This window comes from Ursus americanus, chromosome 29 (assembly GCF_024610735.1).
Source record: "Ursus americanus isolate L20-20 chromosome 29, mUrsAme1.1.p, whole genome shotgun sequence".
Classification (NCBI taxonomy): Eukaryota; Metazoa; Chordata; class Mammalia; order Carnivora; family Ursidae; genus Ursus; species Ursus americanus.
In genome coordinates, this window is record NC_142155.1 from 370,889 (window position 1) to 659,246 (window position 288,358).

Consider the following 288,358-nt stretch of genomic DNA (forward strand, 5'->3'; position numbering starts at 1 on the left):
GGAGTGAAGGGTTTGACCCAACTTTTAAGACTTCCACCAAAGGGATGGACCTTCAAAACATCTAGCTCTGAAAGCCAAGAGAGCTTGCATCCCTGAGATCCACAAGACTATAACAAACAAAGAAGCAGTTGCTCACTGGCGGGCACATGTAGAACTCACCATGGCTATCTCCCCAGGGCTCAGAGAAAACAGGCAAAAATGCCCATCTTCCAGTCTTTTAGCACACGTCTAGGGCTGACTCTAATCTTCCCTGGGAACTTGGGAAAGTGGTAGACATCTTTTCTGCCTTCTTCCTCTAACCTGCTCCAAGTCTCCAGTATCTCCCTGGAGGAAGTTTATGCATATATCTGGCACCTCAGCTTTTGTAATTGTTCCCTGAGGGCTAGGTCCTCTGGGTTGCCTGGCCCTGATAGCTAATGGGGCTTTTGCATTCACAAGTCCTACAAGGCAGTAGCAAACAAAGAAGCAGTTCTTAATGGGCAAAAGAGCAACCCCACCCCCACCCCATGGGTATAAACTAAGCTGACACAGAGGAAGCAGGCAAAAATACCCACCTTCCGGTTTCTCCCTGACAGGGACTTAACTACATACTATCCCAGATATTGCCTGAGGGTCCAGCTTCCAATCAGCCTGCATCTAGGTGCTGAATGCAATTCTCCCCTTTGGAACACTGATGGGTTCTGGCATACCTTCAACTACTGGGAGCTATTAAGAATAAAGAAGGTGGTTTGGACAATCATAGAGGTTTGAGAGACAACTAGGACTGAGGTGGGACTGATTGATGAGGTTCATCTCCTACACAAGAGCACTCTATGAGGACCGGGAAAGGTGACTATTTGATCTCATGCACAGAAGCCAACACAGAGTTAAGGAAAATGAAGAAACAGAGGAATATGTTCCAAATGAGAACAAGATAAATTTCCAGAAGGAGAAGATCTTTTTTTTTAATGTTTTTTTTTATTATATTATGTTAGTCACCATACAGTACATCCCTGGTTTCTGATGTAAAGTTCGATGATTCAGTGGTGCGTATAATACCCAGTGCACCATGCAATACGTGCCCTCCTTACTACCCATCACCTGTCTATCCCATTCCCCCACCCCCTTCCCCTCTGAAGCCCTCAGTTTGTTTCTCAGAGTCCATAGTCTCTCATGCTTCATTCCCCAGAGAAGGAGAAGATCTTAATTAAACAGAAAAAAATGATTTATGTGATAGAGATCTCAAAATAATAGTCATAAAGATGCTCACTAGGGTCAGGAGAGCAATGCATGAACAAAGTGAGAATTTCAACAAAGAGGTGGAAAATACAAAAAAGTACCAAATAGAAATCACAGAGCTGAAGAATATAATAGTTGAACCAAAAAATTTAATATAGGGGTTCAACAGCAGACTAGATCAAGTGGTAGAAAGGATAAAGGAACTTGAAGACAGGCAATAGAATTCATCCAATCAGAGGAGCAAAAGAAAAAAATAATGAAAAAATGTGAAGATAGCTTAAGAGACTTATGGGACATATTGCAATGAGCACTGGGTCTTCTTATACACAAACAATGGAATCGTGGAACACTACATCAAAAACCAATGAAGTACTGTATGGTGACTAACATAACATAATTAAAAAAAAGAGAGTCTTATGGGACATTAGTAAGCAGACCAATTTATGTATCATAGAGATCCCAGAAGGAGGAGGAGAGAGAGAGAGAGAGAGAAAGGGACAGAAAGCTTATTCAGAGAAATAATGGCTGAAAACTTCCATAACCGGGGAAAGGAAACAAACATCCACCAGGAACCCCAGAGAGTTCCAAATAAGAGGAACCACAGAGAGTTACACAAAGATACATTATAACTTAAATTGTTAAAAGTTGAAGACAAGGAGAGAATTTTAAAAACAGCAAGAAAAAAACAGCTTCTTATGTACAGAGGAGCCCCCATAAGACTGTCATCAGAATTTTCAGTGGAAACTTTGCAGGCCAGGGAAGTGGGATTCAAAGTGCTGAAAGAAAAAACAAAAACAAAACAAAATCCCTGCCAACCAAAAATATTCTCTCTGGCAAAGTTGTCATTCGTAACTGAAGGAGAAATAAGTTTTCCAGACAAACAAAGCTGAAGGAGTTCATCACCACCGGGCTGGCCTTTCAAGAAAGCCTCAAAATGTGTTCTTTAAGCTGAAATGAAAGGATACTAATTAGTAACGAAAAACATGTGAAAATATAAAACTCATTGGTAAAAGTAAACATATAGTTAAATTCAGAATACTCAAATGCTGTAATAGTGGTGGGTAAATTGCTTATAACTCTAGTATGAAGATTAAAAGACAAAAGTATAAAAATAACTACAATTATGATAATTTGTTAATGGATGCACAATGTGAAAAGATGTAAATTGTGACATCAAAGACGTAAAATGTGTGTCGGAGAGTAAAAATGGAGAGCTTAAAATTTTGTCACTTAGACCTCAGTAAAGCTGAAAAAAACCCAAAAGTACTTCTGTGAAAGGGAATCATTACAGTGTTTCAAAAAGTTTTAAATGGCGTAAGTATGATCCATTATGCAAAGAAGTCCAAAATTTCTATTCAATAATTTGCAAAAGAAAGAAAGAAAGAAAGAAAGAAAGAAAGAAAGAAAGAAAGAAAGAAAGAAAGAAAGAGAAAGAAAGGGAATAGTCTCTTGTACTTTCTACGATAAACAAGTATTGCTTTAAAATCATAAACAAACAACATTAAAGACAATGACCAAGAGAGGAGAGCCCAGGTTAGGGCTTTCTTCTTCTTCTTTTTTTAAAGATTTATTTATTTATCCTAAAAAAGAGGGGGGAAGGGGCAGAGAGAGATAGAGAATCCCAAGCAGACTCCCAGTTGAGCATGGAGCCCAACACGGGGCTCTATCTCACGACCCCGAGATCATGACCTGAGCCAAAATCAAGAGTCAGATGCTTAACCAACTGAGCCAACCACGCACCCCAAGGCTTTCTTCTCAACCACTTTTAATTAGCATTTCAGTTAGGAAATTGTCACCTGAGGCTCTTTGGAAGTGACAAAGCTCCGATGATCTGGGATGTGGTTTAAGGTTATTCCCATGTGAGGTTATGAGTTAGAGTTGGGGAAGAGTGTAGATAGGGCCATGGGGCATATGTCTGTGCCAGCCTGTGCCCCTCCAAGAGAGAGGGGAACACTGGCTAGCTTTCCAAGTGCTGCTCCCTGCCCCCTCAGAAGTGCCAGTGGTCAGTCAAGCTATGAGGTACATTTTCATATCTCACACAAAGGGACTGAGTAGGCTGGTGGTTCCCCTATAAGGGAGCCTCTCACTGAAGAGAGAACTGGTGGATAAAGGAGTGTTACAGTGGGTGGTTCAAGTGGAGAAAGGCCAGAAGACAGGAGGAATGTTAGGAGTTGTCTCTAAAGGGTGGGGTCTACCCAGATCACAGATTTTCCCGTCAGAAGAATCAAAACTGGCCTGGCTAGAGCTGGGACAGTCATCTTACCTGGACTTCGCACAGGCTTATCAGGCATTAAACTTATTAAGACAAATCCACCCACCCTTAGAAAGAGGAAGTTTTCACATTTTATGCCACTTGGCTTTTAACCCCACCTTTCTTCTGGTTTGAATCAAAGATGTGTGTAGTTTTTCCCTTAACAGTAATAACTGCCTTTCTTTTCTTCTGTGCAAAGTTTTGCGGCTCTCAGAATCAGCACTGTTTATTTTGAATTCCTAGCCACAGCTGGACTAGGCGAACTGGGCTAAAAAGACATGGTTTGGAATACAATTTGAGGGATTGTGGTCTGGAGAGATGTATTGTTTTAGTTTAGAGAAAGAAATGGAATTTTTTCTTGTAACGTAGTGTGTTTTCTGTGCCCAATAAAGGACTGGCACCTGTGATTCTCTTTCATCAGCTAGGGGGCACCAGGGAGTGCTCACCTGTGTTCTGATACCTGAGACCCCCTTCACCCAGGTTAGCCATCAGATCTCTGACAAACGAAAGACAGGGGGAAGTAACTGGGTTTCAGTCATCTGCCTCAATCACACTGTGACTATACTTGTCTGCCCATCATTCTTATGTTCCTTCCAATTTTGGAAGATAAATGAAAATGCTTCCTATTATTATTTGCGTATCATGGACAGGTCTCAGCCGGTCTCCTGAACTGTGGCCAACTTGGCTCACCTCCCCCAGTAGTGCCCAATTATTGTATCAAGGCTGGAACACAGGGACAAATTGTGTGAACATAAAAGGATTATATTGTTCTTTCAAAGTTGTCTCTGGACTCAGAGTCTAAATCTCTTTAATTTTCTGGTACATTGATAAAAGATACTCTAACGTAACACTAGTTGTGTTATTCCTAAAACTGAATTCCCAGACTGCTTTGGCTTTTGTCATTTATTCAGGCGAATGAGTAACCCCACTGATTGAGGGCTCTAAATTAAGTGAGCCTGCCTTTTGCCTGGACAACTCTCGGCTACCAATGTAACCCATCTTGAATCAGTAACAGAGCATACCTGTCTCAGGGCTTCAAGTGTTTGGTTATAGCTGCATCAATCCAATGAGTCAACCAAACTAGCTTCATCTCCGAAGACAGTTCAGAGTGCTGATTTACTCAGCTGGCTGTATTTCCTGAGGATGTGATTCATAATACCCGGGAGAGGGAGAAAGAACAACATTGAAAGCACACTTAAGAAGGGGTGGATAAGACGCTATTCTTTCTGGCAAACCTGTCTTTTATGATATGCTGTGGATGTTTCTGGCGTTCCTCTCTGGGGTAAGAGTTGGTGATGATGCCTTTGAGGCTGCATATGGGGGTGTGAGTACAGCATGCTCCTGCTCAGCCCGAGGCCCTGGGAGAGGAGGGATTTTCTGTTCACTGAAAGACAAGCAAGCAGGCCCTTTGTGGAGCTGGGTACCTGTTCCCTGACTGCGAGGATTCACAGCTGATGCCGCGTTTCTGTGCCTTGCTCCAGGACTGCCCGTGGGGGCCTAGTGAAGTGGAAGTGGGCCTGCTCTGGTGACAGGGAGCCAGTAATCTCACTGTTTCCCTTTTTGTCACAGGCACAGCACTCTAGTCCTTCTTTACCAAGGAATCTTCCCTGGCTCCTGGCTCTGGCTTTGCTTTTCCTTCTTAGGCATAATGTCTGTATTCTTCTGTTTAGAAAACATTCCGGCCTGAAGATAACCTCTTTGCCATGTAAGCTTTTATTTCCTCTGATCCCAAAGTTTTATGGGATCCAGAGGCCTTGTGCTGACTTGTCCAATTTGGTGTATTTTGCAAGAACACTTGATAATCTGCTTCAATCTGGAATGCAGCTTGATTCAGAGATATTTGTGACTAAGTTCTGTTCATTCATTTTTTCATTCATTCCCTTATATTTTCCACCAATATTTATTAAGTGCCAGCTATGTGCCAAATACTCAGTTATTCATTTATGAGTATACATTTTATTCACTAGCATTTTGGGAGGGACTGGGAATGACTGGCCTCCAGGAGAGAAGCAGGCAGAAACAGACAGGGCTGGACTGGACTTCCCAAAGGCTCAGTGTACAGGGTGCATGGTGATGGCCAGAACTGGGGCTTCGGGTGGGTTGGCTCTTTAAGAAAGAGGAGGAGGTAGGGTTGGGCCCGATATTACACTGTGACAAGTGCCGCCACCACCAGAGTCCCTCTAGTCATCAATCCACCAGCCATAATCATGATGTTCTCAGGGTGACTGAATTTGTTCTTGGGAGAAGAGAGAAAGTGTGGGTTTTGCTTCTAGGTTGGCTTAGGGTTAGAAGTGGCTAAACAGAGGCAGGAACAGAGACAAAGCTGTCTTAAGGAAATAGGGTTGGATGCCACAGCTCTCCTGGTGAAGACATAAGATTCATCCAAGATGGTGCAATTAGAAGGGTTGAGCCAGGTTTATCTGATTTTTCTGAAGGCAAAGAAATCCTTAAGTGGCACCTTCTGAGTTTCAACAATAAGTCATATTCAGGTTATAGTTCCAGACCATATGAACTCTAATTGGACAGAAAGATGCATAAACAAATACACGCCTGATATCCTATACTGTTTGCTATGAAAATACTGTAACTCCCAAGGAGAAGCAGCTAACTACCCATGGGTCTCTGAGAAGGGCTCATGGAGAAGATGGCATCTGAACCGGGAGATAAAGTGCTAAGACTCCTGACAAGTGGTAAACAGAGGGAATCTGCTGTTCCAGATGGAGGTAATAACAAATACAATAGTAAAGCATTCTGATATAATTCAGTAAGGCTATGTGTGCAAATTTAAGGAGAAAGGCCAGAACCATGGTGAAATGCAATGTCAAAGGAGAACCCATGCAGGAAGCTCATAGGTAAGTTTTGTGGACTTCCCCTGTGGTGACCATGGAGATACACCACTCAGAACTCTTCAAGAGAGAACCTGTCAGAAGTGCACTTAGCTGGGGTGCCTGGGTGGCTCAGTCGTTAAGCGTCTGCCTTCGGCTCAGAACGTGATCCCAGAGTCCTGGGATCGAGCCCCGCATCAGGCTCCTCCGCTGGGAGCCTGCTTCTTCCTCTCCCACTCCCCCTGCTTGTGTTCCGTCTCTCGCTGGCTGTCTCTCTCTCTCTGTCAAATAAATAAAATCTTAAAAAAAAAAGTGCACTTAGCTGACAATCTTCAGTGGCAGTGCAAGTGAGGTCCACTACTTTTGGAAGCCATGCTGTCCTTGAGCAGCTCCCACCAATGACCAGCACAGTGGAAATCCCAGGGGCTGGCAATTTCTGCCCACAAGGGACTCCCACAGACACCCTTTGCTCCAAGCCAGTCTCCACATTGGACTGGCCAAGACTCTCCCAGAGCTGCACTTCAGTCTCAGGCTCTGTTTACATGATTCTTCCTGCCTTCTACTCCTTTCATGTTGTTAGACCTGCATTATGGTCTTGAGCTTTTCCTGCTCCTGCTGTCCTTCATAGTTTCCAGACATTACTCCCAATTAATCTTTTGTATTTCTAACTGTCTCGCCTCTGCTCCCCACTTGGCATCAGTTACAGTCTGAGAAATCAAATGCGATTTGGGGACTGAATCATTCACCACCCAACTGACCAGGAGGACCCTATCCCAAGTGGTTTATCGGGCACAGGTGATCTCTGGCACAAGGTGGTGGCCCAATTGCTAAACATTTTTTTTTTTAATCAGTTCTGACTTAGAAAAACATCTTGGGGAAGAAAAGTGTCCTTAAAGTAATGATTCAGCATTTGAAAGGTATGGGGGAAGCAAGGCACACAGGACAGTGAAATTGGCTTGTTATTACTAAGTTGCACTGATGCCCTACATGGGGTGATAAGAAACCAAGAAACCAAGAATAGTTAAGTAACAGTTAAAAAATGGCCTTCTTCGTAGCTTACAAAGAAGTCCTTATCTCCTCTAGGGAGAGAGTTGACATTGTTGAGGAGGAAACTCAGAAAGACCATTGAAGGCGCTGCCAAGGCAGGTTTGTTATTAAGGTCAGGGCCTGAGTTGGAAAAACCTGAGACCCGAGTCATGGATGAAGACAGTTGGATGGTAACCTTGAAGATTGTGACTTATATATATTTTTAAAGATTTTATTTATTTGAGAGAGAGAGAAAGAGAGTGCATGAGTGAGAGGGGGGCTAATGGGGGCAGAGAGAGAAGGAGAAGCAGACTCCCTAAAGAGAGCCTGATGCAGGGCTCAATACCAGGACCCCGAGATCATGACCTGAGCCAAAGGCAGACACAACCAACTGAGCCACCCAGGCATCTTCTTTTTTTTTTTTTTTTTAAAGATTTTATTTATTTATTTAACACAGATAGAGACAGCCAGTGAGAGAGGGAACACAAGCAGGGGGAGTGGGAGAGGAAGAAGCAGGCTCATAGCGGAGGAGCCTGATGTGGGGCTCGATCCCATAACGCCGGGATCATGCCCTGAGCCGAAGGCAGACGCTTAACCGCTGTGCCACCCAGGTGCCCCCACCCAGGCATCTTCTTAAGACCAAGCACGTATCCCATGTGGAAGGCACTGCTGAGGCCTCTCCCCAGCAAAGACATAGGTGGTCCCTCAGGAGCTACCCCTTGCCTCCCAAGCCAGTAAGTAGCAATAATACCAGCATAGCCCAGCTGGGATTGCAGGCCCTTACAAGGGAGGAGATTATACTCAAGAGAGCTTCAAGAATTAGCATTTACTGAGAAGTGCCAGGAGTACTCAATTGAATTGGATTTCAGGGGCACTTGATCAAGGGGTGGGCACGTAAAATGGGGTAAGCAAGGGTTCATTTACTTGGAGGGGGCTCTCTTTCAGGACGGGTGATTTAACACCCTTCAAGGCCCTGGGAGGATGGTGCAAACTCACTTCTAGAGTAGCTTTGAGAAGCCTGGGAAAGTAATGGTCTGTGATGAGAGAAGTGGAAATGCCTGAGTTGCAATGGCAGATGGTAGGGGAAGAGGGAAGTGGGCATGCTGAACTGGATATATTATATGAGGCCTGAATACCCGCAAAGGTTCTGTAGGAGGATCCAGAAGACACTTCATTAGCGAAAGCCTTCAGGATATGTGCTGGTGATCAGGGTACCTGCCTCACTAGAAGTTCAGCAGTTGCTCTCCCCTGCAGGCTGGGCTGATGCTAGGAGCGATGGCCACAGAGTTGGTCTTGCTAGTAGCTGTGAGGATTTGGGGGCCCTGAAGCAAGAGACATCCGTGGCATCAATTAACCATCGGAAGCCAAGGGGCCACAGTTACCATAGGAATGGCCAAGGGGGTGTGGCTGCATTCATTGTAACCATGAATGGACACCTGAAAAATGTTGGACACCAGGACTTAAGGCAGAATTATGTCACAAGTTTTTGGTTCCATTTTTCATCATGAAGATCTAAGAGGTCAGAAATGATCAACGCACAGTACAACTAGGGATGCACAGAGATTTAATTTCTTTATTTGACTGTAAGTGATCTTCTGTTCCACCCAATCCCCTATCCACTAGTTAGTGGGGAAAAACTTAATCAAATGTCAATTCAGTTTAAGTATGGTATGATTGTTGGAATCAAGTTTCTAGAGGTGTTCATTTTCTCAAGGTGGCTCATTGTCCTCTAGAGGCTTTCCTTCAAGCTGGCATCCCTGTGTATAGGGGAAAGAGTTTGGCTCATGGATTATGAGCTCCATATTATTATTAACTGCTTCTCAGGGTAAAAAAAAATCCATAAACATAAAGTGCCAGCTAATCATATGTTCCTGATCCCTCTCGGAGCATGTTTTTTCTCCAGGGACTCTAGGTGGGAAGTTCATTCTGTTTTACCTTCTGTTTTGTTGTTGATTTTCACTTTCTTCTGGATATGTAATAACAGTTTTGTATTTAATGGCCACATAATTTCCTATTGTAATGGTCACTCGGTTCTTTGGAGATCAGTGCAAATTAGCATTGCTAATTTGAATTCCAATTTAAAGAAAGCCTCAAGTTTTACCAAACCTAAATTCTGTCTACCAACTCAGGGTTGGGGAAGTATTTGGACTTAGAAATATTTGGAATTGATGCTTCTTTCCCAAGATAAGTTAGAGAAACAACAATGTAGAGGGATTTTTGTTTGTTTAGGAAGTTTCTTTGTGGAGACCTCAGGCCTATGGCTTGTCATAGGGTCTCAGCCTGTCTCTCACTTCTCCATCAGCCCCCATAAGTGCCCTAAAATAAGTTACACTCTAAGTCCAGCGCTGTGTACAGCAGCTGCAAGCTAGTCTCCAGTCACTATCTACACCTACGACCCTCCTGGTTAGAAATTCTCAAGCTTTCCTTCAACATAAGGACAAGCATGACTTGGCGGGCTGCCTCCTCAGCTCAGCATCACCGGTGGGCTGGTGAAGTAGCTAGCTAGTCCATGTGTATCCATCCACGCTGCCCTCCTGTCCCTGTGCCTCTGAAACTGCCCTACCTGCCCCTACTCTGTCCTTTAGACACTCGTCATCTTTACATGTTTTCTCAAATCCCGCTGCAGCGTGAACTCCTTAAGGGCAGCTGTTTTGAAATCTTGGATTGCCTCGTATTTCCCAGGATGCCAAGCAGAGTAGCTTGCACATAGTCATTGCTTAGTGAGTTTGGCTAGTAGTGGGAGCACTAGTGAGGAACGAGGTAGAATGCTGTACAATCCTTACCTTTTGAGGGAAATCATATGGGGGATCCATTGTGTTACAGATGATGGTGGGTGGCCAAGGCCCTGTACTCGAAAGAAGAAAGGGAGAGAAATGTTGGCAGTGGCTCTCAGAAGTCCCAGCATGGCTTAGACATCTGTTGAAGGCTCCTGGTGGGGGTCAGGAGAGGGTTATGGCATTGACAGAATGCTTGGGGCTGGTGGTGCTTTTGAGGAAGAAGTAGACTAGAAATGGGAGGAGGGGTGTACAGAGAACTTAGGTTATTGGGCAGCTTAGGGGTTTGTTATTCCAGCATTTAGAAGTCAGAACTCCATCATCCTTCCATGTGTGAAGAGCCCAAGTCTGGAGATCCTGCCAAGGGAGTGGAAGACAAGGTGGGGAACTGATAGACCTGAGCCTTTTTACTTCAATTATGAGAGATGCAATAAGATCATGTGAGTCATTTTTAGATTTAGGTCAAGTGGCTCGCATTGGCTGTGTGTCTTTCTGCCCTGAGAGGACAGAAGGTTTTAGTAACTATCTATGTCCTCCCAGTGTCTCATAGCTCTGGATTTTCATCAAGTATAGTCACACAGGTTCTCTAACCTCTCAGTCTGTGTATCTTGAGTTGGATGAATGCTGGAGACAGATGCGCACAGCCCAGTACATATCAGATATTAAGACTGAGCTGTACTACTAAGGTACATGGCTTAATTTATGCTCAACAGAATTGAGGCATTTTTGGGAAAGCTTTGGTAAAGGGTGCAGAACTTCCATTCTGCTCATTCCTTCTGTCAGGTGGGCCCCTCCTCTTTTCCACCTGGCTGAGTACAAACCATATCTCAGGGCTTAGTTCAAACTCTCTGCCTTTTATGGTACCTTCCTGGAGGCCCAGCCCCCTCTAGGATCTCACTTTCCTCTGAACCCCAGAGTACTTGTTCATCATGCCAAAATGGCTGATATTTTTTATACCAAATAAAGGAAGGTGACTTCTCAGAGCAGAGGAATTATAATTTTTTTGAGGTTTCTGCTGCAATTTACCATTCATTATTTTTAAAACTTTTTCATGAAAGTAATTCACATATTTAAAACATCCTCAAACATGAAAAAGGCATTATCACTCTAAATAACTGACATTTTACTAGCAGAATTATGAGCACCTACATCACTGAAATTCTTTCCTCTTACGTTTTTTTTGAATACCACTGACCAACTAGTGGAAGAACTTCTCTTCTTTGTGAAGCCTGTGAGAAGGTGCCTTCTCAGGGCAGAAAAATCAGAGAACGTTTCCTCCTGCAAAGCAGCATAGCTGCATGGACAATGGGCTTCTCTCCCAGAGGCTCCTTCATGCAAAGAAAAGTAAGGCTGCAAGTTGCACTCACTGAACCAGGGTCTTGTCTTGGGAGCATGTGGGGCCTGCAAATCCAGACCCCCTCCACTGGGTGACTTTGGTCTGAACACGTTGCTCATTTCATCAATCTGCTTCTGTCATCCTCTGGGGGATACTAGTTATAAACAGGATGGCTTCCAAATGTCTGCTTCTTCATCTGCCAACCATGAGTAATGTTGACCTTATGGGAACTTGGTTTCAGTGTCTCGAAGAAAACTATCTGTGGCAATTGTAGACTCATGGCAAATAATAAACATCCATTTAATTCATGAAGTATTTATTATCCCTAAGTACTGTTGACAATAGTAGGGAAATGCATTTTTCAGTTCCAAGTTGGGCCTCACAAAGCATTGCCCTGCCTTCCAGGAAGTTCTTCTTCTAGGAGATATTACTTAATAATAAGCACAATAATCATGGTAAAAGTAACTGTTTAGTTAGTACTTACACTGTACCATCAACTTTGTAAAATAAAACTCTCATGACACACTGGGTTACTCATGGTAAGAAAATAGAAACTCAGAGAGAGTAAATGATAAAAAACAGGCAGACAGTCTTTCCCCGAAGGTTGGAGAAAGTCTCCCTGAGCAACAGACTCCTCCCATCTGCTCCAGGCCATGTTCAGTCTGGAAGTCTGGCAGGATGGGGTTGCTTGGAGGTGTTCATTTTCTCCTTCTGAATGCATCACTCATTTCCCCAGCTAGGCTGTAATTGCTTTGAGAGCAGGGACAGAAACTTCTACTTCTTTGCCTCCAAAATACCTAGGTTGGTCTCTTAAAAAGAGTCGATACTTACTTAATGGATAATTGGATTATTGATTTCTAAGTGGGCCATCCTGGGTGTTGGTATGGTCAGGAGGAAACAAAGATCCCACAAGGCAAAAGTCTGTATGTCTAAGTGTCTGACTATGTTCAGTGCAGTATTTGCTGTTTTCTCCCCACAGCAGCTGTGAACCCACTTCTTGCTGGTGGCCGTGCTTTCTATTTTCAAGCACTTCTGAAGACCCTCCTGGTTGCTGAGGACTACTCAACACTCCTGTGTTAATAGCCCTCAGGCTGACCTGGGTCTGGTACATACACAGTGTTTGTTTTTATTTTTACCCCTTTGTGCTCTTCTGTCCTCCCTCTTCCTTCTCTTTCTTAAAAACATAGCCAAGGAAAAGATGCAGTTAGTAAGCTCTTTGCCAGAGCCTTCTTGGTTTTCATGTGACTTTGAAAATTCTGTTTTTTGAATGTAGTCATAAGACTTGGGTACTGAGAATCTTTGGCATTAATCAGGCAGTTTTATATTTGTGAATAAAACTGACAGGAAATCACAGCTTACCTGAATAAAATGAACTCTTCTTAGTTTACCACCATAATAAAGTTAAAAAATAACAGAGCAAAAGAAACAGTTCAAACGCGAATAATTTAATTTTAATCCCGAACAGACTGTCTACATTTTTATTTTGCTCCAGAATAGTAGCTGGTAAAGATGGTCATCTCTGGTTTCAAAGTAGGTTTGAGAGTATACACGGTTTTCCCAGAGTCTCATTTATTCAAGGCCTCATTCTGGGCAGGGGACTGTGCTAAGCTCCGGTCAAATTTAAATGCATCTTTAAGACTCCGAGCTTGATCTGAGAATCTTTGCTCTAATTTAAGATGTTAAATAGAGATATTACAAAATAAGAGGGTTGGAATTGATAAAAATTAATAGGCAACTTTTCTATTACCACTTTTACATTTATTTATTAGTTGATTTTAGACTAACCTTATCAGTAAGTGGAAAAGTGTAAGATGTAAAGGTTGGTATTCCACTAAGAAATATCTGTATGAATTGTGCGGCCTGATTAAAAATGTTACAGGTTGGCGCTGAAATTACGGGCTTCTATTTTTACCACCCACAGTGTCTGAGGAAAGTAGTGAGGGTTAAAGAGAAGCTATTTAGAATCACAGAGTTGTTTGTACTATCCCGTGGGCTTCCTGGAACAGCGTCTCTGTGGAAACATAAAGTCATGGTATTTGTAGGAGGAAAGAAAATACGATGGAAGCATGAACGGAAGGTTAGCTAGTGTTGAGTCAAGGATGTGGGTTGAATGAGTGGTTAATTGCTTGTCTCACTTGATTGGGCTTTTGGAAAACTTGAGAAATTCCAAGTTGTTTTTCTAGTCAGTAAGAGCTGACTTGCTGTTTGGACCTGGATAAGTCACTGTACATTTTGTAAGGAATATTTGAGAAATGGTTGAGAAAGATTCTCGAAAGCCATTTGCTCCCATATTCCTCTTTGTCTTTTACAATGCCTAGGGACTTTGACAGTCTCCCAAACAGAATCAGAGAACAAAATATCCATGGCCTCTATTCTAGAACACTCCAGAACTGGGTCTCAGACTATTATATATAAACTGGGTTAGGTGGAGTAGTGGATTAAAAGATACTTGTAACTTTTCTAAGTAGATGACTTTGCATTAAGATATAGACAGTGTTTATTTTTCCATTCATTCAATACCAACGGGATTTTTACTGAGCACTATAGCAGATGGTGTAAATGCCCCACCTGCAAGTTCACAGCAGACAGCTCTTATGCACACTAGCAGCTTTTCACCTTGAGGGTCCCGGTCTCTTTGCTTCTCTTTCTGCAACCAGAGTTTGTTCAGCTGGCATGCAGTACTGCTGGAAATTAATGCTCCTGGGTCAGCCAATAAAGGATGAAAGTCAGTGAATCAGTACTCTGGCTTTGCCGTCCCTTGGTGGGATAATTCTGAAGGTTTCTCAGGGGCTCCTCAGTGGGACTGAGCCCTTGCTGCCTACAGTGGCAACCAGCTCATTGATGCACATTCTATTAGCAGTCCTCCCTCCCCTGCTTTATTTTCCCCACTTGTATTTTTTTGGGATCATCTTCCCAATAAACTGCGTAGCTCAGGATTGCCTCAGGGTTTGGTTTCAGAGGAACCCAGAGGCAGATAAGGACATATTGTGACTAAGGCATCATGTTAGACTAGATAAACTCTCAAGGATCTAGTAATGGAGGAAGAGAAAGATCTGAGCAAAAATACATTACCAGCAGAATGTGCCCACCTACTATGGAGGGATATTCAGAGAAAAGAGGATGGCTTCAGTGTGAGATGAACAGGACCATTGAGGAAGCAGGAAAAAGTTGGGCTTGAAGAATGAGTTGGCGTTCAGCTATTTCCCTATGGGTTTGAGAAGATGGCTTTGAACCTGTGGTCTGAAAAATAGATCCTTTGACTGAAGGGGAAAGAAAAAGGAGGGGAAGCAGCATTTATGGAGTGTAGGTGACGGGTCACAGCCTAAGGGGCATGGTGATTAGGAATACAGATTTTATATACACTGTCACATTCAGTCCCCCAAATAACCGTATGAGGAAGGGATCCATCATGGTCAACTCAGGCTGCTATAAAAGACTTTAGACTAGGTGGCTTATGCACAACAGAAATTTATTCTTACAGTTCTGGAAGCTGGAAGGCAAGAAATCAGGGTTTTAATATGGTAGGGTTCTGGTGAGGTTCTTTTCTGGATTGCAAACTGCTGACTTCTCCCTGTATTTTAGCATGGCAGAAAGAGAGCTAGCTCTCTAACTTCTTCTTATAAGGGCACTAACCCCATTCATGAGGGATCCACCTTCATGACCTAATTATCTCCCAAAGATCCCATCTCCAAATACCATCACACCAGGATTAGGGTTTCAACATATTTATTTTGGGGGGACATAAACATTCAGTTCATTGCTGTATCCTTGTCTATAGTTTATAGATACAGATATCTGAGGTCCAAATAGTTTAATTGGTTGGCTCAAGGGGACACAGATAGTAAATAGCATTTATAGGAGTAAAATCTACATGGGGCCAGTCTTGGAAAGTGGATGCAAACACAACTGATTGAAAAGTGAAAGATTAAGTGAAAGTTTTCCATTGGACTGTCATGCCAAAAATGATGTTCATTATTTACTTCCACCTCCATGTTCTGGGCTATTATTTGCCCAAATCAAACTTGGCAGACATTTTTAATCATGATTATTCAACAGATGAAGAGCCTAAGACCTGGGAGTTAAGATTACTGGTTCTAGGACACCAAATTATTTTTTAAATGGAGAGACACTGAATTCCCATCTCAGTAGACACTGCAAAAGGCATTAGGGCTTTGCTTTATATGTAGGTTCAACTAGAATAAATGGCTTGCATCTGGTCAGTTAAAGTAGATGATTAAAAATATTCTTCACCTTGGGGCACCTGGGTGGCTCAGTCACTCAAGCATCCAACTCTTGGTGTCGGCTCAGTTCATGATCTCATAAGTCATGGCCTCATGGGTCATGGTCTCATGGGTTGTGGTCTCATGGGTCATGAGATCGAGCCCTGTGTCAGGCTCTGTGCTCAGCAGGGAGTCTGCTTGAGATGCTCTCCCTCTGCCCCTCTCCCTCTTTCCGTGCTCTCTCTTGCTCTCTCTTTCTCTTTAAAATAAATAGATAAATCTTTTTATTTTTTTTAATTAAAAAATTTATTTAAGATTTTATTTTTATTTATTTGACAGAGAGAGAGCCAGCAAGAGAGGGAACACAAGCAGGGGGGTGGGAGAGGAAGAAGCAGGCTCCCAGCAGAGGAGCCTGATGTGGGGCTCAATCCCAGAACGCCGGGATCACACCCCGAGCCAAAGGCAGACGCTTAACAACTGAGCCACACAGGCGACCTAAAATAAATAGATAAATCTTAAAAAAATATTCTTCACCTAATATTCTTATCAGTGGACTTGATTAAGGTTATTTATTTTCCTGAACTTTGCCCCCAGATCTGATCTCAACTTAGTAATAGGAAAGAAGAATGACTGTTACATATTTGGATAGCAATTAGTAGTAATTCTCCTGCTGGGATATAGTTGACTCTGTTAAAAGTGATGTAAATTGGGACACCTGGGTGGCTCAGTCGGTTAAGTTCTGCGGTTGACTCAGGTCATGATCCCTGGGTCCTGGGATCAAGTTCTACTTCTGGCTCCCTGCTCAGTGGGGAGCCCACTTCTTACTCTGCCTGCAGCACCCCCCCCCCCGCACTCTCTCTCTCTTGCTCTCTGACAATTAAATAAATAAAATCTTTTTAAAAAGTGATGTAAATTGTTAATAGGTATTAAATAGACACAAAAGGCCAAGCTTCTCTCTTTAAATTCAGAAACTGCCAAGAAAAGAAAGCTAAAGAGGGAAGGCAACAGGTGTTAGAAAAGATGAAAGCCAGGGGCCTTCTCTTATAGCAATTTGAAATCTTGTGCTTCTTGAGGTTTTCAAATTATTTCCATTTGCGTTTCCACGGGTTTAATCTAGTTAATTTGTCTAGAGACATTGCAATTCAAGGGTTCTGCCTAATTACAAGTGTAATTTCAAGATGACTTGGAAGAGTGGTGGAATATCACACTAATACTCTTTCTCCACTCCCCGAAGGCAGAGGAGTGAAGGTGAAGAGACAAGTAGAAGACAGAGAGCAGCAAGATGCAAGCTCTGCTTCAGCACCTTGGCAACACTAACGGTAAGTAAAGCTGTTGGCTGACATTTCTGACTATTCTCATATGGGCTCACCACTCTTCTGAGCACTTCACCTTTGAGGACGCTGAAGAATGAGATACCTCATTTTGCCTAAAGTCGATCTGGGATGAAAGCCAGACACCAGGTTCAGAGTGTGTGTGCTAAACCTCCGGACTCTCTTGCTTCAAAATGAGTAGTAAGAGTAATTAATAACCCTTCTTATGTGCTCTCTGTGGAAAGGTATTATCTCCATTTTATAGACAAGGACACTGAGTTTTGGAAAAGTTAATTGATCAATCAGCTCAAGATCAGACAATGTAGATGATGGAGCATGACATTTAGCATAAGCCTGTAATTTCAAAATCTGGGCTTTAAGTGTGATGCTGCTCAAAGCTCAAGGTCAAAAGATGTTACCAAGTCATTTTTCAGAAAGAGGTATCACCATTCTGCCTTAAGAACTAGGCTTCAAGTGCAGTGCAATGGCCAGGAGACTGTTAACAGAACATTTGTGGTCCCCGGGGCAGCTTCTGTGTGCTTGTTGAGGTGGGCAGGCCAGTCCAAAGGAGACTTCCATGAACACAGGCTTCCAGAAGAACTGAGCCACCGTGCTACTGTAAGTTCAAATGCTAAATATACTTCTTGTTAGCTCAGGAATGTTCCTTCACGGGCCCCCTGGAACCCATCTCTTTGAAATGTAATCATTAAAGAAGGTAAAACCCTATCTCCTGGTTTCTTGGGACAAGATGGGCCTAATTACAACTGTTCCCTGACTTGAAATGGCAAGCCCTACCTTAAGTCATAAAGATATGATAGAATTAGCAATTTTATCTTGAAAACTGATGGAATGCATTGTAACCACTTAGCTATATGAAAGATTTTCTTCTGTCTTTGCAACCTCTTTAGTGAATTGCCTGTGATGAGCATGACATTCTGGTTGGATGCTAATTCAATAATGAAATTGTTTTCTTTCTTTTTTCCCTTTGTGAGGAGATTTTCTATGTTGGAGGATATTTTTTAAAAAATTATATTTCCTCAACATTACCTTAGGTGACCACCTCTAGGAGACTCTGCAGAGCTAAGACAGATCTACTTCTGGAAAGGATCTAGGGCACAGGAGAGAGTGGGTGTATACCAGACTTTCTAGAAGGGTTCCTGGAATTGAGATGTTTGATTATTTGAGCCATTAATGAATTAATTAATTCAGTATTTAGTGAGCACCTACTATGTGCCTGGCTCTGTGCTGGAGTCAGGATGCCAGAGAAATAGAGTTTCTCCTGATCACAGCCCGAAGGGGGCATAGGGATTAGAAACATACCCACTCCCTGGGTACCTAGGGACAAGAATTAGCTGTAGTTTCCCTTCCTGGGAATCCAGGAGTTCTACAAAGAGATAAAGAACTGAAGAACCTAAGATCTTTTAAAGGAAGCTTAAGCATGTCTTCTTGGGTTTGGACCTTGAAGAAGGCCTGAAACTCTTTTTTTCTAGACTGGCGTTCCAATATGGCATAGCTCCTGTGTTAATCATCTTTGCATAGCCAGTCTGTATCTGAGTGCCTGACATGCAGTAGGTAGACTATCAATGGTTGTTGAATACATGAAAGGAGGAAATTAAGCTTTTCCCTCTGGCCAGGAAAGACTCAGAGACAAATTTCACTATGACCTTTACAGGTGTTTGTTGGGTATGCATTTTCACTGTTCCCTTCCTGTGCTTCATAATAATATCATAATGTCATTGTATTATAGTGCAACCCTTAAGGGTTATAGCTTGCATTTTCCTGAATGTCCCCCACTTCTTCCATTTTCCTAGCTCTTTGTTATTCCCGTTCTCTTTTGGACTCTTTTCTCTCCTTTTTCTTTCCCTTCTCCCTCAGCAACTTCTTTTCCTATTGAAGTTGAATAGAACTGAAACTTAACAATTAATCAGACATTTTAGTGGGACTGTTTTTCCTTTGAAATATAATGTTTCTTCATTATGGAAGTCATCCTTTACAATGTCTTCTTGTCATTTATGTCTGTCACTTGACAAATTAACAGTAGAAAGTACACATATTAGTTTCCAGGGCTGCAGGAACAAAGTACTAAAGACTAGGTGGCCTAACCAACAGAAATTTACTTTCTTATAGTTCTGGAGGCCAGAAGCCTGAGGTCAAGGTGTTGACAGGGTTGGTTTCTTCTGAGGCCTCTCTGCTTGGCTTGTAGGTAGCTATCTTCTCTCTGTTTTCATGTGGTCTTCCCTCTGTACCTCTCTGTGTCCTAATTTCTTCTTACAAGACTAATGGTCATATTGGATTAGGAACCACCCTAACGACCTCATTTTAACTTAATTACCTCTTTAAAGACCCCTTCTCTAAATACAGTCACATTCTGAGATACTGGGGTTAGGACTTCAATGTATGAATTTTAGGAGAACACGGTTCTCCATAACCATATGCCTTTAAGTTTGGTAGAGTTTTTTGTTTTGGTTTTTTAAATTACTGGTTTAAAGCAAAGATTGCTAAGGGTGGCTGATCATGAGAATTACCTGGGGAGGGCTACCTCAAGAAGCAAGAGAAGTCTCAAATACATAACCTAACCTTACATCTAAAGGAGCTAGAGAAGGAATAGCAAATAAAGGCTAAAGCCAGCAGAAGAAGGGAAATAATAAAGATTAGAGCATATAGAAACAAAAAAAACTAGTACAACAGATCAACAAAACTAAGAGTTGGTTCTTCAAAAGAATGAATAAAACTGATAAACCCCTAGTGAGACTTATCAAAAAGAAAAGAGAAAGGACCCAAAGAGATAAAATCACAAATGAAAGAGGAGAGATCACAAACAAAACCACAGACATACAAACAATTATAAGAGAAAACTATGAAAAATTATATGCCAACAAACTGGGCAGTCTGGAAGAAATGGACAAATTCCTAGAAACTTACAAACTACCAAAACTGAAACAGGAAGAAAAAGAAAATTTGAACAGTCCCATAACCAGCAAAGAAATTGAGTTGTAATCAAAAATCTCCCAACATACAAAAGTCCTGGGCCACATGGCTTCCCGGGGGAATTCTACCAGACATTAAAAGAAGAGTTAATACCTATTATTCTCAAACTGTTCCAAAAAATAGAAATTGAAGGAAAACTTCCAAACTCATTCTATGAGGCCAGCATTACCTTGATTCCAAAACCAGACAAAGACCCCACTAAAAAGGAAAATTACTGGCCAGTATTCCTGATGAACATGGATGCAAAAGCTCTCAATAAAATATTACCAAACTGAATTCAACAGTACATTAAAAGAATTATTCACCATGATCAAGTGGAATTTATTCCTGGGTTGCAGGGATGGTTCAGTATTTGCAACCCAATCAATGTGATACACCATATTAGTAAATGAAAGGTTAAGAATCATAGGATCCTGTTAATAGATGCAGAAAAGCATTTGACAAAATACAGCATCCATTCTTGATAAAAACCCTCAATAAAGGAGGGATAGATGGAACATACCTCAATATCATAAAGGAGATATTTGAAAGACCCACAGCTAATATCATCCCCAATGGGGAAAAACTGAAAACCTTTCCCCTATGGTCAGGAGCAAGACAAGGATGTCCACTCTCACCATTACTATTTAACATAGTACTGGAAATCTCAGCCTCAGCAATCAGACAACAAAAAGAAATAAAAGGCATCCAAATTGGCAAGGAAGAAGTCAAACTTTCACTATTTGCAGACTATATAATAGTCTATGTAGAAAACCGAAAAGATGTTGCTAAATAATTGCTGGAACTAATACATGAATTCAGCAAAGTTGCAGAATATGAAATCAATGTGCATAAATCTGTTGCATTTCTATACACCAGTAATGAAGCAGCAGAAAAAGAAATCAAGGAATTGATCTCATTTGCAATTGCACCAAAAACAGTAAGATAACTAGAAATAAACCTAACTAAAGAAGTAAAAGACCTGTACTCTGAAAACTATAGACCACTTATGACAGAAATTGGACAGGACACAAAGAAATGGAAAAGCATTCTACGCTCATGGACTGGAAGAACAGACATTGTTAAAATGTCTATACTACCCTAAGCAATCTATACACTCGGTGTAATTCCTATCAAAATACTACCAGGAGTTTTCACAGAGCGAGAACAAACAATCTTAAATTTGGATGGAACCACAAAAGACCCTGAATCGCCAAAGTGATCCTGAAAAAAAGAAACAAAACTGGAGGCATCACAATTCCAGATTTCAAAGCTCTATTACAAAACTGTGGTTATCAAGATGGTATGGTACTGGCACAAAAACAGACACATAGATCAGTGGAACAGAACAGAAAACCCAGAAATGAACCCACAATTACATGGTCAACTAATCTTTGACAAAGCAGGAAAGAATATCCAACGGAAAAAAGACAGCAAATGGTGTTGGGAAAACTGGACAGAAACATGCAGAAGGAACTGGATCACTCTCTCACACCATACACAAAAATGAATTCTAAAACAGATGAAAGACCTACATGTGAGACAGGAAATCATCAAAATCCTAGAGGAGAACACAGGTAGCAACATCTTTGGCCTCGGCCATAGCAACTTCTTACTAGACATGTTGCCTGAGGCAAGGGAAGCAAAAGCAAAAATGAACTATTGAGACCTCATCAACATAAAAAGCTTCTGCACAGCAAAGGAAGCAATCAACAAAGCTAGAAGGCAGCCTATGGAATGGGAGAAGATATTTGCAAATGACATATCTGATAAAGGGTTAGTATCCAAAATCTGTAAAGAACTTATTCAAACTCAACACCCAAAAAACGATAATCCAGTTAAGAAATGGGCAGAAGACATGAATAAACACTTTTCCAAAGAAGATATACAGATGGATAACAGATACACGAAAAGCTGTTCAACATCACTGATCCTCAGGGAAATACAAATCAAAACCACAGTGAGATACCACTTCACACTTGCCAGGATGGCTAAATTAACAACACAAGAAACCACAGGCTTTGGCAAGGATGCAGAGAAAGGGGAACCCTTTTGCACTGTTGGTGGGAATGCAAACTGGTGCAGCCACTCTGGACAACAGTGTGGAGGTTCCTCAAAAAGTTAAAAATAGAACTACCCTACGACCCAGCAATTGCACTACTAGGCATTTACCCAAAGGATACAAAAATACAGATTTGAAGGGATACATGCGCCCAGATGTTTAAAGAAGCATATCAACAGTGACCAAACTATGGAAAGAGCCCAAATGTCCATCGACTGATGAATGGCTAAAGAAGATGTGGTGTGGTGGTGGTGTGTGTGTGTGTGTGTGTGTAAGAATATTACTCTACCACCAAAAAGAATGAAATCTTTTTTTTTTTTAAGATTTTTATTTATTTATTCGACAGGATAGAGACAGCCAGCGAGAGAGGGAACACAAGCAGGGGGAGTGGGAGAGGAAGAAGCAGGCTCCCAGCAGAGGAGCCTGATGTGGGGCTCGATCCCACAGCGCCGGGATCACGCCCTGAGCCGAAGGCAGATGCTTAACTGCTGTGCCACCCAGGCACCCCCAAGAATGAAATCTTTTAATTTGAAATGATGTGCATGGAACTGGAATGTATTATGTTAAGTGAAATAAGTCAGAGAAGATGAATACCATATGATCTCACCTATATGTGGAATTTAAGAAAGAAAACAGGTGAACATATGGGATGGGGGTTGGGGAGGGAAACCAAACCATAAGAAATTCTTAACAATAGAGAACAAACTGAGGGTTGATGGAGGGAGGTGGGTGGTCAATGGGCTAGATGGCTGATGAATATTAAAGAGAGCACTTGTGATAAGCACTGGGTGTTGTATGTAAGTGATGAATCACTGAATTTTACTCCTGAAACCAATATTGCACTGCATGTTAACTAAAATTTGGGTGTTATATGCAACTGATGAATTATTGAACTCTATATCTGAAACTAATGATGTACTGTTTGTTGGCTAATTGAATTTAAATTAAAAAATTAATTAAAAAAGAGAGAGAATTACTTGGGGAGATTGAAAAATACAGATTCCTGGGAGATTCCAGATTGTAATTCAGAGGGTCTGAAATGGGTATGGGAATGCGTATATTTAAAAAATCACTCTAGGTAACTCAGATAATTAGTGAGGTTTGAGAACCATCATCCTAACTAATTCCCGGCATGTTTATTATCATACTAGGAGAGATCAAGGTGAATGAAGAAGAATAATTGCTTAGGAAAACCATGGAAGGATTATCTTTGGTGAGTGATTCTTTGAAACTTCGCTGTTTCATTTGGTTCCACTTTTTTTTTTCTAATTTGGTCTTTTTCATTGCATTTCATTCTTGCACGCCCTCAGTAATATAAGATCTTAGAGCAACCAACAAATTCTGGTCCAAGTTTTATGATTTAATTAGTTGCAACTGTTGGACTTAGGTTGCAGATAGTTTCTGACTCATATACTCCTATCTCAGCTATGAGTCTTAGTTAGGTATCTAATTTATTCTGTGTGTATCAGTCATGTTTGAGGATGATGTCATAAACAGGGTTGTAGTAAAATCTGCCCTCAAGAATTTCAGGGACTTTCATTGTTAGACTATCAAAGACATGATCTCTTAATGCTACCATATTATTACTTTAAACAAAATCATATCATTCAGGATTTATTATATTTTTGGTTGTTTTGACTGGATTCTGGTGGCACACATTCACTGATAAGGCTGTGACTAAACCAGGGTCAGTCACCTAAGTTTTGTGGCTTGTGGCTGCCATCTTGAGAGACTTAACATGACTTCTCCAGCTGGCTTTCCCCCGTAGCTGCAGCAAAGATGGTAGAACCATGACTTAGCCCACCCCTCCCTAGATATTTTGTACCTGAGTAAAACCAGCCTCACCAGAATGCTTACTACGATTCTGGTGCAGTTATGTCCCATTTTTATTGAAGTAAACCCAACAGCTGCTGTCAGAATAGGAAATAACATTGCTATGTGGCCTATGAAGAGATAATTTAGGCATTTAAATAATTGGTTAAAAAATCACGCAAAATCAATAACAGGGATCTTTCTTCTTATAAAAAGTCATTATCTAGGATCCCTTGAGAATAACATACAAAAACTGACTACAGATTTTTAAATTTGCTTCATGTTAGAGGAAGAAAAGTGAAGGAGGCAGAAACAAAGGGGAATGAGTTCTGTTGTTTTGAATGAGAGTTACAGGTCAACTTGCACTGTGGGCCTCAGAATGTTAGCTCAAGTTACCCACTGCTCTTTAACTTATTATTCCTTTGCTCCTTCTTATGCCCATTTCTGGAATCATTTATCTAACACTGACTGAGTATTTGTGTAGAGTTATAGAGATAAGTAAGAAACCATGTGTCCTAGGAGAGATGGACACACCAACAGTACAGTAGGAATGATGGATGTACAAACGAGCTATACCCAGGTTAACGAAGAGCCTGGAAGATGGGTGACCAACCACTTGGCTGGGGTAGAGTGTCGTTTCAGAGGAGGAAACACTAGGATGAGCAGGAAAAGAGGAGAAAGGCATTTCATTCAGAAAGAATAGCATACGCAAATGAAAACATACTACAAGTATGCTGATAACTTTTCATTTCAAGGATGGGGGAGCTGGGGCAGCCCATCCTCTTGGATGTCAAACTTGAGGCTGTAACGGTAAGAACAGTAGGAAACATTCTATCCTCTAGATCTAATGAAACCTAGGCCGGGAGGGGTCAAGCATGGGGGAGGAGGCACACACCTTTCCAAGTCATCTTTATTTCTAGGGACTATATTCGTGGCACTAAATAGGCATTAAATACATATTTGTTGGGGCGCCTGGGTGGCACAGCGGTTAAGCGTCTGCCTTCAGCTCAGGGCGTGATCCCGGCGTTCTGGGATCGAGCCCCACATCAGGTTCCTCCGCTAGGAGCCTGCTTCTTCCTCTCCCACTCCCCTGCTTGTGTTCCCTCTCTCGCTGGCTGTCTCTGTCTCTGTTGAATGAATAGATAAAATCTTTAAAGAAAAAAAAATACATATTTGTTGAATTTGATTGAGTTGATTGGATAGTTTTTTTGCTAATAAAGATAAGAGAATAGTAAACAGAACATTATAGATCTTATTTGCCATGGGTGAATCTATGGTAATCAAATCTGACCTGTAGTATTTTTCTTATGGAAGTGTAACTATGATTATAAAGGGTTTCTTATAGGGCCAGCATTCCATGTCAGTATGTGTTATATCCACAGAACAAAGGGAAACGACAATCCCATTGGAAGCCAAAGAAAAAATATACCCACTCCCCCCAGCCATGTACACTAGAGTTTGTACTCAGCAGTGACTCAACTGATTCTCCACCAGGAAGACATCTAATCTATATCACTGTTACTTTCTCATAGGAGAGAGAAGGACCCATAGCCTTTGCAACTAAGGACATACATCCTTTAAGCAAGTGTTTGCTGGATGCTTGCTTCATGCTGGGCTAGAGATGTTGCCTGTGATGAGTGTAGACACTAGTTTATAAGGATGGTTATGATATCCTTCCCATGCCCTCACTCGCTTTCCCTTGCAATTTGACTCTGCCACTCCTCCTGTCCATTGGTGGAGTCTGTTTCCCCTTCCCCTCAAATCTGGGCAGACCTGTGGCTTGCTTGATGGGGAGAAGGTGGGGGATGATGTGTGAAGGTCAACATTCAAGGTAATGCCTCAGGAGGCCTTGTGAGGGGTTTATGCTCTTACCCTCTAGGAACACTGCTCTCAAACAGAGAAGCTTTGATTAGCTGGTTGGGGACACACAAACCACCCAGCAGACAATACCAAATTTCAGACATGCGACTTATGCTGTCTTAGGCCACCCAGCCCAGGGGAGCTCTTAGATGGCTGCAGCTGCGTGCGAGACCAGGCAGACCAACAGATGAACCTTTTAGCTAAATCTGGGCCCAGTGTAGACCCACAGAACTGTGGGCAAATAAAATGGCTCTTGTTTTAAGTCACTAACTTTTGCAGTATGATGCACTAGTGATTTTTCCCTGCGAACCTCAGCATCTTATTCTGGCATCAGGCTAGAGTCTGTGACCTTGCCTCCTCAGTGCTTGGCCCTCGCCCAGTGGGGTGAATAGATGGCAGCTGCTCATTTATTCTCTCTCATGTTTATTATTTGCATTTAGCCTGAAAGGAGCTCTGTTCTCCAGGACGGAACTAACTCCAAATCTCTTCAAGAACAGGAAAAGGAGTCCATCACACACAGCCAAATCGAGCTTGTCCTAAATAGAGGCACACAGACTGAGAGTTGAGGGATCTGTGAACTTATTTAGCCTCACTCCCTCTTTTGCATTCAGACCAGAAAGATGAAACGACTTGCTGGAGTCCTCACTGCTCATTAGTGCACACAGTCAGGACAAGGACCATCATCACCTGACTACTAATCTTAACTGCTTTGAACATTAGTTGAACATACAAATTCGAATTTTTAAACTTGAATGGCTTTTTGAGCAAGGGGAGAGACTAATCACTTCCAGGTCTGATTTTGGAATTGCCAGAAAGGCTTTCAAAGACAAAAATGCCTCTGGAATCCAGGTGCCGGTAACTGGGGAGAAGGTGGGCCTGACTTCAGCTGTCCCCTGACTCCAAATGGCAAACCCTACTTACAATCATAAAGACAAAAAAACAAAAAAAACCAAACCCCCCCCCCAAAAAAAAACCAAACAAACCTTAGCAATTTTATCTTGCAAACATGAATATAATGGGTTATATCTACTTAGGTATATAAAAAGGTAAGATTTTCTTCTGTCTTTGCGACCTCTAGCTTATTGCCTGTGGTCAGTATCATATTCTTGTTTAATACTTATTCATTAATTTTTTTCTTTCTCTTCTATTTTTATAGAGAGGTTTTCTAGGTTGGGAGGCGATTTTGTTTTAATTTATATTTCCCCACCAACTTATGACAATAATCTTTCTACCTACCTTTCTTCTTTCTTTCTTTCTTTCTTTCTTTCTTTCTTTCTTTCTTTCTTTCTTTCTTTCTTTCTTTTCTTTCCCCCCCCCCCCCCCTCTCTCTCTCTCTCTCTCCCCCCCCCTTCAGATTCCCATATTGCATGGGTAATGGAAAGGTGGTTGATTCTGCACTAGTCCATGGTACAGGCTCGAAATTCAAACCTCAAGTGTGGGTGTGTGTGGGAGTGGCTGTCAGAATCTATTTCTGAGAACCCGAGGTAGTCCACTTTTTCCTGCAGCCTTGTTCATGCTGAGGATTTTAGGCAATGTATATAGCTTTTCAGCACATTTTTGAACAGTCTGATAAAAAGAATACCCATTCCTCCTCCTTGATGTACGTGGGGCTTAAGGCTTAAATTCCTGTCTCACAAAGGTATGAACATGCCAGTCCTTAACTAGTCCACTTTCTCCAAGGACTGCATGGTTTTAAAAACTGCATATCTTCATTGTTATATGTTCCTTCTTCATGTCTGGCATATGAGGATATCTGTTTCTTTTGAGCTCAGCTATGTCTTTAACATGGAACAATAAATATGTTTCAGTTGTATTTTGAATAAAAGCGGAGATTTCTGCATCTAGTCTATTGCTATCTTGATGAAATGCCACAAGGCTTTTGTTCATATTGTTTCCTTTCCCTGACATGTACTTCTTGTCCCTTTCACATACTCACTCTCCATCCCCCAGCTACTTCCTCCTCTCCTGATTTCAGTTCAGCTATAACTGATTCCAAGCTCTGCAGATCAAGGACATGTCTATTGTTGCTCACCGTAGTAGCCTCCACTTGCTCAATGCCTGGCACACAATAGGTGCTCAATAAGTGTTTATTGAATGAATGAATGGACAAATTAATATTTTGCTTTTGCAATCAGAAGAAAATGAATATTAGACTGTTGGTGGGAATGCAAACTGGTGTAGCCACTCTGGACAACAGGATGGAGGTTCCTTAAAAAGTTAAAAATAGAACTACCCTATGACCCAGCAATTGCACTACTAGGTATTTATCCAAAGGATACAAAAATACTGATTCGAAGGGGCACATGCACCCCAGTGTTCATAGCAGCATTATCAACAATAGCCAAACTATGGAAATAGCCCAAATGTTCATTGACTGTTGAATGAATAAAGAAGAGGTAGTGTATATATACTATGGAATACTACTCAGCCATCAAAAAGAATGAAATCTTGCCATTTGCAACAACATGGATGGAGCTAGAGTGTATTATGCTAGGCAAAATAAGTCAGAGAGAGACAAATACCATATGATCTCACTCATATGTGGAATTTAAGAAACAGAACATGAATGTAGGGGAAGGGAAAGAAAAATAAGATAAAAACAGAGAGATGCAAACTATAGAGAAGAAACTGAGGATTGCTGGAGGGGAGGGGTGGGAAGATGGGATAATTTGGTGATGGGCATTAAGGAGGGCACGTGTTGTGATGAGCACTGGGTGTTGTATGTAAGTGATGAATCACTGATTCTACTCCTGATATCAATACTACACTATATGTTAACTAACTGGAATTTAAATAAAATCTTGGGGAAAAAAAGAAAAGAAAATGTGTATTAGAAACAAACCAGTTCTAGTTTGTCATAGTTCTACCTGCCCCCCTTATAATTCCTAGGAAAAGAAATATTCCAAATGTCAAGGGCTAAGATAAATGAATAAAATATGATGTCAATAAATCCAAGCCCACATTTGCAATTTTTGTTTTGAAATCAAAGAACCATACAATGTTTATGACATAGTTATCAGTGCATTTTTATAAGTATGCTTAATTATAGTCTTTGGAGAATTACATGTGATTCCAATTAACAGCTTCCAGTTTCCCCAAACCTGAAATTGAGGAGTGGCTAACCTATTCTAGGTTGAAGGAAATACAAAGGAAATGCTCTAGGAAATGCAGAGGAGTGTGGGGAAAAGGGATTCATCTAGATCTGGCTCTCAAAATAAAAACACGAACCAGTCTAAGAATATCCTTACGTGACTCCACAAGCCTTTTTAAAAGCAAGCCTAGGTCCCTGCTGGAATTCATGAGTTGCATTTAGACTCAGGGCTGCTCCCGAGTTGAGGAACATGTTTTAAATTAAGTCATGAAAAGTTACTTAGCTTTGAAGCAAGAAGAGATGTTATAACCGCCTCCTGGAATATACTGAAAAGCCTAATTAAGTTCAGTATGTGCTCCAGTGAAGCAATTATTGCTGAGGTAATCACAGGGGGTGCGACTCCAAGACGGCTCTTCTCACCTTCTTCACCAAAGTCTCCTCCGACCTTCTTTGACTGCAGTTTCTTCAAGTGTTGATCAAACAGCTGTCGGGAACACGATGTCTATTTAGTGTATGGGAGCAACAGGGAGAACAGAGCTCCCTTCCAGCCATCAGAGTTGCAAGGGGTCTGGAGACAAGTATCAGTAAAATGGAAAGATACCGTATTTGGATGACAAACAGGGAGACAATACAAGAGGCGCAGCCGAGCTGCTCAGGGTTCAGAACCAAGTGTCTTGCTGTGGTGTGCACGGGGAGTTTGGGATGTTACCTTCTTTGGGAGTCATGAAGTCCTTCCCTCTTGAAATGAGAGACCATTTTCTTTTCCAGGTTGGGTCGTACTCAGTTTGTTGCCCCTTCCTAACAGAATATATTTTTCATTCCTTTGAATTCTCTACTGAGAGATTAAATGAGATAATATACAAAAGTACATGACCTGACGTTTGGCACAGAATATCCTTTTTTTTTTTTAAAGATTTTATTTATTTATGTGACAGAGATAGAGACAGCCAGCGAGAGAGGGAACACAAGCAGGGGGAGTGGGAGAGGAAGAAGCAGGCTCATAGTGGAGGAGCCTGATGTGGGGCTTGATCCCAGAACGCCGGGATCACGCCCGGAGCTGAAGGCAGACGCTTAACGACTGTGCCACCCAGGCGCCCCTGCACGTAATATCCTTAATACGGATTTGTTGATGCCTCTGACACCTTCTTTCTCCACATTTTTTCAAAAGTGGTCACTACCACTGGTAGCCCATAGCAGGGCTGTTCCTCAGTAGGCGAGCTGAATTGATGTTGAGGGAGATACCTCTCTGAGAGAGTCTGGAAACTGAGAAAGGAGGGTGGTGGGGCTGAGGGCAGGTAACAGCTGGGAACCGTGTGAGTCTAGCGTACGTGTAACTAACTGGTGGACATCAGCAAACTCGTGTCAACGTAAGACCCGGTCGCAGCGGCGCTGTAGCGTGGGTTGAGGACCATGAATTAAGCTAATGGGTAGATTACGTGGGAAGCAGGCCAGAAAGCTTCCAGACTACCGGCTTGTGGCTGAGATTTGAGGCAATTTAAACAAAACCTTATCTTTAAGCACGTCTGTTGACTCAGTTTGTGAGTTAGGGAGTGGAGGCTTAAATGTAGAGGATTTACTTACTGGTATTTCAAAATCAAGTGAAAAGTACTGATGATGTTGCTGTTTTAATTCTTCCTTTGATGTCAGATCTTACTTGCATTTGAAAACATTTTTAGGGGCGTCTGGGGGGCGCAGTTAAGCGTCTGACTCTTGGTTTCAGCTCAGGTCATGATCTCAGCTTCGTGAGATCCAGCCCCTATCAGTGAGCTCCGGGCTCAGCGCCCAGGGGGTGTCTGCTTCTCTCTCTCCCTCTGCCCCTCCCCCTGCTCATGTGCACGTGCTCTCTCTCTCTCTCTCAAAAAAAAAAATATGGGGGAGAGTGGTGCCCAAAGTGGGGTGAGAGACGACTTAGACTGTAATTGCTTCACAGTGGTTCCAGACACTGTCCAGGTAACTCTTAATGAACCAGAGCAATTTGGGGTCAAAGGAAGGACTCATCAGTCATTTCGGTCAAGGCAAGAGATTTCTACGTTTAGGGAGTTATTTCTAGCACCAGCAGTTTTCCTTGATTTCTAGAACAACCCTTTCACCTTGTGACTCATACACAAAGGTTTGGATCACTCTGGGTGGGAGTTTATGCTAGCAGATCCTCGAAGGCGGTGCGACCCCTGCCCTCTAGAGCAGCCCCTGCTGTGGGGCCGTCAGCTCATCTGATTCACCTGCTGGCGGGCTCGTCTGGTCTGTTAGTTGTCTTAAACTTGGAACAATTTTCCATCTTGCTTGCTTTCTTCTTCTTTTCTTTTGTCTTTCACAGCATTAACGTGTTTGAAGACCCCAGACCCTCACCTTCACCCTCATTCATATTTAGAAACTTACCTAATAATCACTATCAGTGATTGACAGACTTTCTCAGTCTTTGTTTAAACACCTTCAGTGACAGGAAACTTCAAATGGCTCCAGAGCCAAGCCGTGAAGTTCTAATCCTCCCTCGTCTCGCGACCTTGGGCAACAAAAGTCTCATTACTAGCATTAGAAAATGTAACATTGATTCATTTCTGTTACCTAATGTGAACTGTATTTCTGCTTCAGATTTCTCCAATTTTCCCAAAAATGTTCGCTATAGCTGTTTTTTGTCAAACCAGGATTTGATAAAATATTTTGCCCTGTAGTTCCTTTAATGTAATCTGTAGTTAACCCAGTTGATGTCATTCCCTCTGTTCCAGAATAATTTCCCTGCTTATTTTCCTTTTTGATTTCCTACATTGACATTTTTGAAGAGTTCAGACAGGAGGTTTTGCAGAACATCCCTCAATTTGGTTGTGCATGAAAAGGACTATTTAATTTTTTGACAGCTCTTAATTCTGAGAAGTCCTTCCTATACTGAGCAAAAATTTTATTGTCATTTCGACCCATTGATGCGAGTTTTAAACTCTTCAAAGAAAATGAAAGTAATCTGCATGGTAATTATTTGTTGAAAAACAATGGATGAATGTTAATGAGCTTTTAGTAAAAATATCCAGGTGTTGGGTGATAGACTTTTGTCTGGGAACTCGGGACACGGTGCTCATCAGAGCACACTCTGTCTAGGCCTCTGGTCCAGCACGCCATGTCGTTAGGAGGTAGCAGTTGCATTCATAATGGAAGGAAACAAAAAACAATCTTAAAAAGAAAAGGTTGTAACACTTGGCATCTGTTGTAATTTTTTTCTAGTTAAGAAAGAGGGGGCGGGGCACCTGGGTGGCTCAGTCATTAAGCGTCTGCCTTCGGCTCAGGGCGTGATCCTGGCGTTCTGGGATCGAGCCCCACATCAGGCTGCTCCGCTGGGAGCCTGCTTCTTCCTCTCCCACTCCCCCTGCTTGTGTTCCCTCTCTCGCTGGCTGTCTCTATCTCTGTCAAATAAATAAATAAAATCTTAAAAAAAAGAAGAAAGGGGGGGTGCTTTGGTTGGAGGAAGGGGAGAGATGTCCATGCCACAGAGGTGAGATGGACACAGTCTGTAACGGTAGCAGCTACGAATAGTGCCAGGGAGTTTTTGAAAAAGATTTCAGCATTTTTTTGTTTGTTTGCTAAAGAGAAAAATCATGCTACCTATGTTTGATCTTTTCGGAATCAAACATTATGTTTTCACATTTACATTTCAGTGCACATTATTGGCAAACAAGCAGCTTAGTAATTACTAATAGTAATTACTAAGTAATTAGTAATTAGTAATAGATAGTATAGTAATAGTAATATATTATTATATTACTATACTATATTGTTATTATATATATTAATATATACATTATATATATAATATATTATTATATTACTATACTCTAATATAGTATAGTAAAATAGTAATTAGTAATAGAATTACTAATAGTAATTCATGCTAATAGGAAGATCTGAAAGTCTGAAATACTCCGTGAGTCTGGCAGTGTCCCTCGGGAGCTGGGATGAATCACATTAATGCACAGTTACTGAACGCTCTGAGCAAAGCCCTCAGAGGGTTTAATCTGAAAGTTGAGAATAAGGCTTAACCACCCAGGATGAGATGAAAGGTGAACGAAAGCAAAAGACCTAAACACCTGCTTAGTGGAAAAGGTTCACAAAGCAGAAAGTGGGTGATTTCCAAGTGTGAAGACCACTTGGTTGTCAGAGGGAGGCAGAAGAGGGAGCAGTGATGTGGACGTCCAGCTCTGCCTCTAACCTTGAGAAAATTCATTGAATCTCTTTCCACATTGGTTAAAATAGGAGCAGTGGAGTCAATGACTTCTCACATTCATTCCCATATTAATGCTTTTTAATTCCATGGCTCTCCAAGAAGGCTTCATGACAGAGGTATTTGTGGTGGATAAGATTTGGTTGGGGTGGGAAGACTTAAAATAGGTGAAAATACTTGACCACCTGCTCTTTAAATAAATGACCTTGGTGGCATGACCTCCACCCTTATCATCACTGATTGATTGCCTATGAGGTGTCTTGGAGATAAGAAGTGTTTTAACTGGTATCCTATGTGGCTGCAGGGAAAGTCTGATTTAAGTCAGTGTTGGGGCTTTCATTCTGCTCTGCCATGGGACATTTCTAGATTCTACTCACCAGCATTTTAATTTGTACAGATCATGTCCTCTTGAATCACATACTGTATTTCTGGCACGGCCCTCACCCAGCTCTCTTTGCTGTCAGTAATCCTCTCGGGGTTAACTGAACTCCCGTTCCTCTGGTAGTTCAGTGCTGGATGACTCGTTAATAAACTTAACCAAATAGGGGTGCCTGGGTGGCTAAGTCAGTTAAGCGTCTGATGTTGATCTCAGGTCAGGTCTTGATCTCAGGGTTGTGAGTTCAAGCCCCGCCTGGTGTGGAACCTACTTAAAACAAAAACAAAAACATTTAAAGTTAACCAAGTAGCCACCAACATAGCTTCTCCACATTCACAGGATTACCTCTCTTTGGTTAGCTCCACTGCCAAAAACACTGACCCCCTTAGTAATACCTTTTGTCCTTAGTGGTTCAACAACTCCTGTCCCACTACCACCCAGGACTGTCACTCATTTTTGGATGAACTCTATTGATAGACTCGTTGAAAAGTATGAAATCACTATGGGGGCGGGGAACACGTACATGTGCTTGTAATAATTTGTATAAAATTTTAGGGACTTATTATAAACCCTTGTTTTAAGTTGGTCATGAAATTAATTTTTTTTTGTTAAGCCCACATAAGAATGAAATTGCCTTATTATATGATTCAATTTGCTGATTTCCTCCAAACTTCAGGACGATATTGTCTCAGGGACGTGGTTGTGTCACCAAGATTTCTGCCAGGCTGATTTCTAGGTTTTCACTTACAACGTACACATTACAATCCTTTTGCAAATCCAGCTGCAGGAATATAAGACCCACTTATCTGAACCAGGCTATGTCTTTTGTTCTGTGTTGGATAGTCTCTCAGTCATTTGGTTTTCTTTTGTGGCTGTTACATTTGAAATTGCTCCTTCATCTGCATGGCTCCATCTGTCAAGTGTGATTTAATCATAGGGTAGGCACCTGTGATCTTTGCTCCTTCCACGGAGGAGAGGCCACCTCTAGCCCCTTCCCTGGGGTGTGGCAAGTCAGTGATGCTGCCATGTGGTCAGTCACAAAGGTCATTTTGTTGGTCCATTTCTTTGCAGACAATAGGTAATAAGAACCTCCTGTATGAGTTTTGAACCTTTTATACACTTCTCCAACTACCATGTATAACTTCTGCTTTTGTTGATTAAAAAAAACCAACCAAATGAGGTTTATTCCTTCATAAATCTGTGTCAAATTTATTTTCCTTGGCTTCTTTCCTACCACCCCTAGTGACCATCTTCCCCTCACAAAGATGACTAGCACTGGAGTCAGCCCTATCTGTCTGTCCTCTAGCCCTATCTGTCTGTCCTCCAGTTTAGCCAAAGGCAGAGTCTGGGCTTGGCGCCCCCCGTGCTGTGTCCGGGAGAATCTGTTCTCCTGACAGAGAGCCTGGGTGGCCTCTGACCTTGAGAAGCCAAACTGAATCAGCTCAGGAATTTTGAGTCTCCTGCACCAAAGCCTGTTTTATTTGAGAGGATGCTTTGGGAAGGGGTTTCCCTCCCTCTTTCCTGTTTTGCCCTAGGCTGTCATCATTTTCTGCCTAGTCAGTCGGATTTCCTGAGGCACTTTGGCATTGTTCAGTGCCTTCCTCTTCTGAGGTTCAGCTGTACATTTTTCAGTAGCCTCTAGCCACTAAAAAGGTGGAGCTGACTTCTGTGAAGCTTCATCTGAGAATGTGTTCTGATTGGTCAGTGACAATTTTAGACTCAGACTTCGGATGTCTGTTTACATGTGGTATTGACTTGATCCAAAGTTGCAAGCTCAAAGAGTAGGAATGCCCAAATACCAGAGTCCCAGAAGTGGAGGGACCTAAAACAGCACTGGGTCTAAGTTTTCTTGTTTTTTGGGTTTTTATGTTACAGACAAACAATTTGGAGACTAGAATTGTTCAAATAACATAGCTAAGCTTTGAAAATGGAAAGCAGTTTCCAAAAATGATATGGTTTTCATTAGCATTTTATTTTTTAGCTAAAATGAAAACATAATGAGTCCTGCAGAAAAATCTCCACATTCAACGTTGTTTTCCAGGGAAACAAAGTTATCCAAGGATAACTTTGGGAATTAAAAAGCTTTCAAATGTATTTACTGTGACATCAGGTATCAAATGGAAACTTCCAAAGAAGTCATAGAAGTTGCTAAACGACGTGTGATGGTTTACAGCAGATACCCCTTACTTCACCACGCTTGAATCTAGGAAGGGCGTCAAGGAAGGGCTCGTGGTCACAAGGTATCAGAAAGTCCTTAAGGCCCAACCTACAGGAATCCTAGGGGTCACAGTCCATCCCGGTCCTCCTGCAGGTGTCCATGGTGGCCCCACTCCGGGCAGCAGGCTATTGTTCTACTGCCCCACATGAACTAACATGAACTGTTTAACACTGGGGCCCCAGAAGGCTACTACCTCTGCTTGTGCAGCTGTGTTCAGCATTTCCTTCATACATGCAGAGCTTCACTGTTTTTTAACTTGCCAGTTTTTAATGGCTCCGTATAAAGATACCTTGATACTTCTTTTAGCTTTCTCAGGATCTTGATAACGTCTGAGCATTGTTGAATGGCATTGCTTAGGGTAACCTCAAAATATTATCTCCCCACGAGGCACCAGCAGTGTCCAGGTTCCCCATACCAGGGAGTTCTTTCCTGGAGGTCAGTGACTCAGTTCACGGTCTTGCCCCCGATCTGCTTTGTCTGTACACCCCATCCTGAAAGGGGGCATGCTCAGCGGCTTCACGCACAGGCCCTTGGTAACCTCTGTTTTTGGCTTCTCTGGCCTCATGTCCCAAAGAAAATGCCTACTCTTCGCTCCAGCCTGTCAGTCCTCCTTATGAGTATGGATTCCGTATTTACAAATTTGCCTACTCTATGAAATATCGGGGACCCAAATCATACTTGGGGCACTTTGGTGGTTGTCATGGGCTTTGCATAGACATGGAGTGGTAAAATGGGTTAGTCGCCCCAAGTGCTCATTCCCAGCTGAGGTCAGACAGGGTGATTCTCTGCTTTCTTGTTTCAGCTGTCATTCTGTGAATAAGTGTCCTTCTCATGGCTTATTTGGTGCCATGTTTTCTGTGTTTTTCTACTTTTTTTGGTGATTTCACTGTTTCCAGTGGCCCCCAAGCACGATCTCGAGTGCTGCCTGTGTTTCTAAGTGCAAGAAGTTCCTTATGAAGAAACCATACGTGTTAGGTAAGCTCTGTCCGGGCATGAGTTATAGTGCTGTTGGCTGTTGGCGTTCACGAAGCAGCAGTGTATCTTAAATAGCGTGTCCTTAGGCAGGAGCACAGATAAAGAAGGTTAAATATTGATCAGTTGATGAACATATTGTGACCAGAGGCTTGTAGGACCCTCACCTGTATTTTCCCCTAGGAGCAATGGTTCAGTACTCGCTAAGTCAGTGTTTGCAGGGACTTTATGGAACGGAACCAACGCACATGACCACAGGGGAGGTACAGCAGTCCCCCCGTTATTTGCAGTTTTGCTGTCCGAGGATTCAGTTTCCCTCGGTTAACTGTGCTTTGGAAGCAGATGATTCTCCTGACATATCTTCAGAAGGTCGATAGTGGCCCAAAGCTGGGTCACGACGCCTGCATCACTCACCTCACTTTGTCTCATCACGCAGGCATTTTATCATCTCACAAGAAGAAGGATGAGAAGAGTACAATGACATATTTGAGAGAGAGAGAGACCACATTCATATAACTTCTATCATAGTATGTTGTTGTAATTGTTCTATTTTATTATTAGTTGTTAATCTCTTACTGTGCCTAATTTATAAATTGAACTCTACCATAGGTGTGTATGTATAGGAAAAAACATTATCCCTGGAGTTCAGTACTACCCGTGGCTTCAGGCATGTACTGGGGGTCTTGGAAAGTATTCCCCATGGATAAGGGGGACTACTGTACTTGCAATTCTTTAAATACTCCAGGCATTTCAATACTCCAGCTAGTGTCTGTGCATGAGGCTATCCTCTTTCATCTAGGTGTCTGGCAGCTTTTCTCCAGCTCCTCAATCTGCCAGCCCCCTTTCATCCTGCAGGACTTAATTCACTGATTCATTTGTCCCTTTGCTTTGTGCACACCTCACCCACGACCCATTGTGTATGTTCACATAAATTATTTGCACCTGAATTTGGAGAATAATTTCAAGGGGAAGCAAAATCTCAGACATGCAGGTGGAGGTAATGTGGAAGGGAGGGGCAATCCTACAGCTTTGTGTTGGCCATGAGGTGGGTGTCATGGGGAGGAGAGGCACAGGTTGATAAGGTAGGCTTCTTGTCTTCTTCCTTATTGGATAAATTTCCCCACACTCTCAGTTTCTTCTGCGTCTTTGGAGATGGCTCTGATCTGGAGACATTTGAATGACCTATGATAGAAAATACTTGAGGACAAAGTATATTACTATAAACATATGTAAGTACTCAAATAACTGGCTGAAAGTTTCTAGGGGAGAAAAAGAGTTAGGGAAGTCTTGAGAACACAGAAATAGGTGGGTTCATAGAGAGTGGCCTTCTGTCCCACCCTCCTGCCTGAGTCCCAAGAGGCAATACAGCCCTTAGGTGGAGTTGTAGGGTTCAATAACGTGGTTGGCGACTGAACCTTGTTCTCTTACTAGAGCCTGTAGAGGCGGTAGGACTTCGGAGTAGAGATGACCACAGCTGGTGCTGAGCCTGAAGGGGCCCTAGCAGCCTCACAGAATCACCTGTACCGCACTGTGGGACATAACTGCAGAATGACTTCCTTAGACAGAGAAGCAGAGCAGGGCATGCATCATCCCTGAAGGGACCACAAGGCTGAGAATGAGGGATGCGTTTTCCACAAGCAGGTGGCTGATGGGATCTGATCTTCACTGTTGCTGATGCGTTCAGATGCCATCACTGGTCAGACTGTTCCTTTCCTTCGAAAGGTGTCTCTCCTCTTCCTGGAGTTAGGCACAACCATGGAGAACTACAAATTCATGGATACTATTTCTGCCATCCCAACAGAATGGTGGATTTACACAGAAAAATAACAAAAGCTCTGGCACCTTTCTTACGCGTGGAGTCATTGAGATTTGTATCTACTAGGAGGTTTTAAAACAATCAAAATAATCACGCAGCAGAACTGGATTTACAGATATGCAGTAAAATGTCATAGTAAGCCAGGTCACTCAGAAAATACTTGCAGGTTAAATGTACTGGGCAGCTGAAGTGGACATGTAAATCTGTGGCTTATTTGGCACAAATCTTTCTATTATTTCACAAAACCTTTTGTTCATGCTTTTATACAGACACTCCACACTCTGGGCCAGCATGTCCAGCCCCATCTTCTGCTCCTTCCTGACATCTGGCCCAATGCCTGATGTTCCATGGTAGTCAGTAAATCGTTCTCAAACCAAGCGATGGGTACAAAGAACACACACCTGTTCATGAAATCCTGGAAAGCTGTGATGGAGGACACCCTTGGGACCCAAGCCTTCCTATAATTGGGGGATACTGTTGTTGTTTACACAACCTCTATCCCCTCCGTGATGGGGCTGGTGTGCTCATCCCTAGGTGACAACCACTACTGGCTAATCCAGTCAGGAAATGCTGTTTTCCTTGCTTTCTCAGCCTCTCTTAGAGCTCTGGTGGGCCTGTGACCCAGTGCCAGTTCCTCCCAGGTACCAATAAGGTAGGGGTGTATACAGAGTATCTTCTGGGAAGTCTTACACTCTACTGATACAAGGGACAGGTATACTGAGTGCAACACCCGTTCCTACTTCTTTCTGACTCAAGTGCATTAGCAGCCGTTTTACAACTGAGACGGGAAGTTCAATACACTTGTAAAATACTGGCTCTGAGGTCGTTGACTGGCTGAGCCAACGCCAGAGCTGCCTGCCTCGGGACTGTTGTGTGAGTAAATAAACCCTGGTTGCTTAGGTCACCGTTAGGTATCCTGTTCCTTGCAGCCAAAATATTCCTACACGATACACTAGTACAGATTAAAGAAGCTAAATATAAGACAAAGAAATTCAATCCGGCTTTACATAGTGGGTTGTGCTTTCCCTGTTTTTTTCCTCTGGAGAGTTTATGAGTGATGGTCTTTCAGAAGGAAGTGGAGAGTCCTGGGAAGGTGTTAGGAGCGGATAGCTGGTGCTGAGGTCGCAAAGGGAGCCCAACGTCTCCATGTGTTAACACTATGAGGCCAGGGTCAATGAAGTCCTGCCCTCGGGGAAATCTGTCGCACAGCCCGTTTTTGTAAATAACACAGCCTCCGCACTGTGGGAAGCCAAGCGTTGACAGATGCCACGGGACGATTAATTCCCAGAGCTCCTGGCCACATGTGCCTCTTTCAATTTAAATTAATTGAAAATAAAATAAAGTAATTCTGTTCTTCAGTTGCTGTCCAATATGGTAACTGCCAGCCACGGTCTTCCAAGTGCTCAGTAGCCACGTGTGGCTGGTGGCTAATGTGCTGTGCAGCATAGATAATAGAACATTTTCATCACCTTAGAAGGCTGGATTGGACAGCATTGCTTTGTAAGAGGGGCTGGCAAACATTTTTTGGTAAAAGACTAGGTAGTATGTATTTTAGGCTTTGCAGACCAAGAAGCCATATTGAAGACATCCTGTGTGTCTGTGGCAGCGGCTCAACTGCTCAGAAGCAGCCGCAGAAGCTCCGTACACACGGGCATGGCCCTGTTCCAGTAACACTGCTTGGCAATTAGGCTCTGGACCTATTTGCTGACCCCTGCTTTCCAGGGTCAGCTGCTGCGACGTTGGGCTTTCTTTGGGACTTCAGAATTAGCTGTCCTAGCCTGATGCTCCTGTCCCAGCTGGGTCGTCAAGGGCACGTACCTCTGATATCATCTTAAAAATTTCACACAAAACTTTATCAGCATAGCTTAGAATAAAGGTAAAGAATTAGAGCTTAATGTTTGTTTTTGGGGTTAAAAATACCCCTGCTTCTGCACAATTTTATATTTTTACATTTCCAAATTCTTCATCTCTGGTTCTCTCCCTGAGCACTAATAGTGTCTTGATGCTGAACAAAGTGCCCAGTTGAGCATGCTGAGGCCTCAAAGCCAGCTCAAGGGATCATAAAAAACTCAATAAGAAGTACAACTATGATCTTGATTTAGGCCAATCTGATCTCTTGTGTCTGCCGAATCAATCATTTGCAGGGCTGCCAACAGACCTCCCATTGTGCTGAACGGGGAGGCAGAAGTAGTAAATATTAACTGGCTTTCTGACCTTGGGCAAATAATTCACATGATCAGGCTTGTGTTTCCCAATTTTACCTTCTAGCACTTAAGGGTTCTGTTGGAGGTCTGTGCCTAATTATCCACCAAGTGATTACTGCCCTGGCATGCGCACTGTTTTTATTAGATTATATCGCCCTCTTCTGGATGCATCTTGTATCTGCACCGTGATTTCTTTCCTCTCCCAGGGCACCTATCTGGCTTTGCTTCATTAAATTTATAGTACGGCCACTCGCTCAGGCCAGGCTCCTCTCTCTGCATTATCATGTCTTGAGCTGCGGTATCTTGTTCATGAACAATGAGACGCAAGTGTAGAGGGGGAATTAAAAGTCCCTTCGCTTCTGTTAATTTAATTAAAATAAAAAAGCCAAACTATCCCACAGAATTATAGTTACAAAAGACCTTAGACAGCATGCCCCAAATTTCACATACCATATGCTGTTTTCATGTATATAATTACATTGTGAGAATATAAAAACACAGGGGCTCCTCGGTGGCTCAGTCGTTAAGCGTCTGCCTTCTGCTCATGGGATCGAGCCCCGCATCGGGCTCCCTGCTCTGCTGGGAGCCTGCTTCTTCCTCTCCCACTCCCCCTGCCTGTGTTCCCTCTCTCGCTGGCTGTCTCTCTGTCAAATAAATAAATAAAATCTTAAAAAAAAAAAGAATATAAAAACACAGGCAGGAAGGACATAAGCCAACATCAGGATCGAGGTTGCTTCTGGGGAGGGAGGGAGGTAAGCTGGGAAGGGGGACTTTGTATCTATAAAGTTTTATCTATCAAAAAGAAGGATCTGAGGACAATATGGTAAAATATTTATGTAACAAGTGGGCTTGGTGGGGTAAGATATCACGACATGATTTTATGTGTTTGCACCACTTTTTTTTTTTTTACACGTGCATCTGGAACTCTCTCTTCCCTACTCCTGGGTGGTATTTTGGGCAGATTCCAGAGCTTTTGTGGTCACTTTTAGGTATTAATTCATAGTCTGCGTTAGAAGTTTTTAAAAAGCCCAAGTCTAAACAGAAGCTTTAATCTCTCATTCAAGCATCCTTCTCTGTGCTTGGTGCCTGGACTTACGGTCTCAGCCTCTTCTTTTCCTTACTCTGTCCTTGATCACAGGGACAGCCCAGAGCGCGCGCGCACACACACACACACACACACACACACACACACACACACACACGAGGCAGTGGCAGGAAGGAGAGGTCAGGGCAGAAAGGTCTGACTTGACTGGCTCAGTTTGCAGTTTGGGTTGGTGCCCTCTGGTTGTGGCAGACACCCATAGGATATCGAGGCACATGTGGGGTTATTTGGAGACTTCTCCATGAGAGAACTTCCCACCATGTCTTTGTCCAGCACCATTTTCTGCTTATGCTTCTGATGGTGCACCCCACCCAGAGCCTTGTGTTGGGGTCACCTCGCCCAGGCAGGTAGACCTCCTGGATGGGGTTGTTTCCAGATGCCGCAAGGCTTGCTGACTTCCGCGAGGGCCCGTCGGGCTATAGGAGACATATCTCCTTCTTATCAGCTCCCAAGGCTCTTATGGAGGTTCCCTCTCCTCCCTTGGCCATCAGGACACCCTGATGCCTTTCCCAGGCTCTTGCCTTTCCCAGGCTCCATGTCCTCTGGACTTCAGGAGCTCATGGCAAGCTTTCTGTGGAAGCTGAACCCTTGCCCATTTTTGGAGTGAGCAAGTGGGGGAAGGGCTGGGACTAGCACCCATGGAGAGGGGAGGAAGCTCAGACCTTTGACCACTCTTTCCATGGGGATCCTCTCTGCCAATCTTAAGGACTCTTTGCCCTCTCCTTTATAGCCTGGCTAAGTGTCCGCACCTTTGGAAAAGCCTGACTCCAAACGGCGGATCTTTGTCCAGAGTCTCGTATCAGTAATTGGCAGCCATAGGTACGGGTGTCTTTGCTCCTCAGGGCTGGTTTTACCCCTGGGTCTCCTTTTTTTGTCTAGGTCTTTTTCGATGAACCTCATTCAAAAGTCTGTCAATGCATTTGTGAAGCTTGGGCTTTTAAGAACACGATAATTATTATATTACTTTTTATTTCCACTTTACAGAAATATATCTTAATATAATTTAAGCAGTTATTCTAATCTACGCACTGTACTCTGCAAGTGAGGAGACTAAAATCCAGATAGATTAGAGTCATCTGCCCCAAATCACACGTCCAGAGTCAGAACCCACAGACCCAGACTCCCAGCCTTTATGACCTTGAAATCTGTTATGCCATTTACCCAAAGCACAGACAGTGTAGTGCTCAGTGTCTTTTGGAATTTATGTGAGTGTGAGGTTAAAAATATTCTTAGCTTAGGGATGCCTGGCTGGCTCTGTCAAAAGCGGCTGACTCTTGATTTCAGTTCAGGTCAGGATCTCAGGGTCCTGGGATCAAGTCCCACATAGGGCTCCACACAGACTGGAGTCTGCTTCTCTTCCTCTGCCCCTCCCCCTGCTCTCTATCTCTTTCTCTCTCTCAAATAAATAAATAAATCCTAAAGAAAAAATTCTTTTTTTAATAATAATATTTTTTATTATATTATGTTACTGACCATACAGTACATCCCTGGTTTTTGATGTAAAGTTCGATGATTCATTGTTTGCGTATAACACCCAGTGCACCATGCAATACGTGCCCTCCTTACTACCCATCACCGGTTTATCCCATTCCCCCACCCCCCTCCCCTCTGAAGCCCTCAGTTTGTTTCTCAGAGTCCATAGTCTCTCATGGTTCATTCCCCCTTCTGATCACACCCCCTTTCTAAAGAAAAAATTCTTAGCTTAGTTAATAACAAGGGGTTCGGTTATCAAAGTGTTCTCAAGTTAGAGGTAACATCCTGAAGTTTGGGAGTATCTGGGATCTTAATCATCTTGTAAGGAATAACAAATACAGATAGATCCAGGTTTTGAGTCACACACACAATGACTTTTTGAAACTGAAGACATATTGTTCTAATTAGCTGATGATTTTGGTAATTAACAGTTAAGCCTATTCGCGTTTCATAAAAGGTAGACATGTGTAAGTCATGGTCCAATGCTGAGCTCATTAACGACTTTATTATGTCATTGAAAATTTAAACAACCATCTTCTGTCTTCCTGGGATTGTTTTCATAAGTGTCTCCATCCATCTATCCAACAAACCTTTATTTAGAATGTTTATTATTTAGAACGTCTATCTCCCTCCTGTCTCCAGCCCTGACAACCCTTTTTGTGAAGCACGTCCCACCCAAGGATCAGCTTGCTTGATCAAACTAACCACCCATGATAAGTTTGTCTCTGCTATCACTCTGCCAGAAGGGGACTTCAAGTTGCTGTGGCTTGTTTTAGGGTCAGTGATGAGGATGGATCTAAATTGTGAGGATAGTTGAAAACAGTCATTGGAAATTCAGAGGTGCACTCCAGTGTAATGGAATTTTTTTAAGTATTGGGGGTTCTGGTCGTGTTTCACTCCTGCACCACTTCTATTGCTCTCTTGTCACTATTTGGTTGCACTGATTTCTTTTTTGATGCACTGTTTGTGTCTCCTTTCCTGTAAGTAGGTGTGCCTGGCAGTGAGGAGGTGAGGGTGGCACTGGGCCGGGAGTTTACGGTGTGTGTGCGAGCATGTATGCATATGTGTGCAAGATGCCCAGAGTTCCAACTTTTAAGTAAGGTACATGGAGAAACTCTTTTTCCTTTAGTGAATCTTCAAAGAGCTAGAAGTTCAGAATGTTGCTTCAGAGCACATCCGCATTTTCAAACACAATTTTTAGGATTTTTAAGTTGTTTAGGAAGGTCATTGTGTGATTTGAGGTATACTCGGCAATTTAATTATATATAAGATGAATAATATTCTTGTACTTAGGAGAACAACTGCTTCCTTCAGTTCACTGAAGGAGAGAAAAGAAATACTTGGAAATTTCCAGTCCCTTGTTAAGACTCTGTCAACATGTGGAATGTGGCACATTTTAAATGTAGGAGTAGAAGGCTATGGGAAGAGGGCGGGTTGGGCAGGGAAAGCACAGCTCACTGCTTAGGGCAGCCCTTGCAAACCACTGCTTTGTGGGGAGGTCATCACAGGGCAAGGGCAGGTCCTTAGCTTTACTCTCTCAAGTGCGGTTTTGTGAGTGTTGAGTACCAGTCTGTGTGTGTGTGTGTGTGTGTGTGTGCGCACATGTGTGTACAGTGCTAATTCTAGGAATAGCCCACAGAACTAGTTTTCTGTGAAAATCAGTTTGAGAAAATTCTGGTCTAGGTACCTAGTAATAGTTAATTATAATCAAATCATTTTCTTTCTAGGATGGCACCAAAAATTCCATGAGTTTTTCAGAATCTCCCTCCTCTGGTCTTCTTCGACATCCTGTCAACATAAATTTAAATGATATAAATAATTGATACTATGCAGCTTACACTGTGGTTTCTTTGTTCAGATTTTAGAAGAAATTCCTTTCCCTACATGAGATATGGGACGTATCTCATTCTTGATGGTCATAGTGGGGTACTCCCGTTGACAACTCATCTCATTTCTATTTTCATATTTATTGGCTTCCTATTTGGAGGGTATAGTGGGTTAAATCATGTCTTCTAAAAATTCATGTCCACTTGGAACCTCAGAATGTGACCTTATTTGGAAATAGGGTCTTGGCAGATGAAATTAGTTAAGGATCTTAAGATGAAATCATCCTGGACTTAATCCACTAAATCCCCTTAGTCTACTAAATCCAATAATTGGTGTCTTCCTAGAAGAAAGAAGAGGGAGATTTAGACAGAGGACGGACACAGCGAAGATGGCCATGGGAAGACAGGGCAGAGAATGGAGTGATACAGCTACAAGCCAAAAAGCCCCGAGGATTGCTGGGGTCCCCAGAAGCTGGAAGAGACAAGGAAGGATTTTCCTTAGAGCCTTCAGAGGGAGGGTGGTCCCACTGATACTTGGACTTCAGACTTCTAGCCTCTAAAATTGTGAGGGAATTTTAAATTTTTGACATTTAAGCCACCAAGTTTGTGGTAATTTGTTGCAATAGCCCTAGGAAACTAATGTAGAGGATGGCAACTCTTGGTATTTTTTCCCAAATTATTCCTTTTTAGTTTGCTGTTCACGGAATACATTCAGTACAGGGGATCTGCTATTGAACAAACTACATCCCAGCATTGTTTGGAAGTTGGCCTATGTTTTCCAACAGACTACTAATGAAAATATAGTGACTATCTTCTTAAGACAGTACTTATTCACTTAAAATACATACACATATATAGTATTCCTGAAGTTTGTGAGTCAAGAAATACTTTCATAAGGGCATATTTAACTGGCAACATAGCACAACTCACAGTAGGAGCCCAAGTGCTGGATTCGAGTTCTTTGCTGCAGAGCAGAGGAAAAGAAAAGAAGTTCCTTCTCCTTTTTGGGACACAGAACCAACTAAGCCTAATGATTATTATTATTTATTTATTTATGTAAATAAGTGAAGTTTGTTTAACATCGTCCTCCCTCTTGTCCTCTCAGTTTTCTTGGCACATAGTTTCCTCATTTATCTTAACCCTATCCCTAACCCTGCCCCACTCCAAAAAGGACCACATGCTCTAAAATTATTGCTAGCTACCCCCCTCCCCCGCCCCCAAACAAAATTGACACCCTGTGCACTCTATCTTTTGTAAGATTTGGTTAATCAGATTACTTCTAATTTATATTAATGGATGAATGCTTGACTTTCTTACAATCCAGGAACGTTAGCATTTTAAGAGAATACTTACGTATTTGTTACCTGCTTTCCTTCTAGTTTGGAATGCTCCTTAAAGCTCCATCTTTAAAAACAAAATAGTTTCATCAGGACCCTGCACTATTCTTGATGTGTATGGGTGGGTCTGTTGGGAGCCAGAGTTGCAATATTCATGGGGCTCGAAGAGGAGGGGGCTATCAGTCCGTGGCCCTAGGGCCTCACCTGGGAGACCCAGAGTAAAGGGGAGTCGGATCTAGTTTAAGGAATTGAGGTAGGTTGGGAGGGAGCGGGTACTGGGTCCAACTGCACTGACTGTGCATCTCATGGTCGGAGAGTTGAGCTGATACTGGGAACTCAGCCTGAAGTTGTCAAGAGAGAAGCGGGGCCAGTCACTCAGTGTCAGTTGTACGAGGAGAGGAATATAAAAGAATGATCTAATACATTTTTCACCTTTTTAAATGCAGACTTAGAGTGTTTACTTGTTTTTGAGATCTGAAAAGTTAATGCCATCCATACCTATTTTTTATAAAAGACTAGATTAATTTTAAATTAATTCTGAATAGGAGCTCAGGGGAAGAAAGGACTAATTCTGTTGGTGCCGGGAAATGGGGAAAGTTTTCATTGAAATGCTGAGATTTTAAAATTTTTATTATTTTTAATTTTCCAATCTTTAAATTTTAAAAAATTGTGGTAAAATACACATGACTTAAAATTTACCACGTTAACCATTTTTTAAAAAGATTTTTTATTTTATTATTTGACAGAGATAGAGACAGCCAGCAAGAGAGGGAACACAAGCAGGGGGAGTGGGAGAGGAAGAAGCAGGCTCATAGCGGGGGAGCCTGATGTGGGGCTCGATCCCATAACGCCGGGATCACGCCCTGATCCAAAGGCAGACGCTTAACCGCTGTGCCACCCAGGCGCCCCAGACGTTAACCATTTTTAAATGGAGCTAAGTTCATTCACATTCATCTGCTACCATCACTACCATCCATCCATAGAGCTCTTTTCATCTTGCCAAACTGAAACTCTCTACCATTAAACAGTAACTCCCCATTCTCTCCTTCCCCCAGCTCCTGGCCACCACTGTTGCACTGTGTCTATGATGTGTGATCATAGACTACTCTGATTCCATCGTTACACATACCACTTTTTGTTTATGTATTTGTTTGTTGATGGATCCTTGGGTTGCCTCTACCTTTTGTTTTTTGTGAATAATACCGCAGTGGACATGGGTGTGCATATGTCTCTTCAAGTCCCTTCTTTCAGTTCTTTTAGGTATATACCTAGAAGTGAACGTGCTAGATCTGATGCTTGTGTTTGAGGGAATAGGAAGTCCCTAAGCAGACCAGTTGGGAAGGGCATGCCAAGCGAGAGAAGAGTGGTGTCAGAGCGGGGGAAACGAGAGGGTACTGAGCCTGGGGAGCAGCAGACGCTGTGCTGTGGCTGGAAGACTAAGTGGTGGAAGAAGTTTGGAGACAGCTGGGGCCAGAGGGTGGAGAGAGGGCCTGATGTGTCTGCTCTGGGTCTTGGCTTTGACTTGATAGCAGGTGGGGGATGGTCTTAATGACAGTGTCACCCTGTCAGCTGAACATATGCTCGGGAAGGTCCACAGAGAACCCTTCCACAAGAGTTTAAATGATTTTCCCTTAATCAGTCCATTTCAAATAATTTAAAAAGTGTCTAGTATGTTGTTGACACTCAATAAATTACTTAATAATGGTAATTTTATTAGAAGAAAATAGCGGAGAAAATTCCTATGATCTCCAAACCCTGAGTTTCTTTAATGCACCACAGACTTCCTGCATCCTTTTCCAATTAAATAAAATGCAATATCGGGCAGCTGTTGTCACAAATGGCCAAATTGCTTTTCTTAAGTGGCCACTTTTATACCCTTTCCTGCTGCCAGACAGAACTTTAATAGCATTAAGTACACTCAAACAGAAGAAGAAAGTAAATAAAAATTTCCAATAGCTGTTAACTTTGGACATCTAGCATGTAACAGTCCCATGCCAACTCTGCTCACCCAGAGGTTTTTGGGACTCGTATCAGAGAAAAAGTTATTAAAATCCTTATAAAGGCAAAAATGTGATGTAGAATCTAAATGTGCCAGTACTTTATTAAGAACCAAATAATTTGTGTTAAACGTATACATTCAAAATGCTTGTAAAAACCACTTGCTGGAGAGAGAGAGATCTGGTGGTAGCCCAGAGACTGTTCTTTGAAACGGTACAGCATTCTCTGTTGGCCTTCTCCAAGTCAGGAATTTACCAAAGCTGTCCTTTTCAGGGTCTTGCAGGGTTTAAGGACAATGTTGGGCTTTTCTTGAAAACAGGCTTGGGAAAAAGGCCCGTGGAAGACCCTATGTTTCAGATGAAACCACAGAGATGCATGTAGGTGATTTTACCCCAAATTCCTGAGCCAGATGAATGTGCCAGAATCGTCTCTGAGGGGGCTGGACCTCGGGGAAAAAACATACTATTTCTTTTGTAGATTCCTAGCACCTTGGTGGAGGTGAAATGAAGTCTAACAAGCAATAAGCAATCTGGATGGTAGAGAAAGCACCAAGAACATGACTTGAATTAGAATGTGTGTTTTGTTGGTGGTGGCTGGATTTTATGGAACATGGGCTTTTTTTTTTAGTGTTTTTTTTATTATATTATGTTAGTCATCGTACAGTACATCCCTGGTTTCTGATGTAAAGTTCGATGATTCATTAGTTGCGTATAACACCCAGTGCACCATGCAATACGTGCCCTCCTTACTACCCATCACCAGCCTACCCATTCCCCCACCCCCTTCCCCTCTGAAGCCCTCAGCTTGTTTCTCATAGTCCATAGTCTCTCATGTTTCATTCCCCCTTCTGATTACCCCCCCTTTCTTTATCCCTTTCTTCCCCTACCGATCATCCTAGTTCTTATGTTCCATAGATGAGAGAAATCAGATGATAATTGTCTTTCTCCGCTTGACTTATTTCACTTAGCATTATCTCCTCCAGTGCCGTCCATGTTGCAGCAAATGTTGAGAACTCATTCTTTCTGATAGCTGAGTAATATTCCATTGTATATGTGGACCACAACTTCTTAATCCATTGCACTACTGGGTATTTACCCCAAAGATACAGACGTAGTGAAGAGAAGGGCCATATGCACCCCAATGTTCATAGCAGCATTCTCCACAATAGCTAAATCGTGGAAGGAACCGAGATGCCCTTCAACAGATGACTAGATTAAGAAGTTGTGGAACATGGGATTTTGCTTATGTTTTTGTTTTTATATTTTTCTCTTTTTTTTAAAAAAAGATTTTATTTATTTATTTGACAGAGATAGAGACAGCCAGAGAGAGAGGGAACACAAGCAGGGGGAGTGGGAGAGGAAGAAGCAGGCTCATAGCGGAGGAGCCTGATGTGGGGCTCGATCCCATAACGCTGGGATCACACCCTGAGCCGAAGGCAGACGCTGAACCGCTGTGCCACCCAGGCGCCCCCTATATTTTTCTCTTAAATGAAAGGAGGAACAGTGTTCTTCTTTCTAAGCTAATGTGACATTGGGGAGAAAATTTTGGTGCTTTGACTGGAATGTTTGTAGCTTACCTTCATAGGAGTCAGAAAAGCTTGATTTGGGCCTTACTGCAAAGATTAGGGTCCTCTTATCTTTAAAGCACAATGTCACCTTTGCTGTCTGTTTGATGAGGATGGGAGCAAGTAGAGAACGGTAGATATGTGACTCTGACCAGTCTGTATAGGCACATTGGCACTTCAGAGCCTTGATCAGAAATCTTTCTTGTGTCATCATAACCCAGCATCTACCAAGGCACAGTCAGAACGTTGATATGTGAGAAATGAAGTCATCGCTTTGTTTTCTGTGGTTAGTATGTTCGGCATGGAGTTGTCCAGGATTCCTAAGCCCCAGCCCTGCGTTGACTTAGATGCGGTGCGGGAGATCCTATCTCCAGTCACAATTCCTCCTCTGACTTGTGTGGCAGGGATCTGTTTTCACATTTGTATAATGGGAATACTGATGTCTGCTGGGCTTACTTCGCAACATGTAGTTGTGTGTGCGTCAAATAGGTGTGAAATATGAAGTCCCATGTGAATATAAGGGACTTGTTAGGGAATTAATAACAATATTATTATTGTATCAAAAGTGACAGCATGGACTTGGGGGAAATGTGGGTGGAAGGAAGGGAGAGAGCCCAGACAGATTCACTCAGTATCACTAAACAAGCAGCGAGGAAGGGCTTGCAGGATGACTGTTTCCTAAATTCCTAAATTCCTAAACCTGCTTTTTGTTCTTTACACCAGGGTGACGTTACTACAAGTATGCCCCAGAAGTCTCTGAGGTGACTGCATAGGCCTCTCTCCACTTGGAGTCAGTTTCTCTTTCTTTGGTCTTCTCCCTGCCAGATTCGAGCTCCTGGCTCCTCACTCCTGCTCTGATTCAGCCTCCGAACTCGGTGTTTGTGTTTGGTTACCCTGAGGTTTGACTGTTCACTCTCTCTAGTTCAGTTCAGCTTGGATTATCCCTGAACATTGCCAGAGCCGTCTTGGCTGACAACCGGTCTAGTTCAGCCATTGCCCCACCATGAGAGGGGAACTGGGCAGTTTGAGTGTCAAATGCTGGAACCAGCCTTCCCCTGGGATAAGCCAATAAACATAAATAGGTCCCATAGATCAATGTGACTTAAGCCTTGATTTTTCTGGGAATTTCTCCATTGTACCTATTCCCAATTCCCTTGTGAATCTATTCAACCTCAGCAGAGTTGTGTCCTCATATGGAGAACAGATGCCTATGGCAGCCATCTGGCCTGAAGGTGTGGCTTGAAATGCTAGACAAAGGCAAGCAGTTTGTCCCTTAGAGACCAACACTTTACAGGTTTACCTGTGAATTTCACTTTAATTATGAGTGTCTGTGTAGATCTTCCCTAGTTCTTGGCTTCTGTTTTGTGGTCACTAGCATTGTTATTCCTTCTTCCTGCCTCTGCATTAAATTCCTTTTCAATTCCATCCAATTTACCTGACATTTACTGAGCATGTCCTCTGTGCAAGGCACGGTACAGAGATGGGTGACTCCTTGGAGTAGCTGGTGGGTGGTTGAGTGTGTTTGGTGGGCATTTCCTCCCTTCCTTCTCTAAAATTGGCCCACCGTTGGGTGTGAAAGACCTCTACGTACAGCTGAGTCACAGTATGAGGGGGGTGGTGTTCACACCTCATTTTGGGAGAATTTGGGAGGGTACACTGTCATTCTGTGTGGTACCCATGGCTGGGTAGGGACACAGAGAAAGAAGAATGAAGATGGCATTAGGAAGGGAGGGGAAAAGGCTAGATGTCTCAGTTATGCAATCCCTTACTATGTTTACTGTCTACCAAGTTCTCCCAAATATATTCTGGCACTTTTTCAGCTCCCCATGAAATGGTCTTGCTGCTCCCGTTTTACAGAAGAGGAAACTAAGGATTTTAAAGGGCTACGTGGCTGTACAAGGTGTTGTAATTAGACTGCATCTTCTATTTTTGTTGACCCTTGCTCACACCGCCACGTTGACCTCCTGGCTATCCCAAACAAGCCTTGAGTGCTCCTGCCTTACTGCCTTTGTCCTTGAAATTCTTTCTGCCTGGAATGCTTTCCCCCATTTAACTACATGGCCTGCTCCCTTACTGCCTGACCACCTGCTTATAATTGCCATTTCCCCCTGACAGCTCTACTCCCTTTCCCAGATTTACTTTTTCCACAACACTTTTGACTGTCTAGCACACCATATATTTCACTTATTAATTTTGTTTATTTATTGTCATCTCCCTCCACTAGTCTCCCTCCCTTCTTCCATAGAAGCTGGGATTTTTGTGTGTTTTATTCACTGTTGTATTCCTACAGTGCTTACACCTATTCCTTGAATGGAAGAGATCTTCAATAAATAGTTGTTGAATGAATGAATGAAATTAATGATCCAAGGGCCAGAACCATTCCAGCTGACTTCAAGTCTTTTCTTCAGTGTGCATTTCACAAGGCAAGGCCACTGGATTCTGAATTGGTATTCATATTAAGGCAGAAGTTGGCATTACTGGTGGAGGTAGGAACTTGTCATCATGGAATTCTTTCAAAATAGGATGTATTTGGATGTATTACTTGAGAGTTCAATTTAGAATTTACTTGAGAGTTCAGTTTAGAATTCATATAACTTGACATTCAGAGCTATAATAACTCATGCAGTGTCCTTCTGCAAAACAAAGGGGTTCAATGTCCTCTTGGTCGATATAGCCTCATATCAGGGCTTATGACATAGTAAGGACCTGCTGTCCCCTCCACATCCCTTCCTTGGGCAAGATACAATCTGCACAGCTGTACTTGGAGGCCCTACTCTGATTCCAACAGGGAAAACACAGCCATGTGCTGATGTGGGTCTCAGGGTCTATGGGCTGTTGAATTGGGGGGAGGAGGTCACCTGTTTCCCTCTTTACAATGTGTTCATTGGTCACCAGAGCTGCCAGGCATGTTTTGTGGGCAGGAAGGAGCGAAAGGAATGTATTATATAGAGAAGGGAAGACTCCACTCAAGTCTCCGGCCTCAGAGATGCAGGGAGCCAGGCAGCTATGGAGCAGCATCCGGGAGCATGTGTGAGGTTACCTGAGAGGCTTTCCTGTGCTCCCTACCGCCCATCCCTGCTTTTTGTCCCAAAAGAAGTTAGGGAACTGGATTTATGGGTAAGAGCAGTGGATGCCAGGGAGCAGATACAGTGATAATCTCTGTTTCCAGGGCTGTGGGGGAACGTGCAACTTCCTATGTTCTCTGGCCGCATCCTTTAATGAATTATTTCCTCAAATGAAACTGACTGACTGGAAACATTGGGCAGAGTATCCGTCATGTTATCTTGCCTCCAGAGGATGCGTCTTATCCAGAGTTGCAGATTTAGGAGAGGATCAACCTGAAGCATTTGTCATTCTGGAAAGTTCCATGCTATTTTATCCATCTGGTCTTGCTTACCAGGCTGGTCTGCTTGGGATGACTTTTCCAACTTTATCTGTCCTAGTGAATGTATCTCTCACATTTTTTGTTACCTTGGTTATTGCTTTTGGGGAGTCATTCTTGAAGATTCAGTTCAATCTGCCCCTTATTCCTTTGTGTCCCTCATTGAACACACTATGAACCTCACAACTGCTCAGCTATAAGACAGGATGGAGCAGCTAGCACTGTCTTTGAGACCATATGTTTAAAGGACATAAATGTTTAAAATAACATGCTCAATTTCATAAATTCCAAATTTTTCTCTGATATTCCTACCAACATAGACTGTTCTCCAAGTGATTAGAGGAGTAAAAAGATGAATTTCATGATATCTATATCCTATGATTGGGAGCCATCATTTGGTAGGCAATGGCCTTCTTAGGATTGTCAGCTTAGAGGGATGAACAGGGAATTGATTGCATGCAGTTATCCCCCTGGCAACTTTAAGAAGGGATAGTTAACCCCGTCATGGGAATCAGAGTTTGAAAACTACTGTGTCAATTCTGTATATGAATACAATGACATTGAAGGGTATGAGCAAATCCACCATCAGGCTCACAAAAAGTTAAGAGAGATTGACTCTGACTTCTTTGCCTTTGGCTAGACGTTAATGGCTGCCTCTGGGTGGTGTGGTTGGTAAGCAGCATGGAATTCTTGAGTAGAAGTAGGGAAAGCCTCTTAACAATATTTTATTGCACTTGTTTGTTTACATGTCCATCTTTTCCTTCCATCCCTTCTTAATCTCCAGGTGAGATTTTACCCTGAATGCCCTAAGGTACGCATTGTATGTGATTAACTTCCGTCCTATGCATCTGTGGTACTAGGTATATCTCATCTTGGGAAAATTGAGAAAATAGCCACTCAGATTGTTTTCTGTAGGGCACCAGCAGGACCCTGGGTAAGACAGACCATAAACTGCTTGAGGATTATGTCTCCTTCTTTCTTATTACCAGGCACTGAGAACAATGGCTGACAGGGAGTAGATAGATATTCAATGAATGTTAATTAAATGAATGAATAAGTGAATGAGTGGACATGAAATATCCACTCTAACTGTGCTGATCTGGTTCTTTCCTCCTCTTTGTAAAAAACAATCTTTGCTCATGCCATTCCCATTTATGGACTGTCTTTCCATTTTCTTTCCAGAGCTCTTGAAAGACTGAAAAATACAGACGCTCGCTAGACCCTATAGAGAAATAGAACTCTGACTCACAATCTGTAGCAGCCAGTCCAGGAAGCCAACCTACTACCCACAACTCGGACTTGTAGGAACTCAGACCACTGTCTTTAGCAACCAGTCTAGGAAACCAAACAATAATACCTTGTGAACAATGGTCCCCAGATCTAGGACTTAATAATTTCCCTAATTTTGCCCCCACTTCCAACTTAGGAACAATTGGAGAAAGTCTTAACCCATCATACAGGATGTGCCACTTGGAGTTAGCTCACCTACAGCTTCCCCATGCCAACTGCTTCTAGTCAGGGCCCTGGATCCTTCTCTCTTCTTCATTGTATATAGCTTTCGCATTCCTGGCCTGCCCCTGAGTCTCTGACAAATGCAAGAGATGGTGGCTGACTCCCTTGCTATAGCAAGCTTGGAATGAAAACCCTTTGCTTGTTCTCATTTGGGTAATCTTCATTTATTTCCATTTTTTTCAAGTATGAGTTCCTGCGTGAAGTTTTCCCAACCCTACAATGGTGTAGTTACTTCTTTCAACATTGATCTTTCTGGTGTTTGTGTCTTATCTCCACAACAAAGCACTAAGCCTTTTAAGGGAAGGTACTGAAATATTTTATCTAATCTCTCCTCAAAAACCAGCACAGTCCTGTGTACTTAATTGACACTTATTAACGTGTGGTTGATGGATTTATTTTATTTCCATGGAAGCTGATAGTTTCCATGGCAGAGTTAAGCTAGATGCTTACCAATTCATTGCCTTTTCCTGAGCATACAAGAAAACTGTATTTCCCAGCCTGTTTGAGGCTAGGTTGGGAACATTGGACTGGGATCTGGTCAATGAGAACATGAACAAAGATAGTATTTCACTTCTGGTCTGGAGCAATGAAGAGATGGTGGGCTTTCTTTATTCTCTCTCTACTCCCTTTGACTGGAAGCAAAGAACTCCAAGATGGTGCAGTTGCAAGATGGAAGGCCACTGGGCTGCTTAGAGAAAGCCTCACAGGATTGTTGACTGACCAGCCTCTGACAGTGCAGTGAGCCAGAAGTAAACCTTGGGTAAGCCGCTGAGATCTAGTCTCCCCACCAACCCCAAACTTTGACAAATAATATAGTTTCTTCCCTTCGTGGATCACTGTGGAGTTCTGTCACTTGTGCCCTGCACCCTCCACTAAAACCTTCACCAAAGTAAACAATTTAACAATATTTTTACCATTGCAAAATGTATATTTGGTATGCTTGCTTCAAATACAGTGTATTCAGGGCTGGCTTCATGTGTATACAAGCTGTGTGACTGCACAGGGCTCTGTGCTTAGAAGGGCCCCACATTTGATTTAATGCTCTGATGTTGCTGTCTTAAAATTTGTAATAATTCTTGAGCAAAGGACCAAACATTTTCTTTTTTTCCCCATACGTGGTGTCTTTTATTTCCATAACTTATTCATTGCAAAACAGAAGCCTGTATCTCTCACCCCACTTAACCATTTTACCCAACCCCCACTCACCCAAAGTACTCCACATTTTCATTTTATACTGGATCTCACAAATTATGTAGCAAGCTCTGAATGGTGACATGAGAATGGGATTAGGAGTATCAGCTGTGATGAAGGTGGGGCTCGATTGCTCTTTCAACAAATGATGAGATGCACCGTTTAATCTTAGGGCTTAATGAACTTGAGAATAAAATATCCACATTATAACTTATCCATGCACTCCATCACATAAAATTCATCCTAACCTCAGAAAATCATGACCCAGAAGAAACAAGGGAAACTGTCCTGTTTCTTTGTTTTCCTCCAAAGGGCTGGTCCTTACCATCATGGGAAGCATCTCTTCTGGAAGGCCCATGAACATGGGAAAAACTGACCAACACATTTTCTAAATTTACTTTTCCTGTTAACATTTGCACATGGTTATCTTAAATCCTTCCTTAAGTGAAGAAAGGTATAAAAACATGAATATAGTATGTGTTATAGGTTGAATCGTGACCTCCAACACCCATAAAAAGGTTATGTTGGAGTCCTAGCCCCAAGTAGCCCAGAATGTGACCTTATCTGGAGACAGGGTCTTTGTAGAGGTAAACAAGGTCGTTATGGTGGCTCTTATCCAATATGACTGATGTCGTTTTAAAAAGGGGAAATTGGGACACAGAGATAGGCATGCATAGAAAGAAGATGACATGAAGAGACAAAGCAAAGATGGTTATCTACTAGCCAAGGAGAAGGGCCTGGAACAGATCCTTCCCTCATAGTCTTGAAAAGAAACCAACTTCACTGACACCTTGAATTTGGTCTTATAGCCTCACGACCTGCAAGACAATAAATTTCTGTTGTTCAAAACATCTGGTCTGGGGCACTTTCTTATAGCAGCCCTAGCTGACTAATACAGTGTGTATATGTAAAAATAATAACATAGTAACAATTTTATCATTGCCTATTTATCCAAGTTATCCAAGATGGGTAGTCTAAAGAAATGTAACTAACTCTGTAGGGCACAAATGAAATGAATTTCATTGTTTATAATCATACTCTATATAAAGAAAGAGATTTGGATCAATGCCATGAAACACACTTACCTTCAAATGCCTGAATTACGCCATGAAGGAGCTACAGTATTTTTACCTGTATACTTTTGTGAATGCTTATGGGCATTTATTTTGTGACTTAAATTCATGAGTTGGCTGTTTTCCCAGCATCTCAAGATGAATTTGGATGATACATCTTCTTCGAACTCTTCTTTTGCTTCTTCCCTTTTTGGTCTGTATTTGCAAATTAATTTTGGCATTCATCAAATTGGAAAGATCAATTTGGATTGGTTTTAGCTCAGACTTTATTCTTAAGTATTGTGAAAGGTGACACAACAGCTGTGAGACAATTCTTGCTCTCTCGTCATGCCTGGGCCCTTGCTTATCACACCTCTTTGGTCAATTGGTTTTAATTGTGCGCACTGCCTGAAGACTATTTATGGAGACAAAAGTGTAAGGAGGAACTTCAGAAACAGTGGACATCCTGAAAGAGGAAGAAAATTTCTAGTTATAAAATTAAGTGATCCAACGGCTATAGCAAAATCGATCCAAGCAAAACTCTAGTTACTGGCGAAACAAACGTCGTTAGGGTGGGGATGTTTGACTCTGGGGTGGGTGATAAATTCAGGAGCTGAGATTTTGGATGGTATGTTGTTTAATTTTGCTTTAAAGACCTCTAGATGCAGAGCCAGATGAACAATTCTAGGCACTTAAGAATTTGGAAACCTCATTTTTTACTGGCATCAAATAAGAAGTAGAATCTCAATTGAGATGATGGGGTCCAAGCTAAATTCAAATGTGAGAAGTCTATAAATTGCCATGCCAAGACTTGGGGCACAGGGGATGCTGGCCATAGGCTGTGATTAGAGACTTCAAGCCAATGTCAGGACTGTGGCCACAGACAGGAAGTAAGATCAGGAAACCAAACAGGGCTGTAAGCATTTCTACGGGAGTACAGTTGGGTCTGTAAGCCAGGAGTGGGACAGCCAAGAGTGCCAGGCCAGCATGTGGACAGGATTTTGGTCAAGCAGAAACCGAGGTGTAATCAGTGCTTTGGGAAACCAGAAGTAGGTTCTGTTCTGACAATGTTCAAGGCATGTCTCTCGTCTGTGACACCGCAGTTCAAGGAGATGGTGAGTGGGCAAAGGCAACTTGAGGAGGCAAGAGTGGGCTGTCCTTGGCCTAGAGGACTGTGAACAAGTAGGAGACCAGGGAACCCCGAAATATTCTTTTCTGAATTATGCCACAGTTAGGGCTTTCTAGGTCACCAGCCCTTTAACATGGACCTTTATGGATTATAGAAATAATGTTGTAATTATATACTGTAATATATACTTAACATATATTATGCAATATGTAATAATCCTATATGGTTTGTTGGAATTAACCAGATAAAGGCAAAATCTCACTTTGCTATTTTGAAATACTTATTCATTGTGGGAAAGGGAGCAAAGTGGCCTTTCATTCAACAAACGATTATTAAACATCTTCTATGAACCCAACACTGTACAAGGCCAAGTGCCTACCAAGATGAAAGAGATTCAGTCTCTCACTTCAGAGTTCACATACCAGAAAGGCAGATAGAAGAGAATAACCACAGTGCAGCTAGATGCAAACTAGAGCTATGTGCACAGCTGTGGCTCAGGAGTGTAAGAGGGGCTGAGGATAGCAGTCTCATTGGGAGGTGTGGTGGCTAAGGGAAGGCTTGTCTTGAAGCTGTGTTTGCATACAAGCATATTATATCTTACTCAGGTTGTACACTGTTTGGGGTAGTAGAAGGATAGGGTTTGGTACCACCAGAGCAGGGCCTGTGATAAGACATGGGAGGCACTTGCCTTGCCTTGACTGCACCAAAAAAAGTCAGTTACCAAGCTAAATAATATTTTAATGCAATATTTTTGAAAATGAAAATTAATGCCAAAAAAATCCATGATGAACAAAATATCAAAAATTTCAGACTGGACCAGTGCTAAGCTGCCTGGGAACCAGAAGCAAAAGGAAAAGTCAGTGATACTGATCCTATCTGTATCTAAAATTTTGATACTTTGTTCATCTTACATTTTGTGCACCTATTTTGATTATTAAAAATATTGCATTAAAATATTATTTAACTTCATTATGCTAGGTGAAGTAAGCCAGTCACAAAAAGACAAATACTGTATGATTCCATTTATAGCAGGTATCTAGACTAGATAAATTCCTAGAGACAGAAAGTAGAATAGTGGTTACTAGGGCTGGAGGGTGGAGAAATGGGGAGTTGTTTAATGAGTACAGAGATCTGTTTGGGAAGATATAATGTTCTGGAAATGGATAGAGGTGATGGTTGCACAACATTGTGACTGTACTCAATGCCACTGAATTGTACACTTAAAAATGGTCAAAATAGCAAATTTTATGTTATGTACATTGTCCTACAATAAAAGTCTTACTGATCTTGCTTCCTGAATGTTTTGGCACCCTCTTACCTTTCCCCCATTCCCATCATCCTGATGCCCACAGTGGCACCAGCACCAGCACAAAGTTTAGAGGCAGCACAAAGAAAACAAACGCCCTGTGGGGGAGAGAGGAGGACCTGGCAGAGGAGATGTTACCTGAGCTGAAGCTTAAAGGAGGAGGAGGAGATGGGAAGACATTCCCAGTAGGAGGACCAGCACACAGATGGCACAGAAGTGTAATAGAATGTTGCGTCCCAGGAAGAAAGGCAATGGGCCGGTGTTGTTGGAGGAGCAAGTTTGAGCTGGGGATGAGAGTGGGGTGGGGATTTGGGAAATGAGCTTGCAAAGGTAGACTGGGACCAGCCCACGGAGGACCTAGTGTGAGGGTTAATTTCAATCTGCAGTCAGTGGTGGGATAGTGAAGGCTATACACAGAGCAGATCTTTATTTCCAGAGTGTTGTGACGCAGCGTGGAGTGTAAGTGTGAAGGGAGGACCTGGAGACTGGAGCCCACAGGTAGGGGGCTGGGGGCTGCAGTGGTCACACGGGAGATGATGGAACTGTCTTGGTGCAAAAACCAGTGGGAGGGAGATGAGAAAAAGGATTTGAGATGTAGGTGGGAGGTAGAATTGATGCGGTTCTACCGGTTGGAGACCTAGACTCTACAACTAGATTAAAAAAAAAAAAAAGTACCGTTGGTCGAGTGGCTCTACTTTTGCTAAGAGGAAGCTATTTGGAGTGATGGTCTGAGCTCTGTTTCTGGAAGCCAAATTGTGGTTCTGCCACTTACTGGCTAAGTGACTTCAGGAAAGTTTCTCATCTTGGTGTCTCAGTTTCTCCATTTGTAACATGCAGATAATGTTAGCAGCCACCTCCGAGGATTATCAGCAGGATTAAATGAATTCCTATTTGTGAAGCACATAGAACTCATCTGGCACATAGTTAGTTCTAAATGAGCGTTAAAATATCAGAAATAAAGGCTGGTGGTGGGTAGTTGGGAGGGCACGTGTTGCATGGTGCACTGGGTGTTATACGCAACTAATGAATCATCGGACTTTACATCAAAAACCAGGGATGTACTGTATGGTGAATAACATAATATAATAAAAATATTATTATGAAAAAAATAAAATAAAAAAAAGAAATAAATAAAATAATGTTGCAGATCACCCTTTTGAGGCATTGTCAAAGAAGACCAGGGTAAAATTCTGGGACTTTTTAGTGTAGAAACACTCGTAAGTACCGGAAGAATGTCTGGGAAGCTGAAAGATCCAGGTAAGTAGATGTCCATATAAGGGGATACTCTGGTGCTGGGACATGGTACAGGCAGTTACAAGTGTGCAAAGATAAGCCAAAAAGCTCAGTAGGATCCCAAACTCCCAGTAGGTAGGCTTTAAAACTGGAAGAAGGCCCACTGTGTACAAGGCTTGGCCATTGTTCTCTCATTTCCCAAGATATGAGCTGATGACTCAGTTTGCTGCAGGAATTTGGTCAATTGCTGAGAAAGGTTTATTGACTTCTATAATCTTTTTTTGGGGGGGTATCAGTTTTATAGATGTAATGTCATAAAGACATGGAAAGGCATGACCAGTTCACATCTAACGACTTGACCCTCTCTGCCCGGCAGTGAGTTGCTTTTCACATGCTCATTGCTCTGCCTGAAATGCTTCCCCCTTTCCTTCTGCCCCGACCCTCAGTAACTCCCGTTTGTCCTCTTGGCCTCGGTTTTAATGTCATTTACGCAGGGAAACTGTCTCTACTTCCCTGGGGGATATATGCCCCATGGCGCTGTGTGCCTTTCCTTCATGTCCTTCGTCAGTTTCTCGTTCATTGTGAGGGTTATTTGTATGCTGCCTGGTTTCTTCCCCACACAGCAAGCTCCAGGAAGGGCAGGTTTTGTTTTTTCGTTCACCATTGTATCCTTGATGCCTGCGCCGCACCAGGACAAGGTGAATGCTCACTGAGTATTTGTGGGGTACAATGCTATTTTTGTTGAATAAGGAAGGACTGCACAGGTGCCATGCCAGAGCCAGCCACCCAAAAGTTCTCTTGGTTCTCTAGATCCATAGGGATTCCTTAGGTAGTAAGTGGTTGCGGTGTTTGGGCTTGGAAGCTACTTTCAGATCATCTGAATAATCTGATAATCTGCTCTGTGTCTGTGGTCAGGGCTTTCTTCCTCAGCTGAAGCTCTTAGCTGGTCTCGAGTAGTGAGCCGAATGGCACGGAACCAGGTTCTGTCATCCTCAGTGCGCTGTCCTTGTCCTACTGTGATTCCTGAGGGACCACCTCAAAGATTGCCAGAGATGCTGGTCCGTTGCCTAGAGTGGGAGTATTACATAGAGTGGGACAGGCTGAGCCCCCTCATAGTTTTGTCACACACCGTTAGTAATAGGGAACAATGCCACTGAGATGTCATCAGGTCTAATGTGGCTGGCCGTATTAAATGCTAGAAATAATAATGGAAGAAATGTGAACCTCTCTTTGCTGCAGTGTGCGTTGCTGAGGAAATGAAGAACGTCGCATTCAAAACCTCATTTCCTCTCTTAACTACAAGGAATTTTAGCATCAAAGGACTTCATACCCAGACTCCTTACCTTGTAAAAACTCAGCCTGCAAAGGAAACCAGCAGGGGGCGCTGCTACCCTTTCTAAGAATCCCTTGGCTTTGCACTGTTAAGACAGTGACATCTGGATTATGAACCAAAGATGATCAAGTCTGTTATTTATGACACTCCAGTTACAAACCTGAAAAAAAGAAAGGTTTATGGTGGTGTAATTTATATGCTTTCTTTAAAAGTCACATGAACCGAGTGTGTGTAAGCAATCTGTTTGCCACGTAAAAATATCCTCATTTAGTCTGGGAACATCATCTTGTGAAAGAAAGGATGACCCAACCTTTGGGAACATTGATTTAACGTGATCCAAATTCACACGTCAGTTTAAGGTCATCTGAGCTATAAGGGGTTGTAGGAACTTGGATGTGATTTCTCAGTGGAAACAAGTAAGGGAGGTTGAAAGATGATTTTGATAGAAGGAGGTGGGGGGAGTTTTCCTAGTTCTTACACTAAATATCAAAATCTGATTTTAGCTCGAGGCCTTCAGAGCGAGTACAACAAGCAGGAAGTTAAGGGACGCGAGTGGCCTTATCTGCAGATGTAGCTGGTGCATTTAACTCCCCGGTGTGAGGGGCCTGGGGTTTTGAAAATCTGTGCCACCTGAGAAGAGATTGACCCTGAAAGCCACTCCATTTCCAGCTGGGTTTCAGGTTTCTCTCAGGGTCATGCCATTGTAGACTGGAGTGGACGGTCACATCAGTCACCCCAGGCCTCCTCTCTTCTGTTGCTGAGATTGAGGGAGATGATGGAACAGGATCAGGCTCTCACAGTGGGGGGACGGCCCTTCACCCATCTCCAGGCCAGTCTGTCTGCTGAGGGCTGGCGGGGTGTGGCCATGGCCCCATTCTCCTCATTCGATCCTGGCTGCTTTGGTGAATGCTACTGATAACCCCCGTGTGTTTCTCTCGGGCCACCTGATGCCCAACAGAGGGGTGAGCTGAGAGCACTGGTGGGGGAATGGAGGAAAGGCAAACGCTCTGAGGCCGAATCATACATGTGGCGAGGAAAGCAGACATTCCCCTCAAGCTCGTGGAGTGTTCCTCATCCACGATTCTGGCCACAGACATTTCCTGGGAAACATCACTGTTAGTACCTGTTTTTTAGTCCTGGGGCTATTCCTAGCACCTCCAATTCTTTCTTATTAACGAGGGAGAGTTCACTTCCCTGCTGTTTCAAGCCCGCGAGTGGGGATTTTGGTGGAAGTTGGCCCTGCAGAGCTGGAGGCTTGACTGGGGGTTTGATTTGGGGAAGCTAAATTATCAATCCACTGTGGGAGGGGGGAGTATTTCATGTCATGTGTCACATGCAGCTTCCCTAATGAAAGATCTATGAATCTTTTTTTCCTTGTGAAGAATAAAACACTCCAAGGCTCTGGAGTGTTTAGGAATTTGCCTCCCCTCACACTGGCCTCTCAGAAGCCGAGGGCTGCCAGTGGCCATGTGGGGGAGGGTGGGGGGCCCTGGCTGCCTGACACCCACACCTGTGCCTTAGCCCCCACAGAGATTAGAACAAGACTGCCGGCTCGGGGGCCAGAGCTGGGTGACATGGTGCACATAAGCGCGGGCGGATGTTGGAATGTTTAGAGACAAGGGGGCTGGACCTATTTGCTGGGGTGGGATTGATTAATGGAGGTGGGGCCAATGCAAATTCAACAGGCCAAGGAGACTGCTGGCAGGAGAGCTGGTGTTTGAACCCTTTTTGTAAAGACTTCGTGGAGGTCTTTAAAAACAGGGTAAGTCCCCATGTGTCTGGAGGTTTAGTGGGAGGTCTTCCCATAAGCTTGGGTGTGGATTCGATGAACCCTCAAAGTCTTTTTAACGTTCTGATTCTGTGGTCAAGATTAGACAGACACATGTGGCACAAAAGAAATAAAATAGGAATCCAATGGAAAGTTTTATGCTCTGTATCTTTCAAAAGCTCAGTAGAATCAGTTCTCTTCGTCTTGACGTTAGCATTCTGCTTTAACGTAGAAACATTTATTTTCAAATCCTTCTTAAAAACCCAAAAGCAACGGGCCTAAGAAAATGTGCTCTCCTAGGATATTACAGATGTACCTATTTGAAGTCATTCATTTAAACCTCTCATTCCCAATTCCATCAACAAGTTGGTTTTTCTGTTAACATTTACAATTTGTCCCAAAAGAAATAACCACCATCCCAAACAATCCAAAACTCCAACAAGTGTCTTACAGAAACTGTCTTTTTTCTTTGTTGGTGCTTTTTGCTCGAAACAAGAGGAACTTGTGGTGTGATAAAATGTTCTGAATACCCAAGGAGGGCCTCTTTTTGAAGGTTTATGCATTGCAGTCTCTCTCAAGATCTGAATTTACTCAGAGAAGAAAGGTGAACTGCATTTGTTCCAAGTAAAATATACATCTGTATTATTCACCATCGCACCCCTATTCCATTATAAACAAATACTGACCTTGTTCTTGTGATGTGAAGCCAGAGGGGGTGTGAAATATAGCAAGGAGAACAGTCTGATGCAGAAATATGAACGTTCCAAGCAACAGAAACACAATATTTAAAAGGAGTAGGAAGATCCCAAGTTGGTCTTTCTAATTCCTATTCTGCTGCTGACCTTGGGGGAAGTAATGCAATAGTTATCAGTCACTTTGGGGAAATTCCTGTTATTTCAGATTGCCAGTTCAATTTTTTTTTTCCTTAGGATCCATTTCTTGGAAGTCCTTCTGTTTCTTTCTTTTGGCCTTAAGAACTTCTTTTGAGAATTTTTTTTTTTTGGGGTGAACTCTTGGCCTACATAACTAGAAACCAGTTTCCACTTGGATGCTGAGCAAATTCCCTCCTTTCAGTGGGGCTGGGAGCTACTCCCCTATTTGTGATTTTTCTTAGCATGACATCTTCGAAGAGGCTTTTGGAAAGTGGAGGTACTTGGCAAACATTATATTAGAAAAAGGAAAGGGAATTCAGGTTGGGAGAAGATACCCAAGATGTGGGATTTTAATGTACAATGGAAACCATACGCAGTATTCAGTGTTTTCTCTTGTAAAGTAGGGATAAAAGGAGGATTAAAAGAGATAATACTCATTTTATTTCTGCTATAGTGTAATATATGTCTTCCTAAAAGTTGAGGCATTATAGAATTCCATGCAGTAAAAATGATGGGGCTTATGGGAAAAATAGAATTGGGTAGAACATTGAACACCTGTATAGTCTAGTAAGGAAAACCCTTCCAAAAACCCAGTAAAAGTTTTAAACATCTTAAATCCCTAATAAAAAAATTTTTTTTAGAAGTAGGGTATACAGACCACTTCACCTTACAGAAAGCGTGAGGTTTGCTTGGTGGCGGCATACCGTGAAACGTGGGGGTGTCTGAGTTCCAGAGGAAGAGAGGGAAGGAAGGAAACAGGACATCATGTTGTGACACCAAAGTGCTTTGTCCCATTTTCCTTCTGCATTAACTTAAAACAGAAATCTAGTGTTCGTTGTTATGCCATGTCCTCCTTCCTTTACGCAGTGGCCTGTATGGCTGTTAAGTGAGATGGGAAGTCGCGAAGTCTGGCCACTCTGCGTGACCTTGCCGTCAGTCCGGCAGGTGCCTGTCAGCCCAGTTCCAGCGGGGGACGGTTTTGGCGTTTTCGGTCCTGGTGGGCAGCCACCTGAGCTCACGGTCAGTTCCGCACCGGCAGCCCCGGCACCATGCCTGGCAGCCTCCTCAGGCTTGTTCCCGAGACTCCGCAGCCCCGCAGTTCCTCCTGCTGAACAGCTTTCTCTGATGTTTGGTGCACAAGGGCGATCCTTAGCCGCTGGCTCTCGTGATAGCACAAGTCCTCTTGTTTCTTTTTATGTTTTATCATTTTAAACTGCTCCTCAAGATCCAGGGCTTTCCCTTTTCGGTTGCTACCTGGATTCCTCTACTCAGGATGCTTATTCATGTTTGGGATGTTGCAGGAAATCCTTTTGGCAAGACAACCACCTGAATTTGGGGGGAACTATAGACACTCATAGGGCAAAGCATGTAGGTCAAGTGGGGAAACAGATGTGGGGGGGTATGTTAATGTCCCCCCCAGTCACTGCATGCACCTGTTTGGCGTTTTTGAATTTACTTGGTGTTTCTAGGTGATATTAATAGTCATCTTGTGAAAAATTATATAGCTACCACCATTTTGTGTCTTGGGGACTGTATCCCCATCTATCCAGCTCGTATGAATCAATATGCACATGACCAACAAGTTTCGTAGCTGAGAGAGTGTGCGTGAAGCATGCGTACAGCCATACCGGACATAGACTAGGTAAGCACTCGATAGTTGCTAGCTAACGGTGTGTAAATGGACCTTTTTGAATTGCTGGCTCAGACACTTTCAGTAGTACGGTTGAGATGCGTGCATGGTGAGATTTTCCGTTGCATGATTAGCGAAGACAACCGGACGAACCCCCGTGGAATAAAGAGTGAGGCGCTACGCGCACGCCTTAGCTTTGCCACATAGCAGCAGTAGGACCGCCAGAAAAACCTACGCCACACCCTCGACTCTCTCTAGTCCCACATCTGGAAGGTGGAGCCATTGAAAACTGCCTTCCCTCTGCACCTGCTGCAGGAATTCCTACCTCTGAGTTCTACATGGGAGAGTAAATAAGAAGGTTCCCTGAAAACTGTGAAGCACCATGGAAATGTGCCATCTTCATTCAGGCACTGAGCTAAGCGACCACAATGCAGGCTGGGGGAAATTGTTTGCAGGTCTGAAAAGGGCATTTTTCCCCTCACAGGAGCATCTTTTTTTGCTTTCTCATTCCCCCGTCATGGCATAGCTGGCCACATGCCCGCCATAATTTGATAGATGTCCCAGAAATTTCTGTGGGCGTGCCCGTGTTTCCTTTTTGCTTTGCATCAGTAATGTGAAGGGAAAGTCTCTACCTCAGTTCTTTTTCAAGCCAAATCAGGGTAGGGATGGAGGAACCCTAAAAGCTGTGCCCCTTATCCCCAAATCTCTTCCTGTTGAGGCTTTTGATAATGTCTGAAATTCTTCCATGAGGTTTGTTTTGCTTTTTAATTTGGGCAATGAAACAGACGCATTGCCAAGGCAGTCCTAAAGGGAGTGCAGTGTCTACACTGTTGTCCGGAACACTCACACTGGAGTGAATTAAAAAATTCGGCTATGTCAAGGCCATCATGCTGTGAGGAAGCCCAAGTCTCAGAGGGAGGCCATGTGAGGTGCTCTGGTTGACAGTCGCAGCTGAGTTCTGCTGGAGTCAGTGTAGCTTGAGTGCCAGAATGTGAGTGAAGGACCTTCCAGATGGTTCCTATCCTCAGTGATTGGGTCATCTTCAGTGTCTGAGTCTTCTCAAGTGAGGCCAAAAGATACACACCCTGCTGTGCCCTGCTTGATTTCCTGTCATAAACAAATGGTTGTTTTACCCCACTGATTTTGGGGTGGTTTGTTACTGAGTAATATTAACCAGAACCGTAGCCAACAGTAAATGTCTACCTCAGGAAAGTTCTGCGCCATCTTCTAAGCGTGTTTACCTCCACAGAACAGATAGACTTAAAGTTGTATATAAATGAAAAGAAATACAGCATCTTTAAAGTTATGAATATAGCCTTATATGTGAATAAAAAATGTTAATTGAATCATGTTTTAAAGGACTAGTGCGTTTACTCCTAAACATATGTGCAGGCCAAACTCTGGGTTAGCTGTATAAAAATAAGGATTCCAGAGCCCAACCTCAGACCGTGCTCGGTCAGCCTCTCCAGGTGTGGGAATCAGCATGTCAATGTTCAAAATCTCTCCGGGCTACTCAGAGGCACACCCCTGGCTGAGAAACATTGATTTAGACATTCTACATGAGCCGTTAATATCAACAGGCAGTTGGTGTCAGGCTGATAAATTATTGATGAAAATAGAAAATGTGAAAATGTGTGAATCTTAAGGGTTGATTAAAAGTTGAAGTTGGCCTCGTACTCAAGTCTTTCAAAGCATATTTCAGATATGTTAACAAATTGCCAATTCTGCATGACTAGTTGAGGTAAGAAGGCCAAAGTGTGGCATAATTCAGATATGTTTGTTTTTCCAACGCACTCATTCTTCCTAATGAATTAAATTAGATTGTTATGTGTTGAAGGGTAGTGGACCCGCAATTGCCATTGTGAGTGAATTAGGAACCCCCAAAAGATTTTGAAAATAGCGTGTTTTGAAATTAAATTGACACAAAACATTAACGTAACTTTAGGAATCCTTCTGAAGCCCTTGGCACACCCAAACACACACAGTGTGACTGCTTGGGGTTGCCCTCTAAGATCTCTCATAGCTCCATCTTGAGTGTTTTCTCTCCATTTGGCAAGCGTGGCTGGTCACATGGAGGCCATTCACAAACCACACGTGGTCCTCGTTAGGACTTCATTGCTCTGCATCGCAAAGTCTAATACCTGGGTGATTAATTGCATGCTATCAGCAGTAGACTGACTGAGAAGGCAGGACCACGAAATGAAGGCTGAAGGTGCCATGGCATTGCATAAAGGCTCGGTTTAGGATACTTGTATTTTATGATGACTAGAGTTGAATGTGTGGATTTTCCCCCAGAGAGGTAGGTGCCTGTTTAATGATTCCGTCTGCTTAATATAATTGGAAAACACCTTCTCCATTTAAAAATTCATATTTTGAGGATTTTTTAGAGCCCACGGCAGAGAAAAGTAGATGTTGACTTTATGTTCTTTGGTGAAGAGGGAGCTGAAAAAAGTGGTGTGAATTCCCGTTTTTGCCAACTTCACCAGTGATTGGACAGTTGGTATAGATTATGAAAAATAAAAAGTTTGGGGCCTGAGAAATTCTAAGAACTTTATGGAGGGAGACTATGTTGTTTGAAAACTTGTCTGGTATGAAAAGGGAAATTTGATTTTCTAATTCACGGAGGGCAAAGTGTTTATACTGCAGTGTTCTGGAGGAGCTAGGGACATGTGCAACAGCACTGATACGCAGGGATGGGTTACATTTGAGCAGGCACGTATGATTTAGCCGCACAACAAAAGGCAGTATCATTTGGGGATATGCAAAGCTGCAGGCCAGTTTGGGGATGTAATAAGCATGAGCCACAGCACTGGGAAATACCTGTGGATACCGTCTCAGCTGTGTGCGTGAGGACGCGTTCTAGATCTCTGAGGGTGTATGTTCTATTGACTCTGATGGGAGAAGAGCTGGGCCTGGGATGGGCCAAAGTCTTGTAGGGCTAGATCTTGAGATCCACGTGCTGTGAAAACAAAATGCGTCTGAATCTTGCATTCCCAACAGAGGCAATATCAACCTCCAGGAGACCAATACTGGCCTTTGGGGGCAAAATATCATAATATTAGAACATATTTTTTAATATGTGAAGCACAGATATATACAAAGTACATAAATGGATATACGGTATATATGTGGCATTTAAATTTTATTGGGGAGAGTAGTTGGCTTTAAAAAGCTTCGGTAGGGGGTGGCAATAATGAAAACAAGTTTAGTCTAAATAGAGAGGAAAAGTTATCCCTAACACAAAAGTCTGAATAAGTCAAAGCATTTCCGTTATCTGGAACATTCTTTCCAAGTTCATATCTGGAAAGGCACAGACCCACTGGAGGGAACATCATCAGATTCTCCTGAACAGCTCTGCTATTCCCCTCCTGACATCCCCAGAGATGTTACATTGTCTGTTTCCACCAATGTCTTACTTACAATGGGGCCTTCATGTAGGGCCCTTTCTTAGAAAATGTGTGTACTGGGCATTTCCATGTCGCTTTTCTAGAGATTAGTAGAAATAATGACAGTGCATCTTAATCTTGGGGTAAATGGGTAACTACAACTCAGAATGATGCCCCCCAGCCTCCCTAATTCTACTGTACCAAGGTCAAGGAACAGCCAGAATGTGTGTTTTCTAGTTTCTGCTTATACCTCCTCACGAGGGACCACAACTCCCTCCACAAACCCTTCCGTAGGCCCTTAGGTGAGCTTCTCTCTATGTTTCTGGAACTCAGGCTCCTCATATTGTCCTCCCCTCTGAAGTCTCTGTTGGTGTCCACTGCTCACAGGGTAATGAGGGGAGGGACCTTGTCCCTGCCCTGCTGCTGGTACCATCCACCCGAAAAGGTCACTGGGCTCCCCACTTTTCACTGCAGCCCAGCCCCAGAGCTGTCTTGGAGAAAGGGAGACTGTCCTCCCAGCTGAGGGGTCTGATGGAGCCGCAAGGTTAGTCTGGAGCTGATGCTATATCCTTCCCTCCGTGGTCCTTGTCATCTCCACCCCTCTTCTAAATTCTTAACAAGATCATTTTCTTCCCACAGGATCCCTATGCCCCCACGTGTCTTAGGTTGCTCCGGCTGCTGTAACACGGTGCCGTAGGTGGAGTGGCTTATAGACAATCGAAATTTATTTCTCACAGTTCTGGAGGCTGGAAGTCTGAGATCAGAGTAGCAGTATGGGTAGATGAGGGCTCTCTTCTCAGCTGCAGACTTCTCACTGTATCCTCACATGGCAAAAAGGGCTAGAGAGCTCTGTGGGGTCTGTTTTACAGGAGCACAAGCCCCAATCATGAGGCTCAACCCTTGTAACCTAATATAACATAACCCACCTCCTCACGCCATCACATTGGGTTAGGATTCCAACTTGAGAATTTGGGGAGGAGACAAACATCCAGACCATAGCACCATGTAAATGAGCTCACTTATTAGACAGTAGGTGAGGGAATACTCCTGGCCTCACACCCGGCCCTCTGTCGATTTATTCTCAGAATTTTCATGGGTTGCTTTTTATTGGGAAAGTTTTGGTAAGTACCCTGACTTATTTAGAAACTGCTAACACACAGAGGAAAGAAATGGGAAAATAAGTTTCTGGGAACTTTTAGCAGAGCATGAGAGATATTTTTAAAGAGTGGCAGAGGCTGGGTGATAGAGGAGGCACCCTGGAGTTGGGAAGGGACTAGCTAGGGAAGTGAGCAGGACCTCACAGGACCGTGAGAACTAACACGGCAGACGGACAGTAGGGCCCACCATGCCCCCTGGAACAAGTCTAATCTTCTATGGTATCATTGGTTTACAACCCTAAGTCCATTAGAAGGTTTTCTTCAGGGATAAAAACCTTCAATTCCATAATGAACCTCAAAGTACAAGTTGGGTTATTCTTTTTTGTGTGTGTGCCAGCTTTGCTGTACTGTATCTCTGTGGAAATATATCGTTACTTAAACATTGGCTTTCCACTTTTTTTAACTATGAAATTAACCCATTTGCCCAGGAGCTAGAGAAAACTGTGATGACCCTAAAGGGAATTAGGAAATAGGTGCTGAAAATTAAATGAATGCACTTTGCCTGTTTCCAAGAATGGTATTTTATCTGTATATTTCTCTATGTATCTCTGTCTCTATCCCTCTCTCTATCTCTGAGAATCTCAATCTCCATCACTGTCTCTCCATCTCTGTGTAATCACACACAGCACAAGCATCACCAGTCAGAACCAATGCCTGTCTAGGTGCCTGGCATTAGCCTTTTATTTGCTAGATTGTAGATGACTGGGGAGGGAGAGGGGCACGGTAGTGGTCTAGAAATAGCCCAGCTTTTTAACCAGTTGGTACAGCCATCTTGATGGATATTTGTTTAATAATTTTTCTTTATTTAGATTTCCCTTTAATTATCTTTTCCTTTAATGTGTTTTTCATTTGTTTATTATGATCTTTTAAGGGGCTAACAGCAGGAGACAAAAATGATGACAGTGTTTTATTTTTTTCTTTATACTAGACATATGGGCAAATATGGAACGTAAGGAGACCTGGGTTGGTGAATATGGCCAGGGCCAAGGAAACCAGTGTAAGCCAAATGGTTTTGCTATTGGAGGCCTCCTGAATTTTGGAAGCTGTTTGCAAGAGTGATTTATTTGCAAAGACGTACTGCAGGGAAAGGTTTTTTGTATCTCTGCTGTTGAAGGCCACCCAGTTGAACTGTGTAAAAGTTCCTAGGATCAAGTACGATTCCAGACTCACTGTTTAGTTATTCAAAGACTCATTGGTCTTCTTAAGAGGGTGAATGGAATTAAAAAAAATGGGTAAGGCCTTTTTATGCTCCATGTAGTTCAAATAGTCCAGAAGTGCCAAGAAAATGTTCTCAAGTTCATGTCTTACATGGTAGACAGCTTTGAGCTTGCTGGACTGTAATGTTTATCATTTCGATGTTTTTATGTTACTGCTCCGAGTACCATCATTTTTGCAGAGTAGTAACATAGAGCTACTTTTCATTTCTAAACTTTAATTAAATCTGAGAGATTGAAAAATGTAATGATACGTCTTTTCTCAAAATTGTACTGCAAGTCTGTTATCCTACAATTGTTGGAGTCGTATACAGGTTTATGGTTTGAAGTAGAACAGAAGTATTATTCATGGTTGAATTAAGGTAAGAAACGCTATTCCTTTTCTTACTGCAAGTGCTGTAGTACACAGCTGGACCCACCTGTGAATGCTGGGAAGAGTGGTTCTAGTAATAACATTTCCTTCCGTGGGCCACCCACCCCTCTAGCATCAGTCCCAGTCCATAGTCATTATTTTTTCCCCGAATCATCACTTGTGTCCAAAGTTAGCTTTCCCCATTTAAATTCACCCTACTGAGGGCCTCATACTGCAATCCCTTTAGCAGGAAGTTCGTACTATGGCACATTGTGCTTATAGATTACTCGCTCATTAGACTTTGTTCTTAAGTGAACCACCCAAGAGCACTTCACTCACTCATTCATTCATTCATTCATTCATTCATTCGACAGATGTTTCTTGAGAGTCTAGTATGTGCACCGTGTCTCTTGATACAGCAAGGGCTGCATTGGCTGAATTATTGGCTGAATGAATGAAAGAATGAGTTCCAATCAGTCCACTGGTGTTAATCATCCAGTAATAAACAAAACAGATGAACTTCTTAAGCTCGTGGAGCTTGTAATTTGTGGGGAAAGAAATTAAAAGTCATGTATAATTACATAATGAATATTTTATATTATATATTTTAAAATTATATAACTAATCATTTAGTTATCGTTACTATATAAGCTATTAAGGAAAAGCATATGGTGCTAAGCATACTTAATAGAGGGATCCAACCTAGTCTGGGAGAGAGGACAGGTCTCCCTGAGGAAGTAGCATGTTAAAACGAGAGCTGAAGGATGATAAACTTGCTCTGGGGGATACTTACAGCTCTCCAAATAGTATGGCATCTTTGTGTCTCTGGAGTCTAGAACCAGTGCCTGTGCCAAGTACTACTCAATATATGAGAATAAGTAAATCTAAAAAGTGAATATTAAACCTGTCCTATTATGAACCAGTCACTGTGCTGGGTGTGTTAGGGAAGGGGTGGGTGGGTGTCACGGATGAGGGTGGGGCAGGGAGGAATTTCCTGAATCATCTTCCCCAACCATCTTAGACTTTCTCCGCAATGCCCTCCCTCACTGTTGCCCCACTTTCTCTCAACAGAGATCCTTAGCTGCCTCTTTTCAGACAAACTGAGTCCATTGGTATGAACTTCCTCAGCTTCCTACCTGCACTCTATGAACTTTTTTTCTTTGTACTCGCCCTTCCCAGCGTTATCACCAATCTCAGAGGCATCTCTTCCTCTATCCAAACTGATTTCTCCACCTGTGCTCTTGATCAGATCCTCTTACATCTCTTTTAGGACTGTGCTCAAATTGTTGAATTCAAAGTAATCTTTGTTATTTTTCATTCTTGTTTATGTTCTTCGTGGGATTTGATGCTTTTGATCGTGTCTTTGCTCTTGAAGTGTTCTCCAGCTTCGGGACTCTTTTTATTTGTGACATAGCCCCTGGTTTCCCTCCAGCTGGTGAATATTCTGCTCTCCTCAGTCTCTTGTATTGGCCCCTCCTCCTCTATTTGCTCCTAACACAGTGGAGGACGCCTGCTTCTATCCTCTGCCTTATTCCTTTTCTCTACACATTCCTTCATAGATCTTATTTACTCCTCTTATTTAATTTGCCACCTATAGGCATATGGTGCCCAAATCCATAGTTCCAGTCCAGACTTTATTCCCGGTCTCTAAAATCATTTATCTAATTGCCTTTTGGATGCCCCCACTTGTATTTTGTACAATTGCTTCAAATTCAGTCTGTGCAAAATTGAGCTCATTCTTTACCCCACAAGCTGACCTATTCTTCCCATTGTAGTTCCTCACTTTGGTAAATAACACTGCTCTACACCTTGTCATTCTAATAAAAAAACTGACAGTCATCTTTGACTCTGCTCTTTCCTTTTCTTCCAATTCCTGATCTGTGAACAACTTGTAAATGAAGTCTCTCCTTTATGTTCCTCCTGTCTCTTCTGCCACTGATTTATTTCAGGCTTTCCTCTTTTTTACCTGTATCATTGCAACAACCTTGTACCTGGGATGCTTCCCTTCAGTCTCTGAAATCTCCAACCCATCCTCCATGCTGTTGTTGGAATGAGTTTTCCAAGATACAAATCTGATCATGTCTCTCTCACTTTAAAGTGGTTCTTCATTGCTAAGGGTAAACTCCAAACTCTTTAGGTTGCTTTCAAGGTCTTTCATATCTGGATCTTGTCCCTGCGTTAGTCTTACGTTTTTCTATACCTCACTATATGCTGTAGTTCTTCACAGGATTTCATGACTCCATGCTCTGCACTTGTGTTTTACTCTGTTCAGAAAGCTGTTTTCTCCTTTAATTGCCATGTGAAGATTTAGGCCCTTCTTAAATTATACTGCAAGGACCAAGTATTTCTCAAGCATGTCTATATGTGCACGAGTGATATAATTCACTCATATATACCCAGCACACAAGCACAACTAATTTAAGAGTGAAGAAAGGAGATGTATATATACTGTAAGACTTTTTGGGGCTTTTGGTTATGCATATATCATCCTTTTTAGTTTATCAGGAATAGCAACACTAAGGTCCTAATATACTGATTAGGAATTCTTCTTCCACTTAGAAGACTCTCAGTAAAACTGATGGTTGACCAAGTGTCTGACGTTAAATGTAGCAGGCCAAAAGATTTTCATAGCTCGATGAGTCAAAGGGGGTGAGTTGGGGGCAGGGCACAAAGCTGTGAAACAAGCCCAGAAAAAGAGTGAAAGAAAAATAGGAGGCTTTTGGTCTATTGTTGGTCTCTTCATTCAGTGTCTTGGGATATTGGTAGAGTCAAGTGACATCTTGCCATCAGGTGGCAAATACCTATGTTGACAGGGCAGTGGGCAGAGCTCAGGTCTTCTTGACTGTTCTGGGTCCTCTCTTATTTTAGGAAGTGAACCTACAGATCAAAGGACAGGTTTATTATTTTAAAGTCTCTTGGCTATTTCTCTATTTCTCTTTGTGAAGATAAAAGAAAAGGGGGCAAAATAAAGAGAAAACAGATAAATTTCCAAGTCTGAGGATACACAGGCTCCTGAGAACAAGCCTTTTAAGTGACTCTGAGTATTGCCTACTGAATTCTAGTAAAGCCTCAGAAGTATATTTGGTGCTTCTTTCTAGCTGGCAGAGTAAAAGGCAGTTGGCACTGAGGAGAAAGCCAGCATTAATAAATAGGATAAAAGCCTTGATTCTTTCTAAATGTGCTGCTGAATTTGCTAATAAAAGCACTTATTTACTTGAGCAAAGCCATAGGTTTTGACAGACTTCAGTTTTATAGGGTTAACATAATGTCAGCATTATTTATTGTAATCCTGCTCCTAGAGTTTTTGACTTTAAGAATCTTGAGAAAGAATAAAGTAGGAAATATATTGGACATACAAAAAGTGGAGGCAAAATTTTCAATGGAAATTTTATAATAAAGAATGACTTGGAAGAGGATTTCAACTTTGTTTTCAAATTAATTTTAGTCTGAGAGAGTTTCAGGAGTAAGAAACCTACTTGTTTGGTTCTGTAAAACATTACACTCTAGACAGGCAGTCAAACTCCCTAATCCTGTCAGGGTTCCTCTCTTGAATAGAAAAAACAAAACAAAACAAAGCAAAGCCCAGGGGTCTTGGTGGGGCTGCTCTGGAGAACAATTTTACATTCCTGTGACTTTGAAGTGGAGATCCCATTGATCCTATTACATCTCTACAAGAGGAGAAGAGCTGCCACCTATTGCTGAAATTTAAAGTGTTGTGAAGTCTTAAATGCCATTCGTTAGAATGACTAGAAAATCTGCTCTCATCAGGGCTCCTTCTAGACCCCACAATACCGGATCATTTCTGACATGGACTTGCATGAACTGTTACAGGGGTTTCTTTGAGTCCCTTCGAATCCATCAGATGGAGGATCTTGCACATCTAAGGAATCTTCAGAGTCAGCTTGTCCACAGGCTTCTCCCTCAGGAACCCACTAAGAGGTCCAGAAAAGCCTTTTCCTCATCTCAGAGCTTAAACAATCTAGGGTTTTCTAGCATCTTTGTGGCATGACACCATATTAATTTGATGTTCTGGTTTTTAATCTCTCAGACGTCCAGGATGGCTTGTGTTCAGTTTGAGAGGTATATGTTAGCACCTGAAGAGGCCTCCTCACAAGACTTGTGGGCTGGCATGCTGGCTTGTGCCCAACCCTCCAGGCCTGGTGACTGCATTTCCCACAGGCTCACTAGACACTGGTGTGTACACCACAAGGCTGATTGGTTTGTTTATTGTGAGCAGTGTCCCTGGTGGAGGCTGGATACTTGGAAGTTGGCAAGTACTTTTACTCTTGAAGGTTGCTTGGTAGGTACAGAACAAGAGCCATGAGAATCAGGATCATGCAGGATTTTTCTTTTTCTTTTTTTTTTTAAGCCACGGGGTAACTGCCCCTCAGTGGAGGGTTCCTCTTTAGCCCTCCGACTTATTCTTTTTTATAATTCAGTTCTTTCCTTCCTTGACAAGACTGAGTAAATATTGACAAATTCCTATTCTTTAAAGAGTCAGTTCACATATGCTTTCTTCAGGTATGTTGAGGCCACTGATAAGACTAAAGATTTTGTTTACATTTTATCAAGACTGAATTATTTTTTCCAGCTTCCTGCCTTCTGTTTTTGATGTGAAAACTACAAGCCTTCTGCAGATATCTGATGTCATTTGCCATGTGTTGCTTTTAACCAGTTTAAGCCTTGAGACTGAGGGGTTCTTAACTCCCGATGTACCAACTGCAGCATATGTTTGCAATGTTTAATTAAAGTGAATTACAGTTTTTGTTTTGAGAATTTTCAACACAATTGGAAATAATAAGATACTAAAAACACGTTAGAAAGTGTCTGCCTTGAAATAATTACAAAATGACTGACAATTTTTTTATTTGGGAAACTCAAAAGGGATGTTGAAACTTGTTAAAAGATATAATGGAAGAGAGTAACACATTTATAATAGCAAAATAAGCCAATAGAAAGTGCGAAAACATGTATGCAGAAAACTGTAAAACATCCTGAGAAACACAAAAGTGGACTTGATCAAATGAAAACACCTACCAAGTTCTTGGGTAGAAAGACTCAACATCATAAAGATGTCAGCTTTCTCTAAGTTAACCTATACGTGTAATGCAATTCCAATAAAAATATAATGTTCTAGAAAGAAGAACAACAAAGATGCAGGAATAGTCAGGAAACCTCTTTAAAAAAGAGCGATGAGAAGGGTGACTTCTATCTATAATATTGAAACATATTATAAAGCTTCTATAATTAAAATAGTGTAGTGTTGGTTCATAGAGAATAGAAGTGTATAAAACCAATTGCAAATGGATATGGAGGTTATTATACAGGCGGCATCAGAGTTCAGTGGGGAAAAGATAGAAATTTATTTTGTTGATTTGAATTGTATAAAGAACTTCCATATAACCTTTCTTAAGATTTCCTAAGATATTTACTTTATCATTTCCATTTTCCCCCCTCTACACACACACACACACACACATTTATATATATATATGTGTGTGTGTGTATGTGTATATATATATATATATATATATATTTGAGCTATGTAAACATTTGAGCTATATAAATATTTGATATATATAAATATTTGATATATGTATTTGAGAAGAGTTGCACAATCATGTCCCTTTAACTGACAATATTTCAGTGCATATTTCCTAAGAACAAGAGTATTCTTGTATGTATGCACAGTACAGTTACCAAATAAATTGAGGGTTGCTGGAGGGGAGCTGGGAGGGAGGATGGGATAACTGGGTGATGGGCATTAAGGAGGGCACTTGGTGTAATGAGCGCTAGGTGTTATGCAACTGATAAATCACTAAAGTCTACCTCTGAAACTAATAATACACTCTGTGTTAATTAATTGAATTTAAATTCAAAAATCAAATTTAGAAAAGGTAATATTGATATAGCACTTTAATATACAATCCAGATTCTAGTTCTGTCAATTATTCCATAATGTCCTTCATAGCTATTTTTTCCTAGTACAACATACTACCTAGAATCACATATTGCTTTTAGTTGTCATATCTCTTTAGTTGCCTGTCTTTGCTTTGTGCCATTGCTATATTTTGAAGAATATAGGCCAGTACTTTTAGAGAATATTTCTTAATTTGGGTTTCTGTGATGTTTCCTCTTGGTTAGATTCATATTATACTTTTTAAAAAATAAGTAGTGATAGGATAATAACATAACCATGTGGAAAAAGATACTATTTACCAGGATAAATTCTAAATGTTTCAGAAATTTATTATAAAAAAATGAAACCATATAGTTACCAGATTAAAACATAGATGAGAGTCTTTATGACAATTATTTCCTATAATTCAAAATCCATAAGCAGCATGAGTTGATAAGTATATAAGAAAAAAATCTCTTTTATACCCTCCATCCAAATAATATTCATAAATATAGTAAAATGGAAGCTGGCAAAATATTTGCAATTTCTCTCACAGACAAAAGATTAATTTCCTATTATTTAAAGGGCTTCTAAAAATAAAAAGAGCAACAGTCATACAGAAAAACAAATAGGAAAGATTGACAACTCATAGCAAAAGAAATTCAAATAGTTTTTAGAAATGGGAAAAGATACTCTGTTTTGTTTCTAATAAGAGAAATACAAATTAAAACTATAATGAGATACAAATTACCAGCTGTCACATTGGTAAAATTCAAAAGTTTTACACTAAATACTCTCAGTTTGTGGAGAAATAAGTACTCTTGGGCATTACTAGTGGAAATGCAAACTATCAGGATTTTGACATTATCTAGCAAAGTTACATACACATTTATCCTGTGGTCAAGCAATTCTACTTCTAGGAATGTATCCCAAGGACATAATCTGTCTCCAAAGTTATGCCCTCAAGTTCTGTACAAGTAGTTTATTAAAGTAGTATTTGCCATAGCAAAAGGCTGGAACCAGCACATGTGTCGTCAATAGAGGACTGGTTGAATAAATTATGGTACAGCCACCTACTGGAGTGATATGTAGCTATAAAAATAAATGAGGAACACTATATAACTATAAAAACAAACAGAAATGAGGATGTCTGTATACTTTCATGAAGTGATTGCTGGGATATATTGTTGATATATTGTTAAGTCGAAAAAGTAAAATGAAAATGTGGTCAACAAGCACATGAAAAGATGCTCAACATCACTAATCATCAGGGAAATGCAAATCAAAACCACAATAAGGAAGGAGGAAAAAAGATGGCGGAGGAGTGGGGGACCCTTTTTTCAGCCGGTTCCCTAAATCGAGCTGGATAGGTACCAGACCAGCCTGAACATCCACAGAATCAGCCTGAGACACAGGAAGATACATCTGGATCTCTACAAATGAACATCTCCAGTGCTGAGTATTGAGGTACCAAGTGGGGAGCCGTGAATCCGGGCACAGATATCCGAAGATAAACAGAAGGGGGAGGGAGCCACTGCATTCGGGCCCTGGGAAGTAGTAGCCACCTGCACTGGGGAGCAGGCCGGACTTGTGAACCGGCACCCGCGAGAAGGCAGACTGAGACCGTGAGCCTGGGAACGCGCGCATGACCAGACTGAAAACCGGAGCTCCGGAGCGCTCACTGGAACCAGACTGATACTGGGAGCTCGGGAGTGCGTGCAAACCACACTGAAACAGGGAGCTTGGGAGTGCGCAGGAACCGGGGCGGCTGGCGGTATTAGAAGCACAAAGGACAGAGACGTTCTGGCCCTGGGAGCGAGGGCTGGGACACCGGCTGTGGGGCGCACAACCCGGGACACTGCAGGGTTTTTAGCAGTACCGACAGAAACAGAGTTAAAGCGGCCAGGAGAGCTCAGTGGAGAACGGACTGCGATCTCTGTTCTGAGACAGAGGCTAGGATATGGCCACTGCGGCTCTGACTCTCAGAAGAGTCACAGAAAACCACCAGGGAAAGCCGCCAGAGAACAAAAGCCAGGAAAAAGCTGTTCGCACTGTGCCGCAGGGGACGGGGTAACTCTACCCAAACAGGGTTGCCTAAGTATCAGTGCAGCAGGCCCCTCCCCCAGAAGGCAAGCTGAAAAAACAAGAAGCCCACATCCCTAAGGTCCCTATAAAACAAGTACACATTGCTTGGGTCCTGACAAGGAGGAGGAACCCCCAACAAAGGAAAGAAACAGAGATCGTGGCCTCTGCCACAGAACTGATGGATATGGATATAACCAAATTGTCAGAAATGGAGTTCAGAGTAACAGTGGTCAAGATGACATGTAGGCTTGAAAAAAATGTTAACGAAAATATTAACGAGAATATAGAATCTCCAAGGGTGGGAATGAGAGTGAATCTGGCAGAAATTAAGAATTCTATGAATCAAATGCAGTCAAAACTGGATGCTCTGATGGCCAGGGTAAATGAGGCAGAAGAACGAATTAGTGAATTGGAGGATGGGATGGTAGAAGAGAAAGTTAAAACAGAAACTTGGCTCAAAAAACTCCAATTTCAAGAATGTAGATTACGGGAGATTACTGACTCAATGAAACATTCCAATGTCAAAATCATCAGCATCCCCGAGGGGGTGGAGAAAGTGAGAGGTCTAGAAGAGATATTTGAACAAATTGTAGCTGAGAACTTCTCTAATGTGGTGAAGGAAACAAGCATTCGTGTCCAGGAGACACAGAGGACCTCTCCCAAGATCAATGAGAACAGACCAACACGATGTCACATAATAGTACAATTCACAAATCTTAGATCCAAGGATAAAATCTTGAAAGCAGCCAGGGGGAAGAGAATCCTCACCTACAGAGGGAGGAACATCAGAATAACGTCAGACCTGTCTACAGAGACCTGGCAAGCCAGAAAAAGCTGGCAAGACATATTCAGAGCACCAAGTGAGAAGAACATGCAGGCAAGGATCCTTTATCCAGCAAGCCTGTCATTCAGAATGGATGGAGAGACAAGGACCTTCCAAGACTGGCAGAAACTGAAAGAATATGTGACCACCAAGCCAGCCCTACAAGAAATATTAAGGGGGGGGGTTCTTTAAGGTAAAAAGACCCCAAGAGTGATACAGAACAGAAATTTACAATCTATAGAAACAAAGACTTCACAGGCAGCATGGCATCATTAAAATCATATCTCTCAATAATCACTCTCAATGTGAATGGCCTAAATGCTCCCATAAAACACCACAGTGTTACAGATTGGATAAAAAGACATGACCCATTCATATGCTGTCTACAAGAGACTCATTTTGAACCTAAAGATACATCCAGACTGAAAGTGAAGGCGTGGAGAACCATTTTTCATGCCAACGGACCTCAAAAGAAAGCTGGGATAGCAATTCTCATATCAGACAGATTAGATTTCAAGCTAAAAACTGTAGTTAGAGATACAGAAGGACATTATATTATTCCTAAAGGGTGTATCCAACAAGAGGATCTAACAATTATAAATATCTATGCCCCCAACAGGGGAGCAGCCAACTCTTAAGTAGAATAAAGAGACATATTAGATAATAATATGTTAAAAGTAGGGGACCTCAACACTCTGTTCTCAGCAATAGACAGATCCTCTAAGCAGAAAATCAACAAAGAAACAAGAGCTTTGAATGACATACTGGACTGGATGGACCTCATAGATATATACAGAACACTACACCCTAGAACAACAGAATACTCGCTCTTTTCGAATGCACATGGAACTTTCTCCAGAATAGACCATATTCTGGGTCACAAAACAGGTCTCAACTGATACCAAAAGACTGAGATTATTCCCTGCATATTCTCAGACCACAATGCTTTGACACTGAAACTCAATCACAAGGAAAAATTTGGAAGAAATTCAAACACTTGAAAACTAAGAATGATCCTGCTCAAGAATGATTGGGTAAACCGGGAAATTAAAGAAGAACTTAAGCAATTTATGGAAACCAATGAGAATGAAAACACATCCATCTAAAACCTATGGGACACTTCAGAGGTGGTCCTAAGAGGAAAATACATAGCCATCCAAGCCTCACTGAAAGGAAGAGAAAATCTAAAATGCAGTTTTTATATTCTCACCTTAAGAAGCTGGAGCTGGAACAGAAGAACAGGCATAACCCACGCACGAGAAGGCAGTTGATCAAGATTAGAGCAGAGATCAATAAATTAGAAACCAAGAGCACAGTAGAGCAGATCAACAAAACTAGAAGCTGATTCTTTGAAAGAATAAATAAGATCGATAAGCCACTGGCCAGACTTATTCAAAAGAATAGAGAAAGGACCCAAATTAATAAAATTATGAATGAAAGGGAAGAGATCATGACCAACACCAAGGAAATAGAAACAATCATTAGAAACTATTATCAATTTATATGCCAATAAATTAAACAATCTGGAAGAAATGGATGACTTCCTGGAAACCTATAAACTACCAAGACTGAAACAGGAAGAAATTGATTATTTAAACAGACTGATTAATCATGAAAAAATTGAAGCAGTGTTCAAAAATCTTCCCAAAAACAAGAGTCCAGAGCCAGACGAATTCCCCGGGGAATTCTACCAAACATTCAAAGAAGAAATAATACCTATTCTCCTGAGGCTGTTTCGAAAAATAGAAACAGAAGGAAAACTACCAAACTCATTCTATGAGGCCAGTATTACCTTGATCCCCAAACCAGGCAAAGACCCCATCAAAAAGGAGAATTACAGACCGATATCCCTGATGAATATGGATGCCAAAATTCTCAACAAGATCCTAGCTAATAGGATCCAACAGTACATTAAAAGGATTATCCTTTGGGGTGCCTGGGTGGCGCAGTTGTTAAGTGTCTGCCTTCGACTCAGGGCATGATCCCGGCATTCTGGGATCGAGCCCTGCATCAGGCTCCTCCACTAGGAACCTGCTTCTTCCTCTCCCACTCCCCCTGCTTGTGTTCCCTTTCTCGCTGGCTGTCTCTCTCTGTCAAATAAATAAATAAAATCTTAAAAAAAAAAAAAGGATTATCCATCACGACCAAGTGGGATTCATCCCTGGGATGCAAGGTGGTTCAACATTCACAAATCGATGAGTGTGATAGATCACATTAATAAGAGAAGAGACAAGAACCATATGATCCTTTCAACTGATGCAGAAAAAGCATTTGACAAAATACAGCATCCTTTCCTGATTAAAACCCTTCAGAGTGTAGGGATAGAGGGTACATTCCTCAATTTCATAAAAACCATCTATGAAAAGCCTACAGCAAATATCATTCTCAATGGGGGAAAAGCTGAGAGCATTTCCCTTAAGATCAGGAACATGACAAGGATGACCACCCTCGCCATTATTGTTCAACATAGTACTAGAAGTCCTAGCAACAGCAATCAGACAACAAAAAGGAATAAAAGGTATTCAAATCAGCAAAGAAGAAGTCAAACTCTCTCTTCACAGATGACATGATACTTTATATGGAAAAACCAAGACTCCATTCCCAAATTACTAGAACTTATAGAACAATTCAGCAATGTGTCGGGATACGAAATCAATGCTCAGAAATCGGTTGCATTTCTATACACGAATAATGAGACTGAGGAAAGAGAAATTAGGGAATCGATTCCATTTACAATAGCACCAAAAATCATATGATATCTCTGAATAAACTTGACCAGAGAGATAAAGGATCTATATTCTAGAAACTACAGAACACTGATGAAAGACATTGAAGAAGACACAAAAAGATGGAAAAACATTCCATGCTCATGGATCGGAAGAATAAACATAGTTAAAATGTCCATGCTACCCAGAGCAATCTACACTTTAAATGCTATCCTGATCAAAATACCAGTGACATTTTTCAAAGAGCTGGAACAAACAATCCTAAAATTTGTGTGGAACCAGAAAAGACCCCGAATTGCCAAGGAAATGTTGAAAAAGAAAAACAAAGCTGGGGGCATCACGTTGCCTGATATCAAGCTATACTACAAAGTTGTGATCATCAAGACAGCATGGTACTGGCACAAAAACAGACACATAGACCAATGGAACAGAATAGAGAACCCAGAAATGGACCCTCAGCTCTATGGTCAACTAATCTTTGACAAAGCAGGAAAAAACATCCAGTGGAAAAAAGACAGTCTCTTCAATAAATGGTGCTGGGAAAATTGGACAGCTAGCTACAAAAGAATGAAACTTGACCACTCTCTCACACCATACACAAAGATAAACTCCAAAGGGATGAAAGACCTCGATGTGAGACAGGAATCCATCAAATCATGTAGGAGAACATGGGCTGTAACCTCTTTGACATCAACCACAGCAACTTCTTTCATGACACGTCTCCAAAGGCAAGAGAAACAGAAGTAAAAATGAACTTGTGGGACTTCACCAAGATAAAAACTTCTGCACAGCAAAGGAAACAATCATCAAAACAAAGAGGCAACCCACAGAATGGGAGAAGATATTTGCAAATGAAACTACAGATAAAAGGCTGGTATCAAAGATTTATAAAGAACTTCTCAAACTCAATACATGAGAAACAAATAATCAAATCAAAAAATGGGCAGAAGACATGAGCAGACACTTTTCTAATGAAGACATACAAATGGCTAACAGACACATGAAAAAATGTTCAAAATCATTAGCCATCAGGGAAATTCAAATCAAAACCACATTGAGATACCACCTTATGCCAGTTAGAATGGCAAAAATGGATGAGGCAAGAAACAACAAATGTTGGAGAGGATGTGGAGAAAGGGGAACCCTCTTATACTGTTGGTGGGAATCCAAGTTGGTACAGCCACTTTGGAAAACACTGTGGAGGTCCCTCAAAAAGTTAAAAATCGAACTACCCTATGACCCGCAATTGCTCTACTGCATATTTTCCCCAAAGATAGATGTAGTGAAGAGAAGGCCATATGCATCCCAATGTTTATAGCAGCATTGTCCACAATAGCTAAATTGTGGAAGAAGCCGAGATGCCCTTCAATAGAGAAATGGATAAAGAAGATGTGGTCCATATATACAATGGAATATTACTCAGCCATCAGTAAGAATGATTACACAACATTTGCAGCAACACGGACGGGACTGGAGGAGATTATGCTAAGTGAAACAAGTCAAGCAGAGAAACAATTATCATATGGTTTCACTCATTTATGGAACATAAGAAATAGCAGGAAGATCGGTAGGAGAAGGAAGGGAAGAATGAAGAGGGGGTAAACAGAAGGCGGAATGAACCATGAGAGACTACGGACTCTGGGAAACAAACTGAGTGTTTCAGAGCGGAGGGGGGTGGGGGATTGGGATAGAGCAGTGATGGGTATTAAGGAGGGCACGTATTGCATGGAGTACTGGGTGTTATAGGCAAACAATGAATCATGGAACATTACATCAAAAACTAATGATGTACTGTATGGTGACTAACATAACATAAAAAAAAATTAAAAAAAGAAAACCACAATAAGATATCATATCACCCTTGTTAGATTGGCTATTATCAAAGACACATTTTTAAAAAAATAACAACTGTTGGCAAGGACGTGGAGAAAAGGGAACCCTCTGTTTTTGGGAATGAAAACTTGTGCAGCCACTGTGGAATACAGTATGGAGGAGCCTCAGAAAGTTAAAAATAGAAACATATGATGTAGCAGTTCTACTTCTGAGTATTTATCTGAAGAAAATGAAAATACCAATTTGAAGACATATATACACCCCCTGTGTTAATTGAAGCATTATTTACAATAGGCAAGATATGGAAGCAACCCAATGTCCATCAATAGATGAGTGGATAAAGATGTGGTATATATATAATGGAATATTTCTCAGCCATAAAAAAGAATAAAATCTTGCCATTTGCAACAACATGGATGGACCTAGAGAGTATTATGGTAAGTGAAATCAGTCCGAGAAAGAGAAATACCATTTACTTTTACTTACATGTAGAATCTAAAAAACAAACAAAACAAACAAAACAAAACAGAAACAGACTCATAGATCCAGGAAACGAGTTGTTAGTTACCAAAGGGGAGAATATTTAGGGGTGGGCGAAATAGGTGAAGGGGATTAAGAAATAAAAACTTCCAATTATAAATAAATCACGGGGATGTAATGTACAGCATAGGAAATGTAGTCAGTAATATTGTAATAACTTTATATGGTGACATGGTAACTAGACTTATGGGGATCATTTAGTAATGTATAAAAATATTGTATCACTATGATATGCACCTGAAACTAAGAGGATAGTATATGTGATTTATACTTCAATAAAAAGAAAAAGGCAACAATATACCCAACTGGGTATCAAGCTGGTGACATAGAACCACATAAAAGTCTGTTCCAAGAGATTTTAAAACACGTCTCTCCTGGCATATTCCCTAACATCACAAAGCATTCCTTAGAGAATTGTCTGACTTCAGCTCTGCATACAAAATACATAAGGTGAGCCCGGAACATCTTACTATAACAGAAAATGAAGAATTTGTTAAAGACTGTGAGACCATGACAAAAGAACTCAGGAACCAACTTGAAGGGATTCTTATTAGTTAAAAATGGGACAAATATCACCTCATGCCTGTTAGAATGGTTAAAATCAAGAAGACAAGAAAGAAGTGTTGGTGAGGATATGGAGAAAAAGGAACCCTCGTGCACTGTGGGTGGGGATGTAGATTGGTGCAGCCACTGTGGAAAACAGTACGGAGTGCCTCAAAAAATTAAAAATAGAAATACCATATGATTCAATAATTCCACTATTGGGCATTATCCAGAGAAAACAAAAACACCAACTTGACAAGACACACACACACACATCCCTATGTTTACTGCAGCATTGTTTACAATAGCCAAGACATGGAAACAACTTAAGTGTCTATCAATAGATGAATGGGTAAAGAAAATGTGGTATTTATACACAATGGAATATTACACAGCCATAAAAGGATGAGATCATGCCATTTGAGACAACATGGATGGACCCACAGGGTATAATGTGAAGTGAAATAAGTCAGACTGAGAAAGGCAAATACCAATGCGATTCTGCTTATAAATAGAATCTTAAAAAATGAATAAACAAACAAAAAGAATCAAAACTATAAATACAGAGAACAGAATGATGATTGCCAGAGGGGAGGCAGGTAAAAGGTTGGGCAAAATGGGTGATGGGGAGAGTGAGATACAGGCCTCCAGTTATGGAATGAGTAGGTCACTGGCGTAAAAAGCAGAGCATAAGGAAAATAGTCAGTGATATTGTAGTAGTGATGTAATGGGACAGATGGTAGCTATACTTACGGTGAAAATGGCATAATGTATAAACTTGTCAAATCACTAAGTTGTACACCTGAAACTAATTAACATTCTGTGTCAATTATACTCAAATTTTTAAAAGTGGGGACAGTTTGAGCATCCATAAACAGCGGTCTAATAACTGCAATATTTTGAAATATACAAAGCACTAATTCGTGAGTTCTTAATGATAGTAAAAGTAAAATCAGAAAAATCCTTTTAACAATGCTAGCAAATGAACTCAATTTTTTGAAAATTGCTAAAGGGAAAGAATTAATCATCTTACCTTCTTTTCTGTTCAAGGTGTACCTCAGGGTAATCAAATTGTTGATGAAGAAACCATTCTCTTTAAAGAAGTATTCAAGCTAAATGAAGAAAGAATAGAATGAGAATCATCTCCATTTGACAGCCACTGAAAATAATTCAGACAATGCCTGCAACAGCTGCTAGAATCACAAAAGGAGACAGGTATAAAGATGTAATGTGCTTCTTACATCTTGTATTTAACCACTTGTGGAGTATTACTGTCAAAAAATCAAGCCTGAATTTAATCAAGCCTCTAGACCTAAGTAGTAGTTTACAGGAGGAAATAGGTGAAGAGGGACATGTTAAATGACATCATGGGGAAACAACTAGTAAAATTCAGAGTGTGAGAAGAGATTCAGGAAAAAAACCTCTAGTTTGTTCAATAACAAACTGTAAGAGAGAAAGAAAACAAGAGAGAGTACTACAGATTGAGATATGAGACATATCAGTTGCAATATAAGGCCCTCAGTTTGAATGAATAAGTTTGATTATTGACTGGGTGTTTGATGATATTAAAGAATTATTTCTAAATTTTCACATATGTTAATGGCTGTGTTAAAAAAGAATCCTTGTCTTTTTTTTATAATAATTTTTTATTATGTTATGTTAGTCACCATACGGTACATCCCAAGTTTTTGATGTAAAGTTCCATGACCCATTACTTGCGTATAACACCCAGTGTTATCTTCCAATATCTGTGTGCGGTTTCATGGCTCCCCGCTTGGTACCTCAATCCTCAGTGCTGGAGATGTTCATTTGTAGAGATCCAGATGTATCTTCCTGCATCTCAGGCTGATTCCGTGGGTGTTCAGGCTGGTCTGGTACCTATCCAGCTCGACTCAGGGGACCGGCTGAAAAAGGGGTCCCCTACTCCTCCGCCATCTTTTCAGAATCCTTGTCTTTTAAGCGTGCCTGGGTGGCTCAGTCAGTTGAGCATCCGACTCTTGGTTTTGGCTCAGGTCATGATCTCAGGGTCCTGGGACCGAGCCCCATGTTGGGCTCCATGCTTGGCAGGAGTCTACCTGAGGATTTTCTCTCTCCCTCTCCTTTGACCTTGCACCCCTCCCACCTTGGGCATGTGCTCTCTCTCAAATAAAATAATCATTTAAAAAAATTTAAATTCAATTACCTGACATATAGTACATCATTCGTTTCAGATGCAGTGTTCAGTAATTCATCAGTTGCGTAAAACACCCAGTGCTCATTCCATCACGTTCCCTCCTTAATGCCCATCACCCAGCTATCCCATCCTCCTACCCACCTCCCCTCCGGAACCCTCAGTTTGTTTCCTATAGTTAAGAATCTCTCATGCCTTTTCTCCCTCTCTCACGACTTCCCATACAGTTTCCCCCTCCCTTCCCCTATGATCCTCTGTGCTGTTTCTTATATTCCATGTATGAGTGAAACCATATGATAATTGTCTTTCTCTGATTGACCGAATAAATAAATCTTAAAAAAATAACGATAGGCTGAAATGTTTACAGATGAGATTGTATGATGTCTGGGATTTGCCTTAAGGAATCCAGTGTTGGTGGAGTGGAGTGAATGAGTTACTGATGCAACATGATTGGCCGAAAGTTGATAATTGTTGAGACTAGGTGGTAGGCTATAGGTTCATTATGTTAGTGTTCTATTTTAGTATATGTTTGACATTTTCCATTAAAAAAAGAGAAGAGGTATACATAGAGATAGGACTTTCTCTTGCCCACAGGTATGGTGAAACCATGGAATATACTGGCCCTTTCTTCATTAAATGGGAAGCTTAATTGCCATTTCAGAATTTTCAGAGTATTGTGATGAAGGCAGGTGTATCCTCTATAAACTGCCATGGGCTTTCCTCGAGGTGTTATATACACTTGGTGACTTCTAGCTCAAATGCTTCCCCTCTAGGACACTGAGAAGGGCATTAATGACTTTGAATCCAAGGTCAGCTCTCACAACTTGCTCCCAGAAGGTTGCACCAGTGGAGTGCTTTGAAGAACTCAGCTGTGCCTTGTCTGTGAACTCAGAGTGTGAAGTGTATGTAGCTGTGTGTACTTCCGTTCCAGAAGTATTTCTGACTCCCCTCTGTGTAGTCTGTCAGTGGCTGATCCAGTGCTGAATGGGGGTCAGATGGACCCTCACCAGGAGCCATGCTAAGAACTCCATCTTAGTTTGCTGAGTGAGGCTGTCAACTGAAATTGGTTTTTTGAAGGGGAAAGTAGATTTCCCTTACCATTGGCAGAGCCGTCGTTCCCACCAGTGGTATTTTAATTGCATACCAAGCAGCTGTCTGCATATTTTGTTGTCCAACATGTCTAAATTTGTCCCCAAATGATTCCAGCGCATTTTCTTTTTCAGCTATGGAACAGAGTATCTTAAAGAAGGATGTGTTGCACAAACATTTATCAGGGTGAGGTCTCTAACTGTCTGGAACTGATACAATGACTCTAACTTACTCTGACACCAAAAATTAAATTTCTTGAAATGGTGCAATCCTTTCTTTCACACATTTGGAGGCAATATTAAGACTGTAAGAGGTATAAATCATTGCTGTGCTACAGTTGAGAAAATTCTGTCAACTTTAGACTATTTCTGTTTTGACTATATAGTCTAGAAATAAAACTGGGTATGTTGATCTCTCCACATTTTATTACCTGTTCCCATGGGTAGCTGAGGGCATATTCCCACAGATGGGAGTTCTCAAAATGTCTCCTTGGCCTGACTTAACTTGAGAAATAAGGCTTAAAGTAGTGGATTGTCTCTGGACTAGGTAGCAGGGGGCTAGTACAGAACCAGAATCCAGACCCTTTCCACACTCACCCTGGTTGAATCTGTTGATGTTGGCCTGTGCCTGTCACACAGTCAGAGCTTTTTCACCCCTAGAAAGTGTGTCCAGATAGCATCAGTGTGAAATGGAGGACAATGGCCTAGCCCAAGTGTGTGGGTGGTCACTTGTCAAGATCTTGTGTCTTGATTTGGGGTCAGAGCTGAGTCAACTGAAGTGTCTGGAATTTCACTCTAACCATGTGTTATTTTCTGGATTTTCTGTCTTAGATGCATCATTTCAACTTGGAGAAGGAATAGTAAAAAGAAATCCTCATTTATTTTTAAACATTGTGCTCTTGGGATGGGGAAACCACATTGTCAAAGTGCTTCAATATCTGATTTAAAAATAAAAGCAGAGTTTTATGGCCAAAAGTAAAGTGATGTAAGTTCAAAAACACTCATTTAGTTCACAAACACTGTGGAAGTTTTAATACTTTTTAGCATTGGGCCAAGTGTGGGGAAACTGAGGAAGACATAGCTTCTTTCTTCAAAGAATTCTCAGCGTAAGTAACCTGAGAGCTATAAACCTGGACCTTAATGTTCATGGATTTCATATTGAGGATTTTGACTCTTCTCAAGTTATCTTCAAGGCCTAAGAGAGAGCCATTTGGAATTTTGCTGGGACCAGATCATGGTCAGGGAAGGGGCTCATTGAACAGGTGAATGAGTCCAGTAGGCGCCTCCATTCCTTCCCTCCCTCCAAAACAGTCTTTTTGGAACTCAGTTTTGTTGTTATGTGCTCCAGTACCAGTTTTATAGTGGAGACTATAGGTTTGATGATATTGAGGGATTTGTTGGTATGTGAAGATGTCAGGAATGCTAAGCTTAGGTGGAACAGGCATGAAGAGCCAGCAGAGAGGCATTGACCCAGTGATGTCATGATTCTGAGACTCTGGAGGCAAATATCTTCGAGAAAGGTGACTTCACCGTATTCTTGGGCCATTTATTCTTGTGTCTAACCACTCTGTGATCAGCACATTTCTTTTCTTCTCTTAGTTTAATACTTAACTATGACTTCATTGTAGATAAAACATTTCCTGTTCCTATCCTTGATGTAACCTGTCTCCAGAATTTTCAGTTATTTGGGCTAAATTCTCACCTTTTCAACAGAGCTTCGTTCAAACTCTCTATGGGAATTCTATACTGTTACCTCAAGCCTGAGCAGTGTGTTTTAGGGAGGATTACATGATGCATATAATTTGTCTTAGACTGTCCTGCTTGATTTGCAAAATACGTCTGGAATTATAATTGGATCATTGTGTGTTAATTACTGCAAAATTGCTTCTTTGTATGGAAATGAACATTGATTTGGATGATGGTAGACAGTGGAAACCATAATATTATTGAAATAATGCTACATGAAGGACAGCACTGGGTTTGTGCATCAGAAGCTCAAGTCCTGGCTCCACTGCTCACTGGCTACCCTTGAACCTGTAGCTTCAATATTTCATACTTTAGTTTACTCAGCTGAAAATAAGAAGTTTGGATGAGATGGTTTTTAAGTTCTTTCCAGTTTTCAAAGTCAAGGACTCTAAACTCTTGGAGACAAAAATGTAAGATTGTGGTTCGCAGGGACTAGGAGAAGAGAGGAAAGGGGAGTTGTTAATGAGTATAGAGTTCCAGTTTTGCACTATTAGAAAGTGCTAGAGTTGCATAACAGTATAAATACAGTGAACACTACTGTATTGTAAATTTAAATATTATATATATATATATATATATATATATCCACAATTAGAGTCAGGGACTCTAGTGGGTTTCTATGTTTTGTATCTCAGTAAGAATAAAATTAAAAAAAAATTAAAGCATGAATACACTAAAATTGCAAGTCGTATTTTTCTTGAGGTCTACTTGAACTCCCAGACACACCTGATTAACTCTCTACCTCAGAACACATACTCTTTCTACCTCTGTCTCTCTTTTTCTGGGGAGTCTCTGTAGAATTATCCCTTTTGAGTGCATTTTAATGACAAGGAAGTTGTCACAGTGTTCCCAAAGCGAAGCATGTTTGGCTGGATTCATTTATCTTCAAGAACTTTTCCTTCATGATGGGCCTGGAGAAATTTAGGATTTATCTCCATCATGGGAAATATTATCCTGCAAGAGTCTTCTTCAAAGCTTGTCCTCAAAGCCAGAGGGTTGGCAAAGGCTTACATTTGGTTTTGGAGCAAAGAATTGAAGTGATTGCTGCTTCTGTTCACAGTGTGTGCCTGAAGGAGGTCCTCCAAGTTGCTTTTTCAACACTTTGTTGGATCCTCTGTGTTGACATGGTAACTTGGAGGAGAGCTGAGCTGCTCTGTGAACATCAGAGCATCAAAATCTAGTGGGGACAGGGGGTACTTCAAGGGGAGCTGAATTGAATGCTGTGAGCAGGAGCAGATGTCAGCTTCCTTCCCAGCAACCTCACCCCACCCCTTTCCCTACATGGTCTTCATTTAGTTTTTTAGTACCAGTAACATTTCTCCATTGTGTATATTGATAGAGAATATATTAGTGCTGCTGAAGCTCCAGAAAGTTTTAGAAAGGAAAATGTGAATATTCTACTGAACATTTAGAAAATCAAGACCACTGCCTGCCAAAAAGGAAAAGAAAACAGAGATTCCACAAAGGGACAAATGCCCTTAGCAAAGGTGAGCTTCATTGAGCTACTCCTTCCGTTGGGATGCTGCGATTCCTGTCTTACCTCCTGTAGATTATGGAAAGCTGTGAAGTAACTTGAGGCACAAATTGACTCTGCATGTTTCCCTTATGGTGAACTCTTGCTTTTGGATCACTTCAGGGCAGAAGAGAGCAGTGCTTGAGGGGCATGTGGCTTTGTGCTGGTGGTGATGGTGGTGGTGGTGGGGGGTGGTGGTGGGATGGATTCTCCAGCTGAAATCAATAAAATCTACCTTGGAAGAATTCTTCAAAAGTCAGATGATGGTTTGACAGTCCCAAAATGCTCACACAATTTCAACAGCTGTACAGTCCTTTCAAGAAAAAAAGAAAAAGAAAAACAAACTTTCATGGAAAAATAAGAGACCATGGTTCTGATTCTTCTTCCCACCCCCACCCTATGTCTTCCTCTAGGCCTTGATCATAAGCACTTACTTCTCAGTGATGTTAATCCATTAATCATTGCAAATACCCCTGTTCAGACATCTCTGAAGTTGGCCACAGCATTTCTTTGTTTTTGGTAGAAGTGTGGTCAGCTTCATCCCATTGATTTTATCTGGATGGAGAATAGGCTCCCTGTTAAGTGTGTTCAGGGGCCTACTATCAGCCCCTGGAGTTTTCCATTTTGATATGTGGCTAAGAAAATACCCAGATTCTGTACTTCACTGGGTCTGGGTTATCTCTCAAGTCAGTACTACTGCACACCTGCAACTTGTACAAGAACGGTGCTGAGTTGCTACCTTTAATATGGTTTTCCTCTTCTTTTGAGGGTTGCAATAAATGGTGTTCTCATTTTTCTGAAACTTGTGCATGAGTGTTTATAGCAACATGGTTCATATTGCCAAAAGGTAGAAACAACCCAAGCATCCATCAATAGATAAATGGATAAACAAAATATAGTACATACATAAAATGGACTATCATTCAGGCATGAAAAGAAATGAAGTGCTGAGACGTGGCACAATTCGGATGAACCTTGAAGAAACTATGCTAAGTGAAAGAACCCAGACACAAAAAGACACATATTGTATGATTCTTTTTATATGATAAACTCAAATTAGGCAAATCTATAAAGTAAAAGAGCAGATGAGGGAGGGAGAATGGTCTGGGTATTTTAGGCCCTTGGACTAGGCACAGTTGCTATTTAACTCATCTCCTTATATTCTCCCCCAGAAATATACACATTCATAGTATATAATTTTCATAATATAACGTTCATAATGCCACTTTCTTAGTGGCAAATGGATTCTTTTGAAGAGTCTGTACATCTGTGTTCAGGGCTAGCCCTGATTACAAGTGAGGAGAACTCTGGAAAACTGGTGGAATCTCTGGAACAGGCAACTTACCTGATAGCCTTTCAAAGCCTTTTGGGTCAGACTGCAACAAATGCAGTTCCCTTCCCTCCCTCCCTTCTTCTCTTCCCTCCCTTCCTTCTTTCTCCTTCCTCCCTCCCTCCCTCCCTCCCTCCCTTCCTTCCTTCCTTCCTTCCTTCCTTCCTTCCTTCCTTCCTTCCTTCCTTCCACTGAACATCTCCTTTGTTTCTGTTCTTTTATTTATTCAATTTCCTTGGCTGGTTTCCTAGGTGGAATGTTTTAATAAAGGAAAGAGCTTTCCTCCTACCTAGTCCTCTACTGGAGCCGCATAGTAATGGGAGATGCTAAAGTGAGCCTATTTGTGAAAGTAGAATGCCATAAACTGGGCAATGGTGATTCATATTCTGGATGAGAGTGCCTCACTAGGAGGGAGAACACTACTGGGAGGAGGCTGCAGAGCAGATAGAGAATGTGCTCCCCTCTTCCACTTATGGTGTTATAAGAACTTCTGGATAGAATTACATTTCAGTTTGGTGGTCTCATTCTTCTTTCACATCTCTTAGCCACAGGAGACAAGGAGAAGAGTTTTTCTCCTAAAACCAAGAACAACTTTATGTTGAGTAAACTTAGTGTTGTATCACTTGGGGACCAGATTAACCAACCAAACTCAAGCTGAGGCACTGTGGGGTTCAAGTTCCATATACTAAGGGTAAAAGTCAGTCTTCTTGTTCATAGGGAAAGGACTGTGACAGTTTTTTAAAACATTTCTGGACTGCAGATAACTTGGTCAATATTGAGATGAGTTAAGTGAAAATTAATTAGAAACACATACGTTGCAATTTATTTTGAAGCACATAGGTTTTAAAATGATGGAGATTAATTAGCATAAAGGTTTGAGGAATTTCAGCAAAATGCTTCTTGTGTTGCATTTGTAGACATAGAAATTCTTATATGAGAATTCAGATTATCCAGAAGATTCTGAAACCAGGCCAGATTACTCACTGTTTACAAATACTTCTTGTCATTCCAATAGGTGGTTCTTACATAAGAGTTTCAAAATGAAGCTAAGAGGGATAGTTCTTAAAAGAATAAGGTTTTCATGTAAGAACATTATTGTTTTTGGAGTAAAATATAAAATTAAGACAACAGAAGATTCATTTGACCTATTCCTGTGTGAGAGTTTCATGTTTCTCCCAACTACATTCTCAGAGTGCCAAAAAAAAGTACCCCTAGTCACAAGTGATTGGATCATGTGTGGGCATGTGACTCAACATGGACTAATCAGATTTTATCACCTGGAGAAATATGGAATTGGGGCATGGAGACTATACCCTTCACTCTGAGTATATGAGGAATCATTTGAATTGGAGGATGAGGTTGCCATTGGTAAGTGGATAATTAAATTGAGAAGCTGGCTTGAGGAGAGAAGATAAGTCAACATATGTACAGAGAGGCGCACAGCATTAAGAGAATATTTGGTCCCAAAGAGAGAGAGATCAAAGGTGCCTCGTGACTTTCCACTTTCCCTAAGGCCCAGCTCTGGTTCCTCTATTTGGTCTCGACATTCCCTAGTGTTCTCACAATAAACTGCTTCCATTCATTCTTGCTTGGGTGCGTTTCAATTTCTCACAACCCCCATATGATCCCCAAATAATTCAATCCTCTGCCAGTTCCCCAGAGCCAGCACCTCTAGGGCAAATAGTGATTTCCTCCATTTTAAAAGCTTTTCAGGGATGGAGATTCCAACTCTCATAAAAGCCTATTGCAGTATTTAGAAACCTTTAATTAGAGTCTTTCTTATTCCACACCAAACTTTTACAGAGATGAGAGCCTTTTTTTGCTGTTGTTGTTCCTTTCTGTCCAACAAGATAGGTAATAGTTTCATTTCTCACTCAAAGTAGACTTCAGATCTTTCATTAGTATTTCCCGAATTTGCTTCATCATAAGAATCACCCAGTAGGCATGAGTTAAAAATTCAGATTCCTTGTGTCTTTCTCTGGATCTGATCCAGGAAGTCTGGGGTGGAGCTAGGAATCTGTATTTTTAACAAGCATCCTTAGTGATTCCTATAATCAGGGAAGTTGAGAAACATTGTACTTAAAGATAGTTAATAAGTTATCCCTTGTGATTTACTGTCTCCAAAAAATTTCCTCACGTCTAATTGCCTCCCCACCTATGTCTACAAGTTCAAACTCTTCATTCTCTTCAAGGCTCAGAACAAATGCCAATGTCTTCATGATCCCACAACTGGAGGAAATCTCTTCTTTCATTTCAAGTATAGGAAGATAATTCCTGAACAGTGCTTAGTGCAGTACAATTTATCCTTGACCTTATCTGTGGCTCTTTATGGAATTTGTTCTACTTTACCATTGTGATTTTTCAGCTACTTGTTGAATACCCTTTGTCAGGCCCTGTACCCATTCACTCTGGAATTCTTTGGAGCACCCCACAGAGGGTTCTGTAAAAAGTAGATTCATGGGGTGCCTGGGTGGCTCAGTCATTAAGTGTCTGTCTGCCTTTGGCTCAGGTCATGATCTCAGGGTCCTGGGATTGGGTCCTAATTTAGGCTCCATGTTCAGCGGGGAGTCTGCTTCCCTCTCTACCCTTCCCCCTGCTTGGACTCTCTCTCTTTCAGATAAACAAACAAACAAACAAATAAATAAATAAAAATCTTTTTTTAAAAAAAAAGTAGATTCGTGTGGTATGTGTGTAAGGACTGATGGAAAACCTCTTCCCTGGAAGCCATCCAACAGTAGCTCAGGGGTTACAGTGGAGCCCTCCTCCCTTGCCCTGCTGCCCCATTGGGAACAATTACTGAATTCTCTCAGGCCAGGTCCAAAGAGGACTTGCTTCTTAATGTGTGTCTCCCTACCCTACTCCACTGAGAGAGGCTCAACAGTTTTGAGATCTTTATCAAGAAAAGGTAGAAGAGGGTGAGTGGGTACAGAAGATGATTTTGGGTAGAATGCAGAATTAGTCAAGAGGTAATGGTATCTTTCTCCTCTCTTTGCCTCGTAGAAGAGGGAGCATTTGATTTGTTCCTTTGATTGTTTATAAGATGTGTGTGTTGGGGGGGGTGCTCAGAATATTCTTCTCCCTATAGTTAGGAATGGGCAATAGTTTCTTCTCTGAAAGTTACTGTGCCCCTAAACCCCAAACCATCAGAATGTGTGACACTGCTGTGAGGAAAAGGAGTAGGAAAGAAATGGCAGAAGAGAGAGGGAGTTCTGGGATGAGGTGGAGGGCAGTTTCCTGTTTGCCTTCCCATTGTTTGACTTGACAAGGAAATCTGGGAGTTCTTTGTGGTCAAATGTAGACCTCAAGTGGAGAATGAGCTTAAGTAGGCTTAATTTTAGTAGAAGCCTCTAAAAGTGATGTCCATTTGGTGAGAGGACCTAAGTCCCAAGTGGGTATGGATTGGACCACCCATTTTTGAGGATGGTGGTGGGGAATAAGAGGCAGAACTGCAGAGCCTCAGCAGTCTTCTCACCTGGGGGGCACTATGCAAGGAGAGGTCACTGAATCCCCTCTGAAGAACAACGGGTGCACCCCCATGAGAGCCAGCATTTGACTGCCTGCCATGGTGAAAGAAGCAGCAAAAAGGAACCAGCAAAAGGGACAGTGGGCTTCCTATCTATGAGTTTTGGCCACTGAAGCAAGAGGTGTCAAACCTCCCCCAGGACTCACCATGGAAGCTTTTGTAGTGACCATGTGCTGGAGGAGTGAAGAAAGGAGGGAAGTAACAGAGAAGAGTGGGAGAGGAGACCACTCCCCACCTCGCCAACCCAAGCAGTTGGAATCAAAAGTCCAGCTAGAACTGGAGAGAAAAGAAAGCTTAATACAGGACCTGAGATGGTTTTAATTGCCAAACATGTTGGAAAAATAGTGGAACTGGAATTGAGATTTTGCTAACGGAGGTGGCTACTAAGCAGAAAGGGAATTTTGAAATGGTGAAATTAGTAGCTGTTAATTAGAAAATTTCAATAATCCAAGCTTATACTTCTTAGTCTGGCCAATTACATATGCAATGAATAGATTTTCTACTGAATTTCACTCTGTCATTTTTCAAATATGGACCCTAGACCAACCTCTGTGCTTGAATAAGGGTACGACCAGTACTGTTACAATGGAAAGATTATTTGCCAACTCTTGCACAACAATACCATGTTGCCTTTCTGACAATAATAGTATAAAAATGGTATGTAGATACACTGAGATATCCATTATTATGCAATTCTTTTCTTTCTTCATTTGGAATTACTCCTTAACTTTTATTTTATGTGTATGTGTTTGTTAAACCATTTTACCAAGGTATAATCAACATATAATAAATTCTATAACTTTAATATGTTTAATTTTATGTTTCAACATATGTATACAACAGTGAAACTATCAACACAATCAAGATAATGAACATATGTACTATTCCCCAGAGTTTTCTTGTCTTGTTATAATCCTTCCCTCTTGCTGTTTCTTTCTACCCTCCTCATGCCCCACAGCTCCCATCTCCCAAGTCTCCAGGCAACCACAGGTCTGCTCTTTGTCATTTTTAGATTAGTTTGCATTTTAGAGAATTTTGTATAAATGGAATTATGCAATAGGTATTCCTTTTTTTTTTTTTTTGGCTCCTTTCACTCAGCATAATTATTTTGCAATTCACTATGTCGTAGTGTATAACAGTTCATTCCTTTTCATTCCTGAGCATTTCATTGAATGGATATACCACAATTTCTGTATCTAAACTGGCCAGTGGGATTATTTCCAGTTTTGGCTGTTGCAAATAAAGTTGCTATAAACATTAGTGTCTTAGGGATTGGAATGGCTGGATCACATGGTAAATATATGTTTAACTTTTTAAGAAATTGCCAAACTGTTTTCCAAAATGGGTACAAATCTTATGTTCCTACTAGCAACATATGAGAATTTCATTTCATCCACATACCAACACCTCTTCTGTTCACTTTTCTTAATTTTAGACATTCTGTGAGGTGTTTAGTGGCTTCGCGTTATGGTTTTTAATTTGCATTTCCCTAATGACTAATGATAATGATGATTAACATCTTTTCATCTCATTTGCTATCAATATGTTTTCTTTAGTGAAGTATGTATTCATATCTTTTGTCCATTTTTAAAAATTTGGTTATTTTCTTATTATTGTGTTCTTTTGAGAGTTCCTTATATATTTTAAACACAAGATGTTTATCAGATATATGATTTACAAATGTCCTTCTCCCAATCTGTGGCTTGTCTTTTACTCTCTTAACACTGTCTTTCGAAGAGCAGAAATTTAAAAAATGTTGAAGTCTGTTTAATTTCGTGTGCTTATTTATTTATTTACAAATCATGCCTTTGATGCTATACCTAAAAAATCTTTGCCTAACCCAGTTTTGTATTTGTTGTTAATCCGTAAGCATTCCTAAAGAACGTCATTTTGGTTTTAGCCTGGTACCTTGAGATCACCAAATTTTATTCCTGTTCTTTTATAGAGGTCCCGATTTATGGCGGAATGTTCCAGTGACATTGTGTTGTTTACCCTACCAAGCAAGTGGCTGATCAAGCCATAAATGAATGTCAACCATCTCACTCAATGAAAACCCTTAGGTTGATGTTGAGCATAACCAAATTTTGGTTTTAGTCCTCTAGTTGATTGTGTACTCACACATTAAAATATGAACTAGACCATACATTGTTCATTTATTCATAAGAATGTCATATTTAGAAAAATCAGTTTCTCTGGAACTCTTGTTTGTTTGTTTTTTCCTTTTTGACATGATCTATCTATTGAAGAAGAAAACTAAGTTGACCTGGCGTAATTCTCCCTCTGGGCTCTCCAAACATTTTACACATCCCTCTCTCTAGACTCACCTAACTTAGATCTTGATCTACACTAAGCCCAAATAATCAGTGACGTGAATGAGCACGTTTTCAGATGTACGGTGGCCAGTAAATATCCTTCCAACCTCTTCTAGATATTAGTCAAGTTGATTTAAATTTTTGGTGACATTCCTGTCTTTTTTTTTTTTTTAATTAAAGGAAGCACACCACTATTCTTTATTCTTTTTTTTGTTTTGTTTTTTCTTCATCACTCTTCAGGATCCTCTACTGAATTCAGAGCTCTTCTCCTTCTTCTCTTGACTTCTTTTCATGAGGTTTGCAGAGAACTCACTTTCCATCATAAGGAATTCACCTCTTCACTAGGCTTTTATTGTTCAGGTTGTCATAAACCTCTTATTTATGGCTCATAATCACTCTTCCTGGGTGTGTTGATTCCAGCTCCACACATGTCTTAGAACAAAGTTTACTCATACTATTTTTAACCACAATTCAACATGCTTCCATTTGTGTTTCTTGCCTGGCTGTTTTCCATAGATTTCCAACTCTTATCTCTTCTTTCTTTGACATATTAGCTATGTTGGAGACTCAGCCTTACTGACTTTTGTAGAACAATCAGACTCATGATTCTTCTATGCATCTGCCCACCATCTTGCTACAAAGAGGCTAATTGTCTTGACACGCCAATTTGTCAACATGAAAGTGTATTTTATGTTAGCTCTCTCTGTGGCCTCTTTAGAAAATTTGGAGATTTGAAAGTATCTTTTTGCATTCAGCTTCAGTATGATCTTGACAGTTCTGGGACACTCTAAAAATATAACAAATAAATGAATAAATGATGAATAAATAAATAAATAACATCTTCACCCCCAGTGGGTTTTAAATGAAATGTCTATAGTTGATTCATGAATGTTCACTGGATTTATTCACTGATGAATAAATCTGGTGTTTGACAGCTGGCAAGCAGCATGCTTTGGACTCCATCTTCTTCTACCTACTTTCCCTAGGTTACTGCTTTACTGTTATAATGGCTCTGAAGAGAGGATTTTGCATTGATTTGAAGTAACATGTGAAAATGTGGTCATGGGTTCCTTATAGTCTCCAGTGGAAATGTGTCCACATCAGAGAACCTTTGCATGAGGTGGCATGATTGGTTTTATATGTTCCAGGGAGGCCTAGTGTTTGACAAGCTGGGAATGTTTTGGATTAAAATGGAAGCAGGTTGGCAGAATGATGTAGGGAAGCTTGCATAATGTATAATGCCTGTCAGCACCCTGCCCTGATCGAGCCAGTGCTTATGAGTCCCTCAGTTTAATGAGTCCAATATACACCTATGAGTTTTTATAAGCTAACACCAAAGCAAGTTAGAAAGAGTTGAAACACATATGTTTTTTGACCAACTGTGATATTTCCAGGGACTCACCCATGAGACTTTAAAATGCCTATAAAATTTTCTATTGGAAGCAGTTTCTGGCAGCAATAGTGTGCTTAGGGTCTAAATTTACACAGCTCTGTGAAGGTATATCACCTTCATAATCTGAAGATCTGCCTTGTGGTGATTCCTTCTTCCCCATTCTTCTATAGTCTTGCGTTAATTTATTTTGGCCAGAAACTAAAACCTTTTGCTTAATCTAATGCCCCTTGATCTATACAGTTATTCAAATTTAGAAAGTCCTGGAATTACCAAAAGCATTCATGGGTGGTAGAATTGGGTGCTTAAAATAGAATTATCTGATTAACTGAGGCTTGACAATCCATTTTTGTTTCCTTATTGATGAAAATCTTATTTGAACACTTTCTCAACCTTGGTAAGTTTAATATAGTAAGCATAAGCTAATTTTTCTCTAATGATTGAAAATGTTGTGTCCGAAGTCACCTATATGAACATTTACGCTCATTTAGAACAGTTCTTAGCATGCAGTAGGTGCTTGGTGAATATTTCCTGGGAAAAAGCGGGTGAATTGCAAAGTACTGCCATTACAGAAGATGTAAGAGAAGAATTTAAGTCTGCACTGACCGCAGAATTTAAGTCATTGCCTATTTTCATGTAAACACTGTCTTCTACTCTCTATTTTATTTTTTCTAAAAGTGGAATGCAGAAAGAATCACTCAGTTAACTGTGCGAAATTTAGATGGATTCTGATTAACTAACAAATATTTTTCTCTTTGTGTCCATTGTAGAGAAAATATTTAAAAAGACTGACAGTATTAGTAAGAAACAGGTTTGCTCAGATGTAGCTTAAGACACTGTAAAGCTGTCTTGAGCATTCAAGAATGTAGTGGGCTTTGTGTGTGCCAAAACCCTTCAGCTTATACCATCCCAACTCCAAGATCAGAAAGTTCAACGATCCACAGAGTCAAAAGGAGTGCAGCTCAAGCCAAAAAGAGTGACAGGATACACTGTATATATTGTATATTGCCCTCTTTTAAGAGATGCTTTTTCAAAGAAGACATGAAATGAGAATTCCCTAGCCAGGCTCTCTACTCTCATCATTACAGCATAATTGGCACGATGGTTTCCCTGACATCTGTACCAAAGATGTTGCTGATTGCTGAACGCATGATATTGGCAATAGTTGTCAGCTGTTCTGGGTTAGTGTAGCTGATGTAATCACCAAAGTTTCATTCATAACAAGCGCTCATCTTATATGGCCCCTTAACCACTTGAATATGGATTTGTGCTGTACAGGTCAAAGTTCAAGTATATATGTAGCATGAAGCAGTCCAGAATGTTCTAGTAGGGATTTTATTTGCCAACAATGTTTCTTTCAGTTCTGTCCAATAAAAATAGTTTAAGCGGATGGATGGTGTGGAGAGACAAGGTTCTTATACCTATAGGTCTCTCTGATCTTTCATCTTTCCCCCTGAGATCTCTACTATACTTTTCATCAAAAGCACCAGATACACACTTCTTCAGGATTGATTCTCATGCCTGTTTCACAGCAATTGATGATGTGTGCTTTCCTCGTGTAGCCATGTGGACGGTGTAACTGATCTTCCTTGTTCAGCAGTTAATAAGCACTTTGCTTTGCCTGGCAGGCTCCTACTTCTCTTTTAAGACTTGGCTCAGGCATCCTCTCTGTAAGACTCATTTCTTGACACCCTCCTACCCCCAACACTTCTGCTTCTGCTCTCATAGCATCATGTGTTTATGTCTGTCAAAGCACTCATAGCACTGTATTGAAATTTTGTGGTATATATCTGTCATCCTTTCTAGAGTGTAAGTTTTTCTAGGTCAGTGGCTGCCTGGGATTTCAACTCCAGTTTTTCTGATTTCAAGCCCTCCACGACTCTTTACACGTTGTCACACATGGGTTACAAAGTGAAGTTATGGGTGCCTGAGCTCCAGAAATTTGTAAGAACAATACATTTAAACATGCACACAGTGTTACATGACTGCACACAATCAAATCCTTCTTTTAAAGTGACAGGCCAGTATCTGAGGACTCTAGCAAAGCACACACAGGAGGCCAAACTCATTTAAGGGTTGACTGTTCATTGTCTGAAGTTTCATATTGTGAGCATGACCTATGTGAAGAGGTGGATTGGCTGGAAATGTTTAGGGTCTGTGTTTTATTTCCCTCTGGTTTTGTTGTTGTTGTTTTGTTTTGTTTTCATAGTTTTGTAATAAGATGGGAATCTTAAGTGGTCTTACAAGCAGAGAGAATGATGTTGGTTCAGAATAGGTAGCTGTGAGCCCGTGATGTGTGGAATAGAGGAGGTCTTCACCTCTTTCCTGCATTAACTGTGAGGAGTAAATGCCACTGAGTGGGCTCAGAGAGTTTTCCTGAAATGCTTAATTTCCCTCCTGAGCAGGAGATAGCTGAGTTATGGAATGCCAGTGTTGGAAAGCACTTCAAAGATTCTATTAATATATTGGTGACAGATAGATTGAGTAGATAGTTCTAGCTTTCCATATCCACAGTGCTCAATAGTTGGTTAACAAACCAGCCTTTAGCTCCTTTCCCAGACAAATGCTTTGCATTAACAAAAGGTGGAGATATTTAGATTGATTTGCTTTGTTAGCCTGATCCATTACACATATCACTTAATATTCCCAAGTGGTGTGTATATGTCTCTAGAGTGAAATTCAAAAAATATTTTACCAATGTGTATTATAACTGCACATGTCTTAGTCACATTCTCAGGTGTACAAAAAGAGTAACTGTCTTTAGTTTCCTGTCACTTGAATTTATCTCCATCTCTCCATCTACATCTTTGCAGACAGTGAAATCTTAGAAAATGCCAGGCAGATATAGTCATGTTAGGTTAAAACTCAGTCCATTCAAATTCTCCTTCTGCCTCTTTCCCCAGGTCATGCCATAATTTTCCAGGCTTCCATGGAGGAACTCTTGGACTCCCAAACTTATTGGGGTGTTCTATAACTCCACCCATTGTAGCTAAACAGGTGGGGGACATAAGCCCAAGAATTCTAAGAAGTTGTCATCAGAGTCTAACTCTTGCTGCCCCTGTAATTCTTCTCTAGTCTTGTCTGATGGAATCTTTACTGAGTCTGGACTGACAAACTCATTATAACCAGCATTACTTCTGTGGTTATTGTTCAAACCAGGACTCAAACAGTGCAACAAATTCAGGATTTTTCAGCTCAAAAGCCTTCCTCACAAAGCCATTGTTTCTTTTAAAGATTCATAATTGTATTTTGAACCTAGAAAACTGAGTCCAGATCACTGCATGTTGGGTCCATTGTAGTTATTTTATTATAAACCTTATGGCTTACATATATATTATATATGTATGGTTTTTCATGGGCAAAAATTTTAAAAAATCACCCTGATCTGTAACTTTCTCCATCTTTGCAGTAGTAATTCAACTCTGAGGGCATGAGGTTGGAGCACCCAGCTGTCTGGACTGGTGGTGGCAGGAACTCTAGGAAACAAGGACATGCAGGAGATGGAGGCCATGTGTTAAAAATTCTTCAAATAATTATCCTTCCACATATATGAAACCATTCATTTTTATAAGTCTGATAATGCTTCGAATCTCATTATAATGGAAGCTTATTCCTACAGTCTACTGAAGGGGCCAGTTTTTTGCCTCTTGAAGTTATTAACTGTGATCAATAAAATGTGGAAGAGGATAAATTCTTAATTTAAGTTCTTTAGCAGAAATTTATTATTTCAGCAGAAATTATTATTTAAAGATAATAATTTTATTTTTACATATTTTTCTGTTGTTTTTTTTTAAGATAAGGGTGTATTTTTGGGGGGTGGGTTTGAGTGCTTTATAGCTAGCAGAAGTTTGGATTAAAACTGTCAGTAGTATTGTGACTATTTAGCAGTTGCCCTGGCCCCTGTCTGGCAGCCCCCTGAAACCCTGGGGAGAGCAGAGCCTCTGGAACCCAGCTGCCTGATTCCACATCCTGGCTTCTCTCTCTCTCTCTCTTTTTTGTAGTTTCAAGTTTTTATTTAAATTCCAGTTACTTAACATAGAGTGTAATATTAGCGTCAGGTGTAGAATTTAGTGATTCATCACTTACATACAACACCCAGTGCTCATCACAAGTGTCCTCCTTAATACCCATCACCCATTTAACCCACCCCCCACCTCCCTTCCAGCAACCCTCAGTTTGTTTTCTATAGTTAAGAGCTGTTTTATGATTTACCTCTCTTTTCCCCCCTATGTTCATCTGTTTTGTTTCTTAAATTCCACATATGAGTGAAATCGTATGGTATTTGTCTTTTTCTGACTAAATTCACTTTCATAGTACCCCCTAGCTCTGTCCATGTCATTGCAAATGGCAAGATTTCATTCTTTTTGATGACTGAGTAATATTCCATTATATATGTATATATATATATATATATACACACACACACACACACACACACACACCCCACATCTTCTTTATCCATTCATCAGTCAGTGGACTTTTGGGCTGTTTCCATAATTTGGCTGTTGTTGATAATGCTGCTATAAACTTTGGTGTGCATGTATCCCTTCAAATCTGTATTTTTATACCCTTTGGGTAAATACTTAGTAGTGCAATTGCTGAATCCTAGGGTAGTTCTATTTTTAACTTTTTGAGGAACCCCATACTGTTTCCAGAGTGGCTGCACCAGTTTGCTTTCCCACCAACAGTGTAAGAGGGTTCCACATCCTTGCCAACGCCAGTTGTTTCTCATGTTGTTAATTTTAGCCATTCTGACAGATGTGATGTGATATCTCATTATAGTTTTGATTTGCATTTCTCTGGTGATGAGTGATGTTGAGCATCTTTTCATGCGTCTGTTCCTGACTTTTCTCCTAATGAGCTGCTACAGAACCTCTCTGTGCCTCAACATCCTTATCTGTGAGATAGCAACAATAACTCTACTTTGAAGGTTGTTGTGCGGATAAAGTGAGTTAATGTATGTAGAGAGTTAGGCCAGGGAGTGAAACCTTAGCCGTTAAACCTTGCCTTTTATCCAAATCCAAATGCACATTTTTTCTCTCATAAACATGACGCCCAAGGGTCATAATCATTAGATTGACTTTTTTTTTTTTAAGATTTATCTATTTGAGAGAGAGAGCGTGAGAGAGCAAGTGTGAGTGGGGACAGAGGTAAAGAGAAAGAATCTCAAGCAGACTATGCAACTAGGGTGGAGCTCGACATGGGGCTCGATCTCTTGACACTGAGATCATGAGCTGAGCTGAAATCAAGAGTCCGACACTCAACTGACTGAGCCACCCAGGTTCCCCTAGATTGACTTCTCACAAACAGAGGACAGACAGGTGAAAGGACTTGTTTCAGACTATTGCTGTCAATGGATGTTTTCAGGTTATATCACTGGGCAATTATTGGATATTTCCCATGTGTCAAGTGCTGTACTGGGGTGGATGGCAGGAACATGAAGTGGCCTTAAACATGGTCTGTCTCCAGGGAATTTAGAAACATGGCAGTAAAATGGGCACATCAAAGATAGTTTTCAGAGCAAAATAGTTTATGCAAAGGGTCAGTTGAAACCATAATTGTGTAAGGAGAGTTTAACTTGTACTGACCTGGGCTGGGTGTCCAGGACTTTGTGTGTGGTTCTCCACTTCATGCTTCTTGTGTTAGAAAGGTATCTTTCTCCTCCTTCAGGAAGATTTCCCTGGCCCTACTGCTAGTCTTCTCTGGGCACACAGGGCAAAGAAAAGGGAGGGCATTCCATGTAGGAGGAACAGCATAAACAAATCACTGAAAACACTGGAGATGCTACATGGGTTTGGTTCTGTGAAAATGTAGCGTGTACCATGGGAAGTGATAGGAATGTTGCTGAGGCAGGGCACGTGATGGTAGGCCATCAGAAGCTTTTAGGCAAAAGGTTGTTATGATCAGGCTCTACATGTTAGGAAACAATCCAGTGTCAGTGTGGAGGATCCCTGTTCCCAGGGACAGGACTGGAGATAGGGAAACATTTAGGAGGCTCTTGTACTAGTCCAGGTGAGTCTTGTTGCTAGTACCTACTAGTTAAGTCATCGTGGGCATAGAGAGGAGGGGATGGATTCTTGAGCTATTTGGGAGGAGAAATCTGCAGAGGTCAGGACTGATATGAATGCTTTGGATTCATTAGAAGATGTTATTATCTGAAATGGGGGACATAGGAGAAGAAGCAGGATCAGACAGATGGGAATCATGAGTGTGAAGAACCCATCAGACATCCAGATAGAGGAGTCTTGTTGAGGTTGGATGTGAGTTAGTTACTGGCATACATGGGTGAACTGGGCCAGGATGTGTATAGAGTGGGCAGAGTGGTAAGCCAGGATAGGGTCTGGGAAACACTCATATTTAAAGGTGGGAGGAGGAAGAATAGACACAAAGGAGCCTGAGAAAAACAAAGATGGGGACAGGGACAAGAGTGTAGGGAGTGGGAAGGAAGTGGGAGGAAACCAGGCAGATTACCTTTGAAAACTTGGCTTGTAGGGTTTGGAGAGAGAAACAGTAATTAGAAAAGAATAAACAGAAAATAGGTAAGCAAAGGGAGGTTTGAACAGAGAAGCCAGGAGAATCCTGGTGGGATGGTCCACGCATGGGGCTGTGACTGCAAGAACCAGAATGACAACAGAGAACAGGAGGAAAGAAAAGGACACCTTGGGTACTAAGAAGGAGGGCTCTTCGAGGCTGGGAGCCTGCACAACAATGATGCTGTTGTCAAGAAGAAGGTCATCCCTGGGTCAGGCTATTTCCAGGGATATGTTCTTCTAGGTTGATCATAGTATGGAAATTAGAAATAGAACAGAATGTAATAGTGTTATTGTTTAAAATCAGATTCTGTTTGTAGATACTAGCAAAAAGTGTTTCAGTGGCGTTTTTCACAGGCACTCACTTCTTATTTAAATGTGTTGAGACTATGCCTTAAAGTGACAAATGAAGATAATACCAGTTTGCATCTCTCAAATGGAGGGCAGGCTGTATAACATACTGTGTAAACTCCCAGACTCTGCTAGTTCTCACTTGTTTAAAGATGGGGGCACAAAGATACAGACGTAGTGAAAAGAAGGAGCACATGCACCCCAATGTTCATAGCAGCATTGTCCACAATAGCCAAACTGTGGAAGGAGCTGAGATGTCCTTCAACAGATGAATGGATAAAGAAGATGCGGGTCACATATACAATGGAATATTACTCAGTCATCAGAAAGGATGAATATCTACCATTTTCATCAACATGGATGGAACTGAGGGGTTTATCCTAAGTGAAATCAGTCAAGCAGAGAAAGACAATTATCATATGGTTTCGCTTATATGTGGAACATAAGGAATAGCGTGGAGGTCCACAGGGGAAGGGAGGGAAAACTGAGTGGGAAGAAATCAGAGAGGGAGACAAACCATGAGAGACTCTGGACTCTGGGAACCAAACTGAGGTTACAGAGGGGAGAGGGGTGGGAGGATGGGGTGACCAGGTGATGGGTATTAAGGAGGGCACGTGTTGGGATGAGCACTGGGTGTTATATGCAACTAATGAATCGTTGAACAGTACATCAAAAACTAATGATGTACTGTATGCTGGGTAAATGAACATAATAATAAAAAATAATTAAAAAAATAAAGATGGGGGCAGTAGAATACCTTCTTGAAAATGTTGTTTTGATGACTCAGTGAGGTCAGTCTACACATAAGAATAGTGGCTGGACATAATAAGTATAGAAGAAAAGTTTAGTTGTTATTGTTGTTCCTGTAGTTGGCAGCTACTCTTACAGGTGATTTTTATGTAAATTGCAATTTATTGAACAGAGTTCCAGTAGTTTGAAATTTGATAATTATAATTAGTAAACTTATATTTGCTTCTGAGCTATTAGTAAGAAGGAGATATTATTAGCAAAGTAAAATTTACAGAAATTATTAAAAGGATATAATTACCTACTTAAGAAAGCTGCTTCTTCACCGTTTTGGGAAGGCTTTTCACATACATACACACGATTGAATTCCATGTAAACTAAAGCTAACAGGCAGATAATTGGGGTATGTTACAAGTTATTCAAATCTGTTATGGAGTGCAGATTTTCTACTAAATAACATTTAACCCAACAGCCACAGGAGACATAGCCTTAAAATTTATTTGTTTATGTATATTCTACAGCAGAAAAATTGTGCTGAATTCAGGAACTATTTCTCTCCAATAGGTCAGAATTACTAAGGGGTTTGGTAACTTCTTTGTTTATTTTTGGGTGTGTATGATTTTATTGCTGGCTCTAGGAAGGGCTTTATTTTATGTTCCCTCTGAAATGTGGCATTCTCTAAGACTGTATTCTACATATGGGAGGTATTCAATACATATTACTAGTATTTATGCAGGAATAAAATCAAATTTTTGTAGTAATTTCAGAAATTGGTTCAACATTGCATGCAGTTTATTGGAACATTTTAGTGTTTATTTTAGTCATCTAGTGTCAGGATGGGAAGATATCTCACTTTAATTAGTGGTTTGATTTTCTTCTCGAACACGTATTTACAAATTATTTCCCTTTCTTTCCCAGAGAACAGACTAATTCGCTATGGAGCGGCTTCTTGGAAATGTGATGCTTAGCATCAGGCTGCGGTTATTATATATATGAGCAACATGGGTCAGGTTTCTTCTCATGGAGAATTGAGGTTTCATATCAAGGAGTATTCATTTATCAATCTCATTTCCTCCATAAAACCCTGTGAGATATGATATATTTTAAGCTCAATCTGGAAATACACTAAGATTGTAACAATCTTGAAGTAAAATTGACTCCTAAAAAGGTTTTCAATTAACTATCAATTTCTCTTTTCACAACTGTGGTTTTGGCTAGTAGAATGAAAAAAAAGACACAAGTTTGGGCTTCCTATGCCAGAATGCCTATCAGAAGTGCATTTGTAAATAAGAGTGGGCCAGACCCTTCATTGTCCAGGATGAACTTTAGGCTTGAGTTAAATCAGAAGAGAAAATTATCATGTAATCTTTTACTTCCATTCTAGGTGAGATTACTCATTGACCCTGACCAGATTTCCCCCACCCACCCCCCATTTTACGGTATCTGTTTCCTATCTTTGCAGAAAAGCAGTACTTTCTCAGAAATAAATCTGAATTGATTCCAGCATGGTCAGTGTGGTCTAGTTTAGTTGAAAGAGAGGTTCAAGTTTGAGGGAAAGGGGAAGAAGATCCCCAAGATTCCAGAGTCCCATCTCGACAATGTTTTGGGTCTTTCTTCTTCGAGATCTCTAAAATACCTATTTCAGCAAGTTGTCCTGATAAGGTATTTCAATAAGATAGTCTAATTGTTATAGCACTTTACTAAATCCAGTAGTTTATGTGTTCTATAACTTTATATCTAGTGATTAGTGAAATGACATAAACCTCAGTGGTGAAACCAGGTAAGTCTAGGTCTTCCCAATCACTGTGTTTTAGTTTTTCCATTTAAAAATATGCATTGAAAAATGGTATACTTACCACGAGCAAAACAAATCAACAAAACCCCCTTTTTGGAGCCTGATGCTTGATGACCCTTGACGAAAGAAACAAATCCTGCAATAGATCTCTGATTGTAACTCTAAAGAGCCACTTAGTTAGCATAAATAGTATGCAGTTAGAAACACCTAGTAAATCCTCTTTTCTTAAACATATTCTGATTTCCCAGCTCCTTATTTTTTCGGATCTCTTTCATCTATTCATTCTGGTTTCAAATTCCCTTAAAAATCAGATGAAACCTTTTCTTTCCAATTATAAGTAAGATTTCAAATGCAAATAGAGTGATTAAAATTCACACTAAGGTATAAATGACTAACACGGGCACCTTTTCACGAAGGAGGGATCATTTGCTGCTCAAAGGAAGGGCCTGAAACTGTTCTGTACTAGGAGCAGGCATAATGCAAATTGGATGTGTTCACCATTTCTTCTGTTTCCGTGTGACTCTGTTTATGTCTTGAATTAACAGATTGACTCTATCACCAATAACACATTCATCACTTCTGCATGTTATCTCTTGGCTTTTGTAAAGTGTATAGAATTGGAATAATTATAACTCAGGCTGTTCATAGATTAAAAACATATGATTTGAAACAAACATACCTTTAAGAAAAGACAACATTTGGAACTTGTTATCTTTGTAAGAATAGTTTTTTTTTCTTTTCTTTTTGAAAAGACAATCGTATGGGATTCTAATGCTCTGGCTGACCTAAGAGAGGAGCAGTAAGGGGCTTACTGCTTTTCTTTCCTCACACAGTTTTTCTGGCCAGTGCCTGTGATTTGAATGATTGGCAAGCTCTGTAACTGACTTCTTGGGAAAACAAATGATCTCACAGATGGAGCTGCTCCACGTTAGGAAGTGCAAGAATTATGAAATGCAGTCACAGCAGGAAAAGAAGTTTGTTTGCATTGGGATGGCGACCTTTTTTTCTAAGGTACCATAGAGTGGATGTGGCTAATAAATGCCTTGACTGTGGTTCTGGGGAGAAGTTCTGGTTTCTTTTTCCTGCTCTCTTCCCATTTAATTCTTTTTTGTTTTGGGTTTCTTTCTTTCTTTCTTTCTTTCTTTTTTTTTTAAATTTTTTATTAATCCAGGTTTTTGGCAGCATCTCTAAATCATGTGATATACTTGAGGCTACCAGGTGAGAATACCTTTTGGCTTGGATTTGATTCCAGGAAGCAGAGCTTCCTGGTTCCTGGCTCTTTTAGAACATTCATCCCCTCCATGGTTTGTAGTCATTTGTCTGTGTTGAAGTGATGTATATTGTTTCTGCTGTTGTTATAGGAATTCAACAAGAGTTTAACTAGTACCCTTTTACATCTTCTCATATATTCAGGAAGCTCTAGCAAGGGGGAGAGGTGGAGACCTTGCTCTGGGGAGGGACTTCTTCTGTGGTGGGACTCAGGCCAGGAAGGAGAGGTCTCAGTAGTCTCAGTCCCCAGCACATCTGTTCAGCTCAGACACAGAGTCAGTTCTCTTCTCTATGCGCGTCTGGGTAGCTCCTAGCAACCTAGCTTCAGCTTTATCTTTCTATTGTCTGCTCCGTAGGTGCTTTTCTGGAACCTTGGGCTCAGAAGATTGTTAACAGAGAAGAATCTTCTCCCTCCATCTTTCTAGTTTTGACCTCCAAGCCGAGTCCGATTACTCCCCTTTTAAAATAGGCTATTTTTTAGTGAAGTTTTGGGTTTACAGCAAAATTGAATAGAAATAGAGAAATTTCCTGTATGCCCCTGCCCCCAACGTCCCTCACTATCAATATGTAACACCACAGTGGTACACTTTTTGCAACTAAGAACCTACATTGGCTCATCATTATCACCCAGAGTCCATAGTTTACTTTAGGGTTTGCTCTCAGTGTTGTATATTTTGTGGGTTTGGACAAATATGTAATGACATATAGCCATCATTATAGTATCATGCGTATAGTTTCATTGCCCTAAAAATCCTCTCTGCTCTGCCTAATCACCCCTCCATCTCTCCCAACCCTTGGCAACCACTAATCCTTTTACTGTCTCATAGTTTTGCCTTTTCCAGAAGGTCATATATTTATAATCATATAGTATGTAGCCTTTTTAGGTTGGTTTTTTCCACTTGGTAATAAGCATTTAAGTTTCTATCGTGTCTTTTCATGGCTTAATTGCTCAATTTTTTTAGCTGAAAATGATATTCCATTGTCTGAATGTACTACAGTTTATTTACCCATTCACCCATTGATGGAAATCTTGGATGCTTCTAAATTTTGGAAATTATGGTAAAGCTGCTATATAAATATCTTTGTGTGGTTTTTTGTGGGAACACATTTCCATAAAATTTATAAATTAATTTTCATAAATTTTCAACTTCTTTGGGTAAATACCGAGGAGTGTGATTGCTGGATTGTATGGGAAGAGTATGTCTAGCCAAACTGTCTTCCAAAGTGGCTGTACCATTTTGCATTCCCACCAGGAATGAATGAGAACTCTTGTTGCTCCATGTCCTTGCCAGTATTTGCTGTTGTCGGTGTTCCAGATTTTGGCCATTCTAATAGGTAGATAGAGGTATCTCACTGTTATTTATTTATTTATTAAGATTTATGTATTTGAGAGAGAGAGCATGAGTGGGGAGGGGGGAGCAGCAGAGGGAGAGGTAGAGAGAGAATCTCAAGCAGACTCCCCACTGAACACGGAGCCCAACACAGGGCTTGATCTCAAGACCCTGAGATCTTGACCTGAGCTGAAATCATGAGTCGGACTCTTACTCCTTACTGACTGAACCACCCAGGCACCCCCTCATTGTTGTTTTAATATGCAATTCTCTAATGACATTTGATGTGGAGAATCTTTTCAAATGCTTATTTGCCAGCTGTATATCTTCTTTGGCTTGGTGTTTGTTCAGGTCTTTAGTAACCCATTTAAAAAATCAGATTATTCATTTTCTTATTGGGAAGGTTTAAGAATTCTTTGTGTATTTTAGATAGCAGTCCTTTATCATATAGATATGTTTTTTGCAAACATTTTCTCCCAGTCTGTGGCATGTCTTTTTATTCTCTTGATCATGTCTTTTGCAAAGCAGAAGTTTCTAGTTTTAATGAAATCCAGCTTATCAATTTTTTCTTTCCTGCCTTGGGTGATGTATCCAAAGTCATTACCATATATACAGTAATCTAGATTTTCTTCTATGCTGTCTTCTAGGAGTTTTATAGTTTTGTGTTACATTTAGGTCTGTGATCTGGTTTAAGTTAATTTTGTGGAGGGTATAGGGTCTGTGTCTAGATTCGTTTGTTTGTTTGTTTACCTGTGTATGTCCAGTTGTTCCAGCACCATATTTTGAAAAGACTATCTTTTCTCCATTATATTGTCTTTCTTCCTTTGTCAAGAATCAGTTGTCTATATGTGGTCTATTTCTGGGCTCTGTATTCTGTTCTGTTGATCTATGTGTCTGTTCTTTTACCAATACCAGACTGTCTTGATTATTGTAGCTTTATAGAAAGTCTTAAAGTTGGGTAGTGTCAGTCTTCCAACTTTCTTCTTTTTCTTCAATTTGTGTTGGGTATTCTGGGTCTTTTGCCTCTCCATATAAACTTTACAATCAGTTCGATGATATCCAAAAAATAACTTGTTGGGATTTTGACTGGATCTACAGATCAAAGTTAGAATAACTGACATCTTGACAATGTTGATACTGATTATTTTTTAAGTTCAGATTTATTCAGTCAGGCATGATCTTATTTATACCATATGATAACCCCATGAGATGAGCAAACTGCAGAAACCAAGGCTCAGAGAAGCTGGGTAATTAGTTCGAGGTCACCAGGTGGGAAATGATAGAGACAAGATTTGAGTGCAGATCTGCTAGGCCCATAGTCCTGGTTCTGAGACAGTTTCCAAGGTAGTATCATGTAGTGCTTCCGGAAGCAGGCTCTGGTATCAATGTAGCAGAATTTAAACCTTGGCTCTAGCACTTGCTGGATGTGTGACCTAGCACGTAAGGTAACCTCTCTTGCTTCAGATTTCTCCTCTGTCAAATAGAGTGATAATAATAGTACCTGCTTCATTGAGTTGCTTGGGGGTAAATGGAATTGGTCACGGGCAGTGATGTGAACAGTGTCTGGAACACAGTAAGAGCTTAATGGCTTGAACTATTGCCAGTATGCCCATTCCCTGTTGGCCATAATGCCCTTCGAAGCCTGGGCCTTAGCATTTGGGCAAATCAGACTAAATATTGTAGAAAGGACAGTGACCATCTGGTATGTCTAGAAGAATGCCTATGTCTTGGTACAAAGAGAACTTTGAACCTAGTAGGGGTGAGCCCATGTGATAATGCAATATCTTTTATTCCAAAGTTTGATAAAAACCTTAAAATGCAGATATGTTCACAAAAGACAGATCTTGCCTTGAAATTTTTCTAAGGTATAGATGATTGGTATGGTAGATATTTTCCTCATCACAAAAAGATGTGTACCAGAACTTGGGATCAGGGGCAGAACAGAAAGGAAAAAGAATGCTAAAATTGGAAACCAGAGACACTAAAGACAATCTTCATTACTAAGTATGTAAAAGAAACCTCATTAACAAAACTAAGTCTATTCTAGATCTAGACCAGTGTCTCTTGACCTTTTTTCATTGCCACATGTTTAAAGAGAAAACAAAATTGAATTTAGATGAATGAATTAAGGTAAATTAAAACGAGTTTGATTTCTCCCTAATAAGAGAAGTCAAAACCCAAATACTAAGAAATGATATTTTGTTACAAATATTATTGTCATAATTATTACACTATTAAATATCTAAGATTTTATTCACAATCTGCTTTCCCACCAAGAACCAGTTATTATCCCCTTGGGGGTGGTAAAGACCCTGTTGGAAAGGGATACTCTATACTGTAGTTGCCTCATCTCTTACATGAATTACTGTGATAGGCTCATAACTGGCCCTGATACCTTTAAAACTTTTAAATTCATCTGCAGACCAAAGGACTTTTGATGGAAGTTTATTTTTGGTTTGAGACTGGTAGGAGAGAATGAATTTTGGGATTCTCCTTTTTTTTTTTTTTTTAAAGATTTTATTTATTTATTTGACAAAGAGAGACAGCCAGTGAGAGAGGGAACACAAGCAGGGGGAGTGGGAGAAGAAGAAGCAGACTCCCAGTGGAGAAGTGTGATGTGGGGCTCGATCCCACAACGCCGGGATCACGCCCTGAGCCGAAGGCAGACGCTTAACCGCTGTGCCACCCAGGCACCCCTATAGTCCTTTAAATTAAATAAATTTACCTTTATAAAAAGTTCTTTGGATTTTTCTTCATGTTTCTGATTTTTCCACCTGTGAGTGAAAACTGTCATACACTAACAAGATGCACTGATCAGAACCACCCTCCCTTTAGTTGGTCCTCTATAATATCTTTTTCTTACTTATTATGGAAATGGCCCAGTGGCCCCAAATCATATTTAAAAACCCCTTACAGGAGCAAATGAAATTATTTAAAAATTAAGAGTCATTATTCTGATCATTTTGCTATCCATGTTATTCCATATAGTTGAGAGTCGAGCAGAGAATGTGCTGCAGTGTGACTATCAAACTGACATTTGGACCACCTGTGTCACAGCTCCTAGGGCCTTTTCTTGTTTTAGCTGAAGACTTTTATAAAACAATGATATAATGAATACAATATTTGTAGCAGTTGACATTTTGTTCAAAAATTTAATTTGTGAAACCTGGATATACCTAGTTTCGTTCAGAAGATTTAGATAGACGCAGCTGTTTGTCTGTTTCTGTACCATTATTACTGGGATTCTAGACCATCAAGTGTCCTGGAGAACATGGAAGCCAAAGGCAGAGGGTGCGATAAGCTCTTGCCCAAATGACAGAGCATCAGCTCTGATGTCCTCAAGGAAAGACGAGGTTTACACAGAAATTTCATATATTAATTTTGGTTAGCAAGGCGCGGAAAGCAGGAGTTGGAAGCCGTGATCAGCTGTCTTCCCGCTTTTCTTTCTGGAGCCAGCTGTGGTCTCTGGGATTTCAAGTCACACTTGATTTGTAAAATGCCTGACACCCCTCATAGACTGCTCCAAGTGTGTGTGAAGTTTCTATACTCTGCCCGTAAGAAGTTTCAGGGGCAAGATATTTATTTCTCCTCTAGATGGATTGTGTGATCAAGATGTCAGCGATAACATTCTCTTTGTATGAGGCCATTTTAAAGTTCAGCTCAACTTTGTGGGGACCCCTGACGCTCAGTTCCATGCCCCCAACTCAGAGGCCTTCATGTCCTGGGAAGTTTTATTGGACAAATGAATATTAACCCTCAGCTAACTGGACATCTCAATTAAAGAGAACATTCTGGTTGCTAAACCATACCTCTCACCTTAGATGTTACTTAGGTGTAAGGTATAGAAATATTTGAGCATTATGGTATATAAACTTTAAATGAATTCTACAGTTATTACTCCCCTTTTCCTGAACATTTTAATATGAACATTTTTATAGCAAAACAACAAAATCTTTAGTAGTTTTCTTACTGACCTTCTGCAAGATTCGTCTAATTACGTTTTTTGTTTGTTTGTTTGTTGCAAATGAAGAAGACACACTGAATGTTTGATCTCTGCTCTGTCTTGCTGCCAGAGTCTATTATTGAACAGGCAGAATGGCATTGTTTGAGGTCTACAAAATAGCCAGCATAAGACTGGCAGATTGGGACAGACTCACCAGGTGGGCGTGCCATCATAATATGCATCTAGAAATGTAAAGGAGTAGGTGAGGGGAGGCACTCCATATGCATAATCGCATGTGGGGAGAGAGCATCAGTTTTATTCCAGGTTGTGCAAAGGGTCACCTGGAAGTGGTTAGAAGTCAACTATTGAGAAGCTCCTTTAAGCATTTTACATGTTTTTGAGGAAGATAAAATGGTTGAGGTAGAAATGTGTTCCAGTTCAGAGTCTGTGCTGGCCCTTATCTATGATTAACCTCTCTGTGACTTGGTTTTCTCACCTGTAAAAATGGAGCTAGTGGGAAGGCTTTGCTGTCATTCCAGCGTGTAGGCTGACAGAGGCTCTGCTCTCGCAAACATGTGGTCTTCAACCGTGGGTGGTGGTCCGGTCCGGTTACCTGGAAGGGGAGGAGTGGGGGAGATTCCCTGAGAGAGACTTAGAAGCGGCGCCTCCCGCTTGCATGCATCCTGCGCTGGCTTCCTCTCATCACAGGTCCACATCTCACTGCACAGGAGGCTGCGGAATGGGGATTCATCGTGTGCTCAGGGAGAAGAAGAAAACACCATGGATTTCAGTAAAGAGTCAATGTCTAATACCAATGTATTAGCACTTACCAGAGTGTTTTTGTTACTATGACCTCCCAGCTTAATGTACTCTGTATGCTCAGAAAACATTCATTTATTTACTTGTTTCTTCATGCCATGGGTATTTGTTAAGCTCTACCATGTGCCGTTCATCTTGTCCAGTTTGGTAGCTAAAATGGAGATGACTTTGATTATTTATTTATTTATTCTTGGTAGCAAAGAGAAAGACTCCAAAATTTCAAAACATATAAGTGTTGTGTTGCATCATAACCTATAATTGAAAGCAGAAGTCATGCGAAGCCCTCGTTTCTTTTGCATCAGTCTTCTACATCTTCCAGATCTCCTTTCTGACTTGGCACAGTCCTCACTGAACACATAGTAAGCATTCAAATACATCTGTTGATTAACAGTGTATTTATTTGATCAAGGAAGGAGTGTGCCTGAAACCCATTAATAAATATGAGTCACTTTCTCCACTATGTTCCCTGATAGGATTTGAATTCTCAAAGAATATTTTGGTTTTTATTAGGGATTTTGGCTAAATTCATTGACCACTTCATTTAGTACTGTGTAGACAGGACCTTTAGTTCTTGGGGTAATAGATCTTATGGGACCAATTTAGTTTTATTCAGGAAAGCAAATTTCCCTCCTCTGAATGAGATCTGATTTTCATTAGACGGGGTTGCTACAAGATTATTTAGTGAAAGTAATGTCCAGAAGCTTCTGACTCAATTCGAATTTAGCTTCTTCTCATCCACCTGCATCCCTATGGTGCCTGAGTCTGGAAGGAGGCTGGAGTACCATTTGGGAAGCTACCATTAACACAATTTGGTCTGAAAGCTTAGCTTTCTATGGAAGACAAATGAAAGGATGGATGCTTGAGCACGACTTTCTCAGAAGAATAAATTAAGGATTAATATTGCATTCCAACGAGAGTTAGCCAGTAATTATTCTTTGCGCCATGCTTTCTCAAATAACATAATCTTTAGGTGAATCACAGAAATAAAAGGAAGGAAGGAGAGAACTAGACCAGCTCAGGGGGCAAGTTGCACAGGAAAATATGCTGAACCACCTAAAACATATTTTAATTAGCCACAGTGGAGCAAGCACTAAATTAGCTATGCTTTGGACTCAAGACACCTTGAAGCAGCTAGAGGGATTTGGGGGGTTGAATAGCTTTAATTTTGTCCAAAGAAAACCATTATATAACACATCTGTTGGTGGTTAATAGATCTTCAACATGTCTGGAAGACTGAAAATATTATATATTTAAGGGATATAACTTTGGATTCTCTGCTTTTTCATGAATTCAATGGTAAGAAGAAAAATTTATTAGGAATGGGGCTTCCAGAACTTTCAGAACATTCTAAGAAAAAAAATTCTATCAACCTTCATAGCACCTGGAGGAGACTCAACAACCCAAGGACACTTTAAATACCCCTCCACCTCAGCGCTGTGTAAGCAGAAGAATATGCCAGTAATAACTGTGTGGTCAAAACTGTTGATCTTTGATGGCTCTCAATTTCATATTATACACTTCCTCTTCTCATTTGGGTAATTATCTCCTTAGCAGATCTTACAGAAGACTGGAGCTGGGGAGAAAGTTGTGTATGGATTGGGAATGGGAGTACATGGCAACCCAGGATGTCTTCCCTGGAAAGGCTGGTGGTTAGAGCAAAAGCCAACAGAGTTGGCTTTGTATTTACCAAGGCCCCAGGGGACAGTCACATACTAGATAAGCATCCAGAAGTGGTTTTTACAACTGCTGGGCTGCTGCCTCCAATTACCCTGTAAACCATCTTGGGGTTGGTCATCTCCCATTGGGGGTTTTGGACTTTGGAAGGTCCCTGGAAGAGATGCAGGGGTTCTCAATGGTGGCTGCATATTCTAATCTCCCCCCCCCACAAAGATTTTATTTATTTATTTGAGAGAATGAGCGAGAGAGAGCATGAGCGGGGATGGCCAGGGTGGGCAGGGGGAGAGGAGCAGAGGCAGAGGGAGAAACAGTCTCCCCATTAAACAAGGAGCCCAACATGGGGCTTGATCCCAGGACCCCGGGATCATGACCTGAGCCAAAGGTAGACACTTAACCGACTGAGCCCCCCCCCCCCCCAGTGTCCCATTTTCGAATCTCTTGAAGAGCTTTTAAGAAATAAAGATGCCAAGACTCATTCTCAGATATTTGGTTCAATTGATTTGGGTGGGGCCTCCCCATGTGTATTTAAAATGGTCCCAGGTGTTTGCTGTGCAGTCAGCATTCACCTGAGGCCACAGAGACAGAGTTGGCTTTGTATTTACCAAGGCCCCAGGGGACAGTCACATACTAGATAAGTTGCTTTCTCATAGTCACTTGCAATTTGTCTTTTTCAAATCCCAGTTCAATTTTCCTGCCCTTATCACGGACTCTTCTGTTAGTAGACATTTTCAGTCTAGGTGTAGCCTTGTTCCTTAACATTGTATGCTAACTAGGGATAGTTCCCATTTTTTCAGTCGATCTGCATTGCTTGTAATATGCTACTTCCACTACCACGATTTCCTGAAATAAACCATGCCAGTGGCTGAATAGGGCCAGGTTAACTTCTCTCTGATGCTTCGAGTTATCTTATGGTGTAGTTGGTTTCCTGTCAGCCAGTGATATGTGAAATAAAATTTGGTGTGTATTATACAGAATGTATAATAGTAAAATCAGACATGAGAAGTTCAGTGATTCTACAGTGAAAATATCCAAACCATATCTCTACCTACACCTTTTCCAGTCGACACCCCCATTCTTTTTAGGCTAAACATGCCTGTTTGTATAATACAGTTTATGTAAGCCATATTTTGTGAATGAAGTTGAAATGAGTTCCTGTGCATTGCTAAGTTGCCTTACTGATCTAACCCTGTATATTTGCATTAGGTTATAATCTTCATTTATGATTCAATAGTCTCAGTTCCCTATAGGCAAAATAGACTTAGTTCCCTATAAGGTAGAGCCACTTTGCTAGATCTAAAGTTGGGGAAATATTCTTAAGAAAAGCCAGTTGTACACATCAATAATCAGCAATAAATTGAATAGATTGGGAACCTATTATTTGCTTTGCTAAAAAGATTATTATAGGCTTTCTTTGGGGATTCAATTTACTTAGGTATTTAAAGTGGGTCACACTTACTCAGAAGAATGGGATAGCTTCTTGATTCCATTCTACAAGGAGCACCCGTGTGGCATTCTGTGAGAAACCTTAACGCAATTATACATAAAACAACAAAGTTTATAAGGGCATTAATCAAGTAGTAGGTGGAATGCTTGTCTAGTTCGTGTCCTGAAGACAACAGATCTGGCGAAGTGGGGGACAGCAGGAAGAAAACCTAGAGGAGGTGGGGAGTATCAGTAGACTGGGAATGGCAGAACCAACCCAGGGCTCTTTCTACCACTTGCTTCATGTGAGAGGTGGCCTGACTGAGCTTGAATACGCCTCACTTTCTTTCCAGCCCTAACAGCCGAAGCTGTGGCTCACTAACCATATTTTGCATCTTTGTTTCGTGTGTCAGATCATTGCCTCATCCTGCTGAGGACCAGCACTAATGTGGTCTCAAGTGCTGATGGCATTTAGGGCAGTGCTTCTCATTTTCATTGTTAAGTTCCTGGGGTCATTGAAGGGTTACTAATTTTTTAAATTTTAGAAGATTTATTTATTTATTTTGAGAGAGAGAGAGAGAGACAGAGCGTGCGTGCACATGAGTGGGAGGAGGGGCAGAGGGAAAGAGGTAACCCTTAAGCAGACTCCCACTGAGTGCAGAACCCTACTCCGGGCTCAATCTCATGACCCCGAGATCATGACCTGTGCTGAAATCAAGAGTCAGACGCTTAACTGACTGAGCCCCTCAGGTACCCCTAATTTTTAAATTTTTAATAAAAACATGGTTCTTGCAGTCTTCTCAGGACATCTTAGGAGGGGCTGGTCACTGACTGCCTTAGAGGAAGGGTTGTGGGTCAGGGGGATTTTAAAGAGATGAGGGAGTTAGTGAGAAGCTGGGGGTAAGTGTATGAAAGAACATGGAAACGTGTGGAAGAAGGCGTGGGAGAGGTTTTATTTAAAGTTTTTTTTTTCCTTGTCTCTGTTTGCAGTTGAAATTCACACAGATGCCAAATCGGTATTATTATTATTTTTTAGAACAAGTTCATGAATTGTAGCTGTTGCTTTGAAGCTTTTCCCAACCACTTGGAAATAAAGATCACTGAGAACAACTCTCCCAGAAGTTAACCTACCTGAGTGCAGCTGTGCCAGCTACCCAGACTGTGGCTCTGGGTGATGTCAGATGGGCGATCAGAGCATGAACAGACTTCTGTTTCTCCTGATCCCTTACTGGCTCTCGTGGGCACTACCAAAGCCAAATTGAGGAGGTCTCAGGGGTGTGGCTACAGAGCTGGCCTGAATGTGGGATCCTTTGAAGTTTCTGTGGGGTTTTTTTGTTGCTGTTGTTTCTATTCCATGGAAATCCAGGATGAGACCCTGCTCCCCATGAGGCAGCGGGTAGGAAAGGAATTCGGCTAGAAACATGGATGGGACCAGCAGCCCCATCACGGAGAGAGCAAGTCCGGGGACATTGTCACTTGAAGTCGTGTTAGCATTGAATGAAAACTTTTTCACAAACCTGGAAAATGTGTTACAATGAGATAGTCGGCCCTTAAAAAAAAATTTTTTTTAAAAAGCTGCTTTATAAATGACTCTTTTGATCAGTTTGTTTTACTTTAATAATACATTAAAATCAGTGGATATGTTGACAGGCTGGGGGAGTTGGGACTAACTCAAGGAATATTTGAATTATTTTCCCCACTTTTTTCCTTCCCTTTTGTTCACTGACTACTTCACTGGGCCAGACATCCTTCTCCCAGGTGCCTCATGGCTTCCCTTGACCCTGAGAGCCCTCACTGTCACTCACTGCCTGGGGAGTGACAAGTTCCTGAGCTCTTTGATACTCTCCTTCATTCTGCCTCCCACCTCCTTATTACGACGGCTGGATAACGTACTCTTTCCTCAGAGCTTGTTAGAGGAAGGGCCAATCTAGTAAATTAATTCAGGATGAAGGGTTCATGGACCACAATGGTCTAAAGCAAGGACCTGCAGACTTTTTCTTTAAAGGGTTGGATAGTAAATATTTTAGGCTTTGTGGGCCATGTGGTCTCTATCACAACTGCTGACTCTGCCATTTTGAGAAAGCAGCTATAGACAATACAACATACCTCTATTCCAATAAACCATTATGTAGGGAACACTGAAACATGAATTTCATATAGTTTTCCTTTGCCATAGAATATTTTTCTTCTTTTGAATTTTTTTTAACCATTTACAAATGTGAAAACTATTCTTCACTCTTGTACCATACAAAAATAGGCAGCAAGCTGGATTTGGCCTTGGGGTCATAGTTTGCTGACCTCAGGTCTAAAGTGTAAGTTCTTTTTAGATAATTTTCCCATATATACTGGGACATTACATTTCTTTAACAAAAGAAGTAATTAGCAATTTCAGATCTTGTGTGTATGAGGGGTAGACGGAAAGCTGTCAGCTCTCAGTCATAGCTTAGGACCCACTGCCTGTCAGTCTTGCTTCCTTAAGACCAGCTGGTGAAAGAGCCCCATCTATTAAGTTCATCTGGTCAGATCTGTATGAATAAGCTCCATGGTTGAATAGGTTTCACTGAATAAACAACTCATACTTCTCATTTAGATTCTAGAGCCCAGAAGGGTCTGATTCACAGTGTGTGCCAATCATGGAGCTCTACTGATTTATCTTTGGAAATACAGCCAATTCTTCCCTTTTCTTGAGTCCTGTTGTAACGCTCGTCTGCAGTGGCCTACCTTCCTTGTTTCCTTCTTCTTTAGAGTATGCCAATTTGGGGAGTATGTAACAACCTTAAAAATCACAGCAGTGTAATAAGTAAAGGTTTGTCATGGTCCAGGGCAGATTGATGGCAATGGGTTGGTGGGATGCAGGTTGGGGGAGATGTCTCTTCTCCATTCAGTTCCTCAGGGACCCAGCCTCCTTCACCTAGTGGCTTTGTCATTCCCCAAGACTTGGAGTACTCTACTGGACTACATTTGAACCGTAGATAACATCCTGTATATAGAAGATCTTATGAAGGGTGCTTTAGGGGCTGGTCTGGGAGCCCAGCTGAGGCTGTTGGCCAGGAGCCTCCGTTCCTCTCCATGAGGGCCTTTCTGTGGTACTGTTTGGACTTTCTCACAGTGTGGCAGCTGGATTCCACAAGCAAATGCTCCAAAAAAAGACAGGAATGAGAAACTTCCAGTCTTTTAGAACCTAGGCCTAGAAAGGGGTACAGTATCCCTTCTGCTATATTCTATTGGTCATGCAACCACATAGATAGCTCCGATTAAATCAGAGAAGAGAGATCTTACCTTTTCCAAAAGAAGAAGTTTAGAGAATCTGCAGCCACCTAGAATCTACTAGAATGTTACATTGAGAGTTGATCTGAATGAGTACAGGTGCATGATACACAGAAGTCCACCTCTATTCATACCACTGTGAACTATGCATCAGCCATTCTGGGAGCATGTTGGAGCTGCAAGTTGATTGTCTACAATAAGGCTCAGCAAACCAGAGCCTGTGAGTCATATCTGGCCACTGACTATTATTGTAAGTAAAGGTTTATTGAAACCCAGCCATCATCAGTCATATATACATAGTTTGTGGCTGCTTTTGGGCTTCAACCGCAGAGTTAAATAATTGTGATAGAGGCTGTATGGCCTATAAAACCTAAAATACTTACTCTTTTACCTTTGTTGAAGAAGTTTACTGATGCCTGTTCTTAAGAGAACCCAAAAAATCCCCATCATTAGGACTGAGTGCAATCAGCTTGAAAAAGCAGGATCTGTCTTTGTGATTGATATGAGGACAAGCACATTACTACTGGTCATGAGTTGTTCTGGCTTTGATAACAGAGCCCTTCCAAATGTGCAGGTTGTGCATTTGCCATCAAATCATCCAGATTTCTGGCAGGTTGGAATGTTCTGGTAATTTGAGTATGTTCATTCTTGGCAGCCCCTGCCCATAACCTGGCAGCAAGCTGTATGTTCCCTTTCACCATTTTCCTCAGCATCCTCCAACCCATTGCTTGCAGCCATGGTTACAGTGGGCAGGATTGTAGGTGTGTTTTTCCAGCCCGATAGTTTGGATGGGGCTGATTTAGGAGGCTTCTGAGACTGAGCTGGTCTGGACTTTGCTGTGGGTCTTCTCAGACATCGTTGGCATTATTATTGGTGGAGAAGGGTCTTCATCACTTGACACCCTCCCTTTTATTTATTTTTATATTTTTAAAGATTTATTTGAGAGAGAGAGAGAGAGAGTGCATGCGTGAGTCAGGGGAGGGGCAGAGGGAGGAGAGACCATCTTAAGCAGACTTCCTGCTGAGCGGTGAGCTGCGATGCAGAGCGTGATGCCTTGACCCTGAGGTCACCACCTGAACCGAAACCGAGAGTCAGACGCTTAACCCACTGAGCCACCCAGGCGCCCTGACACCCTTTCTTTTAAAGTGAAGTTCCAAGCACTAGTTGTAAGTTTTCTTTGTGTTCTTTAATTCAATTCTAGACTATCCGTATTAGTGGCATGTGTGTGTATGTGCTATAAAGATAAATTAAAAATGAAGAATAATCTTAATCACTTCTTTACAATTGACATTTGGAATTCTTTCTTCCTCATTTTCTTTCTCTGTGAAGCAGCTCTTTAATCAAGTATTCACAGAAAATCCACATTGAAAATTCACGTGTAAAAGGCCTGACTTTAGGAAGCCTAAGTGTCACTTTTCAAACTTCCTCTCTCTCTCTCTCTCTCTGTCCTTTTCTGTCCCTCTTTCTCTTTCTGCAAGAACAGAGAGGGCTTATGGTCACACCCTGGCTTGGAAACCCGATTAGATTACATGTGTTATGTTCTATTTACATCATGGGTCCCGATTAGATTACATGTGTTATGTTCTATTTACATCATGGGTCCCTTGGTTGACAATTTGTCTAAAGACATTGGAGGAAGATCTTTGCTTAACTTACGCTTTATCATCTCACTGTTCGATACTAAGGAATCAACAGAAGCCTAAAGATTTCACTCCCCAAGGAAACCGCTTTCTGCTTTCTTAACACTCTACATCACCATGAAATTATGTGTTCTCTTTTACTTTGTTATTATTATTTTGCAAATTCTAACTTTTTAAAAATGTTGTCCCTTTCATTGCTGTTAATCTGAAATAGGCCATTAGTCCCAAACAGCAAAAGCATTCACTGCTCTGATTCCTTGACACTTCATAAATGTGTAGCAGAAACCAGAATCATAGAGGTGGCTGTGAGGTAGCTTCCCCATACCACCTTAGCCCATCAGGTCAAGCCAGGTCAGTACCAGCACAGGCTGTAACTATGTTATTACCCCTATATTCATTGACTTCTATTGACTATATTGGGAACAGTAGAGAGACTTTACAGGCAAAGGGAAGTGGCAGGGGAGGGGGTTTAGGACTTAACATGGGAACATGGGTTTTGGGAAATGCATCCTATCCTCTAATTAAATGTATATGTTTTCTCCTTAAGAGACCATGGAAGCATGCTGGAAGGTTCTTATAAGTAAACACAGCTATTCCTATGCTCACAAGCAGGGGATTGCCCTCTTCTACCTGCAGACATTTCTATCTTTCCCTTTCACAGGAAGCCAGCATAACCAGCTGAATCAGTTTGGGCCATCGGTAAGGTGACCAATGCTGTATCTAAATTACCCTGACATCCATTCCCTGGGATGCTATTTAGCACATTAGTCCAGTTGAGATTTACTAATTAATGCCCTAGTGTATCAAAAAAAAGTTTATGTCTCTTTCAAAATACTGAACACATTGCATAAAGTACTTCTGCTTTGGAGGAATTGGTTTCATCCTTGGTATCTTTAAGTAAGAATGAGGACTCAGTCCTGAGTATAACACTTTGCAGATTGGGCAGTAGGGCAAAGAGATGGCAGATATCTTGTTTGAGTTTCTGAGCTGGACTTCAATAGTCTACGAGTCATGACATTCCTTTCTCCCTTTCTCTTCCCCAGTCTTCCTCCTCCGCTCCTCAACTGGGTTATCTCCATTAATCTCCATTAATCCCTGTTTCGCTCTGGGTCAGCATCTATGACAGACCCATGGCCTTCAGCTCTAGCTAGTAGAGCTCCTGGCTTTTCCTCTTTCCTTGCAGAGTCTCCTAGGCAAAGCTGTCCTGGGTCTGTGTATTAGGAGGACAGTTAATCTCCAACAATTTTCCAGTGATTTCTCTTAGGCAGATGCTCACTCTTTTGGGACCTGGTGTTGGCTGGCTTCGAGGCTGAGAGAAGAGAGTGAAGCTACTTGATGTGAGGCAGGAAGAGAAATTTGTTGGGGTGCCTGAGTGGCTCAGTTGGTTAAGCATCCGACTCTTGATTTCAGCTCAAGTCCTGAGATTAAGCCCTGCATCAGGCTCTGTTCTCAGCGGGGAGTGTGCTTGAGATTTTTTCTCTCTGCCCCTCCCCATAGCTCATGCTCTCTTTCTCTCCCTCTCTCTCTCTATCACTCTAAAATAAAGAAATAAATAAATCTTAAAAAAAAAAAAGGAAAAAGAAATTTGTGGACTGCTGAGAAGTTGTGGAGGATGGGGTAGTGGGAAGCCATGCAGTATGTGATGGGACACTCTCCTTGACCAGTGAAATTACCAAACTCACCCATCAGTTTACAAGAACAGATTTCTTTGTGGAAGGTGAAGAAAAGGCCAAGTTTGTGACTGGATTAGTGGGGAGTAAAACAGATAATCTGCTCAATACTGATGGCAGAATTGGAAGAGATCTCATGGGGTGCCTGGGTGGCTCAGTTGGTTAAGTGTCTGCCTTCTGCTCAGGTCATGATCCCAGGGTCCTGGGGTGGAGTCCCACATCAGGCTCCCCGCTCAGCGGGGAGTCTGCTTGTCCCTCTCCCTCTGCACCTTCCCCTGCTTGTGCTCTCTTGCTTGCATGCGTGCTCTCTCTCTCTCTCGTGAATAAATAAGATCTTAAAAAAAAAAAGAGAGAGATCTCATGGAAAACTAAGGAACTTTCAGAAACCATGGGGAGCTTGGATTGTCATGGACCATGGAACTGAGGGCTCAAGTCAAGTGTATGTAGGTTCTTGAGGGTTGAGAAAGCCTCAGGTTACATCTGGGGTATACCGGTCAATCTGTCAGAAGCACGGGAGCTTTGGTAAGTTCTGAACTGACACACATATGGAACCCTTCACTCCTCCAACGGGGGCTTGCACTGGGCAAGGAGAGGGGTTAGAAGTTCTCAAGCATTTTTTTTTCCCCTCAGAATTTAAGTTAGGACATGTTTGAGTGAAGTCAGCAGAGAGGGACATGTCTCACTACCATATGCTAGAAATCGGGTGCAGGGAACAAAGCCAGAGTAGCTAGTGGACACTTGGATAAATGGACTATAACCCTCTGTGTGCCTGTCTTTGCTTTTCTGTCTCCCTCTCACAAGAGACAACTCAACATGAAGGGAGGAGGGTGGGCTGTGAAGTTATAGTGCCACCTGGATGGGCATTTTCCCTGGACAGAGGAGGTCCCTTTTTTTCTGATTCCCATCCCTCCAAGGCTAAAATGCCTTGATCAAGTATTAAAGGCTTTTGTTAATCAATTAGAAATAAGTTGTAAAATAAGTCTTTCTTTCTTTTCTTTTCTTTTATTTAAATTCAATTAATTAACATGTAGTGTATTATTAGTTTCAGTGGCAGAGTTTAATGATTCATCAATTGCCTGTAACACTAAGAGCTCATTACATTAAGTGTCTTCCTTGATGCCCATCACACAGTTACCCCATCCCCTCACCCACCTCCCCTCCAGCAACCCTCAGTTTATTTCCTATGGTCAAGAGTCTTTTATGGTTTGTCTCCCTCTCTGATTTCATCTTATTTTATTTTTCCCTCCTTCCCCTATGATTATCTGCTTTGTTTCTTAAAGTCCACATATGAGTGAAATCATATAATTGTCTTTCCCTGATTGACTTATTTTGCTTAGCCTAATGCCCTCTAGTTCCATCTATGTTGTTGCAAATGGCAAGATTTCTTTTTTTTTCTTTTTTTTTTTTTTTGGTGGCTGAGTGATATCCCATTGTATATATACCACATCTTCTTTATCCATTCATCTGTTGATGGACATCTGGGCTCTTTCCATAGTTTGGCTATTGTGGACATTGCTGCTATAAACGTTGGGGTGCATGTGCCGCTTCAAATCACTATGTTTGTATCCTTTGGGTAAATCCCTAGTAGTGCAATTGCTGGGTCATAGCGTGGCTCTATTTTTAACTTTTTGAGGAAACTCCATGCCATTTTCCAGAGTGCCAGACCAGCTTGCATTCCTACCAATGGTGTAAGAGTGTTCTCCTTTCTCCGCGTCCTCGCCAACATCTGTCCTTTCCTGAATAAAATAAGTATTCTTGAAAGAGGCTCTACCTTGATTTAAAAATCACACTATGGTCAGTATCAGGACCTGGAATGGAGAGTGGGGAGAGGCAGAGTGGAAGAGGTCTGGAATGCGGGAGGGAGGTAACAGTTTTGGAGGGTCCATGGTTTTAGACACTCATACATTTTAATCCTTGCACCAACTCCCTTGAAGATGGCATTATTTTCTTTAGTTTACAAATGAAAAGAAAAAGTCTTTTTTATACAAATAGGAAAACCAAGGCACTGAAAGATACACACTACCATTAGATACCCATCAGTGGTGAACTGAGGGGAGGAAAGGTACATCAGAGGGAACACAATGTCCTAAAGAACAAGTTTCCTATTTCCGAACTTCCCTTGGGCTGGCTATGATGGTTGTTGGGGCTGGGGGAGGAGAAGGGAAGGATTAGGTGAATCAGGGAGAGAGACTGTTCAGATCAGGGAAAGGGCTAAACCTGAGAGAGGAGAGAAAAAAAAGTAACAAAGAAAGGGGAGTGGGGAGGAATGAGAGAAGAGCTCAGCTGTGCAGCAATAGATACTCATATCTATCGATGGTGAATTTGCCTTTATGCTGTCTCTGAACAGAATAAATTCAGTAGGGTGTCATAATTGAAATTCAGCAAAAATATTGTGCATGGTCTGGAATTGGTTTTCAAAAATCAGAACAGTCTAGGAGAGATTCTTTATTTTTCTGACTTAAAAAAGTTGCAGATAAATGTGCTTCTGATCAGAGGGAAGCAGGGAGAGGGCACTGGGCCAAACATATGTAGGCAGGTGCTGTACAACTTCTCCACACAGCTCTGCCAAAGCACCCCGTGGGTGACCTTGGCATTTAATGGAAAATGTGTGTTTCTCTGTGCACACAAAAGGAGGAGGATGAGACCTCCCAGCTGATCTGGATTTGATAGCAAGACAATATGTGAGCACATCACTCTGAAGCTGTCAGAATGGACAATTCCTTTTTCATGTTTTGTTCTGCCCCATGCCTCTACCCAGACTCACTCCAATGGCCTGGCTGTAGTTTATCCAGCAACAAAGGATGGGAGCCTTTTTATCTCCTAGAGTAATGAGGCTTCTGAGCATCAATGTTGGTGGGTTTTGAACAAATAACAGAAAATAAGTCTGCCTCTTGGCCCACTCCCCTATCCTTAGAATAAGCAAGATTTGCTGCTTTGTCCCTTAACTTTCTGTGGTTAGCAAACAGAAGGTCAGAGAAGTGAAGCATAGTGAGGTGGAGTGCATTTATGCCATCTCAGAACAGGTACAGTGGAGGGTCCCGGCTTCTGCCAAGTGGGTGTCTTAGTTTCCTAGGGCTGCTCTCACAAGTTACCACAAATTAGGTGGCTTAAAACAACAGAAATTTATTCTCTCACAGTTCTGGAGGCTAGAAGTTCAAAACCAAGGTGTCAGCCCCTATGCTCCCTCTGAGACTCTGGGTGCAACCCTCCCTTACCTCTTCCTAGCTCCTGGCTGTGGTCGCCCAGCCCTCACATTCTTTGTCACATGGTGTTCTCTGTCCTGTCCTCACATGGTTTTTTTTCCTCTTCTTATAAGGACAGAAGTCATACTGCACTAGGGCCCACCTTAATGGCTTCATCTTAACTTGATTATATCTGCAAAGACCCTTTTTCCAATTAAGGTCACATTTCAGGTATCTTGAGTTAGACTGTCAGCATCTGTTTGTGGGTGACACGATTCCACCTGTAACAGCAGGTGTTTTGGTCAGCTGTTCTGGTGGGGCAGGTGCTACGGTGGGACCTAGTTATTTTTGCTGGTTGACAGGGGGTGGGGGCAGGAGCCTGGGTGGGGGAAAGAGTGGGGAAAAGACAGAGTCAGTTGAGGTCTATTGTATTCCCTGGTTTGTCCCAAAGAAACAAGTTTGAGGCCTGTGGGGAAGGGCTGCAGACTGAGCTGTCAGGAAAACAGGGAGGCTCAGGCCACAGAGAGTCTCCGCTCTGGGACCCAAGTGATGCAGTGTGCAAAAAGGGAGAGGAAGAGAGACTTTCTTTACTTTTTTTCAAGGAATACAGTATGGCTTTGGCACATGAGAACCCCAGGGACCCAGCACTGCTTGGCCCCTTGGGGGCTGGCATTCTTAAGGGTGCTGGGAGAAAGTAGAGATATTAATAGAAACAAATAGCAGTGGCAAGATGAGTCCCTCTCAAGATGGTTGGGATAGGAGTAGAGGAGCATGGGGAAGAAGAGTTTAAGCCCCAAGGACTCCCAGAATTGTTGGCTCTTCAGTAGAGTTAGTAGAGCAGAAGGGAGTGTTATCAATAATGACCACTGCAGAGCAGGGACTTTTCAAGCAAACCAGTCTCATGGTCTCCTAGTCTTTAGAGACCTGTGCAGAATGAGTAGGACAACCCCTTTCAGTGCTGACCTTAATTATAGGTGCGGTGGGTCTGGAGGGCAATAATCTTTTACTGAATTGAATTGGTTTGGAGGTGGGCTACAGGAGACAATGAAGGTGATTGTTTTGATTTCAGACTTAACTTAAAAAAATGCCCCTTTTTAGGCTAATCGAAATGATGCAGACTTTTGCCTTTGGATAGAGGGTCCCTTCAGAACAGTGCTCCCTTTTTTTGAGGCAATGAAAGGGCTGCAGGAAAATGCACAACTGCTGCTGATACTGGCGGAGGACCCTGGCTGGGGAAGGGAATGACTTTACCTGAGACACTGTGGCTACTGGCAGGTTGATTAGAATAGCAAGTGATCACCTTTGATACCAGAAACTGAAGTGATGAGGGTTCCATGGAGGAGTTGGGGAACTGGGAAAGGGACCATTAGACACTTGCCTGAGTCCAACCCCAAATTCAGGGCTGGGGCATAGAGGCTGGTGGGGGGCATGGTAGAGCTGAGAAAGGATCTCAGGAAAGGGCACAAGAAGAACCAAAGACACACTATGTCTAATTCTTAAGTATCTAGAAACAATCTCTTTTATACCTGGAGGGAATCACTGGTGGGAGAATTCTGAACCATTTAGTTTCTCTTCTTGGTTGGGTAACCATCCCCCTCCAGGCACCAGGCTTCCTGGCTCCCCTGAAAGATGTTTGGTTCCAAATATGACATTAACAACAGAGATGTCATTATGGTTGTACCATTTCAGAGCTCCCTGATGGCTACTGTGGAAGAATGCAAAGAGCTTAGCTCCCAGAGAGTCTTCCTGAAGGTCAGAGGAGTTCACACCAGCTCTGCTAGGCAGGCACCCAGAGTAACTGAGCCTGATTCTGGCATTGCATCTTTTCTAGTAAGTCCATGCTATCATCTGGGATGCTGGCAACTTGGAGATGTAGGGATGAGATATCATCACTGTCTTCCGTGAGCTCTTACTTGCAAGAGGCTATTAGCTTAGTGACATTGTATTGCATTTAGTGATGAGGGACTGTTTTTTCCCCAGATTTATTTTAGTCATGTTCTGCCATGTGTGGTCCTTGGGACCTTCAATATTAAAATATTGTGGGATTTTCTCTAAACATTGCATTTCTCACGAACTCACTCCTGTGGTAACCTCTGTGACCTCATGTTTTCCAGGTCCATAAACTTTATGAAGTATTTGGTAGCATTTACTCGTTCTAATTTTATCTTTCATTGTCTCCTTCTTAAGTCTTATAGCTATTTAGTAAGTTAGGGCTGATCCAGTTGAAAACATGTTCCCGGGCCCGGGCTAGAACTCCTTTGAGTGGTGATAATTTGAAAATTATTCATTTGCTTTTCTCTTTTGTCTTATAGAAGCATAAGCTTTGGGAGGATGGGTTAACCCGGTGATGGTTATTAAGGAGGCCCGTACTGCATGGAGCACTGGGTGTCATAAGCAAACGACGAGTCATGGATCAAAAACTAATGATGTACTATGTGATGACTAACGTAACATAATAAAATAAAATAAAAAAAGAAACATAAGCTATGTTCTGATCAGCCTAAAGCATCCATTTGTTTCAGGGAGAGCAGGGCTTGCTGCTGGCACAGTGTGATTAGAGAGAAGGGTATTCAGCTTCTTTCCCAGTCCGGGTCAGTCAGGAGAGCAGAGTCACTATGAGGATGGTGGGAAGAGGGATTTAGTGTAGGACTTAGACCATCTGATGCAAAAGTGGGAGGAGCTGGGGAAGTGGTCTTCTAGAGGAAGGTTGGGGGACAGCAGAGAGAGAACCCTTCCTGCTACCATGGTGTTGGTGAACTAGTGAGACCCTTCAGGAGAGCCCAAGAAGCTGAGCACCTATGTGGCCACTGAAGTGAGACCATGAAGGGGACTCGTGAAGAGGTCTATGGGAAGCTGTTGACCTCGATAGCAACTGCCCTGCAGGTCTGTGCCCACGTGTCTGGTGGTGCTGCGGGTCAGCAAGGTCAGCAGTCTGGAAGATGAACATTCAATCTTTTCTCAGTCCTCATTCGGACAAAGGTATATTCTGTTGGCATTTCTTCTTACCTACCCAAAGGTTGAACAGAGGGTAATCTAAAACCTTCTTGCTGATCAATCGTTGCTAAGGAGTCTTGTGATTAAGGAACAGTGCAGCTGGGAGCGAGACGTGAGGTGCATAGCGGTGCAGGTGGGAACGAGACGTGAGGTGCATAGCGGTGCAGCTGGGAACGAGACGTGAGGTGCATAGCGGTGCAGCTGGGAACGAGACGTGAGGTGCATAGCGGTGCAGCTGGGAACGAGACGTGAGGTGCATAGCGGTGCAGCTGGGAACGAGACGTGAGGTGCATAGCGGTGCAGCTGGGAACGAGACGTGAGGTGCATAGCGGTGCAGCTGGGAACGAGACGTGAGGTGCATAGCGGTGCAGGTGGACGGGGAATGGCCACTGCAGCCTCTGCTGTGTCTGATTGCTTTGGTTTGTTTTATCGTCATGGTTGAAAGAGTCCCAGTTCACTTTTCCAGAGACATAAATTCTCCATAGCACAAAATGAAAATTTCATCACGCAAATCAACATTGCATCAAACGTGCAAACTTCCAGTCTGACACCTGTCTCACAGCCTCTCTGCCGAGTAAATGAAAATGAACAAAGAGAATAACAAGAAGGACATACCTTTATGACTTTTTAAGTTTAAAAGTCTGGGTTAGTTGTTTTCTGCATTTGTTCACTTTCAGGCTTACGGCCACCTCTACTCGATTGTTTCTCTCCACTCTTTTTGGGGCCCCCATTATGCATATTTTGTTCTATCGATGGTATCTTACACATCTCTGAGGCTTTGTTCATTTTTATTCACTTTTTTCTTTCTGTTCCTCAGACTGGGTGATCTCTATTTACCTGTCTTCGAGATTACTGATTTTTGTTCTAGCACTCAGATCTGTTGTTGAGCCCTTCTAGTGATTTTTTTTTTCACTTCAGCTGTTGTACTTTTTCACTCTAGAATTTCTATCTGGTTTTTAAGTTTATAGAAATCTGCCTCTTTATTGATATTACTAATTTTGTCAGATATAGCTGTCAGACAACTTTTCTTTGATTCCTTAGCTGGTTTAAAATCTTTTTCTAGTAAATTAATATATGGGACACCCTCAGGAACAGTTTCTATTAACTGGTCTTCCCCCCACCCCTGCCTCTGTGTAGGGTCAACACTCCCCCGTTTCTTTGCATCTCATATATACTTATATTTTTACCCTGAAAATTGGACATTTTAGATAATATGATGTAGCAATTCTGGAATCAGATTTCTAACACTGTGCCCCTAGAATTTGTTGTTGCTGTTTTGTTGTTCTTTGTGTGGTGACTTCTCTGGACAAGTTATGTAGAGTCAGTATTTCCTCCAGTATGTGGCCACTAAGGTTTGTGTTTGGTTTTATCTTTTAAATTAATTTATTAAAAATTTCTTATTTTTATTTTTAAGACGGGCTTCACATGGGTCGACTGGGTCAGGTCATTATAGCTTATTTGTCGCCAATGTTTGATCAAAAGATTTTCTTAAATGACTTGACCCAGTAAGTATCCCACCTATTGAAAAGGTGTGTGTGTGTGTGTGTGTGTGTGTGTGTGTGTGTGTGTGTGTGTGTACGGGAGTGTGTGTTGGGGATATATCTTCAACTCTTAGGTAGCGTACAAGTCTATCTTAGCTTTCCCTTCCCTTCCTACTTGTGCAGAACGTCAAGGTCAGCCAGAGGTGAGTGATTGGTGTCCTCTCTGGTCTTTCTTGGGCATGAATACAGCCCTACACATGTGTATGATTTCTAGATTCCCAGCAATATGTCAGAGTTTTTCAAAGCCCCTTATGGAAGTCTCACTCCCCAGATTTTCCTTTTATATTTTTTGCCAGGCTTTTATTTGCCCCAGTTGGTATTGCCGTGTTAGTCAGATGGAATGTTCAACAATTGAATCTGATTGTTTTCATTAATGCCCTGGGAACGGGACCTTTCCTGTGGACTGAACTCTCGGTCAGTCAAATACATAGCACCCTGTGAATGTGGCTATCCAGGGAACTGTGAGTCAGGTCAAATAGGAGTTCCAGAGCCTGCCTGACCCTCCGGTGCCTCCCAGGCTAGTGGCTTTCAGGGCATTGGTATGGAGCTGGGGAGGGAGGGAGGGAAGTAGGAGTAACTCAAGTTAAAATGTCCCTGGTTTACTTACCAAAGTTTAGTAGTTTTTCTTGAATAAACTCCATTGACTGCCGTAAGCCTTTGATTAATTTCCAAAGTTCTAAAGAAGTTGATTTTGATATTTTTGCCAAAATTCTCATGGTTTTTACAGAGCACTGGATTTATGCAGGTCCTGATTCTGGTGTTCCAGAAGTCCTGCCTCCTCCCCTCCTAGTTTCATTTTATATTATGTTTTATGGTTGTTTCGCTCTTCGTGGACAAAATGACCAGGAAGCATCATTTCTCAATCCAGTGAATTCAAGTCACAATTCATATACAACTCTGGCTAAACACTCTGTTTGTTTGCACTGAACCTATTGTAATCTCATGGAAGAAAAAAGTGTATCCATACGGAATATCCTTGGACTCAGGTCTTTTGTTTTCAGTGTCTAAGAATGTGGCAGTGGTGTAAACATTCCAAACATTCTGGATAGTACTCAGCAGTATCAAGTTAAACAGCAAGAATTTAAAACAAACACTGGTGGGAGGGAATCTAACACTTATTGAGCATTTAGTACATATGCCATTTCATAAGAAAAATATTATCTTAGGGTATCTAATGCATAGTATTTATGTAGTGAATTTTTCTTTTGGGTTCCAGCACAGAGGTAGGGGAGAATTACTGGACAAGGGAGGGCTTATTTTAAGATACTTAAAGATACTACACTCCCTCAGTATAATTCTTGCTTATTTCTATGTGTAACTGACAATATTGTATGTATATGCATGGCGAGTAATAAATGTTGAATGAATATGTTAATGCATATATACATTTAAGTTTTGCTCATTTTTGCTTTTTCAGACACTGGTAAATTTGTTTTTGATCCCCTTTCTCTATTAGATCCTAAGTAATTTGCCTATTTCTTCTTATTTCATCAATGTTGTGGGTATAGGCCCATCCCTGTGCACGACACATGCTCAGAAAGTTGCTGACTTGCCGACCATGCACTTCAAAACCCCATCTGAGGCTGGGGCATGCCATGCCTGTACCTTGAAGGAATTCTATCCTAGTTCACAAAAAGATGAAATTTCTAGAATTCTTGTCTACAAAAATTGACTTTACGTTATATGCTGAGGCATCAGTGTTTACAATATGTCAAAGAAGCAAAGTTGAAGCTAGGATTTTTGTTTTTCTTTGCTATTCATAATAATCACAATTGTATGCACTTGTGGATACATAGTTAGCCAGAGGAAGGAAAAATGTCTATGTAGATTGAACACCCCTTCTACCTGTTGTTCTCATCCCCTTCAGTTTGCCCCACCCCCCTTAGCCTAGCCTAGCACGTTGAAGTTAGACATCATGAGAGGTTTGTGGGAAACAAGAGGCCTGGGGACATGGCATATTGAGGCAGACTGGGGCCTGAATGAGGCAGGGAGAAAGCAGAGAATTTTAGGGTTTTTGCTTTCTCTATATTCCCCAAAGTGTGTGATAGTCTCTTCTATTTGTCTCAGCAGTGCCAGGGAACTTTGAAGAAAGTCACTTCCAGGTCAAGTTCCTGGGTGTGCTTTTTCTGTCTTCTTACTGTCCTATCTCAGAGTAACTTTTAGGGAAAGGGGAGGGTTTACCTCCCTGAATGTGAATATTTGGCTGGTGCACTGCTGCTGAGGGAACTAAGAGTGAGTATCGATTCCGAGTCCTGGCAGCTCTGTCCAGGTTCAAAGGTGAGCCTCATGTTGCAGAAGGCCTGGGAGGTTTTTTGGGTGATCCGGGTCATATCCACCTCTCTGGGCTGGGGGCTCGAGGACAGACTGCAGCCTGGAAATAGTGCAGCCCTGCTCTGGATCTGTGCTGGGACCTGTTGTAGAGTCGAATTCTAGCCATCCTCGGGGATTTTTTGTCGACATAGGTAATAGGATAGAATATAACTTATTAAGTCATCCTGAAATCTCGCGTGAACATTTACATTTAAGGTTTTAACTGGTAAAATTAGAAACAAAGGATTAACATGTCCTTTCAGGATTTTTGGGTGACAGCTTGACGGTCATGTACATAGAGATAAATATTAGGTTAAGCACAGAACTGTTAGATGTTTCAAAACTGTTTACAGGAGTGATAAATGTTAAGAGTCCAGATTGTTTCCAAATTTGTACTTGTAGCACCTCTTATCTCCTTGCTGCGTTATGTGGAAAGTGAGTGAGATATGATGCATAAACCAAGAACTTAAGGATAAACAAAAATCTTAAGGACAGACTAGAACCCTAGGTTTGACTTTATAATTTAGTCTCCTGACCTCCTCAGCTTCCTGTTCTTGCCACCCCACCCCAGGCCCTTTGACTCCCGCAAATGTCATGTACTCACCATAGAAAATCTTTGGGATCGTGGGTTCTCTGTCTGTCTGAGTCTGGAGTGGAAGAGATGACCCTGGGACGGTAAGACCTGTTGCTTCATGAACATGTGTTTGTTCTCTCATATTTATTCTTGTCTTTTTGTAGTTAGCGGTATTTCAGTGTTTTTCTTCATGCTTATTTAGACTTTCCTCTGCAAAGGTGTGTGGTGGTGGGGTGAGGAATATAGCTGGTCAGGATTTACTGGCCATGAATACAGATGATTCCTTGGGCATCTCCCATGAGGTTTTACTCCAGAATTTCTTTTTTGATGCATTTTTTCCCCCTCAGGGTGGGGTGCCTAAATCTGGGCACTAGGGGACGTGGTGGAGACTCATTCACTGTTGCACTAGAACCTCCCCTCTCATGGTCCTGCTGTGGTGGTGTTGGGGGTCTCTCATCCACGAGTTTCATGAAGCTATTTAGTGTGGGGTGGGTGGGGACACCCGAGGCTTATTCTGCCGCTTCCACCATCTTTGGGAAGGCTGTTTGGCACCTTCTCTGCGTAATTATTCAGCCCAAGAAAGGGGCACTTTGGGGAGATGTGATGCTGTGGCCTTCGGGGGATGGGGGCTCACCATGCTGTGCAGTGTATTTGAGAGACCTGAGGAGAAGGCCAAGTCATCAGCATCCCTGAACTTATCCAAGTTGCAGCGTGAAGGTGGCCACGGGAAATCTGTCCTCCATCTTAACAAACAAGATATTGTAGGGTCTGTTCACACCAAGGACAGATAAACAGCGATGGCTTACTTTGCAGAGGGGAGAGGCAATAGGGTTGTCTGACTTCACACAGGCACAAAGTAAAATAGAGAACCGAGTCAAGAACTAAACCCGGTTTTTTTCACGAATTCCCGGATGTTTCCCATTACATTTCCCGGATCATCTTGCTAGGTACAACAAGAAAATATATATACATCGTTGTTCGTTATTTATTTACTAAGCTTTGTATTCATGGTATGGGAAGGAGACTTTACCACGGGAGTTGGCATTTTGTGGAATAAAACCTGTGAGTCTAATGGATTGAGACATCAAATAGGCTAGGATTAATATTAAAATTTTTCTTGTATGTGTTCAGTAGCTTCCAGTTCAATTTCTTTTGAATTTCAGTGAGCACGTGGTTTCTAATGTAGGAGCTAGACAGTGCGGGAGAGTAGGGCTTTCCTTGATGGGCAGGTCAGGGGACCTCAAGTACAGTAGAATTGTTTGCATCACCTGAAGCCCACGGAAGCTGAAGCTCACACTTAGGGTCTAGGGCAGCCTTCTGTATTATGTAGAACATGTGAGAAGTAGGAAAATGAAAATGAGCTGAAAACCATGTTAATCTGCTGTCCTGAAAAAGGTCACAGGTTTCACTCTTTGTAATTTAGTCTCCTGACCTCTGCTAACTCCTGTCAATGGAGTAGTCTTTTCTCTTTGCTCCCTTAGCATTTTTGGCCATCTCTGTAATATCACTTACCACACTTTAGGGCAACTTATCCATCTGTATGTTGTTCTCCCCACTACATTTTTAGGGCCTGGGTCTTAGCCAGCACTTAACACAGAGCCAGGCCTCAGGAAGTGCTCAATAAATGGTGAGTGGAGTTGCGTTAGTGGCCGCCCACACATAAATAAATCCTCTTCCCTCTCTTGGTTTTCTATTCCTCAGCCCTCCTGCTGTCCTCCTGCTCGCTCTACCAGTTGTGCCTGTTGTTTTAATTACTCCACCAAAATAACAGCAATCATCACATTCCTTTCTGATCTTTACCTGTTGTTTTTGTTTGCATTGAAATGCCAAAATTAGAGCTGGTGAGGACTTCAAAATTTCTGGATATTTCTCCTTTTGCTTAATCATTGATTGGAATCTTCTCCTTTGGACTTTAAATGTTTATCGGAACCATATCCCCATTGTACTTTCTGTCCAGTCAGAACCAAGCATAGCGTGTGACAAAACCCTATCTTCACAAGGAATGTGTGGGTTTTGACACGTTAAAGGTGCTGCAGTGCACACACAGTAAGTAGCCACTCTAGGTTCTGAAGCCAGTTAATAGTAAAGCCAACACAACCAGCAGACTTTCCAGTTCTCAGGTTAGTGTGTTATCTGGGGCTCTAAGGATCTCCCTGATTATCCTTAGAAAACTACTGGAAGGAAGGAAGGAAGGAAGGAAGGAAGGAAGGAAGGAAGGAAGGAAGGAAGGAAAGAAGGGAGGGAGGGAGAGAGGGAGGGAGGAAAGAAGGAAAGAAAGACGGACAGAAGGACCCAGATCTGTATTCAGTACCTTGGTTTTCCAAAGTCATATCAATTTCATCCCCTGGTAGAATGTTTCCCAAAGCTGGGGTTGGTGCAGAGGGAAAGCTCTTACTACAGTGCTCCTTGAGACTGGCAAATCTGGATGCTTCATTTTTGCAGAGATCTGGAACTTTTGCTTCTGGAATTGTATGCTTTATATCATCACGTTTTATATCATATTCTTCCTCTGTGAACATTAAGTAATTGTTTGTGAAGTATTAAAATAGTACAATGTTATGTTTTATATTTTGTAGCTGACTTAGGGGAAAAAGCTACTAGTTGGCTACTAGCTTCTTACTTTTTCTTTCTTAAAAGAAGTTACGGCTGTAATTCTTATTTTGATGTTGCTAGCTGGATAAGATATTTCAATAGTCAAATTCACATTCGAACAATTTTTTTTTTCAAAAGCAATTTATTCACTGGGCTCTCCATAGACAGTCAAATCACACATTATAACAAAATAGCTTTCCCTGCATTTTGGGAGAAAAAAAGTGTCAGCGTTGACTACATAGATCTTTAACCATCAGATCATCTGGGAATTCGCACTGTCACATGCATTTCAGCAAGGCGTTCAAACAGTCTCCCAGGATTTCAAACACTCCTGGTTATGAAAACACATTTTCATCTTTATTTTTCCAAGCTGTCTCCTTACATATAGCACTTCAGAAAACTCACCATGACTGGTTTTACTGCCTGATTGCTTAAGAGTTAATTGGTTCAGCACCTGGGCAGGAAGCTATTTTGGCAGAAACTCTGTTTTCTTCAAGTTCTAGCCATAAAATTCTGGATAGCGAATTGTAATCAGGCACTCCTTTTTACTACAGAGCACACAAGAATACTAATGTGTTAGTTGACGGGATTGCAGAGCCCGCAGTTGGAGCGTGGACATAGTTTCTTGGTTATAGTGGCCTTGAAGGAGCACCTCTCTTACTGGCTTTGGGGGTCTGCATTTTTTAATACCCATTTAAAACGGATCAGTTAATCTTCTATACTTTCTTCTTGCTATAAATTCCCCAGAATGTATTACTTCATGCCCTTAGATAAGACAGGGTCTTGATGCCTTGGCCTTCATCTCTAATTCTCCCAGGTTGTTGAAGCGGAAAGGGGAGGGTGAGAACATTTGACTAGTGTATTTTAAGTAAGGCCACCCCTGACAAGTTTCCTACCTGTGTTTCTCAGCACCTTAAGTGTTGTTGTCACATCTTTTGTATAATCTCTGTATTAATTTATGACAGCGAAAATTTGTAAGAAGGTAGGGTTCACAACACACTTCTCCGTACCCCCAATCTGACAGAAGTTGAATTGCTAGCCCAGTAGTTGGTGTGGGAGGAGCTGCAGGGGTGCAAGAAGGGGGCAGGAGAGGCATGGAGATTTAGTAAGTGCTATGGAGATCCTCATTATGCTTTTCTATCGATTGCGATCCTCATTATGGTTTTCTAGAAATACAGCAAAGAATGGAATTCCTTTTAGATTACTCATGGCTATTGCACTGTGTTTCTTGAATGTATTACAGCTCCAAGACTGAACCATGTGGGGCCAGGTTCCCTTAGGGTTACACGTCTGTCGTAACAAAGGACAACTTGCTACGTGTACTTAGCTTTCCCGTAAGTCTTTGTCCACAGCAGCCCTTCTGCTCTAGTTCTGTAAAGAGAACGGAGCATTGGTAGGCTGCACAGAGGATGCTGCAGCGCTCTGGGTGTTTATCTTCGTTCAACAGGAGCCCTTGTTTTCTCCGACTCTTGCCTCTGACGTCCCCCTATGCTGCTTTCTAACCCGTTGCCCCGTTCCCGTCGTCCCTTCCCTTTCATGGGAGAGCATGATTCTAAACTGTGTTTGCGTCTTTGCTTTCCTTTGTGGTTTCACCACATTGTGTGCTCCTAAACAATATATTTAATTTGCATGTTTGGAAACTTTACATAGCTGAATCATGTACTGTATGTCCTTCCAAGACTCATTTTTTCCTACTTAACATTATGTTTCTGTGATTTACATACACTGTTGCTTGTAGCTGAAATTCAGTCACCTTCACTAATGTATACTTCTTAGTTATGAATACCTCAGTTTATCATTTCTTCTGTTTGTGAGTGCTGAGAAAGGGGACATGGGAGGTGAATATTCTGACACTTTGCCTAAAAGTATCTATTTACCCTTATACCTGATTGGTATTTGGGCATAGAATTTTCATTTGGAAATAAATTTTCCTCAGAAGTCTGAAGGCATTGCCCTATTGTCTTCAAACTCTAGTGACACTACCGAGAATTCGGATCCAACGTAGGTTCCTCATCTTTTGTAGAAAACCTATTGTAACTGTTTAGAAGCGTGAGGGAATTCCCTTTGATCATAGGGTTCTGAAATTTCATAATGATGTTTGGGTGCATTTATTTTCATCCACACTGATGGGCACATGCTGGGATCTTGACATTTGGAAACTCCATCTTTCAGTCCTGGGAAACTTTCTTGAATGATGTCTTCAATGACTCCTTTATTTCTGTTTTCTCCTTCTCAAACTTTTCCTTGGATATAGGATTTCCTAGGGTAGTCTTCAAATGGTTTTATCTTTTCTTTGCTATTTTCCATCTTTTAATATTTTTGATAATAGTTTCTGTGAAATTTTTTCTCAAATTTTCCTACTGAGGCTTTTATTGAGTTTGTCATTTGTACTGTTGTGTTGTTGCTTTCCAAGAGTCCTGTCTTATTTTCTTTTTAAATTTTTTTAAATGTTTCTTCTTAAAATTTAAAAAATAGTTTCCCATTCTTGTTTCATCATTGTAATATCTCTTATCTTTTTTTGTGATAGTTATAATGTATTTTTCTTTCTCTCTACATAGTCTTTATTTTCTCCTAGTTGCTTTTGTCCTGTTGGTTTGGGGCCCTTACTTTAAACCTGGAGATCTCCCCTAGATGTTGCTTGATCTGTGTCTGCCTAGTCATGCATGAGAGTGGGGTCCTGAAAGGCCAGCTGTGCTCATGGGTGGGTCTTCTGGCCAGGCTTCACTGCAGATGACTGTCTGTGTTGTTTCCTTGGGGAACCCTGATGTTTGCATCTTGAGGTTTTTTCCCCTTGAGATGGTTAGATTCCCCAGAGAAGACTTAAGTCTAGAACCTATATACCTGATTACCAGCATCCTGGGAGACAAGTGGACAAAGAGAGTGGAGAATTTCAGCATTCAGTATGTAAAGTTTTATTTAATCTCTTTGTTTTCATTCAGTATTATTGCTCTTAATTGTGCCTTGTGACTCCAGAAATTTGTTTTACCTTCTCCAACTAATAAAATTCTAGTCTACTGTTGACATGAGGGAAGAGACGGGAGTGAATATATTTTGAATGGACATTTAGCCAACCCTCCAGTTTTTTTCTCCTATCCCCCATGTCACTTTCCAGAAGTACTTGGTGTCCCCAGTTCTTGAGGTTTTTGGATGTTCTGCACTGTAAATTGATTGAATTATGGATTTCTCATCTGGCTTAGACCCTTCCTGGGCCAATTACCTATCAGGATCTGCTTTCTAGCTTACAGGTTTTTCTTGGTCTTATCTGTCATCTTGTTTTTCTTCCTCTTCCTTCCTTTCTCCTCCTCCCCTGCCTCTTCCTCCTCCTTCTTCTAGATTTAATGACAAAAGAATCATTAAAGGAAAGGTTTCTAGGGGAGGGGGGTTGGTATTTGTTTACACTACTAGACTTAGAACATACAGTCTCATACTGCTTTGGAGTTCTGGAATTAGGGGGTCAGATGATGATAATTAATATGGTAGTTGCTGATTTTGTTTCTTTACCTTTATTTTTACTGAAAATTAGTTTAAAAACTCTGTTTCCAATAAAGAGTAAAATAGCGAATAAAACCATAACTCTATATAAACAAAATGACTACAATAAAAGAATGGTTGCTTCTAAATCGAGAACCACAGAGTATATCCTTTCAATAAATTAAATGGTCAAGAACAACATTTTTTAAAAAGTTGCCTAAGTGTCCTTTAATCTATTTTCCTTAATATTTCACTTCTACTTAACACTAGTTGGGACAGGGAAATTCTGTTGGAGTTATTTCTTTTACTTTTGATGCTACTGATTAGAAAAGGCAAAAAGGAGGGGGAGGAGTAAATATTTTTATAGGTAACTTAAATCCTATACATAGGCAAAACCCCCAAAACTTATTGTTCCGTGCTATGCTTTTCAACATGGACAGGAAAACAAATGAAAAAAAGATTCTGTCTTAGACATCTAGCATAAAGAATGGTATTCATTTTTTAGTTTTCAAATTTTAAAGTGGAATTTTAAAAGAGAAAAGTGTCCCAAGAGTCAAAGGAACAAAACCTGCAGAATTTCAATTGAGGGGCGAGGTGGGGGTAGAAGGAGAGAAAACTCTGTAGTTGAAAAGCAGTTCTGGATAAAAGAATAAGAAAATTCTCTAGGGATCAAATCAGCTGTGGGCCAAATTTTAATCTCTATTCTTTTCCAAGTTGAGAAGTTCCCTGTTGCACATGTGCCTTGAATGTTAGAATTGAAACCCTTTCTTTGCCTGCCAAATCGCTGCCTGCCTGATTTTAATGATCAAGCTGTAGAGAAGCTCCAGTTATGATGGTTTTAAAAGAAAAGATGGAAAACCAGTAAAGAGATTTGCTAAGCAAAGAGGGAGTCAGGAAGGGAAAGTTATTTTAACCTAACAGTCTATAGAAAATAAACCATTTACCTTGGTTTTTGGCTAGTTTACAGCCAGTGAAAGGATCTGGAATATTGTTGAGACAATGGAAGGTGATGTGTTGGGAAGGCTCTGAAGTGAGAGAGGTACTAAAGGAGCCTGGGGTCTTTCTCATGAATATGCTGTTCTCTGCTTCCTGCCAGGGGTGGAGATGTGGCTTTCGCATCTGCTTCACTAAGGTGCCTGTGCCACCCTGGCAACGCAGGTGACCATACTGCCTCTTAGGTACCCCGGGCTGCCCAGACATGGTCCAGGAATGGAAAGAACCCAGCAATTCAGAATTTGGTATCTCAAATGAGAAGTGGGGTTCAGAATCTCTTGAACTGCTGCCTTGTACTGTCAACTGACTGTAACTTCCCATGTGTTTTAGCCTTGCTTCCCTATGGAGATTGCCAGGAGCTTGAGGCACGAGTCACAGACATCACTCATTCATGCAGCAACTGTTTATTGAGAATCTATGATATTGTAGTCATTTTGCTAGTGTGGAAGAATTTAAAGGTGACTAGCAAGCTCAAGGAACTTGGACTCTGTTTTTTAGTGTTTTGTCACTTATAAATGAATTTTCTTATATATAATCATTAACTGACTCAATCATTAATAATAATTACGATAGACAGTTGGTCTTCATTATTTGTAGAGTCCATATTTGTTAATTTGCCTACATGCTAAAATCTATTTGTAAACCCCAAATCAATAGTCACAGAGCTTTTGTGGACACTCATGGACAGTGAACACTCAGAGCAGTGAAAAATCTCAGTTGCCCATCAAGTTCATTTCCAGTTGAGTCCAACAGGGAGACTCTTTGCCTTCTTATTCAGCTCTCATGTGGTCAATAGGTATCCTTTTTGAGGTCGGTTTGATGCCATGGTTTTTTGATTTTTGTGCTTTTTGATGTCAATTTCTCTTTTTAAAATGGCTTCCAAGTGTGGTGCAGAAGTCCTGCCTAGTGTTCCTAAGTGCAAGAAGGCTATGCCGTGCCTTACAGAGAAAATATGCATGTTAGACAAGCTTCTTTCAAGCATGAGTTGTCACACTGTTCATGAATCAACAGTATATATGAAATAAGGTGTTTTTAAGCAGCAACACACATAAACCAAGGTTTGTACTATTGAGCTGATGAAAATGTGACCAGGGACTTTCTGGGACCGGACCCTATATTTCCCCTAGAACAATAAGTTAGTATTTGCTGAATTCAGTGTTCAGGGTGATTTTGTAGAACACAATTACCATGAATAACGAGAATTAACTTTACATATTACACCTATTCTCATCGTACAGATGGGGCAATTGAGGCTCAAAAAAGAAATAACTTACTTAAGAATGTCACTTTAAGAGTGGAGGTGAGGTCCTAACCATACCATCCAATTCTAATTACAATTTCTTTATATTTACCAAATGCATTGCCCAAGGTAAACCTTCCAATACTGGTGGAATAAAACATGTGAAAACCTCTTGGGCTGGTTACTATGACAAGTGATATCTTTTGATTTTGATTCAGTGCTGCCAGGAATGTAAACTGTATTTGCAAAAACTGTATTTTTAGAGATGTATCTGTGTGTATGGAGAGGTAAGAGGCGGCAAGGTACCCAGTTGTCTTCTTGAACTATTTTGATATGTTGCCTGTGCAGAATCTCGTCAGCTCCCCGTCTACAGCCCCTCAGCAACTCTGAACTAGCAGCATAAGGCAGAAGGTATAGCTGTAACTCATGGAGAGTCAGGAGCTTGGGATTGGCTGTGGAGTTTCAGAGGATGATGGTCATGGGGCGTGTGGAGGCAGGCAGGGACACTCAGGGAGCCAGCAGGCTGGTCACTCCCTCTGATTCTGGGCAGCATAGATTCATGGTTAGGAACACAAAGTCTGGTATCAGATTGTTTGAGGCTGGAATTCTACCTCGTTTTACTAATTGTGTGACTGCTTTACCAAATCTCTTACTTTGAATTGCTTGCTCTCAGACTTTCAGGGATTAATCTAAATCCATGCTATGGAGATGCATAAGACTTAAGCACAGTGCCTGGAGCCTGGGAAGCCCTCAGTAAATGTTAGTTATTATTTCTTGCAGCTAAAATTGATGAGCTTGAAAATGCATATCTTGATCGTTGCAAGAATTGTTGAAGAAGATAGTGAAGATTCACTGACAAGCCTTAGAAATTAGGTGGTCTTGATACTATATATAGAAAGACTCCACCAAAAAATACTAGAACTGATAAATGAATTTAGTAAGGTCACAGGATACAAAAGCAATGTACAGAAATTCGTTGTATTTCTATACACCAATAACGAAGTGGCAGAAAGTGAAATTAAGAAAACAATCCCATTTATAATTACACCAAAAGAATAAAATTCCTAAGAATAAACTTAACCAAAGAGGTGAAAGACCTATACTCTGAAAGCTATAAAACATTGATGAAAGAAATTGAAGACTACACAAACAAATGGAAAGATATTCCATGCTCATGGATTGGAAGAAGAAATATTATTAAAATGTCCATAGTACTGAAAGCAACCTACAAATTTAGTGCGATCACTATCAAAATACCAACAGCATTCTTCACAGAACTAGAACAAATAATCCTAAACTTTGTATGGAATCACAAAAAAACCCCCAATAGCCAAAACAATCTGGAAAAAGAAAAACAATACTGGAGGTATCACAATTCCAGACCTCAAGTTATACTACAAAGTGGTAATAATCAAAACAGTATGGTACCGGCACAAAAACAGACACGGAGATCAATAGAACAGGATAGAAAGCCCAGAAACAAACCCAGGATTATATGGTCAATTAATTTTTGACAGAAGAGGCAAGAATATGCAATGGGAAAAAGACCACCTCTTCAACAAATGGCATTGGGAAAACTGGACAGCTATATGTAAAAGAATGAAACTGGACCACTTTCTTATACCATTCACAAAAATAAACTCAAAATGGAATAAGGACCTAAATATGAGACCTGAAACCATAAACATCCTAGAAGAGAGCACAGTAGGTAATTTCTCTGACATTGGCCATAACAACATTTTTCTAGATATGTCTCCTGAGGCAAGGGAAACAAAAGAAAAAAAAAAAGACTATTGGGACTATATCAAAATTAGAAGCTTCTGCACAGTGAAGAAAGCAATCAACAAACTAAAAGAAAACCTACTGAATGGGAGAAGATATTTGCAATGACATATCCAATAAAAGGTTAGTATCCAAAATATAGAAGGAATTTATACAATTCAGCACCCAAAAAACAAATAACCCAATTTAAAAAATGAGCAGAAGATGTGAACAGACTTTTCTCCAAAGAAGACATACAGATGGCTAGCAGATACATGAAAAGATGCTCGACATCACTCATCATCAGAAAAATGCAAATCAAAACTGCAATGAGATAGCACCTCACACCTATCAGAATGGCTAAAATCAAAGACACAGGAAATAACAGGTGTTGGTGAGGATGTGGAGAAAAGGGAACCGTCCCTCACGCAGTGTTGGTGGGAATGCAAACTGGTGTAGTCACTGTGGAACACACAATATGGAGGTTCCTTAAACAATTAAAAATAGGGGCACCTGGGTGGCTCAGTTGGTTAGGCCACTGCCTTTGGCTCAGGTCACGATCTCAGGGTCCTGGGATTGAGCCCCACATTGAACTCCCTGCTCGGTGGGAAGCCTTCTTCTCCCTCAGCCTGCCCTTCCCCCACTTGTGCTCCCTCTCTGACAAATAAATAAATAAATAAAATACTTCTAAAAAGTTAAAAATAGAACTACCGTATGACCCAGTAATCACACTACTAGGTCTTTACCCAAAGAACACGAAAACTCTAATTGGAAAGGATACATTCACCCCTGTGTTTATTGCAGCACTATTTACAGTTGCCAAATCATGGAAGCAACTCAAGTGTCCATCGATAGATGAATGGGTAAAGAAGGTGTGGATGGATTATTATTCAGCTGTAAAAAAGAATGAAAACTTGCCATTTTTGACTACACGGATGGAGCTAGAGAGTATAACGCTAAGTGAAATAAATCAGTCAGAGAAAGACAAACACCATATGATTTCACTCCTATGTGGAATTTAAGAAACAAAACAAATGAACAAAGGGGGAAAAAAGAGACAAACCAAGAAACAGACTCTTAGCTACAGAGAACAAACTGATGGTCACCAGAGGGGAGGTGGGTGGGGGGATTCGTGAAATAGGTGATGGGGGTTCAAGAGTGCACTTATCACCATGAGCACTGAGTAATGTATAGAAGTGTTGATTCACTGTATTGTACACCTGAAACTAATACAACACTGTATATTAATTATATTGGAATTAAAATTAAAAGATCAATAAAAAATAAAAAGAAATCGGATCACCTTTTGTCATTCTGGAATGGTTTAAGGTGCTGTCGAACTTGATATTAGCCAGGAAGGTGGAGGAGCTTTATAAGACTGTTGTTATTCCCATCAGTTTACTAAGTCAATGACTTCTACTTCTGTTTTCACACACCTATCCCTCTCTTATTTACTGGTTACTTCTCATGAAAGAAAAGTGCTAGAACTTGAAGTAGATAGTTTCTCAGTTTAACTCCTTTTTCCCCAGAATCCATCCAGCTCAGACACTTGTTAGCTGTTTATGGACTTTCATAAGAGAATCTATTTTATGAATAAAGTGTATTCCAAAAGGTTATGTACAAATTAGTTGTCTGGAACATTTACTAATTTCTTGATATAATGCTATAAATGGTATTTCCGGTTTTAGGCAAGCCCAATCAGATACATTTAATGCCAGCCATTAGTAAACTCAAAGTGCTTATTAAACCCCTGTGCGTTCTAGGTTGTAGAAATTGAGGGCGTACGGTACGGGAGAACAAGAAGGAGATAGAAGGGTTCTTTATCCTGGGGCATAGATTGACTGCAGGGAGATTTCCAAAGTGCTATGCTTTCTGGGGAGTCACTCTCCCATCACCTTTTGCACACCCTGGCTCTTTCCCCAGCTCTCTGATCTTCGGGGCTCTTGGGCTGCAGCAATTACATATATTTCCTTTCCGTGAAATTACAGGTTTACTATTGAATATCTTAAGGACGGCTAATGCCAAATAGATGTTAAGAGGAAAAAATCTAATTGAATTTCTTACACCAACATACCCATGATTGCTAGTTAACTTTCTCGTGGTATCATATTTTTAAAGAAGGGCTAAGCAAATATTTATCAACAGAATTCTAGGGAGTTTAAGAAAGTAAAAATATACACTTAAGCAGAGCTGGGAGAGAATAAGGATATTTGGGGTAGGAAAAACACTGTAGGAAATACCAGTCTGTCCTTCAGAGCAGACATTGAAGCCTTGCTTCTAAAACTGGCCACCCATGCATTAGCCTGGGCAGGCGATGTGGTGTATCTTCCTAGATTGCCAACTATCCTTACAGTAGCTGATTTAAAATATATAAATATTAAAACAAATAAGAAGTGTTAGTTATAGGATGCTGACTCATTTGACTAACACATTAGACTTCAGTCACATTGCCTGCTCACGAGGGGTCACTTCAGGCTATGCTAGCAGACATTTGGGGGGCAGTTTGCAGCCTCTGGTCACCTGGATCCTCTGAGGAAACATTTCAGAAACCACACAGAACTTTTCCTGTGTTTCAGTTTCTTTGCTGTATGATCTCATTGTTTCTCTGAACGTTCCACGTTTTCCCCAAGGCTAGGGTAGGGGGAGAGGGCAGGCGGTGGGTCACTCTGACTTCAGGGTTTGCAAGTTGCAAGTACTTTAAAATCTTCTAGGTTTCAGCCTATTGTGGTGAAAATTCTTAAACAAAACGAGCAAGACCGTCTCGACCCTGTAACATTTCCTCCACTTCAGTCACGATATCTCAGAGTTATTCTTGAGGGGGATGTCGTTAAAATAAGTAAAAGATGGGGGAGTACCTCATGTTATTGTTGATAATGCGCTGGAAGGTTTTTGGTAGGTTAAAAATGTGTGTGTGAGAGAGAGAGAGAGAGAGAGAGAGAGATTTTTTCTTTTCCCTCATTTCTTTAATCCAAAACGTTAGGTAAAATCAGTAACCTTTCATGAACAAAAGAAAATTCCAAGGACAGAACTTTCCTGGGCAGTTGAGGGGGGTGTTAGATAACGGTATGTGACCCCTGACTAAAGCTGACGGAATTCAGGGCTGGTTTGTAAATGCCTTAAATATACTATGATCTTAAATCTAGGTAGGAAGAGAAGTGGGATTTGGTTCTTTTCTTCCTTTCTTCTAAAAACAAAAAGGATTAAATCTCTTAATCTAGGCTTAGCGTAGAACCCAAACCACACGGCCTAATCAAGAACAGGAAACCCGCACATGTGGGTATCTCTATGGGTCTTCTATTTTCAGTATTAAAAACAGACCTGATCTCAGTGAGCCTAGAGTGGACCTTTATTAGGGCGGATATTTCCAGTTTGGCTAAAGCCTACCCTGTGGTACTGAGAAACTCAAAGAAGTGCGTGCACAGGTCACAGTCAATAAGGGGTAGGGAAGGGGAGAGTTAATTACCTGCTTTTGTATAGTGGAGAACACAGTCGTTTCTGTTAGTTCCTTCACTCAGCCATTTGTCTGTCTCTCATTGTTTTTTCTGTATCAGGAGGGTTGACGAGGTCAGGCCCAAGTAAAGAATGTGTGAAATTCACAGCTCCTCTAGGGAAATCCAGATTTTAAAAATTGAGGGGAAAACCCTGAGGTTTTGTGCATTCAACCACTGATCCCCCGAGGGCAGATTTTGTTGTTGTTGTTGAAACAAACCTTGCCCGTGGTCCAGTTTCTCAGGGTAGCAGTTAGGTGATGACTTAGGCCCACAATAAACTTAGGTGTATCTTGTGAAGATGTGAAGACTTATTTTAGACAGTTACATTTTGAAGGTCTTCTCTATTCTGGAAAGATAATATATGAATGACTGGGGAGAGAGGAAAGGAGGGAGAGAGGGAGAAAGAAACAATAGTTCTGGCTGCTCTATGTATAAAGCATTTGTACAAGAGCAATCATAAAAGAGCCCCAAAGATTATTTGTTTCGCTGTGAATATGACTTCCGAGTCCCCAGATTTGGTGTTCTCATTATGTTCATTGAGAAGGGACTTGGGCTAGTGAATTCCCACGGTAATTTTTGCCATCTTGCCTTGTACACCCTTGTGTGGTCAGAAAATTGCATGTGCAGGCCTTTAAGTAAAGATGGCTGCCTTTTAGAGATGGTGTGGGTGGTAATCACAATTGGTTCATTCTCAGTTTGCACATGCTAAGTCCTAACAAACAACCTTGGCAATGCTTCCTGGCTATACTCAGTCACCTTTAACTTGCGTACGAATGAGACTGGGGGTAGAAGGCACTGCTTAACTCAGAAGCAGTGGTATTGTGGTAAAACCCTTGGTGTTCTCATCTCAAAAGATCTCAAATGAATATGGTGGGTTGCTATTGTAACCATATTGAAATACAGACGTTCCTAGGAAATGTTCATATTGAACACTTACCAAAAAGATGAAATGAGGAATTCCCCAAAGTAACCCAAGGTATTCTGTGTCCTTGGAACCTGGCCTTTTTTTTTTTTTTTTTTTTAAATCCCTGAGGCTTGCTGCCAAAATTAGAGAGCACAGCAAGTTATCAGAAGAGATTCCGGCGGGACACTGATGATATCACCATTCACCGTCTTCTGCTGGAGTTGCTTGGTATGCAGGGCTCCACTGTGAATCGCAAGGTGCCACTCAGAATTGCAAACATGCTCACTGCTCTGTCGAGGAGAGGAGAGGAACCAACCGAAAAGAAGTTCTGCTTTAGAAATAGTACTACAATCTCTCAGCATGATTCCTGCCTAGTTAGCGTCTCACTCCATCTCATAGCGAAAAGGAGAATCATTGCACCACAATCATATTTCTTAAACAGAGCTGTGGAGTTTGAGTCTCCCCGGGTCAGTGAAAGACTCCCTGGAACTTCTATCTCTAACTTCTTACGTGTGTCCCTTCGTAGCCCTGTTTTGCAACAGAAGGATGTTGAAAATGTCTCCGAGGAGAATCTGAATATAGGTCACAAACTCCTAATGGGTCTGGTTCTAGTTCTTGTAAATTTATGTTATATTAATGTAATTTTCTATTTTCCACCCAGGGCTAGACAAGCTGAAGTCCAAAAATACATCCTAAAGGAATAGCTCTCCAGGGTTGCAAATGAGTTTTCATCCTGTCTTATAGACAGCCAGTCTTGAAGCTGTAGAAGAAGAAAGGTAGGATATTTTCCCAGGTCCCAGCCTCACCTCTCTGCATGTTCAGCTAAGGGCCATGTGTATTAACTCCATCTCAGACGGTTACCTTCACCTGGTGCAAGGGTAGGCTGCTTCCCTCCGCCTTTGTGGGACTGTGGTTCTTGGATACTGCTGACCATCTCTCCACAGATCATGGTGACCACTGCCAGAAGCACACTGCCAACTCTTTTTTTTTTTTTTTTTTTTTGCTTTCAACGCAGTTCCTTTGCCTCATGCTGTTTGCAAAATGCATTTAGAACTGACCCTCAGATGTGAGCTGACAGTAAAGGAGGATTTACATGGTGTGTGTGCTCTGGTTGGGTCTCTTTCTTCTCTGCCACGTCCTGCCTTAAGTGTGAGTCACGGTCTCCGATTCCATACAAAGCACCCTTTCCCTGAGATTTGAATCGGACTCTCAGGTTCATTTTCTTTGTGAAATTTATGCTCTGCTTGTCTCCTTGCTTCTACTCAAAGTCTGGAGATCTATGGCTGCTGAAGAAATACCAGGAGAGCGGCTGGCTTCAAGCTATGTGTGTGCCAAAGGAGTATTGTTTTTCCCAGTTACGTCACCTGCCTGATGGTCAACCTGATTCTTTCTGAAACTTTGAAGAAGGTTTATGGTGGTGCGAAGAGGATATGTAGAGCTTTATTCTTTGGCAGAAACAAAACATTAGAAACTCTGTGCCAAGCTGCTGAGTTCTGAACGTATCAGGGGAGATGAGAACAGAGATGAGAGGAAGAGCAGGGGATGAGGAACGGTCTTGCCCCAAACGTCTCATAGCCCCTCTGAAAGGTACACTCCTTTGCTCCTCTGCTTCTCTTCCCTACCCCTCTCCGGCCTGCTTTCTGCCCCAAGGCCCACCTGCATGGACTGCACTGATGGACTCTGGAAACTTCTGGCTCTCTCTGTGCTTAGCCAGTGCAGATTAGAGGGAAAGGAGGGAATGAGGCCAAGGTTTTTATTTCCTGGCTCTGTCTCACTCAGGTTGTCTTGGACTGGACATTCCCCTTGACATGAGGTACTTTCTTCTCTCTAGAAAGCCAATGTTCTGTGACTCTACTACTAGTTTCTGGTACCCACTTCCTCCCTTTGACCCTTTGGGCCTAGGGGTGATGGCAGCCTTGTGGCTGTTAGCCCTAGATTCCTGCACTGTCCGTGCACTCTTCCCCTTCATCCACTTATGACTGTGTGCGATCAGTCCCTTTGAAAATCTCTCTTTGAATTATCTTTTTTTTTAAAGATTTATTTATTTTAGAGAGAGAGCAAATGAGAGAGGGAGAGAGAAAGAGCAAGAGCATGCACGTGGGGGGGGGGCAAGAGGGAGAGGAGAGGGAGAATCCCAAGCAGACTTTGCACTAAGCCCCAAGCCTGACATGGGGCTCGATCCCACAATGCATGAGATGATGACCTGAGCTGAAACCAAGCCAGACGCTTAACCTACTGAGCCACCCAGGTGCCCTTCTCCTTGAGTGATCTTAATTTGAATGTATATCTGGTCCGTTAGGACTCTGGCTGATAGAACCCTCTTTGAGTTCAGCAGTTAAAGGATTTATTTGACTAATAAGCTCTTTACTTACAAACCGGATTCATCCTGGTAAGGGTTAGTCTGTATTTGTACTGGAGTAAGAACGCTGAGTCAGGCTTTAGGGCATCTGGGATTTTTAACTTAGAGATCTGAAGGGAGGAAAAGGAAGGGGGGGATTTTTGAAGCGTGGTTGAGATTGGAGGGGTGGGAAAAGACGAAAGCCAAAGGCGGCCTCCATCACAATGTGTTGCGGTATGGTGAGGGCGGATGGAGAGTGCCCGTTGTTTCTCGACCTAAAAGCTTTTCTCCATAAATGCTGCTTCCCCCACCCCCGGACCCACCCCGTCACAGTGTATGTGCCGTGCCCCTTCAGCAAGCAGATTAAGCAGCTTGTCCAAGCGCCCACAGTTAGGAATTAGTCAGGATTTCGGCCCAAGGAGTCTGACTTCACAGCCCAGGCTTTTAACCACTAAAGGTGTGTCTTTAACTGTGCGTGGGTCTTAGTGGTCTTTGTGTGTCCAGGCCACAGAATAAATGGAGAAACCATTCCTTTGGTAGGAATCTTGGGATTTCAAGCATTTCAACCTGGCGGGGCCAGAGAGTTTAGAAACATATGAAAACTATGGAGACTTACAAGAAAGCGGAACAAAATCCATTTGGAATTTGTGACCACCATTCAAATGTTCCTCAGAGACATTTTTATCATCTCAAATTTGTGAGACTTCTTGTAAAGGGACCTAGGGAAAGAGCCAGAAACCGCAGGGAATGTCAGGCCAGAGAAGACCTGTGAGGCAGTAATAATGACTTTCATGCTCACCGTCAACCAGGATTTCCAACTCGCTATCAACCAAGCTTGTCACTGAATCAGCCACCTACAGCCCCCAAACTCTTTATCCCGCTAATAATCCTCTAAGCCACTTAAGCCCTGGATTTAAGTATTTTTCAGCTGTTTTCCAGGCAGGTTGTGCCAAAGAGCAGTTTTGAGGTGGAGGTAGCGGGTGTTAATATTCGAGTGAAGCAGGTTGCCTGCGTAAACCTGAGGGTGTTTTTAGTTTGGGGCTCAGATGTAAATGGTCGGGCAGGAGAGCGGCACACCGCGGGATGCCTGGGAGATCTCGCTCAGGAAACAAAGCGCTCGTCTCCACGGTCTAGGTGCTGCCTTGGCCATCAGCAGTATCTGCTGAATGCACAAATCTGGTTGAGGTGAGCAGAGCACAGGTCTCTTGTGCTTCCCACACACCTGCTGGGATATTAATGCCGCTAGAGATAAGAGAGCAGCTGGGTTAGACTTACACAGGCCGTGGTTCAAAAGGGATACACACAGTGTGTTTAGTCTAACGATTGTGAATTTGAGGTTTAATTTTAACTGAACCTCGATGATACGTTAACTTGAAAATTTATTAGCTGTAGCAGAAAGCAACTCTTCCAGTCCACTGAAATCTCTGACATGCGTTAAAGACAACAGCTGGTTTATTAATTTAGTCCACTTATGTGAAGTTTAATCATGCCCCAGCCCTCCAAAGGATCTTAAAACTAGATGCACAAAAATAATGAACAAGCATAGTGACTATTGGCGTTTCCTTAGTGGAGCTCTTGTGTTGAATGGAAGTCAGAGCTAATGCGCACTTTGGTTTCCAAAAAACAAAGCAAACAGACAAAAACCTCCAAACCTCACTATATTCTGATTGTTCATTCCTCAAGTTAGGCGTGAAGAGTACTTAATCAAACACCAACCAAATAAGGAGGACTGTTAACTTAGTATGTTTCTTTTTACTGTGTGAATTTAGAAGTAAAACTGTATCCTTTAACAAACCCTCAAGTCTAGGATGAAATTTAGCAGGATCCAAAAGTAGCTGGAGAAGATGTGTGAGGAAAAGTCTGGGCCACATCTGTTACCTTTTTATTTTTTCTTTTTCTTTCCTTACTTATTTTTAAGCCATTAAAACTATATTTCAGTCCACTGTCTTTTTTTCATATAACAAAGTGTTATTAATTTAGACTTTCCCAGATTAGACATTGTGGCATTTTGGACACAGTGGTTCTGACACCTTCTTTGTGGTATTCGTGAAGAAAAAGACTTGTTAAAAGAATAGAGTGCAAACATGATTTCCAAGGGGAATTTTAAAATTAATTAAGATCGAATCCTTTGCAGACTTTCTACATTAGTTGTATGCTACTATGGACAATTGAATCTTAGGTTGTACCGAGCAATAACATGATGAAATGCTTGTAGATCTTTGGCATATTAATTAAGCACATGCTTTTCTTCTTTAAAACAACCTCATTTGACTTCTTGGCCACCATTCATTAACACCAGTATATTTAAGGACAAGTTTCACACATTTTAAACTTGAGCTCTGTGATTAGAATGTTTTGCTTAAACTCTTAATGACTAATAGAGGAGGAATGGCTTATTAACAAACCTAAATAATTCAAAGGTCCACCCAAAACGCAACTATGAAGTCCCCATTAAGCTCCCCACAGTGTGTAGGTGCTGGCTCTGCAGTGATGCCCCAGGGCCAAAGGACAGGGACTTTGCACGGTGGTGGTAGGCACTGAAGCCCAGGGGAAAACAAAACGTGTAGGGTGCCCAGCTATCCTGGCAAGAGAGTCAGGAGGCTTCGATATGGGTTCATGGAGGATGGGACTTTGGACTGGGTCTTGAAGAATTGATTGGGGTGGGGGGGAGGTAGGGAATGAAGTGTGTTCCTTTTTTTTTTTTTTTAAGAGAGAGAGCGCATGCATGTGAGTGGGGAGGAGGGGCAGAGAGAGGGAGAGAGAGAATCTCAAGCAGGCTCCATGCTTAGTGCAGAGTTGACGCAGGGCTCGATCTCACGACCCTGAGATCATGACCTGAGCCAAAATGAGGAATCAGACACTTAGTTGACTGAGCCACCCAGGCTCCCCTGCAGTGTGTTCCTTAGAAATGCTTGTGAAACTTTGGGTTTGAGAGTGAGGTAAAAAGTTGACCATGAGACTGCAGAGATCACATCTTCCCAGATTCCCCACATGACAGGATTACAAAACTGTGTAGCAGGTTTGCTAAGAGGTAGGTGAACCATGTGTGTGATTTCTTAAACTTAGGGTGGGAAAAGTGCTTTCTGTGACACCCTGTCCTCCTAACTGGCCAGGTTTCACAGAGCTCTTAATCTGCAGGGATGATCGGTCAGGGTTCCTCACCCGATGTGGGGGTTCGGTGATTTACTTCCATGGACCAGATGTCCACTTCGGTGCTGTATTTCTGATGAGCAAGCAGTTCAGGGGCCGCGTATACAGGGCTTCCACACTGAGTGCTCACCGCTCCTGAGAAAGGCCTCCAACTTCATGGTATTACTCCATACGAAGTCTGAAAGATTTACAAACAGGCAGACCAAAAAGTTCACCTCCAGCCGAGAAGACTTTAATTCTTCTTAGCGGCAGTTGGGTAAAGAGGGTCTGTGAATAACCTGATAAAATATCCAGTAAAAATGTATTTTATAACAGCATTTCTTGTGGGAATAGGGATGCAGGGAAACAGGTTGAGACACTGTCTTTACGTAAAATCACTTGGTTTTTGGCTCTAAGTTCTTGGGTTTTTCTTTCAGCCAGCTCTCAGGAATGTTTTCTTTAGCTATGGCTGGCATTCCATGACTTGCCATTCACATTACACTGTATTGGAAAGTTTCTTATGTGACAGAAGCCCTTGATGAGGCCGATTAGTATCTGGCCTTTTAATCCAAGCCTTGCTGTCTAGTCAGCTGCCTACCGTTCCCTGTTGTCTTGGGAATCTGACTCACTTTACTCACTTTTGTTTTCTGCCCACCCTTCCAGGGCTGGAGTCACGGTTCCACTTCTCTGGGCCATCATCTCCTCATCTGTAAAGTGAGATACTGTTAGCATTGACTTCATAGCGTGTTATATTTGAGATTAGAACTGTGAACCTAGGTTACAGGCTTTGAGCATGTCCTAAGTGCTCCACTGATATCGGTTGTGATTATTATTCTTCTTGCACAATTTGTCTATTCCTACAAAGCAAGGGAGCAGAACAGGTTTGGACAGTCACTTCATGTAAGGGGAGAGGCAGTCGTGGTCCAGCAGGAGAAAGCTGTCTGCAGGCTCCACCTGGACAGCCAAGGCTTCAGGGATGGTGGAAAGAGGGAGAGGCCCAGTGGCCCCTAACTCAGACCTGAAAAGTTTCAGCTAGACACGAGGTTGGCTTAGGAAACAACAGAGCCGAGCTATCTGGGACCTTGTTCTAGGTAAGATCACCCAGTGAGCATGACTGGCCTGGAAGGACCCAAGGCTGGGACTCGTGTCATGAGAGCTGTAAACCAACAGTGAACTCACACAGCGAGATCGAGTCCGATTGAATCTCCGGGCTCCTCTGAGAGCCTGCCCTGGAGACCTCCAGGCTGCAACAATGTAGGTTGTTTTCAGGGTTTTATTACTTTACTAAGAGTCCCTCTGAATTCAGTTAGTAATTGTTGAAAAGCAACAAACATGTTTAAGCATAAGGAATTTTTTCCTTTCAAGATGATTTTGTCAAGCTCATTTGGAATGAATAACATTTTGAGAAAAATCACAGGATGGTTTCACAGACCACAGAGTGTGTATTAATATCACATGTAACTGCCCTTATAAAATGCTAAATTTAGATTTTTACTTGGATTTATACAACACTTTAAATGACACATTATTTTAATTAATATACTACATGGTAGCTTAATATGATAAGAGGTCCTGCGTGTGTGTGTCATACATTTTCATCTATGCCTCAATTATTAAGTTTCCACTGTAGTTTGAAATAGTATCTCTTCACCTGGAGAAAATGCCATAGCTCTTAGTGCTGCCTCCTGAGATCTGTTAGGTCTGTGTTTCAAATAAAGTCATAGTCAGCTGGGTCAATAAAATAGACATGGATATTTATACTTACCAATAATTTTGATATTACTGTATTTATCTAGAAGAAAAATTTCAGTCTTCAAGTCCCTAAATAGACCCAGAAAAGTAAACGTCATGTAGTAATAGTGTATTGTTTTAGAATATTGCAGCTGTATGCTAAAGAGGATTCTTTCTTGACTTGAGTCTCAGAAGTGATAATGGACTAAATTCTTTGAGTTCCCAGAAAAAACACTAGCAAACAGGGCACCATGCTTTCAGGTTTCTGTTCCTAGCTTTGACTGGACATCGACAAGCTGTTACTTTGGGAATTGTCTCATTTTAAAATAGGACACTTGCTAAGCATTGACTACAGGGAGTCTTTGTACATATCATTAAGAAATTGACCAGACAAATGGAGTTTCTCCCTTTCTAATCAAGTGATAGTTGGAAAGAAGGCAGTTAAAGTCCCTCACTGGCTCCTACCCAGATTCTTCTGTAAATGTAGCATTATTTTCAGAGCTGTCTCTTAGAGCAGTAGGTCTCAGGATAAATCACACAGAGCACTCTCCTCCTGCCCTTTATTTTAGGCAGGTGAAATTTGCCTAAAGCGGACAAATGCCCTGAGTATCTGAGAAGGCTCTCCTTAGGAGTTTGCCTGGAAGAAGTGACTTGTCATCACATATTGTAGGAGTCACATGTTTTTTGGTCTTTTTAACAATGAGCTAATTGAAAAAATAAAACCCTTCTAATTTTTCTTGGCCACACAATTGTGTGATTCGTATAGCAGGACAGAGGCCCCTAAGCATGGTCCCAAAGAAGGGCACCAAATTTGCAGTAACCCTGGGAGGTATCCATGATGGCATGGCCAACTCCAGGTATCCTTGGTAATGCTTCACAGGAGAGCCATGGGCCTTAAATAACATGAAAGATCTGCATATTCACCACCGTCTACTAAGATAATGCATGTAGTGGTGATCTATATTGTAACCAGAAATATAACCAGGGAGAGGAGGACAGGGCAGGGACTAAAACAAATAATTTAAATATGATCATTAGAAACAAGACCACATGTTCAGACATAATTTGTATCTTTTCCCCCACCAAACATTTTATGGAGCTGTTTGTTCTCCTGTTCATTTCTGCTCTCTTGGGGATACTGGCTTTTCGGAGGGAGAGGTGATGGTGCGGGTGGGCATGGTATCTCGGCCAGGCTGACCCATGCATGGGAGGGCCTCCAGTGGGTTCTGCTGCCTTTTTATTCCTGAACTTACTGTGAAGAGTATCAGAGCCTTTGCTTCCTCAAGTCATGATGTGTTTACATATCCAAATGCTTTTGAATGATGAACAGTTTGAAGCCATTAAACAATTAAACAAGCTAGTAAGTTGTTGCTTTAAAAATAACCAGTTATGCAGGAGCTTGTTGGAAACCTTCTCCCTGAAAGATTGTTTGGATGTGTATCTTCAGCATCTCTCTTATTTTAAGTCCATTATCGTCTTTTCATGGAATTTCTCCCATTTAAGGAGAAATCCATCAGTATGTTTTGTGTGCTATGGAAAGGGGTTCTAAGTTACAGAATTGCTCTCTAGCCTCTGGAATCCTGCAGCAGAGGGGAGTTGGGGGACAGTGATGGGGAAGGAGCTATGTATAGTTTAGTGTATTAGGGATCTTGGGAATAAGTAACTAGGATCTTTCCCAAATCATAAGACATTTTATAAGGCATTTAAAAAATCTGGCTGGGTGGAGAGAATAGACACACTGTAAATCAGCTAATACCATAGGCTACCCTCAATAGGAGTTTCTCCCAAATCATTAAACCCACAAAAATTTGCAAGAATCCCTCCCACATTCATCAGTGCCACATTGTTACTTTGAATGTTTTTTGTTCATAAGAAGATACAAATGTCTCCCTCTAAACTATCGTCACATAAACAGTGCTCAAACTAAACCCTGGAAAAAGAAAGGAAGAGATGGTCATGGTTGCATCAATTTTTTTCACATGCAGATGTATGAGCTGGTGCTCATTTTCTCATAATGGCACACCCAGTGACAAGCTTCTCAAGGACACTGATCTTCCCTTTGGCTGCACTTACTTATAGACGCTGGACTGGGCTCACTGTCAGCGACGGACATGTCAAGGGTTTCATGACCATGGGGACTTCGGTGGCTTTTCCTCCCTCAGAGGAAGGAATGGTATTATGTCTGCGTACAATTCCATGCCATGTGGATGCCCCACAGCAGACATGATCTGTCTCGAGAACGTCTTTGCTCCCCTTTCACTTAGTTTCTTTGATCCCAGCTTCTGTTCAGGAGGTTGCTGCCAAGGCATAGCTTCACCACCATATAATAAGAGTTTTCTGTCTCCAGGGTTTCACACAGCTGGGCAATGTTAGGGTGTTTAACCATTTGCTGGATCTGAGAGTCATGCTTTACATTCTTTAGAACACGGGAGTTTTGCTTGGCTTTCTTTTCTTTTTTTTTAAAGATTTTATTTATTTGACAGAGATAGAGACAGCCAGCGAGAGAGGGAACACAAGCAGGGGGAGTGGGAGAGGAAGAAGCAGGCTCCTAGCGGAGGAGCCTGATGTGGGGCTCGATCCCATAACGCCGGGATCACGCCCTGAGCCGAAGGAAGACACTTAACTGCTGTGCCACCCAGGCGACCCTTGCTTGGCTTTCTTGTTGATGACTTTGATGGCAACCTAAATCACTGGCAATATAAATGATACCCAGTGAAAGTTAGCTAATAAAAATGGCCAAGTAGGCTCATTTTTTTTAAAAGCACAAGATAATACATAATACATACATAATAACAGGAATTTTGTAATGCAATTTTGTTAAGTTGGGATGTGAATAAATATTCTTTTTAATTTTTTAGAGATTTTATTTATTTATTTATTTATTTATTTATTTATTTATTTAATTTTCAAGAGAGAGCACACAAGTCGGAGTGGAGACAGAGGGAGAAGCAGACTCCCCACTGAGTGGGGACCCCAATGCAGGACTTGTTTTCAGGACCCTGGGATCGTGACCTGAGCTGAAGGCAGACACTTAACCAATGGAGTCACCCAGGCACCAGTAAAACACCATATTCTTAACTTATATCTGAGGTTGAACTTTTAGTAAGTCAGGATTGATAGTAACTACGCTAAAATGTAATTATATTTCAGCAATCTATTAACTATGCTTTTGTGGACTTTCCTGATACAGCTGTCTCTTTAATTTTAAAGAACACATTTATTAATAAAAAATTAATAAATGGGCTATATTTTATTTTATTTTTTAAAATTTAAATCTTGTTAGTAAACATGTAGTTCGATATCGGTTTCTGGAGAATTTAGTGAATCGTCACCTACAGACAACACCCAGTGCTCGTCACAAGTGCTCTCTTTAATACCCTTCACCCATCTAGACCATCCCCCATCCAGTTCCCTTCATCAACCCTCGGTTTGTTAAGAATCACTTATGGCTTGTTTCTCTCTCTCCTTTTTTCTTTTCCTCCTTTCCATATGTTCATCTGTTTTCTTCCTTAAATTCCACCTTTGAGTGAGATCATATGGTATTTGTCCTTCTCTGACTGACTTATTTCGCTTAGCATAATACACTCTAGATCTATCCATGTCATTGCAAATGGCAAGATTTCATTCTTTTTTGGTGGCTGAATAATATTCCATTGCACATATATACACCACATCTTCTTTATCCATTCATCTGTTGATGGACATTTGGGCTCTCTCCATAGTGTATATGTTGTTGATAATGTTGTTATAAACATCAGGGTCCATGTATCCCTTTGAATCTGTATTTTTGTATCCTTTGGGTAAATACCTAGTAGTGCAATTGCTGGATTATAGGGTAGTTCTACTTTTAACTTTTTGAGGAACCTCCATACTGTTTTCAGAGTGGCTGTACCAGTTTATATTCACACCAACAGTGCAAGAGGGCTCCTTTCTCTGTATCCTCACCAACACCTGTTGTTTCTTGTGTTGTTAATTTTAGCCATTCTGACAGGTGTGAGGTGGTATTTCATCGTGGTTTTGATTTGTATTTCTCTGATGAGCATGTTTTCATGTGTCTGTTAGCCATCTGGAATTCTTCTTTGGAAAATTGTCTATTCATGTCTTCTGTCCATTTTTTTTCACTGGATTATTTGTTTTTTGGGTGTTGAGTTTGGTAAGTTCTTTATAGATATTGGATACTAACCCCTTATCAGATATATTGTTTGCAAATATCTTCTCTAAATGGGCTATATTTTAGAACACATATCAACCAAGACCAAAAGATGTAATTGGTTCAGAATTAAAAATAATTAAATATGGAAAGAAATCATATATATCAATAAAATTAGCTACAGTACATTCTAGGAAAACTCATTAAATCTTCTCCTTGCTTCTTTTTTAAAAATAGTTACTGGTTTAACAGCAAGAATTTCTGCCTTTGTTTTTAGTAGGAACAGATAAAAAAGAGTTTTAAGTAAGAAAACCAAATAGAAATTATGTTGTGATATTTTTTTATTATGTTTCTTTGGGTTTGTTTTTATTTTGAAGATAAATTGATTTTTATACATATTAACATGCTTAATTGGAACACACACTCATTTCTGGACTAACAGATAATCCAAACTTTAAGATTTTCATTGAATTTAAACTATTTGAGCCTTCTCAAGGAATCTAGGGCAAGTAAGCTTTGCAAAAGGAAGACTGTCCTTTTCTTGCATCCAGAAGGAAAATAAAGCAGGATTTAATATATCAAAATAGTCTCTGCTGCTTATGACTACATTTAAAAAATCTTTGTGAAGAAAAATATTTGTCGCTACAAGACTCTTTGAAATAGGATGATATTTATAATTACATTGATTAGTTAGCATGCCCCAAGGGGTGAGAGTGGACATCCTTGTCTTGTTCCTGATCTTAGAAGGAAAGCTCTCAATTTTTCACCATTGGGTATGATATTAGCTGTGGGTTTCATATGTGGCCTTTATTATATTGCTGTATATTTCCTCTAAACCTACTTTGTTGAGCGTTTTTATTGTGAATAGATGTTGTAGTTTGTCAAATGCTTTTTTTTTTTTGCATCTGTTGAAATGACCATATGGTTTTTATCTTTTCTCTTGTTAATGTGATGCAAATATTGAACCACCCTTGCATCTCTGGACTAAATCTCAGTATATCACGGTGAATGATTTTTGTTAATGTATTGTAGGATGTGGTTTGCTAATATTTTGTTGAGGATTTTTTATCTGTGTTCATCAGAGATATTGGCCTGTAGTTCTTTGTTTTGGTAGTGTCTTTATCTGATTTTATATCAGGGTAATGCTGGCCTCAGAGAATGAATTTGGAAGCTTTCCTTCCTCTTCTATTTTTTTGAATAGTTTGAGAAGAATAAGCATTAACTCCTCTTTAAATGTTTGGTAGAATACACCTGTCGAGCTGTCTTGAATGTGCCTGAGGTTATTTATGCATTCAACTACTGAAAGACATCCTGGTTGCTTATGTAATTATGAATAAAGCTGCTATAAACATTGATGTGCAAGTTTTTGTGTGGACATAAGTTTTCAGCTCAATTGGGTGAATATGTAGAATCATGATTGCTGGATCTTATGGTAAGACCATGCCTAGGTTTGTAAGAAACTGTTGAATTGTCTTCCAAAGTGGCTTTACCATTTTGCGTCCCCATCAGCAACGAATAAGAATTCCCATTGCTCTGCATCCACACCAGCATTTGGTATTGCCAGATTTTTGCATTTTAGCTTCCGAATACGTATGTAATGGTATCCCATTTTTACTTCAATTTGCAGTTCCTTGATGCAAATTAGGAATGTTTTCATATGTTTATGTGTACCATCGTGTATCTTCTTTGGGAAGTGTCTAGGCCTTTTGTCCATTGTTAATTGGGTTGTTATTTTATTGTTCAGTTTCATGAATGCTTTGTATATGTATTTTTAAATTTTTAATTAATTTATTTTTATTTAAATTCAATTAACATATAATGTATTATTGGTTTCAGAGGTAGAGGTCTGTGATTCATCAGTCTTATATAACATCTGGTGCTCCTTACATCACGTGCCCTCCTTAATGGCCATCACCCAGTTACCCCATCCTCCCCACCACCTCCCCTCCAGCAACCCTCAGTTTGTTTCCTATGCTTAAGAGTCTTTTATGGTTTGTCTCCTTCTCTGATTTCATTTTGCTTTATTTTTTCCTCTCTTCCCCTATGATCCTCTGTTTTGTTTCTTAAATTCCACATATCAGGAAGATCATATAATTTTCTTTCTCTGATTGACTTATTTCACTTAGCATAACACCTAGTTCCATCCACATTGTTGCAAATGGTAAGATTTCTTTTTTCTGATGGCTGAGTAGTATTCCATTGTGTGTGTGTGTATGTATATATATATATATATATATATATATATATATATATATATATATATATATATATATACCACATCTTCTTTATCCATTTCATCTATCAATGGACATCTGGGCTCTTTCAATAGTTTGGCTATTGTGGACATTGCTGATATAAACATTAGGGTGCAGGTGCCCCTTCAGAGCACTACATTTGTATCTTTGGGGGTAAATACCCAGAAGTGCAATTGCTGTGTCATGGGGTAACTCTATTTTCAACAATGTGGAACCTCCATACTGTTTTCCAGAGTGTCTGCACCAGCTTGCATTCCCACCAACAGTGTAAGAGTGTTCCCCTTTCTCTGCATTCTTGCCAACATTTGTCATTTCCTGACTTGTTAATTTTAGCCATTCTGACTGGGTGAGGTGGTATCTCACTGCGGTTTTGATTTGTATTTCCCTGATGCTGAGTGATGTGGAGCATTTTTTCATGTATCTGTTGGCCATTTGTATGTCTTCTTTGCATGGTCCAGTTTCATCCTTCTGCATGTGGCTGCCCAATTTCCCCAACACCATTTGTTGAAGAGACTGTCTTTTTCCCATTGGATATTCTTTCCTGCTTTGTCAAAGATTAGCTGACCAGAGAGTTAGGGTCCATTCCTGGGTTTTCCATTCTGTCTATGTGTCTGTTTTTGTGGAGTGCTTTGTATATTTTAAGACAAGTCCTTTATCAGGTATGTATTTTGTAAATATTTTCTCCCAGAACTGCTTTTATAGAGCTGGAAACAGGGCTCTTTCACACCCAAAAACATTAGGCTACACACATAGATCAATAAAATGCAATTAGCTACAAACTGTGGTAAGGGCCTTAAAAGTGCTGAGGCTGCATTAGTGCCTGAGGGTATATAACCTACCTTACTGCTTTTTATTATAGTAAAGCAATTACTTTCTGGAGTCTTTTCTGGAAATATGCATTTTTATGGTTAGGCTGGCTTGAGCTCCAGTTAAAAGTTGGTTAGCTCTTGTATCTTAAAAATCCTTAGTGTTAAAGGGATAAAGCTGACTATACACGTAAATTCCAAAGGAGATTTGATAGTCACTGTTTAAAGGACTGAGACTATTTCTCCTAATGATATTCTAAATAAAGTACAGTGCAAATCCTTGTTACCAATCTGAAGTGGTATGACAATGGAATGTCACAGTGGAAACAATTTCTTACCCCGTTTTGGAAGATGCAGGCTGCATTGTGGCTTGGAGCTTAGTTTAGATGAGACCCTACAGCATCCAGGCTTTAGAGGTTTCAAAACCCATATTCGATTCTGCTGCTTCTATTGTATTAGCAAGGATTCTTCCCCTTCTTACTCAAAGAAAACCATATATATACATTATATAAAACATTTCTAGATAGATAGATAGATAGATAGATAGGGAGAGAATGTTCTTGCTGAGGAATACTGGATGACATGAGTTTTTTTTTTTTTTTTTTAGTTAGAGAAGCTTGTATTTTCTTGACTGAAGGGTACAAGGTAGTTTTTTAAATAATTAAAACAGTCAGCATTTCCCATTTTTCTTAACTGTTCTACCATAAACCTGCTCAAGAGATGATTAATTTTGATGTAATTTGACTAATAGTTTCCCAAATAAAAGCTGATGTTTGCTTTGTGGGATGAAATTTAGCTAATAATTACCCAAATAAAATTTGATGTTTGCTTTGTGGGACGGTGGGAAAACATGATACCTTACGACATTGATCATCCTAAAAAGTAAACTACAATTCAGGAGGAAACAAATTTGAGGACAGAATACTGCACAGGAAAGGGATTATTTTCCTGGAAGGGTAAGGAAAAATACTCAGTAGATACCATGAAACAAAGGATTTTATGAAATTAAAAAAATCAGTCTTAATGCCAACAACTTGATGTCCATATAAGTGTTTAAATCACAGAACTCAGGGTTACACTCTGTAGAAGTCAAACAGTCTGTCCTATTACATGTCAGTGATTTTTATTATAGGAAGAGATATAATTCAGTGATTTTCCAACCATCAGGTATTAGTCAGGACAAGCTAACTGTTGTAACTAACAATTTCAAAGTCTTATTTTTTTTTAATATTATACCAATGTACTTTTTTTTTTTTTAAGATTTTATTTATTTATTTAACAGAGAGACAGCCAGCGAGAGAGGGAACACAAGCAGGGGGAGTGGGAGAGGAAGAAGCAGGCTCCCAGCAGAAGAGCCCAATGTGGGGCTTGATCCCAGAACGCCGGGATCATGCCCTGAGCCGAAGGCAGACGCTTAACGCCTGAGCCACCCAGGCGCCCCAATAATTTCAAAGTCTTAATGGCTTAAAACAGTAAAAATTTACCTCCTTCTGATGTCATGGTGTCATGTAGGCTGGAGGGAACGAGTGGTGGGCTCTACTTCACATGGTCATTAAAGCCATGGATCATTGATCTAAAGAGTACCCCATCCCCAGGCCTTTGGAATCCTCTTCTCAGTCCTCTGCATCTAGTCTGCGATAAGAGATGAGAAGGTGGGAGGTTTATTAATTATTTGTAGATCAGGCTTAGAAGTAGCAAATATCATTTCTGGCCCATGCTGCATTGGCCAGTCACATGTGTCTGTCTATCAGTGAGGGGGCTGGCAAGGGTAGTCTTGCTGTATGCCCAGGAGGAAAATAAAACAGGATTTAATAAATCAAAGGAGTCTCTTCCACTTACACTACACCGAAAGCAAAAAGAAAAAAATCTTTGTGACGAAAAATATTGGTACCTATGACCACCTCCAAAATAGGATATAGTTTATAATTATATGGATTATTTGGCCTTTCTCTATACTTTCAGGAAGAACTGACTTTCTGGACTATCCTTGTGTTTTCAGAAGCCGAAAACCGAACCTCAGCCTTTCTCCTGATAAATGGTCCTCCGCGGATGAATTGGGGAGAATGGCATTGTTTCCATTTGACAATGTGGGTGAATAGTAGGAGAATTTTTTTTTTCATCTTTAAGGAGCAAAGGTGTAGACAATGTTTGATTTTTTGTTTTATATTAACATTATTTTAATTTTCTACTGCTCTGCAACAAATCACCTCAAAACTTCAAGGCTTAAAAGAACAGTAACATTTCATTCCTCTATCACAATTCAGAAATTTGGGAATGGCTCAGCGGAGTGTTCTGGATTGTCTTTGGTGTGATCAGATGGTGGCTGTCCCTGTAACATCAGAGTGCTGAAGCAGCCGGGGGAGAGACTGTGTGGAGAGGCACTACTCATGTAATCTCCGCATCTCTCCGTATAGTCTCTCTGCATGGGCTGGCTTGGGCTTCCTGTCCCAGTGGGGCATCAGGGCGGTCAGACTACTTACAGAGATGCTGAAGGCTTCAAGGGGTATTTTCCTGCCTTGACCCGTCCTTAGCTGGGTTGCTGGTGACAGTGCTACCAGACTTCACACCTCCATGTAACAGGCTCACCTTCCCTCCAGCTGCCAATAACATTTCCCTCACTTTCCGTTAGACTCTCATTGACACAGTGTCTTCAAGAACCGTTTCGATTCTGCTGACAGTCTCCTTGGGCCCGTTAGGTTTTCACTCACAGCCTCCTCTGGGCTCTTCCACCCACTTTGTAGACCCAGAGCCAATGCCACATGGCCTAGCTTTTTGTAACAGCAGCACCCTATTCCAGGCACTGATATCTGTTTCATTTATGTATTTCTGCATAATAAATTACCACAAAAGTGACTGGCTTAAAAGAGCCACAGTCCCTCCATTAGCTCTACAGTTCCTGCAGAACAGGAATTTGGGAAGGGCTCAGATGGCCAGTTTTGGGTCAGAGTCTCATGCAGTTGAAGCCAAGTCATGCTGGGGCTGGGACCACAGTTGGCCATTTCAGCAGGTTGTCGTGAGGATTAAAAGAGATGTTCACAAAGTGTTTTTAGTGCTGTGCTTGTCATGCCATCAGTGTTCAAAATAGATTAGGTCTTGCATAAATGATTCCTGAAACTCCATTATCTTATTTTATCTGTTAAGTTGGTGTTACAAAGAATCCATTATATGCAGAACATTAAGTTAGGTTTCATGAAGGACACAAAAAATAATATTTCATGTGTAATTTGATGTGAAGTTAACTGGATTATGAGGCTGTTTCCTTTTTTATGTTGGCTGGATCTTCTTATTAATGGCTCAGCCCCCTGGTTCTAATGTTAAGTGGGTTTGTGCCTTTAGCAGAGCCCTGTGTTTTAGGGGGCAGACTTCTGTTTTGTATTTTCAGGTTACCCATTCAAGGCATCAAAGGCAGGCAATTTCCAAGAATATGTGGGGTAACTTCAAATAGGTTCCAAGAGTCACGGAAGGTTCTAGAACTTTGAATTCTCAACTGAGAATCTGGAAGATAAGTGCCCATAAATACATGTGTGTCTGAGTGTGGAGCCACTGCATTCCCTGAATGAGTCACAGTGTAAAACATGAGGAAGGGATTTCTACTTCTGGGAGAACTTTTGAAAACTTATGGGGGGAAAAAGTGAAATCCATAATGCTGCTTATGGTGATGTGGGCCCCACATGGATTGTGGGAAGGCTTGGACTTTGGTCTTAGGTTTTCCTTTTAAATGTGCCAAGGTGTTCCATTTTTATGGCTTAAATCATGTCCTATCGTGTATAATTTCTTACTTTTTACATGTCTTTTGGCAAGAACATAGTTTATTTTAAGAGTTACTGATTTGTAGGGGCAAGCTTCGTCGTTTTATAGGCTTTCTTTTGGGGGGTATAATCTATGAAGAAGGTGTAATTTTTTTTTTTTTTTTTTTTTTTTGCTGTTTTGATCTGCTGAGCCCCTTCTCCGTGATGCAATGGCAAAGGTAATGAGAGCATCAACCACAAACGGGCACACATATTTCCTGCGACATGAATGTCAGAACATTCAGCCAAGTGATGCTGACTTGCAGCACAGAGCATTGTGCAAACTTCTGGGCTGTTTGTGGGGGGGTGGGGGGGTAGTTCTGGCTTCTGTAGAACTAATACGGAATCATAATCTAGGTGAGATCTGTGGTACAAGTTTTTGGGTTAAAATTAGAAAACCACAAAGTCATGTTAGAACCATTTAGTGGCATTCAAGGTTGCTCTTCAAAGATGATGGAGTAGGTTGAAATCGGAAATTGTCAAACAGTTCACAGTGTCAGCCCAGGACTTTCCAGTGGTGTCACCAGGAAGTGCCTGCACAGAGCACTCCACCTTCTAATGAGACTGTTTCCTTTTCCTGTTGGCATTCGTTTTGGGGCCAGCCCCACAGCCCCGCAGCCCTGCCTATCAGTGACAATGCTATTTTTTCTTATTAATTTGAAGGTTATAGGGAAATAAGAAGCAATTTCTGAGGTGGAACAAGGCAGTTTGTATGTGTTTGTGTGTGTAGGCATAGATCTGAACAGTATCTAATGAATATTTGATAAAAATACAATAGCCCTTTGGCTGTGTTGCTAAGGAAATAGGCTTCTAATACGTATTGCTTAAGTTCAGAGAATAACAATTGCTTTCTCAAAGCACTGTTGGGGTGTTATGAGAATGTGTTTCCATCTCCTTCTAAAGCTGCGGCACAGTTAGGGCAGGTCTGGGTAAATTTGTAGACTGCTTTAAACCCATGGTCACCCTTGCGTTTCCATGCTCCCCTCTCCTCCACCTCTCCCCTCTCTAAATCATCTGCCTCAGGTAGGTCCTTATGAAAGGATTCCCCCTTATCCTCAGAGATACAGAACTTTTATCGTACTGATTTTCTTATGTTCCCTCAGAAAAAGAGTTCTTTCTCATGTACAGTAGTAGTGCCAGGAAGTCAGAAATGCTGTGCTTTCCACGGAGCTGCATGCATTCTGTCAGTCAAACACAAATAACCACCTCAATAACCCGTAATTATCACTGACAGTATAGTTCACACTTAACGTGTAATCATCACAGACACTGGTTTCATAATTAGCCCCCTGACTAACCCGAACAAGAAGTATAACAATGGAGAGGGTGTGTTGTGTAGACCAGCTGCCAATGCTAAAGGCGAGTTGATCCACCCTTGGTCCCGAGAGGAAAGTTGTAACTCCTCCCATCCCCCACTAATAAAACATGCATCTGCAAGTGTTCAGATCGATCATGACTGTGTCCGTGCCTAAAGAATAGTCATCTCTGGTTGTTCTTTGGGGAGAGAGCATTCCCACAGCGCAGACAGAGTTCATGCAGCAAATCACAGGATGCGTGGCCAATTTGGAAATGAGAATAAAAGAATCCAAGCTGTAAATTCTTGTTCCTTTAGAGTGATAAGTCAATTTTAAATGTGTAGACATCATCTTGGATAAAGGAGGCCAAAAGCTTTCCCAGGACCTCCTGTGGTGGAGACTCACTTCTACTGGTAGATATATTCAGGTTGGAGATATTTTGCCCTGGTGACCATCAGCATGGGGAGCACTTGGGTGACAAGAGGACTGTGGACAAAGGCTGTGGAAATAAGTGACCCATTACGCCTTACCCAGGTGTTCTAACCTCTGACACCATTGCTCAGGGCTTCCTGGGACTAGGAACACATTCCTGAGAGTATGAATCTAGGTTTCCCCCAGAGCTTCCCACCTCTATCCTTACCCTCTTGGGTTGCTCCTACCTCTACATATAAATAACATCCTCTGCTTTTCTCTCTCTTCCTCTTATTAGCATATATTTATTTAGCTACCTGCTAGCCCTGTGCTGGGCAGTAGGGACACAAAGATGACAGGGCACAGCCTCTGCCCTCAAGGAATTCATATGAGGGACACAGACATGGAAACAAGTAATGTCAACACACAATCAGAAAAGCTGTAAAAGAGACAGAGACAGACATTGACTAATGGGGAGAGACAGCAGGGGCATGACGACTTCTCCTGGGAGACTTAAGCTGGGAGGGGTAGCTTGGGAGAAGAGTTGATATTTGAGATGCGTCATGAGGGATGAGTAGGAGTATGCCAGACAGAGAAGGAGGAAAATTAAGGTACTCATTCGGCAAATTTAGATTTTATTGTGTAGGCAACACAAATCATTTAAGAAGGGAGGGTATGCGGTTAGAATATTCGATAACTCTAGCAGCAATTTAGAGGGGCCCTGTGGAGACTCTGAGACAAGGAGACAATGAGGAGGAAGATGTCATGGTCTAGTAGGCAAAAGTGAGGACCTGAAATAAGGTAAAAATTCTATGCGTGTGAGAAGGTGGATAAAAGTGATTTCTGAGAAGCGGGGTTGAAAGGTACCGGTGATGGATGGGACTGGAGATTCCACGGCTTTCAATTCATGTGGCCGGGTAGATGTTGTACTTATTCATTCAACAAACACTCATCAACATCTGACACTTGTAACACATAAAGATAATCAAGGTGCAATTACTCTCTTCAAGGTCTAAATTTTAGCTGGGCACAAGAATCATTTGGGAGATTTTAGAAATTCCAGTGCCCAGACTGTACCTCAAGCCAATTAAATTAGATTCTCAGAGGGTGGGCTGTGTTTGTGGAGGGAGTGGGATCCAGCATTAGTAGTTTTTAAAGTTCTCCAGGTTATTACAAAGTGTAGCCGGGGCTCCAAGGAATCAAAGCTAGTCAGTCAACATAACTTTGCAAAGCGGTGTGATAAGAGCTATAACAGAAATTAGGACATGGTCCACTGGCAGTAGAGAGAAGTACCACGTAGGCCTGCCTTCCAGCTCAGGGTGGCCATCCAGAGAAGGGGCTGCTTTAGCTGAAAGTGGGAGAATGGGGTATATTTTCCAGGAGTTGAAGTGGGGTGGATATTTTGCTCCAGGGAGCAGTCCTTGCAAAGGAATGTGCCTGGACAGAGACTAGTTGAGGAGAAGCATGGTAAGGGAAGAGGAAGGACACAACACATTCTACTTTTGAGGGATGATGGGCCCATGGGACACCCAGGAAGAAAGGTCAGCATCAGGTGGTTCTATGAATCTGAAGTTCAGGAAAAGTGAGATCTGAAGGTACAGTGTCCAGAGTTTCAGGTTCATGGGTGAAGCAGTGGGGCATGTACAAGATAACTCAGGACCAGTGGGTGCAGTGTGTGCAGCCCTCATGAACACTGACACTCACTTGGGGTCCAGCCTCAGAGGAAGAGCAGTGCAAAGGAGGAAGAACAGGGAGAGAGTGCATTCATCTTTGAAGATGTCTTCCAGTCTACGGCCTTGTTCGTCTCGCCGGGATTAATTCCAGTGTGGTTATTGTCAGATGTTAGTCATTGCATAATTCTAAGTTCTCATTGTACATGTGAGTGGGGAAATTGCCAGCAAAGGCCATTCACTTGTTATTACTATTATTTCCATTATGAAGAGGGCATCATTTGTTCAGACAAAGTCTAAACAAGACACTAGGGGTGGATACCTTCCTTGCCTTTAGGGGCTCATAAAAGTCAAGCCATAAAATATAAACATGCTCCTTAACCACCAATTGAGAAAGTTGAAGCTACTCAATGAATGAAGTATCTCTTTTCTGAAATCTTTGTCTTCATTTTCAGTCTTTATTTCCATTAGTTACTGTCTTTCCTTTAGTTACTGTTTTTGGAAATCAAGTTCAGAAGGGTAAGTGGAGAAGAATGGGAGTTAAGGGGGAGAGAGAGATTTTTGAGTGTAGGAGGCGCTCTTCTGATTAATTCAACAGACATGCATTAAACATCAATTACTTGGTCAATAGAGCATACATTTCTTGGTGGCTGGGAAGCAAATACACTCACTGTTGAATCCCTAATCCAGGTTCTGGCATATAGTTTATGCTCAATAAATGTTTGTTAAGTAAATGAATTAAAAAAATGCAAGCTGGCCTGATCTATGCTTTGACCACAGAGAGAAAGACAATTCCAACACACAGCTTGCTTTCAAGCATTTTGTAGCCTAATGAGGTTGGGGGAATCAGAAGTCCCCAAATTGTTATAATACTAATTGGAGCATGATGAACTCATTGTGGTCATTACAAGCTCCGTTATAGGGATTTAGAGAAGGGCAAGTGTATATCAGAGGGCGTGGGGCATACATATGTATGGGAAATATATGACAGAGGAGGAGGCATTTAAGATAACCCTTGAAAGATGAACGGGGCTTAAGCAAGTAGGAAAGGATCAGGAAGAAATGCATGAAATGCATGAAATGAAGTAGCACAGCCGTGTAAGAAGAGATAGATGAGAAATTTGATGGCACTTAAGGCTGGACAGGTGGGTTGTGGAAGACTTCACCTGCTTTCCCCAAACACATCATGATGTATCATTGCCTGAGCAGCAGAAGCCCTGAGCTCCTCTCAGTCCTTAACAGGTAAAGGCATGTCCCACCGAGATAAGCCACCCAACCCCAAATAGGCAAAGAAGAAGAGGGGACTTGTCCCCTTTCCCTTCCGCTGCCTGTCCCGTAGAGCTCTGAGGGAGACGGAGCAGGGCATCCATCTAGGTGAGGCGGGAGGGTGGGGAGGAAGGGCTGTGTGTGACGTGTGGGTATCACTGCCCTATAATGCTGTGAGCCTGGCGTGGAGGAATTGTCTCATTTAGCTCTGCTAATGTCTCCTTCCTCCCCACCCCACCCCCGGAGTCTAACATATGGAAGAACTTCAACAAATATTTGATGAATGAATGTTTGTGAATAAAGTTCAATAAACTTTTATGTTTTACTTTTGGAGTCCACTTGTAATGAGGTTAAAGAGGGCTTCTGTTAGACAGATGCAGGATTTACTTCTGGGAAGCAAAGATGCTGTGAAGTCTGGCCAGGGTGCTTTGCGATGCTTGCGCGGCGTAAAGAGCTGCCAGGTATGGGACCAGGGCTGTGAGCCAGACGGGAATCTGTGTTCGGTGCTCATTTGTTTCCCTGAAAATCATATCCGGTGATGACAAATTTATCTCAGTCCTCCACCTAAAAGCTTTAATGACAGTTTCAAAATTGTTATTATTTATTCAACATTTCTTCAAAGCTGAATGTACCTTTAAAAAATAATTTAAAGTTTCTATAAATAAACATGAGGACTTAAAAAAATTTTTTTGATCCTTTGTTAATGAGTAGCTCCAACTTCTCTTACATATTAAGTATGTCAATCATACATTCTAAGTAATATGTAATAGCACTTTAATTCTTTTAGCTTCTTGAAAGAAGATAATAGGAGAACTTTCATTAATGATTTTAAAGCCCATTCATCTGGAGTCTACTCACTTGTAATCCATAAGGTAATAAGATATGAGTGTTAAAAATATATCTGCTAAGTATATTGCTACCCTAGGGATGGGCAGGGATGTTCTGCTTAACAGGATGACAAGCAAACTGATTTTGGGGGGTCCTTTGGTGCTCTGAATACTAACAGTGAAGGCAGTAACAAATGAGTCTTCTCTTTTGTTAGAGCAGCTCAGGCCCTTTGAGCTAAAGGGTTTCCACGCTTGGGCACAGCGTGCCCCTCAGGGCGGTGTGGATGGCAGGAGAGAGTGGCTGAAAGGCCTGCTTTGTGGGCCTCAGCCTTGGCCTCTCTCCATCCTAGGTCCCTGGACAGGCGGCACAGGCTGGAGGTGGAGGCCTGGGCGCATTTCTCCCAGCACTAAGGTCAATTTGGCCCAAATAGCAAACTCTCCACACATAGGAAGGCAGCTGAGACATGTCTCTTCCCTCCCATGGACACCCTCCCACCGCACAAGAGCTGATTAAGAAGAATTGGCCCCTGAGTTTGAGGAGATTGCTAATCCCTGCTCTGATAGAGAATTTTCTTTCCTTTCATCCTTGTTCTGTGGCACAGCATTGCACTTGTTTAAAGGCTTATAGTAATTTTAAGGTTAGGTTGACCTCCCCAACCATGGTAAATAATAACCCTTGTTAAAATTTAAATGATATATTTATGGTCTTCACTGCAGAGAAGATGCATCCATAACTTTAGTTGAATTCTTTGTCTATTCTGTTGGTCTTACCTCTGGAGGTCTTTGAACTTTTCTTTCCAAAATTACTTTAGAACCAAGGTAGAACCCCACCTAAGGATAGAGGAGGCCCCACATCTCATGAGCGGCACGTGAACAGACTGGAATCCTCTGTATCCAGGATGAGACTCACGAGGGTCTGCTGATAGGACTTGCTTTATGGCCCAAGACAGGTTTCAGATCTGTGTTTCTGTTCATGCTCTTCTAGAGAGGAGATTTATTTGCAAATGTTTTTATTGGATTCTCCCAAGAGCCATCTGATAAACTTAAAAGTACCAACATTTCTGTGGTTATAAGACAAGTGTCAGAATGTTTATTCGTTTACTTTCTCAGTGTTATTTCTACTCTATTTCCTAGGCCAGCTTCCTTCTTAATTCAGAAATGGAATTCAGAATCTCATAATCAAGTATTTATTATTAATAGGAAAGCAAGCATCTTGAAAATGTCTCCCAAATCTGACCAAAACCATTTAAGTAATGTGGATGAGAGTGGACTCTTAACTCAGATTTCTCAATTTTTAAGCTAGCCGTGCATCTCTTCCAGAAGAAGGGTTTGAACTTTATTTCACATGGACGAGGCAATTAAGATCTGGAGAGATCGCCTGGTTTGCTGAAGGTGATTCGAGTTAGAGCTAGTAAATATTTTTGTTTTTTGTTTTTTCCCTAGGCTGCAAATGGAAAAGAACACATAGGCCTTCTCATATTTCACCCATGAATATTCTCCTTTCTTATAATCCATAATTGTTTCCCTTCTCTTTGTTCCTACCACATGCCCTTAGAGATTTTCCTGCCTTTACCTTTATTTTTTTTTATTTTTTATTTTTTAGTAATTTTTTAAAAATGTTTTTTTATTATATTATGTTAGTCACCATACAGTACATCCCTGGTTTTTGATGCAAAGTTCGATGATTCATTAGTTGCATATAACACCCAGTGCACCATGCAATACGTGCCCTCCCTACTCCCCATCACCAGCCTATCCCATTCCCCCACCCCCTGCCCTCTGAGGCCCTCAGTTTGTTTCCCAGAGTCCATAGTCTCTCATGCTTCATTCCCCCTTCTGATTACACCCCCTTTCTTTATCCCTTTCTTCCCCTACTGATCATTCTAGTTCTTATGTCCCATAGATGAGAGAAATCATATGATAGTTGTCTTTCTCTGCTTGACTTATTTCACTTAGCATTATCTCCTCCAGTGCCGTCCATGTTGCAGCAAATGTTGAGAACTCATTCTTTCTGATAGCTGAGTAATATTCCATTGTATATATGGACCACATCTTCTTAATCCAGTCATCTGTTGAAGGGCATCTCGGTTCCTTCCATGATTTAGCTATTGTGGACAATGCTGCTATGAACATTGGGGTGCATATGGCCCTTCTCTTCACTACGTCTGTATCTTTGGGGTAAACACCCAGTAGTGCAATGGCTGGGTCATAGGGTAGCTCAATTTTTAACTTTTTAAGGGACCTCCACACTGTTTTCCAGAGTGGCTGTACCAACTTGCATTCCCACCAACAATGTAGGAGGGATCCCCTTTCTCCACATCCTCTCCAACAATTGTTGTTTCTTGCCTTGTCTATTTTTGCCATTCTAACTGGCATAAGGTGGTATCTCAGTGTGGTTTTGATTTGAATTTCCCTGATGGCTAATGATTTTGAACATTTTTTAATGTGTCTGTTAGCCATTTGTATGTCATCATTGGAAAAGAGTCTGTTCATACCTTCTGCCCATTTTATGATTTGTTTATTTGTTTCTCGTGTATTGAGTTTGAGAAGTTCTTTGTAGATCTTGGATACCAGTCCTTTATCTGTAGTGTCATTTGCAAATATATTCTCCTATTCCGTGGGCTGCCTCTTAGTTTTTTTGACCGTTTCCTTGGCTGTGCAGAAGCTTTTTATCTTGATGAAGTCCCACAAGTTCATTTTATCTTTTGTTTCTCTTGCCTTTGGAGATGTGTCATGAAAAAGGTTGCTGTGGCCGATGTCGTAGAGGTTGCTGCCTATGTTCTCCTCTAGGATTTTGATGGATTCCTGTCTCACATCGAGGTCTTTCGTCCATTTGGAGTTTATCTTTGTGTATGGTGTGAGAGAGTGGTCAAGTTTCATTCTTTTGCATGTAGCTGTCCAATTTTCCCAGCACCACTTATTGAAGAGACTGTCTTTTTTCCACTGGACCATGGAACAGAATAGAGAACCCAGAAATGGACCCTCGGCTCTTTGGGCAACTAATTTTTGCCCTTACCTCTAAATCTGAGCCCCGAGGAGCACTTCTCATCCCACGTAGAGGCCATTGCTCCCACACATGCTGTTCTGTTGCTTTCCTTAGTGACAAGCAGTTGGTGGGGGCGTCACAGGGTATCTATTTCTCAAGATTATAGCCTCCCTGTTACATCAAGGGGACTAAGAGGCATTTTACAAAACTTCCCAGAACTGGTTACACGGGTGATCAGTATGTGATCACCAGCTCTATTCATCGCTGTCTTGGACCGTTTCTTGCTAATAAGAAAACTATTTCACTCACTTCTGTTTGTCATTTGTGACAAACAGGAGAAAGGAGGAGAAAGGGGACTTTCTGTTTTTAGGCTTAGGACTTCCTTAAACCGTGCCTCCTGAGTTTCCTGATACATTTTTCCCCGCTCCTGGAGAATATTTCAGCAGTGTTCTCTCCTTTTGTATTGTTTTGTTTTGTTGTTTTATGAGAAGACTGCTTGGGCATTCATGCGACTGGTCTGCTAAGGCCACAGTGCATTTTTCAGTGGTAACTCTCAGTGTCCAGTTTCCTCCCGCTGGCCTAAAACAACATAGATCTTCATTTGGAGTGAGAACTTCTCTCTGGGACTGCGGCTCATTTCTGAGCCATATTATGCATGTTCACTGAAGGGGAAATTCTCTTCCCTCAGTGGGAGGCTCTGGACTGTATCGCAGGTAGGCAGCGTTTGCTCATTTTCATCCTGATGTTCCTGCTGTGAGGTTTCTGAGGGTGTCCCGGAGAGACGCTGACGATCCTCTCAGATACCCACGGTGGTTTTGCTACTGAGTGTTGCCATGAAGGGGCTAGTAGGGCTCGTCCTGACTTCTGGTATCTGTAAACTCTCCACTGCCTCAGATTCCCTCTGAGGAGTTGTCCTTTCCCTCCCCCGGTCTGTGTGACAGGTGTGGTGCTGGACATTGTTTGAATCTCGAATCAAGCTATGTGACGAGTTCGGTTTTCTCTGGTATGCCAACCAATAAGGGATCTTTTCTTGCTTAAAGTGGTTTGGTCACTTGCAGCCAGAGCGCTGTCTGATAGGCTTGGATGTAGTCAGGAACTAGGCTGTGTGTGTGTTTTCTTTCTATTCTTCAGGAGTAGAGAAAAGGAGGAGGGACTCACCCATTCCAAAGATATTCATCGGTAGATTAAAAAAGCTTATTTAGAATGATAAAATATGATCAGTAAATTTTTAAAAAAGCCTTGTGAGAAAACAGAAAATAGAAAAGAAAAAGAAACAGGGTGCCTGAGGGGCTCAGTCAGTTAAGCATCTGCTTTTGGCTCAGGTCATGATCCTGGGGTCCTGGGATCAAGTCCCACGTGGAGCCACCCTGCTCAGAGGGGAGCCTGCTTCTCCCTTGCTTGTACTCTCTCTCTAAAATAAATAAATAAAATCTTTAAAAAAAAAAAACCAGAAAACAAAACAAAAAGACTTCTAGGTATACAGGTCACTTACAATCACAGCAAAAAGTTAGTTTTTACATGTTTGTATCATTTAATTACTCTTACCCACAATCTGTTCCAGGTCACGTCCACAGTTTGGCCCTTTCTATGTCAACTATTAAATAGTTTGGTACAAAATATAGTTTTTTAAAGATTTATTTATTTATTTTTATTTGAGAGAGAGAGAGAGAGGGAGGGAGAGGAGGGCAGAAGCTGAGAGGGAGAAGCAGATTCCCTGCTGAGTGCAAAGCCTAATGAGGGCCTTGATCCCAGGACCTGGGGGTCATGACCTAAGCCGAAGGCAGACACTTAACTGACTGAGCCACCCAGGCGCCCTAGTTCGGTGTTTTAAATACACTATGTTTCGAAATGTGGTTAGTTTCTTTGACCTTGGGCAAGTTTCCTCACCTCAACATTTTAGTGTATTGTTATGGACCTAGGGTATATGGAGTGCGTCCACTGGGGGCTGGAATGAAGCAGACAGTCGAAAGTCGGAGTAGCTGCTAGTTATTATCGCTGCTCTTACTCTGACCATTTGTCAGAAGCGTGAGTGTCCCTCCAGGTTCTCCTGTTTTCCTGAGTCCTAGTCAGGGAGCTGCCTCTGGCCTCAGCCTCCTCCCGTTGCGAGTCTCTCCTGATCATATGGAAGTTTAGCCGCCTCTCCTATTGATTGTAACTACCAGTAAAGTGGCCACTCCCAGAAAGTCTCTATCTCTCCTCACTAGTCATATCCGGGCTTCTGATTTTTATTATAAACAAGGAAGAACATAAAATAGAGTTACTTAAGGCAGAGCTCAGTGATAAAACAACAGAAACTATAGACTTGACTCCTATCTGTGTGAACAGTTATGCCCGTAATCCTGCTGACCAATATTTAAAAATCTGAAATCACCCAGTGGTTAACTAATCTTCTTTTATTATACGCAACCCCAGGCATGGCAAGTGTAAGACTTCTACGGGGCCATGTCCCACATCAGTTGTAGTTCTGTTTCTCACTGAGCCTTAGCTTGGCCTCTGGGTCCTTCTCCACTCAAAGCACCGGCAGCCACCAGTAACGGGGTGTTAGTACCTAAGTGGAAAACGTGCCTCCTTCAACCCTGGGTTTCTGCAATTTTGAGGGTTTACCATTGAAGTTGCTTACCTATTTTGAGTGTAATGCTTGAACACTTACCTATTTTGGTGGTGGTTGGGGGAGACATCTGGATTTTGCATTTTAAGTGGGGACTTTAGGGCTAAAGATAAAGATTCTGGCCGAAGAGAAGAACAGCTAGTGTTGAGAACAGTGGAGGTCCAGAGGCGAAGACCTAAACGCCGTGCTAGGGGAGGCAGGGGATGGACACGGAGAAAGGTCTGGCACCTCGATGTTCTCCAGGGGGCCAGAGAAGACTGTCTGAGGGTTTGGGAACAGTTCTGTTGATGTGTTGATAGCTAAGGTTAGAGTGGCATTTCCTTTTGAAGATCCCAAGTGTGTAGAAAAGGAACTCTTGCCGAATATTTCCGTTTCCGTTTAACTTCTTCCTGCGTAACCAGAGTAAGTGTGTGTGTGTGTGTGTGTGTGTGTGTGTGTGTGTGTGTGTGTGTTGTTTGTTTTTGGCTACGTGGAGTCAATTGTATCCTAAAGAGGGGAACTCTGACAAGACAGAAGAGTGATCCCGCAGGGGGCAGATAACCAGGACAGTAGTTTCATATTTGTGTCATGCGCAGGCAGGAGACAGTCTAGCACGTTTGGTTGATGGGGCAGCAAACGTGGCCGAGGTGGATCTCATGCCGTCAATGTGCTCAGACTTCGGTGCCATCTCCCGCCTGGTGACAGCCATTTGGAGTTGGGTAAAAATTCTAGCAAAAAAGGATAATTGGTCCCTAAGAACCATCTAGAACCCCCAAAATTCCAAATAAGTGATGTGAGGAAGCATTAAGCAGGGACATTTTCACTTAAACTTTGGCTATAAAATTACCAATTTACCAAACAAGTACATTAGGTGGGAATATAAAAATATTAGTTATCATTTCACCCTGTTTTAATAAATATATATCTGACTTTGTTATTATTATCTTCATTTTGCAGCCTCAGAGGTTTTGGGTAGCTTGCCCAAAGTCATCATCTTGTCAGTGACCAAGTTTTGATTAAAAGTGGGTCTGACCGATACTATAGGATAAGCTCTCAGCCACTCAACTATGCCACCTTAAAAACCAGTTCAACACAGTAGTCATTACACACACACACACACACACACACACACACACACACACATCAAAGTAGGAGATGATAGCTGAAATAATATAAAAACATATTTTTTAAATAAAACACTGCCATGTTTTCTAACGTGTATGCTTTCATTGGAACATGTGAACTAACTTTAATTAGTTGTTCTTATAATCTTGTTGGTAGAACAACAGCTGAGTTTCTCTATTGCTAAACTATATTTGTGCCACTGAGATCATGGTGATGTCATATAGCAGAGGCTAAGCTCAAACTCTTCTGGAAAACTTCATTGATGGGAATGATAATACTCAGACAAACTCGCCAGGTGTAAGTTTAGATGTTCTCGGAGAAGATAGGCTTGCAAACTGTGAGTAGTAGTTTGCTTAGGAGAAGGGGGATTAGGTAACCCTCAGACTGTTTGTCACTGGTACAAAGTGTTAGAGCAGACTGTGCATCTTAGAGGAACTGGAAGAATTTTTTAAAAGGAGATCTATATCATCTATTAATAATGTCTTTAAGAACTCTGTCTTGGTAAAGCAAAGACTTTTCTCTAGAAAAATCAGAATATGAGGATAGGAGCACATGCGTGTCCTCCATCCTTCTTAGGTGAATTCGGTTTGCAGAATGTCTGTCTCTTCTGCAAGTACAGGAAACAGCAGTCAGCGCAGTCAGTTATGGGGGACGGAGGACAGGTGACTGCACGTAACCCTTCTGGGTTCTGACAGTCACAGAAAACACAGGACGCAGACAGGAGTCAGAACGTGCAGCGAGCAGGCGTGAGGCTCCTCCTAAGCCTCTGAACCCAGCCTGACTTTTGAGACAGAGTGGGTCGGAACCATGGGCCGGGGCAGCAAGGTGGTGGGAGCCCAGGTCTGAAGGAGTGAGACCTCCTGCAGGAAGGACCACCTTGTGTCTTCAGACGGTTCTGGCTGACAGCTGGGGTCTGTGGGCAGGCACTCCGGAGAAGTGATTGCATATGCTGTCTTACAGAAGCCACTTCCTGCCACATCTTCCCCCCAGAATATCCCCCCAAGTGAGAGGCAAGCCACTAGTATCATGGATTCCAGAAGAGCCATAGTATTTGCACGTCCTCTGTGGTAATTCACAGAACATGTCACCCTTTCCATGGTTTGCTCTGGTTATATAGTAATAGCTAACTTTTACGTATGGCAGTCAGCCTGTGTGTGTGTGTGTGTGTGTGTGTGTGGACACATGTGGATACAAATGAGGGATCTCATTTAATCTGGGTAACTTTATAAAACAATATATATGTAATATATATGTATATATGTATTTACATACACAACAACTTTATAAAATAGCACATCTGTTATGTTCAAGGGGAAACTAGGACACAGAGAAATTGACTGATGAGCCCCAAAGGCTGTAGCTAGTGAGTCACACAGTCTGGATAAGAACACAGTATTCTGATTGTGAGCCCAGGATCCTTTGCACTCCCCCAGTTTTATTTTTTTTTTTTAAGATTTCATTTATTTATTTGAAGATAGCACCAGCAAGGGTGAGGGGAGAGGCAGAGGGAGAAGCAGGCTCGCCCTGAGCAGGGAGCCTGACATGGGGCTCGATCCCAGGACCCCGGACCATGACCTGAGCCGAAGGCAGATACTCAACCCCCTGAGCCACCCAGGCGCCCCTCCCCCACAGTTTTGACTCACTGTGAAGGCCCCTGACTGCCCCAGGCAAGCTTGGGTCAGGACCTTCCCGGAATGTTTAGCCACCTGGCACAAGTCGTCAAAATACGAGTGACAGCGCCACAACCCTGTGTGCAGCAAGCACGCCCCGCGCCCGTGGTGTCTGAGCACTGTGCTCGACTCCATTGTTACAGGCCTGAGGCTAGGCTTTCATCGGCTGACCTTCCACAGTGGGGGCTTTAGTGCAGTGCTCAACAACACATGGGGCTGTCTGCTGTGGCAGAAAGAGGGAGGAGCTGAGCTGACCTGGGTTTGAATCCCGGCTCTAGCCCTCACATGACACTCCTGTGTCCCTTGCAGATTACTCTCCTTTGTGACCTTGATCTGCCACTCTGTGGCATGAGGATGGCAGTGCTTTTCGGAGTTGGTGTGGTGGCAGGGGATTCATAGCAGGTGCTGTAATTACTGTTTCCAGAGGCACAAGTGGCCCCAGAAGTGGAAGATGGGGTCCTGCAGAGCCATGGCCTCAGGGTCTCAGTGACCATTCTGGACCAGAATGTCAAGGAGCTGATGTTTCTTCTCTCCCTCCTTCCCTGCGAAACCTCTGGCTCTCTCCGCCTACCTTTCCATTCTGCGCATTGGATTAGTGGGGAGGCTCCGAGAGGTTGTCAGGGTGCCCCTGCTGCTCAGCGCTCTCAGTGATTGCCTCTAACCGGTTAGCTGAACCGTGCACTTCAGTGGCGTGGGCTCTCAGGGAAGCCACGGCTACCTGGGGAAGGTGCGGCAGCGGCTTACATGTCACTGTCCTAGAAACCAGACTTGCAGTCACTCCCCACTTCTCGGGACTGGGCGCAGGGGACTAGCTTGGACGTCTCCAGGTGTGCTGTGCCTGGGAGACAGCAGAGGGCACCTCTCGCCTGTGCTGGGAATGCAGACAGCCCCCAGAGAGCACAAGATGTGAAGTAACCCATCCCCCACCGTGGCCCCAGGGACGGCTGCTCCCCCCAGTCCTCTTGCCTCAAAACACGACATGGGTTTCATCCGCATTTGTTCTTGACTCCACCACCTCCCATGTCTGCTGGGGACAGCCCGTTGGTCTTTCCTGACTTCTGAGTGAAGAGGGAGCTTTGGACTCGGAGGGGGTGGTTTCCCCAGAAAGCCTGGGGACTGCGTGCAGTAACTCCTCCAGGCCTTTGTTGAGCGAGGCCTCCAGTCGTGTGTGGAACTTTGGTTTATTAAATCTGATGAGTTCTATATTTCTGCCACATGTCACAGATCACCCACGTTGACTGAGCCCTGCCAGAGCGGGCTGCTGTTACCCTGAAATGAAGCCAGATTTTTTAAATGGGTGGGGGTAATTCCAGTTTGGTGCAGTAAATTATATGGTTCTGCTTGATTTGCTTTGCTCTGGGCTGGGAGAACTCATGATGGAACGTAGCTTGCAATGTGTGTGTGTGGGGGGGTGGTGAAGGAGTAGGAGTGAGGGGGAGGGGAGAAGGAAGAGAGAATTGTAATTTTCTACAATCAATGGGTTGAATAGCCGATAAGCGTGTAGCGCCCCCCCCTCCCCCGCCAGCTTTTCTTTTCCCACCTCTTCCCCAGCTCAGACACTCCTTCTCATTTCATGCTTTCAGAAACTTGGGGCTGGCTTTCTAAAATTCCAGGAAGAAACGGGGACTCAAGTTACCCATGAAAGGTAACAGAATTCCTTGTCCTCCCATGTACTTCTCTGTCATGGAAGGAAACTCTGGGGATTAGAATACCAAGACATATGTTCTTTAGAAGTTGATTTTTCTGTTATGAGGCTGTTGGGCTTTGAAGGAGGAGGCTGGACGTGGGAGATTACCACTGGTTCCGCCCCACATTTAAGTACGGTCAGTTTCTGGGAAGATGAGCAGAGAACGGCGCAGATAAGGAAATGAGGGTTAAACTCCATCTTTAGCTTCACGAAATGGGAGATTAGAATAATCTGGACCTTAGGGGCAGGGGATGAGGATAGAAAACATATATGAGTATAGAAAACCTCTCAGGACCATCATGAGGTTAGGTGAGAAAATGTGGGTGAGTTCCGTTGTGACACCAAGAGAGCTCAGTAAACTTTTTTTTTTTTTTTACTTTCAGCACAGTTCTTTTTTTTTTTTTTTTTTTTAAATGATTTTTTATTATATTATGTTAGTCACCCTACAGTACATCCCCGGTTTCTGATGTAAGGCTCGATGATTCATTAGTTGTGTATAACACCCAGTGCACCATCAGCACAGTTCTGAGGGTGGATTCGGGCTATCGTCAGGATCCATTTGTCTTCTGTGACTTTTCTTTGAAAGGGCAGGGCTGAGCAGTCAGACCAACAGTGTGACTTTCCTGGCCTTGCAGTTTGGTAGAAAAGCCTGTCGTTCTAGGAAGAATTTTTATAGAGAAACTAGGAATCACATTTTGAAGACGCTCTGTATTTATAAATGTGCCCTTCATTTTTTCCAAAACAAATAGACTTAAATAAGCCCAAGATTGTGTTCCTTATTCAGAATCACTCTCTCTGCATGCTGTTCCAGGTTTGGAAACTCACAAATAGTTTTAAAAAATTTCAGTGAGATCCAAAAAGCATCAGAAAAATTCCTAAGTGAATAAAACACTTTCCCCCCACCCCAAGCTCAGAGAATTCTAAGATATGTATTTTGTAAAAATTTGCTTTGAAAATCATACTGTTGGAAAATCTTAGCTGACCAGCATGGTGAAAACTTCTTTCTCGTGGAAACATTTATTTGCGCTTGTGGCCACGTGGGACTGAGTTGAGTTGAAGGTGGTTGCATCAGAGTACCAGAAGGAAATCTTCGGCTTTCTTCTCCACTATCAAATGATTTGTTGAAAGCTTGGACTCAGGTGAGAATCATGGCTATCCAAACAAAAATGAACTAACTTTCTTCATTGATCTCTGTTTTGTTCTAAAGGGTCAGCCCCTTGCTCTGTGGCTGGCACCTAAACACATATCCTAGGTTAAAAAAACTTTTTTTTTTTTTTTTAACTTTCTGCCTCTTACAACCTTGTGGATAAAAAGCTTAAGCAAAAATTTTAAAAACCACTGGATTCCAAAGGAGTAAAATGATAATTCTTTGACAGTCAAAGGATTGTTTTGGAAATCAAAGTGTCGAGCGAGGAGGACTCGTTCAAGACTCACGAGGTTGCTCTGTTGGAGAATCCTCCTTTTTGCTCACACCCGTCTCCCTTTTCACACTCGGCTGCCCAGCCGGTCCCCCATCTCCAGTCCTTTACTCTGCCTAACTCAGGTGCCAGCAAGCACTCCGTTTCTTCATGTTCTCTGCCTGGGCATGATCTTTCTCCATCAAACACTCAATCTTCCCAAGATATATTATTACAGGAAATTAGCTAACAATAGTGTTGATAACTATTTCTCTCTGTTCTATTTTCCGATACCCTGACTATGCAAATACTTTCCCATGGAAAGTTTTCAGTGATATTTTCTCCACTGTTCACCAGCCAAAATGCAAACCTTATTAAAGGAACTTATTCATTTAAAATCTCTTGAGTAATGGATTTTGCTCTATGCTATTACATGGAAATTGCTAAATCTTTCCTGAAAAGCACTTTACTATAGAATGCCACATGTATTTCTACTCAAATTCCCCCAAACTGCACCATTAATAAAACAAACATTTGTGATTTTCTAAGTATTGCAGAAAGTGAATTGGTGCAAAAATAAAGAATCCTTTTCAAAATGAGAAAGAAAATTAGGCAGGCTTTGAAGACAGTTGGAGGACCCCACAGCCATCGGAATAAACTGGCATCTTTGAATAATTTATCGCTTATCCTCATAGCCACAGGATTTATATTATTTAATTCCTTGGACTCTAAATGTACCTCTTATATACTTTCCTACTCTCTGCATCATCAAACCTCACTGAATTCCCTTCTTGTGCTGGAAGATACTGTATATTCCATTGGGCAGGACCTGAAATGGGCAGGAAGAGGCACAGGACTTCATTAGCTCAGACCACATGCCTGCTCTACTTTTGAGAATTGTTAGCTTTATTTTGGAAGTGGATTAGCTTTGAAGGCAAAAGAAAAATGGGGGAGGTATGCCTCAGAGAGTTTGGCAACTTCTCTGACGGAGTTTAAGCTGTGACTAGGTCTATGTTTTGTCTTCCATATTTAACTTTGGACAATGAGTACTTATTTTCCAGCATCCATTAAAGAACGTCCCTCCCGACTCCTCCTTATCCCCCTTTTCAGTACATAGCATGGAGCATCTCAACTTTCACAGCACTGGTTTAGCCATGGAGGAAGCCAAGCCATAGGAAATAGTCGTTTCCCCTCTCAATTCGTTCACAGTTGCAACCAGGGAGAAAAGCTGTAGAATGAAATATGTTAAGTGACAATAAAGCAATAAGAGAACAAATTATGATGTTAAAGAGAGCCACATCAGTGCATTTTCAAGGAGCTCAGAGGGAGAAGAGAGCTCAAGTGTGAAGGCGGCTATTTGGTTGAGAAAAGAAAGCTTTATGTGTATGTTATTCTCACACACACACACACACACATGCAAAGACACACAGACACACACACACACACACACACACACACACACACACTCATTTTCTGCCCGCTGTGAGTCTTGGAAGACTTTCTTCCATGGACTGTATTACCAGCTCCCTTGGCTCCCTTGCACCCTGACTTCCTGTTGGTTCAACCAATGGCAGGCAGCAGCAGGCGAGTGGAGAGGCTGGAGCAGTTTTTCCTCTGGCCCCTCCGTGCTTGGTTGTGACTTTGGTGGCAGCTGCAAGGTCCTCTCTACCTTCGGCCACAACTCTTGTCTGAGCAGCCCCTCTTCCAGGTACTATTCTCTCCTCTTCCTGTGCAAGTGAAAGGGTTTACAGATCTTCCTTGCTGTAATTCCCTAACCACTGACCATACATCTGGAAAGAGTCCTTTCCTCTGCTAAGGCTTCTGAGCACCACCAGCCTGCCGCCTGCTGGGATTCTGACACCAGAGGCTTTCTAGGTGCAGAAAACAGTATGCATGGAGGCCAAGATCAGAAACAAGCTTGGGCAAACCCAGTCAGACAAGAGAAGAAAAGGTTAAGTGAGAGGGTATACCACACAAGGGAAGTTTGGAGATGATGCTAGGGAGAGAAATACCAAGATGTTTGGAGTCCTCCTGGGAAAAGGAGAAGGCATGGGAGGTTTTTGGATAAAGAAGTCACATGATAAAGTAGTGTAGAAAAATCAATTTGGTGGTTGAATATGGATTAGAATAGAGAGAACGGCCATAAGGAAATCGTTTGGTAAGCTATGACAGAAATTCTGCAATTCTTGTTGAGGAGGTGTCTTGGTCTGTCATGTAGAGAGCACCCTTGAGAACTTGAGGTTCCAGCCCTACAGACACCCCTGAGTCTGAGGAGGTCCCAGCTTGGGTGCCAGTTGAGATCCCAGTACAGGTATACATAGACATGCATGATTGGCTTCTTCTGGGTGATTGGGGGGGGGGGCGGGTAGAGGTAGAGGACCTCTCAACAGCTGATAACACCTTGACACAGTGACAATGACTGAACAGATGACCCAAGGACTTTGCAGCAAGGAACATTTTAAAGGGGACATGTTTTCAACTTAGTGATATGTTTCAAATTAGGGATCCCAATATTACATTTCTTACAGATGTTGTTAGAGTGTCTGCATTTCCCTGATTGGTTTCTGGTGGCTGCAGTTATGCCCCGCTGTTAAGTTGACATCTGGGAGTTCTGAAATTTGCATGATGCAAGTGGTGAAGCTATGAGGTTGTTGGCCCATCATAAGCATGATCGGTTGGAGATTACAGGGACCTTTCAGAGGCAGGTCTCAGCTTGCCTGATAGAGTCTAATTTGAAGTTGCACAGGCAGAGATGATATGGGCAACATCTCTGAGTGATAGTTGTGGCTTTTCCTCCATTTTTTGTGCACATAGCTGGGTTTTAATATTGTATAGACCTAATTAATAAACAAAATGTGTAAAGATGTTAAGAGCAGCGTGTTTCAACAATGGCACCATTGACGTTTGGGCTAGATGATCCTAGGGCTAGACTCGCGTGCGCGTGTGTGCGCGTGGGCGTGCGTGCGCGTGGGCGTGCATGTGTGTGGGTGGAGGGGAAGCTGTCCTGTGCAGTGTAGGGTGCTTAGCTGCATCCTTGGCCTCTGCCCACTAGACACCAGTAGCATTCCACCCTTCACTTCCAGTTGTGACAACTAAAAAAATGTCTCCACACATTGCAAGATGTCCTCTGGGGCAAAATCATGCCTTACTGAGAACCACTGTTAAGAGAAAGCAATAATGAAAGTACTCTCTTTGGTAAGTTACAACAATACTTTGCAAGTGACTGGCGATGCACGTTTGCAAGAAATTGAGAGAAGCAAGAGGTTTGGTGTGATACAAATAAAACAGAGGAAAATTGATTGCCCCTGGACCTTAGGACAGGAGAAAGAATCTAGCCTTCTCTATCCTTGTAAGAGTTTAGAGACTATCCAGTAACTAGAATGTCTAGGAACCTGTAGATTAATGTTTTTTGACACTGGCTCATGAGGCGATTGTGTCCCGTTTGTAGGTCACAAAATCATTAGGGGGCCATGATCAGCACTTTAAAAAAAATGAAATGAGATAAAACAGAAAATAGTAAATTGTATCATGCAAAGTATGGGTAAATATTGAATTGAGAAGTTGTGATTTCTTACAATGAGTCACAATTAAATTTTGAAAAACTTTCCTCTATATAGAGTAGAAAAGAGAATTATTGATTATAAATTGCTGAGAAATCATTTGGTTTGAAATAACTTTTCACTTGATTTAATCTACAATTTAACCCCTTTGTAGTATATTTCAAAGTAAAGTAATATAATATTTGATTATGAACAAAGCATGATACAAGGCTCGGGGCTGTGGCAAAAGATCGAGAGAATATAATTCAATCCTCCAAAATTTAAGAAATGCAAATTTCAAATACTGGCTCATGATGGTGATGAAGCTTTTCAAGGATTAGTTGATGATGTGTGGGACAGATATGAGCTGTTGTATGACCTCAGAGACCTCCGAAGGTCAAGAGCGCTGGTGAAAGCTGCATGGGGAAGAAAGGGGTTGTCTGTGCCGGATATGTAACCAATAGGAGATGTGTGGGAAGAGGAGTGGAGGGAGCAGGCAGTCTAAGCTGGTTGTAGAATGTGGTGGGAGATAGTAAGTGGGCTGGTTTGCCAGGGGATTTTTGTCTGGGTTGTCTAAGATAAATTCTGAATATGTGTTGGGGCCAAATTTGGAGGGAATTCCAAGGGGTTTGAGCTTTATTCTTAGTCCACACAAAATCATGGAAGGCTTCGGGGCAGAGGATTCCTAAATGAGCAGGATATTTCATTCATTCATTCTCTGAACAGTAGTTATCAATCACTTGTTTTATAAAGAAAAGGGATGAGTAAGGCAAAAAGATGCACAACATCTGGTTGTTAACTTTCCGAAAGCCCAGAGACAGAACCATATATGCAAATAGCCTCTGGGGAAATACAGCTGGAAGGCTAGAAGTAATCAGAGGAAGGAGAGATTAATTTTGCCTGACCTTTCAAGAATTTTTATTTGTAGAGATGGGCAAGGACTTCATGAGCACAGTCAGAGGTGAGAATGAAGAATGAGTAGTCAGCCTGGTTGGGCTGGGGCGCTGGTGAGGTGCAGGTGCCTTGAAAACCAGGTGGCATGTGTCCTCCCCTTTGGCAGGCAGGGCCAAATTCCAAGACTCTGTCAACCTGGGGACATGCAGTCAGAGGTCTGCTTTAATGTGAGTAGTCCAGAAGTCATGCGCCCAGTGGATCAGAGCAGAGAGACTGAATGACATAGTACTGTGCTATGAGCTTTTACTGTACCCCGTTCTTCATCTCCTGTGAAGTCTACGGTGAGCCAGGCTTTTGTGTCCATGGGGTGGAGGGCACCCAGTGAGCCTTTCCAACTTCATAAGGGATGATAAACCATGTTGGTCATTGCTAAGTATATCGTTCATTGGATAAAAGAAAAACAATAAAAGGTTTTTTGGTTTTTTTTTTTTTTTTTTTGCCTAATTCCTTTGTCTTTGACCTAGTTATTTTTTTCTTGTTTCTTTGAACATTGAGAGAAAAAAAAAACAATAAAAGGGCAATATATAAACGGCTCCTAAAACATGACGTCAAAGCCTCCACTTTCCTTCTGGAGCTCACAGCCCTGGAAAGCAGCTTGTACAATACCAGATTCCTGGGGTCTTTCCATTTCCTTCCCTCTGTGGATCAATAAGTTAAGTAACACGTCAATACCGAGATAGCAGATGAACATCTGTCAGGGAGAACTGGTCCTAGGGGCTTTGTGCTCTGCTATGGAAAGCGTTTGATCTCGGTGTGCCGTCGTAAAAGATGGGAGAGAGTTTATTATCTTTTATGATCCCAACTTACTAACAACACCTGACAGGGTGATTGTGTCTTGGCCTCTCGTTGGAACGTGGGATGTTCTCATTGGCTTGTGCCCGTATGAGGCCCAGAACTTGCTGGTGAAACATCAAAACAAGCTATAATATGCTTCTGGCAATAGGATTCAGAACAGCTGCAGGGCTTTCTCCTATAGGGGGCCTGCAGGAAGAAGAAAAATGAAAGTGGAGCAATCAATCTCCATAGCATTCTATATATTAATAATGTTTGCCAACTCCAGACATTGTCTAATCAATACCGGGTGCGGCGGCTTGCAGTGGTTTATAATTCTGGGTATGCCTAGTCGAAGCAGCCTGAGCCTGTGGCCTGGGACAGGGGGCATCCGTAAATGCACATTCCGTGTGTGTGTGCTCTGGGGTCTGGGCAGTAAAGGGTGCTGAGACCCAGAACTTGACTCCAAAAAGATGAGATTGCTCATACTGGGGAAGCGAATTCTTGACAGTTTATAACAAGGACCGACTCCCAAAGAGGCTGGACAACGGTGATTTTCCTCCTCTCCTCTGCCTCACGCTCCTTGTTCTGAAGTCTTGAGTGAATATGAGGACGGACCCTCCCATAGGACTAGCGGAGGGGAGGTGTGGTGCAGCCGCCAGGGGGAGCCCACCAGGCAGAACCTCAGGATGCTAAGGGCCTCCGAGGCTCCAAAGAAAAACACTGATTTCATGGAGTTTTGGGATTGGAGATGATTGTAAACACTTGGGAGACTCACTGAGTACAGACATTTGTAAAACAATAAAAATATGAACAAAAGTCACCTAATGCCATTGAAAAATGTTATTCAGCCTAAGTTCAAATGACGCAGGCATAGAGAAAAATATTCCTCTTTGGAAGGTCTAATCGCTGGAAGGCAAGCGTGAGCCGGCCGGGGAAGCAGAGCCGAGCACAGATAGGGGTGTGGTGAGAGAGGCGTTTTAGATTTAACCAAAACCAGTGGCACCCTAGGCACATTGATTTTGACGCAGTCAGCTGTCATTAGTAACCTTCTCCAGGCCCATAGGCTATGAGTGTTCACACAATTCTTTTTAAAAATCACCAAATTAAGTCTTCACTGCAAACAAACCAAAAAGCAGAACTCCAACCCCAAAGTCGGGCCCTTTGACTTATGACAACTCCTCCCTCCCCCTGCCCCCACGTAACACATTTTGGCAACATCATTTAAAGGCCGAATGGGCTGAGAGGTTGCCAGGTAAGAAGGGTCTGCACACACATGCATCTAACAAGCTGCAAACCAAAGCAGAGCTGGCCATTTGCTCATAAACCAGATAATTAAGGATGTGCCAAACTACCTGTGGGGGACCCGGGATTTATCAGTGGTTTTTATTTACTGTTTAATAGTATAGCATGTTACATAAACCTTTAAGTAAAACTATTTGATTATTAAAAAAATAGCCTTTTCAAAGTCACAACACCTCCCCTACAGAGTTCTAAAATCAGTGGAAAACGAGCAGCATCAATAAACACGGTGACTTATGTCAATAAATGTTCTGCCCACCTGGGTACCCGTTACCACAGAGGTGTATAAGGGCCAAAGTTGAAATATGAAGATATTTGCCAGTTCTCCTTCTTTTATGACTAGGAATTTAGCAATGTAGGTGTCTTTAAACACAAATTTGAAAACTCTTTTTTCAGTGGGTCTATTTCAAGGGGAGTCCTGTCTACCCTCTCTTCCTCGCTTAAATATTTTCCTTGATCAGTGGCTCTGAAACTTGGCTGCACATTAGAATCATCTGGAGAAGTTTAAAAAGTTTAAAAAGTCTCGATTCCTGGCTTTCAACTCCAGGATTCTGACATAATTGGCCTAGGATTTGGTCCCAGTATTAGTATTAAAAAAAAAATCCCCCAACTTTAATGTGCATAGCAATGACTTGGGAATCCTTACAGAATCTGATTCAATAGGTAGGGATAGGGGGTGGGTGTCTGCGTTTGTACGGGCTCCTGGGTGACACTGCTGCTGCTGTCTGAGAACACTTTTACAGTAGAGAGTATCTAGAGGAAGTGTTTTTGCTATGAATTTTTTTGTTAAAACAAGTCATGTCTGAACTATGAAGGTCAATGTGGAAGGAAGGCAGAAGGCGGGGTGGAAGGCTCTTCCCGTCGTGTGGAATTTTTTCTGGGCCCATTGGCCTAGATTCTTTCACTACATCTAGTATAGGGAAATCCTATTAACAGGTAGGATTTCCCTAAGATAACAGTTGTTCTGGAATGCACCATGCTGAGTGATGGTTTACTTAAACTAAGGTGTTTCTAGGGATGGCTGGAGGCAGGGAAGGGGAGAGAAAGCGCGTATTTTAACCTCGGTTGACTTACTATATGCCAGGCACTATGCCAAGTGTTACCGAATCTGGGAAGGTGAGATTATTGTTCCCTTTTCACAACCGCAGAAAGGGACCGAAATAGAATGAACGACCGGGCTGGGGAATGATGTCTCTTTGTTGCCCATCTATGTTTTCAGGGTCCCAGCTGCTCCCCTGCCCCCACCATAGTACCCTGTTCCTTTTTGGGAACCTGGCTTGTCCTGTTCGGATGACCTCATTTTCCCATTCTTTATCAAGACTATAAAGTCTTCTCTTTTACTGGGTCACAGCTACTCTGATAACTTATTTATGTTCACATATTAATGCATTTTGTTGGCTAATCTCTTTGTCCTGTGACATAATTATTGAGTGTTTTCCCTTTTATCTTCATTTTAAAATGATAAAGCTCTTGCGATTGAGTTTCACTGTTTTCCTCGCGGCTCTCAAGTGATGCCAGAGTAACCAGTCAATTCATTAAAAAAACAAATCCGTCAAGTGTTGTGTTTGAGGTCTCGTGGAACAAGCAACTGCTTGACTGACAATGTTGTTTTCTTTCCTCTGCCTTGGTTGGCATTGCATGGACCCGACCACAGAATCTTAAGCACTTATTTTTAAAAACCCACCGCTGACTTGCATCCAATCCGGGTGGCTTTTGCAGTGCACACAGTAACACCATTCATCCCTGCTGGCTCTAGAAGGACACAGAGCCATGGGGGTTTTAGAATCTGGAGTCACACGCAGGCTCCCAACCCTCAGCCTGACCCCATACCTCCCACCACTGCATCCCTTCACTCCCCACAACTCCCTTTGGGAGCAAAATGGGGATTTTTTGCTTCTTTGTTCTTGTTGAGACTTTCCAAAACTTGGGCGCCTGTTGTGCAGGGTCTTTGCGTTAGGGAGAGAACAGTGATCCTGATGGACGCATGAAACAGGTAGCAGGGACTTCGGCTGCCATTCCCCAACCCACGCTGCTCTCCCGACAGCTGCAACTGCTAAAACAATCTTGTTCTTTTGTTTTCCACACTTAAAGAAAGGCCTTCAGCCAAACTGTCGCCCCTGACCTTGTTTTATATTTCCAACGTGCATTTTATTAACTCCTTTTTCATATGGTGCATATGGAGCCTGCCACCAGATGAGAAGGAGGCCTATTTTGCAACTCTGATGGAAAGAGCAGCGGCGAGCGAGGAGAGGCACTAGGCGCAATTTTCGGAGCAAATATATCTCTTGTGTTGACCTGAGTTCCATTTGGATAAATAAGCTTCATGCATAGATGATTTTAAAAAAATGCATTTACATCGTGCAGATGGCTTAATTAAAAAACAAATGCTAATGCACCTCCCATTAGCCACGTTCTCAGAGCCTTCTTAGAAGGGGAAGTCATTTTGACCAGAAGAGGATTGAAGAGAGCTAAAGGGATATGCTCCGTGGCAGTGCTGGAGGTTTTATTCTTGAATTTGACAATTCACTGGGGCTGAGTAAGGAAGACGTCGGAGTGCCATACGGCTTTAAAAAACTAATCCAAATGAAAATCCGTCTTGCTACACTTTCGTTGATTTCCAACAGTCCTGTTCTTTACTGAACAACAGCCGGGAAAACAATTTCTGTCTACGTAGGAATGATATACTGCCCCCCTCTTTCTCCCCTCAAAACCAAAGCTAAACTTCTTTCCCCCCATTTTCCCTCCCGGAGTGTGTGGCTGTGTGCAGGGGTGTCTGTCTAATTGGCCACAAGAGGGAATTAAACTAAATAAAATCACTATCCACGGGGGCCTCTAAATATGCCTTTTTAATTTGAAAATTTTTGTGGGTTATAGTGTAATTCAAGCTTTTCAAGGTTTATTAGTGCGGAGCTGTTGGCGGGGCCCACGGAGCTCAGGACTCGCAGCCGATATGCCCGCCGCTCGGAAGGAAGGGAGAGAGCAAAGCGCCTTTCATGTGCCGACCGCCCCAAGTGACACCGCCTTCAAAAAGGCCTCCGTCAAATAAAACACAGATTAATAAAAGTGACTGAAGGGAGCTGAAGTCGGTAATTTGTGCCGCTGACTTGACGCGGCGTTCGTCATCCGGGTCTGAGGAATTCTGAGGATTCACGACTCCGGCCCGGGAAGCTGCGCGCGCGATAGAGACGCTGTGCGCGCGCGATAGAGACGCTGTGCGCGCGCGATAGAGACGCTGTGCGCGCGCGATAGAGACGCTGTGCGCGCGCGATAGAGACGCTGTGCGCGCGCGATAGAGACGCTGTGCGCGCGCGATAGAGACGCTGCTCGCAGAGCCGCGAGTGCAGAGCCGCGAGTGCCAGGGACTGTCCGCGTTCGCCGCAGCCGGAGTCAAAACACGCGCGCGGGGTAATTAATTGCTGCAGGAGGAAACGGACCAATGGCGCCTTCTGCTGTGAAGCTGTTAATGGAGAACTTATGGAGAGAAAGTCAAGTCCTCCCATCCAAATTGGAATGTGAAAGAAATCTGTTGGAAGGTGATGACAGAAATGAAGTAAAACAGTTGTTTCCTGATCCGCGTGCCAGGTGTGTCTCATACTGTGATAAATAAGATCTGCGTCTTACACTCCAGAAATTGGGGGAATATTACAAGCGTTTATTATGGCGAGGCACAAAAAATGCACTTGAAATGCTTTGTTTCTCCTGGCACCAAACGGCGAGCAGTTATTGCACAATGCCTGGAGCTGCTAATTCTTTTGTTTAGGTTCAAGCCAACATGGCCTATTAAAAGCTTAGATTCAATTTTATTGTTAAGGTATTTATTAACTGATTATGAAAAGACATTAAAAGACTCATAATTAAGCTACTCAGTTGCTCCTTACCTTGATAAATTCTCCTCTTTCCTTGCACAATAGGAACTGTCCTGGCGCTTGAACCTGACTGTTCCCTCCCTTGGCATTATTTGTTTCAGCTCTCACCCCCACTCCAGAGCCAGCGCCTTAAGTTGGAGGTGTCTGTGGGAACCAGGGGGGTAGGGTGACGAGCCTTTCCCCATAGTTGTGTGCAGTGCTTATGTTCACTTTTCAATCATTGCCATGTTTCACCCGAGGAGGGTGTGTGAATGATTCTTGACAAGTTGGTGAAGTGCCTTCCTGACTCCTTACTTAAGAAGCTACTGCTGAGATGTTCACGTGCACACATGTGAACACGCATGCAAGGGAATAGGGTATGTGATGTCACCAGGGCACTCACGTATCTCTTATTTGGGGTTTGATCTTGGATATCCATGTTAAAATGATCATTCTACTGAAATGATTATCCTTTCTCACTTTTTGAAGTTTAAAGTATTTTGATGTATTTCATTCCAGTCATTTTCTCTAGAAACTTCAAGAAAAACACCTATACAATTTTCTTCTTAAGGACAAAAGAAAAATTTTATAAAAAATTATTGGAAATCCTGACTATAAATTTTAGTCTTTTTGACCATATAAAGTATGTCTAATAATACATATGACAGTGGAGCTTATTTATTGAAACTGTTTACAAAGTTTTTCAGTAGCAATAACTAATCTTTGGATAAATCCCATCCACTGCAATGCCACCAGTAGTCAAAGCTGGACTTGAAACTAAAAAACAAACGAATTGTAACAACCTTGAAAACACAAAATATCTAGTTACTGTCGAATCATGTGTTTTATTAAAATCTTTGATTTCTGTATCACAGTCCCTGCTACCGTTCTGTCGTTTAAAATTAGTTTAAAAGGTGAGGAAGCCTGATTTTTAAAGAGGTCCCTAAAGCATATAAAGGAAATAAAACACACTTAAGTAGAATTATCTACATAATGAGTATGACTTAAAACAGTTACACGATGCCAACTACAGCTATGCTTCCCTCAAGGACCAACTATAACTTTTGTACTCATGCACACCATCAGGAGTTTATAGAATTAGTACTGAGATTTTGAAAGAGATCTGAGTAAGGGCCAGTTTGAGGATATTGAAGCTTGGTATCATTTGACTTTTTTCTTAAATATTGAGTTACTGGTAATTTCAAAAATTTAAAATAAATGCTCAGGAAAACCAATGTCCTTACCCTGCACAGCAGTCTCAGAGTAGTTACCAAAATAAGGGTTGTCGTTTGCCATTTAAAGTTGTCTTGTATATTTCATAAAAATGTTACTTGAGAGGTGAATCACATTTTTGAAGTAAAAACAGCTTTTTTTATATGTTACTCATAATAATATTTTAAATATCCTTTATGCAATACTCATCCAGGAAAAATAAGAGTTATCTTATCTGAATTATTCTTTTTTAAAAATTTTATTTATTTATTTGTCAGAGAGAGAGAGAGCGTGAGCGAGAGAGAGCACAAGCAGGGGGAGGGAGAAGCAGGCTCCCGCTGAACAGGGAGCCCCATGTGGACTCCCTGGGATCATGAGCTGAGCCGAAGGCAGACGCATAACAGACTGAGCCACCCAGGCGTCCCCTTATCTGAATTATTCTTATCGGAATTAATTTACCAATCATATTTCCTTCATTAGTAAAAGCATAAAAATGGGATTTTGTAGTTACCACGCGTCTTGAAAATATAAGATAAGCCTATTTATTTCTCAGTCTTTCAACAGGGTTCGCCCTTCCTTCCTTCCTTCCTTCCTTCCTTCCTTCCTTCCTTCCTTCCATCCTTCCTTCCTCCCACTGACTCACTGACTCACTAGACAAGGATTGTGTACCTACAAAGGGCATTCTTGGATCCTATGGTCTAATGGTAGTAAACACACGGTACTTGTCCTTGAAAATCTCCTCAGGATTTTCTCCTCAGGACAGAAAACAGGATGAAGAAAGAGGACTTGGAAAAAACGTGACCCAATGACCTATTTTATTTCTTCCTACTCTGAGTAGAAAACCAGAGAAAAGGAATCTACAAATAATTCAGATGTGACTGTGGATAAAACCGTTTATCCGATTGTCTCGTCTCTCGTCCTGTTGACCGCTCTCCAGGCCTCTCTTTTCTGTCTCTGTGTCTGCTCCTTTCTCACTCACTCACACTACATACATCACGTCTAAAACATCCCCAGCCCACAGCCCTTCTCTGGTTGTTCCTGATGTCCAATCAGTGTCAAATCACGGCCTCTCTGTCTGAAGATGGTCTGCTTCGGGCAGAAGAAAACACAGTTCCCACAGAAGGGTGTCTCTGCTTCTGTGACCTCTGGATCCGTGTCGTGTTCCATGCTTAAAGAATGCCAAGTAGGCAACTGAAGAATTCCCACATCCCTCCAGAAACACCCCCCCCCCAGTCCTTGGGGTGCCAGTGGGAAGAATAACGCAGCCATGAAGGAGCTGTCTGCTTCTAAGAGCACTTCCCCCTGACCCAAGCCAATGGTATTTGCCAGGCAAATATTATCTGGTGCCGGGCTGTAGCCAGCACACCTCCCACTGCTTGAATCAAGGCCTGTTGGCAGCTACAGAAGTGAGGTGTCACTAACTGACGTGTAATTATGGTAGACAGAAAAATGTAGACGTGTTAGCAAAGTCAATATTATGGAGACCTCTGTCTTCCCAAATATTGTAACTAAAAGATATTTCTAGGGTATAGCCCATTACATTCTCTATTTTTATGACCAGTCACAAATGTATTTTTTATTAGCTGGTGTGTTCAGTGTTTTGAATGCATAGCCCTTATTTTCAATCTCATTTTCGTTTGTGGTAAGTGCAAAAGGATTTTTGCTGACTTGAAATAGTGTAGCTGCTCTCTTTTCACTGCACTGCAGGGCCTGTGGCACTGAGAGTTTATTCCACAGCCTTCTGTGACTCTTGACTGTAAATTAGTCTGTGAAGTGGTGTTTATTGCTAAACCAGGAGGTTAAGACAGCCTAATTACATGTTGTGCAGGAGAAAACACCATGCCCCACCGTGAGCAATTATCCTGTCCCCCTCTCATAGCTTCATCGAGCTCCAGCTAAGAAGAATGAGGAGATGGCCTGTCTTCACCACAAACTTAGCAACCACGCATTTTCAGTGTTAATTAGAAATTTTGTTCACTGGAAGAGTGACTTCTTAGCATAATTCAGCCTTCAGCCAAGTGGAGGGCATCTGGGGAGGCTCCTTGAGGTGTCTTGATGGATTCCATCTCTGATTCTGCCCACGGGACAAAACATGGGTGGGACCCTTGCTATACTCTCGGCTTCGCTGCATGATGCCATTTCCCCCGTTTTATACACATGGCAGGAGAAGGACTGTTAGGAACTGTGGCCCTGCGTAGTCTTTTTTTTTTTTTTTTTTTTTTTGAGAAATGAAAATCCTGCTTATCCTAAGGGACTTTTTCTTATGTTAAGAAGGATGTAGCGAATGAAAACCAGAACGAGATCAACAGGTCAATGTCTTTAAAGTTGGTCATAAAATGTATCACAACAAAGAATCCGTAGGGTAGGAATGGCATGCCAGAGTACCTCTGTCTTTGTTCTTGGACACTTCTCTGTCACAAGGGCAGCATACTTCTGTTTCTCTTCAAAAGCATTTGGCTCATATTTTTTCATACACAGGCACATGCTGAGGTCTTACAATGCATAGGTTCAATTTCCTCTTAGGAAAATAAAAGATGCCCTTCATGTCTTCTCGCACTCAACTAGAAATGCTCATTGTCATTGAAACGAGCTGAGGGAAGAACGAGTTCGCTACAAAACAGCATCCCAAGCATGGTCCAGTCTGCTCTGAGACGATGGCTTGCCTCTAGGGAAATAGACTTCTCATTACTAGCAAATTTCCAAGCTATCACTCAGTTTTCCCCTCTTTATCCCATTTCTATGAGTTTTGTTTCTAGGATGAAATAACCCTCTCTTTTTTTTCTCTCTCTCTTTTTTCCCCCTTTCAGCTCTCAACTCTCTTTCCTTCTAAGACTTAAGCAAGACTCCCTTTCCTTATTGGTTAGTCCTTCTGGCTTTTCCAATAGCTTCACTTAGTTTCTTTCTTTTTCGTGGTCAGGTTATCCACACACTATGCTGGAGGCACAGGTGAGAAAAGCAGTATGGGGAGGAGGTTGAATGCTTTTCTCCTCAATTTATTTTAATAACCTAATACCTTTGCACCATGTTATAGGATGGCCAAGTTCTCTAGGGTGATCCTTTGATGGGTGTATTCTGTCTTTTTCTCCTTCCCACTCTCTGCCTTGCCTGTCGGGGGAAGATGATTGGGGTGCACAGAAGCTAGCAGAGCTGTTCCAGTTTCTTCATTATGTTTAAGTCTTTTTCAAAAACTGCCCCAAAGGCCATGTACTTCCTGGTGAAATCCTATCAGGGCCCCCTAATCACTCTCCTCCTATTCCGTGATATGTCCGTGACTTTTTCTAGCTGGGAACCTTTGATCTCCTGGCTGGCGGGGCCTATCATACTGTAAGCTCACTCATTTAACGGAGATGTGCTGAGCACCTAGTATGTGTCCGACCTTGTGCCCATAAGTGGTGTGCGCCCTGCTGCTGACCCCTCAGCTTCTTTGGGCTCCTACAGCAGATCTTTGTTTTTCGACATGTACAGTTTTTTCCATTTGAATTCAAATTTTTGGACAAACAGTTTTCATCTCATGAAGCAGTGTTCTGTTTTAAGAATGAGAGAGTGAGAAATAGACTTCCTTAGGGGGGTGCCGGTATGATTAAGGCCTCTGAAGAATGGTGATCTGGTGGGATGGTGGGGACACGCGCAGTGCCAGGATAGCAGTCTCCAGAGGGGACTCTGCCACACGTTAAACCATGACGACCTCTTTGACATACACGCTGCTGTAGCTTTCTCTTTATATCAGGGAGCCACATGAAAACGACAGGGGAAGTGTTTTTCCATGGGAATCAGTTTATTGGCTAATGCATACGTTTGAACAGGGCCCCTTTGGAGTTGGGAACTCAAATTGGGTCTGGCTGCAGAAAGCACAGCTGTAACCTCTGCGCTGTAGCTCCTCTCTGAAGGCCAGAGAGTGTAAATCCCCAAGTCTAAGGTCACACAGCTGCTTTGTGGCCGGCTAGGGCTAGAGCGCATTGTTCCTGAATTCCACTTCAACTCTCAAGCCACACAACCGCTCGGGGTGACCTGACATGAGTCGAAGGCACCACATGCCATTTTACTCATCATCTCCTAGCTTTGACTTTGTTTAACAGTCAATAATCTTTAAGTTTTTCAAAGTGATTGCTACAGTGTTCTCCAAGTCCATTTGAAAGCCTAGAAATAAACCTTGAGATAAAATCCCATCGTTTACTGTACTAAATTTTTGCTCAGCTTTGCCCCATTCCTGTCTTAAATTTCAATTTTGCCAGTTTGGGGGGTTATTGAGATTGAATTAAAAGCTGGTTTACTCTAACTTATATAAAAACATGCAGGAACTACTGTTATGTTGGAGTCAAGGAGACAGAGAATTAGTGTTCAAATAGAGAAGTCTATGGAACAAGAGAGTGGTAGCGTCAGACCTCCGGAGTTCCCAGGAAAGGAGCCCCAGCAGGGAAGACGGCTTCCACACATGGTGAGCTCATGGGTTGGAGTGAAGACTTGAGGCCCGGCTTTGGGAGGCAGGGTAAGGCACTCATGAGAGAGACCACCACAAGGGGTGGTAGCATAGACATGGGCATAGTGGGCATAGAGACTCAGGTTTGAAAATGGGCTCTGCCCCATTCTAGCTGTGTGGTCTTAGGGAAGTTATATAGCCTTTCTGAGGCTGTCTTCAAATCTTTAAAATGGGAACGATAGTGTCTAATTTACAGCGATGACTGGAGAAGGAAGGGATAGACTGGGTATAACCTGTAACACTGGGCCTGGGATGCTTACTACATGTCTATTCGCCTTTCTTCTTATAGTCAGGTGACATTCTTACTGATCCCCTCCATTCCAGGAGCTTGCTGACATACATTAGACCACTGATTTTTACACTGCAGTGTGAGACCCATTAATGAAAAATCAATTTATTGTTCATGGCTGCAGTGGGTTGAATAATGACCCCCCCCCATACAAAGTAGTCCACATCCCAATCCCCAGAACCTGTGTTTATGTTATCTTGTGTGGTGAAAAGGACTTTGTAGATGTGATTAAGGATCTTCAGATAGGGTGATTATTCTGGATTATCTGGGTGGGTCCAGTGTAATTACAGGCATTTTTTAAGAGGGAGGCAAGAGGATCAAAGAAGAAGTAGATGTGACAGCAGAACCAAGAAGTTGTTGGAATTATGTGAGGAAGGGGCCATGAGTCCAGGAATGCAGGTGACCTCTGCAAGCTGGAAAAGGCAAGGAAAGGGTCCCCTTTCAGAGCCTCCAGGGAGAACCAGCTGATTGATACCTTGACTTTAGCCCACTGAGACCTGATTTTGGAATTCTGATTTTCAGAGCTATGACATACTATCGTTACGTGGCATCGAGCCACTAAGATTTGGCAATCTGTTACAGCAGCCATAATAAACTAATACACTGGCCAACGTGTTTTAACAAATGACACAGAATAGCGGTTACAAACGGGGTGTCAGTTTGTGTGTGTGTGTGCATGCAGGCGTATATACCCACAAATGTGTACATGGCCCTCTATGCACTGGATTGCCATGGTATTGCATGGAATCTCTAACCGCGACTTACAGACAAAAGAGACTGAAAACCACTGTCCAGGCAACTGCTGCCTTCCCGGGTGTTCCTGGATCGACACCTCTTGCTCCTCTGGACTGTGCTAATAGCTTGGGGAATCCTTGCTCTCCGGAGCAGTTGAGTTGGCAAGACCATCTTGCCTTTCCCAAACCTTAATTATTCTTCACAGCCAAAGCCAAATGAAAGTCTGGCTTACAGGAGAGATATGGGAAAAGTGCTGATTTGGGCTGGAGAGCAACATATGAGCTCATCTGCAAATCACGAGGTTGTGTCTGACAGTGTTCCACATTAAAGTTGCGAGTGGTTTTTCTGTCGGTAACATGAGCCAAATGTGAGGTAAACTGAGGCACAGTAGGACTCAGCTGTGGCTGGAGGAGCGATGGATGTCTGCATTTGGCACATGGTAGGTGTGTTGTTGATCGATTCTTACAGGAAATAGAGTAAAAATATATCAGGACCAATAGTAACTGGGTTTTGTATTTGCAGGTGTGGTCTGTGAACTCAGAATGAGTTCTCTTCAGAATGCAGACAGGACTTTCCTTGAAATAAAAATGTAACTCCTAAGTGTAGAGTAAATCTAAACCCAATGACTACAACAGCCAGAGAGCCGAGTCTTTAATGACAGACTTTCAACATCAAACTCAATTTCAGGGCAACTTTTGTCAATGACACCTCCTATGTCTTAGCATCAAGTGCTGGGCAAGATTTTCCAATAATAATGTTTCCTCTGGATGTGGAGAGTGGTCCCCAGTCCTACCAGAACTTGTAAAGCCTCAAGAAAACCTCCTTCGCTCTGCCTTCATGAAGTCACATAATGGCTTCTCCTAGATTCCCCCTCACACCCATTATCTCCCTTCTCCCTACTAACTAGATGCATTATCAAGTTCCTGGTCATGCCATGGTGACTTGATCAGGTCTTCAGGAAGCAGCACAATACAAAGATTTAACAAGTAGGCTTTGACATTAGATTGGACGGGTTACGTCACAGACTAACCATGAGCACATGAAGAGTTACTGAGTTTTCCAAGCATTAGCTTCCTAGCCTATATGCTAAGGTAGTCATAATATCTACCTCATTGGGTTTCTGTGATTTTTAAGTAAAACATTGCAGAAGTGCCTGTTACAAGGTAGCTGTCGTTAATTTTCCTCTCATGCTAAGTTTGGATCATGGAAGTGTAAAATTATCCATAAACATTACTTTTATAACTTTTTTGTTTTTCACTAGTTTGAGTGCGATGTGAACCTGCCTGAGGAGACTGAGGATGTGAATATCCTGTGCTGTCATCTTCCTCTCCTCAGGTGTAAGAGACAGAAACATGACAGACTGAACCCCAAAGTATCTCATGATCCTGTGATTTCCTCTGAAAAATGGCAGGTAAAGATTACTATCATAAAATAGTGCAATTCGGTTCTTCTTTTATCTAATAAAAACAAGGCCAGGATAATTAAATTAAACTTTCTATAATTATAAAAAAACCTCTCACCATTTGCTACTTCATTTTGAAATCGTAAGATAGCCAGCGAATTGGGATATTATAATTTCCTCTCTTTGTGCTTTAGCCAAATTGCTACACGTCTGTGCCTTGAAGAGCTTGGAAATAAACAATAAACCTACATTCAGCACCAACTCCAAGTATATATTGCAACTGCATTTTTTTTCACCTATATATCTTGCTATGAGTGTGGTCAAATAGCAACCAACTAATGAAATCCATCCTAGAATTTCATACTAAAAACTTGTATCTTATAAAGCCACCAAGCATTTGCTTAGGAAAAAAAAAATTTGTTAGCAGTTTGGGAAAAATACCTATAAGTTTCTATCAATATGGATGATCATGTTAAAAATTACTTTCCAGTACACGGTAAGTTAAGTAGCTTCATCTTGTTAGGATTATCCCAGTAATATATCATATATATATTATCTTGGGTTTTTTTCTTTTAAAGATTTATTTGTCTCAGAGAAAGAAAGGAAGAGAGAGTGAGCACGAGAGAGAGTGCCCGAGTGGGAGGGGCAGAAGGAGAGAGAGAATCTCAAGGAGGCTCCATGCTGAGCATGGAGCCTGATGCAGGGCTTGATCTCAAGACCATGAGATCATGACCTGAGTGGAAACCAAGAGTCAGACACTTAACCGATGGTGCCGCCCAGGTGCCCCTATTATCTTGTTTTGGGTAGTGCTCTTCTCTTAAACCACCGTTGTGTTCCATATACAGAAATCCACGTATGTAACTTTCCAGAGATACTGAATTCCTTGGTTTCCTCTGCAAAATTTGGCAAATGCCAAATGGAAGAGGTATCAGAATACTTGAGATAGGAAAAAGAATGTACTCATTTTCAAAAAGAAAAATATCAATATACTCCTGGAAAAATTCTAGTTTAGCTAATTAAGCAAATCACTTGTAAACAATAAATAATTGGGATCCAGAGTTTAATAAAAATAGCTAAAACTAAACTCAATTTTTTAAGTAATGGGGTTAATACAGTTTCTTAATTTCGTTTGATAGAACTGATTTCCAAATAGGATCTCATCTCTTCAGCTGTTGTGTAATTCACCCAGCACAGTATTCCTGCAGCTATCAAAAACTGGCTTGGTCCCTAAGGTAGCAAATCCTTGGGGATTTCTTCACGTACAATATGGAGACATGTGGATATATGATTGCTTATCTTGGTCTGTCGATCATTGCTTCAACAATTGCTCAGAAAGGGGGTTGACTAATGGACCAATGGCAGCCAAGAGAGGAGTGGCCGGCCCAGTACTAGGGGCTCTGTCTCTGCCCTGGCTGTGAAACCATTGAAGACTTCTGATCAGATCTGTGGCACACACAGAGCTGGAATGTTGAACTAGTCCAAAGAGGGAATAAATACTGAAATGACAGGCTAGAAAAAGGGGCTAAAACCATGTGCTAAAATTTAATAAAGAACAATTATATTTGTGTTAAAAAACCAATAATATAGCTACTGCGTGATGGCAATTTGCTTGAGAGCAGTCAATATAAAAATAAGAACAGGCCATGATAATCCATAAAACAATAGAAAAATGACACCAATAACAGACTGTGCTTGCTGAATGCTATCTGTTTTCAAGCACTCTCAAGTGCTTGTGAGCATTCCCTCAGTTCCTGTGGGAAAGAACCGTGTATGATAGAAGAGTCAATACAATCTGAGATTCTTACGATAGAGGTATCCAGACAACAAGTGAGTCTCACTCTGTACTAACCACCGCCAGCTACATAATTGAGTCTAGTTCTAGGTGCCAGATTTTAAGAAGGGCATTGTTAAGAAGAAGTTCTGAGAAGTTATTTGGTTGAAGAGCGGCTCTGAGGAGGCTGAGGTACTTTAGCTTGGAGCCAGGAGGCACAGTAGCTGGTTTCACCTACTTCAATGAGGGATAAAGCGGAGGAAGGAGGACAAGGTAGCAGCAAAGGGGAGAGGAAAACGTGAGGAAGACACTTGGCTTTCTAGCCATCGGAGCCCTGTGGCTGCAGCGTGTGCCGTCACACAAAGCACTGAGCGTTCTGTAACTGCGGAGATTCAGACCGAGGTGGAATGCCCATTCTTCAGAGCTGTTAGATGTAAGATCACAAAATTAAACGGGAGGATAGAATAAATGTCTGTCTGTACCTGTATCTATGTATCTGTGCATGTATGTGTGTGTGTCTATCTCTTGGTTTTCTGTAGTGCTTCATGGATTTCAGGATACTTATCAATATAGTCTTACTTTATGTAAGCCTTTCTTCAGCGCTACAAATCGTAATGCTAATTGTCCTGTGGACAGTGACTTTGAAATTCCTGCCCCTCCTCTTGCCTCCCTTCCGTCTCCACTGAGGTGGAAAGCATGGGGATCAGGTCTTTCTTGTGTTCAGAGAAGAGCATAATCATGGAGTCAGGCTGAGGGGCAATTCTTTCCTTTTGATTTCAGTATAATCAAAGCAGCTATTAGGATGGCAATTATACTCCTAGGGCATTTGCTCTTTTTTGCTTTGTTCCACGATTCAATCCTGCGGTTGCTTAGAATGCTGCTTCCTTGTGCTTTTGCTCTAAAAAATATTAAGAAATGTGCATGTTCTTCTCTCGAGGAAGCACCCACTCCTGGCATCCTGTGTAATGAGCATTTTATGAGGATTGTAAGTTCACTGAGAATATGTGGGGGTCAAAAGAGTCTTTGGGTAAAGAAGTCGTTGAGGTATTATTATGCATTCTTCACTATCAATAGCAGCAAAAGGTGGTGCTGGTCATTAGCTGTTTGCTTTCGGATTCGTGCTCTGTCCTCTGAGGGGCTGGCTCCTAAAAACTACCTTTCTCAGGCTCCCTTACCCACTGACTTCAGGGCGGTTCCGCTGATGGAAGGCACTGGAGGGTGACTGAGATGGTGGAGGAAGGGTGAAGTCAGGGCAGTTATTCTCTCTTCCTTTCAGATGACCTCTGAGGCTGTGCTTGGGTTCTGTCGGCGGTTCCGGCTCCTTCTTGATACATAACCCCTTCATGGTCTCAGCTTCCACTGGAAGCTTCCTCCGTGGGGGCTGCTTTCTGTTGAGCAATCCTGGATCTCTTTCCTGGGTCCCTCCAGCCCTGGGACTGGTGGTGGTGTCCTGCTTGGATACTGACCAGGTTTTCTCACCATATGTGTTAGGCATCTCAGCAATTCCAATGCCCTTGGAACTACGTTCTGATGTTAATCCTTCCTACAGACTCCCTTACATGGGTTCTAGTTTCCTGACTAGACCGTGACCAGCGCAGTGTCTAACCAAGACTTGTGACAGACGATATCCGTGTTTAGTGCCAAGAAACAGTAAGTGGTGGCCTACCAAGTTATAATATTCTGTGGAGATGTCAGGCTGGATCCCGAGAAGAAAGGGGCTTGGGATCTTCCTGGGATCCATGGCTGATGATGTGGAACCGAAGCATGTCAGATACAAAAACCTCACTAAAACAGCTCACATCAAATAGGACTTTATTTTCCTGCACAGTGAGGGCGGAGGCCGCCAATTGCTGATTCTTGTTCAGCTGCTTCACGTTATTAGGGTTTTAGGCTGGGGTCTCGGTTCTCCTCTGAGGGAAAGCAGTTCTTTCTCTCACAGTCACAAGGCAGTTGAAGCTACATCCGTCTTGGGGATGCAATGAAGCAGGAGGGCACGACCGGGGAGGCTGTGATGCTAACTGCATCTGTTACTTTTTATTAGGAAAGTGAAAACATCATGGCACATTTTTCTTCATGTCCCTTTGGCCAAACTGGGTCATAAAGTCACCATTAGCTATAAGCGCAGTTGGGAGAGCGGGGAACAGGAGTGTCACGATGGACATGGGGACAGAGCTGTTGCTGGAAGTGCTATAGACATCTCCTTGCCTGCTTTTATTGTGTTCTAAGGTTCAGCTCTCTGTTATTGCAGAGCTGTATGTAAACTCTCAATATGTATTTTTGAATGAGGGCTGAAGTCAAAATTTAGTCTTAGTCTTATCTCTTTCTTAGGCAAATGTCAACAGTAAACAATTTCTTTAGAGTTTCCTGCCAACAGCATAGCCATGTAGCAAGCACCGATGATCCTTCTGCCGTCTGCAGGAGGCACTTTGTCCCAGGGAAGTCTGCTTTGCTATGTGATGGGAGCTCTTGGGACCCCGTACAGGAGTTTGAATGTCTCCCTCCAGAATAACCAAATATCCACATGGAAGAAAGTTCGAAGCTTGGGCAGGTACCCCGAGGAAGCCAAGTTCTGTGTGACGTGGAAGCCGGTCATTTGGGTGGAAGCATAAATTAAAAAGTTGGGCCCTTTAATCAGGGAAAGATCTGCTGCCTACCTAATGCAAGATGTTTATGAAAAGTAACCGAGAATTAAACCAAAGGAACCAGTAATTAAAATAAGAGTTAAAAATTGATTTCCATGTCCTCCCTCACCGTCCTTTTAACTCCTCTAGGAGCAGCTGCGAGCCCAGTGCAATAATGGTTGCCAGATGCTGTTGGTGAATGTGGATCATCTGCTACTGGGGGAGGGGACAGTGCATTTTAGAAAATGTACGTCTTGTTCAAAGTTACCATTAAGGGAAAACTTCGAAAAAACCAAATTGTGTAACAATCACAGTGGAAAAAATCAGTATCTTCAACATTTTGTGTCCAATGTAAGCAATTAGAAATGTTTGTGGTTAAAACGTAAAATGTAGAGAGCTTCTGTTTTATTTTTTATTTTTTAAAGGCAAAATATATTTTATTAATATGCCATTTATTGATGAGGTTAAACATCTATATATTAGATATTATAGGCAAAAGCTTCCTTTGTCTTATTTATTTATTTATGTTATGTTAGTCACCATACGGTACATCATTAGTTTTTGATGTAATGTTCCATGATTCATTATTTGCGTGTAACACCCAGTGCTCATTATAACACGTGCCCTCCTTAATACCCATCACTGGGCTACCCCATATCATCACCCCCCTCTCCTCTGAAACCCTCAGATTGTTTCCCGGAGTCCATAGTCTCTCATGGTTCGTCTCCCCCTCTGATGTCCCCCCTTCAGTTCCCTTCCTTCTCCTAATGTCCTCTCCGCTATTCCTTATGTTCCGCATATGAGTGAAACCATATGATATTTGTCTTTCTCTGCTTGACTTATTTCACTTAGCATAATACCCTCTAGTTCCATCCATGTTGATACAAATGCTGGCTATTCATTCTTTCTGATGGCTGAGTAATATCTCATTGTATATATGGACCACATCTTCTTTATCCATTCATCTGTTGAAGGGCATCTCAGCTCCTTCCACAGTTTGGCTATTGTGGACATTGCTGCTATGAACATTGGGGTGCATATGACCCTTCTTTTCACTACATCTGTATCTTTGGGATAAATACCCAGTAGTGCAATTGTGGGTCATAGGGTAGCTCTATTTTTAACTTTTTGTGGAACTTCCATACTGTTTTCCAAAGTGGCTGTACCAGCTTGCATTCCCACCAACAGTGTAAGAGGATTCTCCTTTCTCCTCATCCTCTCTAACGTTTGTTGTTTCCTGCTTTGTTGATTTTTGCCATTCTAACTGGTGTAAGGTGGTATCTCATTGTGTTTTTGATTTGAATTACCCTGATGGCTAATGATGTTGAACATTTTTTCACATGTCTGTTAGCCATTCATATGTCTTCTTTGGAGAAGTGTCTGTTCATGTCTTCTGCCCAATTTTTGACTTGATTATTTGTTGAGTTTGAGAAGTTCTTTATAGATGTTGGATACCAGCCCTTTATCTGTAATGTCATTTGCAAATATCTTCTCCCATTCTGTGGGTTGCCTCTTAAGTTTTGTTGACTGTTTCCTTTGCTGTGCAGAAACATTTTATCTTGATGAAGTCCAAAAGTTCATTTTTGCTTTTTTCCCTTGCCTTTGGAGATGTGTCACGAAAGAAGTTGCTGTGGCTGGTGTTGAAGAGGTTACTGCCTATGCTCTCCTCTAGGATTTTGATGGATTCTTGTCTCACATTGAGGTCTTGCATCCATTTTGAGTTTATCTTTGTATATGGTGTAAGAGAATGGTTGAGTTTCATTCTTATGTATATAGCTGTCCAATTTTCCCAGCACAAAGATTTATTGCACTTGTGACCCTTGTCTTTACCTGAAATTGTATTTTTCATAATTTACTAGTTTATCGTTTGTCTTCCCTTTCTAGAATGGGAGGCTGGTAAGAACATCAGTCTCATCTATCTGGTTTACTAACATCTGTCCCAGGACCCGGAATAGGAGTTAATACATGCTCAGGTTTTGGTCGTATCTCCATGTAAAGAGGGAATTGGAGTTGCTAGAGAAACTTTGAAATCGTGTGTGCTTATTCAAATAAAGTTATAAAGGGTCATCTTGAATAGATGCCACTGTTACCACCCCCATACTCTTCAACTGAAAATTTAGCTGAACTACTTTCTGACAATGGTGTTTGGGGCTGGGGTCAAGTACTAACTAACCACGGTTTATCAGCATGCATTTGTTATACTTCTGGGCAGGTTTTGCTCCTGCGCTATTTGAACAGGAATAATAATGAGTCATTTGGTGTTTTCCAGTGGGGTTGCCCTTGGCATTTTGGTATGGACATTAGTCATGCCTGACTTTCCTGAGCGTTAATAGGACATTTAACATCCTCAGCTCCTGCTCACTCACTGTGGATCGCATGCTCCCATCACGGTGACAACCAAAAAACACCCACGGATTTGCAAATGCCCCTTAGAGGAATAGCAGTATCAAATCTGAAACCTTAATTAGTGTGATATGAACCGATCATCTGAATTAACTGAGACATAGGAAGCACCCCCGTGGTTGGCTGCATTTCAGTGAGGTGCTTCCTCACCATCTCCTCTTGCTGCAGGCCCGTGACGACTACCTGGAGTGTGGTGTTGAGGCGGGCAGGCGCAGGACGGTGAATGGCCTCTGCCGGAGCAAAGCCTGATTCCTGCTCACGCAGTAGTTTTCTTACTTAGGTACTGGGCAGAAATACATTAAGGTCTGAGTCTGAGAGAGCCTCAAAAACAAGTTACCTTTATCTCCCAAGCAGGCCGAGGCCATTGCTTTGCTGTTGTTCCTCATCCAGTAATGTGCTTGTTCACTTCCTCCATATATGCTATGCATATGCATACACTCCTGGTGCCTGCCTCCTGCATTGTGAGGATATCACCGTTAAGACAATGATTATTATTTACTTTTTTATTTTTTGCCCTGTGTCTAGTCAAGGGCTCACCTCCCATTAGAATTATAATACAAATTATCGGTGTGATGTCTGGGATAAAAATTGTTCTCAGACCATCTTTGTGATAGATGGTGCCGTCAGTGGTAACGACATTGCATTGACTTCTCCACTGGAAGAATGAAGAAACCAGGTTGGGTTGTGTTCCCCAGAACAGTGGTGTTGCTGCTGCTGATGATGACAGTGACAACCAAGTAACGGCTAAATTGACTGAGAGCTTACGTGTCAGGCACAATTGTTAACAATGGATATGTTTTAATTCATCTGATTCTCACAGCTACCTAGTAGGTGAATATTATAACCTCATATGATCATTCATTCATTCATTTACTTACTTATATTGAAGTATAGTTGGCACACAATGTCATGTTAGTTTCAGGTGTACAATGTAGCAATTCAACTGTCCTGGAGATGATGCTATGCTCACCACGAGTATAGCTACCATCTGTCACCATACAACGCTACTACAATGTCATTGACTGTATTCCCTATGCTGTACTTTTTATCTCCACGACTTACTCATTCCATAACCGGAAGTCGGCACCTCCTACTCCCCTTCACCATTTTGCCCATGTAACCCCTTTTTATATGAACAAAAAGAAAACAAAACAAAACGGAGGCACAGAGAAGTTAAGCTGCCCAAGCTAGTAAGTTGTAGAGCTGTGATTCTACTCCCATGGGTATAAAGCAGGCAACAAGGACAAGAGAAGTGGGCTAGGTCCAGGAGGTGAGCATGGTAGTGGGGACGGTGGTGACATGGAGGACATATTGAGAGACAGACACTAGTCCCCTTCAACCATTTGTGGCCAAGTGGGAAAGTGGCCTGGCTCACTGTGGCTAAACCTTCTGACATCTTTTCAAGGGATGCAGATAATCTGCAAAGTCTTTCAATTTTAAAAGGTTGACTAAATTTTTAAAAATGTTCCATGACCCACATGAAATATTGCCATAATAGAGCTCCATGTTTCTGGCCATAAGGTTTTCCTATCAAAACAAAGAATGTAGGTTCATGTCAAAAGTAAAACTCTAGATTTCAGGTAATTAATAAGATGGGGTGTGCCGGATTTTCTCCGTACTCTCTGGGCTCCAAAAAGTTTCTCTTTCTGTTTTCCTAAGTCACAAACATCTGTTTATGGCCATCCAGCTAATTGGGCCCCATTGAGTGTTCTAATGAGGGCAGAGTGAGCGAGCAAGTGGATTTAATGCCCGTGGAAATGCATGTTTCTAATTGTGCATCTAGTGAAGGTGGAAAGGTTAGAGTAATGAGCTGCTCTCAAGAGTTCTGGCCAAGAGAGAAAGGGCTTTGTTGTTTCACATTTCATCTTTGTTATTGTCATTGAGATATGCACTTATTTTCACTGTGGCATTGATTGCCAAGAGGCTCTGCTATTACATTTCATTATCATGCCATTTCTGAAGGAGGGGAGTCTGTTCTTGCTAAGCAATGACAGTGTGCAGGCAACCATAATCTCCCCTCTCTCCGCGGCACTCCTCAACATCTTGTATACAGCTGTGAACGGCTGTAGTAGTGCCAATTAATCTGGGGGGGGGTTACTGAAGGAGGGGGTGCTGAACTGTACAAAAGGATAGTCCCTGAGTTTTCCAAGTGGCATTGCTAGAGAAGAAATGCCAACTGAAAGGACCAGACAGATGAGGAGGCTGTCAGTTTTATGTTTCAGCGGGGGATTGACATTTCTAAGCGGTTCCTCTCCTGCATTCTCAAGTAAGCATGGAGGCAGCGTCCAAATCAAAGGGCTGGATTTCGAGTCTCTAATCCAAGGGATTAGAGCTCAGACTGTGTGGTTGTTTGAAGACTTTGAGAAGGCCTGCTTTAGTTGAGTCACACTCAGTTCGTTTTGTGACCATCGATGGTGAAGACGAAAGGCCAGTTTAGAAAGGAAGGGTTTCTGTTGCAGGGAGACGGAAATGTTTGGACTATGGGGGCACAGGATCATGGGGTGTGGTCGGGAGAGGCTTTCACTTTCAGTGTTGATGAATATCTTACATTTTCAAACTGTCACAAAAGAAATAGAATAATGCCTTTGTTTCAGAATTCAAATTTCCGACTGTTCAGAGTTTTTTTTTCTCCTTACGCCTGCTTTCAGCCACCCTCACCGGTCACACTGTGCTAACCGTGTATCTCCTTAAATTTAACAGTTTGTAGATTAAGTACCTCATTGGAGATGGTTTGAGGTTAAAATATAATGTAAATCCTGATGTTTGATGGTATTTTAAAAAAACAGGGAAATGAGATAAAATTCCAAACCCCTTATCGCGGCTGACATGGCCCAGCCTAAGTTTCCGCTGAGCGAACTCCCCAGAGCTGTCTGGTGCCTTTGCTGCTCTCTTGCTCTCTTTCAGCCCTATGGATCTTCTTTTAGTTTCTTGGCACTTTTAACTTTGTTTCTGCCTCTGAGACTTGGCATAGCCTCTTCTGAAACGCTCCCCATCCTTGGATCTTTGCTCACAGGTGTCCTACCTGTTCAGTCTCAACGTAAACATTGCCTCTTTCGAGGATCCTTCTCTGACCGTTTACCACTAGGCAATGCCTTCTAGTGTCTCCATCTAGGAACCATTTATGTCTTCATGACACGTATCACAAAACTTCCCTTTGTTTGGTTTCTTCCTTCCTTTCCTTTCCTTCCTTCCTCCCTCCCTCCCCCCTCCTTCCCTCCCTCCCTCCTTCCCTCCCTTCCCTCCCTCTTTCCCTCCTTCCTTCCTCCCTCCCTTCCTCCCTTCCTTCCTTCCTTCCTTTCATCTTTCCCACTAGATGAAATTCTTGTGAGCTTTTACAAGAATTACAGTTCTCTTGTTCCCCTGTATCTCTAGTACTTGGCTCATAGTAGGTCATCCATAACACTATAAAGGAGATGATTCAAAACATACGAAGTTAAAGGGTTCAGGGTTAGTTGTTTTGTTTCGAATTTCCCAATACCCATCTTCTATGCCAATCACTAAGCTAGGGGATTCCTGTCTCAGGTGATAGTTAAGAGGCGGATTTTGCTGTTGATTAGTGTTTTGATCTTGGTTTCCTATAAATACAGACCAGGCAAAGCTTAGGTAATGCTTTACTGCAGGTGAAGTGTAGAGGGAAACAAAGCAAGGAAGGAGGGAAAGCAAATACAATGTATATTAGCAAAGCTGGTCACAAGAAAACACACTGTGGTGGCTTGCCCTGTGAGTTTATTTCTGAATAGACTTGGAAATATTTGCCTTGAAACAGTTCTTTCAGTTCAGAAAAAGAATTTATCTGCTGGTCCATCCTGTCTTTTGTCTTTAATTGATCAAAATTTGCACCATAGGGAATTGGCTTTTCCACATTTCTGGGTTGTATTAGCCGCTGTGATTATCTGCTGGGAAGTCAACCCAGTGGCCCACATGGCCCCACAGCACAGTGCCTCATCTGGGGCCAGGTGTGGTGGGAGGAGCCAGAACCTCTATGCATCTGATTGCCTTGGCCTTGGACTTAACCCTCCACCCCCACCAGGGAAGTACAGCAGAGACCATGCCCAAACCCATCCTTGTGTTAAGAGAGTTTGAGATAACTGGTGAAATTTAGAGATTAGGTGGTCAGCTGGGACTCTCAAGTGAGTAACTGGCCAAGGACTTGGGAGGCAGGTGGAAATGGATACATTTGAAGAAGCACATAAAGTGGGTCCAATGAAGACTCCTTCTCAGTTCCTGGGCACTCGTGATTTTAGAGGAGCCCATGGCATGAAGTCCTGTGTTGCCTCACTGAAATGAGTAAAGGTCTCACTGATGAAACCTCAGAAATGTTTCTTCACTCAGTGGCACTGAGTCCCCCCTGGGCCACTGTATACACATGTGTATAATCAGAAAGGAATTTATACAAATATAAAGACAAAACTTTGTGTTTTTGACAAAGCAAACCACAGTAACCTGAAGTCCACATCATTTTAGGTCTTCCTTACCCACACACCCACTGGTGCCCTCCTTCTGACTTGGGCAGCTTCACCCTCAGTAGAATTATTTCTGTTTGTGCCTAGGGAGCTGGAAACTCTCACACCAAGCCTGCTCCCCTTTCTAGCTGCCAACACTAAAGTTATATAACCCTTGCCCAAGGCTGCTTCTTGGGTATGAGACCTCTGCAGTTACACAGGGTCCCATGCTCAGAAGGGCCCATGCTTGGGTTATAATACTTTGTTGTCACAGACTTGAAAGTCTCAATAATTTTATCTTTGAACTTGTGATTTTTAAGTGAAGTCCGATAGTCAGTGAAGCCTGCCTGTCAACAGAGGAGATTAGCACAATGTGGCATGTCTACCATGCCATCTCTTTCCACCCTCCTCCCCTCCACCCCGTCTCCCATGGTATTTGTGATGTCCTGTAAGCACCAAATGCTGATAGACCCATGATGCAAGGGAGTTCAGCATGACTCAAAGCGAGTACAAGGTAAGTATATTATGTCTATGGATGAGTAAGTGAGGACGCCGATAGCCCTAAGTTGCCATACTTACTGTGTGAACTGGAACTTTGCACACGGGGAAAGACCGTAGCATTCTAAGAAACATGAACAACCGGGGAACTCTATCACATCCTTTCTTACCACTGTTATTTTCCTGTATTACACTGCAAATGGTGACATAAGTGGAAGGAGAAGGGGCAACCCATGGTTACTTTTCTTTTCATCTTCCATACTCATCAGTAATTTGTAGGTAGAGAGTTTGGGTAGAATGTGCATGTATAAATAATTGAAATGAAAAGAGTTGAGTTAGTTTTGTGCAGGGTTTCCTCTGATCTGGTAAGAATTACATATATGTGCATACATGCACCAGAAATTGAGTAATTTTGGAAATTCTACATAGGAGTTAAATGCTCTTATATTTACATTTAAAACTGGCATTCTACAATATGAAGATTTACAGTAAAATTTATACGAGTAACTTTAAATTTTAAGTACTGTTAACAGCTTTTAGAGCAGGAGACCCCACATTTTCTTCTGCCCTGGGCCCCACAAATTATGTAGCTTGCTCTGCTCTTCCCTTATGGGCTACTCGTTGTCCATGTGCGGAAACTTGGCAAGAAGTCCTGTTTGCCATCTGATTTCCAATCCGTGGTCCCTGAGCGGGGAGTGAATGAATCACTAGCGACTCTTGGTGACAACTGAAGGCCATCAGACCCTGGCCACACGGAAGGAGTCTTCAGGAACTCCTGAGAATGCAAGTCGTGGAGGCCAACCTCCAACCTCCAACCATTCCAGCAAGCCTGGAGGATGGGAGGCTTCTTAAAGAATGAATAGGCTGTAGGTAATCAGGGATTCCTGATTAGATCCGTAGCGCTTGAATGTTGACCTTGTGGAATGTTCTCTCCCATCTTTGACGATAAAATGGTAACAAAAAGAGGTTTAAACTGCAATTCACTCTTTTATCATAACTTTTTTTTTCACCCCAAATACTCATTCCAACCTATGAAGAGGCTGCACGGTGAAATACAAACTGTAGAGCAAACTCTGAAGCCTGCCTGGTTTGACCCCAGCTCTGACGTTTCTCAGCTGTGTGACTTTGAGCATGTCACTTAACTCTCTGTGCTTTGTTTTCCTCTTCTGTAAAATGGAAATAATAATTGCATTTTAGGGGTAAATTGTGTTTCAAGGCTGTTGTAGGAATTAAATGAGATTAATTGGGAATAATGTATGTACTGCTTAGTGCCTGGAACATACGCTCAGTAAATGTCAGCTGTTGTGGTGGTTGTTTGGTTATTAATATTCGGTGTCCCTGTGGACACACCCTCCTGGTTAGACGGCTGGCTCTGTGGAGGCTGCAGTAGTATCTCCGGCATTAAGTGTGGGCATGCCGTGCGTTCCAGCTACCCCGTCAAGGTAGTGGTGGGCTAATTGCAAGTAGAACATTCCTCCTTCACGGGGAGAAGAGAGCTACCCTAGAGACAAGCCAAGCAAAGGTCACATTCTCACCTGTGCCTTGCGGAGGACCCCACTCGTGTGCCGGGAACCAAGAAGGGTTCGTGAGCTCGAGAAGGACACCACTGGCCGTTTCCCGGTTCGGAACGACGGCTCTGCGGTGCGCTAGTCGCGTGGCGATTTCCCTCGTTCTTCGCCCCAGCAGGACCCGTTCTCATCCCGCCGCTCCTCGGGCTGGCGGGGGCAGCGAGGGGCCGAGCGCCCCTGAACTCCGAGCAGGTGCCGAGAGCGCAGGCAAAGCCGGTTCGTGATCCTGGCAGCCGCGTCTCTGCAGGACGAGGCGTGTCCGACGGGCGAGCGGGGCGTGGGGACCTTTCCTCCCACTGAGGTCCAGCCCCCGCCCACAGACTCTCTCTTTCAGGTTGGTGGACGCCCGTTTCCCAGTCCCCGCGGGGGGAGGACGGGGCCGCGTTTCCCGCGCCGCAGGTGTGCGAGCCGCGGGCCGGGAGATGGAGAGCGGGCCGCCTGCACCGCCGGCGGGGGTGGGTCTCCGAGAGCCTGCTGCCCCTGAAGGACACGACGGACCAAAGCCCGCTTTCGGTGCCTGAGAAGGTGCTTGCTGACGACCTGGGGCAGGCAGCGCTCCCAAGGGGGGAAGGCGATCCCTCGCGCTCGAGGCGCAATCTGTGGAACCCCAGCTGTGGCCGGCAGCTGAAGCAGATGCTTGTCCCTCCGTTTTCTTTCCTTTTCCTTCATCATCTTTCCACTCGATTGCCTTGATTCCTGCTACTTTTCTCCTTCCTCAACCCCCTCTTTTTTTTTTTTTTTTTTAAGGAGTAACACGTGGTTATTAAAACACAAGTCTAATCGGATCGGGTCTACCTGAATTTGGCTACAAGCTCCACTACTTCACCAGCTGGGTGCCCTTACTCTGTTTGGGCCTTAGCTTCTTCACTGTAGAATGAGGCCAATAACACGCTCTCCTTCGGGTCCAACAGCTCCAGAGTGCACCACCCACGTTGCGCTCTACAACCCTCAGGGGTCCGCGGTTGCCACACACTCTACTTCTTGGTCCAGAGTGGTCACCTTGCTGGGACCAGACAGCCATCCCCTAATCGTCTGCAATACGCCCGCAGGATGTTGCGCAGTGAGGAGCCCTGGCGTTTCAGTGTGAAAGGCGGCCCTCGGGGTCATGCAACAATCTTTGCTGTTGTGATGACGAAATCCAGAAACACAGCTCCAGCTCCAGTACCTGGAACATAGGCAGTACCTATGCTCACCAGGCACTGGCCGTGGCTCTTTGATGCCTCTTCCAGTACGCGTGGCAATAAAGAGTACCCTTGTTCTCAACGGTGGCGCTCTGTTGTCATCTAGAGATCCAACTAAGCTCGCCCTTCACCCGGGAACTTTCAGTTCCACCAGTTGCCCTTCCACAAGCTAGTTATTCCAGCTTCTGATGACTTCCTGTGCTTTGAGGAGCCCTTCCTCTCTTAGGCCATTCCAGCTTTAGAAAAGAAAACATGGCTTCTGTTGCTGCTTGTGATGCTGATTTTAAATGGTTGCGAATTTTAAGAAACCAACTTTGACCAGTCTGCCAACTTTTTCGTAAATCTCTGAAAGGTGGCCTAGCACTTACAGCTTGTACCTGCTATCCCATCACCCAGCGTGTTTTTATCAAGCGTCTTCTGTATGCCAGACACCATGCTTGGCACTAGTGCTAAGCCATGGGGCATTTGGTGAAGACCGTCTGGTGCCTCACTAGGGCTTCTTCAACAAGCAGAGGCCAAGATCTCTCCTATCTCAGGAGAGTTTCTACCAGGTCCTTTCACCCTAGGGGCTGATTCATCTCATTCTCTATACTGGGGGTGGGGAAGGTGCAGTAACCCCGTTGTGTAGTGTTGGGGAGGAGGTGTGAATTTCATTTTGGCATGCCCCTTCTGCATCAGTGTCCCATTGTCACCCCAAAGCCACCCAAGTGAGCCCAAGGGATTTTACCTAGAAGCAGCCTTTGTTTCCTGTTGTGCTCAGGGGTTGAGCGTGCAGATTAAGTTGCCTTAGCAGAGAGATTTTCCTTCTGTGGCACTAATTCCAAAACCAGACGTGGTCAGCTTTTCATCCTTGATTTAAAATTACCATAAGTACATTGTAGGTATAAAAAATACCATATTGTGCTTCAGAGGGTCTACTCTTAAGACTGCTTGGCCAAATGAGATCTGGGGAAAGATAATAAGAGTATACATAAAAGAAGCACTTAATTCTACAAACTAGTTTGCAAATGATTTCTGTCCGCCATTTTCGTTGAGCCAGTAAAAATCCCCAGAAGGTTAAAGTAGCACCCACACTGTTACTAACACAAACCCCAAATCACGGGTACTCAAATTAAACCTGTGGTGACATAGGGAGCTTTCTTGGTAGGAAAAAAGCTAACAAATAAATTTAAAACCAAAGAATTCTTTTTTAAATTTGGGTTTTACTTTTATTAATGGCCATTACCACCTCTCCCACATATCACTTCCTGCTCCTAGAGAGCAGTCACATTCAACTTGTAAATGATTTTTTAATATTTCTGTATAATATGCTACAGTGTTCTCACTTGATTTTGGAGTTTTAGACGTTTCTATTACCTTCCCATTATGAAAACTGAGGGTTTTGATCTCTTTTCACACACCCTTCCCCCCAACTTCCTAACACATTCTCTCTCTCTCTCTCTCTCTCTCACACACACACACACACACACACACACACACACACACTTGCTGTCCTCCCAGTATAGTTAACTCTGATTTTGGTTAAATTAGGTTGTCAATAACTATTTTTTTTTAAAGATTTTGTGTTTAAGTAATCTCTACACCCAATGTGGGGCTTGAGCTCACAACCCTGACAGAAAGAGTCACATGCTCTACGACCGAGCCAGCCAGGCGCCCTTGTCAGTAAATATTTTCATTTACATCTTTATTACATCAACACAATTGAAAACTATGCAAGGTTTTATTATTACTTTTCCTTTCTTCCATGTCTTTGGTTTCGTTGGAACTTGTATATGGCCTTTTTCTCCCTCTTCATTTCTTAGTTTTCCATATGCACACGACTAATTTATCCCCCAACTCCTTCAGCAGTGTAAATTTCCTCCAGGTAGATTCAAACATACCTGACAGGCTGTCTGCTTTATCTGACCAAACAATATCAGCAGTCTTCTGACCTGCCCTGTTGAGTTTCATTGATCTTTAGGCTTCTCTCCAGCCAGCTGTCACCTGGGGATCTCCTTCACCACCATCCTGTCATCCCGGGGGATCCTCTTTACCACTTCCCCAGGTTGGGACCCCCATTACCTGGATTCCATATTTTTCTCCTTTTTTTTTTGGCTTATTCCTTCATTTTACTTATGCACAGGCTTCAATTTTTCCTGAGGAAAAAGTCCATGAGTGGTGAATTTAATGAGACTAGGTATGTCTTTATTCTATCATCACACTTCATTTAGGTTTTGGCTGGGTATAAAATTTCAGGTTTGAAGTGGGTATTTTTTCTCTCTCTCTCTTAATTTAAAATTTTTTGCCAATGTTGATTAGTTTTCAACATTTATTGAGAATCCAAAGCCATTTTTATATTTGATTATTTGTATGAAAACTGCTCCTCCTCTTTAACCCCAATTAGAGAGCTTTTAGGATGTATTCTTTTTTTCTTTAAAAAAAAAAAAATCTCAAAAAAAATTTAAAAAATCAGTTATTTTGAAAATTCACAGTGATGTGTATTACGGGCTGGATTTCCAGGAAGCAGACTCTGAGATGGAGATTAGTATGGGGGAAGGTTTATTTGGGAGTGCTCTTGAGACCAACACCTATGGAGGGAAGGAAAGGAAGTCTGAGGGGGGAGGGAGAAGTTGAATTGTGATGTGATCTCAGAGAAGCCGAAGTGGTGGGTCTGTAGTGGCTTTTACAAATGGGATGGCCCTTTAGCGTTGTCCTGGGTGGGGCAAGGGGTGGTGCTTTACATCCCTGTGTTAATTGGATATGGGCCACCCCAGAAGGAGACAGGACCTTAGAGAAGGCAGTTTTCTTCTGCTGAGGCTCTCCCCAGCTGAAGGCACTCCCTGCAACAAGAGGAATAAGTCCTTCCCTCCTGAAGGGAGAACTGAGGGATGCATCACAGGACTGTCACACTGTGCCTTGTGGCATGGGTCTGATTTCATCCATAGTTATAAGCACACCGAGAATCCTTTCTATTGGAACTTCGTTCATTGGTCCATACTATTTTCTTAAACTACTTCTTTGATTTGCTTTTTTCCATTTTCTTTGTTTTCTCTGGAACAGTTCTTATTTTCTCTTGAACTGTTATTATTCGGGTGTGGGATTACTTCTAATTTCTTATCTTTCTGACCCCATTCTCTTCTCTTTGTCCTTTGGGCTCTTTCTTTAATTTTTGTCAACTTTATTTTTCAACCCTTTCCTGACTTTTTTTTCTTTTACATATACTATCTTCTTTCTAATTTCTTTGAGCTTTTTTATATTCTTTGATTTTGAACATTATACCACTCTTGTTTAGTGGATGCAATATCTTCTTTTTCTAAGAATATGAGCAATACATTTTATGAAATTTCCTTGCATTGTTTTTACCTCTATGTGATTTTTAAATGTTGATTTGTTTGGACCTCCTGTTTTGCACATTGAATGCATTTCTTAAAGTTTGGCAAATCATCTCTTTGCTCATGTGTAGGGTGTCATGCTACAGAGCTAATTGCAGCCTTTGAACATGTTGCTGAAGCCAACTGTGGACTGACATCAAGGTGATCTCTTTGGGTTGTTTCACTGGGGCAGCTCCAATGTCAATAGCTTTGGATATTTTTTTTTTCTTAAGGTGTTCAGATTCCCTAGGGAAGGACATTATAATATCTTATTGGAGGAGGAGTCTGGATTTCTGGAAGGCAAATGTGAGAAGAAAGCTGGAGTGTAGAGCCTCCTAATAATACTTCTACATAAACACCTGACATCGGTGTCTCCCCATCTTTACCTGGGACTGGCATCCTTCAGCTCAGAGAGCCTCTGTTTTATCTTCTCTGGAGGATAAACATTTATTTTCTTCCATGGGAAGGAGCAGCAGTCACCTGGCTCTTGGTTTCAGAGTAGGTATTTGGAAATCTCATGAGGACTATCAATCAGTACTCCCTTTGTTAGCTCTGCCTTCACCCTTATTTCCAGAAGTTCTGGATGCTGCCAATTCTTCATCCTCTTGGAGGTTCTATGGCATAAATATGGTTTCTTCTTGGCTCCCCCTGCTGCTGATTTAGCAGTTAACTTTATGGGGTCTGCTAAGTTTGTTGCACTCATTTGTTTTCTTTCTAACATCCAAAATTGTGTTGCTTCCATCTTCTTCCCTATTCTCTTGTTCCTGTGGGTTTATGACTTAAGAAAAATCCTTTGCTCTCAGTATAATAGAGTTCTGGAGGAAACAGAGATAATGCAACGAGCTGCCATCCTTAAGTAGAAGTAAATACACAAAATCATTACGTTTCTCTGAAATTCCCTTAAGATAATTTCAATGAAACCAGATTGATTCCAGTATCCATTAAAATCTTCAAGCTATAATTTCCTTCTATTTAATTTTATAATTAAAAATTTAATGTTCTCAAATTTGTAAGTTTTCTCTGTAAACATGGGAATTAATGTAGGAAATATAATACATTGATGAAATTATAGATTGAAAGTTAGTGAGAATACAACAAAAGAAACTGCATCTTGTGCCTGTTAACATTTTTGTGGTAAAAACAGTAAAAGCTTGGATCTCTATCTTGCCCCTGTTACTTAATAGCAGAATAAAACTTAATCCCTTTGAAACTGTTGTAAAATAGACATAATAAACCAATACTGCATTTAGCTGAAGGCAAGATTGAGTAGGAGATGGATGTAGGAGAGCCACCAATGTCTGCATGAGTCTGGTGTAGAGCAGAAGTTGGTTCTCTTCCCTGGCACCAGAGGGAGGGGGGAAGAATAATGGGACTTCTCAGGGGAGGTGGAAAAGGATGCAGCTAGGAGATGCTCCCCATCCCTGGGGGCCCTCAACTAATCTTTGGGGTCCATACTTACTCCTGTGGAATTTACAGGCTTTCTGCTATAATAAAGAATTCAGGAAAAGGAGGCCCTGGAAAAAAGAGGGCTAGCTGACGATGAACAGAAAAAAAGAGAAGGAAAAAAAAAAAGAAGGGAACAAGGATAAAACAAAGGACATGTTGATAGACATTGTATTTTTCTTAAAGATTTATTTATTTATTTGAGAGAGAGAAAAAGAGCACGCGGAGCAGGAGGGAGAAAGAATTTCAAGCAGACTCCCCAGTGAGTGTGGAGCCTGATACAAGGCTCTATTTCATGACCCTGAGATCATGACCTGAGCTAAAATCAAGAGTCGGATGCTTCACCAACTTAGCCACCCAGGAGGCCCTTGATAAACATAGTATTGACGGGAGTGGCAGTGGTGGGACATCTGGTCACCCCAGGCATAATATCCAGAGTAAAAACATACGGTTTCTAAATTAACCTTACCCAGCAAGGAGAAAACATGTTCAACTTCAGTTCAGAGGTGTTTATTCAGTTAAGGGATTATATGATTTTCTTTTTCTCTTTGGACTTCCTTCTTCTCCATGCCCAGTGTGGAGCCCCACACAGGGCTTGAACTCACAACACTGAGATCAAGACCTGAGCCAAGATCCAGTCAGACGCTTAACTGATTTAACCACCCAGGCACCCCTAGACCTCCTTCTTCTATTGCCTGACTCTGGCAGCTCATTAGCCCTCAGTGGAAGGACAGTAAAATAAGTAAAAGAAGATGAAATTTGAACCAGCCCTTTCAGAAACTGGCTAGTAACTGGCAGAAGTTTGATAAAGGAGAAAGCAAATAAACTTGCTTGGTTATCAGTGGAATTAAGTTATGCCTGCTATACCTGGTCTCTGTTATTGGGGATAATTGTGAGTTGGCTGCATGTCAATTTAGAGGAATGATATGTAACTTAAATAAATGATCTACATCTGGAAGTTTCTGTTTCTCTGAAAAAATCTGGGGCTGAGTTAAATAGTTGGATGACTTTCAAAATTTTGAATCTGTCAGATTTTAGTGGTCATTAGTAGAGGAGCAGGCCAAAGAAAGGTAATTAGTCACCTAGGGAAAGAGACTATTAAAAATAATTCTTAAGTGCAACTCCGTTATGTGCAACTCTGCCCAGGTAGGAGGGGGTTTGGGTCAAGCAAGCACTGTTCTATAAGGAAGGTTGCAGTGTATCCAGAATTCTAATTACAGCCCTCAGCTGGATCCACCCTGTTTAAGTACCTCTGTAGAAGTCACTGGAGGGGTTTCTTTACTTGGAAATTTATGAATATAACAAAGGGGTTTGAAAAGGGTTGGACACTTACTGCTGGGCAAGCTTTGCAGCTTGCAAAAACAGTCAAAGACTCACTTACGAGAACATTTACTTAACAAACCACTACTGATGTACAGCGGTGTATCTGGTATTGTTTCCAATTCCCCGTCCCTGGGCCATCAGTGCAACCCTTTGTCAGGTGTGATTAAGGGAATGGTACATGCCTGGGTTTTGTTCGAACCACCCTCTCCTTTCATCATCTTGTTCTGCATCATTTCTGGTCTTCAGGGTCCAGGATGCTCTGTATCCCATTTGAACAGTCCTTCCTCGTAATGAGATGAATATCCGAATTGTGGCAATTCTCACTGTCACTGCGGCAGTTCCTTAGAGTGCATACTTCTCAAGTGTCATCACCAGCTGTATTTCTACAATGGCTGCAACTGCTGTTTCTAATTTGCTCACATAGGGCGGATCGCTCTAGGGCTGGGATAGAAAAGAGGACCCCTCTCCTTCACCACATTGCTCTCGTCCCTCCCCACATCCTGACTGTCTCTGGGCTTTGTCCCTGTGCTCTGCACATGCTCAGGAATGATACAAGTTTTGTAGACAGCTTCAGCTCTTAAAAAATTATACACACACACACACACACACACACACAATCTTTTTGCTGAAATTTCTATAATCTGGAAATTTCTCTCCCACTTTGTAGAAGTCATTGACTGAAGTGTATCTCTTAGGCTATACTTTAAATATCTTTCTAATTATGGAACTGCAGGAGTGGTTACTAAACTGTTCAAGGTCTGTTCTGTGTGGCCGTAGACCAGATAATAGGTTCGTAGTTAGAATAGTATATATAGTAGTTGTATATAATATAATTAAACTTTTTATTGTGAAATGTCATACATAAAAGAGTTTGCATGAGATGCATATACAATCTGAAGAGTAATAACATAAATACTCATTTATCCACCACTTAGCTCAAGAAATACAATATTGTCAGTCCATTTAAAGCCTTCTGGGTGCCTCTCTGATCCCATCTTCTTCCCTTTCATCAATGGTAATTCAGCCTGAATTTTAAGTGAATCATTTCCTTGCTTTTCTTTGTAGTTTCAACACATATGGATATACCTAAAAAACATATTGTTTTTGCATTTTAAATAAATGGGATTCTACTATATACTGTAAACATTCTTCTGTGAGTCTTTTTTTTCACTCAGAATTACATTGGTATCATTCATATTAAAGCATATAGCCACAGTTTGTTCATTTTTATTGCTGCACAATATTTTATTTTATGAATATACTATTATTTACTCTACAATTGATAGACGTTTGTGGGTTCCTTTTTTGTTTTGGGGCTCTGACAGCCATTGATGCTCTGAATATATTCTTATGTGTCTCATGGTAAAACCTATGAGGAGAATTCCTGGCTTATATGGTATAGATGCATGTTGAGCTTTTCTAAATAATCCCAATTTTTTTCAAAGTGTTTGTAACAATTTACCCTCTACCAGCCGTTTGTTAGAGTCTTCATTGCTACATATTTTTGTCAATACTTAGTATGGTCAGAGTTCTTAATTTTTGCTAATCCAGTGAGTGTAAAATAATATCTCATTGTGTTTTTAATTTGCATTTCTTAATTACGTGATGAGGTGAAAGTCATTTCAGATGTTTGTTGGACATCTCGATTTTCTTTTTGGAAGTCCCTTTTCAAGTCCTTCACTCATTTTTCTTTTGGTTGAACTGTCCCTTCGTTAACGATTTGTAGAAATTCTTTATGTATTCTGGGTACAGGTTCTTAGTTGTTAATAGAAGTCGAAAATACCTTTTCTACTCTGTGACTTTTTAACTTCACTTAGAATATCTTATGATGAACTACTTTCTTGATTATAACATTATCAAATTTATCAATTTTCTCTTTATAAAGTTGGTGCTTTTTGTATTTCAAGAAGTTCTATCATCCCATGAAGTTATGAAAACATCTTTCTAAAATCTTTTTTTATCTAAAATTATCTTATAAATTATTATATATTATCTTCTTGAACCTTTATGGTTTGCATTTCATAGATAGGTCTTTAATTCTTTTGAAAGTAGCTGTTGGTATGGTGTGAGTTACAGGATCCTAATTTCAAATTTTCTATATGAGTAGCTGTTTTTCCAGCATAATTTATTAAAAAGTAAGATCTTTCCCCAATTGACCAGCAGTGCTTCAGTTTTCCCTCAGAAACCAAGTGTCCATATATTCATGGTTTTCTTCCCGGGCTCTCATTTGTGTTCCATTGCTTGCTTGTTTTTCCCTGGGATAATTGTATGTTGTCATCTTTACCGTAACTTTATGAGTCTTTATATCTACTAAAGCAATTCTTCCCCCTTCCTTTTCTTTCCTAAGAGTGACTTGACTTTTTGCACATCTGTGTAAGTTTTAGAATCAGCTTGTTGAGTTACACACACACACACACACACACACACACACACACACACACCTTATTGTAATTTTGATAGAGATTGCATTGGATCCATAAGTCAATATGAAGAGAATGGATAGTTTTATGAAGTTGAGACTTCCAGTGGAAGAAGATGAATATGATACCCTCCCTTGAGGCTACCATGCTGCAGGAAAGTCAAGTACATGGGTCAAGTACATGGGGAAGCCACATACATGTAGGTTCTCCCATCAGCAGTTCTTTTTTTTTCCCTTAAGATTTTATTTATTTATTTGACAGAGAAAGAGCGAGAGGACAAGCAGGGGGAGCATCAGGCAGAGGGAGAAGCAGGCTCCCTACTGATCAGGGAGCCCAACTCGGGGCTGGATCCCAGGACTCTGGGATCATGACCTGGTCCGAAGGCAGATGCTTAATGGACGGAGCCGCCCAGGTGCCCCTCCCATCATCAGTTGTAACTTCAAATCCTCTCAGCTCAGGAGCCAGGCATGTGAGTGAGCAAATCCTCAGATGATTCCAGTTTTCAACTATAGAGTCACTCCCAGACTTCAAGTCTTCCTAGCTAAGGGTCTAGACACCATGAAGCAGAGACCTTTCTTTTCTTTTTATGAATTCTTGACCCATGGAAAATGGGCAAAATAAAATGATTGTTGTTTGAAACCCCCAATTTTGGTGATTTGTTATGTAACAATAATAAACGGTAAGAGAGAAATCTTTAATGTCTCTCAATAATGTTGCATAGTTTTTCAGTAAAGTCTTGTATATGTTTGTTAGATTGACTCCTAAGTACTTGATACTATTAGATGTTATAACTAACACTATTTACATACCAATTATGGGATACATTGTTTATATCATTTTCTTTTAAAGATTTTATTTAGTTATTAGAGAAAGCACAAGCGGCAGCTGGGAGGAGGGACAGAGGGAGAGGCAGAGGGAGAAGCAGACTCCCCACTGAGCAGGGAGCCCCGAATCCCAGGACCCTGGGATCATGATCTGAGCCAAAGGCAGACGCTTAACTGACTGAGCCACCCAGGCTCCCCTGAAATGTGTTTTTAATTTTTACTTTATGGCCTAACGCTTGTTTAATTTTTATAAATTGGCCAAAAGTTGTTCATAAGACTTTCTTTTACATTAGCTTTTTAATCTATGGTGCGAACAAGGCATTGGAATCTTTGTGGTTCTTAATACTGTTTATTTGTACCTTTTCTGTTTTGTTCTTGGTAAATCTTGCAAAAGATGTATCAATTTTAGACTTAACAAAAAAACCCAACTTTTCTGTTATTTCTTCTGTCAACTTTCTCTAATGTGTCATTGTTTTGTATTTCATTAATTTCTGCTCTTAAATTTATTCCCTTTCTTCTATTTTCTTTGGCTTTATTATGTTTTTTCTTTTTCTAGCATTTTAAATTGATTGCCTGCGTTAGTTATTTTCAACCTTCTTTCTTTAGTGATACCAACAAGTAAGGCTTTAAATTTCTTTCCAAGTATTATTTATAGATGCCTTTGACAAGCTTGATACAAAGTATTTTTCATGATCGTTCATGATTGTTGAGATCACTCCTTGTTTAATTTTTGTAAGTTTTTTCTGTGTGCTTCAAGTAAATGTGTATTTTTCCGGTTGCTGGGTGCCATGCTCTATGTATGTCTCTTGGTTCGAGGACAGTGTTTGCGTGCCTTATTGTATGTTACAGTATGCTTCTAATTGTATGCTTCTAACAGTATGCTTTGACTGTGAACTCCTTTTGAGCTGCACCTTTATGTGGCCTATTGTTAAAGTGCATTTCTCCGGAACGGACTTTCCTTTGCCTCTGTTGAGCACATGAGGGCACTATCACCCGAGCCTGTTTTAAACTGTAGTCTTGGTTTAAGGTATTTTTGTTTTTTGACCACATAGGTGGCATAAAATCAGCCCCTACATCAGTCCTCAGTGAGTGTGGCTTGAGGTTAGGAATTCCCAGTGGAGAGGCAGAGGGAGGCATATGCTGGTTTCGTCTCCCTCCCTGGGGTGGGGTTTCTCCCACTTCCCCCACTGATAAAACTGCTCCCCAGAGATCCTGGCTTTTAAGCTGGTGTCTGTGACCTGAAGTCTTTTGAGACTACTACGCTCTTTTGAGAGTACTAACAATTGGCATATATCTCCCAGCAAATGCTGGTTCTCGTATTTACTTACCCCTGAGGATTGGTGCTTTCTCATTGTTTCTGACAGATATCTGGGGAATGCTCTTACTCTCTGGCCAACTTAGCCACGCATTAAAATCATGATTATATATTTTAACTAGTATTTTTATTTGTGCAATACTTGGAGAGGTTTCCACATTGCTAGAAAGATAAGTCTATAATGTAATTTAGAAACAAAAAAAAAGGGAGCAATCCAGCATCAAACTATGATTTCAGGTGAAAATGGCTCTGGATTTAATTTCCCACTTGGACTGTTCCAGAGTATGGGAGGAAATAGTGTAGTTAAAAGGATAAATGGCTAAAGAACCAGAGAGCATGGAAGAGTTCACATTATAAGTTCTTTCCTATCTGCCAAACCAGTACAAACGTTTCAACTTCCTCTCTATGTTTCCATATCTATAAAGAAATGAAGAGTGCTACCAGATTTGTGCAGCTTTCATAAGGAAACATATACAAAAATGCTAGATGTGGGACTCTGCGTCGCGTAAGCACTCAGGCAATGTGGGGTGCAACTAACTCTGAGCCTCCTGCAAGGATTCTGATAGATGCTTCGCAGAGTTTTCCTAGAGATAAAATCAATGCCAGTATGTATGTTAACCCTTCAAAATGAAACCTTGGACTAAATTGAATAGAATGGCAAAAGGCAATTCCAGAGGCAAAGAATCATTTTGAAGAAAAAAGGGCAATTCTGATGGGCGCTCTTTAAACACAGGTCTCAAGGAATTCCCATAAATTTCCGAGGAACATGATAGATTTAGCCACCATCCTGATACTTTGATTCTCAACAGGGCTGCTCATTTGCTGCCATGGTAAATGTGGGACAATTCCTTGGACCTTAGAATCAAGGATAAAATGTCCCAACTTACTGCCTGAATTCTTGTTTGATTGTTCTCATGTAAATTTTTTTTTTTTTTTTTTTAACAGACCGGGTTTTAATCACTGGAAGGCAGGAGAACAACTTTGGGTCATTTGGGTACGCAGACTGGGAATTCCAAGATGCCTTAGTATCAGGCGAAACATAAGGGCTTCAACTTGGCTCTCTCAGGGTGAGTGCAGATTATCCTTGACATTTACTGGATGGGGACATTTTTGCCACAGGAATGAAGTGTTTTCCAGTTTATTTTAAACTGAGAACTCTCAATTCACTGTGATCGTGGGTTTGGCAGAGTTAGTTGCCTTTAAAAACTCCTCCATCTTGAATGAAACTTAAAATGACTCTGAGCCCGGACGAAGAAGGAAAACTTGATGAAGTAACCCCTGGGCACCGCTGCCCTATGAGTCACAGCTGAGGAAAAGCATCAAGGCCTTCTGTCACTGTGCGTCTCAAAGACCTCGGGTGATGGGGGGAATGGACTCCCAGCGGTCATCTGGTCACACCCACGGCTTACTCCGTGGCTCGTGGACTGCTCCTTATATTACTTAACTAAGGCCACAGAAAACCACCTCAGCACCATAGCACACGTGTATGTTGGAAAGGGCCATGAAACCAGAGTGAAGCTAAACCTAGGTATTTTTACTAATGCTTGGAAGCTTTTGAGGCAACGAGGGAAAGTAGTGTAGCTCAAATGAATTGCTAGGGGAAAGGCAAAGTTCATGAAAGAAACATATTATGGTTCCGCCTGTATTTCTTTTTGCCTCTGGACATGTAAGCGTGAGTTAATAAGCTTATACTGTGCACTGTACAGTATGAGGCTCTTATCAAAGGCTTGTTATCTCAAGTGCTTACATTATTGGACTGAGTTATAAGTATGCTCATTTCCTGATGACAAATTTGGACCCAGAGAGTATTTCCAGTTACATCTATTGTTTCATTACTAATATAATAACAATAATTACTTCTGTGATTTATTTCACTAGAACACTGGCAATAAAAAGACACTAATTCTTAGATTATTATGTTACCCTTCCCTATCAAGAACCCTTTCATAACACAGATTAAGAGCATCAAAAAACAGGCCTCATATCGAGCATTTTGGTCCTCTGAAACGAGATAATTTACTAGAACATAACAGACACTCGATAAAGTTCATCTCCCCGTGGAATTGAGCTTGATTCTGGTCTTCACATCAAGCATTAACTATTTGGTTAATTGATCGAAATTAGATGTAATATATGTATAAGCCAGAGAAAGATTGGTTTTCTTTTTAAAACATAGTTTACCCCCCTGGACAAGGGTTTCTATCCCGAGGCCATGAATCCCCTGAAATGTGCAAAATTGTGTGTGTGTGTGCGCGTGAGTGCGTGTATGTGTGTGTATGTATGTATGTGTATGTATGTGTGTATGTGTGTGTATGTATGTGTATGTGTGTATGTGTGTATGTATGTGTATGTGTATGTGTGTGTATGTGTGTGTGGTGTATGTGTGTATGTGTGTATGTATGTGTGTGTATGTGTGTATGTGTGTGCATGTGTGTGTATGTGTATGTGTGTGTGGTGTATGTGTGTGTGTGTGGTGTATGTGTGTGTATGTATCTGTGTGTGTATGTGTGTGTGTATGTGTGTGTGTGGTGTGTGGTGTGTGTGTATGTGTGTGTATGTATGTGTGTGTGTATGTGTGTGTGTGGTGTATGTGTGTGTATGTATCTGTGTGTGTATGTGTGTATGTGTGTGTATGTGTGTATGTGTGTGTGTATGTGTGTGTGTATGTGTATGTGTGTGTGGTGTATGTGTGTGTATGTGTATGTGTATGTGTATGTATGTCTGTGTGTATGTGTGTGTGTGCGTGTGTGTGTGTGTGGTGTATGTGTGTGTGTATGTATGCGTGTGTGTATGTGTGTATATATGTGTGTGTGTGCATGTGTGTGTGGTATATGTGTGTGTGTATGTGTGTGTGTGCGTGTGTGTGTGTGGTGTATGTGTGTGTATGTGTGTGTGTGTGAATGTGTGTATGTGTGTGTGTGTGTGGTGTGTGGTGTGTGTGTATGTGTGTGTGTATGTGTGTGTGTATGTGTGTGTGTGTGGTGTATGTGTGTGTGTGTATGTGTGTGTATGTGTGTGTATGTGTTTGTGTGGTGTATGTGTGTGTGTATGTGTGTATGTATGTGTGTGTGTATGTGTGTGTATGTGTGTGTGTGGTGTGTGTGTGGTGTGTGGTGTGTGTGTATGTGTGTGTGTGTATGTGTGTGTGTATGTGTGTGTATGTGTGTGGTGTGTTTGTATGTGTGTGTATGTGTGTGTGTGGTGTATGTGTATGTGTGTGTATGTGTGTATGTGTGTGTATGTGTATGTGTGTATGTGTGTGTGTGTATGTGTGTGTGTGGTGTATGTGTGTGTGTGGTGTATGTGTGTGTGTATGTATGTGTGTGTGCGTGTGTGTGTGTGGTGTATGTGTGTGTGTATGTGTGTGTGTGTGGTGTATGTGTGTATGTGTGTGTGTGGTGTGTATGTGTGTATGTGTGTGTATGTGTGTGTGTGTGAGTGTATGTGTGTGTGTACGTGTGTGTGTATGTATGTGTGTGTGCGTGTGTGTGGTGTATGTGTGTGTGTATGTATGTGTGTATGTGTGTGTGTATGTGTGTATGTGTGGTGTATGTGTGTGTGTGTGGTGTATGTGTGTGTATGTGTGTGTGTGTGTGTGTGTGTGTGTGTGCGTGTGTGGTGAAAGAGAGAAGGAGAGGTATTGTTTGTTGATGTCTTTTTTTTTTTTTTTCTGGGGCAAGGTGTATAGTTTTCGTCGATTCTCAAGAACGTCCGTGACTAAGGATCCCTGCCCAAAGGTGAGGATGCATTTTCAGGTGAGCGATTTGGTTATAAGCCTTTTTCTTCAGATGGAAACTGATTGTGTCGTATTTCTGACATAATCTTTTCTTATAACATTTATCATCAGAAATCTTCATGTTTGAGAAATTAAAATGGAACATTCTGTTAGCGTTTAAGAAAGAAGTGTTCAAAGATAGCTTTTGGGAGTTCCCCAGAATTTTACAATATTCTGCAACTATGGTCTGTTTTCCTGAGACATTAATAGCCAAGATATATGGCCCTATTTGAGCTGACATCTTAAGGCTTATAATTTAGCTGTTTGATTTTTACTTTGTCATTTGCTATGGGTGCATATTCATAGCTCTTCGACGGCATCTATAGTTATGAAATTCAATTATGAGGTGATTGGAACTTTAGAAGAGTCATCAAATAAGTTCCCCCTTCCATCCCCTCTTTCCTTCCTTCCTTTTGTTTCATTCTTTGTACTTTTCTCAGTACTCTAAAACCTGAATGAAAGCTGTGCAATATTACAAATAATAGTAACAAAACAATAAAGCTTGATTACCTAAGAGCTTTCTCTTTTTTATCGCTCATGATTTATTTGAGAAATAGAAAAAAAAAAAGGCTCCTACCTCATTAAGCAGGGGAAAAAAGCTATCCTCATTAAACTAACATCTGATCTACTGTAGTTTTAACTTTCATTTCAAAGCACTAATAACTTGTCGTTTGTAGAAATACTTTGAATAGCGCCGTCCCTGATTGACTGCAGAGCTATAATTCAATCACCAGCCTCTCCTGACATCGCGATCCCCAGGGGCGCGGCTTGAGGCTTTAGGAATGGCAGCTAAGTCCCAGGCCTGAGTTACAGCTCCGTTATTCAATCTGGAGCCACGCTTTGTTATTTATAGTACATAGAAAAAGAGTGCGGACTTTTCCAAAGAGGAAAACAATAAATCAAACTAACAAGATGACTGGCTCTAATATTAAAATGTAAAACTCTATGATGTAGAGGGAGGAAGATTAATGAGCATATGACGCAGGGTTGTTAAAGGTGTGATGGGCAGGAGAGGGAGTGGATTGTGGGGAAATTAAATGAAGTTTTTCACTGGAAGGCAATCAAGTTCAGTGGAAGTTTTTAAATGACCAGCTAATAGAGCGGGTCTTATTACCGTAGTGACATAACCCAAACCCATGGTCCTTTCTGTAACTCCCTTTCCCCGGAAATCCCCGAGGCTTGCTGTCATGACCAACAGTCGTAAAGGCATTGCAACCGCTCTCACACGGTGGAGGGTAGAGCACTGCTCCTGCTGGTTCCCTGCACCTGCTCTCCTAGGAGGGTTAGTCCTGACACGTGGGAAGGCCTGAAACAAAGGAATAATGAAGGGATGGTTTTCAGGAATGATCAGGAGGTCCTACACTGACCAAGGTCATTTGCCCAAGGTCATCCAAAGATACTAATACAGGTTTGGAGAATGAGAAGAAAATCATGTTTTCTGATGGTTTGGCTTGAGATCGCATAGCAATTAAGATCGTTAGGACTTAATATCGGAGGATCTCAGATTATTGGCTCCCGTTTGGGTGTACCAGAATCAGTTGCTAAAACCAATTTCTCAGCATGCACCCTTTAACCTTTGCTGTGGTTGTTTTTGCAATCCATTTACCTGATCCCTCTTTCCCTCTCCTTCATCATCCCTTCAATACTTGAAGCCTCATTTCCTGTCTCACAGTTAATAAAAGAAAAATGTCACCCCCACAACCCTTACCCAGGCCACCCTCCCTTTCCCTCAGATTTATAGGTCTTTGTCTCAGAGTTAGTTTTTTCACCTTTGTTTAAGTTTGTCGGCCTGTCAAAACCAGCAAGTCCAAACATTCAGAACTCTGCAATTTGGCGCTCAGTAGACCGACGGCTGTATCTTTTGTTGAAGTTTAGATTCCTGAGGCATTATCAGTGGAACCACGCTGCAATATGGGGGACGAATTTGGTGTTAAAAAGAGCAACCCAGGGGCGCCTGGGTGGCGCAGTCGTTAAGCATCTGCCTTCGGCTCAGGGCGTGATCCCGGAGTTCTGGGATCGAGCCCCACATCAGGCTCCTCCGCTGGGAGCCTGCTTCTTCCTCTCCCACTCCCCCTGCTTGTGTTCCCTCTCTCACTGGCTGTCTCTCTCTGTCGAATAAATAAATAAAATATTAAAAAAAAAAAAAAAGCAACCCAGCCACCCCCAAAACAACCACAAACCTCAACTAGATAGGACTGATAAGTGTTTTCAGGGCATACGAATCTCCCTGGAGGTCTGGGAGGACCACACTCTTTCCCCTTTGGCTGCAAGCTTGCACCCTGCGCGCTTGCTCTCCCTTCAGTCACTTGCGTGACGCAAACCTGCCGCTCTGATCAATTTCACTCCGGAAACTACTGAAGGAAAATTTCAGGGACTGTTTTACACAGTTGTTACAGAGAAACAAACATTTTAAAATCTGTGTACTTCAAGGTTCTCACCACAGAGCAATTAACCCTTCAAAAAGAATTTTTAAAAACTCTGTATATAGGTCTCGGTGTGCTAGTGGGAATCAGTTAAATGAGAACTAATAAGATACAATACATTATAAAAACACTTATGTTGTTACTCAGAGTGTTTTAAATTGCTTACTTCCCTAGAAGGGAGCGGTGACTTGGGATGGTAGAATTGAAAGGGACCTTAGTTAAGTATCTGTACTATTACTTTGCTGGGACGACCATAGCAAACTACCACAGATTAGGCAGCTTAAACAACATAAATTTATTTCCTCACAGTTCTAGAGCCTAGAAATCTTAAGATCAGGTGTTGGCTGAGTTAGTTTTTTTATAAGGCCTTTCTCCTTGGCTTGTAGATGGCGCCTTCCTATGTCTCATCTAGTCTTTTCTCTCTGTGTCTGGGTGCTAATCTCTTCTTATAAGGACACCAGTCAGCTTGGATTAGGTCCCGCCTTAATGACCTCATTTTAACGTAATCACCTCTATAAAGACTCTATTTTCAAATATGGTCACATTCCAAGATATTGGGGGTTAGGGCTTCAACATACGAGTTTTAGGGGGACACAACTCAGCCCTTAGCAGTGTGATGTTCTCTTCATCTTGGAAAAGAAGAAACCGAGACCCAGAGGAATAAATTGTCCAAGGTCACACAGCTAATTACTGGCATATCTGATATCAAGATTGGAGGTCAGACTTTGTAATTATTAGTGCCTACCTGGCCAGCATTTAAACAAAAACAAATACAAGTTAGTAGAGAAGACTGTGAAATCCCAGCGTTTGGCAAATAGTGGACATTCAGTAAATATCTGTTGAACGATTGACAGCCTCTCTTTAATTAGAAATAGGGACTTGTTACAGATTTGGTGACTTTTAAAATATGTCTGGAGATGATGAACGGATAGAGAAGTAGATAGACATTGGATAGAGGGACAAAGGATTGGCCAGGAACTATGTAGTTAGGAATCATACTTGAAGTGGAGTCCCACCTCTGCTGCTATCTAAAGGGTTCTTTTGTCTCCATTTTACACCCCTCCAGACACACACAGTAATAGAGAAAGGTTGCACTGGGGGTTACAAATCAGGGAGCTGCACAGAAAGCGGAGTCCAGAGTTCATGTTCCCATTAGTGAGTGATTAGCAAAAATGCTCCTGCAGATGAACTCTTCCTTCAATCACCAGGCTCCCCCAGGAACACAGAGGCAGCTTATAACAGGTGTCCCTCTGGCAGGGGTGGGGGCTCAGTGAAGGCAGATGCTAAGATCCTGGCACTCGATGCGGACACTAGAACTCGGTAGTTACTCGCTCATGAATGAAAGGAGTCAGTGAATAAAAAAATACAGCCATCAGGCACTGAATCCTGGCATCCACCTAAGACTAAAGACAATTCCTCATAGAAACCCCTGGCTTATATTCAGGGCTTTGCCCCCAGACACAGAAACTACTCCGAAGACCAGTTACATATGCTGCTCACTGCTGAACTGGGGAAAGGACCTCATGAATTATTTCATGAACCGATTTGTGCCTCCCCATTGTCTCCCACCCTTAAAATGCCTTTTCTATGACTTACTCATTATTATCTCATACAGTAATACGCTGTACGAGATACAGTGTATGTGCGGATCCATTCATTTGATTTCTCTTAAATTTATTTTCTTCTAAGTAGGGATATTATGATTCCCTGCCTGAATTGTAGCACATCGTAGGGAGGCACATCCTAAACCTATTTGGAAAATTCTATAAGTCCCTCTAGAGGGCGTGGGCTGAGCACCAGTCGCCTTCCCCTTTGGCGCAGCCAGTCTTTCTGACCTTTGCCCAATTGCTCTCCTTCTCTTGAATCTCCTATTTGGATTTTGCTCACTAGAAATAATAACCTATCTCTTTGCCAGTGTTCAGAAAGGATTAAACATTGGAGATTCCTGGGCAGGAGTCTGAAATAAAAAGATATGAATTATGGAAATCAGAGTGGTAATTTTGGTCATTATTATGACATTCTCCACTAAAAATTAAGGCATCTTCACTTCTTCTGGCATCTTCTGAGTCATCTCCCTCCCCATTTTTTTCAGGACTTTCTTTCCCTTCCCTTCCTTGCCATTGAATAATCCTTGTAGTTAGTGACTCCAGATTTTATACATAAAATGGCAATTCAAGCTATTAAAAAGAGGTGTAATTGAACAACTGAAGAACAAAAGTTTCTACTAAGAAATACATCAACACATTATGAACAAGCCCCGACTGAGGTCTTTGTCCTGCCCCGATGGTACGCAGAACAATGCCAGTCACTCCTCCCCCTCCTAGAGGCACCTTTTGCAGAAAGCATAAGCCCAGGAGACTCTAGGAGGAGCCGTCAAGTTTAGCTAGGCTTCCGAATGGTGCTCCAATGAGGGGGAACTGCAGGTAACCATCATGCGGCACACACAGCCACTTTGGAAAGCAACCTGAGAGAAAAGTAAAATCCTATGATTTGTATTTTTTAATGGCAGAAAACAGTGTTCTGACTCAAGTCACTCAAATCCTTATGGGCTATTTTCAAGCTCAGCTAACACTGTACAAGTCCTTGTATGTGACACAGCAGCTCCCCTTCCTTCTCCCTTGAGTCTGGGTGAGCGGAAGTTGGCAGCGAGAGGGAATGTTGAATATTGTGCGCAGGGAGTTGGGTAGGAATGTTGAGAGGTAAGGAGTAGCCTCACCCACCCTCCCTCTTCTCTTAAAATTGTCCGGAGCACGTTTGCTCATACTCCCTAAATTTAAAAATCCCAGGACCCAAGTGAAACAAATCACTTTCCCTCCTAGTGGATTTGCTGGCTCTCAGGAAGGCAGACACAGCCAGGGTGGAGGGCAGGTGTTATAAATAATGTGTATTTTTCCCACCTACAGTTGTTTCTCCCTAGGAACTCCTTAGTACCCTTTGGTGTTACTCTGAATAATCTACTGTCTTGAACCGTATTCCCACTGTTTTTTTGGCATGGTTCTTGCCTCTCCCACAGATTCCAAGCTCTTTAACGTCAGGACCAAGGCATATAATTCTCTTCTACTCCTAAAGCATCAAACCTAGCACTCAGGAAATATGATTTAATTGGTTGACGAAAGAGAGGAATAAATGATTTGACAGACAAGTGAAGACAGAAAAAACTTAGGAAGATTTCTAGCATTTGAAAATGTCAGTGTCTTCTTATGTTTTCACATGACGTGAATGTGGAACTGTTCACAAAATCTCAGGGCACTCACAAGAACAGCTGAAATAGTGTTTCTGCAGAAGAGGTCTGGTAGGTCAGGGTACGCTCATGTAGACAGTGACATGAACATGCTTGTATGCCCATGTCTCCTGGGATTTCCAAGTCTTCAGATGAGTGGGCTTCACTCATCAGAAATTAAGAGCAACTAATGTCCAACATTAATTGACTGACAGGCCAAGATGAGGGGCATGTTTCACATGCCACGTGTTATCTTCACGACGATTCGGTATGCAAGGTACTGAAATCTTTAGGTCAAGGATAAGAAAGGTGGGCTCTAGAGAGCTTACATAATTTGTGGATAAGTGATGAACTTTACCTGCTTAACTCAAAGCCCTTACCCAACCACAAGTGCTGTACCTTGAGCTAGGTTTTATTGTTTTTGTTACTGTTGCTTTTTTGCTGAAGCAAGGTGTAGAAATGCATTTAAAGCAATAAGAAAAAGGAGAAACACTTGTGGTATCCCTGGGAAAATATTTAGAAAGATATAATAGGAAGTAAACATTTTAAAATGTCTTTCATTGATAAAGATGTATTCATTTTTGTGGTACAAGAGTAAAAAGAATTTGAGGGATAGATTGAATAAGAAAAGAAATTATTGTATTGAATAATAAAGCCCTCTATTTCTTTGAAAATCGATTTCTTAAGAACAAATACGATCCAGAAAGGAATTTCTGAAGGGATGGTTTTATTTTGCTTCTTCAGACATGAATTATGTTAGGAGATTCCATGCTGTCCATGTTTTATATTCAACAATGTGTGCACATACTAAACTTAGAACTATGACGACGGCAGTTATTTCTGAGAATACGAATAATAAAATCCTACTTACACTGGAAAAGCCATCTTTGTAGGAAAATTTACTTTGTGATAATTTTCCTTATTTTTAGTCACTTAGTGTACTATTAAATACGCTTTTTCTATTCCCCAACTTCTGTTTTCAGTTAGTCTAAGTCTGGCAAGTTATTAGAACTTCTTTGTATATTCTTCTTACATGTGTTTTAAGGGAAGGCAGAGTTCCCTACTGTTACTATCTTGGTAGACCAAATTAATACATATCCTGTGTTTTAATGGGGATATGTATGAATTTGTTGGTGATTATAGATATAATCATATCCCCAGTAGAAATTGTTTAGAATAGGCTTTTGGAGTTGGCTTACTCTACTTTTAACAATTATTAGTAGGGGTCAACAGAATGGAGCGGTGGAAACACCATGAGCTTACAAAGCCGAACTACCTGGGATCTAATCCTTGCCTGTGTCCTTAAGTAAATTATGAAACCCTGAGTTGTGGTTTTTTTCACTGCATGATAAATAATGCCTTGAATTTAAATGAGATAATACATGCCAAGTGTAGCTCTTTGGTGAGCACTTAATACTTTCAGTTTCCTTTCTCTTTCCAACAAGCTTATTTCCTATTTCCTACTCTCACTTCCTTTCAGTTTCCTTTCTCTTTCCATCAGGCTTATTTCCTATAGAATTCTGGTGAGCGACAAGGGCATTTGGGAACAAGGTTCAAGGTAGATTGCTATTGTTGAGTAAATTCATTGCTTATTCTGACTAATCTGAACCCGCAGATAGCCCTGTGAAATCCTGCCAGCGGTCCTTTGGAGGATGGCATTAGTGTAGCTTTGACAGCTCAGGGAACTGGAAATAAGCCAGTGGTCATAAATTGCAAAGCCTCGTACAATCCAAACATGATGGAAACTATATGCCATTTTGGGGGTGATCTGAAAAGCACATGGTTTGGAGTTATTTTGATGGATTAAGTATTTTTCCTGAATCATCTAGTTTAGAAGATTAAAACTTGATTATGAAAAACCAAAATGTTTTTAGATGTAGAAATAGTTGAGTATAAATCAAATGCTCCAGGTTCATGAGAAAATAATCAAGCGAGCAAGTGATGTGGTGTTCTTTTAGGTTGATATTAGAACTAAGAAACATTACAATAGTTTATTGTTCAAAGAATAATATATTCTTGCAGAATTGTTTTGGAACGCAGGCACTGCCCAGAGTTGATGCTTGGCAACACACCAAAATAATACCCATGATGAAGGGAAGTTATGAGAATGTAAACTTTTTCCCCTAGTACCTTATGTCTTTTAATTCAAATCCAGATAGAGGTGGTTTCATTACTCTTCTGTGGTTGAAGGACATTCCAGGATAGAAGCTCTCTGTCAGAAAAAGTGACATGACTGTCTGGAGCAATGGAGCTTAACTTTTTGGATCATGGACCCCTTTAAAGAAAGTTGGTGGAAACGCATAAAGTCTACATGATAATATTAAGCCTCCAAAAATGGCTAGAAGGTGCCATTCTAGGTTCTTGGCAGTTATAGCCAGCCTCAGTGGGCCTTGCAATGTAAGGGAAGAAATCCTAACCCTTGCCCATATGCAATTCTTTATCTTATTCTAACAGCTATTTCTTAATTTACTCTTTTCCATAATTCTTGCTCAGATGCAGTCTCAGAAGGGATACCTTTCCCTCTTGTTACAAATTAAAAAATTCTTTGAGAAGGAAACGTCTTAATATCCTCCCCACTTTACCCCCACACCTCTTTCTTTCTTTCCTCCCCTCCTCCTCAAATTCAACCAACAGTGCTCCAAAGTCCAAGTCCCTTCTGTTTCTTCTAAGGTTTTGTTGAAAGATCTTCCCTTTCCATTATTTTTAATCTCTCCTTTTACAGTGACTATTTCTACTCCTTAAATAAGCACTGTCAACTCTGCCTGAAGTTATGTTAAGAAAACTGGAAACGCGGGGGGTCCTGTATGTATACATTACGGAAGGTGCCAGAGGGGAAGGGCGAGACCTCTGCCTGAGCAGCCAAAATGACAAGAGCAGAGGGGAAAGATGGTACTGTAGTTGGGTGGCTATGAGAGGAATTTCCTGGCTACCTCTAAGAACCAGAACTTGCTTCAAGAGTTCAGGCTAGCCCTGGAGATGGAGTGAGCTCATAACCTACAGAAGGTGTTGACATAGTAGGACTCAGCATGAAGCCCTGGAAATGGGGGAGAATGAAGACAGAAGAACATGAAGAATACCAAAGCCCTGCATGCCAGCCCAGGAATAAAATTAAATATCTCTGGTTGTGGATAAGGTGAGAAGGTAGTGTAGACCAAAGTCATCAGAAATTCTTGGTGTTTCGAGGCAGTCCATCCACGGACTATTTAAGATATACTATATGACATTTTTGGCCCACCAGACTTTTTAATGTGTCTTTGTGGAAGAATGTTAATTCAGTATTTCAGATGCTCCCAGGAGTGCTGGGAGAGAGATTAGATGAGGAGGAGGAAGGCTTGGAAGAAGGAAAAGGAGCACCTAGCTTACTTAGGTCTACCAATAAGATCTTTTGCGGCTAATAACCAGAGGAAGTGAATGTAACAGATGCATGGACTGAGGGATGTTTGTTACGTAATTGGCTAAAATAAAGACCCGTTCACTGAATCCAGCCCTGATTTACTTCTCTAAGGATTCTACAAAACAATTATGTACTCTGAGGGCCTTAAAGAAAGCCTCTTTATGTTTGTATAATTATGTTTTCATTAATTATCACAATCTGCTACTTAGGTGGGTAAGAATGAAAGTTTAATGTTCTTCATTTGTGTGTGAGATTATAGCTGATTGGAGCAGTGAAGTGGTTTAATCAAGGTGCAAAAAGGTAGAATTGAATACTACTTACCTGCCTAGTTCCACTCACCAGAGCCTAACGTCCCTGCATCAGACAAATCATGTCACGCCACAGTTTGACAGGGTCTCTGGAGAGCAGAGACTCTCGGGGACCTACTGCTCTCCCCTGCCAGGGGGGCCAGGGAGAAACAACAGCACCCCATAACCTTGCTGGCTATGGAAGACCAACCTCTCTCCCTTTGCCTTGTAAGGAGTACTTGGTGTTCTCTCTCTTTATAATCCTCAATTAGGTTTTGGTTAGGGAGGGCTTATTATACAGTTTTATTGATGCCTTAACACATTTTTCTTAGCTGGAAGCTAGTTTAGGAGCCAGTTTGAGAAGCTTGTAAATGAGAACTGCAGGGAGTGGTCCTTCTCGAACAAATTCCAACCTACTGGCTTCTTAGTATTACAAGAATTTTTGTCATTTTCCTGGTAGACTTTTCTTCCTTGATTAATCTGATCCTTGTTATCTTGCAGATGAATAAATTGGAAAAGAGCGCATATGGGAAATAATTGTTTGCACAGTCTTTTGAAAGTCTTTAAGGCGCGAGTCATGTTCTAAGTGCATGAGGACTGCCCAGATCCACTGCCAGAGGGCCAGCACCTCGAGGGGTAGGAGTGTGCCTAATGTGAGGGGGGCCCCATCCCCAGGATGGCAGAGTCTGTAGGAGTGGGGCACTTCACCTGCCCTCCTGAGCCTGGAGGTCTGGCACTTAACTTTTCTTAAAGAAACTATTTATTTTAGAGCAGTTTTAGATTTACAGAAAAATTGTCAAGATTGTACAGAGTTCCCATGGAGTCCATGCCCAGTCACCCCTTGGATTCACATCTTCCATGGGCGTGGGACATTTGTTACAATAAATGAACAATTATTGCTACATTATTACTAGTATTAAGCAAAGTCCACAGCTTATTTAAACTTTCTTAGTTTTTCCCTAATTGCCCTTTTCTGTTCCAAGACCCTCTCGAGGATACGGCATTGCACTGAGTCATTTAGTCACCATGCTTCCTTAGGCTCCTCTGGGCTATGGCAACTTCTTGGACTTGGTTGTGATGACCTTGACAGTTTGAGGAGCACTGGTGAGGTGTCTTGTAGAATCTTCTTTGGTTAGGATATCTGACATGTTTCTCATCATTCCACTGTGTTTATAGGTTTGGGGGAGGAAGAGCACAGAGGTAAAGTACCATCTTTATCAGATCACATCAAAAGTACCTATAATCAGTATCACTATTAATGTTGGTCTCGATCACCTGGCTGAGGTCTTGTCAGGTTTCTTTATTGTAAAGTTACCCCCCCTTCTGTGCTGCATGCACTGGAAGGAAGTCTCTTTGTGCAGCCCACACCTGAGTGCAGAATGACAGTCCATCTCCTTGAGGGCAGAGTATCTACACAAATTACATGGAATTATAATGCGTGAAATATTTGACTTGTTTCTTCTTTCCCAATTAGTTATTCAGTCATTTACGTATGTTAATATAAATTCATAGATATTGACTTCATACTTCAAATTATAATCGAATACTACTTTATCTATTTTCTTGCTCAAATTTTTCTGGCTTTGGCCATTAAGGGATCTTTCAGTTAGTTCCCAGTTCCCTTCGATATGATCCCAAGTTATGGGTTTAAAAAAAAATTTTTTTTTGAGCATTTCCTTGCTTTCTGCCACTACAAAATGCTCTGGGCTCTTATTTCCAGCCCTAGAATCAACCATTTCTCTATGGAGCCCTGGTTCCTTTTATTGAAGAACAGTATAGAAACCATGATTTGTGGGCTAGGTATGCAGGTTGCTTTTGGCATGTCATTGGCATTCTAGACTTTGTTAGCTAAGAAGCAGGGACATGTGTGAGTGTATACTAACCCATGTATGTAGACGTATCTGTAGATAGTTCTGTAGGTATTAGGTAACCCTCTGTTCCTATATGTAGACATGCATTTATGCCGATGTCTCTGACTCTAGAGATTGGGAACTTTGTTTTTCCATAAGACAGTGGGTCATATGGTTTGTTCTGGAATGTTTTCACTTTCTCCTGCCTTTAACCAGAGACTGGGAGGCAACAGACAGGTAGTGGAAGGACTGGGAAGAATCGTGGAGACTCAGTGACAATCTGAGATGCAGCAGTGGAAGGTACAAGACAGCCACAGTTCGTGGACATACAAGAAATGTCAACTAGAACAGTCTCACTCTCTGGGTGCCTTTTGGTGTTGGGGCAACCATTTAGAGGCCTCATTAGAGCTGCCTAGAGGGAAATGTCTTGAAATAGAGTCCGGACTACCACAGATTAAAGCAGTTTAGAAGTCTGGGGTCCCTTAGAGAAATAATCATCAATGCCTACAACTCAGCAGTCACCACCACTGTTCTCTGCAGCCCGGGTCACCAAGAAAAGGTGTGACATGTTCACTCCTGTTTATCAAGGCTGGAGGGCGTGTAAGGTATTTTAGAAAGATTTCCATTAAAATGGCTAAACATTGTTTTGATGTTTTAAACATTATTAGGTTTAAGTTTTCTGCCTTAGAATCTACGTTTGCTAGGGGTCCAAGATCGCTAAGTTCAAGGTCTCCCACTGAGGTTTCTAGAGGCCCAAATTGTGTAAAAAAATTAAGCTGCTTATAAGAGGATTTGAATATAGTCAATTTCTGAACAACATCCTCTGAGGTCGCCTTCAGCTGCTATGGTACCTGCCAGAATTTGACTTGGCCATTGGCCCTTGCCAACCAGGGCTCCTAGTGAATCAGCCCCCTCAATCCATTCCCAGGCTTGAGGAGTTTGCCCTTCTAGAGATTTTCACTGCCTGTTGATACATGAAGCCTATGGAAGCTGCTTCCAGCTGGGCAGAGGGTCTGAACACTGTGGAGCTCATAAAGGTTCTTCAGGGATGGGAAAAGCGTTCAGCCACATCAACCACTTAACTCCCCACCCTCCTTCCTTTCCCAAGAGTCAAGTTGTGGGGCAGCGATACTGAGAGGCAGAAGGAGAACACAGAGCAGAGAATCTGTCTTTCCTTCTTTCCCTCTCATTCCCCTACCCATGCCCCTCACCCTCTCTCTGCCTCCATCCCCTCTCTAATTTGTTCGACAAATACATCTGGCGCCCTCACCAGCGTGGTGCTGACCCTGAGCCCCCAGCCGTGGCCAAAAGAGACATGGTCCTTGATATTTCAGTGCCTTCCTTCTCTTTGGGAAAACAGACATGAAACCCCGTACTCAGTTATTCAATTATTCAATCGCAGTTATGTTGGGGGCCAGCAAAGTTGGGATTTCACCTTGGTGGAGGTGGAATGAGGCTTAGCAGTTGGTTCAGATCTAAAGGAGTCTGGTGTTCACTTCAAATCACTCTAGCTGCCCTTCCTAGAGTGCTTCTCTGTGTCAAGCCCTGTGCTAGGCACTTGGCTTGTGCTGTGCTGATTCTTCCACCAACTCACAGCGATACCTTCTAGGCTGTTCTTACCCTCATTTTCCAGATGAGGCTTCTGAGATGGAAAAAGGCTAAGTTAACTTGCCCACAGTACAGAGTGATTGAATGCATCTGGGGTCAGTCTGGATGCAAAGCCTGGGACCCTGCCTGCCTCCCTGTTTGGCTAGCCTCATAGAGTGAAAAGCAGTCAGGGACAAGTGTTTGAATGAGTAAAGGTGTCCCTGTGATCACCAAGTCACCCATTCCATGCATTTCGCCAGCTGCCACTGAACAATATTTAGTTAGAATTATAAAAATGAGGCCAATCAAATGTTTTCTTTTTTGAGCCCAACAAGACATGATGGTCCTTGCCTGAGCCTTTCAGAGTGGGATTTGAACAGAGCAGTCTCACCTGTCTCAGCCACTTGCAGACATTATGCCACATGAGTGTTCATCAAACATGTATGCTAAAGCTTCCATGTTGGCTAATTTGGTCTCCTTAAGACCTCTGAGGCCTTCCTCCCATCCATCACTGTCTTTTTCCTTTGAGTCATTATCTTTTTTTTTTTTTTAAGATTTTCATTTATTTATTGGTCAGAGAGAGAGCACAAGCAGGGGAAAGCAGGTGGAGGCAGAAGCAGGCTCCCAGTTGAGCAAGGAGCCTGATGCAGGACTCGATTCCAGGACCCTGAGATCATGACCTAAACTGAAGGCAGCCACTTAACCAACTGAGCCACCCAGGCGTCCCAGTCATTATCTTTTGCTTACACTGTTGCAATGCAATCTTCATTGGTTTTTGCGCTCACCTCTTTTCAGTCTATTTTCTGTTGCTTCTTCTGCATAAAACCCTTCGGTGAATCTCCCTTGCTGACCAGATAGAATCCAGCATATCCTACTCATGGCCTGCTGAGACCTGCTCTTCCTCCTTCCTCAGCTTCATCTCCCATCACCCTCTGTCCCCCATGCATTATTAGCCATTCTCAGAAGGTCCCCCTTGATCTTTCACCTCCAGCATTTTCCCTGTTGTCCCCCTGTGCTTGCTATTATTCCTGACTATCCTCTACCCACTCTTCAGCATGAAATTTGGGTGCCTCCTGCTCTGTGCAGATACTCCCTGGTGACTCATCGCCTCCTCTCTGGACCGTTGAATAGGAAACATACCTCTGCTATTGTACACATTACACCACATTGCAGCAGTCAGCAAACTTTTTTTTTTGCGAAAGGTCAGATAGTAATAAATATTTTGGGACTTGTAGGCCTCAGGGTATTAGTCGCAACAACTCAGACCTGCTGTTGTCATTTGAAAGCAAGAAAGAAGCAAGTGGATGTGTCTCTGTTCCTACATAACGTCACGTACAAAAGGAAGCGGCAGCAGGTCAGATGTAGCCCACAGACGGTGGTCGGCTGACCCCAGCTATGTTCCTATCAGCTGTTCATTTGTCTCTCTTCCTCAATAGCCTGTCAGTTCCCCAAAATGAGAGAGCTGGTCTCGTTTGCTTTTCTATTCTCAGCATCTAATCTAGGCCTGACACATAAGAAGTGCTTAATAAATTCTGCCCACATGAAATGTGGATGAATAAATGAATTAATATCAAGTTAGGAACTAAGCCTTCAATGGAGTCAATATAGGAACTTGACTGAGTGAATCATGGTCAAAGTAGAAACATATCAAATCTGTACAGGGGAGAATAAACCTTTCCATACATGTCCCGGAACTCAGAGACAGCATCTCTGATATATCTGGGTCAGTGTGGTTAGAAAGCTTTGCCCCTTCCATTGTCAAGCAGCCAAGGATTAAAAGGAGCCCGGTGGGTGGGACCCGTTCCCCACAATCCAAGTCTCTGTAAATAGTGTCCAAGTCCAGTAGGAAGGTTATTAAATGTGGATTTTGCTTCATACCTACCACTTTCCATGGAGGAATTCTTAGTTTTGCTCCAGTGAGCCCACAGGGTCAGCATGTACAAACATCAGCTTTTAAGCAATTTAGGTTTGGAAACTTCTAAAGCCCGGTATTTATTGACCAGACAAGGGTTGTTCAGGCTTTATTCCCTCAGCCTAATATAGGGGTACTCAGCTCCTTGTGGTGGGAGAATGGATAAGCTCTTCAGGAAAGTCTGAGTTGGGGGAGGCTATCTGGAAACTTTACTTACTCTGAGCATCTCCTTCCCTGACAAAGCCAGATAGCAGAGACATGAGTGTGCTACCAGGGGAAAATGTCACCACTTGTTGGGTCTTTAAGATAACATTTTTTAGAGGAACTTTTCAATGTTAAGACATCTTATTAAACCAAGAGAATTAGAGGAATGCCTGTGTGTCTCAGTCGGTTAAGTGACTGCCTTCAGCTCAGGTCATGATCCTGGGGTCCTGGGATCGAGCCCCACATTGGGCTCCCTGCTCAGCAGAGAGCCTCCTTTTACCTCTGCCTGTGGCTCCCCCTATTTGTGCTCTCTCTCTCTCTCTGACAAATAAATAAATAAAATCTTTAAAAAATAATAATAATAAAATAAACCAAGACAATTAGAGAGGTATGTTGAGCAGCATTTTGGTATTGAATTTAGATTTGGTAGGGGAGAGGAAAACCATGGGCACACAGTACATTTAGAAATTTTTTCCCTGTTGTGAAATGGAACAGAGGAACACAGGATGAACACTTAGATTGGAAAAAGGAACAAATGACCTGTACTTAACTGAATTGGATTGATTTTCCTTTGTACTGAATACTTTCCTTCATTTTGTTCCATTTTAGTTTGGTTTGCAAGAGTAGGTCCAAATTCTCCCATAGGATCTCACACAATGAAGAAAGGAAAAGTAAAGACTTTTTTTTTTTTTTTGGTAAGAATCCTAAAAACATAATATGATAAACCTATCCCATAGATATGTTTCCATTATTTTTGGTCCAAACACATATATCTCCAGAATCCCATAAAGCTGAGCATTAACAAAATTGAAAAAGACATCCAACATTCAATTACACTAGATAGATATTTGGTGTCACTTTCATGACTCTAGGTGTCATGCTATAGACTAGAGATACAATGCTAACTGAACCTTTCCCCACCTCCCAGGAGCCCAGAATCTGGTTGAGAAGTGTTCCAGTTATCCATTGTTGAGTAACAAACCAACAGACTGAGTGGCATAAAACAACCACCATTTTATTTTGCTTACAGATTCTGTGGCTCAGTAAGTCAGATAGGTCACAGTGGACTTGGCTGGTCTCTGTTCCACGGTGTCTGGGAACACAGCTGGGATGGCTCCAGTGGCTGGGAGAGAGGTCAGTGGCTGAAGCTGCGGTCATCTGGAGGTTGCCTCACTCCCAGGTCGGCTACCTGGGGATAACTCAAAGTCTGGGCTCAGCTGGGGCTGTGGATTGGATCATCTACATACGGCCTCTCTGTGTGGCTACAGTTTCTTCCAGCATGGCAGCTGCACCTGAGAATGGGCATCCAAAGAACTTTCCAAGAGAACAGGGCAGAAGCTGATGGAGCTCTTTTGAGCTATCCTCAGAGGTCATGCAGCATCCCTTCTGCATTCCTTGTCTACAAGTAAGTCACTATGGCTGCTCTGAATTCAAGGGGAGAGGAATTAGACTCCACCTCTTGAAGGTAGAATAACAAGGACATGGCAGAAGAGCAAAGGAGATGTTGTTGCAATTGTCTTTAGAAAATCTAGTCTGCCATAGGGAACTATATGAAATGTTTCAGTTATCAATTACTGCGAAATAAGCTGTCCCATAACTTATTGCATTGAAATAACAATTGTCAACCATCAGCTGGTGGTTCTGTGTCACATGGAATGGGTTCATTCATATGGCTGCATTTAAGTAGGAACTTGGAATGCCAAAGATGGCTTCACTCATGTCTGGTGCCTCAGTTGCGGTGGCTGGAATGGCTTGGGACCACTCGGTTCTCATCCACATGGTCTTGTTGAATAGTAGTCTTTCTGGTCCATGCTTCTTTATATGATATCTGGTTTCTTTTAAGGCCTAGTGCCAGAACTGGCACAGGGTTCCTTCCAGATTGAATTTTGTTTAAGTCACAAGGGCAGCCAAGATTCAAGGAGTGGGAAATATGGCAGAGGCATGGCATGTGCATACAGAGAGTGGGGGCAATATTGGTGACCATCTTCGGAGGCAACCCGCCATATCAGGAGTATCATGAAAGTGCTCTGAGATCTCAGATGAAGGATCAGACACTTTTGCCAGGTTGCCTCTGAGGGTTTCCGTGTCAGGCTGTGGGGAGGAGGTGGGTTCATGGTAGGAACATGGCTGGTGGTGGGGTGTCCAGGGAAGAGGTGACATTTGAACTCTGAGTGCTCTTGGTAGGCAAGAAGTGGAAGCGTTGTAGCCTGGGGGAAATCACATGAGCAAAGGACAGGGAGCCTGGAAAGTGCACGGCGAATGGAGGGAGGTGCCATGTAGCTACAGTGTCATTATATATATTTGGGGTGAGGATGGACAGAGTTGGGGTAGAAAGGAATGCCAGGAGATCAGCTTACATTCAAGCATGTTGTGAACGGCTTTCTGGGTGCCACTGTGTTTGGACTTCATTATATTGGGAATATGAGCTGAGAGTTTTTAAAAGATGGAATCGTAAGAGATGAGCTGGAGAGAGGGGAGACTGGGTAGAGGGAGAGAAGTTAGGGTGATGCTGAGACAGCTCAAGTGAGATCCAAGGTGATTTGCACCATGATGGAATGGGGAGGAACCTCTGTGGGTCAAGATAAAGAGAAAAGACAAAATGTACAGAGAAACAGGGTCACAGGACCAGTATTATATATACTCTGAGGGCCATCTGAAGGATAACCTGCCAAAACCCTTTTCTATCTATTACCATTCTGGAATTTTACTGTTACAACTGATACATTTGTATTAAGACTTGCCTGTTCCTTTAGTCCAAAAGCAGACCCTGGTGTGCATGACTTTATCACAATTATTTCCTTGGAACAAAAGAAAATCCAAAGTAGTATACCATCAGCATGGAGTTTTTGGAACTGTCACCTTGGAAGCACTGGCATTAAGATAAGGTATGTTGGAGCTAATTGGATACTAGAAAAATTTCATTTCTGTATTGGCTCGAACTTCTTACTACTGTGGAGGTGCTTACAGAAGAATAGACCATCCATTCATTTATTCAATAAATATGTTTCAAGTGCCTACTACCTACCAAGCACTATTCTCAGGGGGTGGATATAGCAGTGAATGCAATAAAGTCCTTATTTTCATGGATGTTATTTATATTCTAGTAATAGGAATTTGTCAAACTCAGAGAAACCTTCAAGATTGGCTATGAGGTTTTACCGGGCTGGCCTGGCGTAAGTGTTACATATTCCTAAGTGGGATAGGTACGCCTTTTATGCCATCTCAGACCATGGACTTGGCTGCACTTGCCACTTATCACCCCTTATCATTAACAAGGAAGTCGTTGCAAGGGATTGAGCACAGAAGTGACAATAGGTGGCCTCTCAGAGAAGGAGAATGGCATGCTCAATAGTTGGGACCCAGCGTTTTGTTTTCTTGTGCCTATTCAAACTCTGACACTTGAGGATTATGTTCACTCCTGTTGTACATTTGTTTCCAACCCATTTGGTTTATTTTTAACACCCATTAACTGTCATGCCCTTCGCCGCTGAAATGCATCGCCAATAGCTACTGGACGGGAGGCATTCTGGCTGCGAGGGAATGTGGTTCCAATTGCTGCCTTTTCTAATAGATCAGCAGGTGTAAAGAAGAAGCCTAGGAGCGGAGTGCCACAGAGAATTAGATTAGTGCTCATTCTGAGGGTGTATTTAAATAGGCATATTGAGGATTCCAAGTCTTGACATTAATAAAACTTGGAAGGGTTGCATTATAAGGTAAATATCTCTCTGGATAAGCCATCAACGATGAACTTTCTGTTATTTATCAGAATTCTGTTAGGGGGGCCCTTGCATGCAGTTGTGGCAGTGATATCTCCTGAAAAATATGGTCATAAGGCCCAGGATTATCTTGAAGAACTTTTAACTCAGTCATCAAAGAAAGTCCATGTTCTTTTTAGAGTACTCAGCATTAAGTGTATTTTATTATAGTTGAAATTACTAATGCACATATGGAACACGATAACTCTCTTTTAACCAAAGCACCTCCCTGTGCAGACAAGATAAGTAATAATTTATGATAAATTCTTTTAAGCCCCAATTCTTCAACATCCTTTCTTAGCTTACTTACATTTTTTTTCTTGGACAGGGTTTTCATTCAATTATGTACGCAACACTTTCAATGACTTAAACGGTAAAAAATTGTCCACAGTTTATCTAAAACTTGAAACAGCTGGGTCTTTACATTTTTATTAATATATATTAATGTTTTCAAAGCAACTTGGCTGCTGGAATGAGTGTGTGCTTGTGTGTGTGTGTGTGTGTGAGTGTGTGTATCTCATGTGTGCATATGCGCCCACATGATTCTTCTCGGAGGCATTTGTTGGCAGATAGAAAAATAATCTGAGTAGCAGATATATGATCTCATTTTTTTTCCTGGGTAGTTTGCAATTTGGATTTAGGCTCAAATGATTAAGTATTTTAGCCTATGATGATTTCACAGATGCCAGTTGCCTAGAACTTCTAATCTGCACCCTTAAGCTATTTAGTAATTTCTAACTATAGAAATTAGGATATTGTGAGCCCATTTTACTAGGATGGAAAGGAGGGTGCTGCCTGTATTTTTAGAACATTACTAGAACTTTTGAAGCAGTTAACACTTGCTTTAAACAGTTTGCTCCTCAACAGGAATATTTTGGAAGTAGTAGTGGCTGGAGTTTACTTTTTTTTTTTTTGGCATTTACTCTAAGTTCATCTCATCAGCAGTTTTTAATGAAAAAGACACCAAGAATAGCACTATATGGTAAATATTTAAAAATGAGAAAGTGAGGATTATTATCTTTTAGCTGGACTATCAAGGCATTATCTAACCACTGAAAACTTGATCATCTCAATAAAAATGGGGCAGTAATAGCAGAGATCAGAGGTTGGCAAACCCTTGTATCTGCCATGTCATATTGCCTTTTCCTGTTCATCCATCCTAAAAATATTGGTTTAGCATATATAATGTGCCAGGCACTATTTTTAGGGATATATCAGCTAAAAGAGATAAAGATCCCCGTTTTCATGAATTTTACTTTCTAGTCGAGGGAGATGGGCAATAGAAAATAAACAGAATGATTAGTTAAATTGAATAGCACTTAGTGCTTTCTAATGTACCATACAGAGACAGAAAAAGGAAGGCAAGAGAAGGGGGATTTGGATCTGGTGGGGACATCTGCAATTTTAGGTAGCCATATTAGGTCTTCCTGAGGAGTTAGCATTTCATTGAACTAGTGAGACAAGAAGTCATGTATAAATCTGGGGAAGGAATGTTCTAGGCAAGGGAGGCACCAGTGCAAATGCCCTAGAGCAGAAATGTTCCTCAGTGTTGGAGGAACAGGCAGGAGGCCAGAGTGGCTGAAGATTGTAGGCAATGAGGTCAAGCAGTAACTGGGGAGTCAATCCTGTGGGAGAAGAGGGGGAGTCACCAGGGATTTTTGAGTCAATGAGTGGTATGGTCTGCCTTAAATTTTAAAGGAACTCCTCTGGTTGCCATGTTGGGAATAGACTATAGTGGAATGTATTAATTTCCTAAGTCTTCTGTAACAAAACACCACAAAGCAGGTAACTTAAAACAACAAAAATTTACCCTTTCATAGTTCTGGAAGCCAGAAGTCCAAAATCAAGGTATTGGCAGGGTCACACTCCCTCTGAAGTCCAGGGAAAATCCTTCCCTGACATTCTCCAGCTTCCAGTGGCTGCTGACAATCTTTGGTGTCCCTTGGCTTATAGTGCATTGCTATAATCTCTGTCTCGTTGTCACATGGGCTTCTCTCCTGTGCATTTCTTTGTTCTGTGCTCTTTCCTTATAAGGACACCTGAGTTGGATTTAAGGCCCACCTTAATCCAGTACGCCCTCATTTCCACTTACAACTTAATTACATCTGCAAAGACCATAATTCCAACTAAGGTCACATTCACAGATACTGGCTATTAGAATTTGAACATCTATTCTTGGTAGACACAATTCAATGCATTAAATGGGGGTAAGAATAGAAGCAGGGAGACCAGATGGGAGACAGGAGCACAGATAGTGGTGGCTAGGACCAGAATGGGAAGAGTGGAGTGGTGAAAAGTGATCCGATTCCAAATGTATTTTGAAGGAAGAGCTAATGATTCCCTAACAAACCGGCTATGGGGTGTGAAAGAAAATAGAATCAAGAATGATGCACCTGGATGGCCCAGTTAGTGGAACATGCAACTCTTGATCTTGGGGTTGTGAGTTCAAGCCCTGAATTGGGTGTGGAGCCTACTTATTAAAAAAATTTAAAAACAATGATGCTGTGATCTGAATGTGTCCCCCCAAAATTCGTATGTTAAATCCTAACCCCGATGTAATGGTATAGAAGGGGGGGGTCTTTGAGAAGTGATTAGGTCATGAGGGTGGACCCCTAAATGGGATTAGTGCCCTTATAAAAGAGGGTCCAAGGAGATCCCTAGCTCTTTCTACCAGGTGAGGGTTCAATGAGAAGGTCCTGGCTGTGAACCAGAAGGAGGGCCCTCACCCATCTGTGCTGGTACCATGATCATGGACTTCCGGTCTCCAGAACTGTGAACAATGCTGTTGTTTACGAGATACCCAGTCTGTAGTGTTCTATTACAGCAGCCCAGTCGGGCTAAGACAATGACTCCAAGACTTTTTGGCCTGAGCAACTGGGAAGAAGAAATTACAACCAAGTGAGGTGGAAAGGCTGGGGGAGGACTTGGTTTTGGTGAAAGATCAGGAGCTGTTTTGAATATAAATCTGAGGTGTCTTGTAGATGTCCAAGTGGAGCTGTTCTTGTGCAGTGGGGACCGCAATGGATCCATGTTACTTCTTGTGTCTCTTAGTAATCCATTGACCACTGAAAATGCAGTTTGAGGACCAACTCCATAAGCGAGCCATAGTGTGCATTGTAGACAGGCCAGAGCCAAGCCTTCGTTTTACCTACTATTTGCCTTTTCCTCCAGCAGAACCTTTGCACCTTCTCTCAAAGGCCCAAGTGATTAGGTCTCCTCTTCCTGACCAGTGTTTCATGGAGCAGCATTTGAGCAATACTAAGCTCCTAAATCAGTTCCAGAGAATTACAGAGGGATTCTTGGGCTGGAGTCACCAACAACGGACAAGAAATGCAAAATGTATTTCTGCTGTTATCTGATCACCTCAGATAAACAAAACCTGGGGCCAGCGAGTGCTGGGTTAGCAAGCGAGGCAAGGTGCTTGTAGGGCTACTCTAGAGCAAAGGAGTAGCCGAGTTCTGATGGGAAATTGTGCTCCTCTGGCCTGGACAGTCCTCTTTAGTAATCTAAATTCACTAAACTCATTGTCAAAAAATAAAAAATAAATAAAAAGATAGAGAGAAGGGAGGTGCTTAAACGTGTAGGGTTACATTTGGATGGAAAAATCATATTTCTACTTGTCATTATTTTCTTCAAGAAATCTTATTCTGCTGCTACATTAGTTTCTTTTGCCAACTTCCCTTACTGTTAGTCCAGGATAACACTGTACTTTAATTTGTAATTTTCTGGATCCAATAAGTGTTAGTTTGAGTTTTTGACACCAGTGACCTTTGGCTCTGTATATTCTCTTGTCATTATGAAGTGGCTACTACCAAAGTCCACTTGTAATACCGTCAAACCAGATCTTAAGCACAAGGAGGACTCACAGGGGTGTGAATTTTTTCAGTTGTTTTTCGTCATTATCCAAAGATTTTAATTTTAGAATTATTTTAGCATAAGACATGGATATAAAAATTATAGTATTTAATTAATTTATTCAGGAAATATTTACTAAGCAAATGTTACTCAATGTAGTAGGGATACATGACGAACAATATAGACAAAAAAAAATCCTGATTCTTGCAGAGTCTTCATTTTAGAGGGGGGAGCCAAAAAATTAACAAAATATGTAAGTAAAATATGTAGTCTATCAGATGATGGTGAGAGCTATAGAAAAAAATAAGGTAGTAAAGAAGTTGGGGGAAGAGGGAACGTTGCAGTTTTAAATAAAGAGATCGGAAAAATATTAAGAAGAAGATATTTGAAATAAAGACTTTAAGGAGGTATAAGAACCATGTAAATATGAGGGACATGCATTTCAAGCAGCAAAACAGCAAGTGTAAAGGCCCTGGGGCAGAAGTTCTGGCATGTTCAAAGAAGAGAAAAGGCCTGGTGGCTTACAGTGAAGAAAGTAAAGGAAAAAGTAGTAGGAGGTGTGCTCAGAGAGGCAATGGGGACCTTCTAGGCTGATGTGATAACTTTGGTTTTTGCTCACAGGGAGATGGAAAGCATAAAAGAGTTTTGACCCAAAAAGTGACACAATCTAACATATGTCAGGTAACATCACTGACTTCTGTGTTATGAATAGCCTTAGGGGAGCAAGGGATGAAGCAGGCAATCAATGAAGAGGCTTTTGCAATAATCTAAATGAGAGGTGATAAAGGTGGTAGCAGAAGGTGGGGACCAGTGGGCAGATCCTGGATATGTTTTGAAAGTAGAGTCAGTAGGATTTGTTGACGGGTTATATGTAGGGTTCGAGAGAAGAGAGTTAAGGGGACCCTAAAGTTTGGGACTAAACATCAAGATTTCAATTTCAGGCATAAAATGTTTCAAATACCTATTAGTTACCCACATGAAAAGCTGACTAGGGAATTTGGAATTCAGAAGAGAGGCTGGAGCTGTTGACATATTTGGGAGTTGTTTGGGAGTGCAGATGACATTCAAAGTGATGAAACCCGATGAAATGGTGGGAGGTCAGTATGGTCAGAGAAGAGATCACGCTGATGAAGAGACATGTTCTGGGGTTTCCAATGTTAGGAGATGAGCTGTTTTTACTCACAACACCCTGACAACAAATATGTGGGGATTTCTCATACCAACAACCAAATCTTTCACTCTCCAGACGCTGACTAGGTGTCGTACAATAGAATTAAATTCTGCCACTACTTACCCAGAGTTAGTGTCTGACTCCACATGTGTAAGGGCTCAGCTCCACAACACTGCCCTCACTTCAGAGGCCTGTCAAAAGTGTGGGGTCCTCAGGTAACCCACACTTCTGTCTGACTTGGCTACAAATTGAAGGTCCCCACAATTCCTTCCACCTCAGGTTCAAGAATGTGCTAGAAAGGCTCACAGAACTCAGGAAAACAGTATACTTATGTTGACCATTGTATTTGACATGGCATTTACTGTATGTTGACCAAAGAATACAACTCAGGAACAGGCAAATGAAAGAAATGCATGGCGTAAGGTATGGAGGAAGGGGTGTGGAACTTCCATGCTCTTTCCAGGAGAGCCGCCCTCTCAGTACCTTGATATTCACCAATGAAGCTCTCCAAACCCCATCATTTAGGGGTTTTTATGGAGGTTTCCTTACTTATGTAGGCGTGATTGATGAAATCTTGACAGTTCATGATTAACTCAGTCTCCTGCTCTTCTCCCCTCCTGGAGGTTGGAGAATGGGATTGAAAGTTCCAACCCTGTAATCATGGCTTAGCCTTTCTGAAGACCAGCCATTATCCTGAAGCTACCTCGGGGCTCCCAGATACAGGCATCTCATTATCATACAGAAGATGCTCTTATCACTCTGGAGACCACAAGTGTTATAGGAGCTGTGTGCCAGGAACCAGGGACAAAGACCAACTATCTATTTCCTATTGTCCCACCGGAGGTCATGGAGATAAAGAGGACAGGAAAAGGAGACCAAAATGGAGCAGCTAGTACAGTAGGAGGAGTATAATTTTGAGGTGAGACTCTTGATATAAAGTGTTCCTGTTCCACTGTGTCCATTCATTACTGTTTATAGTTGATCCTTTAACAGCATGGAATGAGGGGTGCCAACTACCCATGCAGGTGAAAACCTGTGTAATAGCTTATTGTTGACCAGAAGCCTCACCAATAACATAAACAATCGATTAACACATATTTTGTATATTATATGTATTATACACTGTAGTCTCACAATAAAGTAAGCTAGAGGGAAAAAGTGTTATTTAAAAAATCATGAGGGGGCACCTGTCAGTTAAGCTTCGACTCTTGGTTTTGGCTCAGGTTGTGATCTCAGGATTTTAGGATTGAGCCCTGTGTGGGGCTCTGTACTCAGTGCTAAGTCTGCTTGGGACTCTCTCTCCCTCTCCCTCTGCCCCTCCCACCCCCCCCCCTCTAAAATAAATGAAAAAAAATCCACGTATAAGTGGACCTGTGCAGTTCAAAGCCATTTGTATACTGTGTTCAAAGGCCAATTGTATACTGATCTGATTTATTTTTCAGATGACTGGGGATATTATCTCAACTAGAGCCCAGAGAAAGAGGAAATGGATACTATGAACCTGAGGTTGTAGATCAGATGTACCCTTTCTCAAGTGAGAGTGTGAGATAAAGGACCACACACTGGATTGGGAACTGGGATCCCTTGGATTCCAGCCCAGCAACTCTAGGTCCCAGCTGTGTGGCCCTGGATGGGTCAGTACAATTCTGTGAACCTCAGTTTCTCCATCTGTCAGAAGAGGCAGGAGACAGCCACTCTGGAAAACAGTGTGGAGGTCCCTTAAAAAGTTAAAAATTGAGCTACCCTATGACCCAGCCATTGCACTACTGGGTGTTTACCCCAAAGATACAGACGTAGTGAAGAGAAGGGCCATATGCACCCCAATGTTCATAGCAGCAATGTCCACAATAGCTAAATCGTGGAAGGAGCTGAGATGCCCTTCAACAGATGACTGGATTAAGAAGTTGTGGTCCATATATAGAATGGAATATTACTCAGCCATCAGAAAGAACGAGTTCTCAACATTTGCTGCAACATGGACGGCACTGGAGGAGATAATGCTAAGTGAAATAAGTCAAGCAGAGAAAGACAACTATCATATGATTTCTCTCATCTATGGAACATAAGAACTAGGATGATCGGTAGGGGAAGAAAGGGATAAAGAAGGGGGGGTAATCAGAAGGGGGAATGAAGCATGAGAGACTATGGACTCTGAGAAACAAACTGAGGGCCTCGGAGGGGAGGGGTGGGGGAATGGGATAGACCGGTGATGGGTAGTAAGGAGGGCACGTATTGCATGGTGCACTGGGTGTTATACGCAACTAATGAATCATCGAGCCTTACATCGGAAACCGGGGATGTACTGTATGGTGACTAACATAATATAATAAAAAATCATTAAAAAATAAATAAATAAATAAATAAATAAATAAATAAATAAATAAAACACAACCTAAAAAAAAAGAAGAGGCAGGAGAACCAACTGATCTCTCCAGTTCCTTCTGCTCTTGTATTCTATGAAGCTCCCTCAGGTTTGTGAGAAGTTTTCACCTCACTGAAGAGCTGAGACAACATGATAAAGTCACTGACCACAGCCTGACAGCCCAAAGCCCGGAGCCAAGCAAACAACCTATCATTGGAAGGACTCTTGATCTTGGACAGAAAGTCAGAGTGAGTGTGAACTGTGGGAGAGATGATCTAGTGGGCTGCAGAGAGGCAGGTAATGGAAGGGCACGGTTTTCTCTCTTTGAATGGGAATATCATTTGCATTTTTAATGTAATTTCCAGATCATTGATCCCAAAGTGGAGATCTGCACAGAGCATGGCAGGTCGCAGGGCTACATTTGAACTCCCCTTGTTTTCCCTGGAGCCAGATCAACACCTGGTCGCTCCCACCTACGCCTCCCCAAGTCAAGCAGCAGACGCCGATGTCTGGACAGGCATATTTCCAAGGGTCTGGTTAGTTCCCTGCTGGGTCCCCAGTGTTTAGAGCAATGCCAGGACCATCATAGCCACTCAGTACACACTTGTTGAATGAATGAATATTGAATGAACTCCTCAGTCTCACAGACTTGCAGGAAAATGTTCATCAACTCAATGTGACAAGTGAAGGATCCTCTCACATTTCTGCACCTGTTGGACTGGGAATCCATGCCCTTAATAAATTTGCTTAGCAGCCCTTGGGAAAGCCACATGGAGTGATGGAAGGAGCGGGGAGCTGGGAGTCTGGATCCCTGGATTCTAGTGCTGGCTCAGCCATCCCAGGATGTGTGACTTGGAGCTGAGATGGGTCCATAGCCTCTGGAGACCCGTGTTTCCTCCAAGGAAAAAGTAGAGAATAGTACTAATCAATATTTCATGGAATCCTTAGATTCTTTCTTCCCTATCCTTTGTGGAGGAATGGGGCCTCACTGGAATTCAAGTGTAAGTTTCCTTCTGATAATAAATATTCTATTTGGTCCAGTTCCTATCATCTTAGTAAACTTAAAATAAATCATTTTGGATTTGAAATTTTTAAAATATGTGTAGTGAGTCAAAAATTCTACATAAAATTCATCTTGATAATGTGCTTTTTTCTATGTTACATATGAAATCTAACACTTCAGATGATTACTGTTACATGAGGCATTTTCTCATCCTCCCATCCATCAGAGACCTCCCCCCAGAGTTCCAATAGCCACCTGTGCCTTTCCGATGGTGCAGGTGGTTTGCCTCACAGCTCTCTGCGTCCTAGTCTTGCTTACATTACAGATTCTCAGGTATCAGGGACCTGGATCATTGGGTAATCTGTGAAAGGTATCTCCAGGACAGTCGCAATATTTGTTGAACTTAATTTTGTGAGCTAATTACTCACAGTATGCATTTACATTGTAAATTATTCAAAACAAGCTGGGAAAGGTACATAAGGCAACAATTTGAAAGTCCTAACAGAAAAGCCAATTGTAATTTAATTGTTTCCTGGTTTTTTGTTTTTTTTTAAATGAGACTATTTAAATGAAGCAACCGATTAAATGTGACTAGCTTTTTAGGCATTTGCAATGAAGAAAATATTTCTAATGAAGAGAAACAAAGAAAATGAATAGATACTTAACTCCAAGTATAAGTGGATGAGCAGAGTTAATTTATATTGAAGAAAAGTGCAAGCAAATTAGCTGATAGGTTAAATAAACTATGGTACTTCCATAAAATGTGATACTGTGTAACCATTAATAATGTTGTAAAAGTATTTTTATTCCTATAGAAAGATGTTTGAAATTTTATCCAGTAAAGGTGTGAACAAAGTGTGTGTGGTGGTATACAGATCTGTAGAAAGTATGTCCAAACACATTAACACACACGTATGTCAAATGTCAACAACAGGAATTCTAGTAATTTTCTTTTTTTTGTTTTCTTATTTGTATTCTTAATTTCTATCATGAACAATGTGTTTTGCATGTAGAATCCATGCACCCAGGCTATGATCAGGAGATAATCCTGTCCTGTCAAAAATGTGTAAATGAGACTCATAAGTACCATCCATATTACTTTTACTATTTCCTCCTGATCTTTAATTTTTCTCTTAGGTTCTACAACCTAACACTTGAGTGTACTGTTCTGTGTAGACACAGAGTTAAAGTTCAGTGATGCAGACATTAGATCTGAAGGCTGATCCTGGGCCAGACATTATCTGTCTCAATGACCATTGGCAAAGTCTGATGTCTTGTGCCTGTCACCACGTCCACAAAACATCACAAATATTGACTTATCCTGAGTAGGTGAACTTTGAGAAAGAGGCTTTGGAAAACCTGGGGAAAGGATTTAAGAGTGCAGCTCCCCACCAGGGACCCAACCGCAGCCGACTGTGCAGAGTAACACAACTATCAGCCTTCCTTCCTAACCAGCCACGGTCAAGCGCTACGGCTGACATACAGGTACCTGTTGCCCAAGTCGGATGTAAGCAGACCATCTGCCGGGTGGGAAATTAATGAACTCATACGATCTCAGCTGGGTTTTGAACTTTCCCAGAATGAGAAGGAGGAAGATGGAGTGTGACCACGGCATGGATGTTAGCGAAGACGGCCACATTCTCATTACCAGGGAGAGACTTTGGGCAAAGGACAGTTGAAGGGCAGACCTTGTGTGGAGGGGCACATCTCCTACCACTTTTTGATAGAATGCCCTCTGCTCTCATCTCCTCGGCTAAATTAGTAGGAGTCTCTCCCACCACGTATGTGAGAAGGTGGCAGAGAGCTACAATTTCAGACAGCTGTCATCCTAGAAAAGTCTCTCTTCCTCAACATGACACACAAGCCACTCAGCCCCGTTGATGAGATTTCCATGAATTTGTTTTCTTCCATTTCCACCCTCTTCTTATTTGCCATAATAACTAACCTTTAGGTCCTCTTCTGGGTGGTGCTGGCTTCCCCTTCTGACCCAGTTCTCTGCATCTCCCTGTAGCTCCCCAACTCCACGATGCTGTGTTCTTGCCCTTTTTTCAGAAACCTCCTTTTGGCTAGGGTCATTCAGGGACCTGCCTCTATGTAGGAGCCACTCTCCGTTTACCTTGCCCGATGCTCTGTGATTCATGCCAACTTGCTTGTGTTCCCTGCTGGACTGTGAGCTCCTAGAGGCAAGAACAGATTTCTTCACCTCTTAGTCCTCATCCATACTGCATAGCCCACGGGCACCCGTGCACCACCATGAATGCCAACCGCCATTTTGCTGAGCAGATATGAGCTCCCAGGTAGGACACTATGAATGGATGAGCATAAATCCCACAGTCCCACCTGGAAAATGAAAACAGATCATAACAATTTTTAGTTTCTCTTTTTATGGAAAGCCCCACTCTGCAGAGTTGAAGAGTTTTGTAAAATGCAAAGAAATCTGATCCCAGAGAACAACACACTAAGATGCCAAGAGAATCACTATTTCAACAGCTATATAATATCCTCATCATCTGGGGATTGTAGGGGAAGGAAGGGTTACCAGTGAGTGTATGTGTGCGTGTGTGCTTAAAAGCAGATAACTATGATTTTGCCTTTACATGTGTACTGCCCTACTTCTCTTCTTCAAAAAAGGGTAAGCCAGGTTTTCCTCATTTGGGTGAAACCTGGACTCTAAACTTCATTTACTCTGTCAGCTCTGGGTCAACTTTCTCTTGGTTCAAGCTCTTCACACCTGGTAGGGCTTTTGTAACAAGGTCTTGCTGTAGCCCCTGGAGAGAGAGGCTGGAACGGGTTTAATGGAACCTATGGTTTTTGTCATATCAACATTAGCATCTTTTGGGTACCATAGGCTGGCATTCACTGTCAAAGCCAGCAGTTTCTGAGCTCTGATTTTTGGCTTTTGGGTCTATCCTGCACCTTCTTTTCTCTTTTCCTTAATCCAATATAAATCTAGTAAACCCCTATGAAATGATAGGTACTCAGTGAGGTGCTGTGGAGATGAAGATGAATAAAACTTGAGTTTTTCACTGTCCAGTAGGGAGGACAGATGTGTAGTCAGGTAAGAGCAATGAATTGAAGCACAGATGAGATTCAGAGGTAGCCCAGAGAAGAGCCACATGAATCCTCTTCAGCAAAACATGGTAGTCTCCCGGAGGAGGCAGTTCTGAAGTGCGTTTGATGAAATACACAGACTGTGTACATCCACAGGCTGTGGATGTAGGGCCCAGAGGTTGGACATGGTTATTCCAGGCCCAGGGATGCCATGAGGAAGGGCACAGGGGCATGGAACAATGCGTTTGAGGAACTGCAATCCCACGGTTTGCTAATCATAAGGTTGAACATAGGGTGAGGAGGGGGCAATGAGATGCTGGGAGATGGGGCTGGGAGTGGGCCAAGGACACCTTTACCCTCTTAGAGTGCATCCTCAATGGGGAAGCCGGGCTTGTGCTGGTAAAGTTGGTAAAATGGAAGTCACCATTGTAATCTCTCAGAAACCTCCTCACTGAGGTACAAGCCAAGTCTACGACGTCCTGCGTGATCTGCCCCGTTTCCTCTCTGACCTCTTTTCCCTCTCTTTTTCTCTCCTCATTCACCCCACTCTAGGCCCGCTGGCTGCCTTGCTGGCTTTCCAGCATGTGGAGGCCTGCTCTGTCTCTGGGCCTTCGGACTAGCCGCCCGCGCTTCCTGGGATGCTTCTCTGGGATCTCCTCCTGGCTCACTGCCTCTCCTCCCTTCAGTCTTTGCTCGGATGCCACCTCCTCAGTGAGGGCTCCCCTGCCCCTCTCTCCTGCTGAACACTGCAGCTCCTCAAGGGATTTTCATCTGCCATCCCAGTCTGTTTCTCTCCAGGGCACCTATAGTTACACAATAACTTAGGTTTTGTTTACTGTTTGTCTCCCACTAAGCAGATACTCCGTGAGAACAGAGAGATTGAACCTTTCACTCACTGTTGCAAACTCCTCTCAACAACAGTGCTTGACACGAGGTCGACACTCAATACATGTTTGTTGCATGAATGGATACATATTTTATATGTGAAGTCAAGGAGCTTAGATGTTGTCCTGAAGTCAACAAACGGCTTTAGGCCAAGGGAGGAGCAAGGGGGATTTGCATGTTTATAGATCACTCTGGAGGCTGTGTGGCTTCTCTTGATTAACATGGGGGGCAAGTCAGGGGTTGGGAAAACAGGTTCTTGAAACCATCTTGGATTCAAATAAGTGAAAGAGAGCCTCAAGAGTAGAAATGACTACTAGAGAAAGGGGTGACTTTAGATGACATGCCAAAAATGGACTTGGCGTTATTTGAAGGCTAATACATAGGATGAGGGAACAGAAGGAAAGGGTCAAAGATAACTCCCAGGGCCTCTAACCAAGAGGAGAAAACTAGGAACTAGGAACAGCAAGAGCAGAAAGGAGGTAGTGGGAGACCAGGTGGTCAAATATACTCTTTCAAGGGGCCTCTGGAAATAGTGAGATGGTCACCATCGCCATTGATGTCATGTGGTGAGGCTGCCAGGAGCAGTGTGATTGGTATATACCAGGGCTGAGGTTTCTCAGTTGAAAGTCTCAGTGAATCAAAGACCAAATTAAGTGTTTATTTATTCATGATTTCAAAGAATCATAATTGTTCATCACTTCGGGTGCCGTAGTTTTGGAGGTAAACGAGGTATGTTCTGTGTCTAGTAGAACTCAGTCTAGAGACAGGTATGTAAACAACAGAAACAATAAACATGACCCACCAGATGTTATGCAGAGGCATCAATAAAGAGCCATGGGAGCAGGGAGGACCCTAATAGTGTTCAGGGAATGCTGTCTGAGAGAGTAACTAACTATGCAAGGATTGGGGAGGAAGTATGGGGCCTGAAAATAGGAAAATGGGTCATGAGGTGGGGGTGGGGGTGGGGAGGGAAATGAGGCAGAGAGTGGGATTTCAGGCAGAGGAAAGGATACGAGCAAAGACAAATAGTTTGATATGACCACCTATTAGACATATGGGTGAGGGGAAAGTGGCTGAAGCTGTCAGGGCCAGATTGGGAGAGACTTGAAAGCCAATGCCAGGAATTTAAGATTTGTCCTGCAGCCATGTGTAATGGGCTGGCTTAGAGCAGAAGATTAATATGTTACTATGAGTGTTTGGAAGTCAATTTGGATAATATTCGGAGGATGGCTGCAGGGAGAAGGAACTGAAGGGAGCAGGTGCAGGGGTGGTGATCACAGAGGTCTAGCTTGGAGACAACAGGTGCTTGGACAGGCATTATGCATATGGAAAGAGTATGGAAACGGGAAATAGTCCATTGGAGGAATTGTTCAGACTTACATACTAATTTAGGTTTCTCAGAAAGAGAAGCTCAGGATGAATGTTAGTTTATTGCATAAGAGGCTGGGTGGACAGTGACATCTTCAACCAAGAAGATGATAGATTTAGAGAAGGAGGGGAGCCAATGAGTTGGATAAACTGATTTTTGGATCCCTGAAATTAGAACCAGAGTGCACCTGTGGGTGATTTGGGTCTATTTCCTCTCCCCTGGAAGATCATTTAGGGAGCTAGGGCAGCATTTTTGGCTCCAGCAGGTCTGCGGCTGGTGGCAAGAAGGCCTTTAATTCTTAGAAATGGGTGTGAGACCAAGGATGAGTGACATCAATAATTAAGGATCATGGATCAAGATGAGGTTATTAAAGAATAGTGGCCCCAAGTGGGTCGTCCAAACAATGGTGGCTCTGGGCTCTTAGCAGGAGGCAGAGATCAAAGCTAGGGATGGGGAGAAGGAAGTAAGGCAGAGGGACAGAGTGTGGTGGGGCCTCGCAGGACAGACACTATCCAGTGCTGAGCTCTGGCTGCTCCTCCAGGCAGGATGGCTGGTCCTGTGAAGTCCCAAATAAGCAGACAGTTTGAACAACTTCTTTCAGCAGAACCATGTCTTTTTTCACTAAAGTATTTGTTTCTTTCTTTTACTAGGTTTACTTACCAATATGCCCTTTTGTAATTCATACTGGAGTCTAGACAATCTCATGCCAAAGATAAACCTGTGTCTCCTTTCTGAACATGGAGTGGTGTCGGAAACTGTCAGAAAACAAGGTTTATGTCAGATGCAGGGAAAGACTTTCTTCACTTGGCCAATTTCTTCTACATTTCATGATAAGGATGATAGGAATAGGAGAGCCATTGAATTTCTACTCTACTGCACTGACTCTCACCCACCTGCCCATTTATCTACTTACTGATCAATGAGTATTTGAGAGCCAGGCATAAGCTTAGCACTAGTGATGCAACAGTGAGGAAGACGTAGGTGGTCCCTCCCTCAAGGAGCCTACAGAGATGATGGGTGATGTCCAAGGGCCATGAAGGAGAAGTGTAGGGGATACAGGGTTTGAGATAGCCCAGATTCCAGGATGCCTTCCTGAAGGAAGCAACATTTGTAACCCAAGGCGAGCAGAACAAGGAGATGCTAGGCAGGCAAGGGGAGGTGGGGCAGGGAGAGACAGAGAAGGGGGGTTGCTTCAGTGTGTAAGAAAAAGGAAAGAGGAAAGGAGCAGGGACTTTAGAAGAACTGCAGAGTTTCCTTATAGCAGGAGTAGAGAGTGAGGAGGAGAGTGGTGTAGGGTAAAGCATGGACCATGTGGGCTCTTGTAAATTGTACAAAGGATTTTATTTTTATCCAAGGGGTCATTCATAGTGGCCACTGGTCCTAAGGAAAGTAATAAGAACTGATGTCCTTTTCCATGTGGGCTGTGACTGTGGACTGTGTCCTCCCAGGCATGTGACATCTCACGGTGGGCAGCCAGAGCAATACTCTCTTACAGAGTCATCACAAGCACAAGGGGAGGCACGTTGGCTGGGAGGACTGGAGACTTCCATCTTTTTTTGCTTAAGCACCGAATCATTTTATAGTTCCTGTACATTTTAGCATAAATCTCATCAAGAACCACAGCTCTAAGTGTACTGTCAACGACTGCTTAATCAAATAGGGAGCATCCTTCCCAAATAGTATGAATGAGAATCACATTGGACGTGCTTTATTCAAGTATGCTGAGGTCTGGTGACAGTGCTACAGTGTCTGGTGCAGTATAGCACCCATGCCATATGGGAAGTTTCCAGATTGTGAGAATTCCATGTATCTGGAAGTCTTTCCTCCCATGGCCACCCTCAGTGGCCATGTGCTCGTGGTTGGCCAGTAAACAGCATGTCACTCACACATCAAGGGGGAAAGTTAGGGATGGGGGGAGGATGGGTTTAATAGGTGCTAATATTAAATGAAACCAAACAACAGAAGCCTTTTGATACATTAAACACGTGGGCAAATGCATCCTCAGAACAATGTATCATTGTTTTTTTTGTTCTGTTTTCAGATTTTTGATGTTGAAGTTAGCCAAAAAGTATTATATATTCTTTTGATTTTATGCATCAGAGAAGCTTCATAATAGTCAAGGTAAAAACGAATTTGGCATGTCTTAAAAGGAATTTGGTATGTCTGTCCAGTGATATATAATTCTTTCGGGACAGCTATATCTTCATTTTGATGCATTTTTTCCCTTTAATTTTTTCTTTTACTTCTATCACCAGTAATTCTTGCTTTATTTTTTTAATTCCATAATTGGGTTTTCTCATATTCTCAGTGGATAGATGCTAGCACTACTAGCTCTACAAATTATAAAAAAAGATGCTCCCTCTGGGTGGATAAAGTATACAACAGTGTCCTTTCCAGATGATGAATTGCAAAAAGGCCTCCTTCCTCCAGGAAAAGGCATAAGACTTGGCAGAACATGGGCTGAATTTCAGCCCTTACTCACCCCACTTTCCCCCACAGCAGGTACCTTTGTGCAGTGCACAAACTGCACAACCAGACATAGTGACCCTGCAACTTTTTCATTGTCTTCATATTTAGTCTCCTCATAGTTCATTTAACTCGAGAAATTTTTATTAAACGAGGCACTATGTTAGCAACCTAGAGGGCTATAAAGATGGGTAGATTTCAGTCCCTGCCCTGAAGAAATTTATAGTCTAGTACTAACAGTAAGACAAACACATATACAAACAATTGTACTAATTCTCTCTCTCTCTCTCTGCCTCATCCTAAAGAATGTATGTGAAACTACTCACAAGAAGAACCTTACAAGAACAATAAAATACAGTTAAATTGAAATTAGGAAATTTTTGATTTAAAAACAAATTATGATCGCATATAAGAAGAGGGAGAAGCATGGATAGTGACCATAGTGGTCAACCTGGAGCTTCAAATTCTGAGTTTCCGGGCATCCAGAGTGAAAAGTGACACATGGTCAAGTACATAGTCCACAAAATCCATACTGAGGTCTACACTGAGTTGATCAGGATAGGCTAAGCCAGGCTAGCTCCAAATCTCCGAGGTTTACGTTACAACAAATTCTTATTTCTTATCCTATAAATAGGCTGCAGGTAGAGCCGCTCTCCAGGACAGTGTACCATAGTGACTCGGGGGTCCAGGCCATCTCCATTTTGTGGATAACCATTTCAACCCAAGGCTTCTGTGTTGGCTGTGAGAGTGGGGGGAGAGTGAGTAGAAAACATGTCACTTCTGCTCATAACTCATTGGCTCGGGGTAATCACATGACCACAAATAACTACAAGGGGCCAAGAAATGCACTATTTGGTCAGGTTACCACCTCTAACACATACACTGGCTATGTAAACCTTTTCCTAAAACTGAATTCTCAAAGAACTTTTTTACATGGGACTTTCTACAAGACGGAATAACAGAGGAATAAGTACTGTGTTATGCAGATTCAAAGAGAGTTGCTTGTTCACTCATGCAGAGCAGGGATGATTTCATTGGGAGGTAGACATAACGTGGGTTTAAAGAATGGTGAAACTTTGGAAGATACGGAGAAGTCTGGTAGGAAGGAGGTCATTAGCTGTGGAGGGAATGGTAGCATATACTCATTCTCTCCTGGGAACATCCAATGGTCTAGTTCACCTGATACCTAGCTGGTTGTGGGGAAGTCGGACTGGAACCACGGGCAGCGGCCATATTGCAGAGAGTCTTGGGATTTGTGTTTCGTCCAGTAAAGTATTTGAAAGCAGGAAGTCCCTGCTGCTGTCCTTGTAGACTTCTACTTACCGGAGCTGCTGAGAGGGCTTTCCAAAAATCTTTAATCATGTTTCGAGGGATTATAAAAACACAGAAATCATACAGTTCCTTTTTTCTCCTCCTTCAGACACATACCTTAGCAGCAAGGGATGTATCCTTGAATATTTCCTCAGGAAAAATTAATGAAGTGAATTAAAACAGACCTTCTTTCAAGCTGTTCCAAATGAACTCATTTCATAGCCTTTATCATGGCTTCCTTGCCATTTGGGAAATTTATTTAAGTTATTAAAAAAATTCCCTAAAATTCTCAGCTGAAAAATTGGCTTCTGTTTTTTCTACAAAGCTAACTCACCTGATTTGTCAGAACAGCTTGAAAATGAAGTGCTAACTGGTGGGTTTTATTGAAAGGAAACCAAGTGGAACAACATCTGTATTTTCTTAGGAAACTCAAAAAGCTCACAGTCATGTGGCGTTCCTTGGGGTGAATTCTTTGTTATGAATTACAACCTGCTTACTGATGAGTTGTTAATAAAAAGTAGGCCTGCCGGGCCATTATTTTTTTCCACACAGTACACACAGTTTAGTTTTCTTTCTTTCTTTTTCTTTTTTTTTAAGTTTTCATTAATGCAGTGAGTGTGAATAAATCTGTTTCTAATTTGTAATTGTTTTCCCTTCATCTGGACAATAATTTATCGCCAAATCTAACACTTGTCTATTATTAACATCCCCCCAACAGGAACATGTTTTCATGTTTCTTTTTTTCTCCCCTCTTACTTTCTTGCCTGCACTACCCCTGCTCCCTATGCACACACCTCTTTTTTTCTTATTTTTTCTTAAACTGAGGGAATGTGGGACCAAAACGTCGCAGGGTGGTAGGGATCTTGTTTGTAGACGTAGCATCCAAATCCGAGCTCACGGCAGCCGGAGGTAACCAGGCTCTCGTGGGCCTGTCCACGTTGCATCTGAGGGCCTGCCAGCTGGAGTTGTTTGGAGCTGAGAAAATAGGCTCAGGGAAAACTGGGGAGGAAACTAGAAACAGATGGTAACCTGAGGTGGCAGGACAACTTTATTTAGCGTGGCAGTTTTAATTTATTTATTTATTTTACACATGCATCTGGTCGCACTGGGGAGCCTCGATGCATACTCATTATTATGCTGTTAATAGTATAGCTGATTTGCCAAGGAATATTAGCAACTAAGTTCACTATGTATTCAAGTAGATTCATATTTTAGTGGGCCTTTGTGAGGCATGCTAGTGGTTAGGGTTTTATGTGGAAAGGGCGTAGAAGCTGCTGTTTGAAGTTCTAGTGGTGTGGAAAATGTGTATCTACCAATTAAGGATGTTAAATGGCCCCACCGCCAGAGAACATGCCAAGTTGTCAATAAACAGCCAGTGGGTTGCTAATACATGGCTGTGGGTGCATTCTTGAGTTTAGAATAGTCAGGTTGCTCCTTCGGGGATGCGTGGGTGATGGGCCCATCGTTATTGTCACTGGAGGCGTGAGCACAGATCTAGGGAAGGGTTTGCATTAGTCCATGTCTCATTCTTCCATCATTATCTCCATCAATATGAAAAAATTAGAAAAATCATTTTGTGACATTGGATACCGTTTGAGATGGAAATTTTATTTTTCAGAAACAAAACAAAAAACGCAGACTCTTTTTTCTTCTAATTTCTATCAGGTATAATTTTCATCCTTCTGAGTTTGGGCTGGGTCTTACATTTCTGGGAAATTGTGATTCCTGCGGTGTTTCCACTGAGCTGTCAGGGCTCCGTCTTTGGGACAGGCGGCTTCTTGCCTGATTTACAGCTACTTTTGCAGAACTGGGAAGCTTAGCTAATTTGAATGATCACCTGGAAATTGGACTAGTCTTATCATGACCCATCAGATTTCGTTTGCCCAGCCACTGGGGGCTCATTCCCAATGTGTGCAAAGAAGACTCGCTCTTCTCCAAATGCGGTGGTTGCTCTGACACTTGAATGGAATCCACATGGAAGCTGGTACCAGGGGACCCTGTTTTAGCGAGCAAGCCTGCCAGCTATGTTGGTCTGCTCACCTAAAAGCCTCCGAGCCTGTAAGTAAGAACCTGAAAATGTTATTGAAGTAAACTTAGGGAAGTGGGTCCTAGTAAGACAAATGCACATGTGTGTGGATGTGAGGGTAAACTAGACTGTGTCATGACGCTGTGAAAAGGGATACCTGCTCTCTACCCTGTGCCTCTCGGGAAATGAGGACACTACATCTTTACAGATGGCAGCGGGCCCTGCCGTTGCAAATCTGCACGCTGCCTGGGCGTAGTAAGTTTGACATGTGGGCATGTCACCCCTGTGGGAGTCTGTTTGCCTCTGCTGGTGCCCAGAAGGTGGCTGTCATCACTAAGCCAGGCCTGCCCATGGCAACATCCCAGATGAGTGCCAGCTGGCTACCTCTTCAGCAGTGGAGTGTGGGGTGAGAGAACACAGAGGAGAAACAGAGAGGAGCTGGGAACTTTGAACCAAAAACGTTGATGTCAAAGTGTCATAGAATGTCACGTTTTTCCATCCGGGACAGGAGACATCTACACAATCCGATACATTTTTTACTCAATCTGTAATTGTTTATTTGGGACCCACTGTTTGGGCACTCTAGATGCATTTTCTTTTCTCTAGACATTACAGTTCTGAATAAACAAAAACTGTACCATGACTGGGTTATGAGCAGAATTCATTCCAGGGAGAATACATGGCAGGGCTGACGAGACTCTAACATGTCTAAAAACTGAAAGGCAAAGAACTTAGGCTCTGGAGTCAAACCTACTGGCTGTGTGATGAGAAAGAGGTTTCTTAACCTCTCTGAGCCTCACAGTTTGCTCATCTAAAGATATTCCTGCCCTGGTTCTTGTGAGGGTTACTCAAGATAATTAATGGAAAGCACATAAAAGTAGTAAGAATGTAAGTAAACAGGCAAGACATCCATTTCCTTCCTCCCTTGCTCTTTGGAAAATGCTCATTAAGGGTTCAAGATTAGCTCATATTTTCTTCTGCTAATGTGTAGCCACATGTTGATGGATTCTTCAAGACTCTTTGAGCCAGACTTAGTCAGAACTGGTCAGGGAAGGAAGGTTTCCTTAGCCACCAAAGCATGATGAAGTCTGTTGGGACACAAACCCATGTCCTCCAAAGTCAACATGTCCTGATGTTGAGATTAAATGAATCCAGCCTTTTCAAAATCACAAGTCACGTGAAGAAATCGAGCAGTGAATTATTGCAGGCACACACAGATGACTGTTAACCCTCACATCCCTTTTAAGGACAGAGCAACACTGCGGAATACAAAGGTTAAGCCAAGAAAGAGTGGAAGCAGCCAGGTAGCTTTTTGATTAGCGGTTCAAATGCAAACGGAGGAGGAGCTCTGTGATTTCCTTTGAGCGAAGGGGTGGACTGGTCTCACGTGTTATGCTTCCGACTTGCTAAACATCTGTCTCCTTCAGTTCCTTCCCTGGAGGATTGTTTAAATAGTCTCTGTTTTCTCACCATAGGCAACCTGGGCTGGAAAATCCTCTGCAGACACAATTTATATGAATAAAAAAAAAAAATCAGTGCATATGTGTATGCGTGTGCATGTTAAACCACACTTAATTCTTCCCTTTGGCCCTGATTTTTAGGACTCAAGCCCAGAAACAATAGGAGCCTAGCACCTTACCATATGATGTCTTTCGTTTTGTTTTTTAAAGCTTGTTAAAAAACTCCCGATCCCTTGAGTTCAAAGCACTGATATGTCCCACACGTCCGGAGGGACCTCTTCCAGCCAGGCCTCTTGTGGACCCATCCAGTCAAGTCTTCCTGCGTCGTCTACTGGTTCGGCAGCATTGTCAGCTGGCATCTGGCTTCCTCCTACCACCAGGGACTCTTCAAAGCCCACAGTCCTTATCGCGTTGGTGGTTTCCTCCCTGTGCAGTATTGTGTGTGTGTGTGTGTGTGTGCGCGCGCGCGCACGAGTGCACGTGTGCACATATGCACATGTGTGTCAAAATTCAAGTTTTACTATCTCTCTCATCATCTCCAGAGGGAGTGCAGGCTTCCTGTTCTGTGTGTTTCACAAGTCTGGATATTTTCAGCTTCCACCATCCCACTTTACACATTCCCTGGTCTGGATAGCACTTGTGGGTCTGGGAACGTAGTGACGCATCTGAGTACAGTTCTCAGAGGAAGAAAACTGATAAAGCTCCCAGCATTTCCATCGTGTCGTCACCAGAGAAAACTGGTGCTACTCGAGGGGTGCCCGGCTCTCCTCCCCCTTGGTTCTGAGGGCCTTGAAGGGTGGGATGTGCATGAGGTGTTGTAGAGCCTCTCAATAGAGCTGAAATACTTGTTTTCCATCGTGCGGCTCCAAAATTGGCTCAGTCCCTGAAGTTGAGAAACAAGCTGTTGTCTTGTTTGGGGAAAAATTCTAAACGCATCCAGGTTAAGAGTCCATTTCCCCATTGATCCTGGAAGCCCAACTTTGTGGGTCCATCCCTGAAGCTCTCTTCTGCCTAGCAGAGACTTTGCTTCTTGATTTTGTATCTGGAACGTCTAATGAGAAGAACAGGAGGACTGACACAGACCCTAGGAAGAGAGTCTCCTGACTCATGAGTGAGGACATAGTTGAGACAGGAGAGGGGAGGACAGCAGGCTGCATGACGGCTCTCCAAGGACTCCCATGTCCGAGTCCTAGGAAACTGAATATGTTGCCTTATGTGGCAAAAGGAACTTTCCAAATATGATTAAGTATCTTGAATGGGAAGATTATCCTAGATTATCTGAGTTGGTCCTAAATGTAAACAAAAGGATGACAATGGAAACAGGTTGGAATGAGGTACCTACGAGCCAAGGTTTGCCAGCAACCTCTAGTAGCTCGAAGAGGTAAGGGACATTGTCTCCCCTGGAATCTCCAGAAGGAATCGGCCCTGTTGACACCTTGATTTTACTGGAGGGCCATCATTCTCTAAGGGTAGGACATTTTTGTGTGTGTTCCTTCCCATAGGGGAGCTCTAATTCAGTCTGCAGGACTTTGTGAGGTGTCCATTTAGGTGCCCCATAAAAATAATTAGCTTAATTGTCTTTCCTACTGGACTCTAGCAGTGGCTGTGTCTTGTTTCCTTTTGGGTCTTTGCTAATGACACAATTCTAGAAAACAAATTTCTCAGGAACCGAATGGGTGATCCCTCTTGCAGCAACAACTCTGCCTTATAAACTGTTCACGTGGAGTGAAGCCTGTCTCTAGACTGCCCAGAGATGAAGCCCCATAGCGGGTAAACTGTGTCCCAGAAATTTCCAGAGGTCTTTTCAGGTCATATTTTGCTTCCTCCCTTTACCACCCTCCACTGCCAGAGATTATAAAGGCATGATTTTCTACATGTCATATTTTTTCCTTGGCTCTGTTACAAGTATGACCCCCCTCCCCCTCACACACACACTGGGCTTGTATTATCCTGTTATTTGAAAAAAAAGATTAATACACAGCAGAACTTCATTTTCAGGGAATTGTCTTAGAGGGAAAGCTGGTTTGAATGAATAAAAACTCTGTTTTTGGCTGAATCGTGTCCCTCCAAAAGCATTTGTTGTCGTCCTAACTTCCAGTACCTCAGAATTGGGACTGTGCTTGGACATAGGGTCTCTAAAGAGGTAAAGAAGGTTAAATGGGGTTGTTAGGGTGGGGCCTAATCCAATATGGCTGTTGTCCTTTTAAGAAGAGGAGATTAACCCAGGGCGCCTGGGTGCCTCAGCTGGTTAAGCATCTGCCTTGGGCTCAGGTCATGATCCCAGGGTCCTGGGATAGAGCCCCTCATTGAGCTCCCTGCTCAGTGGGGAGCCTGCTTCTCCCTCCCCCTCTGCCTCTCCCCCCCAACTAAGTGTTCTCTCTCATTCACTCTGCTCTCTCACAAATAAATAAATTTTTAAAAATCTTTAAACAAAAAAAGAAGAGGAGATTAAGACACAGAGGTGCGGAAGGAAGGCCATGTGAAGACACAGGGAAAAGACCGCCATGGGCAAGCCAAGGAGAGAGGCCCCGGAAGTAACCAGTCCTGCTGACACCTTGATCTTGGACTTCAGCCTCTAGAACTGTGAGAAAATAGATATCTGTTTAAGCTCGTCTGTGGTACTTCGTTCGTCGGCAGCCTTCCCAAACGAATACAATATTCTTGGAGAGGGGGAGGGGCGGCAAGGACTTTGAAACGGGTGCACATTTACTTATAACACGTATATAGGCTTGGACAATTGTTAACAGTGTTTTTTCATCTTGAAAGTATATTTTGCAGACAAAATATAAATGTGCTAAAATTTCTTGAAAGCTTTTTTCTTATAAGTAGGTCAGCTATGTTCCCCTCAAGCTTTCTATCCTATTTAATTCACTTAGCAGATTATTTATTTCTTTATTGAGAATAGAAAAGTAAGTTTAGACACAGTGCAGCCAAGTGATCGTATATTATAAAGACAAGAATACACATTGATGGGGCGCCTGGGTGGCACAGCGGTTAAGCGTCTGCCTTCAGCTCAGGACGTGATCCCGGCGTTATGGGATCGAGCCCCACATCAGGCTCCTCCGCTATGAGCCTGCTTCTTCCTCTCCCACTCCCCCTGCTTCTGTTCCCTCTCTCGCTGGCTGTCTCTATCTCTGTCGAATAAATAAGTAAAATCTTTAAAAAAAAAAAAAAAGAATACAAGTTGCTTTTTCCGATATCTCGGGGTTTCCAAAACCCAGCTTAGTCTGAATAGCAGTCTCCTGCGTGAAGCGTTCTAGAGGAACGGCGCTCTCCCCGTCTCAGACAGTGCTCGTGTCAGTTGCCCATGGGGGTCTCATGCTTGTGCGTCACTGGCTGTGGGTGTCCTGCTGTGTCCAGCAGTTTGGCATAGCCTATAGTTCAGCGGGATTGCTTCCCAAGGCCTTGAGTTTCTGTTCTGGAAACAGCCCAAGATTATTGGTGTCTATGTTTTTCCTTTGTGGAGAGACATGGACCGAGCGTGGATTTTGTAGAACATTCCCCTTCGAGCTTACTTGTAAAAGGAATTGACAGTCCTTCGCAAGGTTGCTTTGCAAAATGCCCAGGGAAGCACTCCATCTGAACACGGACTTCTGCCTGCCTCTCTTGCGGCCTGAGCCCCTGAGGCTTCTCCCACCACCTGAGTCCCCACCGGGCAGCAGGGGAGCCCCGCATCCTGCAGACCCGTGGCTCCCACGGCGCACCGGCAGGATGCAGGCGCCCACTGAGGACTCTCTGACAAGGTGGCTAAACGCCAGCTGGTGGGTGTAAGTGCCTTCTCCCCTTTTGCTTGGTTCCATCACCTCAACCTCCTGCCCCCTGAGCCCATATGCCGAGGAAGGGTGTTGCAAAAGTCTAGGTGGCAAAGGAAGCGAATGAGGATAGTTATTATGGAAAGAAAGAGGATTCCTTTAGAGTGGAAAAGAACTTGGGCTGGGAAAAAGGACCCCGAATTGGAATTGTTTTATGAGAAATGTTGCCCGTTCTGAGACGGAGATTCTTCTGAAAGGGATTTCTTAGGAGCTGCTCTCAGGGAAAACCTAAGAGGGGATGGGAGAGCATGACTAGAGGGGAAGAGGCTAGCGAGGGCCCAGGATTGAGCAAACGCCCATGGAGAGAAACTCTATCCTTTCTATATTTCTGTGTAACAAATTGTCCCAAACAATACACATTTATCTTCTGGCAGAGTTTATTTGGGTCAGGATGTCAGGAGTGGCTTGGCTGGGCCTCACTGGCTCAGGTTTATCTGGAGTGGAAGGATTACTTGCAAGGCAGCTCACTGACATGGCTGGTGCGTTGGCGCTGGCTGATGGTGGGAGGCCTCAGTTCCTCTCCACTGGGGCTCTCCCAAGACTGCCTAAGTGTCCTCCTGATGGGATGTCCCCTGCGTGCAGAGTCCAGGACAGGGAGCCAGGCAGAAGTCAGTCATTTTGACTCTGCCTTGGATGTCACCTAGCATAACTTCCCTCATCTTCTATTCTTTGGAAGCAAGTCACTGCTGGCCTGCATTTAAGGGAAATGGAATTAGGCTCCATCTTTTGAAAGGAGGAGTGTCAAAGAATTTACGGACATATTTTAAAACCACTGCAGTAACGCTGCCTCAGCCTTTCGGGGAAGCTCTGAAGATAACACAGTTTACCCCTCAGAGTAGTTTCCACCAGCAGCAAGCAAGAGTACTGACACTCTCCCATTTGCTTATCATTGAGTAAGGACTGCCTGAGATAGAAGGGGCATCACATTCTAGGCTCCCTGACTTGCCGACAAAGTGGGCGCCTGAGAGCAGACCTCTGATGAGGGACACAGGTGCTGGCCACGGAGAGGGAACACAAACTGAAGGTGTGTCATGGCCAACACGGTGGAGGGATGTGAGGGGATGACAGGCAACTCACTGACAAGGTCCTCTACCACCGAAAGCACAGTGTCTCATATAGCACAGTGATCAGACTCTTACTGAAGGGTGCTTATTCACCGCTATGTATGTTAGAGGAGCAAGTCGGTAATGTGGCTTGTTGGCCTTGGGTCCAGCGGTGTTTAGGGGGGACGCCATGTTTGTAGTTCTCCAAAATCCTTTAATGAGGTCATCGGGTTTCAGGGATTCTGCCTTACCTTCCCCTTCTTGTGTGGCTCCATCTCTAAGCAGAATCCCCCTTATCTCAGAGAGCCCAGCAACAGATGTCAGAAAACTATATAATGAAATAAAATGACAAAATAGAACGAGGCCGATGCTTGCCGAAAAGAGCAGGGAAGGAGCTGGCTGGACACCCAGGGTCATTACTAACACTCAGTACTTCGGTGGCGCCTTGAAGGGCTGTGTGATCACTTAAGTAATCCAGGGCTATTTTCTTTTCTTTTTTTTTTTTTTTTAAAGATTTTATTTATTTATTTGACAGAGATAGAGACAGCCAGCGAGAGAGGGAACACAAGCAGGGGGAGTGGGAGAGGAAGAAGCAGGCTCATAGCGGAAGAGCCTGATGTGGGGCTCGATCCCATAACACCGGGATCACGCCCTGAGCCGAAGGCAGACGCTTAACCGCTGTGCCACCCAGGCGCCCCTCCAGGGTTATTTTCTTGGATAGAATCTTTAAGTCCAACAGGTCTTTTGAAAGTTTGGTGCTTTGAGTATTTTAGTCTTTCTGGATTGTTCTCGAGGGAAAAATGATTTTGATTTGTAAATCGTCCGGAGGTTTTTAAAAGTCGGTTATTTCTTAAAACAATAGATAGTGCCCCGCCTTTGGCAAAAGTATAGGGAATTCACGTGGTTTTTTCCTTCATTTTCCACCTCAAAGCTGTCTTCGTGAAATTATTTAAGTACGCGGTGTAACATTTCTGTTCGGTGGGGGGAACATAGCCAGGGGTCCTGCCCGAAACTGTAAGCAGCATGGGCTCCGGGCGTCCTCTAGCCGGCCGGTAATCCTGCACCTGCGCTGCCAGGTGGCCGGCTGCAGGAGTCTGTGGTGCCCCGTCCGCCCTGCACAGCGAGCGAGCCGGCCCGGGCCACGCGGAGAAAGGCCGTGTCTACACTGAGGTGTGGCTGAGTCAACAAGCCAGCTTGCCCGGGACACGCTTCACGGAGAGGCGGGGCGCGGAAGGGAGACACGCACGGCTCCACGCGGCGCGAGCCGAAGCAGGTGTGCCGCGCGCCTGCCCACCTTGGCCAGAGTGTCTGTGCAGGAGCCCGGGATGCCACGGGGACCACACGTGGGCTGTAGCTCATTAACCTGTCCCATCTCTCCCCCCCGGGTGGACGAGGGTGCGTTTTGCCTCCGGAGTGGTCCCGGATTGTGTCATCGCCGAGTCCGGAGCTGAAAAGGGCTGCGGCGTAACAAAGCCCAGATCCAGGAGGAAAAAGGGGGTGGGCGTGGGCGCCAGGACTGAAACCACAGCAGAGGACACGTTCCCGAGGGCTCCGGGATGCACCTGCCGCCCTCCGCGGTGCCCGCGTGTTTCCGCCGCGCCGAGTGGCGCTGGGCTCGCAGGCCCCGAGCGGACTCACCGGGCATGTGTTTGCGGCTGTCAGGAGGCCGGTTGCTGCTGCGCTGCTCATGGTCTGGGCCGGACAGTCTTTTCTGGCTGATGTTTTTCTGTTGTTCAGCTGGGAGCAGGAGGTCTCCCGGCCGGGCCTCCCAAGCGCCTGCAGTTACCGACTCTGCCCACGAGGTGGCAGCACGGGGAGCAGCCGCGGCGTGTCCGCGAAGGGCCGGCGGCCAGCAGCACCTCCCGCCCGCTGGGCAAGCGCCTGTCCCTTCGGGGGCCTCTCCCTTTTCTTTGAGAAAAGGCCGTTCAGAGGCTTGTGCTTGTGCGGACTGTTTCGGCCGTGGGTCCGGCGTCCTCCCGTGTGGTCTGTGTTACATCAGCAGGGAGATCCTGTGTTCTGCCCCAGATTTGACTTCGCTGTAAAGCAAGAAATTAGAATTCCCTTCGTGATGCTGGAGTCTGTGGACAGGAGAGTGTTCCCCTCGAGGAAGCGAGTCCGCTCAGCCCGCAGTAATTCCTTTCTTCCCGACGGGTTGTCCCCTGCCTCGGGCCGAGTCTGGAACTGCGGGGCCGGAGAGAGGAGTTAAGGGCAGCGTGGAAGGTCCTGGCCCCTGAGCGAGCGCATGTTTCCCCGGAGAGCCCGGCCGCTCCCTTACATCCTGTGAGGTTGGCTCCGGTTTTCTGTCTCTCTGCCTCGCCATCGGTTCCAACCCGCTTCTGGACGGGCGATCTGTGCAGCTTGAGGTCACGAACGTGCGCTCTGCTGCGCGCAAGGTAAAGCACCTGGATGTGGCTGAGTCACTGATTTAGTCCTCACCACGGTGCTTCTCACAGTCTTCCCCGTTCCCAAGCCCCCTCCCCCCCCCATACTCCTAAGCACACAGAACTTTCTGGTCGGTTCATTACCCCCATTTCAACCTCCAGTTCCTCTCTCGCTTCTTGCAGTCATTGCCGGGACCCCCTCCACCGAGGAGATGCATTGGTGCATTCTAGACGGAGGGCACTAGCCCCCCTCAATTCCCCTTTTACCCCACCTCTGTCCTTCTCCGTCCTCACTCCAACCATCCAGAAACGCTCTTCTCATCAGGTTTCAGTGACTCATGAACCTTCCTGACCTTCCTTCTCCAAGTCCCTATGTGCCATCCCTCCACTCACCTCTGAGAGGGAGATTCCTCCCAGTCCTAGAACCCCTCCCTGGGTCACGTCCCCAGGACTCTCTCACCTGCCCTTCTGAGTCTCATGCTTTCTATTCAATCCATTGAGGTGTCCATATTCCCAGCCCTGTCAGAGCTGCCAAGCTCCAATTCTACTTTAATGGTTTTCTGGACATTCTACATCATTGTCCATGACCACCATTATCCAGAGAAGATCTCAGATCAAACTTGTCCATGGATTGGAATATAGTCAATATTTCCTTTCTCGTGCCAATTTTAATGCCATCTCTGTTAATGATCTGAAAATGTGGTGGTATCTGCCTTCTCCATCTCTTCTCCCCTCAAATCCAAGTGGTCAGCAAGTCCATGGACACCCCCTCCTACAATGTGGCAGCCATGCTGTGCAAGAAAGAGCCTCTCACTTGGGATGGGAAGGGTGTGTTGGCACCTTTTGTCAGCTGTGAGACATTGAGCGGGTAACGTCTGCAACCCTATCCCAGCGTCACAGAACAATAAAACCACAACATCCAGAGATGGTGGGCCTTCACAGATCATCTAGTTCATCCTCCTTTATTTGTGAATTAAAAAACCAGGTCCACAAAGTAAGTTATTTGAGGCCTCTGACTAAGACCCAACACTAGGTGCTTAAAAGACCAGACTGAGGCTCTTTCTTCTGATGCACTGGGTCTTTAGGAAGTCCCCATTGAAATAGAAACATGGCTTTAGAAGGAGCGACACATGAAGCCGTCACAGTTACAAGACCATCTTCCACTAACCCTCCTGAAACAAAAGAAAATCCATTTTTGAAGGGAGCAAAGGAAAGGAGCAGAGTCTAAGGGAAGGCAGTGTGCGAGCCTGTATCTGGGTTACTGGCATCCTTTCAACCTTCTTTCTATAACCTGTCTCTAACATTACCTGTCCAGAGCATTAGTCTCCCTTTCCCCCTCCCCGCCCTTGGGCTGGGGAGACATGACCCCACCCTCCCACCAGGGGCGAGCCTGATTGACCTCATTCCATCTTCATAGCCAGTGTTCTGGGCCAATTATTAATGGATGGATTAGGGGACAGTGTGTGGAACTCAAGCCTTTTGCTTGTTCTGCCGAGAACTAGACGTGACCCATGGAGCTCCAAGCGTCCGTCCTCCACACATGACGGAAAATCTGCCAAAGACCAGTGTTGAGAAAGGAAGGCAAAGGCATCACATCCTGATGACATCATTCGAGCCCCTGGATTAAGCTTTGCTTCAAACCAGCCCTACCCTTGAATGTCTTATGAGCCAATAAATACATCCTTTTTTTAAAAATGCAGTTTAAGTGAAGGTTTCTGGTACTTAATAATCTAAAAATTCCTTGTTGATACACTTTGGGAAAGGTAAGATTATATATGCATATATATATAATATATATTTTAAAATATATCATTTGTTGGGGCGCCTGGGTGGCACAGCGGTTAAGCGTCTGCCTTCGGCTCAGGGCGTGATCCCGGCGTTCTGGGATCGAGCCCCACATCAGGCTCCTCCGCTATGAGCCTGCTTCTTCCTCTCCCACTCCCCCTGCTTGTGTTCCCTCTCTCGCTGGCTGTCTCTATCTCTGTCAAATAAATAAATAAAATCTTTAAATATATATATATATCATTTGTTATATATTATTTATACGTAATATATTTTATTATGAAATATTTATTATATTAATAAATATATATAAAATCTTATTACATATAATTTTACTACACACACATGCGCACACATGTGTGAGCGTGCACATAGAATGATGAAGAATAGGCCAGAAAGGGGTAGTAAAACCCATCTTTTCCCACCTAATGCAGCAGCTAATCCATCTCCCTAGCTCTAGGCCTGGCCATCCTGCTCCTGGGCATATGCTCCTAGATGCTGTCAGAGACAGAATCCCCTGAGAAGGAGCCCCAGCTCTTCCTCCCATGACAAGGAGGAGAGAGCCCAGTGTTTAGGCTGAGATGCCCAGAAGCTTTTAGGGGCTGTTGGAGAAAGCAGCTGAGGAAGAACGACCATTAAGTGTGGAAGGGAATGGGGAAAGAAGAGCGTGCTCTGACCTGGAGAACCCAGGATGCAGCTCAGGGAATGAAGTCGGGTAGGAGAAGAAGAGAAAAATGAGATGAGGGATGAGACTTTGGGTGTCACAGTTCAGAATTTATGCTCAATCTGAGATCAGAATGTTAAGATGTCAAAAACTACCCAAACATGCCGAAAGGTAGCAGGGAGTAGAGGGGGCGAGGTATGTCCTCGTTAGCTGCTTCCAGGGAGACGTGCCGATTTTGCACAGGAGATATATTACGTAATGAATAGGGGCACGTTCGGGCTGAGAGAGAAGCCTCCATCTATTTACAGTATGCTGAGACTTGCAGCACACGCTTTACACGACCCTGTGAGCCTGCAGAAGCCATTGCTGGTGACGTCGAGCGTGGATTTGAAACATGTGAGCGGATGTTTTGTGTCTCAATATACTAATTTTACTACATGCAGGCTTCATCTCTCCCTTACCTCTGGGTTGTGTTGGTTTCTTTTAGTCTACGTCCTGTGCATGTAATGGTGCTCTGCATCCAACAGCCATTCGTCGCAACCCTGTGGTAGTCATTAAGGCTGTTTGCCAAATACTTGGGGCTTCCAGGCAGATGGGAGAACTGCACTTTCCCTCTTCCTCTGAACTTAGGCATGGCCATGTGACCTATTTTGGCTAATGAAATGTGAGTGGCAATAATGGGTGGAAGCATTAAAATCCTGTACGCAATTTGCATGGTTTTTTTTTGTTTTAACCTCTGGCATGGTGACAATCTACTGTTGGAAGGGCGTCTGCTGCATCAGTTGGAGTCCCTGGTGACTCTGATGAGCAAAGTGACCTCACTGCTCCGTCCCACCCCGAGGGACTTGTAGCCTAAGCAAGAAATAAACCGTTGTTGTTATAAGGCATTAAGATTTCTGCGTTGGGGGGCGCCTGGGTGGCACAGCGGTTAAGCGTCTGCCTTCGGCTCAGGGCGTGATCCCGGTGTTATGAGATCGAGCCCCACATCAGGCTCCTCTGCTATGAGCCTGCTTCTTCCTCTCCCACTCCCCCTGCTTGTGTTCCCTCTCTCGCTGGCTGTCTCTATCTCTGTCGAATAAATAAATAAAATCTTTAAAAAAAAAAAAAGATTTCTGAGTTGGTTGTTGGTGCAACAGAACCTAATGCATCCTGGTTTAGATAAACCCAAAAATATTCTAACAACTGTCCTTGAAATTGGGATGAATCACATGTGCCCCTTAACCTACAGATGCTCACCATTTTGAGACATGATGTGAAGAAAAATTACAGAAAGCAACACTTAAAATACCGTTACTTGAAAACTTTAAACTCCTTTATAATTTACTCTTAATGTCTTTAACTCTGATATCATTATTTTTTGTTACAACTATTCTTTATGTATATGTATAGATATCCTCATGATTTTTAGGGAGTTATAATTATGTTGGATAGACTTTGGAGATTTTACTCTTATTTAAAATTATTGACAAATAAGTTCCGTAGGTTTACATTCGTCATCACTGTTATCATGGCTACGCAAGATGAAATTAGTGTGGATTCTATCAGATTCTTTTGGCAGCAAGCTACAGAAAAACTCAACTCAAACTGGCTCAAGTTGTAAGAAAGTTTAGTACTTCCCAGCTGTGGAGCATTTCACATGTGGTGGAAGTTGCAGCTCCGGGTTGATTGATTTAGTAACTCAGTGTTGTTGTCAAGGACTCAGATTTTTCCATTTCTGGAATGTTCTCCTCCATATTCATCTCCCCCTCAGGTGCGTCTGAAGATGGTGGCAGCAGTTCCAGCAGGGTGCCCAGGGTGAGAGGATGAATTGTTTCTTCCTGTTTCTTTTTCTTAGGAGGAGATACCTACCCCCAAAACTCCTGAGAAAACTTTTCCTTTCATCCTAGCGGCCAGAATCGAGTCCTATGGCCATTTCACAAGCCAATCACTGGCCTGGGGGTAGACTGATTATGGTCAGTGTAGACCACAGTGTCCGCTATGGGCTAACCATAATTAGATAACCAATTGCTTATTGTGTTGAGTGTTTAGGCTGTTTCTTGTTTCCATAGTATCGGTGATGCTGCTGGAAGCGATCTGATCTCTGTCATCTCTGCTCTCCCCCTCCTTTCAAATTTTCCTAAAGATGGAATTTCTGGGTCAGAGGGAAGCGGTATTTTTACTGTTCTTCCTGTGTCTTACTAAAGCAGGCTTCGGTCTGATAAGGACTGCACTGTGGTACAGTGCCACCAGCCCCTGTGAAGAAGGCTGTGTTTCTATGTCTAAAACATGCTGGCGAGGAGTAACGTATGACTGGTTTGACTTACAAACCCTTAATTACAAGCGAGGCTGAACATTTTTCCATAGTTTGTTTGCTCTTATTGGCATGGGTTCCCTCAGAAGGTAGCCCTCTCTGGCGCAAGAGTCGGAAATGGTGAAGTCTCAGTCCCCCAAGTAAACTTGGCATCTGGCTCCACCTCTGACACAGCGATGCTGGAACTAGGAACGGACTCAACATAAAGTAAACGCAAACTGCCCAGAGACTCAGACGATCCAGTTGGAACCCAAGGGAGACCCTTAGCGGGGAAATGTCACCGGGGCTCTAGGCCAAATGAAAGGAATTGCCGCACTTGGAGCAGGATCCTTGGAGAGCACTTAAACACAAATTATTTTTATTACCACATGAAATGATTGAGTTAGAAGCATCAAAAAAATTTAAAATGATGTTCACATTTGAAAACTTTTTGAAGAATGGCCTTATCCTCAATAGACGATCTCTAAAGAAAATGAAATGAGACAGAGGGCTGTTTATGCCTGGGTTTGGCACAGGGTTTAAGAGCAAACCCATCTCCCTTCGTTGAAGCAAAATAATCTTTGGAAGTTATGCTGTTTTGGATGGTACGGTTGTCTTCGTGTTAAACCCGTTTCCTGTTTCCCGAGTATCTTGATTCCACATTACTGTAGGCCTAAGCTGTTTATGCTATTATTTACTGTTGGGTGCTGTGGGAGCTTCTGAGGGTTCTCTGAACTGCTTGACACTGTTTGCAAAATGTTGTGTGCACATGCATTTTTCACAAGAGGGCTGAGTCCACAGAAAGCCCCACCGTCACCCTGCCTGCGGTTTTCTTCCTGTTTCA

General features: G+C 42.2%; 1 long non-coding RNA gene across 1 annotated transcript; it reads left to right on the top strand.

The window, feature by feature from the left end:
- Positions 1–16,883: 16,883 nt before the first annotated feature.
- On the top strand, positions 16,884–233,267 carry LOC148107486 (uncharacterized). Its single transcript, XR_015722182.1, has 4 exons — positions 16,884–16,969; positions 23,141–23,202; positions 87,859–88,023; positions 233,143–233,267. It is a non-coding gene; the product is annotated as an uncharacterized LOC148107486 (long non-coding RNA).
- The last annotated feature ends 55,091 nt before the right edge of the window (positions 233,268–288,358 follow it).